The 288358-nt window shown below is 37.9% G+C and overlaps 1 protein-coding gene across 3 annotated transcripts; it reads right to left on the reverse strand.

The window, feature by feature from the left end:
- Window positions 1-84372: 84372 nt before the first annotated feature.
- On the reverse strand, window positions 84373-238637 carry lrrc4ca (leucine rich repeat containing 4C, genome duplicate a). 3 transcript variants are annotated; one of them, XM_067502475.1, is made up of 5 exons: window positions 237902-238637; window positions 183237-183322; window positions 147456-147593; window positions 105312-105385; window positions 84373-89784 (listed from the first exon to the last, which is right to left on the reverse strand). In XM_067502475.1, the coding sequence occupies exon 5, from the start codon at window positions 89732-89734 to the stop codon at window positions 87788-87790; it is 1947 nt and encodes a 648-aa protein (XP_067358576.1). In that variant the 5' UTR covers window positions 89735-89784; window positions 105312-105385; window positions 147456-147593; window positions 183237-183322; window positions 237902-238637; the 3' UTR covers window positions 84373-87787. The 3 variants fall into 3 exon arrangements, with proteins under 3 accessions (XP_067358576.1, XP_067358577.1, XP_067358575.1); XM_067502476.1 differs by lacking the exons at window positions 147456-147593; window positions 183237-183322; window positions 237902-238637 and adding an exon at window positions 141016-142623; XM_067502474.1 differs by lacking the exons at window positions 147456-147593; window positions 183237-183322; window positions 237902-238637 and adding an exon at window positions 140055-142623.
- Window positions 238638-288358: the final 49721 nt, after the last annotated feature.

Raw genomic sequence — 288358 nt, forward strand, 5'->3', positions numbered from 1 at the left:
GTGGTTTTGATATAAAAATATATGTTTTTTTATAAAACATAAAAAATATAAAGTAGTATATGTATCATTATGGGTTAATCATCTGTCTGCACATAAAGTGGTAAAAATCAGCTCCATCATGTTTTGCCATCATTATCAATATCACTATTTTTAAAATACATAGTTTTCATAGAGAGTCTATATGTAGATATCTGCTTAGCACTTTTACTTGAGTATTGTATAGTATAGTTAGTTTACTTTTACCATCCCTGCTTCCAGTGTATCACATTTTGCTGTGTAGCTGCACACTGCTCAGAGTGGCCATGCTGACCCCTGCTTTCAATCACATTATTAAGAGCACCAGTGGTAATGTTGTAGCTGTTTGGTGTATCATTCATAATAACTGTTTTAAATGATACTGTGTTCAGTTACACTATTTTGTGTATTCAATTCATGTAAACATAGTTCAGAATATTATTATACTGTTCATACTCTGCCACTAACATGTTTAAAATACAAACAGCTGGGATTCCGGGAGTTTCTGTGAAACTTTCTGTGATACTTAAACAAGACCTCATTTTGAGTGTGTGGCTGTCAAAATGCTCACGCTTTAGGAGTGAATATGATTTTGCATCCCTTTTGAGCCTGAGGGACCAATATGTGAAAGCTACTTTATACTGTATTACATAAAAATAGCTAATGAAAGAAAGGGGGCCCCTGAGCAATAAGGCAATCAATGAGGATGATGCTAAAATGGCTTATCCACCCAATGCAAATGTGTCTGCAAATTGCAGACATATTTGAGTGTTCAATAGGACACTTAGATACTAATGCATGGGTCACAGTGCTGACACATCTAACTTGAAAAGAAATTATCTCATGTTTCAAACTACAGCAAGGGCCCTGCTTGGCCCCAACAGCTGCAGTATACAGATTTAATAAACTGCAAAACATCAAATCAGAAACACTGCAGAGTTGTGAGAAAGCACATGGCAACACTTTCAATTGTAGTGCACAAATTCGGATTTGTTTTGTTCAGACCTATGTATGTATTGTTAACTTACAGTAGTAACGTCAAACATGTGTCAAAGAGACATTACAGAGTGTTGTCTTTTTCAGAGCAGTCGTCCATTGAGACAATAAGGCTGCAGTGGTTGAAATTTTTCTCATTATCTCGAGATATTTATACTTGTTTTCTCAAGATAGCGAGATAATTTAGCAGGATCCAAATGACTGTCTCTGCTTCCATAGATCAAATCTAACACCTTATTCTTCAAAATTTGTGTAAAAATGCGATTGTTCTATGATTAAACAGTATTTATAGTTTTGCTGAGAAATGATTTTATTGTCATGATAAGTTGTTATTGTGAGTTAATGAGATGGTTATCAAGCTATGACGAGATAACAGCACAAAAAAAGTAACAGCATCTATGGCCATTCTCGGCTTCTGTAGGTAAGGTACAGCTCGAGTGCAAAGGCTGCCAGTTTTTAAAAACAAAAGCAAAAAACTAGGACCTAGCCGTTTCCCTTGTCTTGAATAAAAGCGAAAGCTCTGTATAATTTAAAGACCCAGGCAAAGAGCCACTGTAAAGAATCATTGCAAAGGAAAGCAGGACATCTTGATTTGTGGTATTACCAATGCCCGGTGAGGTTTACACTGTCATCATTGCAATGTTTAAAACAAAATAAATGAATAGCATAACTGTTAAAGTGTACTGAACTTTGTTAAAGCAGTTTTCTTTCAATATAGTTTAATTTGTCAAACATTAATGTTATTTATTAATAAATTGGTTTTATTCTTGTTTGACTTGCTGCTCAAAACAAACAGATTTGTATCAAAGAGACAGGATTGGTAATTAATTAACATTTTAATTATACTGACCTGGGGTTTACTCCATTTTGTTGTACACTACATAACCTTTTAATGGTGAAAAGGTCTGACATACCTAAAGGTCATAACGGTAAAATAAAAATCATGTGGTATAGGCTTGAAAGGAAGAAAAGCGTCAGGGAGAAAGGATGCTAAAATTAAATGGCTCCATGTTGCACTTGGGTTTTTCAGAAGCCGTACTTAAAAACCATTTTAATTGTATTTGACTGTTAAAAATTGCTACTAAATTTAGTAAAACACGCTTGAAAATTAGAATAGTTCCAGGACTAGTGTTACACATGCAATGAGTGACATAGTTTAGGCAATACAATGTGTTATGTCAAGATCAAATGGCTTTACTGTTTCATTGCTTGGGGTGTCAAAGAACGAACTGTTGTGTCACTATGAAAAATTAATGCTATTATTAAAATAAATATTTTGTCAATTTAAATATTTACTGTCTCTTCTCATCTGACCTTATTACCCACTATGGATTAGGCAAACATTAAGCGATGATCCACAACCTCTGCTTGTTTACTTAAAGAATGTGACATTACTTGACACAACTACATTAAACAATAGAATACATAAGTAGCCTTAACATGATACCAAATACTTTACACTTAAGGCCGGGTACATGACCTTAACATGAGACAAGTAAAATACATAAAAGTGAGAACTGGTGACTTACTTTGATGTGAGAACAGATAATATGAAAGCTAGCGGCTGAGACAAGAACGAAAGACACATGAATAAAGGTTAAATGTCCATAGGCTCCTAACTTCTTCTTCTGCTAACTCAGAATATAACAACAAATTACAAAACAAAAGACAAAGACAGGGTTATTAGAAGGATCATCATTCATTATCATTGAAAGCTGCCAATTGCCATAATCTGACAGTCATGCTAATGTTAATGATTGTTGTCCTTTTGCTGTTTTGCCTAATATACAAAAAAAAAAAAAAAAAAACACAGGCCAGAAAGATATATGAGATATATGTTTTTTCCCCAGAATACATTTGTTTTACTCTATATGTTTTAAAGCAGAAGATACTTTAATAGATAAATCTGATAACCCACTGAGTTTTGTATTTAAAGAGAAACCAATCTTTCAGCAGCATGTTTGCAGCAGTACATGAATAAATGGCATGATTATATAAATAAATAAATAAGACATATTCCATGGTGAATTAAACTTCTATCAGAAGCCTCAGACCACAGCTTTTTATTGCAGCACACATTATGGCCATCACATCTGTGGGATTACTACTATTATTTATTTATATACCTTTATAGAAAGTAGTCATCAATCCTTGGTGACAAACATACAGTGTAGTCAGCTCCCCTAAGGCTCCATGTCTAATGAAATATACCATATACCTGTCCTCAGCTGCTTTTTCCTCTGCTCTGACAGCCACTGGCCATTTGCAAGTGCTTGGGGTATAGCAAAATCATTCAAAAATATATTTGTGCCATTTAAGTAGTGTTTTCATGGCCCAAGTTTCCTCTCCCCTCTGTGTGCATGACTCAAATGCTAGCATATTTACTGTCAGACTTGAGATTAATCTGCTTTACTGGTGTATAAATGCCAACATGCTGTTATCACTGTGAAGCTGATGGAAAACCAAAGAGCGACAGTTGCTGTGTGGGCAGTTCAAATGTTAACTTACCTTGTAATACAATACTCTGTCAGCAAATCAAGGCTTACTGGTGATTCATTTTTAGGTCAAAAAGAACATCCTCATGTTTGATGGAAACACTTAAAATCCTGCTTAGACAATGTTGCCACTTTGAAGTGTGTTGCAAATTTCTGAAGCTTCAGTTAGAGTGCTGGCACTTCCTACAGCATTGACTGTCACATTTTCCTTTTCAGCTTGCAGAACCAGAAGGAGCCTGTGATCCAGATGGCCTGTTAGCGCAGTATCCTCCAGGTTTTTACCTTTCAGAATTATGTAAGCAAAAACAAAACAAAACAAAACAAAAAACATTAAAGGAAAGTAAACTAGAATCACTGCACTGGGCTTTTATGCCTCTTCATACCAGTCAAGTTGCACTTTGCATGTGTGTTCAGAATCACATTCTGAGCATTTTATCCATGTCTCCAAGTGGACGGTGTGCTAGATGTAATAGCATTTCCTCCAGGCACTTTTGACATATACGACTGACAAGAATGGAATGGATGTGAGCGCACACTGACCTTCAAACTATGACTACGAATCTTAAGAGTTCATCTTTGTGTCCTGGTGGATGCTTGTGCCAAACTTGTAGAAATTCCATCAAGGCCTTCTTGTGATATTGCATTCACGAGAGTGGGCAGACACGGACAAATAAAGCCTTTATAGTTCATCCTTGAGTCCAAGTGGAAGCTTGTTTTACATTTTAAGAAATATTCTAAATAGGTTCTAAAAGAACACGGGGCCTCGTTGACTTGACCTCTGACTAACAAAATGTAATCAATTCATATTTGAGTCCAAGTGATTTTTGTGGCTTCTTTGAATAAATTCCCTTATGCTGTTCCTGAGATACTTTCACAATAGTGAACGGGAATGAGGTCACAGTGACTTTGACCTTCCACCTTTAAAACTCAAGCTCAAGGCAGTTCATCCTTGACTGACTCATATTGGATATTTTTTGACAAGTTTGAAGACATTCTTTCAAGAAATTACCGTGATATTTTGTTCACAAAAATAGGCATGTGACATGTAAGGTCACAGTGAACTTTGAACCCCTCCAATTCTAATCTGTTCATCCTTGATTTCTGTTGCAGTTTTTTTGCCAAATTTAAGAAATACCCTCAAGGAATTGGAAGAATGGAATGGAACGCATAGATGTTCAAACAATCGGAAAGCATAATTTGGAGTAGGCCTAGTATAAAGCCGTAGTAGACAAAACAAAAGAAACACTTGTTGCTGTAACACAATACAATTAAGGAGAACCACAAACTACAACCACCAAAATGACCCTTCACAGTAGAATCAACACCTCCATAAAGCAGCAAAACCTGAACAGTAAGGCATTCATGGATGTAGTGTATATTGCAGGACAATTGTATTAGTCTGCATTAGTTACAGCTTGGTGTGACAGACTGCAGTGTATTTTTACCATATTAGCAGTGTTTTGACTGATTTCTTTATACAGAGGTGAAAACAAAGCAATAAAAATACTGTATTCTACATCAACACATTTGGGACTACAACAAACAATAAGTCACACAATACAATGACAGTCTTTGTAAACAATAGGCAGCCACTGCAGTGTTTTCTTAGAGTAGTTTTTCTCAGTAGCCTCTCATGATGACAGGCAACCTTATGGAAGTGGCTGAATATGAGTTTGAAACACAGTTATGAATAGTACATTACTGAAACCTATAAACTGACCCAGAGATGCCTGTAGGTAGACAGTTTGGACAGTGGAGGACTGTTAATGTGAACTGAGAGAGCTCTGCCCTCAAAGCTCTCTCAGTTCACATTAACAGTTTGAGGGGTTGTGTGTCATGAGTGAGGTGGAGATCTTCAAACAGCAACAAAAACACAGCCTGGACCTGCATCTGTGTTTGTGAATGCAGAAAACTCTGGGGGAGTTGCACTGTAAGTTGTTTACTTAGTTTTGCTCACCCTGCTGATATGTTTAGTCACACAGTGCTGCAGGATATCAGGGAAATATACAGTACATCCTGTTAAACTAAAAGAGTACATTGCCTTTGTAAAGTAGGCAGAGCCTTTTGTCTTTTTTCAGTTTATTTTTTCCCCTCCCCACTCTGTCTGTCACTACACGGATTTAGAGATTCACAGTACAAATGTGGGCTTTGATTGTTCAGCTGACGGCCTGTCGTGATACTGGAAAATATACCACAATGAATGTTAGAATTCACTCTGGAAGAGTCCACACACGTTTTACAGCAGAGTAAAGGTCACTGAGAGCACTGAAATGGTGACGATCATGGTATTTAACTTTTTTCTATCATTACAATACTATAAATACCAAATGCTTGAGTTTGATTCCAAAAAATGTGAATTACAAGTTATTTTTTATTATTATATAAAATCAATGACCAGAGAAAACCACTGTAACATGCTTGGAATGATTTGAATTAATTCATGCAACAACACTTTTGTACATTTAGTCCAATTTTGACCGAGCAGTACTAGTTAGGATTTCAAAGTGCAGGTTTTATCCTAAATGTTTTTTTCTATTGTTCTCACCTGGCTTCTTTCCGGCCACTGTTAAAGGTTTTTGGCACATCCAGCCATGATCAAAATTACAACTCTGCCATAAGTTGAATTCATTTGTAGGTTTCAGTGATCCCAGCACAATAAATGAGTATGAGAAATAGAAGCTATAACTGTTACCCATGTTCCTCTGTCCACCTCATTGCCTGCTATCTATGTAGCTGTCCATCCACTGTCCCCATGGGAATCCTTTCCATCTTTGCTGGTAATGACTTTCAGGTTGTACAGATAACGGCTTAACCGAGGTTGGGTTGTAACTTCCCAATATGTTGGGATGAGTGGCAGGTCCCAAACTATGCATCCAGATTTGAGCTTTTTTATTAGGTGAGGCAAAAGCCACTGATTTATATAAACATCATTAAATGTAAGTCATTTTCAAGTTATCAGAATGTTACAATTAGAGTGGAGACTGGAGTCCACTTTTCTGATCGAAGCGCTATCTGTCGACAAAAAAAACGCACTGCCTCTGTCTCGGTTAAACTTGAGCTGAAAATCAATATAGCAACCACTTAATGGAATAGGGCAGATCATGAATAGACCATTAAGGAAATATTAACTGAGTGCCTCTAAACCTTTTCTTTCTTTCATTTTTTAAACTTTTTTTTCAAACTTCATTTGTAATGCGGATGTGTATGCATGTCACACAACACACGTTGCAGGCTTAAAGTGTTATGATATTTCTAAGTACTCTTTAACTATACCCTCTTCTAAATTGATGGTGTTCTACCCTTTATACATGGTGCACATAAAACATAAAAATGGCAGAAAAAAATCACTATGCCCACATAAAACATTCCTCCCCCACAGCAGACCCAAGAGACTAGATTGGCCTTCGGCTAGTCTTTAACTAAGTACCAATTACAACATGTTGGTCATCTTTTAGCAAAACCATTTGTGTGTTTGGGATACAAGACCTTTGCTCTCTGAATCAAGGGACACAGAATGCTGAAGGACAGCACTCAAAATCAGATAAACAGACATAAAACCCAATTAGCGTTTCCTGTATGACCATGATTTAATTTCTTTGGAAAACCAGACAGGTTCTTTACTGTGTGCTGTAGCTCTCCTATCAAGCTTGGAAATGTTAATAGTTGAATATTGTAATGACAAAGAAAATGTGCTTTAAAACATACAGTATAGCTGAGTATACAGTATGTATGCATTTATTTATTTTTTTAAATGTCAATTTTACAGTACTGTATGTGTCCAAATGGCTATCTAAACTGTGCTGACTTCTCTTTTATGCACCCAAAACTGATTTTTTTTCATTCACCACTTGACAGCTAGTGGCATTTTGTTTCTCTATTAGGGCTGTCATTCTGTCAAGTCGCAGAAAGAACAGCAGAATGAGAAAATTGTGTTGTGGCGCATGCTTCAAATGTCGGACATAGGTGTAAGGAGAGTGGTAAAATTGTAAATAAACACACTTGTTGAAGGACTTACTTCAGTGGAACAAAACTGATATTTGCAACGTGGACGAGTTTTTACTGTATACTTAATACTGCATATTTGAAGAAAGTTGTGTCATGTGGCTAAAAGTTTGTGAAGTGATATTTTGGGGTGGCATAACAGAGGCCTTATTTTGTTGTTTATTATGTGAAATCAAATTGTTTTTGATGATGCTTGTGAAACTAAAGGCACTGAAAAGACCTCACTTAGAAATACAGTCTACAATACTAAAGGTCTCTATTAGTTTGAGACTTGTTCTATTCTGCCAGGGCTGTGTCAATCTATATTTAGCCCTAATTGACGTAAGTATACTTTATATGCAGCCTTAAACTGAAGTACTTACATCATAGAGACATGTAAAGTAGGCAAATAGGCAAACTCAGTTATATAGAAAATAAATTATTTAAGTGTCAAGATACTTTGAATGCAAATATGTCTTTGTCATACAGACACACAAACTTACCAACTGCTCAGATTCACCAGGGAATAAAGTCAGTAAATAGTGATAGAATACGGTACTGTATCTTACAAAGGTCGGAAAACCTGCCTGTTATGAAATAATAATTCCAGCAGCATAACCTCATCCTTTCATATTAGCTATATCAAAGTCTATGCTGCTGAACTGCTAATTGACACCATGATAAATATTTAAACTGACAGTATCTGAGATGGTATTGAATACTTATTAAAGTTGACTATAATACTCTGTGCATGTGTGTAAGGAGGAAGGACTCAAAGCTTTATTGATTACCATTCCAAGCTATGAGAAATCTAGTAATTTTTAATAGTGATATATAAGAAGTGACAAGTTTTTTTTTAGAGTTAGTGTTGGCATTGGTGTGTGTGATGCCAAGGCCAGACTAAATGATCCCCCTTTATAAGTTTTCTTAGGCAAACAGTGATCTAAAACAAATAGTAAAGTAATGGTTATACCCAACAAGATTTGGTATCTTAGAATAATTTTTGGAAAGTTTCTAAATTATTTGTACTTTAAACAATGAGATACAAACACCAAAACCAAGAATGAGTCTCTTGTACTTACAGTTGATGTCTGTCAGTTTGCAAACTGGGTCAGCTTGTTTGTCTGGGCTGCATGGCCTCTGTTGTTGTCCAAAGCTGATTAAAGCGCATGGAAGTACACTGCCAGTACGCTGCAGTAGCCTAAAAAACATTTTGACAGGTAATGTTCTGGACCTCGACGAAGGAGAACGTTGAGTCAAATTGAATCAGCTCAGTCATTAGATAATTACTGCTGAGTTTTACCATGTAGATTTGAATTTGATCATGTTTAATATAAAGTAAATTAATAATAATTAACTAGTCAAATCATTCTGTTTGTGAGTTGCTATCTCAAGCAAAAACAGCTGAATTACACTGAACTAAAAGAGTATTGACATGTTACTACTTTACCTTTCAGTGGCAGAGTTGACTTAAGATTCGACATTGGTTTCATCAATTCTGATCTCTCAACATGACTGCAGCCTTAGGCCTGTGTAATGAACATGCCACAAATCTTGCAGGATCAAACTTAGAATAGCTGCAAGAGCACGGCAGTAATGTAGCAGTTCTGTTTGTGTGTGTGTGTGAAGAAGAAAGAGATACAAACAGGCATGAGGTGATAAAGTGCATGAGATACAGTAGGGCATCCACGTGGGAAAGGAAAAGGGTTCCAGGAGAATCCACTCAGCTTTGTGCACAGCGTGTAGAATATAGAGCTGCATAATCATGTGTAGAATTGTAAACCATATACATTACAATTCAACAACGTTTACCAATCAAGGGACTTCTTGAGTTTGACAACATTGTTCAGCGTGTCTGGCTGGACACCTGATCAGATTGGGGGAGAGTGTCACACAAAAAAGTCTAGAGTGCCTCTATGCTGAATGTGTAGTCGTCATGTGTGGACTAAACGGTCTTTAATCATTTGCCTCTATCTGTCTGTCCTGGCTACGATTAAAGACAGATGAGATCATTTTTTGTACTTGTTCACGTGATAAATAGGAAAACGCTGCTCCATTTTCAGATGTATGACCATTTGTGATGCCAAATCGCAATGAGCATTGTTCCTTTCCTCCAGATCATAAAAGTCTAGAATCTCAAAAGGCAGCTCATGTGCAGAATATAATGTAGTACGCTAATGTATAATATCTAACAGTAATGTTGGAAAATGTGGTGCTTTGTTCAGTTTTCCTAGAACAGGGCAATTGTTTATTCATTTGATATTTGCTTAACAAAAAGGTTAAAACTGCAAGGCAGACTTTTACTCTGCATGTTCTGTTTGAGCCTGTAATTCATAGCCTTTTATTAAACATAGACTTTTCAAAATTTACCATATTCATGGATTCATACTGAAGCTAATAGACAAAATAAAGAATGGATATTTTTTAACTCATCAATACTGTTGCCTGCCATGCAGAGAAGCAAGATCCCTCACTCTCCCTCATGTTTACTGCAATCCAACCTTACATCCAAATGTAATTAGGCAGGATTAGAGGAAGCCCTTCTCATTATCTCTTTAGAGTGTCTCAGGCTCATAGAGGTTTTAATTGTGCTTGACTGGCAGGGCCTTGGTGCCCCCTCACAAGCATTTGATCTTCAAAGAGGCCCCTTCATGTCACAGCACAAAGAGCCACCCATGATTTCCACTTACCTATTTTTCTTATGTACTGTCACTGCTAGGGATTGGGTATTTTACATCCATCCATGTAGTGAGCTGTGTACACACCCTCTGCAAGGTTATGCGAGTAAATCATTCTGTTCAGCATGTTGACCATGCGGCACACATCATATACTGTGAACGCATTTTGAGAGAAATGTGTCGACTTGTGGATGTTACAACATACAAAGACTTCACTATCAGTTCACAAACATCATATACAATGACATAATTCTGGACATCAAACAGCCTCAGACCAGAACATTGACAGGCCAGAGACATCATTCAGTTAAAGATCAGACAAGGCGGCATTGGACAAATGGCCTCAGACAGACAACATCAGACTAAAGAGCCTCAGACAAAACAATATCTGACAAAAGGGTATCAGGCAAAGCGACTGGAGATAAAACGGCATCCGGACAGAAGGCCTCAGACCAAACAGCCTCAGGCAGCATCTGGTGAGTGTCCCTGATCCCACCTGTCGAGTGTATATACACTTTCACTGCAATAAAAATAATTCCGATTTAGATGTCTGCTCTTCAAAATAAGACTGCAGGATTTTTGAACTGCTCCAACAATTTTAATAATTTACAAATTTTTAATATTTGTCTGATTGTATCATTGCATTATGGGAGAGTGTCAGAAAACTAGAATTAGAATACAATTACATTACATTAGATTATTAATGTAAATGTCATTACATTTACATCGGAGAAAAAAAATAGCATGTATAATGCTGAGTAAAGCTAGAGGCTATATAATCGTGCATATTATGGGATATCCACACAGAAGGCATTTCATTGGCATTTTCAGTTGTTACAGACTATTTTATTCAACCCAGCTGTCTACATAGGCAGCATGACAGATCATTCAGCTGGTCGAATTACTTAGGAAAAAAGCAATTAATTGAGTAATATTTCACATGCAGTTTTTGACTGGCCCACATTGTGTGCATTTATGTGTCTGTGTTTTTGGTTTATGTAGGTTTTTGACTGTTGTCATAAAAAGTTATGTTTTTTCTAACTACCTCACCCATTTAGTTTGTTGCAGTCTTCCCACCCACATCACTGTTTTGTTATCTAGCTCACTGTTTTTATCCCAACTCCTCTTTCAATGGACATTCTCTGTGACACACGCACGAGTGACAGATTTAGCGTAAGCCTGTGAAGGAACATTGTCCAGTGCCGCACCTGTGGGTAGTCTCAATGAGTGCTGAGACATCTGGACCTCTTTATGAGTGATATTGTAGCTTCCAAGTAAAACTCTGTGTTTATACATACAACATGAGGATAGTGAGCAAAGTTCATTCAATGCACCCAGTTACTGAAAGTACTCCAAGCCATTTTCTGTCCTGAACTTTAATTTATTTTTGATAGTCAGAGCCCAGGGTTAGTATTCCATTTATGCAGTAAATAAATTGTTTCATTTTTGCATTGCTATAAAAACCTGCATGATGATGGTACACGGTTGTGTAGTCAGAGCCTAAAATCAAGTGTAAAATATCCATCCCCATAGCTTTAATATCTTCTTATATTTTGACAGAATTGACTATTCCAAAGCTCTCTGCTGAGAAACAATTTCAAATTCGAAGATATTTCTGTCCTTTGCTTTGATTTTTTAAAACACAACAATTTAACTTAAAGGTCACCATGTCATTTCTGGCTTGTGCTCTGCTTTACCGCATTGTATAAGATTCTGTAGCAAATAGCTATAACCTTAGGTGGTAACATTCACTGCATTTTACTCTCTCCTTTATCTTTATTCATCGGATCAGCAAGGATGGTGCTGGACTGAATAAATCTTTTTGCATATGCATCCTCAGTGAACTGCACAGTGTTGACATACATAATACAAAAATGCCTGAAATATTACACAGCTCTCTCATGTGGAGCAGCAAGAAGATAGCCTTAGGTGGAGATAGAATCCTATTCCCCTTTGAGAAGCAAAGAATTTGCTTGGACAGGTTAGTTCTCTATGATTTGAGGATCATGAATAATGTTTAAGTATATTTTTGTCAACAAATATATTCTATAGTCTACACTAGCTCATACTGTCATATTAGTTGGAGGAAGAATATGTATGAGCTGTAAACATATAACCAATTAAATAATTTTAAAAAATGAGGGTGAGCATATGTAACTGCAACTATAATATTTTCATAAACATGTTTTGGGGTATGTAGGAACATGTGGAAACTTCTCGTGTTGTGTTGCACCTTACTTCAGTGCTACCAAAAGGCTGAACATACACAGATGTGTGCATGCATACATACATGCAGGTCACATGAGGTCAAACTGCAAACTCTCTAAATTTGGAGAGTAACATATAAGATTCCACATATAAAGTTGCAGGTACGTGTGGGGGTTTGTGCAGTTTTTAACAAAAAGGATCCACATCAAGTAATATTAGTATTGACATCTGATATATACTGTGTACATACTGTGTATACTATAATAAATATGATTATTCAAAGTGAACATGAAAAAAGCAAAACAAACTTACATACAATAAAAAAATAAAAATATAAAAATATATTTTAGCTGCAACATTAAAGTAACAGACATGAATATATCAGTAATTTCAATCCCACAGTATTATCTGATCTGAAATGGACTGTTCAACAAATTACTTAAAACTTTAGTTCTTAGTACTTAGTACCGTTGATTGTTATTTCTACACTGTACTGATACTTTAGCAAATTAAACCACTCTTTCTCATTTCACTGTTGCAATTTACTTCATCTCAGGCTGGAATCCCCGTGTCAAGTAACACCATCAGAACATGAACATGAAGAGATGTTTCAGGGGTGGAAACACAATACAGTGCAGGAGGAATAAATAACGCATAAACCACATAAAGTAAGAAACATGCATTAATGGGAATTATTCTGCCAAATGTCAGATTATTGTGGAACACAGAAAAGTAATTTTTGTTCCTTTAATGGAAACATTGCTTTCTGTTAGGATCAGTGCACTCCTCTTTGTGTCTCAGGCACACAAAGTTTTGTTTAGAATAGCAGAGACTGTCCTTATAATAAAGTATTACACTGTGCTTGCAGAGGATTAAAAAAGAAAACACCACGCGAGTGGGGTGGCAAGTGTTATTTGGCTATTTTATTAGCCGTTATTTAAACATCAGTAGCTTAAAAAAAAAAAACATTCTGAGCCCGAATATTTATACTAGCATAACAACCTGCATGCTTGCTGCTGAATGGCTGCTTTACACACATGTTGGGCTTGCGGGACAAAAGTGTGCAACCAAGTCTTACAGGTTCCAGCTGTGCAAAAAAGTCCATTTTCTCTATTATCTTCTCATGATAACAACACCATTGCTGTAAGTGACTGTAAACTTTTTCTCACACGCTGAGATCATGGTACTACTGGACAGACCACTTGTCACCTGCCTTTTGCATACACTCAGATACTTGTTTCTTCGGTCACTGGACCATTCAACAGAGTGGCAACAGAACAGAACGTTGTTGACAGTTGTAACTGAGCTGTCAGCTGGGCGTCTCTCTTTGTGGACTTTAATGGCTGTGACATCACCATACTGGGTGCCAATTTGGAACAGTGTATTGGATTTCATACCCGACTAGACAGAGCACTATATCTGCACCTGAAACTCCCAGTGCTAATGTTTCCACACACCATCCTATTGGACTTAGTCCAACAGTAACATAGAGGAAAAATACCTTTTTGGTTAGGAACTAAAAATACCTTTTTGGTTAGGAACTGCTGTGCATTTTGTTTGCCAGGAAAAGAATCACATTTTAACGACTACAGTAAATTGTTTTCATTCTGATTAAAGAAATGCACTTACTAGAACATGTTACAGTGTCATTTATCAAAACACCGTGATTAATCAAAAAACTTGATGTTTTATAATTAATGATAAATATTTAGCTTTATGTGTTTCTCTTAGATTGAAAACAGCTGACCACAGAGCTTACAGTTTATCTGCGCTACTATTTGCTTATCTAGTATCTAATTAAAACAGGCCCCCTGTGGCCTTAGCAAGTGAAAAACAACCACAGAGAAGCCAGTCGCTCAGAGCCACAATAACGTATCACACCATGTCTGTAAGCTAATACATCCATTAATTCTCAATGCAGCATTAACATGTCCCTTGCTGACATAAGCAGAAATGTATTAGGCCCTGGTGTTCTCTGTGACTCTCTGTACCTTTTTCTTCTTGTTCAATGTGATCAGTGATTTACTGCGTAAATGCATATAAAGCTTTGTGATTGTGTGAGTAATGTGAACTTTAGTGTTGGCACCCCAGAGAGAATTCCACACAATAACAGCGAGCACAGAGAAGGAACCGGGTTCGCTCGAGGTGGAGCTGGCCTTGGTTTTCAATAAGTGAAATGACAATATAGCATTGCCTTGAGGACTGGGGTTACAAACACGGAGAGGGTGTTATGCAAAGGCAATAGAGCATAGCTCTGTATTACAGGTTGGATTAGATAAGTGTGGTGCTTCAGTTGACTGGCAGATTCAATTTGCTCAGCCTTACTGCAGACAAGGCCTGTCTCAAGAATAATGGTGTGGAGAAGGTGAGGAGTGGCTACAACTGGCACAACGTTGAGGTAATACCTATTATGCATCAGAACAAGGAGTGAAAGGTTGAAGGCCACCAAACCATAGCGTAAAAAACATGCGTCATCTCAGATGTTTTAGTAATAAACATAGCTTCATTATGTGCTTTCTTGGAACAATAATTGAGCTTATTTGCTTAATGCTTTCAAGATATAATGTCTCCTGCTCAGTAGTAAGTGGCATGTTGCCAGTTTTTGATTCCAGTAAACACCCTGGCATGTGAGGAACTGGATTAAAACTAATGCTCAAGGGGAAATGTTAATTTTGGACAAACAGACATGTGTTCTGCTTCTGGACACTGTCACTGTCTGTGTGCTCTGTGATTTCACAGTCCCCGAGTGAGGTGTGTTGGAACAGCTGCAGCATATACACACTTGTAGATGCCTTCTCTAAAACATGAAGAGGTAATCAAATGATTACATAGCCTGTCTCACCCCTGTGAGTGTTATCAAGTGAAGACTTGAGGGTGTCCTTCCAGGAGATTTGGAAGGGGAGCATCTGCTCCCTGGCCAATACCTTGTAGTTGATACTTGATTATACAGCAACACAACAACAGATTGAGTGTCAAATCAGCCATCTCTCATGATTGTTACCTCTTCCACAATGTTTGAGCACCAAATTAATAAACTGAACAGCCTTAACAAACAACATACACTTACACTGACAGCGTTTCGGAGGCAGAGGCAGCTTCGAGGGAGTACTGTGTATTTATCAATGTAGGGAAAGTAATGGTTTTTTGACTGTGCAACAGGTGCATCAAATGGAACAACAGTATAAGATTACAATCTCTTATATAAAACATATGGGTGTTTATTGTTTATGCACCAGACATTTGCAAATAATCCAAAAAACAATTTAAACAACATTTGAATTGATTACTAGTTTCCAAAGCTAATAGACTGAAGGAAGCTTTTGACAACATGAGGTCAAAATTAGATTTTCGAATAAAGGTAACACAGTAAGTACAGAAGCCACTAAACATCAGCATGTAAGTGTTGTCACTGTGAACATGTTAGTATGCTGATGTTTGCATTTACTGTAGTTCAAAGCACTACTGGGTTTAAGCTGAGCCTTACATAGCCTCTGGTGAGGTTTTGCCATGTTTTCCATGTGTCCTACTGATGAGAAACCCAATGTGTTTTGCAATATGAACAGCTAATGAGAATTTACTTTGACTTTTGTAATTAATTATTAGGTCGTCCATAAAGAAAGAGTATATCATAGTGGATCACGAAGTTAACATCCTGTACAGTACTAATTTTACTACACTGTCTACAGACTCGGTTTTGTTAGTCTTTGACATGAACCTATTCTTATTAAAATGAGTATGGTTCATATTTTATATTATCCTTAGACACTGCACATAGTGTAAAAGGCAACAGTTTATTGCAGAGCTGTGTTAGCTGGCAATGACAATATCTGCACTGCACTCGTTCCTGCAGATGCTTAGTGTCATGTAAGTAATTACCCATTTTAGAGGATTACAGGAGAAATACAAACACATCCACACAGTGCACTGTGTCTCATGTCTTGAAGAATCGGCTAAGGTGGTGTCCACTCATTCAAAAGATTTCAGAAAAAGACACTGGTATCCAAACAGATCATTATGGGTAGATACAGGGTAAAAGGTCTGTTGGAGCTCAGGGCATGCCCTGTGGCAAAGACTGGATATAATTGTCTCACCCCGAATTGAGATATCTGAACTTTGACAGACTTGTGTACAAAAGATGAAGACAGGTTAACAGGGTGATAGAGAACAGCAGGAGAGAGGAGATGGAAAAAAATCAAGGTCTCTCATGGCACTGTTTAGTGCAGTGAACTCCAAAAAGGCAGCTAATAATGATGTGTAAAGTTAGCCATACATTTATTCACTATATTCGCTACAGAAGCTATGAAACATAATATAAAGAGTAAGCTACACATCACGGGATGAAAGAAGTGCAGTAGTTGTATATGTAAATGTTTCGCTCAAAGTCATTTTTTATTGTATTTTAATCACTCAATTATACAGTGACATTTCAGATGCAGAGAGGCACGGCTGAAGTCATTAGTAGAGTGAGGTAAATCTGGTCCAGAGGATAACAAAACTAAAGACATAAGCATAGAGAATCCCCATAGGGATGCATTATACCGCCATCTGTATCTATACATCAATCTAATAAAATGACATACAGGACGTCTGCAAAGGAGACATTTAATGCCTTGTCAAAACATTACCCCTGTGACTGTTCTCCCTAACTTTGACAGAATACCTTGTCAAGGCATGGAGCGTTTTATGTCTGCCATCTGCCTCCTCCTGCTGACAGGCGGCTGAGTCAGACGGTCTGGCCTGAGAATTGATGTATAGCACCACACACAAACACACACATTCACTGACCCATTTACCTTTTATTTGTTCACTTACACAATGCACAGCTAATGTGATGTATCACTTTTTTGCGCATTATCAATCTGTTTACCTCTAGATTTGGTTTGTTTAAGCTACGGTTGTAGGTCACACACTTAATCAGTTCAAAGCTTCCTGAGGTCCATTCATCCATTATCGTTACCTCTCAGCCTGCAGAGGGTCGCGGGGGTGCTGGAGCTGATCCCAGCTCACATGAGGCATAAGGTGATGTACACCCTGGACAGATCGCCACTCCATTGCACGGCCACAGACAGAGACAGACAACTATTCACAAACACATTTCAAGTTGATATAATGACCTTGTTATTTTCACATCCATTTGAAGTTGTGTCTCTGTCCACCTGATGAATGTATGTTCAATACTCCCTCTCATTCAACCTTTTCTTTAGTCTCTACCAACTCCTGGGGGAAATAAATGGCACTTTAGCTGCTAAATGCTCCACTATGTTCACAGCTAGTCATTAACTCTGTCGGTCTGCCATTTGGTGCTGAGCAGGTAGTGTACAGTGTGTTTTTAGAGTTTGCTGTCTGCTGCAGAACAGAAATGATGCTACAGTAAAGGAATGGTGAGCGTGTACTAAAATAGTAGAGTCACTATAAAGGCCCATAAAGCAGAGAGGAACTTGAGATGATAACTCACTCCAGTTTCTTCACACCTAATGATCTCTTTTACAATTCTCCCATTGTTTTCACATGATTATTGGACACAGTTTAAAAATATCAGTTTTAGTCACTTTAAATGTGTGAATTTTGCCTCCAGACATTTCATGACATTTTATGTTATGTTCGTGTTTCTTCACCCAAACAGCAAATTTACTGACTGTATACAGAATAATTATGAGCTACAGCAACTAAAAAAGATATGGCCAGCACATTTCCACAGTATATGTGTCTCAGTTTTTTTTCTTTTCTTTTCTTTTTTATTCCATTCCCTTTTATTCGCTAGATGTTTTAAACCTAATGCTGGATTCATCAAGTTGTGGCATACGTTCACAAATTTTGTTTTGTGAAAAATATATTCCAATTTTGTTTTCAAATCTAATACTAATTTTTAGCAGTCATAGTTACCCGCACTGTGAACAGTAGCTTCAATTTGACAATTGCATCTAGGTCTCTTGTATCCAACAAACCTCGTCTGAGGAAAAACAAGATGAAATTACCTACCTAATAAACTTTGGATATCAATTTGACTTAGCTAATTTAAAATTCTAAAGCTGTTTTCATTGCGCGTTTGTAACCCTATATCTTACTGTACAGCTGTGCTACAAAGACATGGCCGGTATGGGAGAGGCAATGATATAACCAATAACGTGTTTAGCACAATTATGGCATCTCATTATTCTATCAAGCTTAACTTGGAGAAAAATACTTGTTACCTAACACTCAACTGGGTATATGATGTCAACTGGCAATGTAAAGCACATTGTGACACACACCACACTACACTTTTTGGACTGTATGACTGCACTGACAGAGTGTGTTATTCTGAGTATGTTCTGTAGGGTTGGGAAATGTGCATGTAGCAGACATTTATCTTAATTAATCCATTGTAATTATACCACCAACGCACTAGAATTTCATATAGCATCCCTTATAAACTTTCATTTGAGTTACCACACGTTTTCCTATTTTTAGCAATGCCTGTCAAGTCCTCTCAGCGCTTCAGATTGGGAGTGTAAGCGTAGGCCTCTGAGTCCTTTCTCTCAGCAAACAAACAAACATGGTTCAATTAACCCTCTTCCGTTCTGATTTGGTTTCAGGGTAAGTTTTCCCTTTAAACTTTGTTGACATTTGTGAGTTTCACCTTTAAGTAATGAAACGCGGCAGGTCTCACTTGAAGGGGTGACACTATCAAACAGACTTGAGGGGGGAAAAAACATACAGTGTAAAACAAGTGACATAAACTTACACATTTTGATTAATTGTCACAATAATTTATTCCCTGTTTCAAACAGATCCCAGGTCATAATATCAATAGGTTGAAATATTTCCTCATGTAAACAACCAGAATATTATTAACTAGCACTGGAGGAGAGAGGAAATAGCAGTCAGACCTGCAAGTACTCCTTCTGATGAAACCTTTCTCCTTTGTGTTTGTTGGTAATTTTAAATTTGATAAATGACTTTCTGTTTGCCGTTCTTCATGTTGCATAGCGAGAAGAAAACAATTAATTGGGTGTTTTAATGAATGAGGACTGAAGTTGATTAATTTTCATGATAAGCAAATATGTTTAGCCAAAAAGGTGGGGGAGCTCACAAATCACTCAGATAGTCACAACTGATGTATGCTTCATTAGCATGTTATAATTTATCATCATACAACTATTAAATGTAGATTGAAATGGGATCGGAATAAGCAGGGAAACAAAGAAACACATAACCTACATGGCCTGTGTATGATTAACACTGTTAACAGCAGCTCTGGAACAACAGCCTCAAATGCTTAACTACATCTTCACAAATGCATTACTAAATTTACACTGAATCTTCCTCAGTCATTCTCAGAGCAAAGAAATGTATTTATTTTCACTAAGACATGGTCCATGCATGAGGAGAACATCGTGTTTCACCATCATCAAAAGCTAATGTAGTAAAATGTGACTGCAAAGATGCTTTCCTCAGTGAATCAGATATAACTATAAGATGTACAATATGTCCAGTGAAAAGCAGAGTATTTGAGGTATAATGTCTAATTATGTGAAATCTGCCTTTTTCCATTTAATTTTACGGTCTACAGCTGGTGAAACCTACTTTAGTTGCTGAGACTGTCTGTTTGAAAGTCCCAGTGTAACTGTAAAAGCAACTATTGGTTTAATGGTTCAGTGTGGTGAGGAAATTAAAAAAGCACAAAGCGGAAACCTTGATGTGATCTTTGGGGGGGTGGGGTGTTGTGCACTAATTGTAAAGACCCCGATTGCATTAAAATGTTTATGTTTTATAAACATTGCCTATTACAGTAGAGGCCTTAACTGTTAAAAGAAGATGGTCTTTTTGTGGATCCATTCAATTTACTAAAGCTGTAGAGATGGCTGCTCAGTGATTCCACTGCTTTATTCACACTTAAATATGTGAGAAACTATTAGCTCTATAGCCATAGTTATTTTTATACTGTTTTGGTAAGCTTGGTCCCCAGATAAGGAATCCTATTAACTTTCTGATTTTATGAGATTGACTTGTTTTAATGAAATGTCTCAATAACTATTGGATGGGATGTGATGTCTATACAATTTGGTGTAGACGTTTAGATGATGATTTCTTATGACTAGTTCAAAAGCAGCTTTTTTTTTAAAATGTACATTGATACATAAACATCTCAACATTTCAAAGGCAGTGAGATTTTAAGCATAAACGTACTGTAAAATGAGGTACAGAAAATTCTGTCCCCCCGGGCTGAATTCCATTACTTGTTCCTAAACTTTTGATACAGTGCCCCTATGGGACAAAGTTTTTAATTTGCTTGATTTATAACCAAATGATTCGCTTGTTTGCATTTGCAGTTTAGTTATATAGACATGTCATTTTTAAGAAACACGATTTTAATAAGATAAAATAAGATGGTGAGCATACTGATACTTCTAAGGTACATGCTAAATGTCATTATGTGGTCATTGTGAGCATATTGGCATGGCTGCACCTCTTGTTGTCTTGCTTATTCTAACACCTTCTGACCACTCAAAATTTCAGACCCAATTAAGCCAACAAAATATCTTTTGGTTGGAATGAAGCACTGTTGATTTTTGACTGTCCAAAATCCCCTCCACTCTGAACACTTCATGTAGCCCTGAAAGTGCAGGCCATGTCACTAAAACCAAAGTATTTGGGTTTGTGCTGAGAAATCAGACAACAGTTCAGTGCGACACCACAACTGCACCACAATTGTGATCATGAGTAATTACACTATAGGTTCACATATCAAGATATGTGTGTCTGCTGCACCATTTCAGCTGAATGTCAGATGCTTGTGAACGTAAATAATAGCATGCTCTAAAGGAGCTTTAAGCATACTTAAGGCAACACTTCCTATAGTATTTCTAAAGTAAGTTAAAAAAAGAATGTGATTTGCAGCGCTCAATGCCTGGTCCTCTATGATAAGTAGGAGATAATGCTACAGGCACATGGGAAGGCTGAAGGACAGGAGCTTTCAGGACTGTCAACCTCATAGCACAGCCGGGCCCACTGGGATGAAGAGCTAATGCAATCTCTCTCTCTGCTGTCCTCTGCCTCTGATCCTCTCCTCATCCTATCCCATACTTTACTTATATTCCTTATTTCCTTCCTCTCCATGTATTATCCTCCTCACTCCCATCCCATCTCTTCTTCCTACCTTTAGTTTTTTTTTTCTCCATAAGCCTTTTACTTCCCCCCTCTTATCCTCCTCCTTCAGTATCTCTCCTGTCTCCCAACCAGCAGCTTTGTATTGTAGCTGCCAGGAAATGAGAAAGGCACTCAATTACTGTGCTCATCGAATCATTAATGTTAAGGCTGTGGTGTGTTCTGTTGGCCAGCAGGCAACAGCTAGCAAACAGTGTGCCTAGTAGCAAATCTTCTGCTGTACGTCCCAACAAGACAGACACAGTTTGATATGGGCCTCACTGATAACAAAGCCTTGGATGGGAATCATGGCAGACACAATGATAAGAGCAGTATTAATGATGGACCTGGCTAGCCCCTGAATACACAATGATAGCATGATTTGGGCTCCTAACAGCAGCAACAGAGGCATATCAGATGAGACTGTGGCCAGGCAGAGACTCATTACAACGTAACCTTGTAAACCTGTCCTTTCTGTGAACATGAAGGAGCTTTTATACTATTTCAACACATAAGAACTATCTCCTGACCACATAAGGTGGTGCGGATATAAAAAGCAGACGGCTTAAAAACCAATATTACAGATGTTGAGGTAAAAAAAACAAAAAAACGACACTTGCAAGATACATTTCATACTTAAAAAATGTAGAGCTGTTTCACCGGGCATGTTTATGTTGATGCCTGGTGAAATATTCTCCACCATTGTTTGTGTGGTACTGTTAATACTGTGGTCACAGAATATGCCCAGCAAATGTTTGATTGGAAATAAAATTATCTAATGCAAGTATGCAAAGCATCTACTGTTTAGGCTAAAATAAACTTGCTTTGAAGTAGTGTGGAGGTCATTTTTAAAGTGGTACTTTGTGGCGTTAAAAATTGTTTTAGTTTTACAACCTGCAACGTGCTGGTTTATTTCACTCTCACAGCTTCCCTCAGTGTTGTTTACAGGCCTGTAAACCCATAGATTCGGCCTTGTCCAGCATCCAACAGCAAACAGGCAAAGTTAGTGACTGTCGTGTAAGCAATGAACTATTCAGCAGTTCAAAAGGCCCATTTAAAATAATTAACATCAATCATGAGACCACAGTCTCTGATATTCTTCTTTGTAAATAAAATAGACAATTGCTGACAAGTTTGCCACAGTTTTAGTTGACCTTCTGTCAACCCCAATACTGTTCTTCTGACCGAGCTGCCTCTATGTATGCCGGATGGATACAACAGTAGTATTCCCTAAATCTTCTCACTAAAAAACTACTAAAGCAACATAACACGATTCCTGTTAACTCAGATTAGTGTCCACATGGACTCCCAATAAGCAGACATCTTTATTTAAAGCAACACAAAGGGGCTGTGTACCAACACAAGGGCATTACAAGTCCAGCTTGAGTAACAAATCTGTAAATATCAAGACAGTAAGACACAACACAGCAGTTTACGATACTAAGCTGTGACCTAATTACAACAGCAATGTGAGGCTTTGTCATGATGACTGGAAATTAAAAAGCACAAATATGCCATTGACTTTACAAAAGTAACACAACCAGGAGTGTGTGCGCGCTTGTCAGCCATCGTAGCAGCTTGGCAGATCATGTGGTTATGTTGTGCTGCAAAAGCTGAATCACATACAACCTCTGAATTGGCTTCAGCTAATCAGCCAGATGTTCTTTATGTTGCCTTAATTTAAGTCAGAGTAAAAAGATTTTCTGAACAAAATGTTTTGTTAAAAGACCAAGAACCAGTAACATTTTGGTTTATTGCTTTTGTTTAAATAAACTTAATAAAAAAGGGGATTTTCTTTTGGTGTGTGTCTGGCTTGATTGTTTCTTGACTTTTTTTAAATAATCTTTCTCATTCTCTTTGGCCTTTTGGCAATAATTGGCATGTGGTAGCTTATTGCCAAGGTATCAGTCAAGGTTGGCGGTTAAAGAAACTGTTTTAAATTCACAGCAATCTCCCCCCAAACTCCCCCCAAACTTCAATATTATGAAGCTTAGTGGTTGCATGTTTACTAATGTAGTACTGCTGTCCAACAATACTCTGGGGCTTTATTCCATCCACCCAAACCTGAGAAGCTTCACAATACTTAAAACCCTTAGTAGACCACAGTCACACTGGTGTGATTAAATCCCATCAATGGTTCAGTGGGAAATAACTTTTAATGTGGTACAGTATGTTGGTTTGTCTGCAATACCAGCGGATTAAAACAACTGAGCACATTTCCTTCCTAAAAACTCTTCTCCACACTACAACTTCTTAAATACTGATGACATGATGGTGACTAATTGATTAATAATTTTGTCACCTGCATAAGAGACTACTGCTGTTTTGTGTGGGTGCACCCAGACCATGGTAATATTATGCTGATAACGTATCCACAACTGCTGCCAAAATCCTGCTTGGAACTATGACAGAACACATCATTATGCACTCGCTCATTTAATGAATTGCTTAAAACTTGCCTGTCTTGGCCCTGTGTGGTACTCAAACTCACCCTATCATTTCTTTAAAAAAAGAAAGAAAAACAGATCAGCTCTTTCTCGTTCACTTCCCTCATGTCATGGGCAGGCCTGTCTTCTGTCTACTTATCTAAAGGATTCACCCACGGCTTTTATTTTTAAATCCACATTTCCCTCTTCCACACAGCATGACCTTGTTGTCCTCACCTCAACCACCACCCCCCCCCCTCCTCTGTGCCATTACTTAGGAAATTCCCATTCCCCATCCTTGGCACAACCCAACTCAAATGAAACATTTGGGTTAAATTGAAACTGTAAATACAGTGCCTCACTTTTGGCTAAAGCTTGTGCATGATGTTCTCACCCTCCTCCTCTTTGCTCTGTGTGACTCCTGACCTTGTCTGTGGCCTTTCCAAATTAATGCATTTCACATTTTTCCTGCTTTCTGCCTCCAGGGAGGAGCACGCCCTCGTGTCCAGGCTGCCTTCAGCCCTACTTAGGTCTGCACCAAGCGTCTTCTGGATGTGTTCTTCCTCTATCCTTTTGCTAACCTTTGACCACCTGGCTGCAATTCCTTCATGACGTACCTCTCTAATGACATCTTATCCTCTCAGCAAGTGCTGTACAGTCACAACCAATGTGCCATCATAGCATGAAAATCCATCTTTTCAGACAGCTCTCAGCACACTTTCTCCAGTCAACTGTAACTCTACAAAAAATGTGGCTGCTGGGTTTTCTTGAAAATATCTTCCTTCATACAAGTACAGCGCTTTGTTATATACAGTATATGACCAATTTCCTACACTGTATATCCTCCACTCTGTCATAACCAGGTGGCTAAGGGCCAAGGTCAGCTGCTGTTTTTAGTCATCCATCTCACACACATATTATGTCTGACAAAACAGATGCAACCTGTGTAACAACTCACATATTAGTTCCCCTACATAGGTTTACTCAAAGTAAACGTTTAGTCTTCTGTTCTACTTCTTTCATTTTACACAGGTTTTCCCAATTACAATTCTAATGTGCTGATGTTTTATTTATGTCAATTTCCACTGTCTTACATGCACTAAACACAAAGTAATGGTAGGTGAGCAGTAATATCTTATTTTTTAAGGTATCAGGTCAGGTAAAGTTATATTATATATAAACACTACGTGAAGGAGTGCTGGTTGAAAAGATAAAGTGCAAGGAGCAGGGTAAGCAAAGCAGACTGTAAACAAAGATGAGCACAAAGAGCTTGTTTACGCGTAGGTGATGCTGACTTACTTCAGATAACCGTACAAAGTGATGGTGATTCCGGACATTTGAGGCAAATGTTAAAACATTTTCTTGACCAGCTGATTTTAAATGATACAATATGTCATTGATTGGATGGTGTTCCAGACGGGTGCATTTTTATTCATCTCCGGACAATAACGAAGTTCTACTTCACAGACCAACAAGCTAATTCAGGCTGCAGCCTGACATTATGATAAGTCTCTATGGGTACACAAACAAAGTAGCTCTGCTCTCATTTTAAGCGATGTATTGCTCTGCGTATTTTCTCTTGTATTAAAAGAAATAATGAGATTTTTTTCCTATATACAATCAATAAGACAATTCAAGTGAGGCATGTGAAAGCCTAGTGTACTAGAGAAAGTGATTACAAAGCTGCCAGCTGATGATAGTGCCACCTGCCAGGGGGATGTTGTAGAACTTCCAAATTATACTGACTAGCCTAAGGGGGGCTGTTTCATTGATTTATCCATGTGACTTGTGGGAATGATGCATCCACAGCAATCTGGACCAGGTCAGAAATTATCACCTGCCAATGCCTGTCTTTACCTCCCCTGAGTGATCATCAGGAGAAATACTTCAACAAATGGTACAAAGGATATTTGTCTGTACATTACTTGTGTAAAGAATGTGATTACATTTTTTTTACCATTTAAATCAACTCAGCTTTCTACCCTGTGGAATACATATTCCCTTTAGAATGGAGTGTACACACATTTCAGTTTTTTTATTCATGATGACAGTCTGATTTAGAATTCAGACAATGATGAACAACATTCAGATAATTGTAAGTGATTTTGTTTATAGCAGTAATTCAACTAAGGCAATTGATCAGCTGATCAAGATAGCTAAAATAAATAAAAAGCTTTTCTTGAGGATTTTGATTGGTGATTGATTTAAATTGGTATTGGTTTAAATTAGGAATTTATGATCAGGTACTAATGGATGATCAATAACACCAAGCAAGCATTTACATTTTACCATTTCACATTTTCACAAAAAGCCACACAGGCTGAATTCCTGACTTTGTAGTTGTGCTGCTAATTCAAGGCCTGTTTCCTAAAAAAAACAATAAATTTTTAGTTGCACTAAACAATATTTCTCTATTAACAATGGATGAAATGACAAAGATAACATGTGGAGGGAATCGTCTGTCTGATGAACCCACACAACAATTATCAACCGCCTTTGCAGGTTCACCACGTGCTGCAGCTCATTTTGGCATCTTTTAGCGTATTGTAGTTTCACAGACAGCAAGATTTCTGGTTCACACCCCTGTTCTTCTCAACCTTGATCACAGTTGCTTTTCACAGCTGTTCTCAGTAAAACATTCTGGTTAATGCACCGGGTAACTGCATTGGCCATTCTTTCGTCAGGAGACTGTGGAGACCAAGGTGTACATGTTGTTACGAGTCTAAAAGAAGGTATTTACCAATTTAATATTTACATCCACTTTAATTCTTGCAAATGATTCTTGATGTTATTACGTGGTTGAAACGGACACACATTAATTTAAGTTATCTGGTAATTCACTTTTTAGAAGCACAGCACTGCTGATTCGCCCCCTGGCTTTTAACATGTCTTCAAACATATTTTCAGAACCTAATAAGCCATGCAATTTACCCTTCATGTAGCGCTTGGGCTTTTTAAACCCTAGTATTTCACTTACACTGCAGACAACCCAGGTTGGCTTTTAATTTACAGATGATGGCAGACCGATCTGGTTTAAACACAGCACAGGCCCTCTGATTAGGAGACAGATCCAATTAATAAAGACTTTATGAACTGTGTTCAGTTAATGCTGTCATTAACAATGCATGAGTGATTGACTGGCACATTCTTTCCCGACCCCTTGCCCCCCATAGATTGAGTCTTGTTAGTGAACTTGCTTACTATGTTTGTTAAGTAGCTATCTTAGCACACTGGATGTTTCCATGTGTACTTGTCCATGGTGTCATTACTAGTTTAAAATTTATGGGTGTGTTCTTTAGTGCCTATATGCAGCAGGGCTCTTCACTCTGAGCTAATGTGTGGAAGCAGTGGTATCCTCCATGATGAACTGCTTCAAAACTGATCCCATTATTTCCAGGCCTGTGCCTGGCAGCAGCTGTAAAAGACATAAAGTCTTGGTGCTTAATCCTGTTAGTGCTGCAAACCTGACACTGCTTATTGGCTCTGTGGTGGTGTGTGAACATTGAGGACCTAACTGTTTGCCCTCTAAATATACTGTATGGAATTAAATCATTACAGTCATACTTCGCCACCATTACACTCATATGAGCTGTTTGTTGTATAAGGAACAAAATGTGGGTTGAATTTTATTTTATTTTTTTTAGTGTTTGTGTGCTCTGATTAAGTGTATTTGTGTACAATATAAAAAAATCATAGTAATTTCAAAATAATTATTAACGAATAAAGCAAAAATATATATGGTAGGGGCTTATTTCTGAATGCCATGATCACAGAGGAACCAGTGAGTGGAATAGAATGTATATTTCAGTTCTCCTTCATAGAGGGCGGACGCTGATGACAAACTGGGGAAAGTTACTCTGCAAGTAAAGATGGATTGGCTGGTCAGCCTGAGGGATCAGAAGTAGCTGTGGTTTGGCAGGTCTTTGTCAGGACTGGGAGCAGGGGACCACACCTAGAGGAGGGAAACCAATGGTTTCAAGTAGTACCAGGATAGAAATAGGACAGTAATAATCATTGTGGCCTAGAGAACACATACATTGATGATGTACAGTCATGGCTAAAAATATCAGCACCCTTGCAGTTCTGTCAGAAAATGCAACCTTTCTCTCAGAATATTCTTCCAATCACAAATGTTGTGGTATTCATGTGCTTATTATGTTCGTTTGCGGTGGAACAACCCAAAACAAAACAAAGAAGAAAAGTCAAACTTGGTAAAAATTCACACAGAACTCCACAGAACTGGACAAAATTACCGGCACCTTGACAAAATTGTAACAAAACAATTGATTTTCAAGCATGTGATGCTCCTGTAATTTACATTTAGACACACCTATGGCAAGTAAAAGGGGTGGGCAATATAGTAATCAAACTTTTAACCAGTTACAATGGAGAAAAGTTGTGTTGTGTTTCACACTGAGCTTGGAGAAAAGAAAGAATAATAGGTGTCTGTGGATTTGAGAGAAAACTTGTGGAAAAATATGGTCAATCTCAAGGCTACAATTCCATCTCCAGAGATCCTAATAATACTGTGTCCACTGTGCACAATATCATCAAGAGGTTCACAGCCCATGGAACTGTAGCTAACCTCGCTGGACCTGGACAGAAGAGCAAAATTAATGAAATAATAATAATGTCCCTACAGTCAAACATGGTGGATGTTCAAAGATGTGTTGGGGTTGCTTTGCTGCTTCTGGCACTGGATGCCTTGACTGTGTTAACAGTATCATGAAGTCTGATGACTGCCTCAGAAATGGTTACAAAGTGCTGGAGAGTTCTGAAATTGGCAGCAATGAGTCCAGATCTGAATCCCATAGAACACCTGTGGAGAGATCTCAAAATAGCAGTTAGGAGAAGGCGTCCTTCAAATCTGAACAACATGGAGTAGTTTGCAAAAGAAGAGGGAACCAAAATTCCAGGAGAGAGGTGTAAGAAACTCATTCATGGTAACAGGAGGTGATTGCTTTTGTCCAGTGCATTTTTTAATTCTGTGTGAATTTTTCATCAAGTTTGACTTTTCTTCTCTGTTTTTTTGTGTTGTTCCAGTGCAAACAAAAACAATAAGCACGTAAATACCAAAACATTTGCAATTGAAACAATTTTCTGAGAGAAGGGTGGCATTTTCTGACAGGATTGCAAATGTGCCGATATTTTTGGCCATGAATTTATAAGACAAACAAAAGCTAGGTCAGCACTCACTTTTAAAACCAAAGTCCTCAAACATTACGTCTTTGCTCTTACTGTAAAAACAAACTCTGAAATCACACAAAAACCCAGAAAGAGTTTTGTTTATTAATTTAAATGGGAAGAAGAGATTCTTGAGCAAAACTTTTGAAGATGCACACTTTGTAGAAAATCTCCCTTGAAAATAAGTGTCCTATTGCAGAGGATAATGGACCAATCTGCATGGTAATGGATATATTTGGAAAGGTAAGTGAGGAGTTAGACAAAGCTGAAATGGGCTGTCATGGTTTGGTAATTGTGCCGGGGAAAGCACACAATGACCTCACATGGAATAATAACTATAGCATTCAAAAACAGGGGACCCTCAAAGTCAAATAAGACTTGTTTGTGAATATTGACTCTTTGATAAATTAAGGATGTGAAACTTGAAAATTCCATATGCAGTTTGCCTCTTAACTTTAATGTCTGCCAGTACAGTGGATACAGTTTTTATTATCTCCTTGGACAATAACACCAGACTGAAAGATGTGAATCTTAACTTATTCTCACATTTTTTAGGTAGTTACAATTCTGTAACTAATATTCTATGCTAATGCATTACAGTGTATGTTTAGGAAGTACATAGAAGGCAAAACATTGGACTCGTGTGCTAACCATAAATTCATCCAGTGTGTGTAACCGCTTATCTGGTTTAAGGTTGCTGGGGGCAGGAGCTTTTCCCAGGTATCACTGGGCAAAAGGCAAAGGACTTACGAGACAGGTCAGGTGTATCTCAGGGTCAACACCGAGACATACACAGATAGATGACCATTCAAACTTACGGGCGATTTCGAGTTACCAGTTAACCTAACATGCATGTTTTTTGACTGTGGGAGGAAAGTAGAGTACAGGGGAGAACATGCAAACTCCACACAGAATCATGCTAGTGTTGAATTTTCTAAGGGATGGCTCATTCGCATAATGCAGATCATTTTTCTAGTAGTAAGAGCCATATCTGTGAATAGTAAAGGCAGAAAACATGCAGGGCTTTGCTGGGGAAGAATAAATTATGTGAGTAAGCTGGTACATTCAAGTGCTTCATGGTCAATCTTCTATCGGTATTTACACATTTGATCTCTGTATTATTAGTCTAACAATAAATGACCTTTACCCATCAGTGGGCACTTGGTAGAACCCTTGAGACATAAAGACACACATAGACAGCAATAGATGATTCATATTTATTTAATTTTATATTTCAGTGAGGATATTTGCAGCCTTTGTAAAATAATTCATTGTACCTCCTGGAAGAGCTGTGTTTACCCAGCTACCTGACACACACCCACTTTGACTTTTTTGTATACCTAAAAATGACCCAAACACGTCATCACAAAAATGTTTAATGTTCAGCTTTTGAGTTGAAACTTGTGTTTTACACTGCATACATGTAATTACAGTGAAACATCTTCCACTGCTTACTGGTGTTTCAGAAAACACTCCCATTCTATTGCTGCCAGATCATCTTCTATCCCTCCTTGCCTCTTTACCTGTTGCCTGCTGGTTAAATATTTTTGCAAAAGTTTGCCTGTACCCTTTGTATGCAACGATTATCCTGACATAAAACCAAGAAAACTGAAAGTGTCTTTTTTCTCAGTCTGCCATCCCCTGGGGTTTAACACTTGTATCAACATCTGTGTCACTCTTTGCGAAAGTCAAAGTAGCATTTTATGGCTTTAATACATAATGAAACCATAATCTTCAAAAGTGAGCCCTGATACAGTACAGGACTGATTGTGATCATACTATTGAGTATCTTAAAGTCCGTTTTCAATGTTGTTGTAAAACAACCCATTCATATTCCCGAGGCATCGAAAAGCAATGCTTTGTTCATTTTGAGTTACAACCTTAGGGTACCGTTTCCGTCTGTAAGTAATGACGTACCACATAAGGTAATAAAGTTTCGTAGTGAGGTGGACAGGGTGGTGGATGGTAAAAGAAACAGGACTTTTCCACAGGAGACCAGGGTTTGACTCTAATGATGATTGTAACACAAACTGATGCATGTGGTTGCTATAGTAAGGAAGTACATGTGTGATTTTGCCACTGTGTGTAGTGTTACTGTTAGATAATTTATTATGTAACTTAACCTAACCCTGTTTTGGCGCTTAAACCTAACACAGTTCTTGTGCGTATATAAAGTCATTCCCATTGTGTCAAATGGTGTTGCTCCTGAAGCGTCCATCAGAAAATCTAAAAGGTACCTGTGGCATCAATATGCTACACGAAAGTATGTAAAAAAGCACTGTAATTTGATACTTTAGGAAGCATCATTATCTGACGCTGGGGGATGGGAACGTGTTGTCTGGACACATCATCATTACCATGTCATCACAATCAATTGGTTCAGTGAGACTGACAACTACGCACTACACAGCAGCTTCTAAAACAAATGTATATCAAAATAAATAGTGCATTTATTATGTATTTTATTTAATCACAGATTAATAATTAGCACTCTTAGTTCTGTGAGCAGCACAGAAAAAAATGTTTACAGAAGGGTGAATGTGTGTGTGTGTACTTTAAGTGCTTGGCAAAGAATATCATAGCAACTGTTTAAATAATCCAGTTTAACATCAACATCAGAATAAATCCAATAAAGATAACCAAGCTTAAACAATGCACTGTCTTGCCAGAATTTTTTTTGCATCAAAAACCTTTTGTACATGTAACAGATGCTGTGTCATCACTCTTATCAGACGCACTCATTGCTTGGCAGGCATATAACACTGTAATACATTAGAAAGCCAATTAAACAAACTAACCTCTGTCATTAAGTTGACATTTCTTTTTAGAAGCTTCTGCAAGTTGCAGTAAATGTTAATGTGCATTTTTGTACATTAACATTGCATGTTGCTGCTGCACAGAAAGCAGGAAGGTGGGATTGCTCATGTCCGCAGTTAATGCACCCAGGTACAAGCATTTGATCTGAGGATGTTCTTGGCAACTTATCACATACACAGGGCTTTGTGTTTGAGGCTAGATACACTGTCTCATCTCTCTCTCTCTCTCTCTCTCTCTCTAATTACTCTTTATTTTACAAACAGATAGCACTTACCCATTATCCCTTTTAATAACTATGGTTCTCCTGCTCTTAAGCCCCCACCCCAAAAGAGGGCAAGCATAGCAATTACAGGAAAATCAATGCACTTAATCATTGTGGTGGAGGGTTTTCTTATGAGATTGTTAAGGTCTGGGCCGAACACTAAGTGAATGTGAAAGGTGCAGGACATGTTCCAGCATCACCTAACATCAACGTTTAACAACAGGACCAAAGTATATGTTAAAAAAACATTGAAAAGAAGTTGTTCACTTCTGGGTTGTAGAGATATTCGTATTTAAGATATTGTTTTAAAAAATATTGAATAAGTATAAACAAATGTTAACGCAGGTATATGTGACATTTTTGGCTGCCTAAAAAGGTGTCTCCAGTGTTTTTCTTCTGAGAGCTCCTATGACAAAATGACACACAATGAGAACTATATGTCCCACATTGTATTTTTTCACATTATATTCAAACAACCCGGTCTCCAAACTAAATCACGTCATAAAATTAATTTTCTAGTTCCCATGTTCTTTTCCTACACATCAACAGATGAGTTGACACTAAAGTAAAGATGGAATGCCAGCCAAATTCATGGTACATGGTGTTATTAAAAAACATCATAACAAACCTCATTACTCGTTACTATTACTGAAAATTTAAAAAAAATAATTACGAAAATTTACTTTTTTGAATTTATATTTGACTTCAAGTCTCACTCCTTCACATCTGACAGATCCACTCTCACTCTAAGACAGGCACAACCCTCTTCTAGAAAAAGTGTTTCTCTGGAGATTAAATGTGTTTTTCCCAGCGACACTTTGACATGGTCAGGTGGAGTCAGGGCATGAACCTTCGACTTCACGGTCACTAGGGAGCCACTGTACAAACTGAGCTGTTCCCACCCAACATAGTCACAAATGCGAGAAAAAAAACTCTAACTATTTAACAGTTTAAAACCTGTATGTTCATGTTTTAACCCATAATATGAAGTTTAAACAACCACTCTGGATACTGTGTATGTGACTCATATTATTGTGAAGCCGCCATAAGATGCTGCAGAGATTTACAACTGATAGAGTAACTAGTCATACGGTTTAAATTGATCGTGGACAACAAAGGATGTTACAATGAATCAGTCAAACACTTTAAACACAGCCTTTGGTCGGGTAATGTTTGATAACGAGCATCATGGTCTTGTTGAGGAAACTGGCCAAAGTACAAGCACAGTGGTGTTGCTTTACCCACATTGGTCCTGAGATGTCTGTTCACAGTACAGTAATACCAGCAATCTGCTTTGCACCAATTTATCTAAAGAGTCAACTACCTGTTTGTTCTCCTTATTCCTTGGTGCACCATGCACGCTGTGCTTGCCACTAAAATACATAAACAAGTATAGTTAATTTGAAGGTCAGGTAACAACTGAGTGCTGTGCTGGTCCCTAGAATAAACAACCTATTAGAAGCTTCTGTGTCTCCTGCTTAGTCTCTCAGTTTTCTCTATTGCTTGCTCGCTTTCTCTGTTATTACATAGTGCAGACAAATAACAGTAAAAAATTTGAAATTGATAAAACATTTCATTATGACTACTATGGGGAGGCTAAGCTTCCCTTAGCCTTAAGCAAAACAAGAAATTGGGCTTCTGAAAAATCTAATCTGGTTACCTTGAAAAGAATACCTCCTACTGTAGCATTCGGCATCCTGGACATACACTGTTCAGCTTCCATGTCCACTGAAGGATTATTGAAGTCATACTGTTATACTTATAATGACTGAAGCCACCAAACAATTCTAGAACTTTTTGCTAAAACAGTCAGTATTAAACAAGTTTGTCTTGAAACTATTTTTTGAGCTCAACAATCTGATTTCTTTGTTTCGTATTGTTTAATGTTTAATTCAATAGCTGATCCTTAATCAATTCTTATTACACAAATTTGTTTTGTATGTAGACAATGTTGATGGACAATTTGTTCAGCAGTTTATTTTGTGTCTTTTAAAATAAGGAGAAAGCAATGTTGTTGAGCTCAGCCTACTCTGTTAAATGAATACAAGCCAATCTGCACAGACAAGCTAGTTTCAAGCCTGAGGAGTGGTGGGGAGACCTATCAGTGATTCACAGATCAAGTGACGTAGGGGACACACCAGAGGCCGCTAAAAATGACCTGAGATATACCAACATTTTTGCAAAGTTAATGAGCTGTAACATGAAAGCACAGAGCATAAAAGAACACGCAGAATATTGGCAGGAAGCACCACTCTGGTAGTCATGATGGATTTTAATTGTGTGTACCATTCAGCCACAAAGGTAAGATTGATATCATCTAGAGTCTAGATTCTGTACTTTAGCCAACTATCCCTTTTGAATTTTATCTTTTTTTTTCTTTGAGATCAGGTTCTCATCATGCTGCTCCTTAGGAGAATAATACTGTGTCATATTTTAACAACACGGTTGTCTATAATGCAAGTATTATGCAGCAATTTTACAAAACAAGTTTCAAATTGCTTTACAGAGCCTCACAAATGGCACACAACTGTATGATTAAACAAACTGTCAAATCAGTTTTAAAAAAGCTTTTCAGGGCATGTCCACCTGGGACTAAAACCCCATCTCATCCCCCAGGCGGACCCAGAACATGCTAGAGGGATTACATATTCCATCTGGTGTGGGAATGCCCCGGGATCTCTCAGGAAGAGCTGGAGGTGGTGTCGGGGGAGAAGACTGTCTGGGTAAGTTTGCTTAGCCTGTGACCTGGATCCAGATAAGAGACAATTTTTGTTTAAATTTTGTTTTGGTTTTAGTATATTTGAAATGAAACTGAATATCCTATGATTTATTGTCTTCTGTACCCATGTTTCCTTTTTTTAGTGAATAAGGCTCAGTTGTCTTTAAATATTCCTGTTACTTGACAACTGCATGATTTGTTTTTCATGTATAGGATTATAAATGAACTTGGTTCTTTCCAGCTGTGGTGTTGCTCACAATCCCTTGTGATGGTGAAGACTTTTTGAATCCAACATGGAAACGGCAGACACTGCAACTACAGCAACAGAAACTAGTTGAGGTGAGTAATTATAGAGTGAAAATACACTGTATAGCTATTACTGAAAAAAATACTATTAAATACATGGTAAGATATGAAAAGCTCAAGGATTAAAACCTTCAAATGTGACAGTGACTGGATGTTACAGTGTTATTGTACAGTGGTTTTATTAAAAGGTGATGCACACTGCAGAATGACAAGCATACAGTAGTTTTAATGTGAATTAGTGTTGAAGTCTGTGCGTAGCCTCTATTGTGGCTTTGTAAACATAGGATTGCCTTCATTATGTTATTAGGAGCTGAGCATAGGCAGAATATTATGTGGGACGTTTAACCTTGATGATATAACAGTTATACAATGAGGTTACATACAACTGAATTGTATTTTATATCAGTCATGAGATAAATAGAAGAAATCCTCAGATTTGAGAGAATAAATTTGAAAATGGTGGTTGTCTTAACAGACAGATGTATGGCTGATACAAGATTTGTTGAATACTGCAAATCCGTGTGTTAACATGTGTTATGATATAGCATTATAATATTAAGCAACAAAGAGCTGATGACTTTTCACGTGTCATTTTTCATCCCTATAAACATTGGCAATGAATTGTAAACCTCAGAGGAGGGTAACTGCAATACAGTGAAGCAAAAACTAAAATAATGACAGTAAACAAAGATTAATGGCATACAAAATCTGTAGTGAGTCTGATTGTACAAGATAGAAAGCTTATCTATAATACAGGGCTCCTTGTGCTGTGCATTAACATTCATGTGAAACAGGCTGACACAAGCCAATTGTAGAGATTTTGTAGATACTTCATAATTTACAACTTGAGTAATGCATAAATCATCTGCTTAGGTTGTAAAATTACATCATGCGGGTTGTGTTTTGATTGAGGCCAGTGTAGTCTGCCAAATTATAAAGCTTAGCTTAATGAAGCTAAGCGAAGGTTCAATCAGGAAGACACTTTATCCACACTTTTCTCTGCATTCCTTCCCCTTCTCTCCCACTTCACCTCATCTCAATCAGCGGTTGCAAGGCATTTCTCTGTCTCTACCCAATCAGTTTCCACCACAGTCTCTGTGATCCAATCATCTCACAGCTGCCTAACTGTAAGTCAGCCCATCTCTCTGCCTCTGTCAGCTGTCATTTTAGTGCTGTGTGATTCACCCCTCCTTCACTCCGTCCAGCACTCATTAGTGTTCCATGGGTCCTGCGCTATGCTCATCAATCCCCTGCTCCATCCTCATCTTCAACAACCTCCTCCATCTCCATCACTCAGTCCTCCACTATGGACATCAGCATCCAGCTCCATCTCTATGTCAGTCTCCCCTTGCCAATCTCATAAGTCCTAATTGAGTTCACTATTCTATTACTCCTCCCACTTCTGAATCTCTTGTTCACCACCAGTGTTTAGATTTAGACTCCACTGGGAGGATATACCACACTCTTCATGACTCATCATCCCCTATATACATTGAGCTATGGCATCACAATGGACTCTCTTTGCCAAAAACACATTTGTAACGCTCCCCATACTCTAACTTGAAGCCTTCATTTGTCTTCTTTTGTGTCTCTCCTGATTGAAATGTTGTGTCATGAACCTATAGACTCTCTCTCAGATCTGTTTTTTCTCCCAAATAAACTTGGCAAGCTATATGAATCCTTGTCTTTCACTTAAGTGCTAATGGAAGGGATGAGTAAATCAATAAAACAACTAAGTATTTAAGATAATCCAATTCTAGGCAATACTACTTCTTTGAGAGGCAGCAAAGCCCGTAACAAAAGCAAAAGGATATTTTCTTTTCATGTTGCTGCTTGAGTCTCACTGTTATTGAGAAACTTTGAATCTTGAAAGGGACTAAAAAAATAAACTTTGATAAAATATACTTTCTGGACAAATTAGCAAATTATGACATTTTTATAACACACTAGCAGCCATTATATCTGGTAATTTTTCTTGATAAATGTTTATTTAGCATTTGGTAGTCCTGGAAAATACTCCTGACGGCAGGGTGTTGGAGCGGTTTGTGATGTCAGCTCACAGTTAGATTCCCCGCTTGAATCCACCTGCCTGCTGCCCTCTTTCTGTTTGCATTTTCCCACACTCCAAAGAGATTAATGTTGGGTTAATTGTCGACTCTAATTTTTCCGTAGGTGTGAGCGTAAGTTTGAATGGCTGTCTTTGTTGGTATCCCTGAGACAGGCTGGGGACCTCCCCACTCACCCAATAACAACTGGGATAGGCTCCAGCCCTACACAACCCTGAACAAGAGAATCAGTTAGAAATGATGAATCAATGGATGAACTACTACTCTCACTGGTAAGGGTGGTAATGATTGGTGATGAAAACTAATTCCTTGTCAATATTGTACTGCACGTTATTCTGAGAATTGGTGGGCTGTGGCTGAGTTGGTGGAGCAGTCATCCATGAAGAATGAGGTAAGTGGTTCAACTTCTGGTAGCTGGTTATATCTGGCTCAAAGTGTCCCTGAGCAAAACAGTAAACTCCAGTGGGGGTCAGGCAAACACCTTGCATTGTTGTGTTTGTGTGTGTAGATGGGTGAATCAAAAGCAACATTGTGAAGCACTTTGGAAAAAAAGCAGACTATTTACCAAAATAGAATTCTTTACATATATTCTTGGAACGTAACACTGAATCTTTTAAGGAAAATATGCATACTATAATGCACCTATAATGCAAGTGTTTCATACACACACATATTAGTTTCTGTGGTAGAAAAATTGTCCTTGTATTACTGTATAATCTTCAGTATTCATGAATATTAGAGACAAGGTCTTGGGTTTATTGCCTGGTGCCATCAGGGCATGTTGAACAGAAAAAAACAAAAACAACAAAAAACGAATAGCAAAAGGTCACGGTTGCCTGTAGGTGGCTGTTTGTACGCCATCATACCCTGGGGCAAGAGGTCAGATCCACATTTGTCTGACAAATCTCCAAGGCCAAAGCATTAGGGTTCTCCATTTCCCGTCTCCCGAGGATGAATGCCCCAGCAAACGCTCAGCTGATTTTCCCTTCACAAATGTTATTATCCCATGCAAAATATCCCCATGTGAATTGCTGTGGCCTAAAGAAGGAAACAGTCTGTACTATTGGACCTGAGTTTGAAGTGTTCAGGAATTGGCACCCTTCTGTACAGCGTTAGTACAGAAAGGCCTCACTAAAAGCCAGGTTGAGAATAGCATTGGACGATCAGAATAATCTGTTGGAATAAAAGCATTATGGAAGACTAAATTAAATTTTATTAGATCTACGGCTCTTTTGCCACTGTATGTTCAAGTTATATTCTGTCAAGATTACAGTACCTTAAACCATCTATGAAGCTGAGCAATGGATAGGTTGTGATTTTGTCTTTTGGCTGAGTTCTGCTGTAAAATTGACTCAACACAGTGACTGTGTCAATAAGAGACTGTCCTCTGTAAAATATGACTCCATAAGTTGTTTGTACCAGCAACATGAAATGACCAGCGTAGACATATTAAAGACATTTACATCGGTTTACAAGACTTCTTTTTTGTTGTGACTATTCTTCTTTATCTATTTATATTTAGTCATGATTAATAGGGATGAAATACAGCATTCCAACTGATTTCCATTTTATCAACAATTTGAAACTTCATAAACACCCCATTTTTAAGAAAAAAATAACTACTTCTTTTTAACATGTTTTTAAAAATGCAGAGAGCAGCTACAGTACATTCACACATGAGGTGAAGAAACTGCAGAGACACACAGGAAAGCTAATGAAGCAGCCAACACAATTATTGTTATTTAACATGCACCAACATGACACTTTTACTGGTTATACTTGTTTAATTTAGGAGAGCTAAACTCTTCTTTAAAATTAAAGTGAATCACTTAGTACTCTAACTTGGTTTAATCTATGTCAACTGTGTGACTGCTTATGTCTACTTGTTTTTGTACACATACAGTACTGTACATCTCCAAATTTGGGCTTGTGCGCATTTGAGTGTATGACTATAATAAGTAACTGATGAGTGAGTGAGCCTACGAGACCAAATCAGGCATGGTTAGATGATGTGAAGCTTGTGTCAAGGTTAATGTCTTTTATCAGGTGTGGTTTAAATTGCAGTAAAACCCTGCTAGTCTCTGCCAACATGGAATAGACAGTGAGCTCTCTCTCCCCTAACATGACCTTGGTTTCATCCATTTTTCATGAGGCAGAGTGGTAGCAGGAAGAGGGCACTGAATTCCCGCAATTATTAGTAAAATAAAAGCACATTTTACCCCTGTGCTTCTATCCCTGACTGATTCTTGAGTGAATTTTACAGAGCTAAGTGATGTGGTATGTTCCCTACATCAGAGAAAGGTCTAAGATAGAAAATAAAAAATAAGAAAAAATGTGCGTACACGAATATATGAGTAATATTATCAAGTCAAGGAAGTATCTGCATTTTTAACACTATGTTCTTTATGAAAATTAGCAGCAATTGGTGAAAAAAAAAGTGAAGTGGGATTCTTTTATATGAGTGAGAGACAAGGAGAGAGAGAAAGAGAGAGAGACCAACACACAAGGTCTTTGCAAAGCAGAAGCTGTCAACCAGGGATTAGAAGAATGAGCAGAATACCAACAATAGGCAGCAGCTTATACACTTTAGAAGACAGGATTTCAATTTTAATCCACTACAAATGAGAGAAAGAGGCAGAAAATAAAATCACCACTAGTGGGCCGAAATATTCACAGTTTGAAGGATATATATATAGAAGAGAAAGGCTGAAATAAGAGACTGGGCAGGGTATAAAAAAATACAGTGTGGTAAAATAAATGCAAAGGGAGTACCGGTGAGTACAGCAGGCAGCCATTGTGTGGCTTCGATTTGCTACAGAGAGGTGGGCAAATACACAAATGCTGTGTGACGAAGGAACGTCATTCCAATAATTACCTAGAAAGAGTGACTTAAGTGTCGTTGATGCCCTTTTCCTAAAGCAGTCGAGATTTCATTCTGGCAGTACTGTGGGGACTGGAAGCCACACCATGCAAAGCAATGACTCTTCCAGCTACTGGCACGAGAAAAACTTTGGAAGTCCAATAATAAATTATAATAATAATAATAGCTTTATAATACTTCCATCCTCTCACTGGTCTAGAAATTCACAAAGAGCTACAGCAATACTAAAAAGCTTTGCTAAGGGGATGTACAAAAACATGTGGAATGAGAAACAAATAAGTACGATAATTAATTAAGTCTTTATGTCATTGAATCTGGACAAATGCCAAACAATTGTGCTCAATTTGTTTGTGCTTCTCTTACCAAAACCCAACCACACACGTGAATCTGAAGTACAATTCGGGTGTACACTTTATACATCTACCACCCTTCCTGAAAGTCACTTTTACTCTATAAATGTAGCATATTATTATTCACTGCTTTGTCCACGCATTACGTTGCCCATAGAAACCTAATCATTTGCAATTTAGTTGCATAGGAATGTTACTGTTAGGAGACAGAGTTTTCATTTTATTAGCTGGAAAAATACCAGGGTGGTGTTGACAGGGTGACTGTGGAAATGTTAAGATGTCCTATACAAAAACAATCCTGTACATAACTGTGGGTTGTAGTAGACAAATCATTCACACTTCCTTTTAAACTTGGAAAATTACACAGGGTTTTTTTAATACAGCATAGTGGAATATGTGATATGCAGATATGAATTATCCAGAGCTGACATATATTTTTGGAAAGAGATTGTAAATGATGTCTTTTTTAGACACCATACCACAAAGGATCACTTTTTAATACATGTACTGATAAGACAAGAAAAAAACATATACGGGCCTAGACTCAAACAGTCATATTTATTTGTTTTGAAATAATTTATGAATACCAGAAATTGATGTCTGTGTACCCAGAAAAAAAATGTTTTTATTAAATTATGTACTTCTCCTGAATACTATATAAGAAATCTGTGGTATTTAAATATTAAAATCTTAAGCTAGTAAGTAATTCCCGTGGGTTTAATTAGCTCCTCCACTCCACCAGGAGTGTGGACAGAACTGGTACATAAATTTTATTTTTCCTTCACTTATCTGTCATGACCAATGCAAGACCAGGGCCTTGAGGCTAAATAACTTGTTTTTTTTAACACAAATTGTGTTCATCATTCAGCAGAGGAGGCGACTGTTGACTATGTGTAACACAAACACAAACATTTTTCACTGTGAAACTGTGTTAGTTAGTTCAAACTCTAATAAAGCATGATTGTTGGAATTGGTGTTCCGGGTTGTGTAACAATATGGAGACCTCTCCATTCAAATTCCCCCTCTTCATTCACAGAGTAACAAGCCGTCCAAAGCCAGAAAAAGCCAATGTGTCTACTTTCGATGTCATTGTCACAGGTTGATAGAGAGTCCAGTCCCGACAGATGTTTCTGCAGATGATAAATCAAGGGAGGCCATGCTTTCATGTTTAACAATCACATACAAAAAGCCTGGCCTTGGGGAAAGCCACGTCACATTAATATTGAATATTCCACAGAAATCTGTAAACACAAGCCTCTCGCAGGACCTACTAAGGTTTAGTTTTACTAGAGGGCTTTGATTTCAATAATTTTTTAATCAACAAGATGTTCTAAGAGAACCATGTTTCAAATCTGTATTTGATCAGCCAATAAATAGCTTTATAGCAATATATACTGTAGTAAAGCATGGCCTCAAAGAGGGTCTGTTATGACAGTATAGAATCAAGGCTTTAGTGCTGACATGGATAACACTCCTGCTTTCAAGTTTGTTTGTTTTTTTTTTAAGCATAGCTGTTTGTTTCCACCACCGGTGGTGGACATAGCAGGTTCCATTAACATGTCACTGTGAGTGCTAAACCGCGTACTTCTTCTTTGCCTATTTGCTTTAAAATTCTGTAAAATTGCTCCTTCCTTTTAGACTCTCCGTGTGAGAGCATCTGTTGTCAGAAGCATCCGTACGTACACAGATCACATTTGATTGTTACTTTTAAGTAATAATACAACTCCAAGGGGACACAAGCCAGTGTCTTCTTGTGCCAGTCCCAAGTCTGGATAAATGCAGAGGGTATGCACTATGCCGGTCCTGAGATAGGATGGTAACGTGTCCAGGGTTGGACAGGTTAGCCTAGGTTTCATCTAGGCTCCAGTCCCACATGGCCATGGAGAGGAAAAGTGGTTACATATAATATATGTTTGAATGGATGAACTACTCCTCGTTTCACTGGTAAGGTGGATAGGATTAGTGATAAAAAGCTGAGATAGGCTCCAGTCACGTGTGACCCTGAACGGCAGGTAAAGATCATAGATTGATGCAAGTTTATTTAAAAAAATAAATATTTAACATCTTTAAGGCCATCAAACTGATGGGAACTGGGATGACCAACATTAGATAGGTATCATAGCACATTAGAACTCGGCCTAAAAATGACATTTGGCCCTTTCACAAGTGTAAAGTGCTATGATAAAGGGTACAACATTATTATTCATTATTCAGCACTGAGACAGAAGGAGAAGAAGGTTAATTCCTGTTCATCTCAGCGTGAATAGAGCACACGTTACAATGGTGCACTCTAAACACATGGAAGACAAATTGGATTCAAACTCCCATCTTTCAGTAAGTTACTTGACTCGGCTTTTTACTTGCCATATAAATCACTTGCAAACAAAGAGGAGGCTGAACAGACGCTTGTCTGCCTTCAGGTACAACCAATTATGGTGTACAAAATAAGTGTGCTCAAATCTGTGCTCTTTATCTTTGAGAAGGGTTTTCTGTGCAAAGAGACTTATGACTTCGGCCTCTGACTCACTCAATCACACACAAACTCATATTTATTGGTTTTATGTGAGTGGATTCCCTGCTTTCCCTGTAACTATTCTCTTTTGTCTCACTTCTCATTTTCTTGTCACTTGGTACTGCACATTCAGTTCTTGAAGTTTGACATACACTAAATCCAAAATCACAGTTGACCGACATTGAATGAAACAAAACAATTTAAAAAAAATTAAGTTTTGTGAGTGTGTTTTTTGTGGATGGTTCTTTTTACAGTGCCTATGGTGCTTTTTCTCTTAACTACAAATGTGCCATCACAACATCCCTTGATGTGAAAAATACATTTGTTGTTTAAATAACCAATAGTTGTATGTTTGCAGTTGCAAATTCTTAACACAACATACTGTATAATGTAAATATGACGTAAAGGTAATCTATAAATTAGCCAAAATTATCCCACCTTTGAACGGTGGAGGCTGTGGATCTGTAGTTTGCAGTCGTCCACAAACCCTAGAAAGAGTTGGTAGTTTGATTCCCTGTTCCATATGTCAAAGTGTGAATTACTTGGATTTGCTGGCTAAGACAGGTAGCATGTATTCACCATGAGCTGCTGTCATGTTTTGTGCACCTAATTACTCTGTACGAATTTTGTGTCAAATCAGCTCAAATCTCTCGTCTGCAGCCTCTCTCGTCTCGACATTGACATACTGGTTTTCGAAGCAGTGGCAAATTATTTTTAAAACCAATATGTTATGGAACAATTTTTCTAAGCTTAATACTAGAACCCTTCGTATCGTAAGAAAGTCTCTTTCCCCTCCTAAAGTGGTGAAGTTAATACATGTCTAAAACTGCACTCTAAAACTGCACTTCTGACCTAAATATGCAATATGTTTTAATATAATATTGGCAGTTGTAAAAAGTATCAAAGTGCAAGTACTTTTTTATTGTACTTTTTTCACAAATTTGTACTGCATGATGCAGTGAAGGTACCGAAGGAAATGGCTACTGTAATTCACATCAATCCAGTGTAGGGCCATTTCATTTAAATATGAATAAAAACATCCAAGCTGGCAGGCAGTTGCCCTACTTCCCCTCCTTTCCCCTTCTCCCATTTCCTGTTCAATGGGGATGAAACATGATGGTTGGATATTGTATCACTACAAACACAACTCAACAGAGTGTGACTATCTGCAATAGTGCAAATTATTTAAAGTTGCTCAAGAAGCAGATTCACTGATGTGTTACCCACTGATGTTTGTTTTTTGCAGCTCCTGTTCAGAGCAAAAACTGCTTGACTGGGAGGCTGATGAGAGAGTTTGGTTTCATTTAATGGGTCTGAGACTATTTTACCCAGTTGGGAATAATAATCAAATTCCTATACAAACAGCTACTGCAAAGGGGTTTTGTAGGAACAAAAAACATTTTACTCATTAGATAGGCTAGCCTTTATACATTTGTACATCATATACATTTTATATTAAGTTATGTCCTTTTTTGGGTGGCTCATGGGGTGGCTCCGACCATAGGGTCTCTTCCCGACCACATGTCGAGACACTGAACCCCAACAGGGCATCCCCATCCCTAGCTGCACAGTGCTGGTCCTAAGCCGATAGAAATTGGGGAGAGTTGTTTCAGGAAGGGCGTCCAGCATAAAAACTGTTCCAAATCAACATGGGGACAAAATGATCCGCTGTGGCGACCTTGAACTCACAGAGTAAGCCAAAAGGACAAAAAAATAATTTTATGGGGTTTGTCACTCATAGTAGTTTCTCCAAGTGGGGAGAAGAATAGGTTTCAGGAAAGAAAAGAAGAGACCAGGGAACCCAGTGATATTGGAAATAGAAGTGAAGAGCCAAAATGTCTTTCTCAATATTCTCATAATTCTGCATCAGTAGTTGCCATCTGGGCCGATACCAGTAGACCAAAGGGTACATATTTTGGATAGGCTCTGGTGTCACCCCAGTTACAGTGTCAGTTCAGTGGAAGCAGAGTTGGGCATCCACATTGCACCCCTAGCTTTGTCTCCTCAAACACATGTCCGCTTTCAGTTAAAGTACAACACTGACCAAAGGCAGAACGTAGCCTCTATAAATAGCAAGTTAGATGACACTGACACAGCTACAGAGCACAATATGCATTATTAGGTTCATGCAGTTTGTGTATTATTATTAGGCTCTCACTGCTCTTGGTTAAATGGTGAGTAGTCTGCTTATACATTATACTGCCTTTATCCAACTTGGGGTTCAGTGTCTTGCTTAAGTCCACTTTAACACATGGCCAGGGGAGGAGCCGAACCATTGACCCTATGGTCTGAGGACAACAGTCTCCGCAATGAAAGAAAATCTAAATAGTAAATTAATCTCAAGTTGCAGTCAAATTCAGTCACTGGACAAATCTTCTCAAGAATACATAACCATAGAGAAAACATCAGCTACATACAAAAACAATACAGCAAACTTTGATGAAGCTTGGAACCCATTTCTAGAACATTTCAACTTAAACAAAATGCCTGGGACTGAAGCTACCCACATCTCCACACACAACCTCTCACCAAAAACAGCAAACAATTTGACTAGTCATGATCCTTTTTTTTAAATACCATCACTCCTATGAATATCCATCATTATTATTATTAGCACTAGTGATTGATTATTATAGTAATTACTATTATTATTATCAATATTATTATTATTAGTAGTAGTAGTAGCTTTCCTTTTCCACCTCACTACCCCTCCTCACTACTCCAGCCCAGATACACCTTCACTAGAAAACATTCAATGCACATAGGTAATACGTCTTGTCTTTTTGATGTATCTCACACTGTTGTTATGCTGTTATGTTTTGTATTGTGTGATTTTTTTGTTTGTTTGTTTTGTTTTGTGGTGAATAAAGGAAAAAAATAAAAAATTAAATTCTCTCGTATGGTATGCATTACTGGTTTGTGTAGAAAATCATTTAATCATACAACACATCCAAACATGAAAAATGCTCCCTACATTTAGTTACTAACAACGCAATCTTTATCAGGAGACTAGTTTGGCGCTTTTAGATAATGTCACTGTATAGCATCTTCTTCTACTATGTTGATACAAAAAGAAAGTGCATAACTATAGATAGGCCTCAGGTTGTAAGCTGAATACTACCTACAGGTATTTCATTGTAATCCTATGCTATGTCGTAGCACAAATTACAAGCGTTTACATCTATAACTTTCTCCTTTATGAACACTTAATTAGTACTTCAACTTGAAGTTTAAAGTGGTACTTGAATTGGAGTACTTTTGTAGGCAGGAACTTGCACTTTTCACTGATTATTGAATTTGCCTGAAGTATTGCACTGACTCTTTTATAGGCATTTAGTGCTATACTTACAGGGTAATGTTCACTGTCATGAAGAAGCACATTCACCCTGTCCAACTGATAGTTGATGGTGAGACATTCCTGTATTGGTTCCCTGAGTTGACAAAAAGAACCACCCCATAATAAAAGATTGTTTCTGAGCAGACATTTACCGCTTTCATTACAGTCACTATCTTGCAAGGCACACATTCCTCTAATTAATTCTTTTAGTAGTTATTGACAGATTAAGTAGATTTGCTTTCTTGGCAGCTTACATTATGCAAATATGTCCCATTTTCTTTGCCTACAATGCCTACAACAGGGCTGATTGTGGATAGCGTATGTTCTAAAGCCGTGTATAGGTTGTACAAAAAGACAGGCTTGGGGACATACTGAGCCAGCAAGTGCCTGGGGTCTGTCCAAGCACTTGGTGAAGTGTTTCCTGATTCACCATGTGATAACATCAAAAGACATGTCAGTGTGTTGCTTTGCTGGAAGCATTTTACTTTCATATCACTACCGATGTATTAAAAAAAAAAAGTCCAAACAGTAAAACTACAAGTTAGATTGGTAATGCACTTGATAAATACCTGTAAATGATCCTTACGCACTGTACAAACTCCAAAGGACAAGAGAGTTGAAATCCTGATCTAGATTGGTTTGACTGACTTGGTGTTGTAGTGTTATTTTGTTTCACATTGTGTTAAATGATGTTTTGTCTGATGCTAATTTAATTGCTGTTAAATTGTGTATATTTACAGTGAATGTGGTCAGACCAAAAGTGCTGGAGGTGCATCACTGGTGACGTTTTCAACTGACTAAAAACACATTTATACATTGTGTATGCAATTAGCCTATTGCAAATGTTTAAACATTACAGGGCGAGAAAGGCAACCCGTGTAAAAACTCAGGCCAAATCAACGAGTGGAACATGTTTCACTGTGGCGACCCTTGAATGGAGAAGCACAAAGTTGTTGACTTTAAAAAGTTTAAACATTATTAAAATATAAAGTAATATAATGCATTTTAAGAGAATGTATTTGATTATTTTAAGAGGTGTTTTTATGAGAACCAGGATCTGGTTGATTTTTTTTTTCTTAATTAAACTTGACTCTTCCAACGTCTTGTTGACCTTGTTGTCCTGCCAACAGATCTGTAATCTTAAACCTGGAGCAGGTTTCCTCTCAGGTTTAATCAGTGTAAACAAAACAACATTTTGGATTTGAACGGTGTTGGACCAAGTAGTCCAGCTACAGAGTTTCATGGTTTAGTAATAGGTGCTTTCAGCATGTGCAGAAGAAGGATGAAGGGTATATCTAGAAAAGAGAAAATGGTGAGCATGGGGTTGCTGGGTAGGAGAAGAGGAAGGCCAAGGAGGAGGTTCATGGATGCAGTGAAAGAGGAGATAACAGATGTTGGTGTGTGTGTGAGATGAAAACAGATGATCCACTGTGGCAACGCCTAAAGAGATGTGCTATCTACACATAAAAGAATGTGTTGCTTTAAATAAATTTGCCCGCAATAAAGTTTGCAGAATTAGGGCTAAGAATTATAAGTTCCTTGCTTGACTTTTACCTTTTCCAATGTTCATCTATGTGCTGTGAAAGAGAGATAATATAAATGATCTACTGTCCTCAGTAGACATGCAATTCCAGTGCCAGTAAAGATTCACATTTAATTTTGTAGTCACTTTTTTGCCACATTTGCAGACTTACATCTTTAAATTGTTCACAGCCTCCAGCAGAATCTCTTGTTCTGCCTGGGTGACAAATTTGCTCTTGGTCCACAACGTTTTCAACAGATAAAGTAAGGAAAATTAATGTAGCTTTTCTTGCACGTGCTTCCAGCTTGTCACTTAAAGCTGTCAATTAGGTTGAGGCACACACTCCTTTTAATGTCATCAAGTAATAATAGAGTGGGACTAGAAAGGGAAAAGTTAAGAGTGCATAATATTTTCTATTTATAATATTTGACCCTATTTACCCAGGTCAGGATCTGTCGGGGGGTTTCAATAGACTAGCCTCTACCGGTTCACGGTATATCTCTTCCGCCAACACTGCTACCACCTCATTACAGACAAGGCTGCAGACAGTGTAAAATTCCCTTGAGGAGAGACGCACTGAAGCAGAGGCCAGACAAGCCGAGATATTACTGCGTGAATAAAGACCCAGTAGCTCTGGGATCATCATATAACAAGATATTTCATGACCTCATTAGAAAGAAAAAAAGGGTAGCATTTAAAATCAATGACTTCAGTTGTTTTTTTGTTCATTTTGTTGTCTTATCTGCTATCGCTTATCACCACTCAGCAGATTTGTGTTTTGTAATGCAACACCCTAACAGCAGCATAACAAATGAAGAGTGTTTGACTTTCCAGGGTCAAAACTAAATATTGTGTTACTGTGCATGCAGTATTGTGTTGTTTTGTGGCAACTTATATTTATTTTATTTTAAAATAAAATAAAATGAAAACAAATCATTTGGTACAACTCTACATTTCACTGTAAAACATAATACACAGCTGTCTGTTTACACCACTGCTTCCTCCTAAACTGATCTATTTCCCATGTTGCTGATTTCTTTTTCCCGTTGTCTGACAGGGCATAAATGGTGACAATTGCTATTTGCTTCTCAGTAGGAGACTCAGAAGGTGTCACATTATAATTGTATTAGCCTGAGCTTCGTTAGGGAGAACTAGTTTTACAAAGAAGACAGAATGCCAATTAAAGATTATCTAACTAAAATGAGATGATTGTTTTCCAAATAAAACTTAAAACCTTATGTGTGTGACAAGGCAATTGAATTGAATTGAATTGAATTGAATTTAACTTTATTTATATAGCGCTACATTCACTACAAAGTCATCTCAAGGCATTTTACAGAATAAAGTCAAGACTATAAAGTTGTATAGAGAGAACCCAACAATTCCCTCCGGAGCAAGCCCTAAGCAACAGTGGAGAGGAAAAACTCCCTTTAATGGAAAAATCCTCCAGCAGAACCAGGCTCAGGGTGTGCAGCCATCTGCCTTGACCGGTTGGGGTGAGTGGAAAGTGAAGAGAGAAAAGAAAAACAGCAACAAAAGCAACAACAAAACATCGGGCATGTTGGTAGGACCAGTAGCTGTAAACTGGAAACACACAGCTCGCAGCAGTCTAAGCCTATAGCAGCATGCCTATAACTAACTATAAGCTTTATTAAAGAGCAAGGTTTTAGGCCTAGACTTAAAAGTAGAGAGGGTGTCTGCTTCCCGAATCGGAACTGGGAGCTGGTTCCACAGGAGAGGAGCTTGATAGCTAAAGGCTCTGCCTCCCATTCTACCTTTGGAATTCTGGGAACCACAAGTAGGCCTGCATTCTGGGATCGAAGTGTTTTTTGGCATCACTTTGAGACAGAATGCTCCTAATTTTGGCAATGTTCCGTATGTGGAAGAAAGCTGTTCTAGACATTTGTTTTATATGTGAGGTAAAGGACAAATCCTGGTCAAACATAACTCCAAGGTTCCTTGCAGTAGTACTGGAGACCAGACTTATACCATCAAGAGTAACAATATGGTTGGGCAGTCCAACATTTTATTTCTAAAATGTTTGGGCCTAAAATACTATGACTTCAGTTTTGTCTGAGTTTAGGAGTAAAAACTTGTGGGAGATCCAGGCCTCTTTGTCTTCTAGGCATGCTTGAAGATTGATTAACTTATTTTTTTCATCTGGTTCCGTAGATAGATATAGCTGGGTATCATCAGCATAGCAATGGAAGTTGCCTAAAGGAGACATATATAAAGTAAAAAGTATTGGTCCTAACACAGACCCTTGTGGAACTCCATAACTAACCTCCCTGTACATGGAGAATACATCATTAACATGAACAAAGTTAAGTATATTAGATAGGTAAGATTGAAGCCAACCAGGTGCGGTTCCTTTAATCCCAATTTCATGTTCCATCCTCTGTAATAAAATGTTGTGATCAATGGTATCGAATACAGCACTAAGATCTAACAGAACAAGTATAGAGATGAGTCCATTATCTGAGGCCAAGAGAAGATCGTTGGTGACTTTTACCAGTGCTGTTTTTGCATTATGATGAACTATAAATCCTGACTGAAAGTCTTCAAACAAATTATTCCTGTACAGGTGGTCGCATAACTGCTTTGAAGCTACTTTTACAAGGATTTTAGAAATAAAGGGAACATTGGATATTGGTCTGTAACTGACTTACAGCTACCTTATAGGCCAGTGGTACATAGCCTGTTTCTAAAGATTGATTGATGATATCTAATACGAATGTATCTATTAAGGGTAAAACTTCCTTGAGCAGTCTAGTTGGAATAGGGTCTAGCAGACAGGGGAGGATGTGAATTCTTTCTCTAATAGATACAATTTTATTCATAAATAAAGTATTGAAGCCATTGCTGCTTAGGGTTAAGGGAATACTAGGCTGAACAGAACTATGGCTCTTAGTCAGCCTGGCCACACTCAGCACAGTAGCCAGGCTTAAAAGCAAAGCTTTGAATTTCTTGATTCACGAGACAACAGCCAAAATCTTAAGAATCTTATGTATAACCCAGAAAAAAATAAGCACAAATTTAACACCTTAGAATTAAATAACACACACACAGACATCAAAATGCAACTCATTTCTGAAGATTTTCCTCGAACATTAGAGCTTTGCAACAATCTCATGAAATGTGTACTACTATTAGTCTGAGGTTAAGGTATATAATAATTATTTAGGGCTCTAGAATACCTAGTGTTTCTTTTTATAGCAAGTCTAAAAAGACTGAAATTTGAAAAATGCATAACACAGGCGCTAACAGGAGCTGAAAGTAAAATTCAAAGCTTTGCGTGAAAGCCAAGCACGTGTAGACGCAATCGGCCATTGGAGCTAGACAAATGTGCCCTAAGGCTGACCTCAGGCTGGCTGGAAATGATCTTCCTGCGGCATCCAGAGACCTAAATGTCACTGGCAGTCATGGGTCATGGGTGCTGTCACTATGAGACACAAGGGGCTGCCTCTTCTTAATCTGAACAACCTTCCCTCAAGGTGTCACGTGGGTGATCTCAGTTTGTAATCTGGCGCTGCCACAGGTTTGCTTTCACAAAGCTTGTCTTGTGTCAGTAGCTCAGACCAAAAAGCAATTGCCTCTGTCTGGGTGCTGAGATGAAACAAAAAGCAAGGAAAAAATGTCACTGCACTGTCAAATAAAAACTGAAATTGAAGTGGAGCTCATGGTTGCATAAAAATGACATGACAAAAGTGAATGGACAATTCAGAATAAGGTTAAAAACCAACTGGTACTTGTTCTTCGAATTCACGAAACAGTGACTCTCACATAAAATCTGTCTTGGCTGTGCTTTTTTTTTTCTGCTAATATATTTGGTTCAAGACTTTATAGCATGAGCAAAGTATTGATTAAAATTCTTGTGCTGAAATGTTGACAGAGCATAAAGGACGCAACAATGATGAATGTTGCATTTGGACATCCTCATTTGTCTTGTGGGTGGGTGTGAGTGTGTGCTTTGATGGAGATCTGCATCTTTGTCAGGAGTACCTACGATGTGCAAATTCCATATTTATCACATGTTGCCAACTGCTGTCACATTAAAAATGCATACACAAATCAATACGAACAAGTAATTTGTGATAATCACTATCATGCATCAAAATTATCCCTGAGCAGATGATGACTGATAATGAATTTGAAACATTAAGCAATGCAAAAGCACAATAGGGCAGTAATTTGTTTGGACTGTAGGGAGCCAAAGCTTTTCGTGTGTCATCTGGTAAGTAACGCCTTGCGTCAGTCCTGAATACTTCCATTATAACTGACAACACATAGTGTATGGCCTAAAGGCTGCATGCTGTTGCAGATATGCTGTGCTTTATTTTTGTCCTTTGCCATGAACATCTCCAAAAATATTTTCTACTCTGAAAGGCTCTCTCCATTTACAGAAACATATGCTTAGCTGTTTAAATAGTAGAGTATATAATAGATAATGATAATATCACCACCACTCATATTTCTCTGTGTGTTGAATCTATACAATTGCCATCATTGTTCCTTGCAGACAATCTTGCGTTGACTGTGTTTTCGTGTTTAAATAAAAATGAAAACAACAATGTACATTTCCATTCCATTTACAAACACAACTCAAAATTCCATCTCTAAGAGTGATGTGCGATCTCTCAAACAACTCTTAACATAGTTCCTCAACTGATAAATGAATGAAATACAATAGACGAGGTGTTGGACTAAAGATTTCATGGAAGTTGTGGTATGAGTGATTTCACTAACTTCTTAAATGTGTCACCATGGCTGTGTCTTCAATCATTCAGTTCACTCTATCGCTACTGCCTTCATCATAAATAGTTTACTTTATAATGAGCTGCATATTGACATTTTGCTTCATCACAGAAGGTTCTGTGTGAAATTCCACACAACTGGAATTTTTACACCATAGAATTCTATAAGGTAAGGAATTGCATTGTGGGATTGTTAAGTAGGTGAAAACCTTAGGTGAATATGTAGTCAATACATTTACATATTTACATAGAAACTCAGAATATAGAGGGTAAATGTAGTGCAATATATAGCAAGCATGGAGTGATTTCGGACACAGCCTAGATAAAAGAATCCACTCATCATGCTTAATGTGGCTCATTTTATCATCAAATGCGCCACTTGATAGCAGGTGCTCATAACTCTACGCAGCATGCTGTGCTAAACTGATACGTAAAAAAACGGAACACATTACAATTCTAGCCTCGCTCAGGGCACAGACACAACTACATCATCAGGACAAGAGAGGGAAATCTTTTCTCTGGTAAAAGTTGGAGGGGAGCTTTCACTTTTCTGTGCATGGAGAAATGGATGAACAGTGTAGGTGGAATGAAACAGGAGCAGAGAGTCATATAGTGGATTAGAGAAGTCATCTTCCTCAGGTCTAGTGCTGATTTATCCTTTGCCCTAATCACAATCAGACTGCTTTGGTGATGATTAGTTGATTCATTTGTGGGTACAACAGTGATAGATTTACCATGAGGTCTTGCAATTTAAAGAAAATCCCTGTTTTTTTCAGGCATTTTCATTCTTTTCTCTGAGTCATTTCTCTTTCCTGTCTCCACCCCCACATGCAGTAAGTCAACAATAGAAAACAACATCTGTCTGACATGCAGAAATATGCCCAAAAAGGATCCCAGTGTCTATACAAGTGAAAACTCTGTTAAATTTTTTAAAATGGAAACTGGATGCATCCATTTTTAATTATGTTGTAGATGTAGTATTTACTGTGCATTTAAAGGGTTTAAATAAATATTTGACAGAAGTGAAATACATAAAACATACTGATGATTGAATGTCTAGAGCCTTAACACTTTTTTTCCATAGATGATAGGTACAACAGTCAATCTGCTGCTTCAATATGATCTTAATACCAATTAAGCCCTGAAACCCAGATCCCTGCAGTGAACTGACACTTTACCATGACCACCCATCATGAAACCAATTGGTTGAATTGAAGCAGTGAGAAGGTGATGCACAGGGGGGGATTTCAAGGATAGAAGGCCATGTGTATGAACAAGAATAGACATGTAGTTTTGTAAATTTCAATTTAATGAGTTTAAAACGGTTTAATACCTTAGTGGTTAACACCTGTAAAGACATATACACACACACACACACACACACACACACACATATATATATATATATACACATATATCAACTAATATATCTCTCTTTCTCTCTCTTGTATAATATAAGTGGGAGCTTCATGAATACCACTTTACTAAGGATGAAAGGATTGTTATATTTTTATATGAAACTTCATTTTTATAAATGTTATTATTAAGTATTACTAATTGATGCACTAGTGGATTAATATAAATTATATAGCAAGTTTCTACTCTTGTCATCTGTTTAAGGGATCCAAAGGATTTTTAAATAGACTATTGCAAAACAACTCAACTATAATTGTTACTGAATTAATATTAATTCGATCTTCAGTCGTACAGAATCTTTGACACAGTGTAATATTAATACAACTTATCCCTTAAACATGGATACCCAGTGAGAATTTCCAGTGCACTGTGACCAACCTCTGTGCATGCTGTCACTTCCTAATAGGTCTTCAATAAAGCATGAAAAATTAATAAAAGAATGTTTATAGTAAAGTTTTTTTTAAAGGAAGCAATCAATATGACATAAAAAATTAACTAAATGCTGTCAATCACATTGTTATATGTAGTTCACTACACAACTCCATTCCCCCATAGAACTTGGTGCAGCATCTCACGACTTATATTATAGGATGGGCTGAGTTTGACCACTCTGTGAAAGACTGCATGGGCAAATAATTCAATATTTAGGAATAATAACCTCAAAATAAAATTGCATTGTTACTTTAGTACATTATATCATGAAAATATTTAGAGGATCCCACAACAATTCTTGAACACAAGGGACAAAGCTGAAATGAATGGCTGTGGTCTGTAATAAATACAAAACACCATTCAGTTGTTCACTGCACGCACTCAGGAACATCTCTGGAACCATCGTTAGCTAACACAGTTCAGTGAATCATCAACAAATGCATGTTAAAATGCTGCCATGAAGAAATAAATAAAGAAATAACTATTTATGAACAAGAATCAAACACCAACGCCTTCTCAGGACCCGAAGTGATTTAAGATGGACTGAGTGGAAAACTGTTATGTGGTCTGATGAGTCAATGTTTGAAATGTAAAGGCACTATTAATGCTGAACAATATGTCACTCAAGTCATGGAGAGGATGTGTTTATTATCATACAGTCCGCTGGTTAAACTGTTTCATAACATTAAAATGATTCACTGCCAGACGTTAATACAGCATGTTTACTCTAGATAAAGCCTGGATGTTGCACACCATTGTTTGTACTTAGAATTTTGTCTGTCCTCTCTTCAGTTAGTCAAATTTGCATCCCTAGTCCAAATCTTTATAAACATTGAAAACAGTTGAAAGTTGAAATAGTTGAGCGGCTGAAATTGGAAAAACAAAATCCTTTCAAAACTAAAGCAGCTGGTCTCCTCAGTTCTCTTTGTTGTTAAAGAAGATGGGATGAAGGACAGTGGTAAACTTACACGGTCTTAACATTTCTTAACACGAACACTGGGCTGCTTTTCTGCATTTCCCTTTTCCTCTTTGCCTTTTGTGCTCTGCCATACTACTGTAGGTGCACACACAAACACACACAGGAACACACAACCACACACGGTCCCACTCACCTTGATTATCTCTGCCTGTCTCTGCCACTCACACCTGGATCCTGTTATTTGTGTCTTCGGTATAAACCCAGTCACTTTTCGCACACTCTTTGTCAGCTTGTTGAGCTTTGGCCTAATGTTACCAACCATTTTATTTGTGTTCCTTATGTCCCCACAAATAATTTTCCTTGTGTCTTTTTCAGCAGTCTGCTTTTTAAAGTTTTTTTGCTTTTTGGGGACCTTTTGGGGACTATTTGTTTGGTTTATTAAAGTTTTATCCTTATGTTTGATGTTGCTTTTCTTTGTTTCCTGACTGGATTTAATACACCGCTTTATTTTTGCATTAAACATGGCTGTCACGTCTGTGTTTAGGTCCTGCCTACATACTGTAGTTACTTCTTGCTATCATTGGCCTTGCTAGCTGCCATCCAGCCACCCCATTGGTCCTTCCTGATACTGGCTCTTCGCCTGTCTGTATCTTGCTGTCAAAGTGTCAACCTCATGGCAACCTGTCAGCCTACTTCTCACGCTGCTATCCTAATGTCCTCTAGCCTCCATCTTATTTTTCTGGTGGCTAACCCCGACCCAGCCAGCCTTTGAGTGGATGACCTGCTGCCTGTCATCACCTTATGCAGGGATGGGCCGTGTCATCCTATAGCGGAAGTAAAGTGAGGTACTGGAGGGTTTGCCTTGTCAGTGTCTCCAAGCTTTAATTATCCAGTCCCCCAGCACTCTCAAGACCCTCTCTAGTACTCTCTAGTAGATTTCAGTCCATCAGCACTCCTGTCTCCAACTTCCAGGTTCCTTGTGCACCAGACTACCAGTTAGGGATTTTTCTGACACTGATGCTAAACCAATACATTTAAAATGATGCCAGTGCTTAAATGGTGGCTGAATCTTTGAGAGGAAGCATAAAACTAAGGTTAGACAAAGATGTTTGAGACAAAAAAAAAGATTTTTCAAGCCAAATTTGAATAAATTAAATAGGAGCCAAAAAGGCCAAACCTCATGTTGGAGCTGGAGAGGAACCTGGGGACTCAAAATACCTAAATCTTTGATATGTAAAGATACAGTATGTCATTATTGACCTCTGTTGTGGACTAAATGACAAACAAACTCACCAACCAAACAGCACTTATATTCCCAGAGCCATGCTGCTGCTTTGGCTACGTACAATGGAAGTATAATTAAACACATTATAACCCTTGTTTTTAATGATGATGTTCACTGTAATGTCTCGCACTGTAGGTTGATACTCTTTGATATGTGTAGCAATGTAAAAAAGTTACATTTATATTTAAAATTTCTCAGACTTATAGAGTAGAAATGTAAGAACAGGAGTTACATACAACCCATTTGATGGCACACAGGTCTGCCCATTTCTATTAACTTGAATAGTGCAAATTTTTGGACTAGACATGATGCTTTCATTTGAATTTAAAGTTTGAATGACAAAAAACTACTAGTTAGTTTTTTGTCATTCAAACTTTAAATTCAAATGAAAGCATCATGTCTAGTCCAAAAATTTGCACTATTCAAGAATTTTATAACACTTTTGACTCAGAAAACAAGTTGAAATTCTAAACCTTGTTTATGTTATTATAAATTTACTGTAAGTTTATTTACAATATATTAAACACAAGCCAATAAATATGAAAACGCTGGGACAAAGCTGAAATGAATGTTCAGTATGAAAACGTTAGGATTTCATACTTTATTAGAGCCATATTTGCACTCCGCGCCAAATTACTAAGCCAAGGATAGGCTGCTGTTGTCACATGTAACTGTCTCTCCATTGCTGGGGCCAAGGACACCCACACTGCCAGCTGATGTGCTTGGCATCGGGTTACACGAGCATCCCTCTGCTTTTATATATGTCCCATGTGTTGCCAGATACCTCATTTACACAAAGTTAGGTTTTTTTAATATTCGTAGTAACCCTGTTAAATGAAATTACAGCCATGCTTTAACCTATTTAGCTTCAGGCATTTTAACTGTGGTAATGGGGGCCTGGTGGCTCAGTGGTGGAGCATTGGGTTAGGATATAGAAGGCTGCGGCATAGGATCCCAACCCACCAGGTGTGGCCCTGCCCAGCCAAAATGGGAGGCTTTTGGCAGGAATGGCCAATCAGGCCAATCAGGCGTAAAAACTCATGCCATATCAACGTGTGAAACATGTTCTGCTGTGGTGACTTCAGCCAAAACCTCATGAGCATTTTAACTGTGTTTAAGCTAGTTTTAGCATGTGACACAGTACCTTGCAACTTGGTTGCAACTTGGTTGCAAGTTACTGTGTGTAATACCACAGTAACACTTCTGTTGCCTGTATTATCCATTTCAAAGCCCCCAAGGGTAAATATTTCAATCAATTCTGCATGACCCTGAAATGAGGCACCGTAATCTGTGATGAAACTAGGTGTTGGCATCAGTTCTATATTCTCATGACCCAGTGCCAAAAATGCAGTGCCACTCCCAATCAACTGCCCTTCTGCCCCTGGGCCATGCATGGCTTCCAATTGATCCCCCAACACTTTGTTTAGTTCGCAGTCCTCCCTCTGCCAATGCCCGTCTGTTGTGCATCAGCCATCTCTGCTAACAGCAGAGTGCCTGACCTCCTGGCTCCCAACTGCCAGTTTCACACCACAGCACCTGATGACACCATTGGTATATCAGCTTCTTACTTGTTGTCCAGTCTGCCCTAAGTCCCATTCTTTATGGTTCAAGCCTCCAGTCTGTCCTCCTGAAGGATTCTGCTTTCAGCAGCAAGCACTTTAGCTCTCAGGCCGTCTGGCTAAGCTGTCCTGCTGTCCAGTGCTCCAGCACTCAGGCAGTCTGCCTGACATTCATCAATCCTCAGTGCTCCAGCCCCTAGGACATCCACCCGAGCTGCTCAGCTCCCTTGCTGTGTGGTGCCTTCGTAACCCTCACACATTAAGTTGTTTTCTGGTACTTTCAGTGTTCCAGGTCTTGCCTCCAGACTCACATTGCATTTGACAATGTGTACTTAGTAGTGTCAGAAATATTGATAGAGAATCTTTGAATGAGTTTAAATACTCATTTTCTGCATCATCAACACATCGCTTCCAGCTGAGCCTTTTTTGCTCTCTTCTCTCGGACAGCAGATTGACACACACACATTATTGTTATATTCATCTTTTACTTTTTTAGTTAAAATCTAAAACTTCAGGCCATTAATACTGTATCAGATTTCCCCAGGGTATCAGAAGTATTAAATGATCTGCACTTATATAGCACTTTTCAACCTATTGGCACTCAAAGCACTTTACACTGCTTCTTATTCACCCATTCACACTCACACCAGTGGGGAAGCTGCTCTGCAGCTGGCCAACACTCACCAGGAGCAACTAAGTTGGGGTTGAGTGTCTTGTTCAAGGACACTTCAACATGTGACTGGAGGAGCCGGGGATTGAACCAACAACTGTGAGATTGGTAGAGAACCGCTGTGCCTTCCTGCAGCACAGTCGTCGTATTACTGAATGTTAATTTTTTTCCAGGTATTGTTTCAAATAGCAATAGAAATAGTAGGATGTATATTATGTAGCCTTTCAGTTTTATGAACTCCTTACTACTTATGGTGTAGATATTTTCTGTAGTTTGCCTCTAAACACAGAAAACAGTTAAGACAATGCGCAATGCAGACTAATGTATTAGATAAGAAAATATTGTCAATTAATGAAAAAGTAAATAATGTAAATTTCAGTAAAAACAATTCAGTAAAAACTTCACCCAGTCATCTGTAACTGAAAATATATTAAATAGGAGCCAAAAAGGCCAAACCTCATGTTGGAGCTGGAGAGGAACCTGGGGACTCAAAATACCTAAATTTTTGATATGTAAAGATACAGTATGTCATTATTGACCTCTGTTGTGGACTAAATGACAAACAAACTCACCAACCAAACAGCACTTATATTCCCAGAGCCATGCTGCTGCTTTGGCTACGTACAATGGAAGTATAATTAAACACATTATAACCCTTGTTTTTAATGATGATGTTCACTGTAATGTCTCGCACTGTAGGTTGATGCTCTTTGATATGTGTAGCAATGTAAAAAAGTTACATTTATATTTAAAATTTCTCAGTCTTATAGAGTAGAAATGTAAGAACAGGAGTTACATACAACCCATTTGATGGCACACAGGTCTGCCCATTTCTATTAACTTGAATAGTGCACACATTCATCAACTCCTTATTTGTGAATCAAGCTCATTTTGGCTACTTCCTCTTCATACCTTTGAAACTTCAGACAGGAAGATCACAGAAAGGTTGTTGGCCACATGAAACAAGGCAGAGCTGTCACAGTCCTGACACAGATGTGCCTGTTCGCCTGTCGTCTTGGCCTCGATCTGGTCATCTCACATTCTCCAATATAGGATTACTGCAAAACGGGAGGGGAAAAATCTATAATTATAAAGCTGTAATATTAATATTGTTGCAAGATTTTGCAATCAACAGACTGTTTATTGGATGGTTAAATGGATGATATCTGGCTCCTAATTTTCAAAAATAGATTTTAAAGGTTTACAAAAATATTGTCTCAGACAAAGATTTATATTTGGGACTCTCCATCTCTTGCCAGCTGGTGTTTCTCTCTCTTGTCATGCATGCATGTAATCAAGTCGCTGTTCAATGTTGAACAGTGTGTTCATTTCATTTCACTGATGCCATATACATATGTACATTGCACCAAACTAGTTGTGTAGGTTTCCTGCACCATCGAAAGGGCTCTGGACAGCCATCTCAAAGCGGCATTTTAAAAGTTGTCAAGGCCATGACAGGGAGCGGGAGTTTGTTTGGAGCTACAGGGATGCCAGAGTATGCCAGAGTATGAAACATATTTCGCTTTTCAGCATCACTCCTAGGACTAGGAAGTTTGTCCAGATGCTACAAGATTAGTCAAACGTATGAAGACACTATGCAAGTGGAATTTATAGTAGGAGCATTCTTTTAGGTACGGACCACACAGGACAAACAATTTAATGTTTCACTTCTGTTACTAGAAGAAGGCATTATAGTTCTTTCACTGTCCTGAGAATGTTCTCTGTCTGATGCAAACAGGAGCAATATAGATGCACAATGACAAGCAACGAGCAACCGCAACAGAAAGAATAAACACTGGATGTGGCCATTCATCATTGGGAAGCTACACAACACAATGGTCACCTTAGCAGGCCAAATACTAAATTAGTAGAAGGTAGAACTGAGTGCGACATAAAGTACAGAACATAACACAGTATCAAATCAAAATTAACTATTAATAATGCAATTGCTGCTCGCAATACATTATACTGATGGTAAAATAGACAAAGATCAAAGTTCTAACTTCTCCTTTTATATGCCTATGAAATATGATGCTTAATGAAATATACCAGAGGGTTCAAGTGGTGTCTGTGCTTAAAAGAATACACTACTGTGTTTCATAAGTAACAAGTGTCTTTCCCACACTCCAGTCTTCCTATACACATTAAACTGGAATAATCAGTACTTGATCAGCAACGGAAGAAACCTATCAATTATTTCAAGAAGTGTAAGTTCTTAGAATAATTGATTTCTGTGTTCAAAGGTGCCAGTTTGTCTCACCTGACAGATACTCGGGGTAATTACTGACAACAGTGATTCACTCGTTCTGAGTTTTCTGTCCGTGTATGAGAAAAAAACAGAGCCAACAGATATCAGAAGTCTAAATCTCCACTGCCCTCCATAGTCATAACAAGTGAGACTATAATTGCTTGTTGACACTGTATATTCTGTAGGATGTATGTTCACATCATTCTCTCTAAGAAACTTGAGTTTTTCCCTTTTTACCTATTTATACTCATGTCTCATCACTAAACTGAATTTCTTCTCCACCGTTATCTGAAAATAATGTTTAATGTGCTGGGAAGACAGAGAACTAGCACAACCACACATATAGATACAGTACTGTGCTTTCTGGGGAACACTTGGCCCAGGTGTTTTACATTTATTTTGCAGAAAACTAGACACTACTATACAATAAGTACTCCTTTTTCAAAGTACTCCTTTTTCAGTTTACATCTCCAATGCAAAATGCGAGGAGATTATTGATAGCTTTGTAGTCGGATCTTCTGAAGTTAACATTTCTGGAAAGAATATGTCGTGATATATGCCCATTTCAAAGAGTTCTGGAAATACAGCTGAGAACACGTTTGCCAGAATGTGGGGGTCGCAGTCCGTTTATGCTTGTCAGCTTCCATTCTCCCACAACTGGATGCTACTACTATCAAACACAGATGTGAGATATCACATGAACATGGTCTGTTTGCCATGTCTGCATTCAGTTGGTCTGCCATGAACAAGCATAGCATATAAACAGAACAAATAATAAAGGCTGATATAAATAATGGAAGGTGTTGCATGATATTAACTGGTGAGGTGTGTGGAAAAAGAAAAATGCCGGTTCTTCATAGAATAGATATTCTGCATTGAGTTTGCTTGTACATATATTGTCACTCCAGAATTAAAAACCTGGATCAGTTTATTTGAATGTAAATTAAACTGATAGTTGTTGTCACTTTTTGTCGTCTTTGATGAATGACACTCTTTAATGGCAATAATGAGGTGGGAGGGAATTCATCAAATATAAGTAGACAGTGAAGGAAGAAAATGGGAAAAGACCAGTGGCAATCAGTAATTAAATGGCTCCTCAACCTCACATTACTGGTAGAAAGAAAAAAAAAAGAGAGAAAAATGATTAACAGGCAGCAAAAACACACTTAAAAGATATTTAAGTAATCCTGAATCCCAATCTTGGTGCAAAGGACTAAAACTGTTAAACCAGTTAACATCAGACCTTACATGTTACATTGTCACTGTAGGAGGGAAGCTCTGACTGACTTAACTGTCTCCATTTTTAGATGAACAAATATGTGCAAGGACACTAATCATTTGGAAATGAATTGAGTACAAACAGACAAAGATATAAAAGATGTGGTAACTCTCAATAGTTTCTCACTGTAGGAAATAATAGACAGTACATTCTAACTATAATTCTCTGCAATTGTTAGTGAATAGGAATCGGAATAAATAGGGCTATTGCAAAAGCTGATCAATGTTTAACCACCAACAAATCCTTAAGTAATTAGTCATGTTTTCTAATGGACTGTTCATTGAGACAAACTGAATGCTGACAGTCAATAAATTTCACACTTAGCACTAAAAATAATAATGACGGTACTTGCAAGGAACAATACTGGCTACAATGCTGTAAATTGCAGGTATGATGGGGTCTAAATTCCAAATTATAAAATCTATTAACATGTTTTAAGATAGTTGACATGATTATTTTACTGACTTGTTGTTTATTGACTTGTTGTATTATTACACATTATCTGTGATTTTGATTCCAATGCAGCTTTCCAAAGCTAAATATTGTGGAAAAGGAGGGCACCAGAAAACATTGTGCCCAGAAACATTGTATAGTTTGTCTTCATCCCCTCAACAAAGATGTCACTGATACACAGATACATGCTTTGACAGGAAAAGAAGTCCTGTTTAATTTAAAGGACTCATATGCAACTTCCATAGCTTGTGTGTAGGGTAGTCCAGCACCAAACATGTGTAAACCAGGGCTGAAAAAGTAATTCTGGGCTTTGTGTTATATTCAGGTCCACAGAAACCTGTACACAAGAACACAACAGTGTAGATATTAATGTTTTTGGTTGTTTCCTCAAATATTTCTGTCTACTCTGGCACAGGTTTGTCTTTCCATTGGAAGATAATTGGCCTAATGACACATTTTATTAACACTATGCTCCAAAACTAACATGAAATAAAAAAATAAAACATGCAATAAAAACATTATTTCCATCTAAAAACACACCTTGAAACTATCACATTCCTACTGCACTGTGCTGTTTTTTTGAGATGGCCTGTTAAATTACTGCAAAACTGTTATTCATTAATTCTTGTGTGCACCTCTTTCTGTGCTCTTGAACTGTTCTTAAAATACAGGACCTATCTAGACTAGACAAATGTCAGAGCATAACATGGTACAGTATGTCAACTGTATTTGCTTTTAAGTAAAAAAAAAAAAAAAAGATGTCATCCAAAGTGAGAAAATTACTATATTTTACTGCTTGCAAATTTATTCCCATTTTCCAGACTGCTCACAAAAAAGCAAAATACTGCAAATGCTACTGTGGGAAAAACAAAACCTATTTAACACTTTTTCATTTTACTTGTTTTCAAATCCACCATCTCATTAGAAGTTGTTGATCTGACAAGAACCGCAAACAACTTTTGATACGCTTTAGAAAAAGGTTTTCTATTGGTAATAATATTGCCATGGAGAGAAAGACAGTGTGATATTCTTCAGCAATGATCATATTGTACATAAAGTTAAAAATCAGTGCTAGAAATAAAGTTTGATGTGATAAAATGTATTCTATCCTTCACCCTAAATGATTCATCTATCAGCTATAAAACATAATCACATTTATCATAACCTGACTGAGGCTACTAATTATTTAATTTACAAACAGAATACCAACAAATGCAGATGAAAAATAATCAGCAATTACAAAATTATGTTGTTGATCTTCATGTGCTTATGTAAAGTACATCCAACATCTAATTAGTCTAAAATATTCAACACTGTAGTTTGACCTGTGCACCATAAAAATACAGAATGCAGGTGCAATTCTCAATTTATATTCTTCAATTATCACATTTGGATGATTGCTTGCTTATAACTTATTTGAATAATTAAGTTTCCACAATTAACAGCACTGACAGTGACAGGCACCTGTTTATAGACATATCGGGACTGACCTCCTCAAAAGTGACAGTCATGATGAATTTGTCTTGTTTTTTGTTACAAATACATTGCAGTCAATGTCATCTGTGCTTGAATGTGCATATAAATCTTCAGTGTCATTGTTTATTGAAAAATCGATTATATAATTACCCTTGAGGTTCAGTTCAAATGCTTCCCAAACTCCCTTGTAATTCCCACCATGATTATCTGGCAGAGGCTAGCTCAGCAACCTTCTATCTAATCTGTGTTTTCTCATGCACATAGTTTTTCTATGGATTTCTATTTGGTGATGAAAATATTGGAGGATCTACTTTGAACAAGAACCAAACATATTTGGATAATTACATAATATTTTCTATACCCCCCCAAAAATGATTGTTTCAGTCACTTGTTAATACATCACATGTGATAGCCCAGGGCACAAAAGAAACATCATGAGCATTTCCTACTTGAGATGAATCATAATTAATCATGTGATTCAGCCCTGCATTGTACTGCTTGTGATTATGTGTCATTTTCATTAGACATAAAACAATTAAAATACCTGAAGTTGTAATTTGTGATAACTGGGTTGCAGCTAATCATTATTTTACTCCAACGCAGCTGCTTAGCTCAGTCCTGCACTGAGTTAAGATGAAAACCTTGGGTCACTGGCGTGAAACAGTGATGCTTTCGCTCCAGAAGTAAAGATTAAAACGAGGCAGCTGCAAAGCTTATGAAGTCTTGCAGCTGTGTCAAATAATGCCATGTTCAATAAAGTGCTTCAAAATTCTTAGGACCCCCTGACCAAATGACAGAGTGACTCTCTTTAGTTCCCTCTCTACGCTTTTCTCTGCAGTCAAATCTCTCCCTCAAGCTTACTCCTTCTGGGCAATGTTGTCTCAAGTTTCTGTTCCACTTCATCACTCTTCCTAGCATTTGCCTCTACCAGTAATAATTGCCCTAGACAAAATCCTTTTAAGTGTATAGATCTGTGAAAAGTGTGAAGATAAAGGCAACTAGTGATGGCACAGTCAAATGGTGCATGCATGATGGCTGAGAAAAGCCCTTTTACAGCATCCCTGCAAAAGCTATGATAACATATGTTCAAATCCATCATTGTGGTTTTAGTTTACCATCTCGCAGTAGAACACTGACATAAGTAAATGAACAAACTTATCCTGTGTATTTTAAACAACTACAGAAAAGCAAGTGCTCCATTGAATGACACAAAATAATGTTAGACAGAAATGTTATTGACATTCCCTCTCATAACAGATTAAATAACCTGTATCAGTCCTGTACCAATTATAAAAACATATAGCACCTTGTGCAAGCCAAAAGTGGTGAGCACTGACTTGACGCATTGCCTAGAAAAACATCTGCTATAACTGTGGCTTTAATTAGAAATGTGGGTATGTACAGAAATCAGTTTACAAGACATTTAATTTATCAGGACCAAGAAAAGGTGTTGACCCAGAAAGCCTACCATATACTGGATTGCGAGGACATATACACTATGCTGTACAGTACGTACTGTATGCAGGCATGTAGTGAGAATGCATGCACATGTATACACACACAAGCAGACAAACATGCACACCCACCCCAACTATTATACTTACTTAAACATAACTCTTATATTAACCATAAAACAAGTTTCAACTCATAAACACTTATCCAAAGCGTCCTCACAATACTATAATAAAATTTTTCCACATAATTAACACTTGCTCACTCCATAGGGAGAAAGACATTGATATTTACTTATATAAGACAGCTGAATACACCTGCTGCTGAATTAAATGCCTCTATATGGATGTATTTCTAAGCCCATGGTGGCACTTTGAGTGACAGCTGGTGTTCAATTCCACGGTTACAATAGAACTTTATTAAGAAATACAGTACATTTCATGTACGGGACATCCACTATAATAATATACCTTTGTCAAAACTGTTTTCCATTGTTTACATGTTAGAAGTGTGGCTTTGAAAATGTATTTTCATTGGTATTGTGGATCCACTATTACTTGTGTATTCTCTAATGAATCATTTTACGTTTATTCTGGGCAAATATTTATGCAAAAAAAATAGATGCAGAAAAGACATTTTAGTATCTTCTTTACCTAAACACGATGAAGTTGAATATAAGCCTTCATGTATCATAAGCTGCCTACTTCCTACTGAAAAAAGACTCAGATCAAGACGTTCAGAATATTATTTGGCCTTCACAGATGTGATGTTCCAAAAAGATCATCTATTTACCAAGATACCAAGATATAACAACTGAAGGAAACCTACAATCCTCAATCATTGGTCTAGTTAGAGCTGTAAAATGGCTTTGGCTTTGTTTTATATAAATTGTCTCTCAAGAGCAAAGTGAAGTGTACTGCTGCTTTTTGTAATTCCTTGCAAATATTTTCTTTATTTTTCAAACTATACAGCCTGACGCTACAGACGTAACTATAATACACCATCTGGTTTTCTGTTAGATTCATATATACCATCTGCTGTGATTTTCACAAAGAGGATTGCATGTCTGGAGAAGATAGGTTCTGCCAGGAAATGGCTCACTTTTTTGATAGCATCTGTTGCAAGAAAACTGACTGTCCCTGCAGTAGTTGTCCACTCTTTGTTACTTGCTTAGATGAGGTAACTAAAGGATTAGTGAGCTGAGCAGCATTAATAAAAGCAGGAAAATTAGACTTGTTAGCCAGGATACCTTTTGCCTATAATGCTGTAGGTAAAATATGTGTGTCCAGGTAAGAAACTATTGTCACTGTTGTCACTGTTGTTGAAACTGTCTGTCATGAGTTCAACTTAATAATAGTATCAATTATTGAGAGGTTGCCCACATGATCACCCTACTGATCTTCTGTGGATGGCCCCTTTTGGTGGCATTCCTGCTTAAGGTTGTCCTCTAAGCTCTGGACTTCTTTGCCTACTATTTATGGGGAGCTTATAAGACCCGACACACCCCCAAAGCATATTAAAAAAGATTATCTTTGGCACAAAGTTGAATTCAAAGTTCAATGCATTAACTAGTTTACTGCTAGTGTTAGCTCACTATGGTGGATGAAAAACAAGTCTACACACACAGGTTTTAAGATAATTCACTTCAGATTGTTTTCCACCTTTAATGTGGCCTGTGGTTGTGTCCAGAATTGACCAATCCCATTAAACTGGTGTTGGATAGTAGTATACATCTGCCCTTAACTAGAGTGAGTCTAGTTAAGCAAATATAAAGTTCAGCTGTTCTAGGAGGATGTTTCTGACATTTACTCAGTTGTATCTTACAGTAACAGCTATGGTAATCAAGGGAATCTCATTGTTGGAAGGTGTCAAAAAATCCCAAGGCATTGAAGCAACATTAAAAGAGCTGCAGGATTTTCTGGCAATTACTGGCTGTGTACAACGTCACAGCTATCTCTTGCATTTTTCATTATGTCTGCATTGTGAGGTAGGGTGGTAAGATGAAAGCATTTCATTACAAAAAAAGCATCCAAGCCTGGCTACATTTTACAAAAATCTTCAGCAAGTCTGAAAAAAAGCATGTGGGAAAATGTGTTATGGTCTGAACTTTTTGGACATAACTCCAAAAAGTATGTTTGGCACAAAACACTGTGCATCGCCAAAAGGACATCATACCCAAACTGAAGCATGATGGTGTTATGCTTCACGGCTGTTTTTCTTCAGCTAAAACTGGGGAAATACTCAAGGTGGAGGAAGTTATGAACAGTTCCAAAATCAGTCAGGTTTGGCACAAAACCTTCCGAACTCTTCTAAAAAGCTGAAAATTAAGAAGAATTTCACCTTTCAGCATGACAGCCCAGAGCATATGTAGATTCAAATCAACATTGAAAAGGCCTAGCCAGAAGATGATCAAAAAATTGGAATGACCCAGCAAGAGCAAAGACCTGAATGCAAGACAGAATCTGTGGGGTGGCCTGAACAGAGCTGTACATGGGAAATGCCCTGTCAGTCTGACAGAACTGAAATGCTTTTACGGAAGAGTGGGTAAAAAATTTCCATGGCAAGATGTTTCGTGCTAGTTGACTCCTACCACAAAAGACTTATTGCTGTCATAAAATCAAAAGTTTCTTCAAAAAAGTGTTTGCAGATTTATGCAATTATGTTATTGTGCGTGTTTTTATTTTTCTGCATAAAAGATTGAAATTTATTTTTTAATTGAACCAGTTGGTAGGGTATGGGGTAGCTGAAAAGCGAGCAGGACAAGGGTCCTTGATGACCTGGGGCCTATTCTTTTATGTGGCTTAACAGACCCATGATAAAATAGGTAATGATGGAAGTTTTAATTCTGGATCAGATTATTCAGTTAGTTAGTTAGTTAGTTCTTCGCATCCACTTAAGAATTGGCATAGAAAAGCGGGATTCTAATATCTGGGATAACTGCGTGTTCTCGTGGTGGTTGAAACCATGATCAGCATGTTACCCATTGGTTACATGCTACTGACAAAAGAAAGAGAGAAAGAGAGACTAAAAGGGGAACAAGTGAGAGGGTGAGAAGAAAGAGAGCGAGGTAGCACATTTTTAAGCAGCTATGAAGAATTTAAAGATGGTGCAAAAATTCAGAAAGACAGAGGCAAATAGTGTGACAAATTAAACCCGGATCCTTACTGGCACTATGATTGCATGTCCACTGATCTGACTGAGAATCATTTGTAGAATTTGTGCATTATATTCAGACCATGTAAGCGTGAAAAGAACAGCTGAAGTTATTACATGGCAAACTGGTGACTGTGTATGACTCTGTATGACCCCGCATACAGTAATAACTTTAAGGGTGGAGACTTTATTGCAGGTGAATTTCAACCTCAAATCCAAAAAAGTTAAAAGAAAAAAGAAAATAAAAACATAATGCAATGATTTGCAAAACTCATCAACCCATATTTTATTCACAATAGAACATAAACAACATATCAGATGTTGAAATGAGACATTTTACCATTTCATTGAAAATATTAGCTCATTTTGAATTTCATGGCAGAACAAACGTATTGCTGCGTTGCGGTTTGAGATTGTGGATATGTTGTTGGGAAAAGCTCAAAATGACTAACCTGTTAATCGAACAGGGCCTTGGATTAAAAACCACTGTTCTTAACCACCCAGTTCCATCCATGTTGTCATGTTGACTTTTACAAGCTAGAGAAACTTGAAGATTTTGTGTGGCTGCCAGGTATAAGCTTAGTTTTTGCTGTTAATCTTCTGTCTTGTTTAAATTACCTTCACAATCTTACTGAAACACACTGATAGTAAAGCCTGGCTCATTCATCTTCTTACGAATCTATAGCTTTTAACATTAATAGGCTTAACTCGGTATAATCCAGATTTTTCAACTCTGGTTCCTAAAACATGCAAATCCTTTTTTGACCGAAAAAACAACCCAGATAAAGTGACAATCGTGTTAACATGAAATAAATGTTGTTACAGTCCATACATTACAGTATTACCATTTTAGTTATCATCGTCATCTTCATCAGACCAAGTCAAAGAGTCTTTAATAAAGACTAAAAAATGCTAATGATCATCTCCACAGGTTTAAATATTAAGCTCTTTGTGGCACTCCTGAATTTAGGGAGAAAACAAGAGAAAACCTTTTTGCTTCTTAAGTTTTTGACAGTGTCCAAACATTTCGCGTGAGCTCACTGTGGTCAAGTGGCCAGCTCATTGATAAAACGTTGTGTAGAAATAAATTAATAAACGAATGATCTATCTTAAGCCAGAGGCTCTCTAGGATTTTAATTTACATGAGTACTGCATTTTGTTTGTCCTCCTTAGTGTGATGGATGGTCCCCAGTCCCTGATGAAATGGACTGCATCAGTTAATTAGTTTTCTTTGGACAATGCCATATACTCCACTCCAAGATAACGACACAAGATTCAATCTTTTACATATATAAACCAGAATCCTCTGCTCAAGAGTAAGAATTGACATCTAATTCATGAATTGATTCAATTCAGTTTTCTATATTTAATATATACTGCGTTAATTTACAGTAAAAGGCATCTCAAGGCACTTTACACAGTGAGGTCAAGAACTTACAGAATTATAGAGAAAAGCTAACAAATCTGCCTTGAGCAAGGGCAGCAGTGTAGAGAAAACAGAGAAAACGTCCACAGAAACAGGCACGGGTTTGGAGACCAATAGGTTTGGGATAGTCAAGAACAGAGAGAAAAAAAGCCAAAAGGTTAACCAAATTGCAACAGTGGACAAGTTGGTAGGGCCAGCAATCACACGGTGGGAACACTAAATGCTGAAACTGGGGAGAAACACAAGTATGAGGGAAAGAAGACAGGGGATGAGACACTGTGTCTATAGGGATGAGAAGTTTTGGGTGGGTGATGGTTGTAAGGTCGGTGCACAGAGGCGTATAAAACTGCATCTCTGCATACTGGGCTCAGTTCTGTACTGTCATCGTTTGGGATAATATTTTATCCCAATACTGAAAATATTTTTGCAATATTATATACCAGTGTATCTATATTTTTAGTGACCTTCAAGTAGCGTAATTAATTCTTTTGTAAATATGTAACTTATATGAGTATTAAATAGAAATTGAACTCGCTCTCTCTGGCCCCAAGAGTTGTTGCGTTACCAGCTACCTAAGTTAGTTTATCAGAAGGCGTTTCCCTGAGTGAGGACAATTTGAAATATGAACTTATTGGTGGTGAACCTTGAGCATCTGTCTAGAATTAGGTCTGCTACAAACCATCGCTCAGGCAGTCTGTCTTCCCAGGCAGACAGGGACAGGCTAGCAGGGGCTACGTAATGGTTAGTTTGGACCAGTATGATCAGCTTGGTCCCTTCTCGTGCATTGTTTCACGACCAAACTTAAAGAATAGTCATTGTACAGAGAAATGTAGTATTTAAATTAGCTAGGAGCTAAGATTAACAGTCTTTAAGTATCACAACACAGTGCTTTGGCAACAGGAAGTGATCAAATATGTCTACAGGAAGCAGGAAACCATTGTTCAGCAGATACAGAGTGATTTTGTACATTACATGTCCCTTCAGAATATATTGTGAATTGTATTTTATTACTCCCTCTGCAGCTCCAAAGTCATTTGTGTTTGATTAACAACATCTAAAACCCGCATTGTATGATCTGTAATATTGATGTCCGTATGCAGGTGTGTTTGGCCTGACACTATGAAGAGAACGCTCTGACAAATTGCCTGAGATATTGTATTTTGATGCATAAAAGCTAGTGTTTGGTGCTGGAATAGCCTTTTCTTGCAGTATATAATTTCCCTTGCAGCACTAATGTGTCAAAAGATAAGAGTAGTTGTGGATAGCAGTCCTGTGCAAAAACATGCCTCAGTAACACTCCTAGTTTACTATCATTTCAAAAATAATTAACCTTGATCTAATAGCTTCATTTAGAGCAGCTCTTTTTGCAAAACCTACAAGCCCTTCCTAAATTAGGTAAGGTAAAAACAGAAACTGAGTGAACAGGGCAAAGACATCACATTGTTATTCAGCATTAACTATGCTCATTTGTGTCCCAGTATTATCAACATAATATCTCAAAATTTTCTTACATTCGGCACTTCCTCTTGGAAGCATATATATTTTTTATATATTCTATTGTTCTACCGCTGTTTTATTCAGTCTTTTTATATTAATTTTCTTTTTAACACCAAAAGGCTGAACTTTTATTAGAACACAAATAGTTGTTCTGGAAAAAGTTAATCAGGTCCTATCCATTTTATCGTGGAAATCTGTGTTTGCCTTCACAGGCGCTGAGTTTTGTGAATTCTTTAAATAAAGAACACACGCATTAAATTTTCCTTTCAGATTGTTTCTTTATTTTCTTCAAACTAAGGTTTGTTAAATGTGATACTCGACCCTTGTGGATACGTGCCTATACAGTGCAAGTTTAAAGAAAGATGTGTGCGAATGTCTTCAAGCGTAGGTCCGCGTCAGTGTTTACGTGTATTGAAGGAGAAGTATAATTCCGCTTTAACCGGCCAAAAGGGAACTGGTATTTCTGGCATTTCTGTATCACTAAAGTATTATGACTACCTTTCTTTGGTACTATTGTAATGTCTTCACCTGCTGTGGCTCTGCCATTACTCTATTTTGTTGGAAACACAAGTAGGCACCCCCAAGGAAACAATGACAGCTGACATCACTGTCATCGCTCTAGAGAATTGCTGCTGCTTCCATTTAGGTGAAAACAGAGGAAGCACTAATTTCAGTTTTTTTAAATAAAACATTTTTTTTACATAGTTGAAAAACAACAATTTTAATAAATCTAAATAATTTTAAATATTGCCATGCCCAAGGATACAGTATGCTGTCGAATTTATTGTACAGTCTATCCTAGTTTATGAGAGAAGAATGTAGATTATATATAGAACTGAACGATGGAAATACATTCAAGTCTTATCTAGTTTATGTGGGAGTCAAGCATTTTTTAATAGGTGTAGGCACACAGTGTTGTGCTTCTGATTCATGTAAAAAAATTTACAATACCAATACATTATTAGCATGGTGTATTTGTATTGCCTTTCATTTTATTTAATTATATTTTATTTTCATTATGAATGCACACACATGCTCGAACAAATAAAATAGTAATCCCTATTTTTTATTCATGATCTTTTTCTTTATTCTGTAATCATTTTCTGTTTTGTCTATATAATAATCTAAAGTTATTAGTATATCGGTTTTATCATGTTTAAATGATTACAATTCTTTCTTCATCTTTATCTTTTAATTTTCTTTCTCTGTACATTAGAGTCTTTGCATCATAGTCCATTGTTTAATTCTTTCTTCTTCTGTCATGTGTATCATTTTCTTCTGTCAGTTTTATCTTTATTTTTACATTAATTTTTTATTTGGTTTTTATCATGTTTCATTGATTATAATTTTTTCCTCTCTAGTCTCTCTTCTGTGTCCATGTGTTTTACAGTTTTTACATCGAATTGCCCTCTTATCAACTTCTCAAAAATCAGTAAAGGACTGCAGCAAAGTTTGTTAAAGGTTTACTTTAACACTTTTGAGCCTTTGAATCGTCATTCAGCACAAAAATTGATAATAAATGGTATATGCTCTGGAAATGTTAGGGACTTGTAGAAGTCAATGTCAAATCAGATTCGGCAAAACGATATTTAGTTTGTGAACTATGCCAGAACCAGGGCCGCCGGTTTAAAAAAAGAAAAGAAAACAAAAATATTGAATATATACATATTGAATATTAACCCACTGTTTTACAACATTCTTATGTTATTATTTATTAAGTGCTTTTGTCATGTGTGAAACCTGCTTGATTGTTTCCCCTTAGGAAAAATTTTAGTGCTCTTCTTTTGTTTGGTATGTTGGTATGTAGGTTTGGGTATGTACAGTATCTGAAATGAATTTTCAGTAGCACACATTGGATGTTTGAGCATCATATGTAATGGGTTAGAGGTTTATTTCAGTTTAATTTCATGCCTTTGGCTATTGTTTTGGACATTCATCATCCAAGTATGTTTTGTTCCTGTGTTGAGCCTTAGATTAATACATTGGTACAGTTAGGAGGTTTTTTGTCTCTCAAGACTTGACTTTCAAATGTGTGCTTGCTAGATGCAGCGGGATCGCTATAATATAATAATACACCAAATATAAAAGAGCTTTGTTTGAAACCTAAACAATTAATAATGTATCTTTCAAATACAAAAATACATTTAACTTACAAGATGTAGAGTGAAATCCCTGAAGTACTGCAGCTGTTCTTCTGGTGTGCGGCTTTTTTCATAAGTTGTGAATTAAGTTAACTTGAAAGTCTATTTGTACTACAGGTAAACAAATTATTTGTTAAAAGTTGCTCCCGGTCTGCGTTTGGATTATATTTCTGCATTTGTGCTTCAGTGATTCGGTTGTCATTCAGACTACATGGATTTGTTCCTGCCAACATTGATCATGTTTTGTTTTTATCTATGTTGTTATGAAAGAAACAAGCAGTGGGGAAAAGTGCTTCATAGATTCACTCCCATTGTTTGCAGACTCAGTGTTTCCCACACAAACTTATATATTCTTCATTCTATTTAAACTTTACCCAGTGATTAATATCAGGGCTATTATTAATTTTTTTATGTAGAATGTGTTTAATTGAAGGGAGACTTCAAGTGTAAAACATGTTTCCTTCCTTTAGACAAGCACACGTGCAGGAGCAAAGTTGCCGGTGTTGATCGGCCAACGTTTGGCTCATGCTGCACCCTGAATGGCTGTACAGTTGTAGCCATTTTTGTGCTAATAGAAGCTAAATGCCTTAAGTGTTTTACAGTTATTAATGCAAGGCATGCTTTAAGCTCACGTGGGTTATCCAGCCCTTTATTTGGACTGTCCTAATTGCCTGAAACACATTTGTAAGAAACTTTAAGTGAGAGAGAGCCTCCATTGCACCTGGTATTTAATCACTGAACCCAATTCAGAGATCCAGGACAATGGCTCTTAGTAATTTCAAGCATCTCATTTTCCAGTCATCATCACGGGCCATAAAATCAGCACAGTCTCTCTGCTCGTATCCCTCCTTAGTTTGGCATTGGCAATAACCACCAGCAGTATCAAATCACTCAATGTGCATCATTATGCAGCAATATTATGCACACATATTGAGAACCATTTAAGTTGAATGCATTACTCCTGAATAATTCATTACACTGAAATTGTGTTTATTGGTGTACATTTCTCAAAAGATTTGGATGACTAATGGAATTATATTTTTTGTCACATTAGAGGCACATTTTCTGCTATACTAGAAATAAGACAAAATGCTAAACACATGGCTACATGCTATCAGAGAATTGTCTAATGAAACAATTTCTCAGACAAATTTGGTCTTCACGTCACAACACAACAACAGAATTCCTTTAAAATTGTCTTAGAGCAGGATTAACATGTACTTGCAATGTTTACTGTAGTATTTTGACAAGTAAAGTTTTTCTCACTCACAGTACCTTCAAGCAAGTCATTAATGTCTCAGTTTGCTCAAATTCCTATTGAGCTATTTCAGAATTTGGAACAGCTTTCTATGTATCACCACCACCAGACTGAGTGGAATTGCCATGTCATGCGTCTAAGAATCTACAGGTAAGACTAATGTATTTTACTTTATTTTATCTGAAATTTCATGCACATACATTAACTCCCGATTTTGAATGCACATTTACATTTGCAAGCAATGATGAAGAATAAGTGGCCCAGTATATGCCTGGATTTCTTGCCTGAGGCACATAGTGTACTGTATTACACTCTTAACTAGAGAAAGAGGGCATTAAATGTATGGTATTATGTATTTGCTGGAACATCTTGTAGCCACAACTGTGATTCACATGGAATCGCAATTTATAGGATAAAATATAAATAAAAATTACAATTGCCAAAAATGTTAGTATGTTATGTTGCTCTGGATATTTTGCTGCTTAATGCACTTTCAAATTGTTGACATATTTAAGCAAATGTTTCAGTGGCTACCTGAATATGTTTAATATTGAGCAGGCAGAAACAGATAGCTTCTTTTTTAGTGTATCGCCAACGACTGTATGTATGACCTTTCCAGCAATGATCAATTTACTGCACTTGACTGTCAGTTTCTGGAGTCAATTGCTCTAGTCTTCCTTTACCCTGTACCATGTAAATATTTGCTCATGAAGCATAGTAAATTTCGAATTTAGTGCAACGGTTAAAAAAACAGATATTTTTAGTACATTGCTTAGACTAAAAATTATTTATTTTCAAATCTCCTCCAACACCAAAATTCTATGTATTTGGTGAGAGATTGTGCTAATTCATTTGTGTCGTAAGAACATTTATAATGTAGTTGCCCAAACATTTATGATGTACAAACTGTGGGTGACATCTCCACTTCTATATGATGACATGAAGCTGACCTAAAGGTGTCAGTTATTTGTATTTCACTGTACTGATCACATCTTCTTTGGTCACTGAAGTCCAGTTAGTTGCACAAGACAGATCATTTCTTACTGTTGTGTCTGGTGCCTTACAGAGCCTTCTTATGATTATTTTAGTCTTTAGTCTGTAGTCCAAATTGCAAACCACAAATATCAAGCGTAGCAGCAATTTGTCAAAAAAACACTATTAATGTTTAAAAGCCAAATTTTTATGACAGCTTTATATGTTTTTTTTGAAACAGACACATTTACTGTACCTCATGAAACCATACAAGTTTTTTAAGTTACATAAAATCAGTTTATTCAAAATCAATGTTACACATGCATAATTTCCAGTAGACTTTAGAACTACATACTAATTCTCACAGAGGGGAGTCCTCACCTCTGGAAAAGGCTGTAAGTGGACCTAAGGAGGCAAAAACATGTCATTTTCAGCTTAGGAAATGAAATGGAAAATGAAATAAATCAACTTTGAATATATTTCTTTTACTCTTCAAGTTGTATGGTTTCTACTATTTCGCAGGCTTGAATTCCTTTGTCAGTTATTATTTAGATATACTTTTTTGTTATTATATGTTTTTCAATACAGGAATTTTGCCTTAGAACATAACACAAAGCAAACATTGATTCAATTAAACAAGGTGAGAGGTGCTCTGACCACGGTGAATTCTTGGCATGCTACACCAAGTCAGTCAGTGCATCCTTCTATCACCGTTTCCACGGGAACACAGACATGGAGCACTGCAGAAGATGACGCTGCCAGTTATCGCCCACGCAGGCCAAAGCTCCGCCATTATTACAGAGCTTTGTGTACATGTGTGCATATGTGTACATTTAAGAGGAGAGACTGAGGGGTGAGCTTCTCATTTTATACATTTATTTTCTTTGCTTGGCAGGGAACAGAGCAGTTGCTTTGCTGCCTTGCTGATAAGTTTGAACATGATGAACACACCCTCAAGAAGCACAGAGCTCCATGATTGAGAGTGTTTTTTAGACCCTGCATGTTTAAAGTTTGAGCACACCTGGAGAGCAGGAGGATGACTGTACCTACACTGTGACTGTGCTCTACTCCATTATCCTCTAAGGGTCGAGGTATTGCTGCTAACTATGCATACGCCTACACATAATGGTGCCCTTATGTAGCCTCTGCTGATTTGAAGCACTGGTTGTGTATGTCATCCGACATTAAGGCTATGAGAAATGTACTCCCACCCACTCAGGGTCTATGCCCACTTTTTAAGATCAAATTTAACTAAAAAACAAACAAACAATACTAATAATAATATCCTTCATAGAGTTTGGCCAGTTGTTAATTGTGCTATTTTTCTAGTACTTAATGCAAAAATCACATAGGAAATCTGCATAATGGTTAATAAAAGTCTCACTGTTGCCTTATGTAATTATGCTTGACATGAAACAAAGACTCTTCACACATAAAAACTATTTTTGATTTGATTATTATTTGCTTGATGCAACTTGTAAAATATTGCAATATGCAATACTATAGCCAAAAGGGAAAATGTAGGCCTAAAAAAACTGAACAATTATTATAGTCTATCGCCACGAGGACAGCTGTAAGACAATTGTCCATGGGTCACACTGCCAGTGGTTCGACCTTTAGTCCCTCTGGTTAGATGTCGAAGTGATCTTGGGCAACTCACTAATCACACTGATCAGGTGTAGTAGACAGAAAAACTGAAAATAAAATAAAATATGCAACTTATAATACCTTTCATGAGTTATATATTGTCTTTCCACAAGACATTTTAAGCTTTATTAGACATTTACAAACCTCAATTTGAAAATTAAATTCAAAACTTTTAAAGATGTACATCACCCTGGTACTGCAAGTGGAGCAGTATTAAACATTCTTGGCAGCAGCTTCAAATAACACTAATAATAGCATAAGGTTTTGCATAAAAAAAAATACTGAGTCTCAATTTTTTGTTCTCATTGCCATTTTCATTGCAATGTGAAAAAGGGAATACCGTTGTTAGTCAGGGGTAATTTTTATTGGGGAAACCTTTTAAATCCTCAATCATCCAGACAGACACAAAATATGCAAAGAAGCATGTGAACATTTATGCTGATGCACATGTTACAGTTATAGGACAGAAGCTGTTTTCAGAAAAATCTATGGCCTTCACTGGCCCTCAGTGTTTTAAGCTTATACAAGCTTTTGGTGGATTTAAGCTTTGCCTGCTACTGTATGTTTTTATGCTGTACACAAACATCTTAGAATTCTAGCCATATGCTGCCAAACTTAGATAACACTGTGGCTGTAATTATACCTGTTGACTGCCCTCTGGTGTAGCAATGCAGAGGCAGAGCTTTGCATGGGACAAATGATTCACCCACAAGGTGAGGCCTGCCCCACATTGCTCTTCTGCAGTCCTTTTTTTTTTTTGTCTAATCTCACAGATTAATATTTATCATTTTAGGGGGAAATTGACACTACTGTTTAGGAATTTTTCCAAGGGATTCATAGTGAAAAGTGAATTCTTAAAGTTATTAATGTAAAAATGTATGCACACTCCTTGAATTCTTAGATTTTATTTTCTTTAAATGTGCAAGTTATTTTAATGATTCTTAGTGGCCCTATGTAGGGAAATGTTTCACAAATGATCAAAGTCCAAAGCAATGTTATTTAATACTTCTCAGTAATGTATGCAGTAAAATCTAATTTTAATGAAGAGTTTCTAGCGTTAGTCCTCTGTCTTACTGAAACATTCATTAAGGTAATGGCAAATTTAAGATAGACAAGAGTGATTCACATTTAAATCTTAAGGATGCTCTTATTACTGTATTAAATATGATTTTGAAAGAGTAGTTTCAGATACAGCCAAACTAAAAAAAGCTAAATATATACAGTATATACCATATTCAACGTACTTTATATGACACTGGCTTCAGGTGCCAACAGGTTCTGCAGACATGTTCACTCACCCCTGGGGAGCAGTGAGCATCAAAATTTGCATGTGCAAGTTCAGTCAGGATGAACTTGACTGAACCTGACTGAACCCTACACAGTACAGGCCGTTCACTTTCTTCAAGTGACTTAAAAAGTAACATGACAATTGATGTGATTACCTGCTGTCAATGATAGCTACGTCTTTGATGTGATGACACCCCTCATGTCCTAGTCTCACTGGAGCTGAATCCCTCACTTCCACGAAATAGAGCTTGCTGCAGGCATCAAGCTTCCAGCTTCAAGTGCAGTTTCCAGCCATCTCAGCTTTCATCTGATGATGTAAGCCTGGAAAACAGGCAGTGAAAGACTCTCCTTTTTTAAAATAGTGACTATTTCTGTATTAGGTTGGAGAACCTTTTATTAGGTAGGGTAGATGTCCTCAGCCTACAACACATAGTGGTTTTCATTTCATATCAGCAAGAGTTTTTTTTTTTCCTGCATTTGTTAAAACAGAATCATATCCTAACTGATTTGTGACTCATGCAACATTATGTGGTGAATAGGGATGTCACGAGTGGTGCTTGTACCTTGACTGTCTGGAGAATGTGATTTCTCTGGCTCTTACAAGGGAGCATATGTATTAGCCCTACAATTGTAGTCTGAATTTAAATGAAGACAAAAAAATAATACTACAATTACATGTGGAATTCTGGTATTCGAGACAGCAGGTTAAGCAGCAGGTCAACTGCGAATCAAAAAAAAAAAGAAAGAAAAGAAGAAAAGAAAGAAATAATTATTAGGGTGTATGAATATCTCCTTCTAAAGTGATTTGATACATATCTTGATACACCGGCTATGATTCGATACAGGTGTCATGATCTGACACTCTCAATCCCTTCCTGCCCTGGATATTTATTCTGTTGCCCATTTTCTCCACTTCCTGTCCCCAGTTTATTTCTACAGCTTCACCACTTAAACCAGCTCTCCCCCTGTACCTGGTTGGGTCATAGTTTTGTTTGCTGCTGCCATCCATGCAACCCGTTGTTTCCTAGTTTACCCAACTTAAGGTTCTTGGACTCATGACCAAGTTTCTTGTGGACTTTGTGTGGGTTTTGTCGGGTGAGGGTTTGCCTTGTTTTCTAGTGTACTTTGTCTTAGTTGATGATTTCATGAATGTCTAGTTTTCCAGGGTTCTGTTATTCTCTCAGTCATTGCTTTACTTCTCGTTTAGATCTTTCTTGGTATCCACTCCCTGGTTAATATTTAGGTTTCTGTTTTTGTTAAACGGTTTGATTGTTGTTGTCGTCATTGTCTTTAGTTTTTAGTTACCACCTATTTCTTCTATGTTTATCTCCCTTTCCACCCTTTTTAAATTCCTATGCCTCGTTTCGAGTAAATTCTACCTTCTGCCTATAACAAACCGCAACCATAGTAAAATGCTCTGCTTTGGTTGTGAAAAACTTAAATGAAATCTCTGCACCTGAAAGTGCAACAGGTGTGTCAGGAAAAAAAGCAACAGCATTAAAAACTCCCACATAGTCTTGTTGTATTATTTACATTTCATTTTCAGCTAAATTAGTTGATTCAAAGTACAAATCCACTGGTAAGAACAAAATGTAATGAATGTGGAATGTTGTCGAAGTCAGTAAGTCACAAAAATTGTAATCATAATTTTAAAGAAATTAATTATTATTATGTTTTGTTTTTCCATAATGGAGCAGCTCTAGTTTAATTTCTTAGCAAAGGTTTATGTTTAGCTTTATTAGCTTACTTTGAGCAATGGAATAAATTAGCTATGCTGTGCCCAGTTTTTCCGAGGCACATCCACTCTTTTTTTTTTCTGACTTTGCTTGTGTAGATCCATATTTTCTTTGATGTTATTTTGAGCTTGTCTAACATTATGCAGTATCTGAAGAAAAAGGGCAGCTACTGACCTCGAAAGAGTCATCTCAGGATATCTGACGAATAGTGTTTCCAGGGCAAAAGAAGCTGTCAATAAGGGCAAATCATCAAAGAAATTCATATATTCTTTTCTCATTCTTTTTTTTATGTTTATGAACCTAGAGCTTGACTCTAAAAAAGCTTAGGAGAAGACCTAAACAACATTCTGTTTTTCTGTAGTTGTGCAAGGCATTACATTTTCCTCTTAGTGTCTTATAGAAAAATGTCTTATAGAAGAGTAACTACTCCTTGGTGACCATGAAGTTAATTTCTTCTTACTTGTTGGACTGTCTCAGGATATGCAACAATAGATCAATTGTCATGACTTTCGTGTACTTACGCTTTTTCCCCAAAGGAAATTATTGTGCCTCCCATGTCAGAAGAAAACATAAATAAGTTGCTTTAGATGTTGCTACTAGATTTATTGACTACAGTTTCATTCACTGACATGAATTGAAAATTTTAACTGGGAGATTCAAAGACTGAGTGTTAGACAGTTCAGCGGCTCTGTAAATAAAATCCCTCAACACAAAACAGCAGTTTGACTCCTGACAGAGAGCACATAACACAACTTAGTTCCTGGTAGGTTTGACTGCATACAGTTTTTACAAGCCAGTGTAGTAACATCCCAAATGTGGTCAATTTGGTGGTATTTCATGACAGACACATTTATTTATGGATGAATGGCACAACTATAGCTGTTGTTTTTGACAATTCCTATTTCCTACCTGACCTGTATTACTCTTGGGAACAACATCACATCTTTGTTCTTTTGCTGTCGGACTGCCCTGGTCCTCTGCTACTGTTGCTGCTGCCAAATACCTCAAATTGAATTTATTTTGTAGAAACTTCACAAATAAATGCAGCCTAATTTATGGTTCCTCACATTTGTTGTAGTGTCCATAAACATAACTGATGCAAATTCCGTATACAAACATGGCTCAGTTTTAGGGAGTTGGGATAAGAGTGTGATTTTTGTAAGTTTTGCCACGTAGAAAGTTGCAGTGTTTATGGAACATTTCATGGTAAATATTAAAAACTGACGATTCAGCAGTGGCTGTGGACTGCTACTAAATTAATAGAGAATTAGAGAAAAGTAATTCACCGAAGAAATTAAGTGGCCACTGCAATAATACTCAAATTACTCCATTATTGAATTACTCAAGTTACTGTGGGTGGGCCCACTCTCAATAAACAAAAAGCCGACAATATTTAAATAAACCCCTGTTGCAAGTCCAATCAAGACTACTCCACAAAGTGATGAAGGCCTCTTAGTATAGACCAAGATTTGTGTAACTCACCTCTAGTATTCAGTTTTTCCAGTCTGTTCATGCAGTCAAGGGCTGGCTTGTCACAGCAGCTACAGTAACTCATCAGAAGATAAAAATTATCCTTTACTACTAACTACTAAGCTATAACCTCGTGTGTTCCTCCCCTCTTCTGATCAGTGTTTGGCTCAGTCAAATGTGTGTGTGTGTGTTCACACTGTTTGCTGCGCTGCACACCACCACTGGCTGTTGCAAAACTAACTTTTATCTTCAAGTTATTGTTTGTTTCTGTGTTGGTGTGGTTCATGTCAAGGTGCCTTTTTGTTTTTTGTTTTTTCTTTTGGAGCAGAGAGCAAAAATTTTCTTCTGGGGTTATGAAAGTTCTTTAAATCTTAAATGTACAAAGCTTTTGTACAGAGTTTTATAAAGTTAACATGACTAAAAAATGTATAACTGTCATATTAAGACTTGTATTGTTACATTTTTCTTTTTCTTATAATGTGAGAAAATGATCACCTAAATACTCCCCAAACTTTTCTGCCAGGGACATCCTGGATGGTTTTCTTACAGACACACTGTACTATACACATAAGAAACTGTAGCATATCAAACAATGCACAGGCATTAAATACCCATTATTTACCAGAGCCTGAGGAGAAGAACAAATAGGAAAATGAAGAGTTTAATGGTGCATTAGTGAGGAGCCAGTGGAACAGGCCTTGGGTGGTGTTTTGAATAGGGAACTATTATGAAAACCAACCTGTCACATGCTTGAATGAGCAGATAAGTTGGCATTATACATAATAATGTAATGTTTCCTCAAGCAGTAGACTGCTCACTTTCTAATTTCTTTATCATTTTTTGGCACAAAGGTAAGGTTTGAAAAGCTAACCTAAATTGGATATCAAGAAGGACAACATCTTGTCTGATCATCTCAAAGATGTTACAGTATACAAAGCTGTCTCCACCAAAAAATATATGGGACTGCAGGAAAATGTCATGTTTTATCTCAGATACAAAGACATTTTCAATATGAGATGAGCAAATGCAACATTATTTTTCATGTGTGTCCACTATTACAGTCAGCACAGTATCTAAATGGATGCATTTCTAAGCAGGTTAGTCTTTTGTCATGCAGGATCTTCTCACAGATCAGCAGTTTTTGGCTTATTCCTTCAGGGGTCACCACAGCAGAACGTGTTCTGCACACTGATTTGGCATTTTTTACACCCTGGCCTTCCTGCCACAACCTTATCCAGGCTTGGGACTGGCACTCAGGTTGGTTTGGATTTTAACCCATGGCCTTCTGCTTCCCAACCCAATGCTCCACCACTGAGCCACCAGGACCCACATTGTATTGAAGTTAAATCAATTCAATTAGCACTAATTCACAATAAAACTTATCTCAAAGCCCTTAAAATAGTCAAAAGTCAAGACTATACAGGTTTATAAACAACCCAACAAGCACTAAAGTGACAGTAGAGAGGAAAAACTCCTTTCAACAGAAGAACCAGGCTCAGGTTGGATGCCTGTCGGCCTGGACCACCTGGGGGGACGCACAGTGAAGAGAGAAAAGAAAAGCAGAAACAAAAAGAAGCAACAAGCTAAGCAGTGGGCAGGTTAGTGGCACCAGTAACTCAACACTGGAAACACCCCACAAGTTAAAGTCCTGCATTGGAGACATATAAATGCATGGGGAGGAGAGATGAGGAGCAGAGAGGAGAGGAGATAACTACAGTACATAAGAGCTGAGCCAGCTCTAACCATAAGCTTTAAATAATAAAAAAAGACAGTTTTGAGTCAAGTCTTTTGAAGGGGTGCCCTCCTTAAACCTGATGGATACATCTAATGTAGTATCTCTAGCTTCATACGCATCTTAAGTCGCCTATTGTTGCTTAAACACTGACTTGGTTTGGGTGAATGTGGATCAGATGGTAAAGCAATTGTAAGCACAGGATGAAAACAAGAATCAGACAGGCAGAAAAACAACAATTGTTTATTTTAACCATTTTTGTATGAACTACAAACTCTGGTCTCTATAATCAATCTCCATATCTTTTAAAGGTCATGAAAGAATGCTTACATGAAAACCAGTCTTCGTCTTTTACAGCATGTTTCTCTTTTTTTCACTTTTAGAACAGGTTGTTGGCACATGTAAAATCAAAATCTAAAAATCTGTTTTTGATTCACTCTCAAAATGTTTTTTTTATATAAATCTAACACTAGAACAGCATTCCCTCTCAGAAAATGAAACAAATGTGAAAAAAAAAATAATATTGACCAAACGTATTTAGATATCTTACATACATGAGATAGTTTGACTAAAACTAGTCAAAAAAATGTACCATTTAAAATTTTAGACGATTTACCTCCAACTAATGGCAAAAAGGGAAAATAATAATACTTGCTTATTTCAGATGAGTAAAACTGTCCACATCCCTCCCTTCCTCAAACACAAAAGTAAATGCCACACACCAAGATCATTTTATGGTTTAAAAATGAGTCAAACTCCACAGAAGTGCAGGTATGATGTAAATTGTGTAGTAGAAAAAAAGCCAAATTAAATTACCTATGGACCTTTTGATATTTATGACTCCCCCCCCCCCCCAATCATTATGGGACTAATGTAATATTATGGGGCAGCATATAAATGGCTAAATTTCTTGCAGGGTCTTTACTTAACAGATTACAAACATTATTATTATGATGATTATGATTATGATATGATTATTAACATATTTATTGTATGCAAGTACGCTATTGCATACTGTACCACAGGAAAAGCCCCGGTTCTATTACTCCTGTTTCAAAAGGGCCTTTTTTTAAATTTTCATTATATTTTCTGGCTAACACTTTGTTTTATGGTCCTGTATTTTCAGATCAGATTCTAGGAAATGTTCCTCATAATTCCCTATATATTAGCTGGTATTTAGTTATTTAGTTTTAAGAATGTCTTTCATAAAACATATACCTTATTAAGAGGTGGAAAGGGAAAAGTTTTTTCACTTGCCTGTATTATATAGCAGGCAAGTGAAAATAGTTCATAAACAGTTGAGTATACATTACTGGGCCATACTAGTATACTGGGTCATTTTTGAGACATCCAGCTTTTGGAAATTATGTAGAAATATGTTCGAAGGAATAGCTGCCGATTGTGTGAGATTTCTGTTACTAAAAATCCTGATAATTAACAAGTGAATTGCAGGTAATGTTAAAAAAGTATGATTAGCAAGGATTATCTGTAAATTCATCTGTTTAAAAGCATCACCTTAAGTCTTGGATAGGTTCCAGGGAATAATCAGTTTGTTCTTTAGGTTAAAATTTGCCCTTTTATTTTTTATTTGTCTTGCACAGAAAAAAAAATAAAAATAAATATTAATACTGGATTTGACCAGAGAAAGAAGAACCGTAAGTGCATGGGCACTGACATAGAAGCTGTATTTTACTGTCAGTGTACACTATTAATGGAACGTGGTTGTTAGACTTACTAAACAACAAAGATGTTGATTATGTAAAAGGAGTATTCTATGAAGTTTGTGTTGATGAACTGATATTCTGCTTTGAAAACCACCATTGCCACCACTGGAATCCACTTTAACCACCATATATTCAAGCTCATAAAACCATCACATCTTTTCAATTACTTACACCTACCAAGCTTATAGCATAATAGTCTGAATGTTAGGTTTTTTGGTAGAGTACCAATTCCAGTTTTAAGGTTAGAAATATGAATAGTGACTTCACAGAAAGTATTTTGTGAAGCAATATATATCTATATATCAGGAGAGCGAAAACTCGATGCAATGCCTAATTAAAAAATGCCTATTTAACCTCTGCATTCCTGGTACCTGGCACCTTTTTTTTTTGGATGGATTGGTTTTGAGGGTATGGGAGGCTGCATAGCTGTGTCCATACAAATCCCATGGGCACATCGATTAAAATGAATTGTCTTGTTTCTAAGGTAGAGGAAGAAAGACAGGTGTAACCCACACATCTGGTTCCCACTCTTCCAGCTCCAAAGCTTCTCTTAGCATAAGCTCTGCTCTCAGGGTCAAGTCCTGTAGTTGGCAAGGGTAGGGTGCGAATTTGGGACTTTCAGGCACTGCCCATGTGGGAGAGTGGCACATAACTGACAGGAAATGTGTTAAGACAGCTGTAGAAAGGGTTGCAGCTTTTTCTTTATGGCACCTTCTGACAGCAGCACTCTTTCCTGCAGCACTGCAGATGAGGTAAGGTGTCCCAGCATGAAAAGGTGGCTTCAAAGAAGTCATCAGCATATGCAACAGTACAAAGCAAAATACGGTAAAGGTGAGGGAATGACACATTGGAAATATTTGGAGGCATTGGATTTAGGTTTTGCAGAATTGAATTTAACATCTTCCAAAAATTTCACATTACTTCTGGTCTTCACATCTTTTCCTATATGTCAATCACAATTACGTCGATTCTAAAGCACCCGTTTATGCTAATGCTACTATCATGACCTTCAGAAACCAGAATGATTCATAATGCAATTAATGACTTTTTCATCATAATAGTCAGAGATTGACTCCAAGGGGGAGTCAAGGATAAAACTATATTTTGCATATACATCAGGAACACAAAGACAAACGTAAATGTATTTCATAGTTGATCAATAGAATTTAATTTAACTAAAATGTACTTCTAATAGTGAGACTTTCACAATAGCAGAACACAGGTCATATTTCCCTCATTTATGATCCTCAGGGTATTGATGACAAAGTAGAGAGTGCCTAATATGTATGTGACAGGTATAATCAAGCAGTGAATTATGATCAGATTTCATCACTGACAGTTCCGTGACTCACTGTAAAATAATGAACAAGTGTTAAATTCATCTCAGTTACAGATGGTCACAAAAGATTTCATCACTTAATCCACAGCTGGAGAAAATCACTAATGTGCTCTACATTCCTTTGATACATGGGGAAAATGAGCTTACTATCTCATCTGATCAAAAGTGTGCAGTTTACCAAATAAAAGAAAAGTCATTTGCTTCAGGACGTTTTTCTGTGACAGATGTCTTCAGAGTTTGAAAGCATATTAGTAAACCAATCCCATAAAATGAAAGGAAAGAAGAAAAAAAACATGAATTAAGTGCTGAAAAAATAATTGCAGAATACAGTTTTTCTTGATTTAACCACAATAGTTTTTTTTCTTAAATAAATAACTTCTGTTTTGTAAAGACACTTTTTGAAACAGTAGACATACCCTAATTCCCAAAGTCATTGAATACGCCAGCCGCTGATTGGCCAAACATTAGTCTGTTCCTCCAGGTTTGAGCTACAGTCCTCACAAACAAATATCAGTATTGTCCTGTAATGTCTTTATGTAATCCCTTCAGGTTTGTAATGTCTCATTCTGAAAAAAAAGTTATTAGATTTGAGTCTCTTGTACATTGTCTTTTGAGCTGGCCCGGATTAACAAAGGTTCGTGGGCTGAGCTGTGTATGGAGTTGATAGTGGAGGCATGGTTGTATGCAGTCTTATATGTGTTGTAGTGGTTGAGGTGCTCGTGCTCAAGAGGAGGCAGAGTCAGGTGGCCCTCCATGCCTGGGCCTCCTGTTACACAGTCCTCATCCACATTGATAATCTCAATAGTGCGCGTGGGTGCATGGTGGTTCTGCTGGTGGTGCTGTTTACGCATCTTGTAGAAGATGATAAGCATGACGGCTGCCATGAGCGTGATCGCAACAAAGCAGCCAATGATGATCTTGGTCGTCTTCATCACCTCATCCAAGCCATCAAGCGAGCCCTCCCCTCCGAACTCTGTGACAGGGATTGTGTAAGTCTTCTCTGTTGCACGGGTGGAGAGTGGGGTCCGGACTGTGGTGGTGGTTGTAGAAGTGGGCGAAATAGAGTCCCATGTACCGGCAGAGGGCGTGGGGCCCACCTTCTGTTGCACAATAGTGGTGAAGCCTTCACTATGTGGCATTTCTATGGTCTCCACTGTCACTGTGGTGAAGTAACTGAAGCTGCTGTTCTCTGTAGAGGACACGTTGAGCGTGGCAGATGCTGTTGTGTTACCTGCAGAATTACTAACCATACATGTATATGTGCCCGTGTCCTGCATTGTAACATTGGTGAAGTTCAGTGTGCCATCATTCAGCACAGAGATTCTGACCTTGTATGCACCATGTGTCATGATGGAACCATTGGGTGTAATCCAGCTTACCGAGGTCAAAGAGCTGGCTCTGCATTTCAACTCTGCAGCACTTCCCTCTGTCACATTTAGGTCTGCAGGAGGCTCCACAATAACAGGAGCATAACAGTGAAAATAGTTCTGGTCCAGCTCGCCAATGTATCGTCCCTTATGGTGGGACGGTGAGCTGCAACGGGCACAGCAGCTGGTGTTTGCTGGTACCATCTCTTTAAGCCACCAGCTCAGCCAGAGGATATCACAGTTACAATTCCACGGGTTGTGGTGCAAGTGCACCCTCTCCAGGTGGTGTAAAGGAGTGAAGAGATCATGGGGCAAGAGGGTAAGGTTGTTGTGGGCTAGATTAAGCTCCACTAGTGACTGCAAGTCATCAAAAGAGTTCCTCTCTATGGTCTGGATCTGAGCATGCATCATCCATAGCTTTTGCAAATGGATAAGCCCTTTAAAAGAGCCAGGCCGGATGACTGACAGCTGGTTCCCAGACATCTCTAGTTCATCCAGCTTCACCAGGGGAATAAGGTTGGGAATTTCTTTCAGATTGCACATTCCCAGATTTAAGTAGCGCAGATTGCTCAGCCCTTCAAAGGCCCCCTCGGATATGTAGGAGAGGCGTTTGAGCTCCCCAAGGTCCAACCGGCGTAATGAGGGCACTCTGTTGAAAGCATAGGAAGGAATGCTCTCTATGGGGTTATTCCTTAGCCAAAGCTCCTTTAGTTTAGACAGGTACTCAAATGCCCCGTTTGGAATAGTGGTGAGGCGATTATCAAAAAGCTCCAAGGTATTGAGGCTGGCCAGTCCATTGAAAGCTCCCAGCTCAATTTTGCGTATATGGTTTTTGCTCAGCTGCAGAATCTCCAGATGTCTTAGGTGCCTGAAGCTGTCCACCTTTATAACCTGAATGAGATTTTCTTGCAGGTTCAGATAGCGCGTGTTGGTAGAGATGCCATCAGGGACCTCCCGCAGGCCTCGGCGGGTGCAGATGACTTTGCTGAACTGGTTACTACAGGAGCAGACAGAGGGGCACGTCTGAGCACGTACCAGCCCTGCCACCACCAGCAGCTGGAGAGCCAGAAGCAGCACAAACAAAGGGTCGGACAAGGCCCGGTTCCACCTAGGACCTCCCATCATCTGCTGCTGCTGAGAGGAGGTCATCTTGTTTAACATTCATAATTCAATGACTGGTCTTCCACTCTTTGGAAAAGTGATTGGGCCCACTGAAATGAGATGAGATAGAAGAGATTGAATGCAAGGCTCTAAATGATAAAGATGATAAACATTCTCTGAAAAACAAGTCAAATTAACAGTTAAAAAAATTTCCAATTTAAAGGTTTTCACAAAACGATATTTATTAGTTCGTGTATCTTTTGTTGCAAATAATCAGACACGTGTGCCTTATATGCATTTCTGGGTGCACTGTCCTCACACTCTTTATCTCAGTCACATAAAAAGACAAAAATCACAATAAAGCAGTCGACTTCTGTGCTGTGTCTCCAAAAGAGAAGGAAGAGAGAGAAGAAAAGCAGCCTCAACTGCTGTGTTGTGTGATTTATGTTTGAGACTGGGGGGACATAAATAATAAGGAAGCTCACCACCCACTAGTCCTTCAATTGAGTCGAGATATCCGGAAACGTCTGATTACAACTCACAGTTCCTCAAAGGCATGTATGCGATTGGAATGTCAAACAAGAAAACCAAAATGGGACTGGGGAATTTGTTTGTGTAAATCTTTATTGTTACATCAGGGGAAGCAGTGCAAATACAAACAAGTCTTTCATTAAGAGATGATGCCATGGCATCTATAAAGTGTGGCTAAAAGATATTTAATACATTTTTTGTTTCAAGTTTGAACTTCAGGCAATACCAGAATTCCACCAAGTTGCTTGTGTTGCCACAGTAAATAATGATTAAAAATAGTTTCACACCATTCAGACCATTTAAATGATGGAACAACTCAACAGAAAAAAATAAATGTTCACTTAAAGAGGAAAAAAAATATGACTTTAAATAAAGACTTGTTTAAATTGTGAGCTTTAAAGGTGACCTGAATACATATCATGCATACAGTGTGCAGAGTGACCCTGATACAATAATTGGATTCATAAAGACACCAAAGCAGTCTTAAATTCATAAATTACTGAAAGTGAACATCATGTCATTGAGAGGCTGCTTCAGATTGATTTAAAACTCTGGAAGATAACCTGTTTTGGCTGAGAGTCATACACAGACACCTGAGAAGAACTTATTTCTAAAATAAATTCACAAAAGATTTTAATTATTTAATATGAGCTCCTGTGGAAATAGAAAATCATCACAAGGTCGCTTGTTACTCCGCTAAGATTCCAAAGCTCTTAGTTTCAGTTTTAGTGCCCGATATCCCTGTTCAACCCCAACAATTTTTTGTTTAGGACTGCAGTGTTAACTATGTAATACACACTCATGGGCCACTTTATTAGGTACACTTGTACAATCTAATGAAATTTAATACAGCAGCTCTGCTATGAATTCTACTTTTAAACATTATAAGTTTTATGTTTTTATGTTGAAACTGTCGGAAAGGTGATAATTCTATTATTATTGAGGTCAAAGTGGGCAGTGGAGTCATGCTGGTGTGGAATATATTAAAAAGTGGTTCTAATGCTTTGGCCACCTTATTTAAAATGAATGTCAGTGGACAGTTTTAAACTGAACACTGATTAATTGTAAAAAGTAGAATTCATGGCAGAGCTCCTCTATTTAATTGCATTAGGTTGTACAGGTGTACCTAATAAAGTGGCTGGAGAGTGTATGGTAAGGAGGTGATGCAAGTGATTTCAATGCCGAGATGGGCATCTCATCACTTTTCGAACAATGCAATGACAGCCTCAAACATAGCACAGCTTGCTTACTATATAGCTGTCAAAATGTTGTTTATCGGGATTCATACAGAACGCTTGATACCCCCACCCCCCCATGTGAAAGACAGGAAAACACTCAAGGCAGGTCGGAAGTGAGTCACACAGCTAACACAGATAAAGAGAAACATTTATAGAGTCTCTAATCTACCTGACCTGAATGATTTGAATGTAGGAGGAAACTAGAGCACTTTTGGAAAATCAGTGTGCACAGAAAGAGAAACTGTGGACTTCACACAAAGTGCTAGAGTTTCAACCTGCAGTAAAATGACAGTGATAATCACTGAGTTACTGTGGTTTTATTAAGCTACACATAGCTGGGAAAAAACTCCTAATTTCTCATGAAGAGAAATTTGGCAGTCACAAAAATATGTTTTAATCTATACAGAGTAATCACATGAACTATTCTCTTACTCTGTGTTTAAAAAGTCAATGGATACATTTAAATAAGTAATCAAATGTAAACATTATTTACTGTCACTAAGTCAGTTGTCACTGACAATAAAGGTAGCATAAACACTGTTCAGTTTGAATTTAGAAAAACCTAATAAATAATACTTTTATAAACACACACACACAAGAATGACACCTGAATTCTGAAGAGTACGGGATTGGTCAAGAACATAAATGCTGTTGTGTGGTTACAATATTTTCTACTTCTACACAGTGTGTTCAGCTCCCAACCTAATCTGCAACAGAAAGCTCTTCACTTAAGAATGAGCAGGCTATTACTGTAACTACTGATTAATTGCTTGATTACTGACTCCATTAATTCTTCAATTACAAAATTCAAATTCCGAGAAGCCAAAGCCTTAGGGGTGGAGAAACTGTGTTTTCATGCAGCGGACCAGGAAAATACAACATGGATCACACACCAGGCTCAAAATCACACTTGTGTTTATGGTGTTAGGAATTAAAACCTTTCACCATGTTACCATGGAGGTTAACATATGAATTTTCATAGAAAGTTTTAAAATAAATGTATGATACACAATTGATATTCAGACCATGCATTTTCAAGGTGAAATTCCATCTGTAATCTAACCAAGTAGAAAATATGGTGCAGAGTTTGGATTTGTGAATATCTCTTGCTCGGATAAAAAATCCCTGTATCGTATTCCACTATTTACTTATCCTCCGCTCAACCTTCAAAGGAGATAAACAGTGCATCAGCGGAATCAAATCCAAATTATGGCCGCAGAAAAGATGAAGTTGATTTACAAAGCAAAACAATACACCCACACACTGACAATGAATGCACAAAATTGGATTAGCATAGTCCAGTGAAAGAATCAAGATTATAAAAGAAGAAAAATTAACTTAAAATTGTTCACTTGTCCTAACAGATTATCGACTGTCAATTGTGTCTCGGTGATAAGGTTAATACATAACCCAGATCAGAAAGAGTGTATACACAACTGAAGAGAATGATCAGCAGCATTTCTGAATTAAAGCCACAGTATGTAACTTAAAATAGCTGTAGCATGAAAATCGAAATCGATTTATACTGCTTTGCCCCCGCCCCCCCTCCTGCTCTGCTTTTATACCATCTGCTACACTGACTGTGTTTACATGCACTTCAGCAACCGTGTTACTTAAAGAAATCAGCTTTCTCAGGTAATCGGGGAACAGAGTTTACATGCCCTTAAGAAACCTGGTTACTAGAAATCTATGTATATGGTGCATGCAGCAGATGAGTAATCTGATTTCTCCTCCTTCTCAGACTTATTTAGGAAGCATGGCTCACAAAATTCTACTGTACAGTGACAGAAAATGCTGTTTTCTGACTTTTTTTGGGGGGCTGTGCTCGTACCTCTGCAGAACGGAGAGGCAGAGTGACAGCTGCAGGGGAAGAGAGGAGAGGCAAAGGGAGAGACACAGCTAATACGCATTTCACAAACTTTCTAAATAATAAAAAAAACCTGTCAGTGAAAGCAACTTTTCTTAAGGCACTTTGTGTTTACCCTATCATTCATCTCACCCTCATTCAGCTCAGTTATTTGTCCCATCTGCAGCTCTTTGTCATGCACATGTGCTGAAAGCTGATTAGAAGCCTTGTTATCCATACACATGGTAGAAATATCAGCATTTTCTAGGAGAAATCTACCTGGGGAAATCAGGTTTCCTTAATCCCCTACCCTGATTTTGGAAATGAGCTTTCTCTTTTAGATGAAAGTAAAGAGATAAGCTTTCCTAAAAACGGTGATTGTAACCTGGTTACTTAAGCAAATGTAAATGCACTGATTACATTTATTTGTTGGAGCATATTAGTCATTAGCAAATACCAACAGATGTGGTAAGTAAAAAAGTTTATTCTGTACTTTCACTGTACTGTACCTAAGTACTAATCTATGGTACCTGAATTTCCATTTTTGGCTCCATTCTGGCTAAAAGTAATTTTCACTCCACTACATTTATTTTACAGCTTTAGTTAGTTACATCTTTCAACTGAAGTTTCTTAACACAAAATTGATTAATTAATTATTAATTATTACATGTGTTCCAAGGGAAGGGCCTCACAGCTAGAAGGTTGCGAGTTCCACCCTGGTGGCCAACTGTGGCCTCTCTGTGTGGAGTTTGGATCTTCTCCCCATGCTTGCCTGGGTTTACTCTGGGTTTCCTCCCACAGTGGAAAAAACATACATGTTAGATGAAATAGTGACCCTTTAAATTGCCTATAGGTGTGTATGTCTCTCTGTGGCCCTGCGATATACTGGTGACCTGTCCCGGGTGTACCCTGCCTCTCACTCGATGACAGCTAATGGATGGATGGACATTTGTTTCAAAATAAGTTACTGTGTACCTTTGGCCTTTCTTTTTAATTATCTACTGTCAATGCTGGAAGCATCGCAGTATTATTATTTATTTATTTATTTTTTAAATGTATTATTATATTTTGATTTCCATGCTCCGTTTGTTATTCGGCACTTAACTACTTCCACAGCCTACTTTCAGCTAGAAACACAGTTCAAACTTGAAAACATTCTGCTACGTTCGGCTTTTTTATATCTTTTATACTTTTTTAAATAATCAGCTTTTTTAAGCAATTTGTTCTCATTCAAATGAACGGAGAGACTCTTCAGCTTTTTCCACTTTCGGCTTTATCTAGTCAGACATACCTCAGCCTAGAGAGACCATTCAAACGTTCAGCAAATCACACGACTTTCGACTATCAGCCTTGTATTCGCTTTTTAATATCTTTTTCGATTTCTAAATAATCCCATTTTTGTTTGAGGTACTTTTTGGTTAATTTTCCTATTCTCCATTAGTGTGCATTGCTAGAATGTTGGCCCAGCAAGAGTGGGTGACATCACACGCACTCTAACTTCTCAGCTCAACTTTTATCAACTTCTTTTCTTCTTTTTCTTCTTCTCTTCAGTCAACTTTCATCTTTCCTCAACAAAATGTACATTAAAACTTTGGTATTATTGTGTTCTTTCAGGAAATATAACTCTCATAGTGACAGGATTTACCGTTCTTTCAGTATTTGGCTAGAAGCACACACAGTGCCGTCTGAAACTTCCACCTGAGCCCATTACAACGTAGGTCCAGAAATTCACCTCAAATCACAAATTGGGGGCTATTTTAAAATCACCTCCCTGCCTTTATTTTATTGAGTAGCGTCAAATAAAGTATATCACCATTTTCAAGACTTATGACGCCCACACTTTTTACATTTTGTTAATAGGACCAATAATTTGTACATTTTGTGAGGCAAAGTCTGAGCAGTTCACAGCCTGTCTTCAGCATATATGAGTGACTCAGCAGGTTCAAAGATGTTGCTGCCATGTGACTAGCACAGCTGAATCAGGTCATGTGATCAGCTTCAGAGCTGTGTCCAAACACTTTAACTGACAGATTTTCCCCCAAATGATACACCGTGGACACACACACAAAATAAACGCCTTATGATACTTTTTTATGTTGAGCTTTTTTTCAGCGTCACTTGGAAAATCCTTTCAGCACTGAGGCATTGACAATACATTTTCTTTTTGGAAATGCTTTTTTTAGTTTATCATTAATGACGTTATATTTTATTATAAATTCTTTAATATTTAGTTGCCATACTTTTCACGTTGATTGAATCTTGCACGGTCATGTTTTCAGTGGCATCACATTTAACACTGCTTATGATACCTTGTTTTCTTTAAGGAGAATCTGTACCTTTGTAAGTCAAATTTGACATGTACCTTAACTTGATTAAAGAATTTGAAGTGGTACTTTAAAAATTTAGAGTTAGAAAACTACGTGATTATGTACTAGCATGGATTACAGTAAGTCTAGTTACCACTGACACCTTCCCAAACGTCTCTTGTCAAATTCATCAACTTAAAGTAGAAAAACTGTTTCCTGAGAATGTCACAATTTTTGATTAAGAAGTTATAACTCTATTTCATGAGAATAAAAACACTACAATAGAAATATCCACATGACCCCCTTTATGAACTCAATTATAACGTAAAGTGTGAAACAAATGACAAAAATCTCAGGGAGAACAAAAGAGGAGGGAATCTTATTCCAGTACATACACAGATAAAATCAATATTCGGTGTATTAAACAGAGCAACATTAGACTACCAATTAATGAGAAGTAGAATTACAGCATTACAGATTCTAAGCATACAAGAAAAACATGGTCAGGGAGGATGCTAAGTCATTTCCTGAAAACACCAATTGAGAGGACCGGAGCAACTCAAAGTCATTTTCACCATGAAGACCAAGAAAAGGGCAGACAACACAAACCAGCAAGATGGAGACGGTGCCAAAGTGCACAGACAGAGCTAATGCAGACATTTAGATGTTGTTTTGGACATGTTTTGATAAATGAGGCCCCAGGTGTCTTGCTGATATTAGTTATCGCTTTCTGTCATCCAGAGCACATACACTCTGAGAACAATAACTACACATATCAGCCCTAGTGTACCTGAATCGAACAATATACACAGCACTGCACATATAAAAAGTCTTTGTTGTTTAATTATTAAATATTTAAATCTTAAATATTCTAAAAATCATTGTTATATTATATTACATTAATACATGATACTGATGACAACATTGATTGCTTTTAGTCCAAAATAATGAATTAGTAAAAAACAAAAACAAATAGTGTCATTTGTTTTAAACACCTGATGAAACTGGGCAAAGAGAAAATTGATGCTGGGTTATCAATCATGTGTCATTCGGACTGTTATTTGGCAGTTTCATGAATCTAGCTTAACCTTTTACAGGAAATTGTAATTTAGATCTAAGCCAACAACCCTAATAGCATACTATAATTTCCCAAATTATGTATTTTAGGTCCCATATCTGATCATACCACATTTTGGGGGGGCTTATTGCACAGCTACAATTCTGTAGTCATTTTCAACGGTGCCCAGCAGTTTTTTCTGGGTCCTGATCCCAGCCCATTTCATAAGTACTGTAATTCTGGAGTCTGTAACGTATTTTTGCATTATAAATCATCCAGAAAAGGCAGAATGAATTATTTAGAAAGGCTACAGGAAATTCTAGTGGGGCTAAAGTCCCCTAAAATAGGTCTGGTGACGTCCACTGCATGGCGAGAAGCACTGAGTGATTTTCTTCTGCTCTTTTTTCATGCTCAACAAATACTGCCTATCTTTAGCCTTCACAAACACATCCCTGGCTTCATCTTAAAGGTGAGGAAAGTGAGAGGGCGCTCGCCTGAGGCTTTTTTCACTCAGTTAATGCTTGAGTGTCTGCCGATTATGAACTTTTTAGTGAAGAGTGAATGGCAGAGGCTTTGGCTTTCACACTGCATGGCATGGAGATGGAAGGATGATGAGAGATTCTAGAGTGAGATATGTATGTGAGAGAGGGAGGGTGCCTGTATGCTGTTCTTCAGTGTGGAGAGGGAGAAAGCGAGAGGAAGGAGAGAAAGAGAGAGATTAATGAGATATAAATCAAATCAGGTCACTTCTTGATAATGCCAGTAATCTTGCAACAGCTCCAAATATAAACCTGAATCCTTTATAGATTCCAGTGTGGGAGGGATACCCACCACATGCATCACAAGCCTTCCTTTCTTTTCCTCCTCTCGAGCTTTACAGCATAAGCTTCTATGTAATTTATTTTCCATACAGTCATGCTGTACTTTGCATAGTACTGTATTTTGTCATTGTTTCGTTAAGCAGTATGTTAAGATTTTTGGTAAAAACACAGCACCCTCTCCTTGAGCCAATGTCGGGGGCTGCTGTATCTACACAGCATAACTCCACTCTTATGCTTCTCTCTTTGTAATTAAACTCATTGTTTAATTTAGTTGCTTGTATTATAGTTGACATATTTTAAAGCTATAGAGTCTAATTGAAGTTGTTATCAGGATTATGTATAAATGTCACTGACTTTTTGTCTTCTCAGACAACAGTTAAATCTGCAAAAAGTATTCATTTATTAATCTCTATTCAAAATAAGTTGATTAAAACCTGAATCATGTTGCCAATTGTACTGCAGTAATTAGATGGTTAAAAAATATTTAGACCCTTTGCAACACCCAACAACATGGCCGGTACCTCATTAGGTTAGTTTCAGTAATGAGTACTAGGAGTGACTGATACAATAGAAGTAGGTAACGCAGGTCTTTGCTTTAATAATGTGAGCTGTAAAGCCTGTACGCTCTTGTCAAATACACAAAAACTGTTGATAAAGTTAAACATAGGCTGCTGGTCTCAATAATATCATCCCCCAAAAAATTAAACCTGAAAGCTGTCCAGTTCAACCCTAAACTCTCCCCTAACCCAGAGTCCCAACCACAGTCTGACCTGTGACCAGTGAGCAGCTGTACAGTTGGAATTGAGTGTCCCGCTCACGGGTACAAAGCTGGGGATTGAACCAGCAACCAATCACAAGCTCACTTCTCCAACCACTAGGTTACCACTAATTACATTTATGAGATGCAGACTGCTTTTAAATCCCAAATTTATTGACAGTAACCTTTTGGGGCCATTTCATTATCATAGTTGTTTGTCCACTGTGAAGTGTTTTTTTTTTTATGTACTGGCTCTCAGTTAGAATTTGTTCTTCACTTTTTCTTTCTGTATTTACACTGAATAGCTTATTTTTATAATATTATGTCAGTCTCAGTAGAGTTACACAAGAGGTGGTGGTGGCCTAAAGGGCTTAAGATACAGATCAATGCACTGATTTTAAGCCACTGTATAATAAAGCGTTCAGAAATTCTGACAGAAAAAAGAAAATGAAAAAAAAACAAAAAAAAAACACTGTAGCTCTTTTCAGTGTCTTTTGTTTTAACCAGCCAAGTGAAACAGACAAGCCCAGTACTTTGAATTGGTGCTAACTAGCCAAGTGAGACAAACTGACAGCTGCTCCCCTGCCCACAGCCTGACATTCTTCCATTCACAGCTTGTCTGTCTCTTCCATAACAAGATGGTAAATCAAATTTGATTTATCTAACAATTAGTGAAATAACCAGCAACTGTATCATTAAATTTTATTAGGAATTTATTGTACAAATGAAAAAATGCTTCTATTACTGTATAAGCCTAATTTTTGGGGTTCATCACCTGCATATATGAGCTTCTATGAATAAAACACCTTTGTATGAACAGAATCTTCCTGAAATTCAAATTCTTAGGTATACAGAGGGTGAAAACATTTTGACTTTTTTTGAATAGTTTTTAATGTGCATTTAGACTGATTAAAATGACCTCACTATCTTGACATTATCTAACAATTTGTACAGAATAGTACAGTAATAGTCACACTTAATAAACATTTTCATAATAATAAAAATAATAAAATGACATTTGTCAAGTCTGTTTTGGCTCTTGTTATTTAATACTTTGTTCCATCTTTACTATATGAATCCCATTATTTCAGAATAACAGCTAAAGTGTTACTAGTGACTGATCCATAGACAAAAGGCTCAGATAAAGCCTTTGCTATGTAAAATAAAAGCTGTTTTATATTAAACATGTATTTTACGTACAATGTAAAGAAGTATTTAGGAAAACATCAGTCAAACCTCTATTAGAGAAGGATTTTTTTTTCTCTAAAATTGAACAATGTTTGGGATGTTTCTCCTGTTTTCCTAGGCGCTGGAGGGGTCCCAGGTAAAGCCCCCTGGGAGCTAGAAGTGGCTCCAATAGGAGGAGTTTCAAGCAAGCAGTAGAGGTGGTTGATTTTGATGGAGTTTATAGCTGTCATTGCAAAATTTGTTACTTTAATTAGCCATCAAGGGCCCCTTTTCCCAAAAGAATCACTTGCTAGTAAAATTAAAAATGACTAGTCTACTTATTTTTTAAGGCAATTGGTTTGCTTGTTTTTTGGAGGGGTTAACGAATTAGAAATGTGTTTCTCCTGATGTTTTGCCTCTGCTTGCCACCTCCCCCCACCTCCCTCAGAACTAAAATCCAGTCCACACACTTTGCGCGTTTAAGCATGTCTCCAAGGTTTAGTGCTGCAGGTGCCGTGTTTCCTGTTATTTATTCCATCCTCTGAATGGAGACTCTGACTTCATTGTGATACTGAAAGAAGCAGAAAAGGTTTTTGCCAGCTCATTAACACCAACATGCAGTCCTAACTGAAAATGTATATAATAAAAGAAAAAACAATGTTAGGAGAGCAAGCTGCAAGCGCATCTAATGAGCTGATACATCAGCTAAAAGTAAGCATTCTGTATCAGCTGGTCTGCCTGTGTAGCAAGCTACTACACAGGCAGACCAGCAAAGAAAGAAACATATTGTCTGACATTTAGCAAGAGGCTTTAATTTGTTTGCAATTGTTTGTCCAAATAATCTGACACAACGTGTGACAACAGAATCTTCCCCTTAGTGGAAAATATACAGTGTATATTTATACAGGAAATGTAAGGCAGGAAGTTGAGATAACACAAAATAAAGGTCTCTAGTCAGAATAAAGCTGAGAATGTAACAGTCGTGTGGTTTGTACCTTAATCACTCGGCCACTGGACACACTGAATCGCTACATACAGTACTTTTAATTATCACTGTACCCAGTCAAGCAGACTGTTTAGTTTCTTAACCACACCTGAATGACCTTTACATCTCCAGGATGTGCATTACTCTATGCAGCTGTCAGTATCACAAAAGTGACAAGGATCACATAATAAGAGTAGGCTTTGTTTGCTTCCCCTTTTAATATTACTTCTAGAAAAAAATGGGTAAAACTTGTTTTTCAGTGAATGTTTTCTTCACTATTTTCCTGGGATCTTCAAATGCTTTTGGTGAACCAAATCTAATAATTAAACACCTTTCCAGACATGTTTCAAATGTATTAATCTGTTTTTCTTCCTAAAAACTTAAATTATATTCACCCCATCTTTCTTATTAAAATATCTAGAATTGATTTGAATTTGTCTTATTTCCCTAGTTTTAGTACTAGAAACTAAACAATTTGAATAAAACCTTTTTAAGCATATATTTCATTGTAAGTTTAACTTTCATATATTTTATGTATTTTTTTTGCTGGACTGCAATTAACTTAAAACAAAAATGTTTTTTTTGTTTGCTTGTTTGTTTGTTTTTTGCACATTTCACAGTGTTTGGGTTATATTTAGCAAATACATAGAAACTTTTTGTCACTTCAAAAATACAGAAACTGGTTACCAGTCAGTTTGTATTTGGTTATGTGTGAGAAACAGAATTGCTGATCACAATTTAGGTGAGTTTTTTTAGTGATAGTTTTTCTCTAAAATGTATTTGTTTTTGCAAATTATTTCTATAGAAATGCTATTTGCAGAGGACATGGTAGGAAAAGTACCATCTTGGTTAGAGTGACATACCTGTCTCTTACTTTGAATGAGGTCATTGTTGGTGTTGATGCTTTGCTTGTGAGTCAATGTTCTGTATCTGCTAGAAAGATGGTTGTGTCAACAAGCAGAATGACGATGGTGTATCACTGCTGCAGGGCATCGCACTTGCTATTCAGGTGTGGTCAGTTCTACACAGAGACAGGGCGTTTTGCTCGCTCCGCATTCAAACCAAAACAATACATTTTAGTGACAAATGAGCAGCAGTAATTGTAAGTGTCCTCTTTAGACAGAAGTGCTTAATCAGCAGACCACACGCAAAGATACACATGTATTTTCACGAGTTGATCTGCACACTTTGACATGAATATGTACATTTTGAGACAAAACTCACAACTGCAAAATCTCACTCACACCAGTTTCATTCACTGCTATGATTGTTATATTTTCTCAATAAGATGTTTCATCCTTAATTTCTGTAGGTCCTTATACTCAATTTTTTGATACCTCCATTCTTCCGAGAAAAAAGATTTATACCAACAGCACAGAAGTTGTGTGTCTATGTGAGAGTGTGCCAATGTGTGTGCTTTTAGCATGTGCAAATTTTCACAAGCTGTGCATGTGACAGCCTTCTTGTTTCACAGTTAGCAGCGTGTTTTGTTGGTGGGGGCTTGTGGGTGATATTGATAAAAGCATTCTTCACCCTGTGAACATTACAGAGTGGCTGTGGGCAGAAAATGACTGCTAACTACTCTTCAAAGATTAAATATAACGGGGTCTGTATGTACTGCTGCTGTCACATATGTCTGGCTGAGGTCAGGGTTAGCAGGCATCACTTTGCGTCTGACCAAACCATGTACAGGTCATTCTGAGGCTGTGAGTCTGGAGTGCAGTCTTCCTGTGATTGCATTTGAGAAAACATGCAAGATAAGATGGAGATAGGTAGGTAGCACACCGATGATACAGTAGGCAAAAGTCAGAAACAATGGCTGAAGGTAGAGCGTCAGAAAACACATAAATTAGGAATCTGCCAAGATTCTGTGAGTTAATTCATCAGTTACAGTAAGTACTTTTACAGTAAGTGCACTTTTCATTTCTTTCCACCGGCACAATCTAGCAGTAGCCTAATTGATTTGCAAAAGCTCAATGACTCTTGTCTCACAATAAGATGAAGAGCAAAATTACATCACTGCAATTAGTCAATTCAAAGAGGCAGTTAGTGGGTTAAAAGAAGAACTTCAACATACTGGACAAACAGCACATGTCACATGCTTGTGATATCTTGTTGATTAATGGTGTCAGTCAACTTTACATATACAAAAAATAGATAGTGAATAGATAGTGAATCAGCCATTCACTAGAAGAAAAGCAAGAATTAAAAGCCTCAGTGCCTCAAATAAAATGTGTTGGGCATCTCATATTGGGGACCTCTAATGGTTTAGAAACATCTCATTACAATAAAGACAAATGTGATTCATCAATTGTTAATCTCAGTCTACATAAATATAAATTGACGCTTGAAAAGAGTGATATTAACAGAAAGAAATAAATAACATTTTTTAAGCTTTGACATTTTCCCAAAAAGAGGCTCACTTTCACTTTTAACAATTACAGTAACAATATGTCTTTTGCTGGCTGTAGAGAAAAAAAAAATCAAATTACTGAAATGCCTTAGACTATGGTTATTTTGTCCAACCGTTTAATTTTATAATTAAATGATGCTTAGATTAAAGCATGGAAGAGTGAAGCTTGGATTCAGGAAACACACAGAGCCTCTGAGAGGAGGCATCTTATATTGTTATAGTTCTCCTGTGATAAAGAATGATTAATTGGGATGTTTTTATTCTGTAACACACACTTGGGAACATGTATGTCACCAGTTGTTTGCCTGGAAAGTCTACATTTTAGAGAAAATAAAAAAACATGTGAATTGACTCTTTTGCACAAATGCAATATCATTTCCATGATGAAACCCAATCTCCCGCCCCACTGGGGCGGATATAAAAGGTGGATGAAATAAGAGAGGCACCACATGAAAAGGAGCTTTGAAGTAAGTGAATCACAAAAGCAACTATTCGTGCGAGTCATATCAAATAAGTTGAATGCCATTTAGCTTTTAAAGAGCTCTGAAATCACCACTTTTATATGCAAGTTTTCAAAGCAACATGATGAAACACAGAGGTTCAAAGAGGCCAGAGAGTCTGTGCTTGATTTGCTGCTGCATCGAAGGAAAGACAAAATACTTAAGTCATTTATGCACAAACTATGTTCAATACCATTACAAACAAACAATGTCGTCAACCTGGAAGAATGGTAATTGCTCCCAAATCCTTATTCAAACCCAAACTAGAGCCGAAGTGTAGTGGAAGTTACATGCATGAGTTGCAGCACGGCTGTTCAAACATGAGGCGTGTGCAGCTCACTTTGAGGGAAAAAAAATGCTGACACAAAGTTGAAATGTCTTGTGAAAATAGACTTTTTACAATGTGAGCAGAGGTACCAGCACAGAAACATTGCCGAGAGTCATAAAGTTCTTATTTTTCCACTTCAGTAACTTTATACCGTGCTTTTCTTTCCATTTTCTCCACAGACTTACTCATGCATCACAGCAGCCACATGTCATTTCTCATCCAGCGCTGGGCTGTGATTGGGCAAAGTCCAAAAGTCTGAAGCTTTCTCTGTCCTTGTCTATGAATCAATGCATTCTACAAACCTAATTCTGCAGTAACTAAATCATTCATTTAACAGTCAAAGTTTTACAAGCACATATAATTGTAATAATTTTCTTGTTTTTACATTTTATTATGTGTTACTGGGAAACATTGGCTCATTTTTCATTCCATTAAACTCTGTATTACCAAAACTGATGTTCCTGGGCTCAATGTAAGACTCTGCACCACAAGTGAGTGACAACAATATGCATCTGCCACATACAGTACAGTAAAACACTTCAAATTATACCTACAAATGCAAAGCTATAGACTCAGCACAGCACAGTTATGACAAAGATTTAAAAAATACTTTATGTTAATGCGTCTCATAAAGTTACTATACATGGCACTTGTCAATATTGTGGCCTTCCTGAAAAAACTGAAAAGACCAGCCTTGTCATCTCTCACAACTTAAATGTAATAAAAGAAAGCCTAATAGAGTCTGATATTGGTTGATAGATCACTGTTGTTCCTTCAGCTAGGTGGCTTTACATCTGGGGAAAGTCAACAGATGCCCACAGTAAACTCACAAAACCATTTCCACTTGTTAATCGCACTTGTGGATTTGTAATAATATGATTAACCATCTTGTGGGAGTCTTTATGTTCAATAATTGCTCTTCATGATCGTAAAACAGCCAAAGAAAGTGAGGCTGTTTTAAAGGACCCAGTGCACCCTTTGCTGCAAGTATTGCTTCCTCATATTCCAAAATGATTATTCCTCCAGACAAGCTGCTAAACAAAATCTACTGCAGTCTCACCACATCTACAATTGTTTAGTACTGAACAAATATGCTAAATAATACAGGCTTGGTGGGTATATCTGAAAGAACATAGGGCTTTGCCATCCTGAAGTATGGCCTGATTACTTGCTCACATCATTCCTGGACTTATGTGTTAATATTTAAGCTGCTATAACAGCGGCGAGTCAGTGGCAGCTGCTTGTTACATTGGAAGACGTTGCTGTTATTTAGTTTAAACCCTGAATATCACTGAGCAAATCTGATTGCATTTAGTGATTTAAAGGGTGTATAAAATATTTTGGAGAGTAATAGTATTTTCCCTCCCTAATAAAATGTTTTTCATGTTCACAAGGGGTTGGGGCTAATCCCATTATACACAGGGCGGCTGTACTGTTATAACTTCTAACCCACCAGCATTACACACTTTTGTACTGTGCTGTTTCCACACATTTAAAGAAATGCACAGCGGTAGTTAGCTGGATGATTTGTCTTCGGCTTAAATAATCCTTTCAGATGGAGCACACTTAAAAACACCTTTTTTTTCGGTAAAACCATTATATCAAGTATGTGTATGCACATTTTTTTTTAAACCAATGAGATAGGTGATCAAGCTTAAGTTTCTGGTCCTGTCTAATTCAGATCTTACCTGCCAATTCAATCTCAGTTTCAAGGTATCCTGGACATCCTCGTATTAACTTCCAATCTGCTGTACCACTGAACCTATAAAACACAAGATACAAACAGTAAGAAGAATAATTTAAAACAGATAACAACTCTAGTGTGCGGCCACTCTGTTTCATGAGCACGATGGAATACGGCACATGCATAATGCACGGTTCTATAAAGGTTATGATGTATCTTCTCAACTACCAAAAAAATGCAGTTTTTAAAAACCCCCAGGACAGAGTACATTTAATAAAAAATTCTCTTTAGTGTTTCCAAATAATCATTGAGTCATCTTGTTAGTTTTCCTTTCAACTACTTCCTCAGCACTCTGTGCTGATGCTGATTTTTTAGAGCCTTGGAGAATGTCTATCTAACAAGAAGGGCTTTACAGTAGACTACTGTAAATTAGATGAGTTCATTCACTGGGGACAAGGGCATAGTCCGAGCCACTAAGGCTCATAAACACATGCATTTGTATGCACAAAGACACGTGCACACAACACAGAGGACATACTCTGCTGAATAAAATATGGAGGGCAAAAACAAATAGAGATAAGGCCTTCCATCTCCTCGGCTGTCCATTAGTGCAGTGCAGGAACTGTGAGTGCAAATAAGCGTGTCTGTGATCCACTGCAACATTAGTGTGTGGGCCTATCATGACCCCTACCTTTGTTTCAGGGGTTTTGCCATCTCTGTCTCGTTTATGAAGCACTGACCGTGGGAACTGTTACCACATTACAGTTGCATTACATCCACATGACCACTAGCCAGCCTTTGAGGTGGTTTGGGTGTTATGAGACAATCCTCACACAGTCACACATTTTAATATGTAAACTGCAAATATGTAAAAGCAGTAATAAATCTTTTCTCTGTATCGTCCTCATTCAAATACACTAACATTTATTTATTAAAATTTTTTTGCTTGAGTCTCGACAATACACACAGCAAAAATGATATGAAAAGCCTGCCTGGCACTCCCCATTCTTCTTTTTAATTGCTGCGGGACTATCAGTAATAAAAAGTATGTTTGTTTTTTTCTCTGGCCAAGTCTTTAACTGTGTGGTTCAATAGTAAAATCTGTTTTTCATTTTTATTTTTTAAACAATGTGTATTTCCCTGTGCCCTAGCAAAACGGAACAGGGGAATAAAAATACTATATCTTGCTCTCAGCATTTGTTCGTCGAATCAGTTTGTTGATTGCTTTGGTGACAAAAAATAGAATAGCACAACATTTATCTCTGAAGCCTGAGTACAGCCTAAGTCTACAACTCTAAATTCTGCTTCTACGAAAGTCCCACATACTATAGAGCTGTACTGACCTGGCAAGTAAGAGACAAAACCCGGACACACTATAAAACAATATCTGGTGTAGCATAGAGAGAATGATCCAATGAAACTGAAACTTTACTAAGAATGACAAAGTGTGCTTCTAAAGTAGAGGATAGCAATGATGGATATGGGCTTTACTGTTGTAATCATTATCATTGTTGTTATTATCAACAACATCAATATTACACCACCACCCCTCACCCACCCACACAGACACACACACACACACGCATGCACACACAGGCACGAAACACCCCTTGGCTTTCCTCCTCCTTAGACAAGACACTGCATCATTGCCTTTTTCAAAGCAGTCGTAAGTCAGGGCTTCAAAATGTGTCTAAAAGATGTATGTTCTTTCTAATTAAGAAAAGAGGAAGCATACTCAGATCTTAAACATGCAGACACTCTGGTCTGTAGGAGACAGCTGCTACTTCAATAGAGCTTGGATCTTTCTAGGATCAGAAAAGACATGAACAAAGTGTGATTTGCTAGTCTTTATATGTACATATGCAGTGTTTTGTCATTTAACAGCCGGGTATTGTAAGAGTCAGGGCATCACTCTGATGTGGTATTGTAATAATATATCCTGCAAAATACAACTATTGCAATTTATCTTCACAGTTATTAAAGTTAAATATTACTCTTTCTTATCCTTTTTTTCTAATAAAAAAGTACATTTGCACAATAATATTGTGTGCTGCAGTACAAAACTGACCACAGATAAGTGTTTTGTGCTGCCCTTCCCTGTACTCCCTGGGTCACTGAAATATCATCAGATCGCATTAGTTCACCCAACATGAGCATCTTAAGCATCGCTGTCGCTGTTTTTTATAAGTCACACCTGTGCAGACAGATTGTAAAGTGTTCCCTGCTATCCTCTGCATGAGCCTTATACAGATGGACTTATATTAAATATTAACAACTGTTGAAAGTTAAAATACATAGAAAAAATTTACATGGACCCCAGGGCACCATTTGTTATCTCATCACATCTTCATCAGTCAGTCTGATAAAGCTGTAGTCATATCTTCAGGGGTCTGCAGGACATCAAAGATCTACTCAGTCATTTTTCCCCTTCTCTCTTTATCTGCCATGAACTCGCAGAGATAAAGTCCCAATCTCAAACAGCATTAGTCCAACAAATCGAGACTAATGTCAGTGCCTTTTGCTCCGGATTTACAGCATACTTTGACCGAGAGTTTAAACCACCTCACCCGCTGGAAATGACAAGAAATACATGTCAGGAAGAATCAATTGGCTGTACAACCACACGTTCAATTAAGACCTTGGAAGGGGGTGGTCAGTGTGGTTTGCAGTGAGGTGAGTAGAGGCTCCCGAAGGAGCAGTAAGTGCTGAAATCAGCTCAGCTGTGCCTGCCGTTTGTCATTATCTAATGGTAAATCCATCTGTGTCTGATAGAGGGCTCTCACCAGGCCAAACCACTAAGTGACCAGACAGACAGACAGAAACGATATTCATCATGTTAAAATACACATTTCCAATAGAGAAACTAACCTCACTCTGTACTTTTTAGGTTTACTGGTACAGGAAGAAAGACATGAAGAAGACATGATACAAATTCACACGGGGATTCTAAGCCATGTTTTCTATTTTTAAAAAGAGGTCTGAGGATGATGATGGTGATGAGATAAAACAAATTAACTGGCTTTAGAGTAGGCATTAATATGAAATATAATTATCTGGAACAAAGAATGCAATTTTGTAATTCTCTCAATTACATGATCTGTGACTTAATTAAATTAAAATGTGGCTAAATCAGTTTTCTTTAATATACATTTAATTAATACCCATCCCAGCTATGTACCTCATTTGTAAGTAGAAAAAATGGGAGCTTACAGCCTTTTCTTGCATATTCTGCTTATCTGTGTGCATGTATGTGTGTGTGTGTATGTGCATGTGTTTTTTGTTTATGTCTGCACTGTAAAATGAATTCTCTGTCAATAATCACAGCCACTGTCAACCAGACTTTCTTGAAATACAGACAAATATGCTGCCACAATGTGTTACTTAGCCAAAGTGATTCAAAAGCACCGAACACTGCCAGATTTCCTTTTTCTCTAGTTGGCAAGATGAAGTCTGCTTATTTTAATGGAGGATGTCTTTGTGTAATTATTTACAGAATGACACACAACATGGCTATCTACACATCCAGTGGAACTAAGATGGCTCTAGGGCTGAAGGATAAATGGGAAACATGAAACATTGCATACTCCAGCATGTAGCACTGTGCCCTGCATATTATCCTTGCCATACATTGGCTGTCTTCACATCATGTTATTTATTTAAAAGAAATGTTTTACAGATGTCGCTTTGCATCACTGTTCAAAAATCTGCTGCACAAACGGGGACGCTGAAGAGAAACTCAATGCGGAGTGGAATTAGTGCAATCAGGGAAGATATGGAATTAATATATCTGATTAAGTGCTTGACAGAATTAGCATTTGCAGTCCAAAGAGATTTCGAACAGAAATAGGAGATGAGATGAGAGTGTTCTGCACAGATGAAGACAGGCTGACAGATTAGGCTGTAGAGGAAAAATAGAGGAACAAACACAAGAAGGGGAGGGGAAAAGGTAGATATGGAGAGTGAAGATTGCACATAGAATGGTCCTTTTGCTCTTGATTTCACTATGGCCAGTCTTTTCTCTTTGATTCATTATTTTTGACAAGGAAACATTGCTTCTTCTCATCTGCGTTTGAAATGGATTCACAGTCCTTTCTGTCTAAGGTTTTCACCAGTATACACACCGGCTGTCAGTTTTTCATGATGCGAGAGGTAATTGGTTTGGCCCCATAAAAAACACTAGTTTTTAAGGATGCTGTGATTAGTTTTTATGAAGACGCTGTGATTAAGGTTGAAATAATTGCATAAAGAGGCTTCAACTTGGAGAAGACATTTAGGATGACACAACGTGGAAAATATTTAGAGGGGGGCAAACAGGGACACAAAATCCACACTTATACGGCAGAGTGAAAAGTCAGGCAAAAGGTAGTTTGAGAAGAAGCAGGGAAGATGAAAGACACAGACTGCATGGTTAGGCCCAGAGAGAGAGGGGGGAGTAAATTACCTGTATGAAATCTCTCTCTACAAAGGTCTGACTTTCATACGAAAGACTGGCAAAAGCCTCTGAGCAAAAATGCATGGGAATGGACGCACTGCTACCATAGTTTGGTACACAAGGTATAACACACTAGAATATGTAATGCAAGTCAGTGAGAAAAGAACCTGGGATTGTGCAGTACAATAGAAATCTAACTATGTGGGGGATTTGGGACTAAAATTGACTCTCCTTGCAATTCCTGTTAATTAGTAAATGTGTGAGGAAAAATGGAGACATTGTCACCCTTAAAAAATATTAAATAAGAGAGACTGAGTGGGGGAAGATGAAAGGGCAAAGAACAAAATGTAAGGTAAGGCTGAGAAATGAAAACCTTGAGAGCTGGAGTAAAGGAGAATACAAATCAAGAACAAAAGGCAAAGTGGTATATGGAAATCTCTGGGCAAATGAGTGTGAGATGTGAGCTAAGAAGCTGAAAGACAAGAGCGGGAAAAAGAAAAGAGGAGTGAAGAGGGCAGTAGAAATTCTATTTTATTTTTTTGAGATTTCATTTCATTTCTTGGTGTGAGGGACACCATGGTGAATTACTGGGTGTGTCTGTCTCCACGAAAACAGAACAGTAGTACCTAAAGCACCATCAAAGGGATCTGACAAACTGACAAAGTCTTTAATTCCCCTCTTTCATGCTTTCTTCAGATGTTACACATTTGATTTCTTTTTTTTTTTTTTTTTGCTCCTGGAATTAAATAGGGGACTTGAGTTGCTGTCACATTTGATGCAGTAACTGACTTCTTGGTACAATGACATTAACCTTTTATATGATGAAATATTTGTGTAACTATGCAATAAAGCCAACATTAATAAGTCTGGTGTTTAGGCAGTTTAAACTGTTTTAAAAATTTGATAATTTGTTGTGTCAGCACATTCACTTTAGTTAATCTTTTAAAAATGTATGTATTTTTTCCTATGCTATTGACAATTCATCCAATTATTTTGTATTATGCATGAGTTTTTATTAGGGGCTACCATCTTCTGAAGTTTTCAACTGTTGATGCACAATAGTGAACATAATTTGACTTATTTTATTATAAATCACCCTGATGATGGGCTGTATTTTATTGCCTTTTTTGTATTCTAAAATCCCTGTGACTTCCTGAATAATTTGGTGCTACACTGCACACAGAGATCTACTAGAAATGAAGAAAACATTACTGTTCATACTTTTTTACAGATACATTTGCTCAAAATCGGAATTTCCATTTTTAATAAGTTGAATTTAAGAATTTTAATTTGAGAATAATGAGCTAAAGCTAAAAGCTAAATATAAAAAAATTTAAAAATTAAAGCGGGAACAAAGCAGTTAATCAGAGGAATTCAGTAAAATTTGTAACTTCTCATAAGACAAATCCTTTATTACAAGCAGATGAAAGTTGTCTGTGATAAGTGAATGGTGTAAAATGCTGATTTATTTACAGTTTTTAATTTGTGGTCTCAGGTTTTCCTCGCACGCAAGTGCTAACTTGCATGCTATGTCCATTGCTGTTGTTTCTGTGTTGTGTTTAAGTGCCACTTGTCATCTTAGACAAAAAAAAACAAAACAATTTCAGCCAATGCAGGACTTGGTCTTCGTTGCTGCTGGTTCCTTAACGTCGGCTTGGTATTTCAGGGCCCAGAGTCTGACTCAATCCTTTGACAGCAAACATATAACTTCTCCACACTGAGACGTCTCGGAGCCTTAGAGCTTATTGCTACTAAAAAAGGTGCATCATTTTTCTTATCCTCATATGGGTGAATCCAGTAGACAAGCCAGTATAACTGCCTCCTAATGCATTTCTCTCCACACAAGTGTTCACACAGATCTCGGCGAGTCCACGTAGACACACTTCACTGTGATGTACAAATACAGACAAAAGACTCATCATCATGCTACAACTATAAACCATACAAGACAGTGAGTATACAGGGGTGTAGCTAAATGAATCTATGTTGCGCTCAATAGTAGGGATCCTTAGTGGGTTTACAGTACGATATCAGCACTAAGCAGTGTGTTCATTACGGGTGGTGGGAGTTCAAGTTGATAGCAGAGTTGAGAAAGGAAATGCTTAGATGCCACCAGAGAGAGGAGGTATAATGAAAACCAGATTATAATACTAAGTATTATCATGCAAAATGCAAGCAGTGGAAGATGGAGAAGAAGAGAGGCAGTGAGCGTTATCTATTATTATATGTATTAATGCATGTCAGAACCCATGTTGCAAAACTGTTCTAATGACTATAGGAGACATTTGACACAGGAAAATGCTTGAATTAGATCCTCACATGGGTCATTATATGTAAATTATCAGAGCATGACAATGGCTTTTTTGTGCCAGCGGGCAACCTAAATTCCTATAAAAAATTAATAATGCTGAATGTATAATGAAGTGCTTGAGTTGACTACTGCAAAGTGGACAATCAAACACATATACACAAAGGACACATCTTCTCTCTGCTTTCTGCATGAAAGCCCAAGGAAAAGCATCAGATAGCAGGGAGCACTCGTCATGCACAATCGGCCATGAGTCTTCTCTCTTGACGAGGCCATCAGCCTTACAGTGCTTTCCAGAACAATGTCGCGCCAGACTAGCCTTTAGCTTCAGTGCCTGGCAGCACCAGCTGCTATGCTCAGCCAGTAGTGCTTGCATGAAAAAAAAAAAAAACCTAATGCTCCATTGCAGAAGAGATGAGTAAAAAGCTGCATTGTACTATTTTCTGTGACAAAAGCTGATAAAACAGGCTTAAATCAGACAGCACCCAGAGGGTGGAGGCAGAGAGAGACATCAAATACTTCACATTGTGACTCATCATTAAGCTGAATGTGTTTGACTGAAAACACACACACACACACACACACAAACACACACTTAAATTTGGTCAGCTTATTTGTTGGCACATAGGTTGATGAACAGAATAGAATTTAATGTATATGTCCACAGCTGTGTTGTGAATATGTCAGATATTCTCTCACCTTTCCTCATGTAACACCAACATGCTGCAGCCATCGACATGCACAGCATATATGAACAGAATATACGTGCGGGGGTGTGAAAGAAAAAGATTGAGTTAAAGAGGGGAGACAGAGAGATAACTACATGGAGAGTGAACACTGCTCTTGGGAAAGCTCTCTTTGCCTCTCAGAGGAGAGGGAGTTCGTCTTAAGAGGTTATTTATTTTTCAGCTGTAGATGGAAACTGAAGAGCGGTGGGGAGACCCCAGAGGATCTACTGACTGGAGATGTGCCCTCCTGGGGTTACTGTCTCTTCTCCTTCTTTATCCGACTCCCATTCACTTTCCCTCTCCCACCTCTCTGATCTTCAGTTGCCACTGCCTCTCTGGAAGGAGGGGAGAAGAGGGGAAAAAAAAGAGGAGCTGCTCATTCTCAATCTTCGCCTGCCTCACAGTCAAACTTTGTTCATCCCACACTCCTGTGGTCTGCAGAGCTCTGCTTGGCTTTGCACCGCTGAACAGAGTTGCTCTTCAGGCTCCTCCCAGGCTTGGCTGTCTCTACGTGGGGAGTAAAACTTCTTATTCCAGCCCTCCTCATTAACAGCATTCCCATCACACTCCAGAGTCATTAAAAGAGCCGCTTGTCCTCCCCCATTGCCTCTGGTGTTTTCCTTTCATCATTCCATTTCTTTATTTGGATGAACTGGTGGTGTTAATGTCTTGGCTGACACCTTTACTCCACCAGGACCAGAGTGAATTATTGGGAAGCAGAGAAGTGGGGCTACATAAGCTTTGTAATCCTGCCTTTCCATGGCCTGTTCCACACATTCTGCTGTTGTCATGGGAGCCCAAGAATGGCTACCTTTCTCCTCCCTATTTCTCTTAATGAACTAAGATGTCAAATGCATCCTTACATTCAGGTCATTTGGGAGGTTCCCCACAGATGCAAAAAGTCAAGGTACTAAAAATAAGAGTGCTGCTGAAAATATGCAAGGGAGTTCATTCTTTCAGACCAATGTGAGGTAATCCCTTCCCCTTTTTACTATCTAGGGAGGGATCCAGGTCTTGTGTCAGCCCAGGTTTTCAGCAAGCACATAATTAAGATGACATTGTTGCTACAGTAGAGTGCTCCCCAGCAGCAGAGCTCCTGTGTAAGAATCCTCACCTGGGGAGAGTGTGGTAACCCAGAAGATAACCATTTCCACATGACTTTCTTCCACAATCTGACTGAGATGCCACAACACAATCCCTCTAAGCTATCTCATTTTTTCAAGCCTAATATAAAATAACACGATAAGTCATCACATGCCTTTGCTTTTCTGTGGACGAAGAGAGAATGGATGTGAGGGAAAGAGAGGAGGGGCTAATAAAGGGCCTGCTGCAAGAGTAGAGTAACGTTTGTACAGAGACACACTCTTCATTATTCCTCAAATAGAAACAGGCCAGTCTCAACTAATCTCGCTCACAACAGTAACGAGAAAATGGACTCTGCTTTCGCTGCCTCTCAAAGCCTCTAGCTCACAATGGATGTAGAAGAAATCAAATTTACACCCCCCTCCCCACACGCTAACCTCCCTATTTTCTTGCCTCTTGCCTTTGCCTGTCCCTCCCTCTGCCTCTAGTCTTTCTTCCTCGACACTCCATCCTCTGCATAGTTAACTTCATTGGTTGGAGAGAAAGAATGCTGAGGATGCAGTACTAAAGAGAAACCAGCATCAATTAGACTCTAAAGTGCACTTTATAATTTTGTCCCCCCCATGCCAAATTAAATTACACTATAAATAAAAAAAAGGTGCAATGGAAAAGCAATGAACTTTATCAAAGCAGAAACTCAGCATGGGCCATTGCTCGCTGCACTACGTTCACTGTGTGCTCTCAAACTGCACATGTTTTGGCTTGGGGCCACTGTTTTAATCTTCTCAGAGATAAAAATACACACTGATAAATACACACGAATCATTCTTACTTGTAACGATCAAGCCCACTCAGCGAGAGTTTATTCCATTTACCTGAATCCCCTTCACATGGTCGAACAAACCACATGCTTGTGTCCACATGAACAACCTGTGTTTGTCCACCACTGCAAACAGGCTCTACAGTAATTATTCAGGACACATGGAAGAAATCAAACCTATTTGAAATAGATTAGAAGCTTCAGGGAAAATAGAATAATTACTTATTATTATATAACATGACAAAAGTTAGTAGCAGTTTTCTCATCTTCTTTTTCAAAACTGCTAGATAATACAATTGAGAATGGGGAACAAATTAAACATCATAACTAAGACTTTTACCCCCCAAATGTGAATCAGATAGATGCCATAACGCATGTCTGGAAGGGAGCAGAACATATAGTGTGAAGAGAAAGTGCGAGACAGCAGCTGTGCCTCCCCTCTCTTTCTTTTTTGGGAGAAGTGCCAGGTCAGATGGCATGGCACAACATGATCTGTGTTAAAATGTTACTAGCATTCGCCTGTGTTTTATCTGGCTATTTTAAGTGTGCAGCGTAAATTCTAGCCAGCACTGCAAAATAACGTGGAAGGTCAAAATGGTACACGGGTAGAAATGTCTCATGTAAATCCACTCGTCTCTCATGTTCTAAAAAAGTATGTTTGTTACTTAACAAATAAAGGTTAATTGTTTCATATTTCATTCTTTCTTTATCACAAGATTGCACACATATTAGTGCATGCAAGGATCAAGAATTCAAAGATACTCCAGATATGTTTTAAGTAGTTTGGGTTCATCAATATGAAGCACTTGAGGATATTAAACTAAGTAGGAGGGAGAGAATTAAAGAGGATGTCAGATGATAAAAGATGACCTATCCTTGTTTATATTCTGCTTTTATGGGTACAATATTAAAGAGTTTCTAAATTCAGAATAAACACCAAACTTTGCTCATGAATTACTCATATAAACTTCTGGAAGGCATAAACAAGAATAATTCCCAGTGTTATAAAGTTAAAATCAAAAACTTAACTTCGACCAAGAGAAATCAGGATAGAGATCCAACTGACTCAAGAAAACCAAATTCCCCCTGGTACCTGGATGATGATTGTTTACTGATTACAGTATTTCATCAAATAATGAAATAGTTTGAGTTCATACATCTAGTGCGAAGGCATTATGATGTTTTTATGATGTAACAAGATGTGATGTAAAAACTTATTTGACTAGCACTGCATAAATGCTAACAGATCATATGTAGATGTTAAAATGCACAAACAAATGATATACCCATTGTTTTTAGATCGACCTCTTCGCTTTAATGCCTCCATTCACTACTGATGATGGTAAGATGAGGTGAAAGTCTGGAAAAGACATCTTCACTTGCAATTTGGAAAATGTAAGCTACTCTACTAAACCAGTTGCTCTTTAAAATTTTCACAAGATCACAAAGGGTGCACAAATTACGTAAATGAATCAAACAGGGAGGTATAAATCTGATGGGGCACCTTGCTAGGGTGAATGGCTGTCTGTCCATATGACAGTCTGATATAGTGGTGACCTTTCCAGGATGTACCCACCTTTCATCCAGTGACAGCTCCGATAGGCTCCAGGACCCCCATGATCCTCTGCAGAATTAGTTGCAAAGATAATCGGGAGGAATGGGTACCCTTCTAAGAAATAATGAAATGTGTCTTGTCTATGACAATTACATTTTTGTGGTTTTACTATGAAAACTAAAAGTGTTTTTAATAAAGAAGCAGTAGTTATTATAAAAAATACTTTTTTTGATTAACTATACTTAATAAATGATATACAATTAATTATTAAAAAACTTATTTATGCGTAATTTCTTTTTCCAAACATCCTCCCTGTTGTCTATTAGTAAAAATGGGGAATGCTTACATATAGTAAGGCACAATCTTATAAAAGACAATTGCCATACAGTTAGCACAGGGACTTAGTAGCATCAATCATACACAGTATCTATCTGCAGTTTGCTAAAAGGTCAGATTAACTACCACAAGTCTCTGGTCTCACATAAGGTTGTACTGTAACTTACAATTCTATCTTTTTCCTCTATATATTTAGAACAAAGTGAACTGATATTATTACTGTATCTGCCTACACCAGCTAACTTCTGACTTCTTTCATTGCTTCATACATGATTGATTGTGATTAGATAAGAAGGGGAAATCCAGCTGAAATGCATTTTAGTCACAAAGAATATTTAGATGACTTAATTTTGGGGCTAAAGATATGCTACTTATAGACTCTTAATTACCTTAGATAGCATGATACCATTGAATCAAAGTCACTGAAGATACAATTTCACCGAAAAGGAAATGAATGAGCCAATGCAGTTCCTCCCTTACATATTCTTACACACACGCACCACCTCTGATTTCCTTGTTGAAATAGGCCTGTTATACAATTGAATTATGGTGAATCATCATTCGTTGGTGTCATCTCCCGGCGGTTTACATAACTGGGATTTAATAATAGAACGAGTGCGTGAATGCTCTCCCACAATACTACCGGTGCTCCCTGTCCAAGAAACGATACTCAGGTTAGAAGCTCTATTTTGAGAATAAGTCAGGCTGAGCACCATAGAGTGAGACAGAGAGAGAGAGAGAGAGAACAGAAAGATGAAATGAACTGAGAAAGTACATCTCCCCTGCCACATGCCTGCTGTTCACCCTGTGGAATCACCGGCATCTTGGCCTCTGTGGTTTTACAGATGCATAAATGTCTCAAGGGCTTGTGCATTTAATATGGCATCAAAAAGCATGGATTAAAACAGCCGAGTACACAGCTTTGTTTCAGATGTGTTCACAAGACCTGGCACTCTTTCAGTTTAAACTTGAATACATATCACATTACAGATGATGCTAAAGCACTTAGTTCTACAAGGTGTAGTATACAGCACTTAGAACTGCATCTGCAGCAAAGGATTGTCAGAGTGTGACTTCAGACCATATTCAGTTCTTACATACTGCATGCCTGAAGGGCACCAACACACACAGCCACACTCAGTATACAAGTAACTCTATGACTATTATATTATATTGTAGATTGTAGAGCCTTAAGGATTCTGCACAAATAGACTCAGTCTCTTTGAAAACACATTTCTTAGCACTTTTTGACCCTCTATCAAAAATGCAAGTGTTGTAAAATGCAAGATGATTAAAGATGTCAAAGTGTAAGCTTTTATATAGAAATTGTGCAACCCTAAACCTTCATTCCTGACATATTACTGGCAGACAAATTTCAGAGCTTCAGCTGGAAACGAACAAAAGCCTGACTGAGGGACAAGCTCAGCTGGCAGACATTTAACTTTAGCTGGAAAGCCTTTGAGTGTTCGTGTGTGTGTGCATGCGTGTGTTAGTGTGTGTGCGTGATTAAGAGAAAAGGACAGACATGGAGAGAGAGAGAGAGACTTCATGTTAGCAGTCACATCACATCACAGTTTGCAACCACATTGATTAAAAGAGTCACCATGCAGACTAATTTGGACATGAAGCATACTAAATGATTACAGGACACCACTTAACTCGTGTGAGGATATCAAAAGGCTTTATTGGCAACAACAAAGCACTCTCTACTTTTCTTTTTTTTAATGCACCTTTGAATTATTTTAGTTATTTTGTAGGCATGTATTTGATCATTTGTATGAATACATGTGCAATCGGTTGTTTGATGTTTTGTTTGTGTGTGTGTGTGTGTGAAAAACCACATGTCAGTATGTTGAATGTACTGTATACGGTATGAGTGTTTTGAGGGCTGTTTTATTTATTTCTGTCTATTTGAGGATGCAGTCCTTTGAGAGACTCAAAGCAAATTCTATTGTAAACCCAGAGCTACTAAGGGACTGCGATAGCCAAAGCCATCCATCAGAGCTGGACATATCCCCCATATGCAAACAAATGAATTAGAGCACTCGCCTCCCACCGGGGCCACGACATAGCAGAGCAAAATACGGTGCAAGAATGTTAGAAGAGGAATGCCACATAATACGATGAAGATTAGAAAATCCTCCTGTGACACCAAAGTAAACCGACAAATACATGAACAATAAGGTCAAGTGAACTGGTTCAGTGAAAATGAGACCATAGTGTGAGAACATAGTGTTGGAAATCCTAATTTCTTTTCAAGTGTACAGTGCGACTGTAGGATCTGTCGTTATCCTTGTGGATAAACAAATAATAATAATAATAAAAATAATAATAATTCTCAGTATTGCAGACTGAGGCAGGGAGAGTGCGGCAGCACTGAAGGCTTTGTCCCTCACTGAATGCAGCCTGGTGAGAAGAGTGGCAAGTGGTACATTGAAGAGTGCAGCATGTCAGAGGGGGTGTAGGTGTGGAGGAGATCAGAGAAGTATTAGCCAATTTAAAGAGACATTTGTAGGTGAGAAGCAGAACTTTAAATGTCACATGAAACTTAAAAAGGAGCTGATGGAGATGCTGTAGGGTGGGGAGGGCATGCGTGGTCAGAGACTGGATATTGTGTCTACCCCCAGGGGAAGAAAACATATTTAGTAATAGATTTCACCTGAGATTGTGATAAAAAAATACAGTATAGCCCATGTCGTAGACCACTAAATGGGGGCAAAGAGCAGCGGTCAAAGGACAGCACCAGCACCAAGGTTGTGGTTTAAATGCCACTGATTAGCCCCACCATTAATACAACCTGTCAATTTCAATATAAATATACATTATTTTACTTTTAATAAAAATATTATGAACTAATAAATGTTGATGTATTATCTTATGTTAACCACCTGTCTCCACATAAAGTGCTTAAAATCAGCTCCACCTATACCAAAAGTGACCTTTGATCCTTATTTTATAATAATTCCTGGGCATATTTTGCCATTAATATGCTATTTAGTATTGTTTAAAATCTATTGTTTGGTACCTGTACTTGAGTAATAGATTTAAGGTAGTTAAGGGTTTTAGGTCAATATTTGTACTTTTACTTGGTTATTAAGTTCTACCACTTCTGCAAAAAGTGTGTCACGGTTTGTTGCATTTGGGGCTTTGTAGTGCAGACTCCTCAAAGTGGCCAGTTTACGAATCTCTTTTCACATTCTCTTTCCTCTTTCAGTCCCTGGTACTACTCCATTTTCTCATTCTTCTTCTTCTTAATGTTGACGTTGCTTAGAACTACTAGGTCTTTTACCACTACAATCTTTTGCTCCTCATGCAGTAAACAGTACTACTACCATCATGTCTATCTGGATCTGTAAGCCCCAAAGGATCTTTACCTTGTTGTTTCGTCAACCTTAAAGGGAGATTCTGATCTCCCTTTATCAGGTCATACTCGTTGCAGATGTTTCTGTATACAATGCCACTTGGTTGGGCCGTCTAGTATATGAAGTGGCGGTCGTAGAGTCTGTTGGGGCCCTAGGCAAAAATGTAATTATCGCATGAAAATACCATATCAGGAAATTACAATACATTAGTACTCTAAATGTTCCGCAGGGTTTATTGGACCACGCATCTCGTTTTTGTTTTTTAACAATATTTTTTTTACCAACCATGCCCCTTCCCGGGCTTTATAGGAATGAGTATTGGACTGAAAAAAATCTATCATGTGTGCTTGTTATCCAGAGAGGACCAGAAAACACTCCAGTGTTAACGTTAGCTTGCTGTCCAGCCTGCAGTTCCACTCCTGAGAGACAACTGGCTCAATTTGTAGCAGCAGCAGCAAAAAGTGGTGCGCTATTCCAGGTGAAATAGCACAGATAGAATATCTACAGGAATATATACAAGGAATAGAACAGCTATTCCTGTTTCCTAACACAAATTAACCAAATCTACATGTCTTTGCATTGTAATTCTAATTTTGCTGTACGTGTGATACACAAATATGTTGAGCCTCACACATATCTCTTTCTTTTTGATTAATGTATTCTGCTTTTAACACTGATAACTGCTAATGACAAAAGTCTTGCTGACTTTTGGATCAAGCAGTGAAACAAGGTTTTTAAGGGACAACAAGCACCCAACAGAGAGCCAGGTGCAATACTAGTAAGTATCAACTTCAGTATATAAGACTTTTAGTCCATTTTAAAAGCAAATTGAGTACTTTGTAAGTACTTTGTACTTTTGTTTATATTTTACTGTAGTATTAGTTATGTCTAGTGCTTTGATGATAGTAAGTATATTTTTAAGACCTTTTCCCAAGTAGTGAGATGCCAAAATGTCTCCTGATGGCAAAAACAATGGAAAAGTATTAGGGGTGGGGCTATACATCAAGATAATTGATGTAATCATACGTCTATGCTTCGTAAATAGGAAGTACGATGGCTGTATCTGGAATGTTGTGTTTACTGCATCCGTCCGGTGAGTGTGCTGCCCCATATACGCAGTGAAATAGTCACAACTCCCATTTACAGAGTGCCTGCAAACTATACATACCTGAAACCATTATTTCACTGGCTATCGTCACAGGGAATGCGCATCTTTAGTTGGCTGTAACAGCCGAGAAGAGTTCAACCCCCAAGTTAAGTTGTGCGTTACTGTCAGGGGCTTTGATTGGTTTGCAGGCTCATTGAAGGCCCAGTACTTGTCATAGATGCTTAGATGTGGGCTTTGTTTGATTTGTTTGTGTAAGCATTTTTAGCAATGTCTGAACATTTTAGAGCTTTTTCTCTTGGATAACATAGTTTTTATACTAAAAACATGGAAACATTTTATTTTTTGGATTTCCATGGAATGAAGGGTGTAAAGAACTTGAGGATTCAATAACCCTGTGAGCCTGCAAACATCATAAAATATAAGGATTGTCACATCGCTGAGTATGTACTCTTGCTACATTTTAATCTTATATTGGTTTAGGATTGGTCATTGGAATCATTTCTAACAAGGTATAGTTTGGTGGGTTTAGTTCAAGATAGACTTTTGCAATTGTGAAATAGTTCAGGTGATTATATCTTTGTCCGAGGGTCACCCAGTGAATAATAATGGGTGGGAAAATAATCTATAGATTGATCAATTATTTAAATTTATTAATGCACTATAAAGTAAGGATTCTAACATTGTAGGGTTTGACAACATATAATATCATAATTGTACATTATAGACAGCCCCCAGGTGGCAGGAATATTGTGGAAAACTATAGACTGTACTGTATACCATTGAAGACAGGACTCAGTGTGATGAACCACCTCAGTTTAATACGTGACAGCATAGAGAAGAACACATGGATGCTGGTGTCTTCTGGTATCTGGTATCTCTCCAACAGCCTTCTATTTATACTGAAACCCAAGAAAGGAACCACCCTCACATCAGTGAAGAAACCAGGTCCACGCAGTTGACAGTCACCATTTTTTTCCTCATTTAGAGACATTCATATTTTCATATAATTATGTTTTCATACCTGTACTTTTATAGAAGAAACAGTTATAGTCCCCTCTAAAATCAGTCCCTTCTTTTTCTGTATGTGGAAGACATTTGGGACTAAGGTCAATAAATTTCAGATGGTTCTATGATGGTGTTTAAAAAAATAGATAATAGCATCTTTATTATCAAATTAATCAAATTTTACATGCGTAAAAGTATTGGAACAAATAAAATATCTATTTTCACATAACATATGCATTTCTCTCTATATCTGCAGACCATCTTTCCATCTTAAACCCAAATGTCATAATTTTAGAGCAAATACAAATTAATTAGCTTTGCAGTCCCAGTACTTTTGGAGGGGACTGTAAACGTGTTCAACACCACATCTACACCAAAAGTGTTTCAACTTTGTGTCATGTCTATCTCACACAACCAAACATGCTTAAACACAACCTGTGGAATATTGGCCAGTGATGGTGTATTGAGCTCTGAGTTCTTTTAAAATGTGGTTGACCTTCAATTTGTATTGGACCTTAACATCGGCATAGAGACTGCTCTTGTTACTTTCTGTGTAGACACAGCTTTAAAACAAAGTGATGTGTTCTTCATTTGTAGTTAAGTTTCTAATCCCACTTCAATTGAAACACTGAAAATCTTTTAGATCAATTTAGTTTGTAGTTCATCTGTATGTTTTCAGTTTAGGATATCTGAACTAAGCTTATGTTATGAGAATTTGAAAAAACATTTTTACTCGTAATAATTTAGGAAAAGTCTGTAAATTAACAGTGTTTCTTCGTAATTATTTAAGGAAAAGTTCTGTAATTATATGGGTTTTGCACTTCATTTTAAATTTGTTTGTTTTGCAGCCACTGCTTAGCCACTGGTTAGCATCAACAACTCCTGGGGTCAACATTAATATTAAGATTAAGATATGTGAGGAGTGGCAGGATATAGTTCTTGCAACAATGTCACGAAGGGTTTAAAGCACAAGGTCTTCTGGACCAGCAAGTTTGAATGCAAAATATTCAATTGATTAGACAAAGCCTGTGGGTGTGGCTTCGTTGAGTAATACAAATCAGTAGGATGCTTGGAGGTCTCAGTCAAACTCAGTGTCCAACAATGAGATTGTGATTACTGTGTGGTCTGTTGTGGTGTTGTAATCAACATGCCATCATGCGTTTTAGACAGTAGGAAATTGAACATACAAAAACTAAACCTATCAAACAAAGAAACAACAAAAAGAAAATAAAACAGTATTACAAGCTTAAATATATATATAAACGCTAGAGACATTAAATTGTGACAGACAAGCAGGAAGCAAATAACACCCTGTGTCCCCTCACATCCAGTGTCCACCCACTGGATGTCCTCTCCTTAAAGCGTCTGTAATCACTGGAAGTGGGTGCACAGGAACCTGACTGCACACAGCTGTGTGTCACTTTTTGTAGCACTGTGGTGCTGTCGTCCTCTAGGAATGATTAACCCAGAAGAGCTTAATATAGAAAGAGAGGAAGAAATAGATAGGAGAGAAGGATGAGAGGGAGGGAGAGGGAGGAGGGCATGGAGGACATTATTGTATTCCATGGAGAGTCTACTCTTTAGCTCTGCACATCAAACTGTTCACCACCGTTTAGCAATCTGTCTGCTAATTAATCATGCACTGTAATCAGTCAGAGGCACTGAAAATTTGTGTGTGTGTGTGTATTTATGTGTCTGTGGAAACATTTATGTGTGTGTTGGGAAACAGGTACAAGCTGAGAATAAAAGAGGCAGACTGCATATCATTTGCTATTGCTGTGTTCCCGTCTGTGGCTGCAATGTTTACGTAATCAGTCTTCGGCATTAAGGGTATGCAGCTCGATTTAAGTTTTTATACTTTTGCTTCTCCGTGCTCTTGAATAAACAGTTGTGTTTTCCTTGTTTCAACACAATCTTGATGATCTTTTTAGATCTTTTAAAATCTTTTTAGCCTCAGAAATCAGAGCAACGATCAACGGATATATGTTGTGATTCTGACAAACTATGTAATCTAGCACATGAGGTATTCTATCTGCTGATAAAGATCTTCACAGTGGTGATATCACAGTGACTGGAGATGGATTCAGTGTATTGCCACTGGGGCGAGCAATCATGTCTGCAGCTATTCTGGTTAATTGTGACATGGTGGCAGTGGCAGCAGGGGTGGGCTGGGTTAGCATCCGACACAGAACACCAGCCAAGCCTACTAGCTCACATACAGCCATCAGCACTAATCTCCCGCTATGTGCTAACAATAGCGCTGATGTGCTTGCTTTCTGGAGGAGCTTTGCTCTCCCCAAGCCTGCCTTGTTTGCGCATTGCCCCAGCAGTCAGCCGTCTTTAGCTTTCCCATTACTGAGGGAACAGTAGAGCTGAAATCAGCTGGGGTATTGTCGGTCCCCTGGAATGGCTGTGTGATTGAAAGCACACAGGTTACCGGATTCATCTTCACATGAGCTGGGAAATGTGGAGGATGTGGATAAACAGTTCTCTAAACCAATTACTTCCCATAAAGCACATTGAGATTAGTGAAAGAGAAAAATGTGAAGCAGGATATAGAAGATGGGAGACGAAGATACAGTACTTAGTGTTTAACAGACTAGAGAGGATATGAGATTTTGGAGAGAGAGAGAGAGAGAGAGAGAGAGAGAGAGAGAGAGAGAGAGAGAGAGAGAGAGAGAGAGAGAGACTTCAGGGGCTAGACAAAATAACTCCTTAAAATAATGTGAGCAGCAGAGTCAGCAGAGACACAATTCAAGCTTGAATATCTTGAATTGAATAATACAGACTTGAATTATACAAGAGAAGTAATTTTGGGTGTTAGTGTGTGTTGAGAAACACACATATTAATGTTTGATTCATGTGGAAACAGATGTATTTTTAAATATTTACCTTGCTGAGACACAACTGAGCATACATGTCTTCTCGATATGTGTTCTTGCTTGATATTTCTAGTATACACTACACTACTACTCCCACTTGTTCATGCTCAGTAGAGGAGTAGTCTACTGTTTGCCACTGTGCACGTCCACTAGTGCAGCATATGGGACATAGGGTAGTGCAGGTAATAACCTGACACCCACTATGACCTCAATGACAAACACATGGAATAATTATCACCTATCACCACTTTCATGGTGGAGCTGCTCTACAACTGAACAGTTGTACTTAATAAAGTGGCCAGTGACTCATCTCTGGTACCAATGAAAACTTGAACTTTGTTTTTAGCTCTTTCCATTTTTTTGCAATTTCACTGAAAATCACATGTGGCACGATATTACAACCTACCCCATTGCTGGGGTTAATTCTAACAGTCGGCTTTAAGAAATTAGTGCACACAAACATATTTCAATATAATTCTATCTTGTATGGAACAAATATATTTTATAACCATATTGCATTATATATTATTTACATTAAAGACAGACAGAATGGATAGACACACACAACATTTAAAATACATATTAATACAGACATGAGACTACAGTGCCTTGCCAAAATATCCATACCCCTTGAAATTTGCCAAATTTTATCCCGTTACAACTACAGACATAAATGTATTTCATTGGGATGTTATGTGATAGTCCAACACAAAGTGGTACATAGTTGTGGAAGCTGAACCTCTGCCCCAGTCTCAAGTCTTTTGCAGACTTGTTTTCTTCTAATGTTGCCCTGTCTTTGGCTCCAGCCATCATCTAATTAACTCTGACCAGCTTCCCTGTCCCTGCTGAAGATAAGCATCCCCACAACATGATCCCTTGTTCATGGTGGCGATGGTATGTTCAGGGTGATATGTAGTGTTAGGGCTAATGGTCAAAATGGTCAATGGTCAAAAATTCCCATAAACACACTCCTAAACCTCGTGGAAAGCCTTCCCAGAGGAGTTGAAGCTGTTATAGCTGCAAAGGGTGGGCCGGCGTCATTAAACCCTATGGATTAAGAATGGGATGTCACTAAAGTTCATATGGGTCTAAAGGCAGGTGAGCAAATACTTTTGGCAATATAGTGTTGGTGGACTCCTATTTACTAATTAGGTGACTTCTGAAGGCAATTGGTTCCACTAGATTTTAGTTAGTGGTATCAGAGTAAAGGGGTCTGATTACTAATGCACTAATTTCTGTCCACAATGTAGCTGTTTCCTTCAAGTTACATATTAATCTTTTATAACTTATTGTCTTTGTTTATGAGAGGTACATTACTGCTGTATTACTGTGTTACAATTAACCCCTCAGTAAGGAGGCTGTACATTGTAAATATGTCACCTTTTTCAAACTGGTTCAGTGTTGCAGCGAACACTGATTAAAGCAAGCTAAAGTTAAATATTTTGACTTACAAAAACACCTTATTACCCATAAATACCTGTGCCAAACAAATGACTTGAATGCCCTGAAAACACCCTTTGACTCATATTTCTTTTAAACAATTTTGGATTTTTTTGCTGGAGACAGTATAGCAAATGTGCTTATGTGGTTATAAGCAGTGGCTGCTTCATGTGTGTCCAAAATGAAAATCCTTGTTAGTTTTTGCACAGCGTTAGGTTGTGCCCTCTGCTCCCCTCGTCAGTATGGGAGCAGGGATTTCTGTCCAAACATCAAAACGTTAAGTCTTGTGCTGATTGGATTAGACTGTAATGTGTATGTAAACTCAGATAAGGCCCTAGATAGTTTTCATTTTTCAAATGAATTGTTGCTTATTATTAAAACTGCAATAGAATGTAAGTTACTACAGTTACTACTAACTAACTGATTGACTTACCCATGTATTTACTAATTACTAGCTAGGATAGTGACTATATATGTATTTCATATGTATAATTGTGTATGTATATTAGATGGCATATGATCTCTGATTTTCACAAACTGTATTTTATTTGCTATTTTTAAGTATTTGTGTTTCAGCACATTTTTTAAGGTCTTTAAATCCTGTAACAGCCCCTGGGCATTGAGCTTAAAACATGGCAAATTACATTGGACCTTAGCTGCACTGAAAAGGGAGAGGGCTGCCCCCACCGTATGTCAAAGTGTAATCCTCCACTTTAACACACTCCCTCAAGCTTTCTTTATTTGTCCGTCTATATTTTTCTCTTCCCACACCTTGAGGTTATTCAGAGACATAAACTGTGGATAATGTCTGAGATGTAGTGGCTTCTGAAAAATCTCATCTACCGTTTTAGAAACGACAACCAAACTGTCATTCAAAATAAGAGTTTACTGCAAAGTCCAGAAGCAGGTGCATCATTATGCCAGACACATCCTTGATTAGAGAGAGAGAGACAGAGAGAGAGAGCGAGAGAGACAGAGAGAAAGATGGATGCCCAATTCCACTAAGTTGAATGACAGCCAAAGACACAGTTAGAGGAAATGGAACTGCAATGTCACACACGACAGCAGGTTAGTAGGCATCTGGCAAGTGGATGTTAACTTGCTGTCTGAGTTCACGAGTTGGTCTGATACACCAAAAACTACAGCACACACCAGTCTGTTGGCCTGTTACTCATTTTTAGAGTGCTGGAGGAATTAAATTAAACAGGCAATACATTTTACAATCAAGCAAAATATATAATTTAAAGTCTGTAGTAAAGTCATGAATCTATCCATTACCACAGTAAAATATGCTGAGCTGGTTCAAAAAATTGCTGTGATCCTATCAAATGAATGTGCCTCCATTTATAAATCTGTTTTTTATTTTTATTTTTGTAATAATTTCATGAGAACGGTTCAAGTTATTTGTTTTAAATGCTTACGATGGCATTGACCACTGAAATAATACTAATACTAATAATATAATACTAATAATTGTTTTTAAAAATGCATAATATGCTTAATAGCTTATCTTAATGTGAGCTGTACAGTCAAAGCCTTTAACACAGGGACATTGAGAGCAGGGGGATGGAGATTGATTACAAAATCTTGTGAACTAAGTTTAGTTGAAAAACAAACAAACTCCTTGAGGAAAATGCAATGGAAACCAGTGTATAGACTATCTTACAGATCTTACAATACAGAACTTGCAAACATACAGCATTATAACACGTCTTTATGGATGTGCTTAGGCAATGACTTAAGGAGAAAGACAAGACAATCCATCCAGTGCATCACCTTCCTAGAAAAATCGAATCAGATTAAGCTGCATAGGAATGTAAATTTTAGAAGCTAGAGTTAGTTTTATTCTACTTCAAACCATCATGCAGAACTTCTCACTGAAGCTTAAAAAACAATACAGTTCTTGTTAGCATGTTCCAATAATGTTCCATCAATTAATTTGGATTAGGGTCCACTTCACAGAGTCTGTAATCACAATGCAGTGGATCGTTTGATGTTAGGACAAATTAGAAAAAAAAGGCACAACGGTCTTATGAAGATTTGCTCCTGTTTCAGCACTAGATCTTCCCTACGTTAGCGAATCTCTTTTCCCTCACAATGATGAAATCCTCCTTTGTCATTTCAAATGAGAGGATGAAGAATCCAAGCTTTCGGGGGAACAAAAAACCTGCTTCCCTTTCCTTGTTGTCCCAGTCATCCACTGAGGTCTATCTGCATTTTTCATATTTATGGGTGTGCTTCCAACATTTGCCTTATAATTTATATGAGTTATACAGCTCCTTTACAGATTGATAGCTGCCATTCTTAACAGGCCATAATGAATGCTTCATCACTTCACAGAAGTTACTGTGCTGGAGCTGACATTATGCCAGAGTCTCCACAGAGCCACTTTCATTCTTCATTAAAATCTAATTTGTCTTTGGAAGACAGAGACCAGTGTAACACTCCCTGTTTTTGTATGCATCATTTTTATTCTGTACAAGGAAACACAATTTGCTATAAAGGCTCATCTTTCAAAACTGAACAATGAAATGAAACCAAAGGAAGGATTCCAATTAGAGAGGAGTCAAAAAGAAAGTGCAGAGCCGGGTGAAGTGCCTACAATATGCAGAGTGATAAGGAAATGGTGAGACAGCAGTTCAAGACTTATACATCCCACAATCAGGATATAGTGCTCATTTGTCCTTCAAAAGACCTTGTCCTGTCTTATTAGTGGACCAGATATGTCTACTCTGATCTTGTCCTAACTACAGTAGGAAGAACTTGTTTTTGTCCTGCTTCCTTACTGAAGCTTTCCTAGCCGTAAGCAACACCTCACATTCATTTGTCCTCTTTTAAATACAAAACTCCAGATTCCAATTCAAGTATCACAAAAAATTAGCAAAATTAGAGCAGAAAAATATATGCTATGTATTAGGATAGGGCACGATAGGGTTTTTTTAAAGAGTGAGGAAACGTCTAGAAATGAAGGGAAAGAGGCAGACTTTTGTGCTCCGATTAGTGTTACGCTAATACAGAGAACACTGGTGCGGGGAGAAAAAATAAGGATTGCATGCCAGTGACTGTAGGGGTCCCACCTGTTTCATCAGATTCAGAAGACCCTTTTAACCTGTCCACACTGCCCTACAACTCACACACACACACACACACACACACACCATCCTCTGCAAAAGCAGCTCATTCTGGGTTTGCTTTCAAAATGGGTGATTTAACACAGACCACCTGGATTCAAAACAGTTTTTTCCATCTCTTACTCTACAAAATGTGACACAAAGAGAGCCGATTACCCTGCAACACTTGTCTGCAGATGAGATGCAGATTTAAATCAACACACACCTTTTCATATCAATGGCATTGGGAAAAAGGGAAACCCACATCATAGAAACGAGGCTGCAAGCACTGCAACCACTTTTCAGGAACACAAAAGGATAAATTGTACACAGTGATCAGCCTTTGTTCCCTATACCCATGCACACATCCGCATTAACGTACGAGGTATATTGTTGTCATACACTCACACACATACACTCATAAACCTCTGCACTGTGCTGTCCCAGGGAAAAAAAGCAATCCTCACACCTCATAAATATTACAATGAGCACAAACTGGGTCATTAATATGACACAGCCGATACACTGGTGCCCAATTAGCAGTCAACATAGAGCCTGGAGTTTCCCCTGATACTGTACATAATCACAATATCACGGTGACAGACTCCAGAGCAAGGAAGGATCAAACCACACAATCATATACAAGAAATATCTAGGAAGCTTTATCAAATCACTTGAGAAAATGGGAAAGTCAGAAGGCTTCTTGAGAATATCCTCTCAAATTACTGCACGGGGCACAGGAACACCGTTATAAACAACTGTCAGTGAACAGTTTGTTGCTGCATCCACAAATGCAAGTTAGATGCTATCCTGCAAAGGGTATAATGCAGAATATATATGAACAAGATCCAGAAATGCTCACACCTCATCTGAGCCCAAGCTAATTTAAAATAGTCTGAGGCAAAGTGGAAAACTCTGAGTTTCTGTGGTCTGAGAAGTCAAAACTTAAAATTCTTTGAAAATCATGGATACTTTGTCCCGTGGGATAAGGAGGAGAGCGTTTAGAACAGCATTTAGAATGCACAGTGTCTTGTTTTAGGGAAGGCCTTAGTAAAAGATGAATCTCGCCGCGTTTTACAGACTTTCACTGCTCTTGACAGAGCAGTGCCCATTTTATTGCACTCACTCAAATTAAGGAGCTGCCAAAACCACAGCAATGTCACAACCCCATAAGCGTGTCCCCCCTGCAAACATGGGAAAAAATACTTCACAACCAAGTTGGACATGTTACTGCTGGGAATTAAACCCTGGTCTATGTCATAGATGAGCATTTTGTCCTGTTTTCATGCCTTCTTAAAACACTGCCTAATACAAGTTGCTGCTTTTTAAAACAACTTGTTTCAAAAATTGTGTTCACTCAAGTGTGATATTTTTTGAGGCTAGTGTAGCAATCTGCCTTATATGTAATCATTTTGTAAAAAAAATGTTTGTTTCTATTGTAAATTACTATTTTATCTCGCTGACAGATTCGTGGAACACAACGCTTTAAAGATTCAAACACGGACAAAGGTAGCTGTAAAGATTTTCTTTTTTTTTACACTGATGGCTTTGTAGTGAAGAAACATCTCCCTTCCTAAAAACCACCATAAGAAAGAAAGTAATCAAAAGAAGATAGATGCATTTATTTAATTCAGTCAGACACTTAGTCAATATTAGATATTCTTTTTACACTCAAAATACATACAATAACAAATCACAATATTCTGTGATATTATTCACTAAGGTCGATCTGAAACAATATACTACAATTTGTAGAACAGGGAAATATGTTTCCATTAAAATAAATAGTCTGTCAGTACTTAAATTATGTTAATTTATTCGCAGAAAGAAAAAAAAGACAAAGCCTTGAATTTTATGAGAGTATTTTCTCTCCTTAGTGACAGACGGGCTGCAGCCAAATACTGAGGAGTCTGGCACAGGCTGCAGGAGGGTAGGCATTGGGCTGTATGCTCACACAGACCTACGAACACACACACACACACACACACACACACACCTACACACACACACACACACACACATCCCTTTTCCCATCAAGCACAATTGGCTACTTCTTTACTCCCTCTTCTTGATGAATATCCATCTACCTAATGTTATTTTTTCATTCGTAAGGAATAGTACCTTATATATGATGTACAGGGTAACATTTGTCACTGAGTGACATTTGTCACAGCAGTTGTTATGCAAAATTATATAACCCAAATTGCAAAAAAGTTGGAAGGAAGTGTAAACAAAAAAAAAAAAAGGATGGAAAGATTTGCAAATCTCATAAATTTACATTTTATTTACACTAGAAAGGCATTTTACTATTTCATGGAAAATATTGGCTCATTCAGAATTTGATGGCATTAACACATCTCAAAAAAGTTGCAACAGGGCGATATTTACAATTGTGTAGCATCCCCTCTTCTTTTAACAACTGTCTGTAAACATCTGGGAATTGAGGAGACCAGTTGCTGTAGTTTTAAGAAAGGAATGTTGTCCCATTCTTGTCTAATGCAGGATTCTAGCTGCTCAACAGTCCTGTGCCTTCTTTGCTGGATCTTTCATTTTATGATGTACAGAATGTTTTTCTCTTGGTTAAAGGTCTGGACTGCAGGCAGGCCATTTCAGCACCCGGACTCTTCTCCTGCGAAGCCATGCTGTTGTTATGAAACAGTATGTGGTTTAGCATTGTCTTGCTGACATATGCAAGGCCTTTCCTGAAAAAGAAGTTGTCTGGATGGGAGCATATGTTGCTTTAAAACCTCTATGTACTTTTCAGCATATGTGTAAGCTGCCCACACCATAGGCACTAATGCACCCACATACCATCAGAGATGCAGGCTTTTGAACTGTCCGCTGATAACAAGCTGGATTGTTCCTCTCCTCTTTAGTCTGAAAGACATGGGGTCCATTTCAATTTTGATTCATCTTACCACAGAACAGTTTTCCATTTTTCAGAATGCCTTTTTAAATGAGCTTTGGCCCAAAGAACACAGTGGCGTTTTTGGATGGTCTTCGCATCTCGCTTCTTCTTTGCGTCATACAGCTTTATCTTACATTTGTGGACTGCATGGGCAACCGTGTTCACAGACAGTGATTTTATGAAGTGTTCCTCAGCCCCTGCAGTGATGTCCAGTAGAGAATCATGCCTGTTTTTAATGCAGGGCAGCCTGAGGGCCTGAAGATCATGTGCATACAGTTTTAACCTTCGGCCTTGTCCCTTGCGTGCAGACATTCCTCCTGATTCTCTGAATCCTTTGATGATATTAAATACTGTAGATGGTGGGTTTTTCAAAGTCATTGCCATTTTATGTTGAAGAACTTTTTTTTTTATTAATTTTTTTTTTCCTTTTTGTCAGAGATTGGTGAACCTCTGCCCATCTTTACATGCCACTTTGAACTGCTTCTTTTATACCCAGTCATGTTATTGACCTGTTGCCAATTAACCTAATTAGTTGTCAAATGCTCCTCCCTTTGTTTTTAAATTGCGGCAATTGCTTATCCAGGTTTTTGTTGCCCCTCTTCCAACATTTTCAAGATGTGTTGCTGCCATTAAATTCCAAATGCACTAATATTTTCCATGAAATGATAAAACGTCTCAGTTTCAACATCTGTTATGTTGTTTATGATCTACTGTGAATAAAATAGAGGTTGATGAGATTTGCAAATCAGTTCATTCAGTTTTTATTTACGTTTTACACATCGTCCCAACTTTTTGGAATTGGGGTTGTGTGTATCTTTGAATTTGTCTTTGTTCAATTTTATGAGCTTAGTACGTTTTCAAAGCAAAGAACCAGGACATTCCAATTTTAAACCTCCCATCGTCAATATGAAAATCAAGATTTTGTTTCCATCTTGATTCCTGACATACTGCTGGTTATGAAACAAATACAAGGGTTTCATTCCATGATGTGGCATCTGTTCAGGATTAATTCTTATTGTTTTTGAGGGAGATTACCTGTTAACCAGACATGCATGAGCTCTCTCAGTTCAACCAGGCCTATCTGCAGCTCACATTTCGAAGCTCACTGACAGCCCCTGTCACAAGGCCTTGACCTGAGCTGTGAAACAGACTGGTACCTCAGCAGACTCCATAGAGACAACTTGGATTAAATCAAGTGTAAGTCTATGCTTGTCAGATCAAAACTATTATAGTAGGGCAGCCTTGCCTACATACGGGTGCCAGGATGAGTGACACATTAAGGTCAAAGACTAACAGGGTGAGTGGGTAGCAGGAGAAATACACAAAGATACTACACTTACAGATACACACATCATGCACACACTTGTACTTATGAGTAAAAACATAAATAATTGTAAGCACAGGACACACAGTTTGTCCTAAAATAAGTGTGTTCTTTTTTGTTTCTGTAAGTTTTTTGTGTGAGTCACATACTTAACAGTAGGTGTGTTTCCTTGACATATAGTGCACCAGCATGTGTTTATAAGTGTGAAAATCTGTGGTCATGGACATAGGGGCTTTTCTTCCCTCAGAATGATCAAAGGTGTAATGTTCATATTGCTCAACGGTCAGAGAATGTGTGACTGCTAGCTGGTGTGCGAACACACTGTGCTGTATTGTGGGGCTTTGACTGATGACCAGACTCCTGCTGTGAAGCTGAGCTGAGCTACCATCTGATTGCCATCCTGATTGGGTTTATGAGTTAAAAAGCAGATCTGGGAGACAGACGCCAAAGCTCGACCCAGATGTCCACATTTCAGACGCTCATTCAGTACCCCTGGGTCTGCTGAAGGCAAGTTAGGGATGTCACATGAATGCACTTTCACACAGTTTCACTCACACAGACACACACACACACACCCAAAGGGCTTCGTACTGTAGCAACAATCTACATTAAAATTGCAATTTTTTATGAGCTGTTTTTTAAAATTGTCACCTTGTGGTTCTGACTCTCCAGACAACATAGCTTTTGATTAGATTACATTCCGTGTACACTTGGCTCTCAAACACACATCAATGCAATGTGCATACTGTAGTTATGAAAATTGAATTCAATTACTCAATCATAGAGGCCAAACCTTCCACATTAATTTTCATTTAGATGCATGTGAACACATATAAGGCAACTACAAACATAAGGGTGTTTTTTGTCTTAAGCAGTGAATGTGCAGCTTCTTGTTTTATACAGTCACAACCTCACGATGAGGCTGTCCTCCTGTAAAAATATGACTAGGTAGGTCTTTTTTACAAGCAGGAATAAACGACCAATATAACTGTTTTACCTTGGGGCGACACATACAGCGTGTAGCAAACACAATACTGTCACTTAAACACAGAAAGGTTTGCCAGGAGGAGGTTGGGTGGGTGGATGGATTGGTCAACAAGGACCACAGTTTGAGTCCAGTGTGAAACAATTCTTGTAATCTGAGTCTTGTAATCTATGTAATGGGCCAAATCAGTGAACTGATGGAAAACCACCGTGTTTATTTAGTACATAATACTGACGTTTTTTTACCTAACCGTAACCAAACTGCTCAGTTTGCACTGTTGTAATCCAGTATTTTAAGTGTCCTTTTGACGTCATTGTATCTGACATTTTGGCAAAACAATGCAGTTTTAAAAGACACCTGTCTCCCAAGGTAGGGGCGCTATTTCAACAAACAGTTTGTTGTTTGGGTTGTTTAACGTTGGAGGACATATTGTAATGACACGTATACTTATGATGGTGTTAGTGCAGAGTAGCTTGTTGTCAAACCTTTTTTAATAATCAAGCTTGAAAGATTTTCATATAGGAGAAACTTCTATTTCTTTTTCTTTTTTTTTTTTTTTTATTCATGCAGGCTGCAAGGTTGAGATTTTTTGCCCTTAAAGCCAACTTCTACCATGTTTTCTATATTTTGATGATTTAACCTGAGGAAACGTTACTGAAATCGAAGTGAAAGCAACAGAAATTCTATTTCTGCTTTGTTGGACAGCAAGTTACTGCAACTACTACCCCTGAAGATAAAACTTTCCATTATGGACAAAACACTGTATAAAATGAATGCTTCTTCTCCTAGGGGAGAGGTCCATCAGCTCCAACAGGTCAAGTTTCCATTACAGCTACAAGGCATTTTCTTTCATCCTAAAAACAACACTAAGTTAAACAGTAAGCAGTAGATTCTCCTACACACACATTTACTTGCTTTGTGTCTTTTTAATACAACTCTCAGACTGCGAAAGTGAATTACTTGTTTGCCACAAGAAAATTCTGATTAATAACCTTAGATAAGAACCGTCATTACTACATCACAGGTTCTGTATTTCAAAATAGCTGGCAGCACCAAATTTTGATTCTTACTGGTTTTGTCACTGAAGCCTGGTATCCATCTAAAACATCTATTTCAGCTACTAGCTCATAAACTGCCTGGGGATGCGCTAGTCATGGCTCTGTTGCTATGCAACCACTAAAACCTGTTTGAAGGGCAATTCACCAGTTCAAATGTTTTTAACTTTGAGTGTTTAGAGCACAGAGCACCGGGCACATTCAGCTCACTCTAAATTCCACTGTCAACAACAAAAGACTGAGAAGACAGCACTTGAGAGGAAGGTCTCCTTTTCTATCGTTCCTTCTTTTTCCTTTTCTACTGTCCTTTATGTTGTTCTTCAGTTTTTATTCTGAGGGGGACTTTCCTACACAAGACACAATCTGGCAAAACAAAGGAAGGCAGTGTGAGATAGGCCGCCACCCTTTCCCAGCCATTTAACCTTTTAATTTAGCAGCAAGAATTAATGAGGTGGCCAGGCCCAGTATCACTTCAAGCAGACACTACCCATGTTGCCCAAAGGCAGGAAAAAGGACTCCTCTGTAGTGCATATGTATATCTCTGTTAATGTGTGTCTTAGAAAACGGTGCTTGTGAGTATTTGCGTTGTACTCATGCAAGCTGTTATTCACAGAGCTGTCACATCAGTCCTACCCCGGGTGCTGTCACTCTCATTTTAGCAGCATGTGACATTCAGTAAGGTCAAGGAAAAAACAGACCAGCAGCAGAGAGGAAGGTGAGGATTACTAAGTCGAAAAGACAGCATCATCACGACTGGCAAGGTGGGTGATGTAAGGCAAGTTGTGAGTAATCGTGCATTCTGAATTCAGGTCAGCGCTCTTAGCTGATTTTTTTTTACACAAAGGAAGCAAGAAAACAGCGAGATGGTGATGGAGTGGGAAGAATTCCTTTTTAGCCCTGAGTCACAGGGGCAAAAATATTTCAAGCTGTGTTGTTTGAAAACAGGAAAAACACTAGAAAACACCTCGCAGTGCTGCCTCGCTGTATACGCTTGTCTATATTCCATCTAATCCACTCCTGTTCTCACGATAAGAGTGGCAGAGTAAAGAGGCACAGGAAAAAAGAAGCAATGCTCCCTGGCCTCTAGAATGACAGAATGGCACTTTTATGATGTCTCCCAGATTATTCCTCGAGATGGATGGGCTGAGCTGGAACACCAATTGATTAATCCATCGACTGGCGGAATGTGCTGCGGCCATCCCCCTGCTCAGCTGTTCTTTCCCTCGACAGAACATCCAGACAGACATGCTGGAGAGGATGACTAATGAGTGGGGCCACTGCAGATACCGTTCATGTCTGTCTATGTACGCGTGCTGTGTCCAAGATGCTTGCGTGTGTCTGGTTGACGGAGAAGATTATATTATACAAGCATGAACGACATACAGTCTCAGTTTCAAATGATTGTCCACAGTGGCAGAGAAGATTGTACAACACTGTATGAGGATGCTCCTGTGACAGCGAGCTTGCAAGTTACAAAACAGTGACAAACTGCTACAGTTTTACAGCCAACCAATCTGACCACAACACTTTCTTCAAAGCATAACATGCGTCATCCACCAGCCACACAGTTTAAAGGACGTGAGGTAGCTTTTTACTGTCGCATTCACAATGCCTCTTGTAACGCAAATTTTCAACACCATGTCATCCTGCCACCGTCAGTTCCTTATACTCGCTCTATTCTTGCCTACCCCTGCAACAATGCGTCATTAATTGACCTCATGTTAAAAACAGCAATTGTCAGTCATGGTGAACTTCACTGAACTTTGTCTGAACATTTGGCAGAGAACAACACTTGTTTGTGATTGTATACATTCACGCGTGGGGGGTGAACATCCTGTGTGTAGATTAACTTTGCTCATTCCAGAGGAAATACGCTGTTCTCATAGGAGGTTAATTGCAATGCATACAATGTTGGTCTTTTAATATGGGTTCACCTTTACAATATATGTCATAATTAAGCATTGTTCAAGCTCTGAATGATTTATGCTTTTGCTTCACCAGCATTAGGGATTCCAGCTCCTCTCGGGCCAACCGCTTCAGACCCCCTGCATCAGTGCTACAGTTCCCAGTACAAAATGCTAGGGAACAGATAACATACGCGTGTAACTGTTCGCTTTCTCATTGAATGAAACCCCCTGAGAGATTTTATACCCAGAGAAAATGAGAAAATGTAGAGGTAGCTCCATTATTGATACAAGTCCCCGGCACTGAAAGAAATGAATGCTAATGGTGTCCTAAGCCGGGCTTTACAGAGATTAATCCGATTTGAGAAATGAACATTTTATTATATGGCACAAAGTGCTGGCCCTGATCTGAACTGAGTCACAGGCTCAGGAGGGAAAATGACAAAGGGAGTATGGGAAGGGAACATGGGTATACAGTCTGTTGCTTTGCAAGACCCTGGCACCTCATTGCAGCACTGCCCTTTTCCCGCTGACAAGTTCATTAATTTTCTGACACGGCTGCTTGGAATGATTTTCAATAGATAAGTCAGACAACAATGGCTGGAGAAATTGGACATAAAACAGATGTCTACAGTAGCAACATTATCAGTTGAAGACTTGCATTGTGTGAACGGCAGGAAGTCCCTCTCGGTCCCTCTGCTGCACCTGCTCTGGGGCTATTTCCGACTGCTTAAAAGGACTAATACGAACACACTGGGGATACAGCTGTTGTCACTCTAGCATAGTGAAATAAACATACACTGATCCAGAGTGAAACAAAGCTATTTGTTCCTCTTGTTGGCCAAATTTTTATATAGCCAGTGACATCACAAAGCTACCACTCATATCTATCCCTCAATAGGGAGGATAGGGTCTGAGTAGTGTTAAATGGAGAGGAGGAACTGTGTCTGTACTTATTACTATGGATCACTCTGCAGCAGTTGCCACCAAACAAGTGCAATCTTGGGAATATGTAGGAAGGATTTATCATGCTAAAGCCTCTGACAAGGCAAAAACATAAAAACGGCAGTCTAATTTGTCTCCCCAAGGTGATGCCATTCCATCATATAGAGGGCTTTTCTTTCAGTGGGTGAATAATGTTTGCCATGTTTCTCACTTTCACAGGTGAGAGATGCGATTCATCCTTTGTCTGAAAGGTGACAGCCACCTCAATTTATACTTTAACCGCCAACACTGGTTTATCATCAACATGACAGACAACTATTTTTAAGCTCAGCTGCCACAGAGGGTTTTGAAAGCACTGATATGAAATATTTAACAAGTGTGTGTACAAACCAGAAGGGGATGGCTCATCCTAGAATATTGTTAATCCTAAATTAAGAAGAATAGTAGGGAGATAGATAGATAGATAGATGTCACATTTTTTAAGCTGCTATCTATTTGCCTAACTTTGGATTTTTTCCCATACAACTGAGTAAAACTGCAACTTGCCTTTTTATATCAACTGTTGCTTAGATGCATACAGCGAAAGGATTATATTCAGCAGTCAAGCGGCTCAGATTTTCAAACCATGAGCTGCAACCATGTCGTCCCCCACTAAGCAGAGTCAGAGCGAAGACGGCAGATTTTAATTTCAGCACCACAAAAGAAGGACAGCTCCCTCCTGGGCTTAGGACCAAGGCAGTGAACAAGCGCCTTCTGTGTGAATCGTGCCAAGAAGAAGAAGAAGAAGAAGAAGTCTAACGTTGGATGCTTTTAGAGAAATGTCAAAAAATTCAGACATGTACACTTTAATTTTAAATTCTAATACAAAATGATTTACATATTTTACGATTGCTACTATAAAATGTGCTTAATATGGTACATTTGAAAATAGGCTGAGCTGAGCGCATGCAGGTGTAGACAGGATGGATGGATGGATAGATGGATGAAGATGGGTGCACTGCAGTTTCCTTGTGCGCATTCAGCATGTTAAACATTTAAAGTCGACCCTGGCGTATTCATCACATATTCTTTAACAGATATTTGTTTTGCTGTTTTTTTGTGAGGCAGCTAAAGTCTTTCTCTTTTAACGTTCATGACATTTAAGCTTGATGCTCGCGCACTGAAGTCAAGCGCGCGCCGTAAGACGCAAGCAAGCCCACGCGAGCGCGCGCATCTTAGCCCCTATCTTGAAAATCAGCGCACGATTAGAGCTCTTTTAGTTAGAGGCTGCAGCATCAGTGGGGGAAAGCTTTGAGAATAGTGTGCCCCGTTTTAGTTTATATGAATGCAGTTATTACATTTAAAAAAGAAATCTACAACTACCATATTTGGACATCCAACAGGAAGAACAGGCTGAATGTTATAGATAGTCAGGCAATCAGACCAAGGTTTTCTTCCAACCACAAACACTAACTTACTTGTTCACGAAGACCTCGAGTTCTGTAGGATCTCTGCTTTAGACGGAGAACAGTCCCTTTTCCGCTTCCTCCCCAAAAACCGCATCGACAAAAATCCGCAATTCACTGGCGATTTGGCAAAATCCGCGGTGAGACTTTCTTGTAAGACACATTGCGTTCTTACTCTCAAAACCACTTGGTATGTAATCCACACATCAGTCTGGATGGCATGCTCTCACAGTGACGAGAAGGCATCCGATTTTTTTTTCTTCAGGACGCACATAGCACGGAGGCACCCACAAGTGCCATTGTTGAAACTACTCTCCCGATACAAAGCGCTGCCCACTGTGGTCCCGGGTTTTTCTCCATGTGATGAGTTCGGCAAAGACAGGGTGACGCTGGTCGTTATTTCCTCACAAAGCTACATACATTTTTTAAAACGTGATCTCTTCACAACATGCAAAGGAAACCTCATTTGATCAATTCCCAGGTTGATAGATCCTGTTTTTAAACTGTTTGGCACACCACGATCCATACAATGAGGGGCAGAGGTGGGGTTATTTAAGTGTCTCGTTCACTGGTCTTCAAATGGAACTTTTATTCACGTCTCTATTACTTCTTAGTCATCACCCCTGTTGGATCTGATTAGATTTCACCTCACAACCCAGTGCGGATATCAAGCTCCTAATTTCTATTTTCCCTCCTGGTTAAAGCCATGAAATAAGTTTAGAGACTGAATGTACATCCTATACACTGGAAAGCTGCTGAGATTTAAGATGATCTATCTCCTCGTGTTGCTCCGTTTTTTAAAAAAAGAAAAACGTTTATCGAGAATGCAAAAAGACAAAAATAAATATATAAATAAACAAATCCAGCAAGTATCCTCAAGAAGCCCTTAAAACCATATAGGAAATTCAGTTAGTGGTTTCAAGTGTGTGTGTGGGGGGTGGTCTTTGTTGTAAAAGAAAAGCTCAGTTCTTACATGTTTTCCAAGCCTTTATCTCACCCCCGTCAGGACCGGAGTTACAGTTCACCAAAGGCAGTCATCACTTCTGCGCGCTCGTTCCATCCATGTTTGCATTTCGGCAATTCAAGCCCCGCAGATCCATTGTGTCATACACGAGGGCGAGATTGCTCTGGAGTTATTATCCACAAAGTGCTGATCGTTAAGTCTTCTCTCCTGTCAGTCTGAAACGTGTTTTAAGCTGCTTCGAATATGATCACACACACACGTATAACTAAATAAAAAATTGCCCGTTCCAACACGCGCACGCAGACCGCATCCGCCGTGGCTCAGTGCGCTCGGCGTGTACGTAAGTAAAAAGTGCGTGTGTGAGTGTGAGTGCAGCTCGGACGGATACTGAATTGTTGAGTGCACCGGGGGAACAGCGTGTAGGTAACCTCCCACTGACAAGATTTTCTCTCCAGCTGAGACTGTTCTGCCGGTCACTGCTGGTGGATCAGCGCTGCTGTCAGCCACAGGACTGAGGTGGTTAGAGGAGGAAACACTGCTTCCCCTCTGTGTCACCCTGCATAAGGCTTCGTTTGAACTTCGATGCCTTGTAAAAATGTCTCCATCCACACTCCAGGGAGCCCGTGCGCCGAATCGCACTCAGAAGAACGACGTTAATTAATTGTTTCTTTACCTCCGTCCTTCTCATCCATTAGTCAGTTTTAATAAGGGAAAGCTAATGAATATTATTGTTTAAGCGTGCACCAATGTGTGTGTGTGTGTTTGAGAGAGAGAAGGGGAGAAATAGGTTTAGATAGACAGGGAAGACGGAAAGAACGAGGGAGAAAGTCCTTCCACGTGTCTCATGCAAACGGGACGCGACTGCCACCTACCGACTGCCCTCTCCTGTGTGCTGTGTGGTAGTGTGACAGTGACCCCAGGCTGATGGTCGCATCGGATTTCTCATATCCACACATATGCTATACTAAATATCCTAATACTACAGGCCTCCACTACTGTTTCTGGCGAACAGAGCAGTAACCACAATCACAGAATGGAGTAAAAGTGAAGCGCAAGAGGGGGAAGTACGTTGACAACCTTGACAATCTATAACAGTTCAGTGTAATCCCTCCAATGCTTCAGCACTTTGAAAGCTAATTTATAAATGCTGGCTCTGTGTTATGAATTATGAAGTACACGTTGCAGATTTTTAGCATGGCGGCTGACACGGGAGCCTTCAGGTCTTCAGAAAGATTACTGCTTGTGAAGCATTTATCTCAGGCAACCTGCTGTACTGCACATATTATGCTAAACTCAGTTGTATTATGCAGCAATCTACAATGGAGGTAAAAAGACAAAAAACAAAAAATATGGAAGAATTTGCAGATAGGTGAGTATGCATGCAATAGTAGATGTGAACATTTGAATTCCAGACCAGGGATCTGTCCATCTAGCTGTCAACATCTGATCTCATTTCCCTCAGTGCTGAAGGCTTTGCATCATTCATCTGTCTTCATAACTGCCGGCCTGCTTGTCTGTGCGTCTGGCATATGGTAGTAAAGAGCACCGCCCTCTTGCTTTTCAGTCGAAGGAGATTTCTTTAAATAACTCCCCTTTCCACTCCACCACTCTATCCGCACATTGTCCTGGGCTCTGGATAAGCAAGCAAATGAAACCTATTAGGATACAATCGCACTTTGCTTTTAAAAGGTAGTGGATTAGTGTTTTTGTAAAAACTCCATTGAAGCTACACCATTTCCGTGTCAATCGCATGTAATTTGAGTGTGACGAGCCATGATTTATACCACACCACCATACGTGTCTAATGGTTTTGAATTAAAGCTTTTACTTCTCCATCAGCTGGGAGTCTGTGGATCTCCGGTGACCACTCCTTACTACTTAAGGTCTTATTTGCTGTGTGGGAACAGTCACTAGAGGCCATACCCTTTATCTTGATTTATGCAGCTTTTGAGAGCACATGCGTCTTGGCTGGTGGAGACACTTCTTTATAGTGAAACTTTGGGTTAGTCAGATATTGATGCCAGCATCCATTACTTTAAATACTACATGAAGATATTAACGTGTCAGTTGTAAAAAGGCATTATTCAACATCTTCCCAGGTAATGTGACATGTTTAATTACATCTTATTGATGTGAGCACACTGAACACCGTTGAAACATAAATGTGAAGATGACTCCATCCTTGCTGAATGTGGAAGAGGTGTTATGCTGCCTTTGTAAAGAATGTGACTGTGTTGCTGAAAGGGCAAGACACATACAAGTCTCATGGGACCAGTTGTTCCTCAGGTAGCAAGGGCAAGTGAAAAACCTTACTTAAGACAGTCCTCCAGTATAGATTATTGGTTATGCTTTCAGCATTAGTAAAAATAAAGATTGATTGACACTAACAATGTCAATTAAAGATGCAGTGGTGGCTCAGGCTTTGAAATATACCACACTATGATGCGAATCATCACCCTGCAATGTCCACCCATTAAGGCACACAGATATCTTTCTTTCCTGAGAGTATTATATTGTCAAGGCCTGAATAATAAATGTGTTGGGATGCAATTAGATAATGCAGTAATCATGTTGGGTATGCCACGGTGGTCTCATCCAGCTAAAAGGAATACACCAAAGTTGAACTGCGCTCAAGTCAGGGCCATTTATCATTGATAGGCTCTGCCAATTTAAATTGGAGCTGACATATTTTTAAAAAAGGGACGATGATTACGCATAGGTTTAACCAAACATAAAGAGTTGAAAACATAAGCAGAAGTGTAATAGAGTTTTAACAAAATAGGTGACACTGATGCCATTTTACATCGCATAGGATGTACAAAGGTGTCAGATTGAATTGACGAGACATTCTCATACTTTTACATGTGAATCTCAGCAGTTGGGGATAACTATTTTTAGATTGTCATTGTTATTTTGTTAAAACAATATAAATATTATAATACTCCTCCACGTGCCTGATGTTCTTCACAACTCCACCTGTTCAGAGACTTAGTTAGGGGAGTACTGTAGAACCTACAGCTGCCCCTTTTATAGAGGCTCTGAATACATTAATGATGTGTGTTATTTATTTTGAGATCAGGCATTTATTATTCATGATGTTGTTTTGGAGGGTATGAAACATCACTGCTGATATCCTGCAGGGCTCAGAGGCAATAAAATAATGTAGTCAAGGTGTGTGAGTGCTAAGATGGAGATGCAGGTCTGTGGGTCTGCAGAAGTGTCAGTGGCCGCTTGTTTCCATTTTGTGCCATCAGTCTTAGTGCCACCTCAGGTTGTGTAGCCTAGGAAGTTTGTTTTAGTTAATCTAATGTTTGATATCCATCTTTGCTTCTCCCTTTTACTACTGTATACTCATATTTAAACCACACAATTAGTTTAGCTCGCACAATCAATGAGAGAAATTCCATAAACAACCAAGATGTCGCTAAGCAATTCATCAAATTTCATGGGCTTGATAATTAGAAACATCAATGTGCTTGCCAACCTGTTTAATCTCCACTTTGATCCACACTAATCTCTAACTGAACTTCTTATCCAAGACTTCCTTTGGCCCATAGGGCTTGTGACTGAAGAATGAATTTGTAGTTTCCATTTTGGACCACTTTTGGCTTGGCTTCTTGATTCATGGCTGTATCCTCGGTAAATTAAAATAATTCAAAGCATGCTTCACCTTAATAACACCCTCTAAGCTGCTTCAACTGCATAATGCAATGTTGAAGGAGACTGGATGGCTGACTTAGTTATTGGATATTGGCTGCGGCTCAAAGCAGTATCAAGACATGAGAAGGCCCACAGTCACTGAAGGATGAATCAGTTGATGATTGTTATATAATCAGTATATTACTTATCATATCATGAAGCATCATCATCATCTGTCAGTGCTGTTCTTTAACATGTACACCCAAATTAGCATTAGTGACACATGAACACCCAACTTTTGAACACACAAATGGTATCATTTCCAGCTGGATGCTTAGCTTTTCTACTCTGTTAAGCCTATTTCTGAATTTTCCTAAGTAATTTACTTTTTGTGATGGATATTCCTAATGACCTCTGTATTTCCCAAAGACAATAACACCACCTCACAGCGACAATTGTGCATGTCCATTCAAGCATAGTTCCAATAAGGAAGGTACCCATTTGCACAGAGATCTCTCCCCGTCTTTGCCAGTGCCGTTTGGAGGTTATTTAAAATTGCAATGAGGCTTGTTTCAATATAAAAGAAAGGATAGCAATTTCACAAAATAAATAGTCAACTTGCATCATTTCTTAAAATGAGCATATAACAGATAACTAAATCTACGAAAAAACAAAAGATGAAATATAATTCATAGCTCATCAAATCTGCTGAACTATTTACATTTAAGCTGTTTGTTTTAATCTTTATTTAAATAACTTTCTAAAAAGAAAATATTAACTTCCTGTAGAAATGTGCTGTTGTTAACCAACCTAAGACCTAATCATTATTCAAAAATAAATAAATAAATAAAAACACAGAGAACAGACATAAAGCCATTCAGTTTTAAAAAGGGTCCAAACACATGGGCCAAATGATTCAGAGAGATAAGTCAAAATTGGATTCATTCATTCACTCAGGGGACGTTCTGTAAGTGGAGATGAAACATTGCCAGACATATTGTCATTTCAAACTATGGTAAAGTACGTAAAGCACAGCCTAAACAAACTTAGTCTGACAAACTTGCAGGCATTTGCACAGGTTTATGCGGGGTTGTTTCAAAAGATGGGAATTAAGAACCTGCAAATTCTTTTCAGGCTGTGTGGAACTACTTTTTTGGGTCATGACTAAGTACCACAATTATGTGATGCAAAGATGATGTAGGCAGTTGAAATACGCCGTGTAAAATTGGATGGAGAGGGAGGCGATTTATGGACATACAGAGCATGATGAAATGTGGCTTAGCACAATTTAAGGTCCATCCAAAATATGAACTAGAAGTTTGTATGTGCAAGCGAGCTTGGTAGTTTTGTTTTATATTGCTTGTACAGCAGCATCTAAAGAGCTGGATTCAAATCCCAAACCCAAAAGTCTAAATACACAATGATGTGTAAATCACAAATTAATTAGAAAACCTTAAATAAAAATATATTGAATTTATAGTTCAAAATATATTGCCAAGAGTTTCTTATTTTACATTAACACCACAATTGGTTGATTGATAGCTTGAAAGCTTTAAGAAACATGTGAATTCTGTCCACCAAATCTCTGCTAGAAGCTCTGAGGTACAAATCATTTAGAGGAGAGTAAGATCAATGCTAATGCAAAAAATGTTGTCCTTTGGTCTTTGGATGAAGGATGTGCCATCATATGCCGTCATCTCCAAATTCCCCTCTAAAATGAAATGCATTTTGCATAGAAACATCCTCTCATGCTATTTATTGTAAATGAAGAAAGCATTGAGCACTTGAGATATTATCATGCTGCAGCTGAAGCTATCTCCAGTGCTTTCATTTCAAGAATTAAGCTTAAATTTATTAGTCATTAGTGATTTGCTCTATCATTTATTACACTTTTTATGTCCTCCAATGAAAAGTTTTAATGCCCTCATCCTAAAATATAAAGCGCTTCCTGCACATTCATATATTTAGTTTTTTAAAAATCCTCTGTTCACGCTACCATTAAAGTGTAAAATACCACATCAGATCGTTGCACAAATGGATAACTGACCAGAAGGTTGATGCCAACATGACAAGTTTACAAATGGATACTCCTCTTTCATACAGCGACAGTGATAGTGAAATATATATAAAACAAAAATACCATAACCTCTAAAGTGTATTCTCTGCACACTGTGCTTTGCACCAGTAATGTCAGATGTTTCAAGCCAAGCATGACTGACTGCTTTCTCTGCAGGTGAACAGAAGCCTGAAGAATTATGTTATGCATGACAAGACACCAAGGGTACATAGGTACAGATCTTGATGTGAGGATTCTGAAGTGGTTGACTACCTATTTCATGTTGAACATAAACGGTTGGACATAAGAAAAACATGTTCTGTATGGAATTGTACTGGTTAAATATAGGTGCTTATTTGAGTAAAATATGATTGCACTATATGATGCACTACAGATTTTTCATAACATTTCTAACTAAAATCCTATTTTGAACCTCAGTCATGCAGCCACATACAGCATAACACAGCAAGTGCTTCTTCTCAGTGATAGATCTGCATAAGCACGCTGTGCATCTTTTAACGACTATTATACTCCTGCTAGGATTGTCTAATAGGGTACCACCATTAAAGGCTTGCTGAGTTTGATACTAAGGAAATCTTGACAATCAGAGGATAAAGCTTTAAGCATGACATAAACCTTGTAATCCTATATCATAGCAGATTTCCACTTGGTGTAACCTCAGCTTCAGCTTGTTTATCTCCTCAGCTGTGTCTCTGTTCATGCAAAACAAGCAGTGCTCCAGACAATGGTGTACCTATTCACATGTGAGGCAGGGAGCAGATTTGCAGCATCTGGATGTGATGGTCAATCCTCTTTTTCTCTAATCCTCAGTGTGGTTGTCTTTCTTCTCAGGCACATAGGAGATCGAGTGGGCCATCTCTTCACATCCTTCCTGGATAGGGCAAATGAAAAGAGGAAAAAGAATAAACGGCCACAAAACATTGTAAGGAATTGCACAGAGGATTGGATTCAGTGGATGTGTTTGTATTTTGTTAGCTGGCAAAAAGATACTGCTCACATTTTAGTAGGATAGAGGTTGAATGAATATTTTTTTTTAGGCTGGCATCAACAGTAACATTTGTGGGAGAATAGAAGTTCATGAGCTGTGGATAGAAGTTTAAATGACTTTGGAAATGGCTTCATTTTAGTGATGTGGGGATATTCATACATGCAATCACTGACATACCGGAACACCACTGCCATGCTGTGCAGCATGTTTTAAACAGTCCCAGGTCCCTAAGAAAGCTATCGGGAAGAAAAGCTGAACTCATAAGTGCCATATTCCCTAATCTTCTTTGAGAGTCACGCCAGAGCTTCACATCAATTTCATAACTGCAAAGTATCACCTTGAAAGGTTGGAAATAACTAAACACCATGAGGTTCACTGTTGATTACCTCAATCATCATTCTCCCAGCAAGGTCATTTTACAGTCTGGTTAACTAGGGACAATAAGAATCAATGAAAGGTAAATAATGGCATTCATAAGAGCTGCTCTTGGTAATGTCTAATGGACACGCGAACACTATTTTAAATAGATTAACAGGATGAGGAACAGAATATGGATCCAGATGTGACATGGCATGAAAAACCATAACTGTGACCATTAAACACAGTGCATGACTCGAAAGTGATTCCTTCACCTTTGCTCGTACTCTAGTTACTAAATGAAAACTTCATGATTACAATTTAACCTATTTAGCCTTTCTAATAAATCTAACAAATAGCAGTGTACAGTACCTACTAAGTAATTCCAGCCAATGTGCATCAGTAATATATTCAGTTAGAAATTTGCACAGCAGGTGGCTGTTATCATCTCAAAAGCTTGTACCTCACGTTTTGGTGGTTAAACCATCTTTTGGTGGCATGGTACAGCTTGTGGTCCATTTGGGATTGGGGGAAACGTGCAGTTGCAGAGGTAATAAAACCATTTTAAAGCTCCATTTGTAGATGTCATTACACACAGAAAGTAAATTCTAACAATTCAGTCATTATATAATAATCCCTCTATGATACTGACTAAATATGCTTAAATACCTCATTCATTATGCATAACTGACATAATGCATATAGCAGCATATTTGTAGTGAGTTTAAATAATTAATGGAAATAAAGGTATGATTAAAAATATTTTCTTGTGACACAGTCCAGTACTGTATAATGCTCCCTACTTTTACAAACGACATACGACATACATAATTTTACAGGGCAGTCTTGACAGACCACACAAGGTCAAAGGTGCAGAGCTTAACTTAGTTTAAGTGGCTTTCAACTTTCATTGTTCTGTAGTCTTGTGGTCTTTGCATCATATGGATCTGACATTCAGACTTAAGATTGATTTAAAAATACCATATGCATTTATATTCCAAGAAGTAATATTGTTATTTAACACTTAACACAGTTGTAAAAAGACACAATTTCTGTTTGATTTCTTGTGAAGAAGGTTGCATTAGAACCTACATGATTTTGCAAGTTGATGAATTGTGACATAGTGGTTCTTTAAAGAACACATAGACATTCTACATTTAAGAACTATACACACATTGAAGGCTCATTTGTGTTCTATATTTGATCTTAGTGGAGGAGCTCAGACTGACCGTGTGTGGACACCATTGTGCAAAGGCCCACAGAAACCAATGATAAGCTTTTTCTCCAAACTCTCTGCCAGCATTTTAAGCCATGCCATTTGCCACAATCCTTCCCAGATTCACTACTGGCTGACATGCAGAAGAATATCTACTCTAACTCAAGTTTACAAACTGTGCCCTGCAGATATTGTTCTGGAAGCCAAAATGCCAACTGAGCTATCAGCGAATAAAGTGCAACTCCTGTGATATTGCAGTTCCGTAATATGCTGTAATTATATCTTGATGCATGTACATCCTGACAGTCTCATCATGGAAGTCACAGAAATACCACACTAAGAAAATGCGGCCAAAGTCCACCATTAGTGATCTCATCTGCTCTGTAGCATCATGATGTTGAAATTACAGTACTCACTCAAGATACTAAACTTGCCATGTGACCTCCTAAATATAAGCCACAATCCTAAATTGAATTGTATTTGTCAATCATAGCCTACATATTAGTTTTCTTTGTTTTACAGAATTCAGCATAGCTCTTTTCTACAGTCCTCGCCCATTGAGCCTAATCTCAACTATGATAACACTTAAAATACCTGACTTCTAATTTACTATATTTATGATATTAAAGTTGCAACATTGCATATCTTTATATTTACACATATGTAATGCAATAACTAGTCAACCAGATTAAAGTAAAAAAAAAATCTAAATTTCAAATTATGTTTTGGAAATCATGGATGCCACATCCTCCAGGCTAGAAATGGAACCTCAGACTTATCAGTGCACAGTTCAAAAGCCAGCATCTGGTGGTATGGGGATGCATTAATGCATAGGGAATGAATAGCTTGCACATCTGTGAAAGTGACATTAATGCTAGAACAACATATGCTCCCACCCAGATGATCTAAGGTGTCTTTTTCAGAAAATGCCATGATTATTCCAGCACCAGAATACTATACTACATTCTGCAAAATACATACATAGCATTTTGTTTTTACATATTATGTTTGTATATTTTCTGCTAGTATTCAAGAGATCATGTGTAGAGGTCTACTATCCTTAAAATATAGTTCAACAACACTTAAAGAATTTTTAATTTATTAAGACCTTTGGATTGTGTCTTACCACACACACCTTTTTAAAAATCCTTTTCTTTGTCTCAATCTGCATATTGATGTCCTAGCGACTCTACTGAGAAAAGCATTAAATGAATCATGAAAAAAGCAAACACCATGTCCATAACCCAGCAGTGTAGCACCTCTAACGGTATTAATGCATGCTGTGCTTTAAAGTCCATTTGCTTTTGAAGCCTAAGGGCCATGTATGCATGTATCCTGTTCACTTGGTCAGTGATGGCTTCCCTATCGAGGGCTTACACTTTGCTTACTTCACATAAATATGTTTACATTAAATAAATATTCAATACATTTTGAAAGTTACTATCATGAAGGTTATCTTCTAACTATAATAAAAAAAGGCGATCTGTTGCTTTTCTGTGTGGAGTTTGCATGTTCTCCTCTTGCTTGCCTGGGCTTTCACCAGGTACTCTGGCTTCCACCTACAGTTAAAAAACATGCATGTTAGGTTAAATAGTGACTATAAATTACCTTTAGGTGTGCATGTAAATTTGTTGTCTGTGTGTGTCGCTCTGTGTCTTAGCCTAGACATATACTGGAAAACTGTCCAGGGTGAACCCCATGTTTCTTTCAATGACAGTGGGGAAAGGCTCAGCCCCCATGACCCTATACAGTAGAAGCAGTTACAAATAATGGAAGTAAGGATATCTCTATCAGATTAACCAAAAAAGCTTCCACTAAAATCCTGTGTTGTGTTTTACAGTGAACTAAGTCCCACGGATGACAAGAAGGACTGTCACTTTGTATCCATCTCTTATGTCTTGGCAGTGGAAAGATGTTTGGCCTGGTGCTGAACTGTGTTGCCCAGCTTGAATGCACTGCCTCTGCAGTCTGACAAATGAACTAGAATAATTTACCTCTAATTATTAATTTATATGCATGTGACACATTCAGTGATACAGCACTTTCCCAAACTACAACTGAAGAGTGCACACACATGTGATTACACACATATCAACACACTCAAATTATTAGCTGTGCAGATATAAAACCATAGAGACAATATACCTATCTACATGGGAAATAAATAGGCTAAGTTTATTACAGGAGCAACAGTGTCCTGTCATTTTAAATGTAAAGACAAGCTCTCTCTTAGACACGGTGGTTTATTTTATTTTTTGAGGAAAACTGTCTGTTGAGGTTTTTTAAAAATATTGCAGTCAGGAGGGATCAAGCACAGAGGCCACAGGTCAACTTGAGTTAGTTAATAATAATCTAAAGATTTTCCCCAGTGTAGTGCACCAGAATAGTTAGAGAGAGGTATTCACTCTTCTAATACCAGTAATACATAGTTAATGTATGTTTATGCAAAAATTATAAAATATTCAGACAGAGACAAGGATAAAACAGAGGCACCAGGGCTGAACTAACATTTAGAAAAGTTGCTTACAGTGTTTAGGGCGTGTCTCAGATTTTGTGCCATTGCAATAAAAATGTACTATTTTTTCTAGGAGACTTATGTTTTTCATGAGCATTAGGCTGATTTTCCAATCACCATATATGCTCAGAAATGAGGAATCATTAAAATTTAACAAACGCTGAAATCATCCACTGACATGAAAGCTGCACATTAACACATACAGTATATACAGAGATAAGCATTGTTCTTAGAAGTAAGTAAAAACTTTGTTAACTATTTAAACAATTTGTAGTAAAAATCCTTTGTAAGAGATGTGTCATTGAATGTTCCTAACTTACACTCACAAGACCCCCTATGCACTGTGAACGATGAAGTCAAGACTTAGATATCCAAATATTTAATTTCCAGTACAATTTTATTTGTATTTTCTGAATCATTATCTTCTTATCTGTCTTCTTATCTATCTTCTTATCTATCTCATGTTATATATTTTTACTGTGATGTGTGTGGACAGGTCTAATTAGAACCCATTATCTATTGCTGTCATACTGTGTTTTACCCTTGACATTTCTGGGTGACTAAAATTACAACTGTAGCATTCAGAAGCATCAGCAGCTTAAACCTAATTAATTAGCACTTTGCACTTGTCAAACCACATTTCATCTAAACCTAATATACAACGTTTAAACAAACATGAGTTCAATAAATGTTCAGGACATATCGGAGGAAAGTTGCACCTACTGTAAAAAGGACATAATGATAGTTTTCTCAAGGTTCTGGTTATAGATTTTTGGTCATCTTAAAATATATGACCTCTGTATTATTATCATACATATTGTTGCACATATTGTTATCACATATATTGTTGCATTTTTAATAGTCCTACAAAACTAAATTCACAAAAGTCGTGGCATTTTTTTTTGCATAATTTTAAGGTTCAAAGGTAATACATGCTACCAGAAATAAGTGAAAGTGGTGCCTTAATAAACACAGATAGCTGCCTAGGCTAACAGTAGAAGAGTCAAAAAACCTCTTTTTGCTTTCTCTCGCTACTCCTCTTTCTCACTGATTCACTCGCGCGTGCACACACACACACACACACACACACACACACACACACACACACGCACACACACACACACACACAAACACACACACGCTTCAATAAGCATTGTATACTTAAGAAAGCAGATTTACTTAATACTAGCTGTTGTCTCAAAGCCACAGCTTTAGCCATGCAGGCCTTTTATATAAAGCGAAGCTATGAACTCAGATGTGCCAAGTCACAAGCTGAATCACTTTGCAACAGAAGCCCTGTGGCCCTTTCCTTACAAGAATCCAGCAGCCTGCAATAACAACACAGCCTCAGTAATCTCCTATGTGCATGAGCAATGTTCTTTTTCTATTTGAGCTAGTGTGTTCTAGTCAAATTATATTAGATTCCTACACTGAAGAAATTAATGAACAGGCTTATTTATTTTCACAAGTAGAAATCTAGTTTCCTCAGTCTTCAATTGTGGGTCTTGAAATCCTACTGCTCCAACCAGAAGTGTTAAATTGTAATCTGTAGCCTTTTATCCTGTCAGGAGCCCAAAGAAAACAAGTGATTTTCATTAATAAAGGAAGTAAAAGAAAATTTATTAATCTCTTTTATTTGACAATGCCCGATGATCTATGTGAGATTGAAACGTTGCTTGATCATTAAACTTGCTGGGAGCCTGAAGTGCAGTGTCCAGATACTCTGTTGGTTCTTACCCAAAGCTCGCCGCAAAATAATTTGCATATTGAGTGACATAAGGTCCTAAATTAAATGCATAGTTTCAGGCTTGTACCAGGAACAGGCTAAATTTATTGTAGATTTACCACCTTTTCATGTTAGTTGTTTCACATATTTGCTGTGCATTAATTGCTACAAAGACAAGTCAATGTCTGGTGTTTGCCGTTGAGCAGGTTCGGTACTGTACTTATACAAGAGCTTCATTGGAGCTTTTTTCCCCTCTGGAAAGAAGTGCCTGGCCTCCTGAATCTTTAAATGCTTATGAGAGCAGTAAAATGGTGGGCTAAAATTGTAGGCTTTAAAACAAATACAATGTTATAAAAAGATCTTTAGAGATGGCAGAACCGGAGAGACACGTAATAATTTTCTATGAGTGACATCTTTCACTTTTTTACATAGTCATCTGATGCTTTACAACTATATCTTGATTACTGTGCTTTAATGTGAACGTCCATTTTCATCGGTAAAGGAAAATGGAATAGATACAAATCACACAATGAAATATGCTATAAAATTACTTGATAATAACAATGTCATGACCATGTCAACCTACCTTGATCTTATTTTACATTTATCTAAACCCCACACAGTAAGGAGGCTAAGCACTGCTGACTGTGTGTTTTAAAACAACTCCCTTCAGAATCTAAAATATATTTCTCCGATATGGTCTTTCCCCCGAGGTGAACATCAACATATGGCAAAATTACTTGCTACATTACTTCTTAATTCCCTCCTCTCCTCCTCTGTCTCTTCATGTGCCGTCTCTCTCCCCTTATCGCATAAGACCTCTGAAAACATCCCCGATCCCTGACATGTTCCAGTGCTTTTTAGTTTCTCTTCCTTTCTCTCTCCTGCTCCTTCTTTTAAGTTTAAGAAATACACGTCATGGGTGTTAACGGTTTACCTGTAATGTAGACACTTATACAAATCCTCAACAGCAGAGCTTGTGAGCCAATAATCACTGCACGGTGTGGGAAAACACTCCACAGACATCATCCTGAGGAGCCAGAGCCTTGTGTGGAACAGGTAGTACAAATCAATACCAGTGAATGGCAGCTTGCAGATCTCCCATAATTAGGCAGAGACGCAGAGAGAGGGAAAGAGAGAGAGAGATATCTACTCATCCAGACAGATGAACTGGTGTTTTCATCCTCCATCCTACCATGTTTCACCAACATCAACTGGCCTTCTATTGACTGGCAGAGCTACTTTAACCTTAAGTGTGCATTGACTGGCAACAGGGGCAGATCCAGGTTATTTCTAAGAAGCTAAACGATAGCAAGCATCTGTAAAATGGAATGCTAATGAATTCTTCATTTATTTCACTCCTTGCATTTAACAAGAATTTTTTTCACCCTTTTAAAATATTGGTATAAAGGTATAATTGTATAATGAGTATATTGGGGCCTGGTGACTCAAGAGGTAGAGCATCGGTTTGGGATGCAGAAAGCCCCAGGATCAAATCCCAAGCCACGAGGTGTGGCCCCGCCCAGCCACCAAGGGTCACCTTGTTGCCAAGTCTAGATAAAATGGGATGGTTGGGGCAGGAAGGGCATCTGGCGTAAAAACTCATTCCAAATCAATGTGCGGAACAGGTTCCACTGTGCCGACCCCTAAAGGGACTTCCGAAAGCCGATCTTGTATAATGAGTATATTGGAAGGCATGCCAGTGATAAAGTAAAAACAAAGCAGTGCTTTTTTGATATGCACTTGTTCTCCAACCCGCCCCCACCCTTTTTAAGAAGCATTTGTTGAAATAGCGCCCTCACAGCCACAGGCCACTGTTGAAATTGCAACTGTGCAAACACGGCTGTATAGATAAAGTACAGGACTTTCAGCTTGGTGCAAATGTTTATTTGAAATTTCCCAGCTTACCTAATCTCAGGCTAACAATTATGGCCACTGCAAACAACAAGCAAGAGCCAGAGGACCCTCACTTATCATTAAGTTCTACTGTTTAGCTTCCTAAGGACATACAACAGTGGTCAAAGACTAATACGATGTGCTTATGACATCAGTGGTGACTGGGTTTCTGGGAACGCGACAAACTAATTGTGTTTTAAATAACATTTAATCAAGACAAAATGATGCAGATGGACTTGATATAGTGAATTACTTGAAAAAGGTATTTCTTACTGCAAACAAGTCCAATGATGTACTGTATGCATCACAAACATAAGACATCTTATTCCCTATTCCTAGTGTGGTGACATGTAACATTTAACATATAGAGATAATGTGAGGATAAAAAAATTATTATTATTATTATTATTATTATTATTAGGAAAATAACTCTTACTTCATTTCTTATTAACATTTCAAGCAGCAAACTAGCTATCTGTGGCTTACCAGCATGTCCCAACATTTTTTGGTGCTTTCTGTATTCTACATGCACTATGGACTTGCAATCTATATAAGTTAAATGTTAAGTTATGTGTTTATGTTAAAAAATATGAACAACTGCTACTGCTTATTACTGTACATGTGGACTGGTATTTGTACGTATGATCTCAGTTTCTCTTTTCTGAATACCGGGTTTGAAGTTGAATTGTCTCAAACTTATTCAAACAGGATCACTATCCTGTTGGGTTTGGCTACCTGTGATATTATTTATTATTTAATATCAGTATACAGTAGAGTATTTGCATAGTTGAACAAATAGTTTAATTTACAGCATGCCCTTTCTCCTTGACTAAAAACTTTTTAAATTTACCTTGACACCTGGTTGCTCGTGTTCCAAATATTATCATCCCCTCCTCTTGTTTGAGAATGTGCCTAACTCTGCCACCCCCACCTTAACAAAAAATCCAGTGCTGCTCAGTAGCAGAAAACACCATCTTCATCATGAACATACTTCTTTATGTCGTTCAGTTAATTTGGTCAGTCATAATTAAAGAATATTCAGAGCATGGGGCTGCCAAAATTCTCTTTCTGCAATTAATGAGTTCTTTTGGATGCTACCAACTGTCCCAAAATATTAATAAATGCATCACTGGATTTGGTAACAGTTCAGATTGGCATCACTATTAGTCCAGACTGATGAACTAGAGATTTATTTAATCAATTGGAAAACTGTTCATGTTTTTGTGCATTTGGACACAAATCCTTATAGTTAATGTGGTTTTGTTCTGTCATGTCTGATCTGGGGCTTCTGATGATCCCAGTGCTTTTCATATACTGTGCAGCTGTCCCTCCACTGAGAACAGACACAAGAGGAAGTACTCTGATATGTAAATATAAATTCATATATGATGTCATCTGGTGACTTTTCAATTTTAATTCTCCTTGGAAAACATTTGCAAGCACATTTACTGCTGCCCTTAGATCAGAGCAAGTCATGTGTGAGACTCCCACATCACAACATACACATGAAAACAGCTTTGACTAATGGAATGGAAAGAGGAGGGAGCAAAGAAAACTTTTTAAACTGCTCTGTGCGTTTGTGTGTATTCTGACGCAGACAACATTCATCTGCAACCATGTCCATTCCATCACTCTGTATGTTACATATTTGCCACCGCAACTGCTTCAAACAGCCCTATTTGGTGACATTCCTTTCATAGCAACTTGCTATTTGCATTCTATCCAAATAAATTATGCAGAATTCAGATTCAGATCTAGCATAAAAACATAACCCTGGGGTTTTGGGGTTCAAGTTTTTATTGAAGGTTTATAGTTATTTTGTTTGCCTGTAGACAACACAACAGCTGCCACCAATCTGTTGCTGGTTTAATTATTTCAAATAAGTTTGGAACAGAAAAATGCTGTTTCTGTTTTGATAGCCACTTTGTTGTATCTCCGTGATCTTCTGAATACATAAAAACTAGAGTAACACAAATCAAAATAGAAAAGCAGCATGAAACATGTACTTATGAGACACCGCAGGCTTTGACCCAGCAGCATGTGATATCCTGGGTAGATTGATTTTGGGTTTCATGCTACAGCTAGTTTGATTCCAATATATGTTGCATAGTGTAGCTTTAAGATTTGACCTATGAGCCTAAAAACAGTTTGCATGAGTCAGTCTATTGATTAAGTCTGCATTAAAGTGCCACAATGTTTACTGGGGGTTCTGGTCACCATGTCTACATAAGTGCATATAGTAGCAATGGTCTCATCCTATATTATCCTTATTATTATTCTCTGTTTTATATATCCCAGTTGCAGAGAGAGGATATAAATCTATTTTTACTAAAGCACACAAGAGAAGCAAGCTAGGCTTGCATTCATAGCACTTTCATCTCCCATTACGATATTGCCCTTTCGAATAAATGACCTTCATGTTTCAAATGTGACAAGCAGGTTTCCAGCTAATACTTGGATCTTTCATAATTACCTCCATTCTCATTCATAGAGAACTCCTCTTGATTTTTCTTCACAACAAAAGCTTTCTATTTCGCTTATACTATTTCGGAATACAGTCAAAACACACAAATAGAGAATTGTTTTCTTTCTAAATTTTGAAAAATGTCCATGCAATGCAGATGCAAAAAATGATAATGATAATGTACATTAAAATTATGTACATTTTTATTAGCCTTTTGCATTTCATTTTACTGCTGTGTATAAACAGTGATTGACATAAGATGTACAGAATAATATGCTGACGTGGGTAACATTGTCTTTAGAATGGGAAGGCATTATTGCAGCTATTATCTGATGTTTATGTATGTATGATGTATGATTTCACTATGCAAATTATGACTATAAAAGTTAAACTGGTGAAGAAGATATGTAGCACAGATCTGGTCCCTGTCTGTGAAAAGATGGCTTGCATTAGATGTCTGTTAAACTCAGCGTGTCCAAAGAATTTCTTGGCATTCTGGTTGCATTCAGATACCGCCATCTGTTTCAATGATCGCTTTAATATTCACGTTGTCTGAGAAATGAACTTGTGTATGGGTGTGGGCTGGAAGAACAGGAGACAGTCTGTGTGTAAATTAAATAGTCGCCATGGTTAACACTTGAAGCCAATGCAGAATGGAACGTTTACAAGAGATCTAGGTCATAATACTGTATCAGAGTCAGCATGCAAGTAGTTGTTTACTGTGCAATCTCTATTTTTATAATAGCAATGAGTGTATTTGCAAAGTTTGGGTAATGAATAATCTTTATTTGCTAAATTATAAGACACAACTGTTTTAAAAAATGCAGAGTTCTCATGTTTAATTGAATAGTGATGCTAAAGTGTTAGCCTAGTATATTGCAAAACCAAAGCTAAAAGCTCGACTAAAGTTGAGACTAAAAACTCAAAAAACCTTATTTTTGGAAAAGAAAAAGAAAACCTTTGAAACATAAACATATGTTGACACAGGTTAATGGACTGAATAATACATAAGTGTAGTTACATCTTGAAAAAGCAACCCAATCATGAGTTGTTTTGTATTCTTCTTTTTTTTTGTCACTTTTAAACTTGCATTCTGTTAAAGTTTAGATTACGATTTTTGGTGTTTTTACATCACTTTACCTTTTAATTGCACTTAATAATTTAGGAGCAGAGGACATTACTTGTTGCTTACAAGTGAAACATTTGCCCTGATTCCTGATGTACACAAGAATGGCATTGCTCAATATTCTGTGGTCACCGTTGTCTGATTTTTTCCTTCATGATGTACACTTTCTACAGGCGACAGATTTTGCTTTTGCAGCTTTCTTTGACAGACCCTCAAAAGTCTTGATGGTCTTTTGCATCTTTAGCAAAGGGATCTTGATGTCTCTTTTTACCCAGAGCAAGATGAAACCGACTACAGAACACAAACTTTCATAGTAATAAATGGGTGCCGTGCTTTGATCCGATATCCAATATGCATAATAAATGCATGTTTTAGAACTTTAAGTCTATAATTTTCAACCTAAGTTTGTGCTAGCATGACAAGTGAAATCTACTCTGCTCTGCCCAGGCCTCCATAATGTTCTGTTTAACACCAACTGCCACGCTCCACCATGCTCTGCACAGCTCTTCGGGTATTATCAAAATACTTTCAATAAGAATGCTGCAAAACTAACTATTCGAGTAGGAATTGTAAAAATTAAGCTTTCCTCAGACATCTTTAGAAGTAAAAATCTCTGCATGCAGTCAGTTGTTCTTTATTATTTAAACACATTTAATATTTTGGACTCAAATTTATTTCAGTTTTTGTCAGTACAGATTCCTCTCTTGCTAAAAAATAAATTGTTTGCTTTGGCACAGGAACACACAAGAACTTGCATTCTTATGGGATTGGCAGGTTTGTGTACCTCAGAATTTCAAGCAGTTCTGTGTGTTGCCCAGTTGTGTTCTCCTTCTGTCAGTCTGTCGTAAACTAGAAATCTGTGACAACTGGTGGAGACAGTGTCTTAAGTGTAAACTGTTGAGCCTTTGAAGGACTTAACTAGTCTTCAGGTGTGTTGACAGATTTCAGCTTCACCACTGCTATGTGGACCCACAGTGTGTGCCCAATGTCTCCCCATGCCCCTAATCTTTCTATCCAGTGACTCATACTACAAACACAACAGTATAATACTTGCATCTGTACTCAGGCAATAAGCTCTTGTTCTCTCCGTCTGGGCAAAAAACTGGTACTGGGACATTTATAGTAAAAAATGAATTGGGTTTTCCCTATGGGTTTTATGCCTGTTTCCATTGCATAGAATTAGGAAACAATGTCTAAACCGCACATTCAGACATTGGTCTCAATGTGCGGTTTAGACATTGTTTCCTAATTTTAATTAGAATCAAGAGACAGCATACATAGCTTTACATCTCTATATCATGGTACTGGCACTGTAAAGAATTCCAACATTGACTAAATATGAGGATACTATACTTTGAAACCTGAATTGAAGTTAAGAATCCCATTTAAAGTATTTTGATCATTTTTGCTGAGATGCTACTTAGCACCAGCTGGATTATCGTGGATGTAATTGTGGACAATGAGGTGGTAACAGTCATTTTGCTTTTGTTTAATGAAGCTTTTATTATAGAATTTTAAAAAAGAAATAAACACTATAAATACACTCTTTTTCTTTTACTCTAGTGATGCACAATTAGGGAAAGCCAAAAAAGACAATGCTGCTAATGTATCTGAGACCTAATTGGGTTTACACATATTTGTTCAACGACAGCTGCGAGTCTTGTCACTTTTGGGCCACATAATGAATTTACTCATGCAGGACACAGCCCACAGCAGACCAGCCTGCCACATTTATATTACAGGGAGAGTAAAAATACAATCTTTGCATCATGTGTGTGTCCAAACATTCCTGGAGGTTTGAAGGATTTTTCATGTCATGCAGGACAAAAAGCAAATAGCCTCATCCCTGCAGGGAACTTATACATACAGTATTTATCACATAAAAATAGACTTATATCTTTATACAAAGACAGAAAATGCAGCTTTTAAAAACAGTATCTGAGCAAAATAACTTAACTGTCGGAAACAGAGGTTGTGAAACATTAACAGCATTACAGTCAAAAGGTCCAAACTTCAATAGGTCTATCCTCAAAAAACAAACAAACAAATATATATAACCAAATAATATATATAAATAATATATATATGTATATATTATTCTTTACTGCTACTTAATTGTATCAAAGAATTCTCTCACATAGTAACTTCTATTTTTTGTCTCATCCAAATTTGCACAGAGAAAGAAAAAAAGTTTACATTTAATGTTGAATTTAACGTTGAAAATCTAATGTTATTGGGACATTAGAAATGTTTCAGGCTAAAAAAAATTAAGAACTGTGAAAGACAAGAACACTAAAGTAACAACAACTGAAAATTTGCCAGAGGGTGTTTTTGACAGAACAAAAATGTAAAGGAATGACACCCATTATGTTAAAAATTATGTCATTATACTTAAGTTCAAACCATATTTCGGAAACTCGGGGCCAGACCTGACCTAGTTTGTGCTGCAGGCAGGTATTTCACACCCTTACTGATGACATTTTTATTTAGAAATATTAGATATTAAATAAATAGAAAGTGTAATGGTCTTTTTTCAGGGCAAAAACATTAGAATTTGATTTTAATTTTTTATTTTTATTTCAAATTAAATTTAATCTTGTTAATTTAGTAATAATTTTAATTTTAAGGTGTGCATGAAAAAAATATTTTTAAAATGGCATAAGCACACTGTCACTTATGCCAGGTCCCCACCCTGGTTAAACTTTATCATATGAGGGTAAACAAGAGATGTAATCAAGACAAGTTATTTTTGCAGTCAGTGGAGCGGCAGTGTTGTGTTCAGACTTGCTTCTGTACTTCTAACTTTCAGTTGTTTTTATCTTTATCCACTATATATACACCACACTAACTCTCCAGTGTCAACACTGGCCCGCTGGTTTGGAACTGTAAACTGTAAACTGGATGTTTACGCCACTGTGGGACCGAGTCCAAATGCAAATGGAAATTCAAAAGAGACCAAGAGTCCAAATAGATGAAACGAGTTTCAGTGACTGTTGCTGTTTAAAACATTTGCTCTTGGCATTTTACACCATATTCATTTCAATGTAACCCCTTTTTACTTCAGGCGGCGAGGGTATGCCTCAATTCAGGAGCGACAAGGAACTGTTGTGTGGGCCCTTGTGCAGTGTGTAATCTGAGCACAGGGATTCAACCCAAAACTGAGGCGAAACTTACTGAGCAAAAGGGCAAAAAGAGAAATGCAGGGTGTGTTATTTTGGTACCATAAACCATGTCATAAGGAATTATTAGTAAACAGCTGCCTTCTGATATTTAAACAGCACAGTTGCTGATATGATTTTCCAAAACTATATAAGGACAGACTGTGATAAAGACTGACATAAAGTCACCTCTTGATTAAAATGATTTTAGAAATTCTGCAAGCTCTGGTTTGATCTGGACTTTTACACTTGACTGTAATAAGTAATAAGTTGTCAGAGAGGAGAGTTTTGTAGAACGGTGGGGTATTTCATTGAACGCTATCATACTGTGTTGACTTCTGAGATGATCCAGTCCCCATTAAATTAGCATTAGTCAAGAAGAAAACACCTTCATCCATCCATCTCTGCATTATACCCTCTTATCCTGTTTAGGTCCGCGGGATACTGGAGCCTTTCCCAGCTGTCACTGGGTGAGAGGCGGGCAATTCTCTAGATGCTTCTCCAGTCTATCTCAGGGCCAAACAGAGAGACATACATGGACAGACAACCATTCACACTCATACTGACACCTGCAGAGTTTATTCAGAGTCACCAGTTAACCTAACATGAACGTCTTTGGTCTCTGGGAGAAAATTGGAGTACCCGCAGGGAAACCTATACAAGAACAAGGAAAACATCCAAACTCCACAGAGAAAGGCTGCATCTGGTGGATTCAAATCAGGGACCTTCAAGCAGTGAGGCAGCAGTGCTAACCACTCCACCACCATGCTGCTTGCAAACACCTTTACACTGACAAATATTACACATTATAAATACTAGCAAACTCAAGGGATGTCTTGACTGTTTTTATTCTTTAACAGTTGTGCATGATTACAAATCTGCAAGCAAACATATTTCACTTTCCAGCTTCTTTAAGCGTGATTGTGAACAAAATGCCTTGTTTGCAGTGTGTGCTAAAACTAAAGGTAAGTTCCAGTGCAGCTGGTAGAAAAATTAGCAGCTCTAAGTAGGGTTATAAATGTGTGTGAGAGTGTGGGAAACTAGTTTTTCCTATTGCATCTACTCTAAAGCCATACTAAGATCCCAGTATGCATAAAGATCAAATTCTTTTGAGTCTTCTCATCTGTCTTTGGATTAGATAAGATTATTGTTCAAAATATTTATCCACTGCTGTACATGGCCATGGCATTAATATTAGCATAGTTTTTCCTTTGTAACATTCTTCAACAGTTCAGCTCAGTTAACAGCTATGGGTGAAGCAACTTAGACTGTAACTTTGTAATTTGCATCCCAATTGTGTCTGTGTGTGCTGTGCATGAGGCAGTATAACTGCTGGCTGTTCCTGCGTTATTAAGTTACTGTTCTTTTTCTGATGCTCCTGGCCTGTTTCTAGTCCAGCATAGGTTGGTAATCACTGTAAAGCATCCTGGAGCTGTTTGGAGCTTTGATTGGTCTACCAAAGCAGCATTCATGGCTGTCATTTCATATTTGGGAGAGAGAATGTTTATGCCCACAGACAGGACTAGATTTGATTGGGATAACACTGGTGAGTACTAAGCACACAGAAATGCCCCATCTCCTGAGATGAAGGCAACCACAGGGCACAGTCCAATTCACAGATTTTCACTCTAATTTAGAAAGTAAAATGAATGCAGGTATGAAATTGTGAATCATATACTGTATACTGACTCAAAAACTCAAGAATTAAATATTTGACAAAATTAAGGACAACCCAACATGTCTTTCTCCACTGAAGCCTACAATTATTTCCACTGTATTAATTTTTAGATTTTCAACAAAGACAACAGCGATGATGGAGAACAGCAATGAATAATGAGAAATGATAGAGTTTTTGCATATTTATAGCATGACCAGGTTCAAAAGACAGGCCTGCAGAACAGAGCCCTCTCTGCATTATTAATCTGATCCCTTGATAAATGTCTTTCATTATTTAAACATTATTCTTTTTTCTTCTGTTCTAAGATAAACATATTATTCCCATATTTTTCTAATCTCTTTTAACTCAGTGGAATGTTGTGCCCTGGACATCCTACACAAGCCTGATAGTGATAGTGTAAGATGATCCTTTTTCCATATTCATCATACGTATCCACATGTGGTTTTTAGTTGGATGCAAGAAATGTACTGAACACAGACTGTGACATACTTCTGCAAAGGGCAACTACCCCACGACTTTGATTAATCAGTCTCGTTGGAATGATGTCACATGCCTTTTATTTTCTCATACAGAGTGCAAGCTGAACAGATGGTATCTGGGAGTAACACATTCTCATTAGGAGGTCCAGAATCTGCATATCTGAAAGGGAAAATGAGAGAAATGGGGAAGGGGGGTGGGGTTGGAAGGGGTGAAATCCTGAGAGTTTTGGCACAGATCAAGTCTCTGACCTTCTGTCCAGTCTGCTGGCCGACAGGCAGGAAGAAAAGGATGGAGCACCCTCTCAGTAGCAGAGAGCTCTAGATCTGAGTCGGCCTAATCAGTAATCACTGATATGTTGCTTTCACCTTTTGCAGGGCTTTTGTTAGGAGAGAAAATCAATAAACACCAATACTCTCCATACAAATATAAAGGTTGAGTCTCTACTGTAACTACATTAGAATAGTCACGGTTGCCTTACAAGTGGAGCATGTCTGTATATGTGCTTCATTGTAGGGAGGTTGGTTCCTGAATAACAGCACTCAAGAATTCAAAAAGAAAAAGCTAAGATAAACCAAGAGTGAGGTCAATGCCGTGAAAAAATGTGATTTCAAAACAAATTGTAAATCACCTTGCAATAAGTATTAAAGAGCTGGTGATTAGAATTTTTGAAACATTAATTAAGATGAGCTGGTTTCCTTAATGGTTTGTTTGAGTGTGCCTTTCCTAGAAGATACGATGAGTATTTGTGACACGAATTTCTTCACCACCCTCTGTTATGGTCTGGACTGACTTTTTGTCATCAAATATTTGTGGATGGACAAAACTGTTCACAGTACCAGTGTTCTGTGCATGCGCCAAAAAATCAACTATTTGTTTCATACATCAAAGATATGTGACATTTTGTCACATTGTATTTTGCAGGGTTCATGTCGTTCTCTTAAATACAACAAATAAAGGATGTCTCCACACTAATGCCACTATCTGGAGTTGCTTTGTAATGTGCATGTATGGAATGTGTAAGTGTAACTATCCCCAGATGTAGTACACTGTAAATAGAAGTGGAGTACCTTACCTTCAAAACGAGAAGACATCTGTCAACTGCAGTTGTGTCTGTGTTTCAAATTCAATAGATGAAGCTGGTGTCTCTCACAGTGACAACAATATCAGTGATGCAGTTGGTGTGACTGCATCATTGGCATATGTGATGCCTGTGTAGGAGTGTGAAAAATATATTGATACACTTGAGGTTTGCAATATTATGTTTTGTGATGTCAATTCTGAAAAAGACTATTACGAGTGAAATGTGAAAACACAGAAAACACCGTTTCCTACAGGTTGTGTATGTTTATACTTAGAAGTAATATGAGAAGCTCAAACATCCTGAAATAGCCCAGAAAGGAGATTCTCCTCATTTGAATTGGAAAAAGCCAGTTGGGGTGAATCAGCCATTGATTAGGATGCCTTCCAGGCACCTCCCAATGGAGGCATTCCAGCAGAGCCAGACTGGCTTGGAAATTATTCTGGATTCCCCATGAGTAGGTGGTGAGAGGCTAAAGGATTTCTGCTTTAGTTTTCTGCCACTTCAACACACGTCCCAGCTAAACATGGAAGAATGGATAAACACGTTAGAATTTTGCACTTAATAATGTTTTCTGACTACTGCTACACAGTAGTTTCCCTGACCGCCACTGAGAAGCATTTATGCCTTTTATCTGACCATCAGACCCAAGAGCACTGGCTCTGTCACTGAAAAAGGATCATATATATTGTAAGATGAAGAACTTCAAGCAGAAAATATTCCTAAAAGCAAAATGCAATTACACACAACTACCACTAAATGCAAGGCATTGCAGGCCCCCCAAAAATGCAAAACAGTTACTTAGAGCCAGATGCAAGCAACTCTGTGTAGATTTAAGACTAGAAATTGTACAGGGTCACAAATATGGACCTATAAAATGCATATGCATAGAGATATATGCATACACATTACATATATGTATACCATCAATTTAAAAATTTGAATTACATATCTGAAAGATTTTGACTTACAGCGCTCATAATGAAATACTATAGAGTTTAAAAAAATAGCAATTTACAGTTGACAATTACAGTTAACAATTATTATTATTATCATTATTATTATTATAATAAGTCAAATATTTATTTTGAAAATTTGGGCTTTAATGCACATTTGAATGAAAGATTAGATTTCAGAGTAATAGAACTTCAAGATACTGACAAAACACTCAAACAATGTTCTAGTAGGGAATATTGTCTCTTGTCTAAGTGTTAATCTCCTGATCATTTCATTCAGTTTGCCCACATGGTCTCATGCCTGATGTGTACACATTTTTCCTTCATATCCTCTGTATATACATCAAGGAACGTGTGGGAAAAGGCACATGTTTTCTGTGTGTACATCGTTTGTTCATCTGATCTTGGTCTGCAGGCAATATGATTGGCTGTAGCCTGCTTTACAGGAGTTTCATGCCCCTGAATGAGGAATTGTCCGGAGATGATTGTAACCAATCCCTCCCACTTCAGCTGCAACATCTCTGAGAACATTTCTCCTGGCCATACATTTAAGTCTTTGAAGATTAATGTTTTGTGCCACCACAAACATTTCTGCAAGCTGGAGCTGGACGTGCAGCTGGAAAATAACTGAAGACTGACATACAGTATCATGCAGACCACACAGCACCAACCACACACCCACTCATCTACACATCAGTGATCCAAAAGCCACCTGCTCTCTGTGTTTGTTTCTTCTCTTGACCCCGCAGCCTCTGGAGAGAACGGATGTGACTTTATGCCCCAGGACCTGCCAGTGGGAAAGTGGCCTTGCGAAGCCCTTGTAGTTGAGTGTGACTCAGTCTGTGTCTCACACAACAGCCACAACAACAGTCAAAAACCTCAGGCTCTCTCAGGTAAAAGTCAGATGTTTAGAAGCTTTGCTGCCAGCAGGACAAAGTATAAACACCAGTGCAGAGAAAAACAGACCACATAACTATCGCTGCTCCCAACTATGAAGGTGAAAAGGAAAATGAATTTGTTCCCTCTTTGTAGCAACTTTCACTGAAGTGAAAAGCTGCAAGACACGTGTATATAGATAGATTCTCATGTAAGACATTTCAGCTTTAAGTAACAGCAAAGCACTTTATACAATATGTTCAGTACTCCAGAAGTAAAATGTGGAATTTTTCCAAACATTTGTGACGTTTTACACATAAATCCAATAAATGTGGCTCTAATACCTGCAGACCTATATTGGCTTCCATTTAAACACACCATTATAGACATAATATAACATTTCTGAACCCTTGCAAAATTTTCATGATATCTTTTTTTTTATGTTACACAGAGTTAAAGAGGATTTCTAAATATGATGTGCACAAACAGAGCATTGGATTACATCAACCTCGTTCTTTACATGATTAGCTTTTTTTAGGCACTGGCCTGATAGGTTTTTGCTTCAAACATTTATTAAATTGATTTTGTTCCTTGAATCTTGGTGAGTAGCTATAGGCCTCCCACCCTCCTAATCCCCTTTCCCATCACAGTTGTAGAGAAAAAAATAATCTCCAAAAAAAAGAAAAGAAAAAAAAAAGCTGATACCTTTTATGACCTGTCACGGTGTTTTAGAGAAAATCTACAGCTTCTCAGACAGTCCTGCCAGCAGCACCGATCCCAGTGTCTTCTTATAAGATAAGCAACCTCTGGACAATAATTTAATCATTTCAAACCTGTGTGTCAATCAATACAATAAACTCAATTTTGCCTCCAAACATGTGTGAATGGAACTGGCAGAGTACTTAAATTGTTTGGGCTCCAATTCACCATCAGAACTTTCTAAGTAATACAGAGAAAGTCTCTATTATCATTTAATCCCTTGCACTGCACTGCATTGCCCTTTCCATTTAATCAGATTATTGTTACTCGAACTTTCTCTGTTCAAACACCACAAACATCAGAGAAGCTGCTGTATCTTAAAAAAAGCCAGTGAAATTATTTTAGAAAACTGAGAATATAAACATGTCAGCGGCTCATAAGGTCTACAAGCTGTAATACCATGTGAAACTGGTGAAACCTCACCTAAATGATGTTCCCTATCTATGTACAAATTAGTAATTTATTGTTCGATTGCTTTTTCCTTGGACCAACCTTTCTTCTTTTCTCGATTGTCTAATGCAGCCATACTTTTACCAGAACTTAGAGACATGATTGCATAACCTTCTTTCTTTTTAGTCTCCCTGCTGTGCTGTTTCTTGGGCTCAGAAAGTGATTTTACATATTCCAGCGATTATTTTTAAGGCACAACAGTATTTGGCTGCAGGCTATAATAAACCCTTTAATCCTGGAGGAGCGGCAGTATTGTCTGAGACAAAGGAAACAGAAAGAAAGCTTAAAAAAGAATGGCTTTGTAAGTCACTCTCTACCTCAAATGTCTTTGGTAACTACAATAACAACATAATAATAATAAACACAACACAAAATAACACAAAATCTCAGGCCCTTAAATATGAAAGCCCTAATAGGCAACTGGAAATAAATTATAATGATAAATGTTTTCAATTTAAGCAACTGTATCCATTCTCCTGTCTTTATGACCTAAGAACACGTCAAAAGAATCTTTCGCAGTGTTTCAAAGCTTGTTAATTTTTTCCATCTGGCAAACAGGTGAAAAAAAATGTTTTCACAATCATTCAGGAAAGGGGTCATTTTTCTTTCATTTTTCTTTATATTACTTATTTCTGCCACAAAAGCGCACCATAAATATTATTTTGGCAGTTATTGCAAAGCAGTTCTGTGGATTGTCTTCATGTCAATTTGAGCGCCCTTGACACAACTTGAGAAACAACTGTGAACAACCTCTGGGTAACTGACAGAGACGTACAGTATGCAGCACTCAAATGTATCTGTGTATCTGTGAATATTTATGTGATCTGGCACCACAAAGATCTGATTGTGAATGTTATTAGTAGTTTATTTTTAGACTGCAAACTGACCACATGTCATGAATATAATAATAACTAAAGGGTATAGCGAAAAGGACATGGAGGCATCACTGTGGGATTGCAGCCCCACACTTGTTAAGGGACTTAATGTGCTGATTATATATATGATTTGGTTACAGCAACAACATTTGGCCTATTACTCAGGGAAAATACCTGTGCTGACATACATATTTCCTGCCATGATTGTTTTTTCATGAACAGATTTCAACAGAATGATTAATTTGGAGTTAAGCTTTTAAAATCATGTTAAAATGACATATCTGCCGTCCTAAAATACTGCGGGAAGTTTGTATTCCTTCACACCACAAATAAACCCAACCGGAGTGGAAGCCAACCAAGGCCACCCTTATCACACTGGTTGGCCCAGTTGTTATGCCCACACCACAGTGTTACCGTGACATACTGTACAGTGGACTATACTTGGCCGGCCTGTCTGAGTATATTTGGCAACACATTTTTTAAAATCTGTCTGAGAGAACGGAAATCTACAATGAATTGAATAGAGGACTATTTCCCCTCACTCAGCCGCACCTGTAGACTACTTGTTTGCGGCTTAAAATGTCAAAGAGCAGCATAGATCAGCTGCCGGCAATGCGATTTCCATGATTTAAATTAATGAGAAGTCTCTGCACAGGGTTGTCTGTATGTATAAAAGGTATCACTCACCTTTGAACACTGCAGACTCTGCCAAACATAAGGTGAGAGGTATGTTATCTCAGTTCACAAATTTCAAAATCAAGGAACTCTGAAAGATTAGCAAGGGAAACACTTTTTGCACCTGTTAGGTCAAACAGAAAATAGCTCAGACTTAGAATATGGATCACCATTTTTTTTTCCACTTGTCTTTTAGGGCTTCCACACTTTTAGCTTGTAAAGCTATATAAAAAGGAAATTTGTCAAGGGATGGTAAGAGATGTTGCTTCTGCCCTAATTGCATAGTTTCAGTGGGTCTGATCTACACTTCTGTGGTTTGTGTACTTTATCTTCAAGACTCTTATACATCTACTCTCCAAAGGTGGAACAAGGAAGCATGTTAGTTTTAATGAGAAAGTTTTATCCGCAAGTTGTTTTATGAAATGCCTCTTGCTTTTCCCTCCTAACCATGAGTCAATCAGTGTGCATCCTGTGTTGGGATGACAGGAGAAATTCCATGAATAATAAAGCTGCACTAAATCTCTGCATCTTGTAGCTGAGGAAGACAGTAGAGTTGTACCAGCTGGAGTGAAAGTCGAAAATATGTTTAATTCATAGTGAAAGTGAAAAAAAACAAAAAAACATTTAGAATGTGGCATTGAAAATCCATTTAGTAAAAAATTACCCCAAGTGCTATAAATCAAAATCAGTGCTTAATTAATCGCTGGCAGATCATATTATGAAAAGGAAAAATGAATGAAACAACTAATAGATTTTAATGTAATGCCTCGACTGTGGGTAGAGGGAGTCAGGGGCAAAGCTGCTCTGTTGTCTTGTATGCTTTCTGCTCTTTTGCTTCCCATATTTCAGTCCTGAATCTCTGCCAATTCTAATACCTTGTTCTAGAGGGGGAATTAGCACTGCCATAACTTTGCAGATGTCCACACCCAGAGGTTGTTCATCAGTGTCTCATAATCACACCTGTATGAGGCTACATGCAGGCTCCACGGGTTAACTTCTTACGTGAATAGCCCCAAAAAATAAACATGTTTCTGACAAGCTAATCCTAAAACTTAAGCCTGGCATTGCTGAGTCTATGCAAGTATTACCATTTGTGGAAAGGAGAGGAAGGGGTAGCAAAAACCTTTGCTGACCACAGCTTGCTAAGCCATTATTTATTTATTTCCATGTCCAGTGATTGCTGGTTCACTGTGGCATGTTGACAGCCACCTCATTTGGAGCACAAACTTTAATTTTAAAAGATATGGCACGGGAATGTAAAAAAGTGTCCCAGTTTCACTCTCTGAACAGATGTAATCGGGTGGTGTCAGCATCATATAGAAATGTGTTGGTGTTGCATTTTTTTCTGCCCAACGGTAATATACAACATGCTATTCTATACAGGAGAAACTGTGTGGCATTTGAGATTTCTCAAAATTATAGCATTTGTGCTGAAGTGCTTGCCATGCTCGACTTTCATTGCTCTATTCCAAATTGTAATGACACACATTCATAGCTGCTCAAAGCATGAATGTACAGCACACAGTGGGAGACACTCTGAATCCCAGCATGGCCAAAAGCTTACTCTGACCTGTGTGTAACCTGGACCTGTGTCCACAGATCACGACACAACCTTGGAGCTATTTTTAATTAATTATTATTACAACCTGAATATGGTAATAACTGACAGACCCATGATGCTCATAGTCTATAAACTTTTTTTTAACATAATTTACATTTGCTAGAAAAAAGCAATTCCTTACACCATGTGGACAAATTTTAGAAACCACAATCTGCTTATGTTGACTGTGCTGCAAGGTATCAATTGTACTGTTTTGCTACGGACACCTGGAGGTTCTACGACAAGGTTGTGAAACTATTCCAGGAATAATGTAACCAAAGAGTTTCATGGATAATTACTCCCTGTGTGAGTGGTAACAGAGCCATGGTCTATTAGCAGCATTCTTCATAGTTAACATCCCAACAGAGCGCCAGTTTGAGTGCAGTTTCCACCTAAAAGGGTTTTAGTTTTGCACTCCTGGTTTTTTTCTTGCTAATGTTGTTGGTTCTTGTTGAAGGTGATTAATTAGCATATAGAGATGGAGTCTGGCTGTGGCATTTTAAATGTCCAAAGCACATTTGATAATACTAACATCAATGTAGGTAACTCAGAGAAGATGCAGAAGAAGAAGATGCAGAGAAGAATCTACAAGGTAAACGATAGTTATATTAAAAAAAACCAACAACAACAAAATGAAAACATCTATAAATGAAAACATACATTCAAAATTGTGATTTTAATATAAATGAAATGCTATGCTGATGTAGCATGTGCAGTTATGCAGTGGTTTCATTGTTATTTCATTTTTTTCCCTTCCTTTCTTTACCCCCTTAATTCAAGCACCCTCATTATTTTCACTTTGAGTTAACTTCAATTTAGAATTTCCTAACATGTCTAGTTATGCTACAAATTTGATTTTTTTTATAGCATAAAATTTAGAGTCCCATTTTACAAACTTTGGGATATATTGGAGCCGGAATATTTGTAGTACCACGTTCTTCCATTTAACAAAAGTTATGTACTGTATACTTCTTCTCAATACATAGAAAATACAATATGCCGACTCAAGTACACTGTCACTTAAAGACTTTAGTTTTTTTCTAACATACTACTTTTGCATTTTGCAACAGCTGTATTTTAAAATTATTTTGCAAAAACACACATCAAATTGCTTTCTGACTGAAAACTGCTGAGAGCCTCTCATCTTTTCATGTCATATTAGCTACATTGGAGAATAAATATTTATAAGACCTTAACCTGCTATGGAACAGCACAAGTTTACAGAGGAGCAGAACAGAGGAGGGACATCAGAGCAAAATAATTGGACAGCCAACTTGTTATCCTGCACCTTTCCAAGACCCATATTTAAATACCAAACAACTCGTTGTTCTGTTTTCTTTTTTGGTGTTCGTTTTTTTGCCCTGACTTTGACTTGTTGATCTTTCACCAATTGATGTGGGAGTTCACCCCAGAGAACAGGAGATATTTTGGTTTAATTGTCGTGTGACCGGCAGACCAAGTGTTGATTTCCTCTTCTGTCAGTTTGGATTTGGGTTCTAGTGAGTGTGGGCCAATACAAAACAACTCTGAAGACTCAACATAAAAAAAAAGGTGGAATAACTAATCAGGGCCTGAACTGAATCAACAGTTGATTAACAAAAATTGAGAGAAGAAGGTAAATTACTGCCGACCAATTATGACTAGCTAGTAGATTAGTAATCCACAATACAGTTATACAGTTATACAGGCATTTGTGCATTTAAACTGACATCTTCTACCTAAAGATACTACTTCTATTTTATTCTATTTTTTATAATTAGTGATTCATTCCAACGTTTGTGAACTGCTTTCGATGCCAGAGATTTTCTAGGAAGAAAAGTCCAACAACCCTCAAACTGAACATAATGAAAACCTGACATAGGTAACTTAAGCTACTGTAAAAAAAACAATTACTCCTGCTTAGTGTATTAGGATTTGTCATCACAATAAATGCGCCGTGATGGGAAAAAAGAAAAATAAGACACTGGTCTAATGTACATGGTGCAATCATCTGCTTTCAAGCCCTTCAAGTCTCAGGAGGGAAGCAGAATTAACAATGGCTTCAAGGATGAGGGCACAAGACACTGGCAAAGTAAGTGAAGGAAAAAAAGTCAAGGGAATGTTGTTACATTTCATCACTTCTTCTGTGGGAGAGCAGAAGTCATTTCAGCACTTGACTGGGCTGCACTCACATCTATAGTACTAATGCAATCAATTTGAGTGAGGTGAGGGATAATTTGAGAAAGATGATGGATATTTAGATGAATTAAATTATGCGCAATACTCATAACTGCAATGTTCTAGACCAGATAATTTGTCCCCTAAAACCGTTAAATAAAGTGGACACTTCAAAGAAGAGCACCATAAAGATTATTTTACACAAAATTGTAGGCTTTTTGTGGAACTTTCATGTTCAAAATATGTGTTAATTGACAACACACCTTCTCACTTTGAGGTCAGTTTTCTTACATTTTTTATACGTTGTTAATTTGGTATCTGAAAAGTGGTGCAGAGTATAGCTAAATATACACAGACCTATATGTATAAATGATCCATTTGCTTCCTGTGACGTATTATGCACATAGTATAGCATTTGTCCCAATCTTGTCTTACATTATACATGTAATCTACTGCCTTGCAAACCTGTACAGTCTCACAATCTGTGTATCTAAAATAAAAGTATATATTTCACACATCTTAGAAACTGTGTTAACAGTAGTTCATGCATCACACTTGTAAGAAGACTATGTCCTGGCTGTTGCAGTGGACCCCAAGTACTGTGAACAGTACTACACATATAATCACACTGTAACTCAATATTATTAGACAGTTTCACCAGACTCATGGTCTGCACATGGATGGTGAGGGATGGTGCAAAGTGCAGGGCAGGATATTGTGTATTGCAGCTGACAGTTTGAAGCTGTTCCTTGACTGAAAATCTAACCATCACTCAGGCTCACATTGTTGAAAGCTGCTGCTTCATGCAAATAAAGTTCGCACGTAAATGGGTTCTGTAAGCCATTAGCAAAGAAGGTATTCATACAGTATACACTGATCTAAAAAACACAGAATTTCACTGGTATGTGGACAGACATACTTTAAAGCAGTATTATGAGAAACATGTTAAAATAATATGTTCATTTTTGTTATAGGAATGAGTCACTGCGTGAACAGGTCTAGGCAGCTTGGAGTTTGACAGGTGGGTTGGTGCAGCATCAGCGGTAAAACAGACATTGTACCAAACCCTTATGGGTAAGAGGAAGCTGAAACATAAGGCAAAATTATTTATGTTCCAACCATCACCTTGGTCCTGAGCTCTGGATAGCAACTGAAAGAATAAGATCATGAACACAAGTGTCCAAAATGAGTTTCCTTTCTAGGGTGGCCAGCTGAGCTGAGAGATCGTGGAGCCTCCACTCATTGAAAGGAGCCAGTTGAAAGGGTCCAGGCAGCTTGTAAGGATGCCTCCTGGGCACCTCCTTTTGGAGGTTTTCCAGGCATGTTACACTGGGAGGAGACCCCGGGGTTGGCCCAGAATGTGTGGAGAGAGTATATATCCAATATGGCATAGAAACAACTCAGAATCCTAGTGGAAGACCTGGAAATTGTTCCAGAGGAGAGGGAATGGAAAACCCTATGAAACCTAATGTCACTGCATCCTGACTATGGATAGTTAGAACCTAGTGAATGGATGAATGGATAGCTGGATAATAATTTTCCGTAGTGATATTTTTCCCTTAGGAAAGAAAGGATGGCTTATTTACAAGGACAATAGGTGCGCCATAAAAAATAAACTTCAATTTAATTTCAAGTCGACTTCAACCAGCTAATGCTTGAGTAAGTTATAAAATCCCTATTGATTTATAGCAAGTCAATCACATGGAATAAGGATGTACCGACCCTGCCCATTGCTTTTACCAGCTGATTTTGGTCTTAATCATACAAAAGTACACAGTATTAATGTCTGGCTATGTGAACTTAAAATCGAATAGATAATGACAAAGCCTGACATTTTTGTCCTGCAATATTCAGCATGCAGAGCCACGTTACAGGATATGGTTTTATCAAATCTTCTAAGTGCATAAAATACTATACTGTACATATCCATATATCACCTACATAAATACCACAAACAATTTTTTCTGTGTAACAGGTACAACTTTTTTTCATTGTGTAGTTCTTCAGTTTATTAATGTCACATGAATTGGATAGAAAACTGAACTCAACCCTGTAGTGATGTGGTCTCCTGCCTGTCATGCACCCTATGATTCTCTAATCAATGAATTCCTTATTAATTGCACAATTCAAACATCTGCAAACCTGTGTTTACTGCAAGCCAACAGGTTAGTTCTCTTAACACCCCACTTCAAAACTGTGTATAAATTGATTGAGCCATGCTAAAAGAAAAGCCAGTCCATATAAATTTCATATTAACAACATTTTACTCAATTATTCAAAGGATGATCTTTATGACATGCTTACGATGTGCTTACTATACTGCGATAATTAACTTCTTCTCTTGTTTCATGCCTGGTAAAATAATGTAAACTGTAATCCTGTGCACTTCCAGTAGTGATACAGCAGTAGTGTACTGTAGCCACCATAGTAATTTGAGCAAACATCAATTTGAGCAAAGATGTTGGTAACTTAACAGTATGAAACCGCTTAGATTATAGATGACAATCCCTGCTGTTCTCTTTCTGTCATTTCATGCAATTACTCTTGAAAATTGAAAATTGCAACAAGCAAATAAATGTTTTCTTTGTGAAATGCATAAATTCAAAGTATGCTGTTTAACTCAGTATAAGCTTTTACTTATTATGCATCTAAAAGCTTTGATTATAAACGTACTATATGGCCTTAAAACAACTGAAACCTGCTGGCACTATTGAGCAATCTAAGCCAAAGAACTAATGTGTGAATTTTAATCCATATCCTCTGAGAAGAGAATATTTTAGACAATGATTAATGACATTAGAGATTAGTGCATTTCGCACACTGAGGTATCTGCTGTGTTGGGGTTGAGATGCTGACCACTATTCCAACACATGGAGACCAGGGCATTTCCATTCAGTAAATCTACTATCAGAACAATAGCTCATCTACTGATTTAGAAACACAATTAACCTTTGTCACCAGAAACTTAAATCCAGCTTTAATGTCCCTGGCACAAATCCAACCCATCTCATAACTTTGTAGAGATCTGTAGCATTATAATAGCAAATCTTGTCTGGGATTTACAGCTCATAGTCAAAGGAGTTTTAGCTTACAGTAAGTACTTAGGGTTGGGGATATATTGGCCTTGTAAACCTCCAATTCTATTACAGTCATGGGAAGTGGGTGGGGGCTTTTGCATGTCTTTGAATGTTTGTCTATACTCAAGTACAGAGCTATTACAACTGGCAACTAAAATGTATCCAGAGATACAACAAATTTTCCTGCATGCACCGTATTAGTGCAGGTGAAGAGGATTGAAGTGCATTACTTGAATGATGAGTACATCTCTGAAATATCTTTTCTAATGCCTTTTTGAAAAGCAAACCTTTCTGCAAAGACCTATAAGTTATGCAAGTTATTTCATAATTGCTCTTTTTAATGGGAAAAAAGATGGGTGTTCTCTCTGCCATTGCAGTGGCCTCTAAACACCTGGACCCTGCTGAGCGCAGCCAAGCCTTTGATCCAGTCTACAGGGAGTCCCTTTTTCAGCAGAATTATGGATTGGTATCAAAACAAATGGGGGAAGGCATTCAGATGGCTAAGTACATTATATATGGAGAAGTTATGAGAGCGAGAGACCCAGATCTGGTACAGATTTACTACAATGGCACAATTTGTTACAATTTGACAAGTTGAAGAGAAGATGTTTCACATTCATGTTAACATGGTGAGTCACAATAGGGACATCAGCTTTTTACATTAAGTAAGGGACCTCAGCACATTTAATAAAAAAATAAAGGAATTACATAAAGTCAAATTAGCTTAAAAAACTGCTTCCAAATGTTAGGAAAACAGCAGGCGGTCCCCTCAAAACAGACATCACATAAGCTGTGAGCAAGACCCTTGAAGTGCAGCAGGGTTCAGAGAAAAGCTATTTCTTTCTTGACATCACCAACATCCCTAACACTGCGTGTGCACTGCTCTCATATGCACATTGGTCTCTCAAAGTCCTAATAGCATCACATTTGAGGAAAATCTTGTGGATCCCATGTCACAGGGTATAAGACCCAATAATTCCACTCAACAGTTTTATCACATTAGTTAAATTGTAGGATGATAGCATATGACAACCATACTATACACTGGGTGTGGAAAAGAAGTACATACTCACTTATTTTACTTTACTTTAGACACAGCTACAGATCAGTCTGTGTGAGGATGACAGCATGTTCAGCTACGCACATTTACATCAGAATCCTAAGATGTCATCCCATGCTTAACATTAATGTCAGTGTTATTGTGCAGTGTTGCCCTTTAATAATCAGACCTTAGTCAGATTCCACCAAACCCTGAATGTTCTAACATCAACATGAGAGAGTGAAGCAATTGCACAGACAATACTGTAGATTATAAATCTACGAAGAGTTCCTAACACAGTCTGAAGGCGTAAAAGAAACCACTCGCTGGATTTCAGAGTAGAGCTTTTGTAGAGTTCATAACCTCTGACATTATTCTGACTGTGCTGCTATTCAGGTGTTGGATCCGTTATGAATTAAAGAGATGACATATTTACGGTAATGTATTTGGTCTGTAAAACTAATTTCATTTTTCATTAACCCTTGATATTCCTGAACTGCAATTGTCCTCAACATATAAGAATGATTACTTGAGTGCTACATCAAACACTTGTGTGAGACTGTGTGAGACTGTTCTTGGGATAAAGTTAATAGATACCATCATCAGAATAAACAACAATAACAATAAACAATAAAAGTATAAGTACACGCATTTTTTAAAATCTGTAGTCAGATTTTGTTTCTGATTAAAGCAGCATCTTAGGTATTACAATTGATATAGAAACTGTTCTTACATTTGCATAATGTAGTAGTTGAATCACTACATGTCTATGTCATTATATTGTTAATTCTTTACATTCCGGACTTTAAATTAAGTCCTGGATTCCAAAAGCTTTCTCAGATGAGTTCTCCTATTGTGACACACACAGGACTGATGAAAGCGAGTGGTAGTGACTCAAGCAAGACCAATCCGCTGCTCAATATTAGCAAGATAAAAGATCTTGTAGTTGATGATATAGGACAGAATACACACAACACTTCCTTGACTTTTTCAAGAAATCTATTGTGGCAAGAGTACAACTCTTTGTCATGGTGTTGAGGGAAGGCTATGGAAAAAAAATGATAGACACAGGATGGTTCTTCTGCTAATTACTGAAAAAAAACATGAAACACAAAAACACAAACACAAAATAATTAATTAACTTAGAAAGAACAAATAGTTTGACTCTATATAATTTAATATAATAAAATATGACGTGAGACTGCTTCACCTTAGCCCCTTTGCAATGTGATCTTTGTTGAACATGAATTTACAGTTGCTCCCATGTCTTACACATTTCTGCGCTTTACTGAAAAAAGCTGATAAAACAAATCGATACAAGCAATAGAGGGAGATGGAGACAAATATCAGGTTAATGTTTTGTGTCTAGAGCTGTTTCAGTGCACAGTGGGCTCACTCTGGGTTATACGTATAATGAGAGTGTGTGTGTTGGAGAGGGCATTGATAAATGCTGTTGGGGACTTAGTGGTGCTGGAAAATAGATAGTACTTTCTATGACCAGTAATTCCTTTCCTGCTCCAAAATGCTGATTTTCAAATGTATACATAAACGTGAGAGAAAACTGTGCAGTAAATGTGGAATCACAGTGATTTGCTTCATAGCGTTGTACACTAAATCATCCAAACATTTTGAAACTATACATTCTTTCATTGATAACTGCAAACCGATTACTGCATTTGAGAATAATCGGTGAATAATATCTGTGAACATGAACAACAGCTTTCCACAGGTAGACAAAACAACACTTTTAATGAAATTTATTGAAGTACTAAAAGAGATCCTTTTTCCATCTAACACACTGTGGAGTATATATATAGTTTTTTTCTTTTTGCTAACAGCACCTTAATGTGTCAAATGACCTTGTTCATCTTTGTTTATTTTAATGAGCTTTTTTCTCTTCCAGAAAACTCTATTGGGGTAAAGTAGCTATTGGACAATCTCTGCACAGTTCCTCAGCTGCTATGTGCAACTGACTGAAAGCATAAAAAATTGAATGTTTAGTAAATGGTTTATTGAAAATAAACGCTTGGAATTTGAAGTCTGACTTAACTGACAACAACACCAGTGATGCAAACAAACTCAGCTCACACTGGCCAAGGAAAGGTTACATACGAGTGTGGCTCCTTTAGTATAGGCGAATGCTGAAAAAACAACCACAATATGAAGAATTCAAGGTTAAACTTCAGCAATTGTGTGAAAGTGGGTTCTTTTTTGTTGATAGTCTTTTCTGAAAGATGAAGGACACCACAGGATAAAGGAGTCTGAAAGTGTGTTAATATAAATCAAGTGAAAAAATATATATACTGTAAGCAGGCTGTCTAGAGTTGATGGTCACTAAATGTCCCTTTGCTTTCATAGAGGATTTATCTATAATATATTTTTTGAAAATGACTTTGGAGGCTTTTACAGAGAGGCATCTGATTGATGCTTAATTTGAAAATTTGTGAGTGAAAGGACAGAAGGATGAGGGGAAAAAATGACAAAAAAGTATTAGAAGAGAGTATAAATTACAGTGCCAATGTGTTAACGTGTGGCGTTTACGAATATAGTAAATCAAACATTTCACACAATTGTTTCATGTCTTATTTTTTTATTGTTTTTGTCCCTAAAACTTGAAATTGTGTGGTTATACTGTATACAATGACGAAAAGCAATGTCAGAGCAGGCAGCTGAATATTTTGGAATTGGATTGACTCAAATAACATAATCATTGGTGCCATACTATCTGTGGGTGGAAAGCTTCACATGTCTGCCCTAAATTCAGTTTCAGTAAAAAAGGTCGGATAGGACATGGAGCAACAACAGAAACCCAATAATAATTCTGCTGTTAAAATGTGATACACCTCTAAAGGTGTGCAACTGTTTTCTTTAATTATAAAAAGCATGTCATCGAGAGCTTAAACAGCAATTATTTTCAAAAAATGTGTAAAACAAATCTTACAAAAACCATTATCAAGAAATAATCAAAAATGACCTGCTGCACATTAATATGCAGAAGTACAACAGAGGTGAAATCTCACACGTCAGTACTGCTGTTAAGGGCAAAATTATGTTCTTCATTTAAACAGCAGTTAGAACTGCAGTGCAGCCTACACTATAAGATCAGTGTCACAAAGGAGCAATTGATCTATCTTCTAATTATTACCTTAAGATGTTCAATGTGGACCATCATACCAGTATCCAATCAAATCCAATTAACACTGGTGGCCCCCTCCAGAAAACTGCATTATAGAGGGATTACACAGCTATCTGTGCTAGTCTGATTAATGGCCACAGTAATTATTGCTGAAGGGGTCTGTCCGAGTGCCTCAGTGTAGAGAAGCATACAGCAGCGAGGCAGCTGCAGTGAGCGTAGCTCACACTCACACCCACCCACACACACACACACACCAACACCTGGATCCTCTCATGTGCACACATGTTACACACAATATGAGGCTCTATTTAGAAACTTGTGTGCCTCTGATACACATGTACAGGAAAATAAATGTGTCCATAGGTGCAGCTTGTGCACATGTACAGAACAGAATGGTTTGATCCACATCACGAAGGGCTGTGGATCAGTGTTTATATACAAAAAAATTATAAAACTGGCAAATGTTTTATTCTGTACATTTTAAACTCTAATTCCTCTTTTTTTATGTCTCAAATTTCCCTCTTATAATGTAAACTAGGCTTTTGAGTGCTCAGTGTATTCACTGAGCACAGAGAGTGACAGAGAGACAGAGTGGAGGAGGCAAACTGAGTGAAAGCGTTTAACAGATGTGGAATGACAGCTGCAAAACTGAGCTAAATAGAGTTAGAGAAGCCTCCTTCGTTTGATTCAGGGGCAAGTTGTGCAACTTCCTGTTTCATGAGATGGTTCATATTATCAACAAAATAGCAAGAGTGTATCCTTTTGTATCACACACATACTGCATATTATTCAACCGATAACTCTAGAAGCATGTTAGCACACACAGACTACAACTGGACTAGAGGTTGTTGAAAATGCTTCAAATTATAGAAAAACAATTGGCAACTGAAAGGTTCATAATATTTAACATTACACTCCTGATACAACACATAAATGTCAAAGTGTTGTAATTGTTATTTAATAATGTGTGTCCATTTGAATGTCACAAACAGTCACTTCAAGAAAGAGTGAAATCTGTGACTGACACTCTACAGGAGGCCTATCAAGCAGACATACTGTAATGTATAATTGAAGTATACCAATCCAAATAATTCATAATGCAATCTACTTGCAGCATCTGATTCAGGAGATAACAATCCTAAGCATCTTCAGCAGAGACTTATCGCAGATGGTTGATGGCCTTAAACCTAATCTCCAGGATGCAACATGCAAATGTGAAGGCTCCTCCATTGCTTCACTCAGAGTGTGTCTATCAATCTACAGTATTTCATCATCAAATGCACTTTATCGGGCAATGTTATCTCATATTTCAAAGGCCGTGGTGGATATGGCATGACTCCAGCCTGATAAGAGCACAAACACCTGGTTGCTCTGCAGGTGTGCTGCTCCGACAGACATTTATGTTGGCTTTGGATTGCACTAGTGAAATATATGGTTTAATCTCTCTGTTTTTTACCTGTCTTTGCGAATTCTCAATATGCCTTTTGTTCCCCTCATACTGATGTTAGTAAATTGAGGCAAAAAGAACTATGAAAAGCTTTGCAGACACTTTGAGAAAATTGCTTAAATGTATGCGTGTTTTGATGTGCTTTATTGTCCTTCATTTTGTATTTCTTTAGAGCATTAGAATAAACGTTTATGTCTGTTTGTATGTTCTTGATAAATTTTCAAATCGTACAAACTATTGCTCTGTTTTGCTTTGTAGGTTAAACACCACAACAGAGAAATTCACAATTTATGAGGTGCACATATTCAATTCTCAGTATTCTCTAAAGCCCATTCGAAGGGGAGGTGAAATGACTCCCATGAATGATGCATGCAAAACTGTTCCCAAAATAAATGACAATCAATGCCGTGGATGCCTATTGAACTGATACTCCATGTGATGCTCTTTTGTGGCACAATGGCAGCAAAATTTTTATTTCATAATTACATTTCATGTATATATTTCTGTAGTATTTCAGGCAGAAAAGTTATGTATATGCTTGTGACAACTCACAGAAATGGCAACCTGAAGAAAACAAGGAAAAACCTCGCTGTGCCTCAGGAAAGTCATGCTGTTTGCAGCTGCTGCTGCCCCACTCTACAATATTTGGGTTAAAACACAATAAAACCATATTTTGCAGAACCTGTGAAAACACTGCACCCAGTCCAACATAAAAGAGTAAAGATCGCTCAACAAAAGAAAAATAAATACATTAATTAAAAAACAATGAGGGTAGATCAACTCACACTTTAACGCTTCAGACTGCTGCGGGGTTGTCACGAATAGTCCAAATCAGTTGGCATCCTGTCAAATTTCCCTTTGTTCCAAGAAGCTTGAAAAGAAAGAATAAGAAAGATCTCAATTAGTGTGTGACAAATAAACATAAAAACGCATCATTTAGTCATATTGAATCTATTAATTATTACAGTTGCAAGCTGCACCTGCATATGTAAACGTTTATATCGACCCAGCATCTGTAAGATAAGTAAACACTTGAGATCTGTTAAATATTTTACATAAAAACTCAAAGAAACAAGCTAGACTTCGAGTCAATTAATGACAACATTTAGTACAATTACGGACAACAATACTTTTTATTCTCTTCACAATAAAGGGATGCAAGATGTAGCTCCAGGCTAAACAATAATTATATTTGGACAATTGTGAGCTATTTCACGTGTGATTAGATGGGGTTTATATGTAAACATACTGTAAGAAGGACCCCCTTCATATGGACCATCGATTCATCATTATGTTGTCTACCTCATTTGCAGAGATGACCTGTCACAACACAAACATCTTCCAGCCAAATAGGTTTCACACAATTGACATCTGATAGACATTAAGTCTGCTGTGGCCACATTAGGCCTTGCAATCAAGGCAATGATAGTTTTGTTGTTGGTCTGGCTGGAAATTGGCAGTAATAAGGATGTTTTAAAGACATGCAGTTGAGGCTATTGACGTCCCAGGCCTCTGAGACCAGCCAATAGATTTTTTTTTTTCATTCGATTACGACCTCCAGTTGCCAATCTGCCATCATTATTAAGGCTGTCTAGTCTTTACATGCACCTTAGAATACAAATTAACTGGACTCTGCAGTGATAGTTATCATGGAGAAACAATCTCTGTACAATGATGTTTGGAACAACTTGAACTTTCTCAAATGTCAACTATCCGTGCATTAAGACCATAATGTATGTGAATGTAGTTTATTGCAGAAGCACTTTCCCAAAAACATCTCCACCCACATGTAGTGTACTCATACAGTCAAAAACATACACAAGTAACTATGCATACACAAACACTATTTCTAGATTATGTTTTTTGCTAGTGCATGCGTAGGCTTAATTATGAGATAGCACAAGGCAGAAAGTGAATCTGTTCAGTTTGACACGTTTTATTATTCCTGCATTATGCAACCATTGCTAAATGTCATGTAAATGCTTCAATGAATTTCAATTTACCATCAAACCACTAAGCCCCAATTTGTGCTTTGAGCTGATAAAGTGAAACTGAGGGATGAGAAAAACAGTGGCTTGCTAGTGAGAAGAGACTACATGGGACACTTCCCTGAGAGTAGTATTAACTACCGTGAAAGCAGAATGTCACTAGTGCTAGGGGGGGAAAGTCATTTGTCAGCTGTATCAACACTCAGAATAATTAATGTAGAAACAGCAGTATTGTGGTTGGCCTTGCTGAACAAGAACAAGAGAGGAAGTGTCAACGTCTGTGTTGATTAAACATTAAAACATTCACAGCAGTATAGGAAACAAATCTGCAATTGTATGTGCAGAAGCTGACAATCTGATAGGTCATCATAATTATTTTAATTCACTTAGCGAAAGACATAGATGAATGTTGAGTGTGGGTCTTTATTTCACAAAGACTGCATAAAAAAACTTACTCTCCAAATCTCTAACAAACTAGGCCCTAACAAGATGAAAAGTGCAGTGGTGCACTGCAAACTTGGTGCCCGTGTCTGCTGCCTGCCTGCTCATATAAGACCAACTGCTCAGCCAATGCCATCTCCTCAAAATACATTCCATACAATTTCAAGCAATTGAAAGAGAATGTAATCAATGGATGATTGTATTCTACTGAAACAAATTTTGTGAAAAAATGACTGACCAACACTGAAGGGGGACACGCACCTGAAGACTAGCTGACACTGTTTCCAATTGTCCAGATTTTCAGTCACTGACAGTCTAAAAGACACTCACGCCTAATGAGTGAATAAACTGTGAGCAACCCAATATCTGGTTGTTAAGGACTGGATGTTCTGAGGTAGATGAACCCATACAGGGTTACCCATACTGCTAGAACAGAAATCCTTGCATGTGTCAAAACAAGCATGTCGGTGATCAGTATTTTTTCATTTAAACAGCTATTTGTGCTGAAGAGAAGACAACAACACATAAAAGGTACAAGAACAAAGATGAACATAACCCATATTTAGGGTGAGGGAAAAGCAGACAACAAGGACTGTAAGCACCTACCAGGGGAAATGGATGTAATGTAAAGCAAATATTAAAGCTGTATTGCAGGTCTTCCTTGGCTGTCGCTGATATCAGCTGTAAATATTAAATATTTCGAATAATCTTTATCAGAATGCTAAGCAGAGCTTGCAGTTGTTTTTCCTTTTTTCATCATCACTTATCCCAAAAAACCTCCAAACCACTGCCATTTTTTTCCACCCGCTCAACCAATGTGAGGTTAATGTAAAACGGTTTAGGGTTTGGTATCAGAAAACATTTATCAGTACAAGTTTGACTACACAGAGGCAGCATTTCATATTTGTTTGATATTTAATTCACAGTGCACAGTTGAAATAAACTATTGTGTGCTTATTATTACAGACAGAAAAGGGTTAGCAAAAGTAACATAAAGCACATTCTTGCCTAAAAATAAACATGGAAGAAGCTAGTTATAATCTAAATGCGCAATCTATAACCCTGCCCGCTGAAAGAACTGAATTCAAAATCAGTTTGACAGAGAGGGAGAAGAATAAAAGTAAGCACCATTCAACCTCAGGGATTTTGATAAGTTTGATACTGCATAGAGCTTCCCAAATCCATCTCAAGGAAATATCTATTTTGTCCTGTTTAATATACCTTTACATTAAATGTCCTATTCATCAGCAGGGTGGGGAAAAAAAGGTCAGAAGTGTCATTGCTTGCTTTGACTCATTTGACTATCTTTCATTAGAGCTGGCAAGCGTTGCCATAAAAGCAGTGCCAGCTGGCCACTGTCTGCTAACTGGCTATTCGTTTTACTGTCATTTTATCCCAGACACTAAATGAGCACAATGAGCTGAATGTCTGCAATGGAAATGACTGAGGAACAATTAGTCCAATTAAGGGATGAAATATTTGGCACAGCTACATGTAAGTGGATAATGATATGAAGTTCTATTCTAGAAACGAAAAACGTACCAGCCTCAAAGTGCTAGATATGTAGAACTTACAGGTTGATTTATCAGTTTATCCTTTACCCTTTTTATATAAAGGAAGTTCCAAACTGTAATAAGAAAGTGTAACTATAATTTAAACCCATTATCATTTTACCCACACAGCAATATAGCAGGTCTCCAGTCTACAGTCATGTGCAAAAGTTAGTACACCCTCGCAAACACGAATCCATTATTTATTTAACAAAAATGAAGCCAAAAAGAAAAAGAAAAAAACATGTTCAGGAAATTCTAAGTATCCCCTTACTTCTTCCATAGCATATATGAGAGTTACAAGAAGCCAGGCACCGCTAATCACCAGCTCTTTATTGGTTGATCATCAGCAGGTGTGCAGACTCAAAACATAAAAACACAAAACACAAAAGAACAAAAAAAGGCACGATTAACTAAGGCTTAACAAATACTTGGGTTTGTAGGAAAAAGGAAGGAAAAAACAACAAACAAAATGGAGTCAACACCAGAAACTCCTGTGCCAGCTTGATTGGTGGAAGGGCAGGGTGCTGTTCCAATCAGAGAAAGAATTGGGCCAGGTGGAGCACAAGTTGACTGGTTCTTGTAACTGGATGCCAGATCAATCAGGATGGAATTAGGCGGGTGCAAAAAGCCTTGGTCTCCAATCCTTGACAAGGGTTTCAGGTTTTCAGGTTCAGGTCTAAACTACATAGCCTCAAAAACACACACATTCACACATACAAAGACACTCTGCAGGTCTGAGAGAGTCCAGGCCCCAAAGGTCATGACACATGTCAATTTGGAATTTTAGTCTTCCACAGTGAGAAAGATTAGTCAAAAGTGGAAAGCATTTAAGACAGCTGCCAAACATCTCAGGAGTCCTAAGATCATCCTAAGATCAGACTGTGCAATGCTCAGAGAAATGCAAAATAAACCCAAGAGCCACATCTCAGAGCCTACAGGCCTCATTGAGCATTTCAAATGATCATGTCCATGGCAGATATATTACAAGAAGATTAAACAAATATAGTTTATTTGGAAGGGTTGTCACGAGAAAACCTCTTCTGTCTAAAAAGAACATGAAAGCAAATCCTCTCAAACTCAGTCAGCTAGGATGGGGACTGTTATTGGACAGCCATTTTGACCCCAGCTCTGGCTCGGCCACTCTAGGAAATTCACAGAGTTTTCCTTAGTGTGTTTTGCACAGAGGAGAGGCTTCTGTATAACAACTCTGCCATAAAGCCCTGGTTGGTGGAGGGCTGCAGTGATGGTTATACTTCTGGAACTTTATCTCATGTCCACACTGGGTCTCTGGAGCTCAGTCAGAGTGACCTTCAGGTTCCTGGTTACATCTTACCTTACACCCTTCTCCCTTGATTGCTTAGGTTGGCTGGATGACCAACTCTTGGAAGTGGTTTGGTTGTGCCAAACTTCCATTTGAGTATTAAGGAGGCCAATGTGGTCTTGGGAACAGAGATATAGTTGTGCATTACATACATCTGCAAAAGGTCTCATTTCATCTAAGGAAGCCTGTGGTAAGGATGAAATAATTCATTTGCAGAATGATTTATGTGTTAAGTTCCATAATAAAACTTTCCTATTAATTTGTTTTTGTTTTTTAACCACACCATTATTTACTCCGGTGCCCCTAGGTAAAACGCAACAAAAATCACCTTCCTAATTGGACACTGGCACTTGAAAAAGGCCTTGCAATTCTGTAGGGCATGTAAAGTTATAGCATCATCCCAATGTCTAAGTCACAACTCCAGACACAAAATGTACAGGAAAGTTTCTTGCTCTAAATTTTCCCACCAGCACTAGGCGAACTTGTGCACTGTCCTTTAGGGCCTTATGTGTTCTTTCTGGTGGATGTGATTATAGTTTAATATCTGTAGCTTGTTGGGCAATTATTGCAAATTTTCAACATGGTAAAATGTTCATAAAGTGAAAGGTTTGGACTATAGAGTTTACACCCTATTTTCATGGTGGATTTTTCTCTGCCTCATTTCAGGGACTTGCGCTCTCTAGAATAGAAGCAAATGCAACTGCATTAAGCCCGTCCCCTGAGAGGGGGTGGGGGGGTGGGGGGGCCAGGAAGCTTAAGTGTCTCGCTCAAAGATACACCTTGTGAGTGGGCTTATTCCTGCGCACTTTTTCATTCCAGCCTGATGCTTTAACCATTAAGGACAGAGCCATCTTGCCAGGAGAGGCAAACTAGGCAAATGTTTTGGGCACCTAAAGCATTCAGGGAAATGGCAACTATAAAGCTGTTCAAACCTCATAAAAGTGCTATACACTGCACTGCAGCTTTCCCAAAGTGGAGCACCTTCTTGGGTGAAGGTGGGGGGAGGGGGGGCATCATCTTCTTCACTTATATTTTTGGGTAAATAGTGGTCTTTCACTGTGGGTGTAGGTTTTCTATGCACTCACAGTGCCATCATAAGTTTCATCCCTCTCACTCAGTCTCTTACTGGGACTGCTAGTACAGGTAGTATTCCAACGGACAACAGGAAAACACATAACATTACTGCCAAGCAGGAAAAAAGCAGGAGCTGGCAAGCCAAACTCCAAGAACAGAAACGATCACCATCACAGTAACGGACATCATCCAAATGCAAGAGAAGAACATGAAGAGCTGGACACTGCCTGACCTAGACATGATCCTCACCTACTGGATTAAGAAACTAAAAGCAGTCCTGAAATTCAATTAAAAGCAAATATGAAGCACTTGTTAGCTGCACGATCCCTCCCAGACTGCCTGGGAAAGAAGGAGAGTGATGATCATAAAATACCCCCCAAAAAAGCATGATACAACTACTGACCAAACAAGGAGGTCACTGGTCTCCTCTGACTAGCCGGTGGCTTTGTACTGTAGCCGACAGTAGTTCTTCTGTGGGGTCAGATCAGGCGAGCTATTATTTAATCCCAAAGCTCACCCATCAGTGAGCCCTGAGAGACCTAACCTTGTCTCCAGTTCATCGGTTACCCTTCCTTTGACCAAATTTTCTACCTACTGACTACTGCATACCTGAAACACCCTGCAAGACCTGCTGCTTTGGAGCTGCTCTGACCTAGTCTCCTAGTCATTACAATTTGACATTTGTCAAATTGCTCAGATTCCTATGCTTGGATTATGACCTGCTTCGAACACATTAACTTTAATAACTGACTGTTCACACGCTGCCTAATTTATCCCACCCCTTGACAGGTGACATTGTAACAAGATAATCAATGTTCTTCACCTGTCAGTGGTTTTAATGTTGGGTCTGACCAGTGTAACATTTATCAGTGTGCTGTGTAGGTGGGTCAAGCCTGAAGATTCTGTCAGAAGGTTCATAGAATTACAGTTGCGATGTGTGATGTCTGGTAGATGTGTCATGTTAAATCCTTTTTGCTCATTAGAATGCATACTGCCAGGTTACACGGAGAACCATAAAGAAGATAATGCAATCCAACAGCACATTATACACTATTTTATGTTAAAAACAAGCCGAGTAATCATGCAACAAAAGAGAACAGAGGGAGTTAATTCTAGTGTGACTGGGGTATTTTTAGAGGCATTGAGCACATGAACATCCATCACTGATTCTCACCCTGGGAATGGTGGCAATGAGTATAGCGGGAAACATGATGGTAAAGAGAATTGAGATGGGAGCAAGAAAAAGGTTGTTTTCATTCAAAAAAAGCATGCGCTGTTCCCAAAATGAATTTCATCTCATATGCATGCTAAATTCTCATCGGTTGCCATCTCTTGCTTGGCGAGAAAAGCTGTTCAGGAAAGACAGTTGAGATAAATCTGCATGCGGGGCCCTGATGCATCCTGTGTGGGCTTAGGACAGAGATGAAGCCACTGCAAGCGGCCTCTGGCTTTAATGATGTGCAGTGAGCCAGTGGAGGCGTGTAAATCTGCAGCTGGCATCTTATTCTCTATAGCCTTAGATTCTCCCTGACCTCTGAGATATCTTTGTCAAAGTCACCTTTCTGCACCTCACTTTCTGTCAGGTTCAAGTGGAATTGTTGTCAAGGAGAAACAAGAACAAATTATACTGACAGTAAATCATCAATAAATTATGTATTTTGTTAATACCCACAGACTATATTCAATTAAAAACATGCATCACTGGAACAGAGGGAAGGTTTTCAAGCAATGCTTAAATAAACCTTAGGGGTGAGTTAATTTAGTTGCATCTAGGAAACATCCTGGGTTTAGTAAATCACAAAATTCTAACCAAAACAACACTTAAACACAAAAACCTGTGTAATGCCAACGGCATACATCAAACTTAAGCTTCAATATTACCGCTCTCTGCTTTTCCTATAGACACAAAGTGTGGGGTGAATGAAAATGATGATGCAGAGGATGCTGTAACATAATCGATGTTGTCATCACCAAAGCTTCAAATCATAATGAAGTCATTAATCAAGCTAAGAGGTCACTTTTTTTTCAATGAAACTATGTTCTTGTGACTATTTATTGAAGCTTTTGCAAAATTCTGCAATCCTGTGATCAATTGGGTCACACAGGCAAATGCCAATATCCTATTGCTGCAATCAACTATGCGAGATTTGTTTATAGATTGTGAAGTAATTAAAGGCTAGAGGTCACTAATTCGTCAACAGTACAGGACATAACAAATAGGATTATCATGGTAAAACTACAGAACAGGTGTAAAAGTGCTGGCATGAATGGAGTTTGAAATCTTATGACCTAATTCCTAGATCAACACTACAGCTGAAACAATAGAAGGCAAAAGGTACATCTATTATTCCATACATCTATGATTTATTGCTGCTCTAACTGCTTTTCCAGCCGAAGGTTATTGGAGGACATTTACTAATTTACTAATAATTATGGGCTACTTAGTGTCTCAAATATCTATAAGACAGTTTTTTGCATTCACTGTGATGCCATTTCTGCATTAGCTGTCAGTGTTAAAGGCAACCAAGCAATGTTTAATTCTAAACAAGACTGCGTTCATCAGAATAACAGCAGCATTGGCTGTTTGTTGAAATGCATAATACAGGCTAAGTTCACATCTGACATAAAAATCTCTTGCAGTTGTCTGAATAAAGGCCATTCCGTCTGAACAGCAAAAGGTGGGAGTAGTATGATAATGAAATTCCTCCACATTAGCGAGGAGATCAGTGAGAATGGTCAGGAAAATAATGTTTGTTACTGTATATTTAACTGTGTTAACTGTTTAACTGATTCTACAGTTCACGTTTGCTTTTCACTTTAAATTGCCAAACCTAAAATGAAGCTGATGATATTATAAAGCATATGGGGCTTTGAAGAAAATGTGCATTGAATATCTAATGCATATCTTGAATAACTGAAACATTCCATTTTATATTAATGTAACTACATGTGCTACAAATTACATGCTCTGTATCATGTTTGTGCTCTGTAATCTGCTTTGCAGAATCTGTCTATCTGATTATAACATTGTAATGTCAATTTCATGTGCTGTGAAATTCTATTTAATGTATTTAAATCTATTGAAAAAGCTTATATAAATGTGCAAAAACAACCAATGAATTGAAATTTGAAAATGGACTAGAAAGGCTGATAAAACTTTTCAGTACCTAAAAGTCTTTTACTACTTACTGTAATTCAATTGCTTGTAAGACATATCTTATAGTAAAAGAAAAATGTAAACAAGAATACACATCTCAAGAGTATACGGCAGGATAATGTTCTTGACCTTGTGCTTTCATGCAGGGTCCAATGGGAAGTCCTACTAAAACATAGATGGATTTCTCTCCTCTACTCCACAGTCTTAGTCCTTTAGGGACCATGGGAGGGTGGTCTGCAGTGCACATGATGATGAGTGGGCCAAGGTTGCTATTGAATGATTTATTTGATGTGTCATGCTTGAATGTTTCTAAAGTTCAGGGTCCTTCAGAGTTATTCATCGTGACCTGTCCATCTGCATTATTCAAAGATCAGATGACAAGTTCAAAACATTACACAACACAATATTTCCCTATTTCCTGTGTTTTGTGTTTTGAAGGCCATACATCTTCTGAAAGAAATTAAAACTTCAATAAACTACAGTGCTCTAGGAAAGAAAAGTGTTTATTTCTATAAAGTCTTCGTGGGCTTCTTTTAAAAGACAGTATGGGCTAGATTTTCCTGTTCTCCTGAGGGTACCTACCAAAATGAGTTCAACTCTCCTGGACTTCACCTCCTCTTACACTGGGGTAAGAGCTGAATTCAGCTCCAGTGGACAGGCCTGCCTGTAATTGAATTGACCTCAACACAATACTAAAGGGATAGTTTGTGATGTGTTTATTTATTTTGGGGAATAGCTTAGACAACTGACCATACACTGCATTTTTCTTTATTGCTGCAAGTGCTTTTGAGGAACAAGTTGATTTGAGCATCCTTACGACCGGAAAGAGCTAATTGCAATTATTTATTTGTTTTACCATTTGCACTGATAAATTAATATTTTACATTAATACATTAACAGAGTTGCTATGCACTATTGCAATGTGTCTATATTTGTTTAAATATTAGATGGATTAGGGTTGGACTCCTCTGTGAAAATGTCCAGCCACATTTGTAAAGGTAGAGCATAGCCTCAACTTTTTTGTGACCAGGAAGATATTAAATTGCACAAAACTGGCAAGCTAACCACTTTTGCGTCAAGGGATTTTATTTCAGTGCACAACAACATATGTTTCTTACCCTTTACTTTTAAAATGCTGGAAAAACTATAAAGTCTGAAAGGCAGGACAAGGACACATCTGATATGGATAATAGTCAGCCTTAGATTCTATGGATCTGTTTGCACAGAGAAAAATAAGTAGAAATCACCTAGTATGAGGTGAAACAGCCCAGTTTGTCCGTGTTTGTATTTATGGCAGCCTCTTAGCTCAATAGAACATCAGGTCGTGATGGTGAATTCTGCAGGATCAAATTCTAGCTCACCCACCTGGTGTGGCCTTGAGTGAGACACACTCAGCACTAGCTCCCCAGCCGCTGCCTGTGACTCCCTCCAGGGGGATGGGTTAAATGCACAGACCGAACTGTCTGAAATGTAATGTGTATGTGCTCAATAATGGCCAATAATAAAACTGTTATGATCAATGAAAATACAAATGCCAGGTCCTGTTCAAAGTTAAGGTTGTATTGATTAGTGTTGTGCTTTGTAACTGTGGCTTATTTTACTTAATATATTAAGCATAATTATACTGTACATAATTTTGGCAATAAAAAACCCATATGTATAGCAGGCATAGCATGAAAAAAAAATATTACACCTTCCATTCATGTTACATTTGCTATTTTCTAACTGTGTTAAAAATTTTTGCAATTTACCATATGGGGGTCCATTTGACCTAATATTAATCGTTAATATTGAATAAATCAGAAGTGCAAATTCATATCTACAGTGGCCCTTAGAGTTCACACAACTTGCAACTTTTTTATTGTTTATTATTTTTTTATTATTATCTATGACATGAGTTCTCAGGGCCAATGTAAAACGGTGACAACATTTTAATTTTGAAAAAATAAGCAAAATGAGAGTAGGGCTTTACACTGACATCTGGCACTGGGGTTTCTATATATATATATATATATAAATATTATTATTATTATTCATCCAACCTCAATCAATTAGTAAAGTGTTTATTTAAATAATGTTATTCCCCTTTTCAACTTATGAATGGTAATAAAATTGTTAATTAAATTCAAAAATCTGTAGGTTCACAAGAGTTTTGAGTGGCAGTTTAATTAATGTTCACAATCCGCAGCTACGACCTGACAATGAGATCGGACTGAAATGTAATTAATCTTCAAGGAGTTGTTTGTCAATAAAATACATAACCTGTATATCCAGCAGTAGATGAAATTGAGTGTTGACTGATTTTTTATTTACATTTTAACACATCAACAACCTGTTGACTTGGTACACCTTATTTTTCTAAATTCTGAACTAAAAGCTGGTTTGATTGATTTATATCCATGTTATAACAAAACAGAGCAGCTTGTTGGTGGAGTGGTTAGTGCTGTGGTTAGTCCCCGTCAGCTAGAATGTTGCAGGTTCGTGTCCCTGGCAGACAATACGCATATCATTTTGAATTTTCCCCTTGTGCTTGGGTCTCCTCCCAAAGACATGCATGTTAGGTTAATTGGTGATGCTAAAATGCCTGTAGGTGTGAATGGTTGTATGTCTGTGTATGTCTCTCTGTGTTGGCCCTGAGAGAGACTGGTGACGTGCCCAGTGACAGCTGGAATAGCCTCAAGCCCCTGGCAATGGTGAACAGGGTAAAGGGGTACATGTAATGAATGAATGAATCCATTCGTGGATGGGTGAACAAATTGCTATGCATACTGCTGAAACTGATATGTGATCAGTTGGTGGTGAAGACGTGGATTGATTGCTCCTCCTACTAATCACCTGGCTTTGACTTCACTTAAGGGGAACCTGATACAGTAACTCAAAGCAGGTTGCAGCAAAGATACTATAGGGCAGATGCTTTTGTGTGAGCAACATGTGCATTAAGAGGCCCAGCCTGCTAATGCCCCCAGTAAATGTTCAGAAAAAGGTGGCTGAGCAGGGACCTGACATTAATCCTTTAAGACATAAAATAATGAGGATGATTGTGCTGATGGGAAGAAAACCTATCCAGTAGTAACTGAATGACATTTGGGGTCTGCCATATTGTATTGTCTGTCGTGATTATTTCTTCCAATAATACAGATTTATTATATTGTGGTATTGACAATTTGCACGTGCACATTGTAATGTGGCCATCTCACATAAGCCTACAAACACAACAAGAGTAGTGGAAGGCTGGGTTTGCAAGCTGGAAGGGTCTAGAAAAGAGTCAGTTTTGAAAAAAAAAAGCTGTTTTTGGAAATTCTCCAACAACTAAGGTATAAATTAAACATTTGTGATTTTAATTTGTGTCAGAAGTTCAAACCAGCAAAGGATGTAAAGGTGAATTGAATGAATTAGCTGTTCAAACACAGACACAGTAAAATAAGAAGATCATGAAAAATGTTGGAACAACAGCAGTAAAAAAACCCTCCTTTAGCAAACAGGTCTTCGCTTCAGCAACATACATTTAGCCATGTTTAGCTCACAGATTGGCTGCCGTAAGCCTCTGTGGTTAGAATGTTTACTCAGATAAAGGTATGTTGGCCCTCTTTTCTGCCTGGATAATGCAAGAACGTGAAGAACATGCTGGGAACCAGATGAGATTAAGGTGGTAGGGTGGAAAACTGCAGGGCGGAGCCTTGAAAATCAGCCCATTCAGCTGCTCATATTGCATATCCCAACGGGCCACCCTGAGAGTGGAGACCTTTTAGTTAGCCAATCTGGGTGCACTGAAGAGGGGAGGACTGCATGCATCTCCAGTTATGCATGCAGTTAATGCCGTGGGGCAGCAAGGAAAATCACCTCAAAAATCTCCTTATGTCAAGTGTGCTGGGGGGGACCCATATGTATAACAATGCACCACAGGAGAGAGAAGACAGTGTGATTACTTTCTTCTCACATGATTGTGCCCTCATGCTGACTGATGCCTTAGACCCCATTGTTGATATGTGTAATAACAGCCTCACGGTCTGCACATTTACCTCCTTTATGGTGGGATGGGAAGGATGTTGACCACACCATACCATAGGAGCAAGGCTGAAGAAAAATATGGGAACGGTTTGTTGATTATCACGGTAATTTAGAAATTACATGAGGTCCTATGTGCAGCCCACCACCACGTTGGCATTCACAACTCTGTCGCAGCTGTACAGGATAAGCCTGTATGAATTAAAACAGAGCATTTTACTTTTCGGAATATAATGATATGCTTCTATAATGTAAAAAAATAACATATTGCTTCTCACAGCTTGAGCAAGACAACAAAATGACCTTTTTTTTTATGTTTTCTGAAGGGATGATGTTGTTCTGGCCTCTTTCAACAGTCCAAAAACCGTTAGGTCAGGTAAATTTAGCTGTAGGTGTGAGTGTTAATGTGTTTGTGCGCTGGTTGATAGAGTATCAGTTAGGTCTGTTTCAATTTCTTTCACTCAGTGCATGCTGGGACAGTTGGCAACCCTCAACATGAACCAGAAGGAACCACTAAGTGCAGAAAATGTATGGGTGGCTAAAGTCTGCTAGGTTATGACCTCTAATGAAACACAAACAATTTCCATATTAAAAAAAGTCTGTTAATATTCTTACAACATGCTGTATATGACAAACATTTTCTTGATGTTGATGTAAATATATATATATATATATATATATATATATATATATATATATGTGTGTGTGTGTGTGTGTGTGTGTGTGTGTGTGTGTGTGTGTGTTAAATTCAGTTTTCAAAGATACCTGAGTTTTCAAGTAGAAAGCCAAAAAGAAAAAGCTACATCAACATGCTGTTCTACGTGAACCCTGTTTTCTCTTCAGAATTTACTTTTTGAGTCTCCTGTAGTGTTGCACAATGAAGTGCCCAATTAAAGGTTTGCCGATTAGCTGGAAAGCTAAGCTTTTTTGACCAAACATAGACCTGAAACAAAAGGAATATCTGACAGAATTGTTTCCCTCTTTCTTCAAATGTACAACACCCAAGGGCAGATCTGAATCAGTTTCTTTTGAGGTTGTTTCGGTGGAAAATGCAGCAAACATTTTAGCCCACTATTCTTCTTCACCTCTAATGTTTTAAACAAATAAGATAAGAATCAGAAAACAGTTGCCTAAAAAAAGCACTGGTGAGGTTGAGAGAGAAATGACAAACAAATCATCAGTGACACAAATTGGAATAATGCAAACAGATGGGAGATAAATAGAAAATTGAGTAAATGACTCAAAGACAAATGGCAAGAGAGAATAAGGATTAATAACTCTGTTATGAAAGCAAACATTTCAATGTCCCATCTTTCTTGCTCTCAGAATAAGGATATTTGTTTGAACAGATTTGTTGTTAGCAGAAAAAGATGTAAATAAATGTAAAAAAAAAGTGTGGTGAGAATAAAACATTGTTATACTGTGTAGATAAATCAGAGGATCATATAACCAACACGACTACTACCTGTTTTAAACTTTTAATATTCATAACCTACTGTAGCATCAACTGACGAGTGAATCTAACTTATTAAGCACAATCATGCAAAAAGATCCATTAAGTTAGTGATGACATTACATTAACACATACAAAATAAAGTTTATTCTACTTTTGGTCACATTAAAATAAGGTGCAATAAATCTGCATCACAAAACACCTTCTTATCATTGAATGTCAGAGGATAAACCAGAATCTGATGAACTACTGGAAATAACTTTTTGTCAAACTCGCTCAAATTCTTTATTGGAATATAAGGACTTTTCTGAATAGAGCCTGTCAGACAATTCCACCAGAATAAAACTATCTAACGATGCACAACACTGCATGTACTTAAACCCATAGTGACTATGAAATTAAAAATAAAAACTAAAAAAGCACTTTTATTGTAAGTTTGTCATTTTATCTTTATGATCATTTTAAAAACATGCTGGCAAGAGTAAAGTCATGTAATCTAATCTAATTCATGTAATCCGACATTTTTTACCAGTGTGAGGAGGGTTATGATTTATCAAAAGGCTACAGAAATACATCTGAACTAAATTTACATATGAGAACTTTCTCATGTTGTGCCTTTCCTCCCTGTATTTTGAGCTTGAATGCAGGTAAAAAAGTCTTATCTGTATTTTTAATACATCTGATACATTTCTGAACACTTACTTTGAAACTGGACTGTATAATCCTGTTTGTTCCCTGCTCTGCGAATCAATACTGGAGGACTGCCAGCATGGGTTTCCAAAATAAGGGGGAAAAAAAATACTCCTGCGGTGACACACAATCAAAAGGCCACTTATTTATCACAGATACTTAATAATTCCCTTTAATTGGGAAAAAACTGGGTTGCCAGGCTTTCCCCAACTGAAGACAAATAAAAGAGAGGTTTTATTGCAGAACTATATTTTTTATTTTATGATTCCTATCAATGACATTGAGGGTCAAACATATCTCTTCGAAAAATGTTATGCTTATTTCGACGAAATTGACTACAGTTCACAAACTCCAAGACCTATGATTCAGTGGCTCTCGAGGACAAATAGTGTTACACTTGGTGCAATAAGCTTTTCTGTGCTTTATGAAATTTTTCAAAATGAGAATATCTCTCCTCCACCTTCTGTTCTTTGTTTCACAATGTTTCCAAGACAAAGATGCATAAACAAGCAAACACAGAAACAGGTGAGAAGCCTCATATCCATGTGGATGAAAGACACATCTAATCCTGCTGTTTTTAGCTATGTGCGCTTATCGCGATTCACAGAGGCAGGCTGGCAAACAAAGCCGCAGTTGTATGTTGATGCAAATGAAAGTCGTTGCATCGCATGGCTCACAGTGAGGCATTGTGTGCAGTGTGTCTCTAGAGAATCTCCTGAGGCCGAGTGTAAGTGTGATGCACAAGCTGGACATTCTTGGAAATACAACGTGATCTGTGAAGAAAGTGCTCTGCAAAAGATGACTTTGGACTTATGGTGGAGTCACTTCATTTTCAGGTGTTTGCAAATGCATTATATTTATGTAAAATGGCAGTCTTTTATTTATTTTACTCTTAGGAAACAAGCTGAGAACATTGAATTTTTGGTATAGAAAATCTAAAAATAGTTGTTTTATTGTAAATGTCATGATCTGCCCCGGGATTTCAGTTTGTCTTTTCACCACCTTCACTTCCTGTCCTGGACTTTTATTTTTGTAGTTGCTGCCTCATTTCCCATTCCATAGTTTGGTCAGCTTCACTATTAATCATCAACTCTGATTGTTTTCACGCTCTTCCCACAATCCTCTACAAGATTGTCTCTCTGTGTGCTAACAGTGAGCCTTCAAGTTGTGCTCTGCATTGAGGTTTTGGACTATGATCTATGACTATGATGCCAGATAAAAGATCATTTTGGATTGAGGTTTAGTCCTTTGTTTGTCCAGGTCTATCTACTTGTTAAGCATTAATTCATTGTTTGTCTGTTGATTATTGCCTATTGGTTCCTGTTTATGCACTAGGTTTAGTTATTTATTGGTTTATCCCTGTCGGTCAGCCCTGTTTATACCCTAGTTTTGGTTATCGGCTTATCCCTGTCTGTTGGCCATTTTTTGTTCATGTTTTTTCTGTATGGTTTATTAATTTTCTTTCTTGGTTTCCCTATTTATCCCAGCTGTGGTTCTACTTGTAGATGCACCCATCTGAATAATTGTCATCCCGACTCTTGCCCAGGTTGCACCCTCCCCAGTTTATGTTTTACACGCTCTCTCTGTGGCCATTGTTACACCTAGTCCTTCCTGTTATGTTAATACCTGCCCCAATTCTCCTCATATTAGTGCATTTTCCTGTCTTTTCCCATTTAGTGTTCTCCAACCCTTGTTCAGATCTTGAATATTTGCAACTTATTTAATCACTGGTCCTCTCCTGTATTGTTCCCTTAATTAATGTCTGTCTACTTATGTTCAGATTAGTTGCCTGGTTTTCCTCTCAGCAACATATGTTTCCTGTCCTCCGCTCAGTAGTGAATTTCTGTTTTTCCTTGCACTATTACCAGTAAATAAACTAGCACTTCCCCTGCTGTTACTTGTTGGGTCCACCACCATACACAAACCCATTACAGTAAAGGCATTTGGAGGTAAGGTAAATTTGGCAATCCAGATGTTTCTTGTAATGAAATTTCTCTGATGTAAATTAAAAATATGAACGAATTCCCCCTACAAAAACAGAAAACAGGCAAACAAAATATTAGTAATTAAAGACCTTTGTGCATTGTTAGTAAATGTAGTGTTGGGCTTACAGTCTTAAAGTTGTATAACCATTTTTTTATCCAATAATGATGCCGGCCTCAAAATTTATTTCTGCCATTGACTGATATTGAGCAAAAACTGAGGTACAAAGGTTTGAGACAGAAGTGGTCAATCTAAAAGAAATATAACTCGAAAGAATCGTTATTAAGCCTATGAAAGATTGTTATAAAACATCATTCAGCAGTGTATGATTTTAAAACATTTGGTTACAGAGATTATGCATAATTACAATTATATAATGTTATCACAAGGTTTCATGGACAAAAAGGGGGACAAGAGGAGTGAGCTTATGGTGACTCATTGTTTGACAGTTACAAGCAATGGCTCATTTACAGTAAGACTACTGAGACAGTACACCTGTGTCAGTTAGAATTAGTATAATTACACAAGAGTTAAGATGAAAGATCTAAGCACGTTAATAATGGCAGTGTGTATTTTGTCTGAAACAGATAAAAGAGAGAAATACATTAACATAAAGAGAGTAGATTTTTTAAGTGTGTGTAGTTTTGGTTGTCTCACTACTTAAGGCGTCACCGTGATGCTTCTTTACCTTTTGTGTCACAATAGATCAAAACACAGTTCGAGGATACCAATTTTACGTTGCAAGTCATTTTATCCACAGTAAGTAAAGTATTAATTCATGCAAAGCCTACTGCATGTTTCTGTGTAATGGATGACTATGAATAAATGGCAAGTTAATATTCTAGTAGGGTGACTAGAAAGGACATTCCCCAAATTTGATTCTTTGTCTTAGTCTGACTGGGTCCCCAGAGATATTTTGGCCTTTCCTGACTTAATTATAAAGAAAGGTATTACAAATGCATTGCTGCTACTCAATTTCCTTTTCCCCTCCACAATGTACATGCTATATTTAAAAAAAAATTGAGTCATGGCACCCGAACTCAACCTCCAGATGACCCCACCTGGGTGTATGAGAAGAGAAACCCTGAAGTTGGCAAGAAAAGCGAAAGAGTACAGTTACCACTTGTGATTCAACCTCGGATGCAGAGCCACATCCTGACAACACTGGTCTGATACTGTTCTACCTTTGACCAATACAGTTTAATAGCAATTAAAAAAGAGAATATTACTACTGTAGCCACACCTCAGTAATTCCTATGACGTTTAGTAATTTAGTCATTGCAATTCTCTCTCTGCAGAGATAAAGGAGTTTTAGCCTTTATTAAGCCACATACTGCTAAAATGCACACTTCATGTTTTATTTCTCTCATTCATACTGTTTCTATTTGATTTATTTTTCTTACTAGTTAAAAATCAAGCCTGCAAGGCATTTAATAATAAGGTCAAGTCAAAGGCAGATGATGGTTATGTCTTAGAGCAATACATCAACAATAACATTTTGCATCTTTCTACTTTTAAAGGCCTCCAAAGCAATTTCCCCTTGGGGATTAATAAAAGTATTTCTGATTCTGAAATATGGCTGGTAAAGGCACAATTGTTTTAAAGATCTTGTGCTTTGTGCCTTCATCCCCCACCAGCTGTGGTTTATTCTTCTATTGTATCATTAGTACAATGTGTATCCACTGTTCAATACCTGTATATTTCCTGCTCTCTCAAACATCTGCTGAATCCTGCAATGTCTTTCAAAGTAAGATGAACTGGCAATTTTATTCTCATTTTTCTTTTGGTTAAATCTATATTTCCTTGTTTAGTAGAGGGGAGTAAGTTACACTATGTTGATATTTCTGTATGACCGAGACCAGGTGCTTGCATACAGTAGCTCTCTGAATTCCCTCTGACCTCTGCACCACACTTACACACTCTTGTGTGGCTGTGCTTTAGCCCATATCCAAAAGAAAGCAACATATTGGCATTGCTCTGGGGTTGAGCAGTGCTGCAGCAGGGGAATGGACTGGAACCTCAAGGTCCAGGCCATTTCACAGTGCTGCGCATGTTTGTTGATGTAGCTTTAGCCTCACTGGGCAACAGGGGCAACCACTCAGTGTATGCTCTCTTGGTAGAAAACACGGCTACGTAACAAAATTCTAGACAAACTAACAGGACATAGGTTGTGACAAATACTTAAGACAACCAGTACCTCAAATTGATATTCTTATTTCTATAAAATTAAATTGTTCTTGTTGCCTTTTATACCATCTGTTATGTGGTAAATGCAAATGTTATAATGTAAGACTAAATTGAATGTATGCACAACGCAGTAATGCATGACAGAATGTGAAATTTGCTGAAAGCCCTGAAAACTTAAATTTCACATATTCTGCTTTTACTAATGACATATGCAATTTAATACCTACGCATATAATATGAACAATTAGAGAGATTCATCTGCATTATTTGGGTGTGGTTTGGACAATGGCCTGCCAGAATAAGCAAAACACTGCACAATTATTTCAGGTTTCATTTAAATGTGGTAAACCCTGATTTGGCCTTTTCCCAAATGACCACTGCAGCAAGAGTACAGGGAAAAACACAAACCCAGCACAGCAAATAAGTAACTCTTATCATTATTTTACTTCACTGATTAAGAATATGAGTTACTGCATATACTCTATTTAAAAAAATGTACTTTGAGTTGAAACCTCAAAATGAATTCAATGTAGTTTGTTCCATTTCTCAGTGGAGTTGTGTGTGCAAATGTTTGTGCTTGTTTGACTGCTACCAAGTTACCTCAGGGAGTGTTTTGACTTGCTACCCTGTGGAGGGGGTTACAGTGTATTCCTCCATGATAAATCAGAGAGAAAGCAGAAGAAGTTGAAGAAACCAACTACTATGAACCCAAGCTGCAAATCCAGAAGAAAAATATTTAAAAGGTAAAACAAAAACCAGACCCATCTATGGTTGCAGTGAAGAAGGGGGACCTATCCCTGGGATGTTTGGTGCTGAGTACTTCCAGGGCAGCAGTCTGTAGCCAGCAGTGTACATTTGGTAAATGCTCTCGTGGCCAAGGGTTTAACCCACTGCCCCCTACAACTGCTGACATACTGCGTCAAATGGAAAATATGCCTGAAATGTTAATTAATCAATTATGTTAATCAATAATGTTAGACATTGTTAATATGTAGTAAATATGCTTTTTAAGACTTAAAAATGGAAAATGACAAATTTTAAATTAGATCAATGGATAGCAAATGATGAACTATTGCGCAGAACTGCTGCCAATTTTTAGATATGTAAATTGGTATAAATAAAAGTTGTTGCCAGGCTGTTTGGATGGGAAGGAATGGGCAATGCAGCTTTTTGCTGTATGCCCTATAAACAATGCATTGGTTACTTGTATGGGACACTCTTCAGCTGTATTGTTCCTGAAAATAACTAAAGTAATATATAAAAAAGGAAAATGTGCCTAGCAACTGATCATCAAAGGAGACAGTAGCCATGTGACAGAAGATGCCAGGAAATGGTGCATGTGCTTGTTCTACTAGTCAGCATCAGTATTTGTGGATGGATCTCTAAGCATTGTCATCACCACGCTGGCAATATCTTCCTTAGTCAAAGTAACGTGCACACACTCTATCCCGGTGGCAGTCGCAGCATCAGCCTCACAGGGTGTCTGGGGATTGTGTGGGAATATCTTAAACCTTCCTGATGGAGCTTGTAATGGCAGTGAGCAATAAATATGTAAGACACGGATGCACCAAGGAGCATAATCAAAAACAGATTCCACAGTGCTTTGGGATTTTCAAATGTGAGAGAGCATCAGGCTGCAGGGATACATTTTATGGCAACAGGAAAGGTGACATTCTATGAACAAATTCAATTAGTGCAACAGGCTGAAGCAACCTACAGTAAAGTACCACCCGCTTTATTAGGTACACCTTGCTGTATCCAGTTGGGACCCCCTTTTGCATTCAGAATGGCCTAAATTCTTTGAGGTATAGATTCAACATGGTCCTGAAAACATTCCTTAGAAATATTGGTCCATATTGACATCACTCCACTACACCTCAAGGTGGTCCATTAGAGAGGAGACCATTTGAATAAAGTGATGAAACCAGTCTGAGATGATTTTAGTTTTGTGGCCTGACATGTTATCTTGGGTACACTGTGGTCATAAAGGTCATGATCCGTAACAATACACAGGTAGGCTGTAGCATTTAAACAATGCTTACTTTGTATTAAGGGCCCTTAAGTGTGCAGAGAAAATATCCCCTTCACCATTACACCACCACCATCAGCCTAAAAGCAAGATTCATGATGACTGTATACGTGTTAATGAGCAGTTGAGCAAGTGTATGTTTACGAATTATTTTGTCTAGAGTACTTCTAATACTCCCCCGTCCTACTCTGAATACAAAAAAGTAAGTAAGTAATTTCATTTAGTAGAACTGAAAACATGAATTTATCATATTGTGAAAAGCAGCAACATCAGCCAAGGTGAAGACATAAGCACAGGTTTGTCCAGTATCAAACAATCACAACATTTGTTTTATCTAATTTTTTCACAAATGAAGCAGCCAATGACAAAGGCTGGCAGCTAAAACAAACATAACCCCATAAACTAAAGATAAACAAATGTTAAAATGGGATGTCCTTATATATTATGTCCAGTATCCAATACTTACAAACTCAGGTCATTCAAACAAGTTCGTAAAAGTTATAAACAAAATGTTCTATGCAAACCTCAAAGAAAAAAAAGTCATGGTCTTTTTATTTTTTTAATCCCAGCAAAACTGCTGATAAACGCCTCCAAAGCCAGGAGGTATTTCATCTTCATACATACATTATACCAAAAAAAAAAAAGAAGGTCTGCTTTATGTAACTATAATATAGGTACATTTTGTCTCCTGCCTTCATCACAAATTGAATGCAGTGTGCCTGGCAAAAAAGATGAATAAATTAACAGCCTTAAACCTCAAAAAATATGTGACAGGCAACTACTGGAGTGACAGCAACAATGATGAGCATGTAGGAATAATACTTGGGTAGATTATTGCTTACAGGCATTTAAACATGGAGTGGAGCTCAGAGACACGGTGTATTCATTGTGCAAACACCACTTGCTGAAAAGTGTTTGTATGCTGTTTCCACTTCGGGCTCTGCAATCTCAACGACACACAAATAAAACCAAGCATGTGTTTTGTATGCACAGCTATGCTCACATGCACTCAAACATGTCTTTTCTGGCATTTTCAAAACTAGTATCGCTGGACTGAGAAACCACGCTTGATGCAACTAAAATACAGTACAGTTAAGTACAAGACTGTATGCAAGACGCATGGAATGGCTTAGTAAGCAGTTTAAAGCAAATGTCTCACTGTAATTATTTGAAGCAAAGGCATACTGCTGTAAATAAAATTTGTTTATCTTTATTTTTCAAGTTTAATGTATTAATGGGGCTACAGTACCATAATAACAGGGGATACTAACAAATACTACACAGTTTAACAATTGCCCATCATACTGCTTTTGAACTCGTTTTACATATGATATTAAAATCTGCTTCAGGAGATGAAATCACAAGTAGACAGTGTGAAATCTGCACAGCCCAGATTGATTGTGATCCAATCACTCGAGGCACTTGCTGAGGTGGTCTGATCGTGTGATCTTTTTATTGTATATGTTAATTTTTCCTGATTTGTTCCTGTTCTTGAAAAAATATGTCATAGTTAGAAGACACAGTGGTTGTTTCAGAGAAAGAAAGCCAGATCATGTGACTCCCCCACCGTGACCACAGGCAGCCAGCTAGGTGCAGCCTCAGCCAAGTTGACAAATTGTCTGTATGTCATCCATTAGTGCGATGCAGCAGTAACAAAATCTGGAAACAACTGGTCTGCCGGTACTGAACCTGTGTGTATGTGGAAAGGTATGCTGAAAGTTTTTAATTAACTATCTATACCTTTATCTTTTATTTGAAATGTCATTATTTTTAATAATAATATATCTGGCTTTAGCATGCATTAGCAGACTGTAACTATGGATGCGTATGTTTTATTCTGACGCAGCTCTGTCAAAGCCTGAGGAGTTTCAAAGATACATACAAAGTATCCCTTCTCATCTGCATCTTACAGCCCGGGATTGATTTTCTCTAAAAACAAGAGAGAGAGAAGCAATCAACTTCACAACTCATTTAAAGCAGCGTTCGAAAATGCTTTAAATTCTTAGAAATTAATGAATTCCATTGGAGTATTCTCTCAGCCACCTTCCAATGCAGTGAATTGGTCCATGTGGATCATAACCAGGGCGCATACAGCCCATAGGGGGGAGTTCATCCTTAGTGCATCATTAATCACATTTGCTTACAACTCCAATGTAATGTGTTAAAACCAATGTAACATGTAATTTTTTTTTATCAAGTATGCAGACTTAGCCATATTTCAACTTGTATGGCCACTTCTGCTAACAACAAATCTATCAAATTATTCTGTATGAACCACATTGAGAGTCAACTCCACAGGGACTAATGGAGACCATTGGAAAAAAAAGCTTAAAAGGACATTACACAATACGATCATTCATAAGGAAGCCACAAGGAATAAATTACTAGTAGGAGATGACATGTGAAAATATGTGCAGAAATTATGAACAACTTTAATGGCAAAGGACCCCCAACCACTTGACAAACAATGTACACAGTTAATGGAAGTTTTGTATATTGAAATATTAGTACTGTGTCTCCCTTTTAGGAAGCAATACTTTTGTACTGTTTAACTATACATCTTTTGTGGCAACTACTTGGCAACCATTTATGCATGAATAAATATACATGAGAGCCTTTAGCAGACTGTTGACAGTGAAACATTTATTTCAATGTTTATTTTATGACATTTAGTCAATGGGTTGCTAAATAGTATATAAATGAATAAAAGGCCCTAAAGCATGCTTTGCCATTAATTTAGCTGCAAAGCAGGGAAAATTCACACACATAAGTTAATGTTAAGTGCATCAGATGGTGGCTTCCAGGGAAGCCACAATTCAAATAGCTGGCTGATCTAGAACATGGTAATTAAAGGTCAGAATTGTTAATTTATACCTAATATATATCAAATACCACTTATCTAATATAAGACAGTGATGTAGGGTCCTCCATTTTTACTAATAGAAATACTGTTTATAAAATAATTACAGAGGTAACTCAGTTTCTTCTGCAACCACATGGACAAATTCAGCTTCAGACTAAAACAGATATTTGAAGCTTATTATCAGCGTTTTTCTTTACTTTAACTTCAGTTTTAAGACCAAATTGTTTTTGTCAGACCATGTTGATTTCTACTACTTAGTGTAAAAACAGCTTCAACTGTCATGCTGTGTAGATAGATAGATACACATAATTTGACATTTATGGTATAAATGTTATTTTGAAAATTATAGTTTTGCATTAGCCGCAACAGGACCCCACACAATGTCACTGTAGCTACCACTTATGGAAGTGGCAGTTTACAAAGTCTTTGCATTCAAAGTCTTTTTCTGACATTATCAGACGTCTGGACAATCTGAAAAATACCAACAAATGTCTCTAATACTGATGTTGATTAGGAAAACATTCCAGAGTTTCATTATAGAAAAGCTTAAACATAATCCATGATGTATTTTTTAAGGAGTTTTGTTTAGACTGCAGACACCAACAATGTTACCTATTGTCTTTTGTCATATGCAGTACATCTTTAGAGTTGTACCATTGCATCTTCCATTGTTGGGAAAGGTTACAGGAACCCACTACAAAACTGAAGGGGTGTTGCACACTGAAGGCACAGCCGATATATCTGTCCAATAGCCCCCTTGTGCTAATCCATCTCAACTTGAGGTAAAAAAAAGGAAAAACTTACATTGTAAAAATCTGTCAACGGAGAAATTGAGGTCATTTACCATGTGGCTATTTACCATAGCCACAATATAAGATGATCTTTTTATTAATTATTTTTCACAATTTTACAGCCAGCTATTAGAAGGTTTTCACTTTTTAAATTTTCACAACATTAAATTATGGTGGATTTAAATGGGCTTTTATTTGACAACGAGAGGAGATATTTATCATGTGGTCTGCTGGAGATTAATGTAAGATTATCTGGAAATATATCTACAAAGACAAGTTAGTTATTTTAAAAAACTAAACTATTATCAGATCAGTGTGTAAACGTGTTTTTTTATTTCCTATAAACACACGCATACAAAACTCTAGCCCCAGTCTCTTTTCTCTGACCTCATATAGTCATCGTCTGCTGCCTCTCTGGCATCGAAGCAAAGGGAGTCCACTGTACTGACAGTAATCTCTAATCCCTGGAAATCAGTATGTTCTACAGAACCTTCTTATTCAACACCTGGAGACATGGATGGAGCAATTCTTGGAGGGCTTACCTCATATTCCTCTTAAATTAGCCATTTAACATTATGCCATTGCACGCCTGCTCTGTGTGTTTAAGTTCCCATGCATTCATCATGCAGTGAGAGCATACATCATTACCACTGCTGCTCCCAGTAGGGATTAAACTTCTAACCTTCACAGTGTTAGTGCTTTGCTCCATCAACACACACACACACGCACACACACACACACACACACACACACACACACACACACACACACACACACACACACACACACACACACACAAACACACACCTACATACACACACACACATTCTATAATATCTGTGAATAACCTTATTCACCTTGCAAAAGATGTCAGTCCTAGTCCATTATATTAATATCATCTGATCTATTATATCTGCAAACTTCCAATTTAAGAAATGCAAACAACAATGCCACATTAGACCAGTGGATAAAGCTATATAAATCAGTTAAAGTTGGATTATTCATATAAGGGGTGTGGGAAACAACAATGTAGAGTTATGGCTGTTGTTTCAGATTGTGTTCTATTGTTTATTCCATTGCAGTGATTCCTCCACTGTTGATCAAACAGCAGCAACACCACCAGTTCACCCTACTGAACTTTCAGATGGTTTATCAATAATACATCAATAACACAACCAAATATGCAATAGCCACCACTCTAAACTGTGCCACGTCTAAATACTAAAACTGGGCTCCTGCTCTTTCTCATCTACTCATTGTAGTAGTCCACAGCGTTGTTTCAACACGACATTTTATGATGCTGTCACTGCTGCTTTACTGATTCATTTATCTTGGAAGTAACTCTACTATTAACCTGCATCCACTTCACATTAAGTTGTTAAATCTCGGTGACTGTAGTCAACACTGTGTTTGTAGAAAAAAAGAGTTGTTTTATAAGTTAGAGAGTAAATAAAGGGTGGGGGGAGATAGAAATTGGGGAGACATTGAATAAAGTGAATAGGAAATCGTTATTCCGCTACCTCTGCAAGAATCATGTCAAAGACAGTCTATGGTTGAGTGCTACAGATTGAGATGTTACTGAGCCTTTTATTGCAGCACACGCAGTATACGCTAGAACTATTCTGATATTTTCTAATTGAAAAGGTCCACTAGTGTGATAGGAAGTGACCCATTTTGAGATGAGATTGTGGTTACATCACCTTAGTACCATCTAGTAAGTGCTGTACATAACATTCAACACTGGCTTGTTTTACAAGTAAGATTCATAACGCAGGTGTCGTTTGCTCTATGTTTGCAGGATACTGTTCGTCAACATAAAAAAAAAATCAGAGGGAAGAAGGCCAGTTACCTCACAAAGAAGCAATTACAGGAAGCAATAAAGCCGTAGAAGTGCATTCAACAGAAGCAATTCTTGCTACCTCTCTCCCTTTGGCAGTCTACTTGTTCTCACTTGCACACAGAAAGAAAAAGAGAGAAAAAGAGCAAGGGGGTTACAGTCTCTGAGGTCCCATCCCTCCCTTTCTCCCTGCTTGCCACTTCTCATTACAATGCTGCATTGTTTACTTTCTACAGATGTGGGCAGAAAATGGTGAAACAAAGAGAAGCAATTTGGACTAACTAGATACTGCTGAGAGAGCACAGTGGGGTCACCGTGAGGCCTGATGAACGGGGGTCTGCTTTCAAACAGAGCTGAGGCTGTCTTGCTCAGAAGAAGTCCAGGGCATCTGGTAATGGCACAGCCATCATAAAACAGAGTGACTGTGGCAGAGTGCAGCACCTATGTGTTTGGAAAAAACTGTGTACTCTATTAGCACAATCATAAAAGAAGACAACAATGAGGCTTACACAGTTCTGCTTCTGTGCGGGCTAATTATGTAGTGTTTCTGCTCATTCAGTGCCGTAAAGAATTCTGCCATTAAACATCACGGTGTCGTACACCGTACACAAGGTGGACGTACAGTATTTCTCCAATGCTTTCATTACATTTCTGAGCACCTGGATGAATGGAGGCTCGGTGTTTAAAGTAACATCCAGAAACACACGGAGTTACACTTAACAAGTCAAATGACTTTCATTTTTAATTTAATCTGGTATGTTGTCCTGAAAACCGTTATGTTTACATTCACTTGAAGCATAGCAAATAGACTGAATGCGTTTCCTTCCAAACAAAACATTTGCAATGACAATTTTTGGAGTATTTTCAAATTCTGTTTACAACGATGTTTACATCGACAAACAGTCACAGTGTTCCTCTGCTTTTGCCAATGCATTACTGCATTCAGTTGACAACTGTTGACCAGTGGAATAGTGTGAATAATTACAGAAAAAACTTAGCCAAATTAATTGCTAGATTCATTCCAATTAGCTTCTTTCACTTATCAGCCCAATTTGACAAATAATATTTTTTATATAAGTTCATTAAATCAACAGACGCAAGTGAGATTTTTTGGGTTATGTTCTGGTGCATCTCTTTTCAAAAATGAGTTGGATTCCCATTACCCCACAATTTAGCAAGTGATTGTTACTAATCAATCCTTCAGGGGTCACCACAGCATTTGATTTGGCATGAATTTTCTATGCTGGCCACAACCCTCCTATTGTATCTGGGCTCGGGACCAGTTCCAGGGCGGCCTTTGGGGGCTGGGCGGGGCGTCACCTGGCGGGTTGTGAGATTTGAGCCCGTGGCCTACAGCATCCAAACACAATGCTCTACCACTGAGCCACCAGGTCCTCTAGGTAAATGTTTTCTATTAATCAATTATAAATACTATAATATAATAAAACAAAAAACAAGCAACAAGCTAAATCTTGAAATTGTCCTCCTAACAGCTAAAACCTAACAAGACTCAATTTACATTTACTGTAAAATAGAGGAAAGAGACAATCTTTGTTTCTGAGAAGCTGAAACCAACATACAGGTCGATTTAAGCCTAATCATTGTAGTGAATAAAATAAATATCTATGATTATATTTGTTTATAAATAGTACTGACAGATTAATGATTATTTAACAAACAAGTGCAAGAAAGTAGGTAGCTTTATTAGAATTGTTACATTTGTGATTACCAGATTAAAATTTGAAAGAATGAATTACCACATCTTGTTTAAAAAAAACATAATTAGTTTTGCACTGTAAGATCAATAAAAAAATGGACTCAACACAGCAGGAGACCTGGCAAGCAGTTTCTGATTTTATGTGTAAGATTATAGTATGTCAAATCAGTGACTACAAACAGAACAAAAATGAAGTATTGTGGTGAATACAGCTTTATCCTTTCACATCCCCTCCGGCTTGTTTTTATGAGAGATGGATGTTTGTACCTCTACTTGCACTTTCCCTTTGGAAATATTCATCAGAAGTGCTGGTTGCTTTCACTTTATAACCTCTTCCTCTATCTAGCTCACTGTATCTTTCCCTTTCCCTCCCTCTCCTCTAATGGCTTAAGTTTTCCCCAGGGGAAAGATAGCCATGGATGATGTTTCTGTGGATGGGTTTAGAGTTGCTGAAGGTCTTTCTTGTCACGGGAACAATATAAAAATGATAAAGCTGCGTTTTTTTCTTGATGTATTTCATTTTGTCAAAGCAAGATGACTGCTTTCTGCTTGGATATGGCCCTGGTCTGGTTTTGAATCATATTCACAAGCTGTCTCTTCTAGTTATCTTGTTCTTTATTGCCTCTACCATATTACTTCTCGCCTTAGCTGGATACCCAGATGAGAATCAGGACTAAAGTCTTCTCAAGAACATTTAGCACATTCATACTTTTTTCTTCCTCATGGAGGTGCAGATATTTCTCATTGTATTGCGAATAATGGCACTGAAAACTATTGTGCCACTTTTTTTAATACAACATACCAAATACAATGTACTCCATGGTATCTCAGCCAATGTGTGTACTCTGGAAGGGGTAGAATGCATGTCGCACTGAAATTTACTGAATATCTGTTTAAAAAAAAAAAAAGATTTATTTAGTATTAACTATGAATAAAGATTTTATGTTAACAGCTGAATCTTTTGTGACCACATTAGAGAGTTTATTATTCTTTTATGTAAATGTGCTTCTGTTCACTAAACATTACACACAACATTTTAGCAGTTACCATTCCTTACCTTTCGTGGCCACTTTGGCCGGAGACAAAGCTACGCAATCTTGATTTAAAGAAAACAGCTCATTTAAAATCCTAACGGGTTGCTATCATGTTAATGTTCCACTAGTATGTGTTGCTTTGGCTGTGACATGCTTCAATTTGTTGATTTCTTGTATTTCTTAAATGACGATCTGTTTTACGCACCCAGTGCCTGGTTTGTGGTGTCTATACGGTAAATGGGTATTACTAACATGTTAATAACATATTTGACAGCAGAAAATTATTGGGGCAACAGCATGGTCACAGCCATCTCTGTTGATTTGTCAGTTGATGCATGATGTTCGATAGCAGCAGAGAAAATGAGATGTCACACACTAAATGCGACTGAGGCTGGCACTCACAAAGTGCAATAATGTTTGGTGAATGCAGGTCATGCTGAAAAATACAGAGTTGTGGTAAATGTTACGAGACTTGCTTCCTCCTGTTCACTGAGCACTTTATAATACAGGTAGGTGATTAAATGAATCTCACTGACATGCATTTTTTGTCTGATTCAATGCACTAAGGATCCACTAGATTCATGTTTGTTCCTTTAGGCATGTTTAACATACACACAGTACACTTTGGCTCTGAAGGGTCTGAATAGTTTGATCCAAGTCCTTAAAGACATTTTTAGGCGATAAATTAAAATTGCACACAGCATCATACTGCTTGTCTCAGAAAACAAAAGGTTAACTAAATGAAGAGAAGCTTCATTTAGTTTTGCATGCCGTTTGCGTTGTTTGCCTTGACTTCCTTTGTCCTTAAGATTTAGGAAGAGTGATTGCCAAATTGCTCCACAGATTCTGAATAACATGTCCATGTCACAAGGATATAATCCCACAGCAAGACCTCATGTCTTATATAATGGAGGACTAAAAATAGCACAACAGACTGAAATGGCATAAAGAAATAAACTTTGGAGTACTACATTTGCAGTAGTACAAAATGCTGTAGGTCTTTTTCAGCATGACACACTGTGCCTGAAGACAAAGCACAGAAAGCTGTCTTCCCAGTTTTGTTACAGGCCAACATGCAAAACATTCAAACACACAGTGCTGTGTGTTAGTGGTCAAAATGCTTTTAGACCATTTTGTCATAGAGTTAAATATTTTTTTTTATGTCATATTATCTAAAACTTCAACACAACATTACTGGCTAACAGTGCTGCCCATCTTCCTGAAGAAATAAACATTAATGAAAACTGCACAACTGAAATTCCACTCTCTTGTACAAGTAATAAATACCACCAAGTAAACAATATCTTGCTTGGTAATTCAAAGTCCCCAGTTATCACTGATAATAAAATTTATGAAAATAAATAAAAAATCTTTTGTATTGTACTGTAGTTTTTGATGCACTAATGCATGGGTGAGCTGGCCTACTTATGTATTACTCAGTGGTTCATTTTTACCTTTTAGGCAATTTTACCTTTTTTTTAAAAATCATTTTGGCATCCACATATTTCATGCTTCAATGCAAAATTATTCTAAGCTGCAAGAACACTTGCTTGCTTGCTCTCTTGAATAGTTTAAACTAATGAGAAATATCTTCTTTAAACAGGCCTAAAAAGAATTTGACTTTGCTTTGTTTCACATTTAAATGGATTTTACCAAAACAATCTCTTGGTTTGACTTTGCGGTGTCGCTGTCATTTCCACTCTGTTCATTTCTTTCTGTGATGCCGGATGATGCTTAATGTATGAGCTTTTTAATGATTATGACCAGAGGCAGAATGGCTATCTGTGCATTCTGGAAAGTATAGAACAGCCCAAGTCCACGACAACTGCTGCCTGTTGGCATATGCAGCCTCAGGACATCACCAAGAATCATCTGATGTTTGGAATACAAACTCGTGTTGTCTGTATTTGCCTTGCTTGCCCCATTCTTGATGTTACCGGTGCAACAGAGCCCCTAGTTACCATAGAAGCACAAGCAACTTACATGTTACTTAGCCAACGAAGCATTCACACGGTGACATCAGCTGTCAGTAGCCTACTCTTTGCATTAATGGTACAACCTAAGAGCTGCATTTACAGTATGTCTGCTACTCTCCGCATCCAGAATTACAACACACAGATTGTGATTCTCTGAAAATGCCACTGGCGCTGACTGAGATATTCCCTGTCTGTCTTTTATTTTAGATGTCCTGTCTGAATTGCTTTTCAAAAAACTTTGGCTGCCATGACCACTGGAGGTGTGAGTAACGCACAACACACCCACATGCTTTGCTGTGTAGTTTCATTGTTTGGATGACTGCACTTTTGTATCCGAGCAGCTCGCCATGGTCAGTGCACCTGTAATATTTTGGTTGAAATTCTTAGCAATGCCTGTAACATAACTGATAAAGACAAGTGCAGTATGTTTTTAACAATCGTGATTCACGGTCTGCCTCTGTGCAACTGACTAATTGTTATTGGGTCGATCAACGTTCTGAACATTCAGCTGGAGCTCTGACAGCCGCTTCACAGGTCAGCCATGTCTCTTATCTAGTCAAACCTGCTAATTGGAATAGTTTTAGACAATAACAAATACATTATAAAAGTAAGCACTTGAACTTGGTTAGTTTTTTTTCCTTGAACTGTAGTCTATATAGGATAGCATAGCACAGGATGCTATGCTTACAAATCTGCCTCTTGCTCTTTCTCTCTGTTCTTCGCCTCTAAATGTGAAGGTCTAATCTGAATGCTTCAACACAGTGTTGTTTTTGGTGGTTGTAACTCAGGGAGGAATTACGCTTCTATGTCGATACATCCATCTGTCTATGCACACCTTTACAGAGAAGGGAATTATGGGTAACCACACCTCGCAGGGGGCTTGCAGAGGCCTCGACGTGCATACCTCCCAAATCTCAACAATGCGTTTGTGCTGAGATGTGTGTTGACGAGCTGATTGGTTAACATCATACACCCTAGAGGTGGGATAAACTTAGCAGATGAGCTTAGAAAATATAAACAAGCCAATTTGGAGGGTCTGGCATGATTGATAAAAATGATCGGGTGGACAGAGGTCAGTGGGATACATGCAGACAAAAACAAAGAAATAAAATAGATGTGGGCCAGGGGCTGTTGTTCAGTCTAACTGTACCCCTGATTGTGTATCTTTATACATTTTACATTTATTATTATTTTCTTATTTGTGGCATATTCAGTCACCTTCTGTGTGCAACAAACTTCATTTACCATGTGATCTGGTTATCAGCCTTTTATTGATGCAAAATCAACAAATGGCTACTACAAAAAACCACAACAAATTACTACATTACAGTCTCGTCTCCTCAAAATTATGTTCCGATACAACCTAGCTACAAACAGGACATTTTGTACACCTGTCATCCACCCTAAGCACCTCTTCAATACTCAGTTTCTGTTGATAAATATAGCAATTAATTTTAAAAATATGCTGCATTGAACATAATCCATTACGTTTCCCTAAAAAAAGGTAATCGCGTTTGGAATCTGAGATCATGGTAAAGTATTAAGCACCAAGAACTATACATTGTGCATGTTTGTCTGTGTGCAACCTCTTTCCTGCTGCTTGTGTATGAATAATGACTGAATTAAACTGCTAATTCTAGCAAGATAAGGTCGCTATCGCTCATGTTGTTTGCTACTAAGATACAAATGAAGCAAAACAGGGTGCAAGATGATTATTTTTAGTAAGTTCAATGTAGTCATTTTCCTATACTCTAGCCTATTTAGAAGATGATGCTTTGTTAGCAAAGTGGAATTGCAAGGAAAAACTGAGCAAAAAGCAATATGAGAAAAAAAAGGTCTGTAATGATTAGTCTGTTTATTTGAAATGATGGCTGCATGTTTTGAATATGTTTTTTAAATCTACTTACAGTGTGTGAAAATTACTATCAAATGTTTAACAAAGGAAATAGATTCAAGGCTGGCTGTTTTGTTCATATATAAGAAGTTACACAAACCTCTCCTATAGACAACTATTATTTCATACAGAGCTTTAATGCACAATGTGCAGAGAAGATTTCTGCATTTAGATTACAGTATGATAAAGTTATGTATTCCTTTGTATTAATTTCACTGCTTGTACAAGAATGACTTGTACAATCAAGGAATGTGTTTGTTGCTGAAAAGACTTCAACAACCAGGACACAATGTCTGTGGGAGACTTACAAATGTAGGATCTTTGATTCAAAACAAGAAATGCAAGAGTCCCAAAAACCCTGCATATCAAACCCATGTATCCACTGGTCAGTGGCTTCACCACCACACCTGTTTCTCCACAACTGAAAGGGACCCTCCTAACCTTGCCCATGCCGCCTTAATCTTCCAAATGCTGCTTGAGCATTTGAATTTCTGCACATCAATCTCAGGGCCCCGTCCTGCCTTGATTAATGATCCCCATCTATCACGGCACCATGTGGCGCGCAGGCCTTGCCCCGCCAGACAGCTTTGCTTTAGAATAATGGGTGCACTCCATCCCGGTCCCTACCATGCAATGATTGTGCGTCTTTGTGATCTATCTGTCAGGCCCCTCTGTCAAAAAGGGACAACAGGGGACAGTGAAGGGGGAGCAGTTGGCACGAAGGAGGCATTGCGGCATCCCATTTACGTACAGTATGTAATAGAATGCATTTTATTGTGGCTTGCTGTGCTGACTGATAAACACAGAAACGTTTTTTTTTTTGCTGTTGTTTTTTGTTTTTTATCACAAATAGCACCATCTCTCTCTTTCTGTCACACATGGGAGCATGAAGCCTTGGAGACATTCATTCTGCTATCAATAACGTTGGCAGGGAGAGCAAAGCCACTAATGGCGACTGCAGGTTCTATTCATGTATTGTTGCATTCTTGTTCCTACTCTCTAAGATCCAAGCCAAATTATCCACATGCATATGCTCAGTTGTATATGTGCCCAAAGTCAGTGTTGCATGAACACAAAGAGCTAAAACACTACCTTTTCAACCAGGCAGAAACATACTGTAGTGACAACATAGCAGTGGCCTGAAGACATTTCTTTAAGATACAACTTATCTTTATTAATTTTTTGAAAATAATTAGCTGCAATTATGTTTGTCTTTTAGACAAACCCATTGCACTATACTTGCACATACACTGCTATTCTTCATGTTGTATTCTTTACGCTTTTAAACAAGCTATTGTTCAATGTCACATGGATATTCTTCACTCTTGATGTTGCTTTTGTGTGTCTTATTATGGGCAGACAGGAGAACAGAAGCTCTTGGAAAACACAAACCAGGCTAAAATATGCCTTTAATTGAGAACTCATGCATAACAGCAACAATTAAAGTGCCACCATATTGCAGAATTTTGCATAGCAAAGGAACAAGTGTGACCACAGTTACACAGATCTAACCAGTACATCTGGGTTGCTCGATATTCTCTGGCATTGTTTTTTAAATGTCGCAGCCTCATTACATTGCCCACTGGGATCGGCTCTGGTATGTGGGAGTATTGTGTTGCTGCCTGTTGCTGACATTTTGACTGGCTGGATATTGCTGCTGCATTACCCAAAACATTACCCTCTGGTCCACTGCTCATGTCAGTTTCAGGCGTGAAAACGCCCCCCTCCCTCACACCTCACAGAAGATCATAGGACATATTGAAAATGAGTGGGACCAGAAAGAAGGAAAACCATTTTTTTATATTTTACAGCAGCTGGATTTGAAATAAAGAACCATCTAAAAAATCTGTAATTTTCTTAAACTATATATAGTGGTAGAGAAGTGGGCGGCAGTAGCTCAGCTGGTAGAGTGGCCGCCTACCAACCATAGGGTCGAAGGTTTGCACCCCGTTCTTTCCGACCGCATGTCGAAGTCTCCCTGGGGAAGACACTGAACCTCCAACAGCTCATCCCCATCCCCAGCCGTGCAGTGCCGCTCCCAAGCATGGTAGAAATTAGGGAGGGTTGCATGAGGAAGGGAAAAAAACTGTGCCAAATCAACATGCGGACTATTGATCCGCTGTGTTGACCCTGAACTCACAGGAGAAGCCAAAAGGACAGTAAAAAACAAAGTTTACTTCCAACAGTGTTCTTTTTTACAAGCGTTAAGTGATATAATTTGCCTAAATGCCCACAACCAAAGTCAAACATGGCGCAGATCCACCGTTACCCTGACAAAATGGTCTTAAAGTCCTAAAAAAACAGAATTTTTGGTGCCACCGGGTTTAACTAACACAGCTTCACAAACAGTCGACATATTCTGAGGCCTGTGTTTCCATGCCAGTAGCCAAAAATCAGTGGGCTTAAACTTGGATTTATGGTTTAAACACAATAAATTATACACAAATACATACAGATCAAGTAAATGACAAAGCAATAATCCAAATTACTCTAGTGCTTTAGAGCTATTTTAATGTAAAATACTTAAGATTTAATAACAAAAACTACTCAATAATTTACCTTTTAATTTTTTGTAGAGCAATAGAGATGGTGAACATTTTATAATTTTTTTATAATTGAATAGGTGGTCTAATATGGACATAAATAATGCATATATAAATACTAATTATAGAATAAAATGTCATATGTTATGATGTTAATATAAACTATATTTGCCATTACTAAACAACATTAACAGCGTCCTCTAAAACAAATGTGAATCTGCATTTGTATTGAAGCGAAGACAAAATCATAATTTGCAAATCACACACCATTTTTCCAGGGCTAAGGAGAAAAACTTTTTCTTTTTTTTTAACTGATGACATAGGGATGCAACATCTTCACAAGCCCTCAATCCTTTTTCACTTTCTAAATGTGTTGTTTGCAAGAGTAGACAACCTAGTTTGATGCAGCTTTACCCCCCCAAAAATAAAAGGGTTAAAGCAACATCAATGTATCTGTGTCATCTGGGTTTAACCATGTAAGTACAATTTACCAAAGTTATATAGTGCAACTTTGCAATCCCTTAAAGAAATATCAAAACATATGTATTCTAAGGTGTATTTCTAATATATCCAACAAATGCACCACAACCAACAACTTAACTGCCATTATTTGCGCTGAAGTATGATTGTGAACTTTAGCATTGCAGAAGACATGATTGTGGCATCATGTGGTTTATAGAGTGCAGGATGTATGAACTTATAGCATTTCGAATATGGTTTCATATCCTGTGAGAGCATTTTCCCTACAAAAGGTCAAATAAGGACAGTCATTCTCTTTTTTCTGTCTGGCAAAATCAGATGGTAAATGCAATCCCAGGAACTGTGGAAAAGACTCAACTGTATAATCAGGTCAGTGGCATAACGCCATACATCACAGCAACCATAACAACCCATTTAACATTGTCATACATATCTGCTGTCAGAATGCTTATAGTGTACATAAGTCGTTTGTTTTTAAAATGTGCATATAGACACTGTGTTTAATAGTCGTGTGATAAAAGAGGCCGGACTAATAAGTGAATTGTTGTATTATTTTGGGTGTAGGTATGTGTTTAACTAGGGGAAAGAGCTCTTCTGACCATCTCTGAGCTGATGTCAGGTGAATAGCACATATATCACATTGCTCACACAAATTTTGGCAAATTGAAAAGTCTCTGAAAGACTTATCGTGCAATGAATATTGTAGTTACCTTTACAATGCCTTATGTCATCTTTGTATGAAACTAGGGTGACATGAGAGTCATGAGAAAATGCACGGAGCCCAGTGTTCATTATATTGTTTAGTCATATTCATTTCTTAGCCCAGAGATATTATCTCATTACAAGGTTTGTGAATGGATGAAAGGCTGGGTAATGGAGCTGTTAACATTTTCTGTTTTGTATAATGAACACAAAGTTCACAAGGAGTAAATACTGTTAGTTAAAATAATTTGACAGATGCATGCATGTACTGTATGAATGTGACTTGGAGGAGACTGTTGAATATACATGTACATGTTGTTGCTTTCATGAGTTGTTGTATCACTTTTTTTTTTGCTTTTGCTTTAAAAGTGTTTTTGGAAAAATGACAGCTCTAATCAACATAGACTTCAGCTTGGCAAACTTGAATACCAAATGTGTGCTGTTCTTTTGCCAGTGTGGGCTCTATTTTGTTTTCATTCAAAATTCAGTAAGTTGTGGGCCATGTGTGTTTTATGAAAGCTGTGCACGATTAAATTGTGAATTCCATACTACATAGGTCATGCCCAAAATAATAAAAAGCAGACACACTTAGTGAGTAAGAACACACAGTCGCCGATACAGCCCAGTTAGATTTCACAGAAGAGACACGTTAGTAATACTGGCTCAGTCCCATCATTAGACATTGCCATGGGTGTGGAGGATATGACTGAAAAGAAAAAAAGAAATCAAATCAAAGGTTTAAACTCATGAGAGACGTTTAATTTGTTTTTGTATTTTCTGAAAAGTGTGATTTTACACTGAAACTTTTTTCTCTGTTTAGTTTTTTTCTATTGCTGTGTGTGTGTGTGTGTGTGTGTGTGTGTGTGTGTCTTTTAAAATTAGACAAGACAATCTTGTTAGTTTTAGTTTATGTTGACTTTTCTCGTTACAATTACTGTAATTATGACCTGTGACAAATGAGAGCAGTTTCAAATTTAAGATTTAATTTTAAAGTGTTACACATGTCGGTTAGGAAGCTTATACTCTAAATTCTCGTGACCATGGTTTTGGAAAGACCTACAAATGACATGTCAAACTGTATATTCTTTACATGAGAACCGGTTGCACCAGCTGTCTAAAACAACATATTAGTCATGGTAAAGTAAGATATGCAAAGCCATTAGGCTACTGTAAATTTTAGAAAGGCACAAATGGCTATGGGGAAAAAGTCACTTAAGATATTAATGAAACTATTATAAGGTCTCATATCTAATTTAATAACTAAAAAAAGAAAAAAACAAGAGAGAGAAAAAAGGATGTTAGCTTACTCATTTAAAATTTAAAGGCAGGTAGGAAAATAACTTTGTCCGGAGCTGCAGGACTCTCAAAGGTGCTGAATGAAGTTGTCAGCAATGAGGGAACTGTCTGTGGAGCTTGCCACAGCTTTATTACACAGTGCAGAGTTGGGCCTATTACAAAGCTTCTGTGACTGTTTGGCCTCATTTTCCTTGTGCACTGTCTGTAGTTTTTGTCCTTTTGTGGAGGTGAAATGTAACACTCTATTTTAGTTCTGTGCTTGTGTTCAAATAGTTGGTTAATTGTTAACAACGGGTTAATTGTTATTGGGTAAAGTTTGTTCCTTTTCCCAATATTATTCACTATATGGTTTATTCATGAGACATGACTGAATCTTTGTCATTACACTATACCTGGGTCAGTATCGCATGATCTGCTGTCACCTGCTGTTTTAAGGTGTAACATGGCTGCTGTCATGTTCACTGAGAGTGTTTCATGTCCACATTACTCTATTTGGGATTGTCAAAGGATTAGGTGAAAAATAGGTAAAGGTCATGAAGTCATTCATTTCCATCTCAGCTGGGAGAAAATTGACTTGGTATCTCAGATTGAAAGAAAGCTTTCCAGCCAAACTTAAAGCAGCTCATCATTACTTGACCTTGAGGTCCTATCTGCCGGCAGGCCGTGACAAACCCGGGAGGGCTGTCACAATCACTCTTACACCGTCTCAGGTACTGAAGACAATACCACAGGTACAGGGACAACAGGCCCTAGATGATCTCAACAACACCTATGTTGATTTACTCTCCATAGCAGTACTGTCAAATGTCAAACTGTAGTTCATTTATCACTTATAGAAAGGATGGAGAAAGAGGAGGCAAAAGGATATGGTTGATTGTTAAGTGTGTTATTCAATTCTTAGAGATGGAGCAGATCTCTGCAACCTTTTCAAGCCAATAGAGGTGCTGTCAGTTCAGACCTCCAGGCACTGTCTGCTGCTTTAATTAATGACTTGAATGAGATTCTTTGTATTTTACAACAAAAGAGTCAAATAATTCACTGGCACTAGGTTGGTGGTTTTTCCACTGTGTTCATTTCTGTTTTTAGAACTTATTTCAGTTCTAAATACGTCTCTTTTTAGAACAGTATTCATCCTGTTGTCTATCACTGATATTACAATTTTGAAGACACCCATAATGAGACAAACATGACAGATTTGATAACTTTGGAGTTGATAACTAATGGAGTAAATGGATAAAACACATGATAGAGAATGCATGTGAGATCAGTATTTATAGTCCATAGTAGTATTTATAGTTTATTGGTATAACCAATAAAATGTGTACAATACTGTGCTGTAAAAGGGCCACAGTCCCATAAATAAGCTAAAATCTGCCAATGCCTTCCTCTCTGCCCCTTTAAATGTAAATGAATTAGGAACTCTAATTTGCAAGATCCCAGTGCATTTGACACATTCTACAACATTTTACTAGGACTTTACTAGGACTTACAAGGTGTGACACAAAAGCCATCTGAGGGCAAGAAAGTAGATCCAAACGGCAGCCGATGTTAGGCCCTGAAACAAAACCTAGGATCACTGGTTGAGAGAAAACAGGGTTGTGTAAGTGCCAGATGACAGGAAATTAATTATTCGCAATTATTAAAAGATACATACTGATTCATGTTTACTGATTAATATTTTTATTTTTTCTGATTATATATTTTTACAGTTTATTACAACTAACTAACTAACTAACTAACTAACTAACTAACTAACTAACTAACTAACTAACTAACTAACTAACTAACTAACTAACTAACTAAAAACTACTGAAGCGAAACAGGTGCTTCATAAAATTTGGGTAAGGTTGCATGGTCATCATTTGTTGTGAACCATTATTATATTCCCTGGAGGAGGTCTGTTTAAAAATTCAGTGTGGAAATAGATGCAGTTAAAAAGTTGTATTAATCATTTTTTTCCTCCCTCACCGACACATGCAACATGTTTATTCAAATAGAATAAAACACGCACATAGGAGAAATTAAATTAGTCAGAAGACACAGGAAGTAATATACAGGGAGAAACATAATGCACCAATGTTCAAGTTAATTTTTAGAGACTGATCCAAGGAAGCAAGAACCTCTCTTTCTATTTTGTGTAATTGAGTGATTTGTTTACGATTTCAGCAATGTAATGATTGTGTTCATCAACAAAGTAACAGCTGTAACAGCTAAACATTATAAGCTATAGCAATAATAAAGCACTGTCAGAAGTGCCACAATTAAGAGGAGACTGACAGCTTAAAAATGTTTCTAAAATGGTGTTTAAAATCTCAATACAAACATAGTGTGATTTAATTATTGTTTATCATTTGGAAACATGAGGTGGCACAATCTGTGAAGTGCTCAAATTCTGTGGAGTATTATGTTTTGCAACTATGCAATTTTCCAGGTATTTATTTCATCCCACACAGAAATTAGACATATTTAGCCTCCTATTATTTGTGAATTCTACTTTTACAAAGTTATAATTTCTCAGTTTTTACTAAAGGTTGTTTAAGTTGTTTCGATCAACCTATGGGCCAAAACAGTGGGACTATACCTTATAATGTAATGCACTTCAGGGTAATCACTCACCATGATCTCAATAATAAATTCTCAGTAGAATTATCACCTTTCTGACAGTGTCAACTTGAAACTGGGTAAAAATAAAATTCATGGCGGATCTGCATTGTTGGACCTAATGAATTGATTGTATGGCGGTAGTGTATTTAGCTTTAGCTGGCTACTCTTGTCCTGAGGGTTGGGGTTGTGTAGACTGGGTGGTTGTTGTCTTAAATATCTGCCACTGCAATCAAAAAAAACAATAATGTGAGAATCAGATTTTCGTCTGTGTTGTTCAAAATTCCTTCACATTAGGTCCCTGCTTCAATTTGGCACTGCAGTAGATTTCCATTGACAATAAATTGCAGCTATTGCCGAACCAGGGGTTTATCTCTCTGTGTATCTCTCCACTAGGGTTTGAATTGGAGCTGTTTCTTGTCACGTGAAGAAAAAACAAATACAAACCAGATTCCAAAAAAGTATGCAAAGGAATGCAATAATTTACAAATCTCATAAACTTAAATTTTATTCAGAATACAACATAGATGACATATCCAATGTTTAAACTGAGAAAATGCATAATTTTAAGGGAAAAATACGTTTTTTTAATTTCAGGGCATCAACACATCAGTTGGGACAAGGCCATGTTTACCACTGTGTGGCATCCCTCTGTTTTTTTTATAACAGTCTGCAAACGTCTGGGGACTGAGGAGGCAAGTTGCTCAAGTTTAGGAATAGGAATGTTGTCCCATTCTTGTCTAATACAGGCTTGTAATTGCTCAACTGTCTTAAGTCTTCTTTGTCGCATCTTCCTCTTTATGATGCGCAAAATGTTTTCTATGGGTGAAAGATTTGGACTGCAGGCTGGCCATTTCAAAACCAGCCATGATACTGTAATTGATGCAGTATGTGGTCTGGCATCGTCATGTTGGAAAATGCAAGGTCTTCCCTGAAAGAGACGACGTCTAGATGGGAGCATATGTTGTTCTTGAACTTGGATATACCGTTCAGCATTGATTATGTCTTTCCAAATGTGTAAGCTGCCCATGCCACACGCACTCATGCAACCCCATACCATCACAGATGCAGGCTTCTGAACTAAGCGGTGATAACAACTTGGGTTGTCCTTGTCCTCTTTAGTCCGCATGACATGGCGTCCAAGTTTTCCAAAAAGAACTTCAAATTTTGATTCGTCTGACCACAGAACAGTTTTTCACTTTGCCACAGTCCATTTTAAACGAGCCTTGGCCCAGAAAAAACGCCTGCGCTTCTGGATCATGTTTAGATATGGCTTCTTTTTTGACCTAGAGAGTTTTAGCCAGCAAAGGCAAATGGCACGGTGGATTGTGTTCACCGAAAATGTTTTCTGGAAGTATTCCTGAGCCCATGTTGTGATTTCCATTACAGTAGCATTCCTGTATGTGATGCAGTGCTGTCTAAGGGCCTGAAGATCAAGGGCATCCAATATGGTTTTCCGGCCTTGATCCTTACGCACAGAAATTGTTCCAGATTCTCTGAATCTTTGGATGATATTATGCACTGTAGATGATGATAACTTTAGACTCTTTGCAATTTTTCTCTGAGAAACTCCTTTCTGATATTGCTCCACTGTTTTTCGCTGCAGCATTGGGGGAATTGGTGATCCTCTGCCCATCTTGACTTTTGAGAGACACTGCCACTCTGAGAGGCTCTTTTTATACCCATGTTGCCAATTGACCTAATAAGGTGCAAATTTTTTCACTTTCAGCATTGATATGCTATCTATTTTCTATTGTGAATAAAATATAAGTTTATGAGATTTGTAAATTATTGCATTCCTTTTTTATTCACAATTTGTACAGTGTGACAACTTTTTTGGAATCTGGTTTGTATATAAATAAAGAAACAAATGAAACCACTGTTTCAGATCTTTCAAAAACAACAGAAAAAAATGCCCTTTGCAAAGACACCAATGTTTTTTGTACTGTAATGTCTATTTACACAGTCAGGTACTGTAGGTCTATCCTTTGTATCTACAAGACAAACACTTTATTCAGAAGACAGAAAAAAGCAGGGAACAACAAAGGGAATTCAGACTGTCTTCACACAGCCCTGTATGTATAAAACATATGCATAATACAATACCACAAACCTAAGAAGATTGTAGGAAAATGCTGAGCATCAGGTCCAACACAGAGCAGCCTTTGAAGGCATAGCATCTGTCATGTTCTTCACTGTGTGTGCTTGTGTGGATTTCTGTGTGCATCTGTGTTTGTACATATAATTGCGTCTGGAGAGGAAAATAATTCTCATTCTCTCGTGACGATTGGTTTAGCATTAAAAAATGTATTTCTTTCGACTGCTGATTCACTAATTTAAATCGTGTTTAGTTTTGATACATAAAGAGTAACCTGGGTGGAAATGTTATTGGATAATATCTTTTTGCACAACAATACCTGCAATGGGTAAAGCAAATTACTCCAGATGCCGAAGCTGTGAGAGGTCTACTAAAAGTCAAAAACGACTCTCATTGATTTGCCAAACAGAAACTGCTCTATCTGCTCTAAAATTGAGTGTTGGTTTGTTAGTCAACAGTAGCGTGCGCGACAGAGCGAGAGGGGTGAGAAGAATCAATTTAAGGTGACCAAGGGGTGGCTGTAGCTCAGTTGGTAAGGCTCAGCCATCCACGGACTACAGGGTCAATGGTTCGATCCCTGGTCCCAGCTATATGTTGAAGTGTCTCTGGGCAAGACACTGAACCCTTAACAGCCCATGACCATCCATAGCTGTGCAGTGCCGGTCCAAGACCGGTAGAAATTCGGGAGGGTTGCGTCAGGAAAGACACTCTGCGTGCCTTTCAGTCATCTACTACTCTAATCGTCTCAGTAACCTAACCTATCGAACCATTGTCTTATTTGCATTGACAGTAAAACTCTAAGAACACTAGTCCTAATTAACTGGAAAAAAAAGACATGCAACCAGGATCATGACATTGTCCACAGGAATTCACTGAGGTGCTTCAGGCAACTGATGAGACAGCCAGCTTGACCTACATTGGCACACATAGGTTTTAGGATCTGCATTGTCTACCTTGATCCATTTAGAATTAGTTCTTATAGTTGGATCATTCAAAGCTGATGTTACTAACAGATGGAGAATTGGTTCAGTCTGTCTCTCTGTTTTTCACTAGAGTACATGCACAATTTATTTTTAAAACCAAGAGCACCAGGGTCTTTGAATCCAATGTACTGACAGTCAATGTAGCTGACAGTCTGACGGGGAAAATGGGCTTGATTGCACATTTATCATTCTGCAGTGCATCATCCTGCAGTGCATTTTTAGTCTGTGCAAATAAAAGCTAAGACACTTAGATAGTAGTGTGTGGACCTGTCTGTAAAGCATTTTATTTCTGGCTTTTGTAAGTTAAGGCAATAGAAAAATGAATATAATACAAGTGGTGGCTGGGGTAGCTTAATTATCCAAAGCAGCAGATTATCTTAGAATACTGAAGGTGTAAACAAAGTACTGTAGACCTCATTGTCTCTACTTAATTAAATTTCCTACTTGACTGAAAAAAGCTCAATCATTGTCAGTTGATTTGTTGCTCAAACCATTTGTTGTTCGCAATTTTTTCCTACATTATACGGTATTTTTACTTCCATGCAGGACCTGATGATACAACAGTATATGTAATCTACGTTTCACAGTAAAAGGATGTGCTGAATGCAAACTTCATCAAGTAAAAGCTCTGGCTTGAGAGTAAATGCATGCTGTATATTGTATACTTCAGTGACCGTGATTAGTGAAGTGGTTGCGTATGCATCTGTAGTGCACTAATGCATGACAACAGCGGAAGCTCCTGGTGAATCAGTAGGCAATTGGCCTCAATCCAAGCGCAGATCCTGTATGTATTATAATAATGCATGGTCATGATGCTCTGGTCAATACTGGTTGCCTCACGTAGCTCAAGCAAAGGTAACGTGACAATAGCTTGCCCTTTCTGCTATGGCACTGATGTGCTCTCATGACACTGTCTCTTTTTTTTGGGGGGGGAGGTATTTTGTGCTTGAGTTGAGCTGTGGTTAAACTAAACGTTTAATTTGAGGATCCGTGTCTAAGTTTTTATCATTTAATGTTTACTAAAGTGTTTTTAGTAGTGTGCTCTGCTGTATAAGGACAGATTTATTTGTGCCCTGTTACCTCTCTAAGGAATACATTTTGGTTCAATATTTAAAAGTCAACAGCAAAAGCAATTTTAACCTTACTGTGTGAAACTTTTGCGCTTTCCTAACATTATGGTCCTCTTAACCTCTTCTCCCTCTCGAAAGGCCTGACCTGGAAACCACTGGCAAGCAAACTCATTTGAACAACATCAATGAAGGTGACTTCCGAACAGCAGGGAGCACACTGCAGTGGCAATACTTCAAGCACTATTTAACACAAAATTAGATGATCCTGCTTTATTCTCATTCGGTTCTTCTGTCAAAGAGTCATTTGGAGATATAGTTGTGGGTAATATTGCAATTAGTGATGTGTTCGGCATTTAATTTCCCCTAAAATGAGGTTCTGTCAGAGCTCGGGCGTAGAGAGATCTCTGGCCATGGTTTGAACTGCTGCAAAAGTGGCTGTTTACTTTTAGAATCGAATGCAAGTTTATCTGTTATAATGGCATGTTAACATACCTTAAACACAAGATGATGATTAGAAGAAAATCTCCTTCATAATTCAAAAGGCAACCCTTACTCTATGCATGTGTCCTTTCACCAAAGTTTAATTTCCCTCTTTACTATTAATGGCTCTTTAGCAATTGCAAATGTTGGCAATTACACTATCACCTCCTCTGCCCCTTTCACAGCCCATAACAAACCACTAATAGCACATTCACTGTACGTATGGCAAAAAATGGATGAGAGTGCCGCTGCTTTCCATCCCTCTATCCGTCACTATTTATAGCCCAAACAATTAAGCTGAGAAGACCTTCATTAGCCTGCTGCTATTCAGCGGGACCCTGAGTTGCCTTGCCAGCCAGCCAAACAGGTGTTCCTTAATAATCACTGCTGAATTGCCAGCAACACTGGTTTGCGAATTTCCCTCCATATGTTTCATGCTGTTAGGAGTTCTCTACTGAGAAATGAATGACTTTCTGAGTCTCATTACAATATCTTACAGTACTTACAGGTGGCTGTTGAATGGTAGTCTGACCTAAGTAAATTAAAAACTGGCAATGTTTGGGACATGAAGACTTGCTGATCACAGCCAAACTTAATCATATGTCAACAGTAATGTGATCAAACTAAAGTTATTGTCATGCCTTTGCTCTGACTTTAACTTGCTTTGCTTTAAGCAATAAACATACTTTTTATGTGGATGCTAATGCTGTGCTGATGTGCTGTTGTAAAAGATGCCTATTTATTTTTGCACTTTAAGGACACATTCAATAGGAACCACATGAATTATATCTAAATATACAGGAGAGCCATGAGATGAAAGATGGTTTAGTAAAGACTGCAGAGACATGACATTGCTTGGTCAAATTAGGCTTCAGTTTATTTGTTATTTTATTAAATAGTAGTAAAATAAAAACATTATGAATTGAATATTATAACCTGATTGTTGCTATGATAATATGAACTAAATATTATATTTTGGGGGGATTTCTGTGTTATAAAAGAAGAATGGATTAAGGCACTTTTTAGACCGTGGACAATAAAAGCAATGAAACGAAAACCTGAAACTTGAGCACCCCAGGGCAGCACATATATGTAACAGCTGTAACACAGTTTTAAATTAATATCTGGATTTTCCCTTGACTGGATCCATGCCTTTGTTCTTTGCACCCCCCGGACTGTAAGCCCATTTTCTTCCAGAGGCTCTACTGGACTCTGCTCTTTGCCCATTATCTGTCAAATGCTTTTGAAGAGGGTGAGAAGAGTTAATGTGATTGGACACTATAAAAGCCTGCCCCTACTTCATCTACTGATAATATATTCCTCCCACTAACAATGTATTCATCCTGCATATGCCCAATTTTTCCAGACTGTGCTACAATTGTACTTAACCCTGGTTACCAGAATTATATGGCATATCCCTTTGCACCTTGTCCCTAAGTTTGCACTTGCTTTTACGCTTGCAACTTGCTATTTGAAATAATAACTCCTTCACAATTCAAATTACATAAGATTAAAGATTATTGTCTCATTTGTAGCTGCATAGTCTATTTTAAGCTTCAATGCAAATCAGTTGACAGTGTTGTCGTTGAGCATTGACAAGAATGTACCCTTACTACAAATTATCACTTCAACTTCTTATATGTAAACCCTGTTAGATGAAAACCCTTTCTTCTCCTAAATGAATGCCATAGGGAACTCTGATGGCCTAGCTTCCTCCTCTTGCTTATTCTGGCTGTCTAAACAATTGTCAAGTAAGCTTTTTGTTCCGTAATACTTCTATGCACTTAGTTTTCAAGGCTTACCCGAGTACTTGTCACCCTCAGACATTCACCTGTTGTTGAAAGGTAAACAGAAATTATAGGCTCCAATATCTCATGGCACAATGGGAAATACCAGAAAGTGCTTTATAGTGTAGTTGAAAAGCATTTTGACTATACAATTTAGATAACAAGGACAAAGATATCACTCATTTTCTTTTAATTTATTCAATCTTCATATTCTATTTTCAATTCGCAGCTGCTATGAAAAACACCTCTTTATCTTTCAAAATATATTACATTAGGGATGAATCGTTACCACCATTAAATGACATATCCCAATACGTTGGGGTAGTGCTGTATCCATTTATTCAGTCACTATCTACCTGCAGTTTTGCACTAATTTAAATAGAGCTGTCAGTCTGCAGTCTTAGTATAATTATGATGAAATACTAATTAGGGCAGACTTGACCTGTGCAGAAATGCCCACGCTCTGATATGTCTACTCCAGATGGTAGCAGGTACAATAGATGCCGGGGGAGGAGACCTTTTTTTAGAGTTGTCTGCATTAGCATAGGGAGGACCTGTCCTATTTGACTGTTAAGATTCTAACCATGTGTCATTCTGTTTAGATTAGCAATCAATGTGTGAAAAAAATGTATATTTGCTGAAGCAAATTGTTCGATGGAGGCAATAAGATTTAGATCCTGTGGATGGTTTGGGACCAAACAAAAGAGCTGCAGTTTACGGGGGATTTACTAAGGAGGGTGGGTTATTGGTGAGCTTAACTGTGTTTACTGGAAACTGCAAATTGCCTACCTGAAACTGATACAGATGACTGACTTAAAAAAAAAAATCTATTCAATCTATACATATCTATTGTATCTACTACTGCTTTGGTCAAGCCTGTTTTGGCTTCAGCATTTAACCAAAATCATAGTATTTCCCTAACCTTCACTAAATTACTCACAGTATATGTAGCCTAAAGAAACAGAATTGAAGCATTTATCTGATTTGATCTCTGTTATTTTGTATGCCCAAAATATTACACCAGACTGTTGAAGTGTTGCACCTTACACTATATCAAAAACCTTTAGCAAATTCAGCTAGAAAACTATTATTTATTAATACATATGAGCAAGCCTTTTTGTTTTCTGCTTTCCACAGTGTACCTGTACGTAGATTATTTGGAAGTATGGGGCGAATATTCATTGTTACACTGACAATAGATTAGATTACATAAATGTAATGTTATCTGCTCTACCATCTGTGCGTAAACTCCCAGATAGTCCAGAATGCTGCAAGTAGGATTCTTACAAAAGCTAGAAGGTTTGATCTATGTACTCCATTGGCTTTCTGTATGGGTACGATCTAATCTTAAGGTGCTTCTTTTGACCTCCAAAATCTTTAAAGTTATGGCACCAACATATCTCTCAGAGTTGTTGAATCCATATGTTCCATCTAAACTCCTTCATTCTCAGTCGACAGGACTATTTTTTATTCCTGGAGTTAAGAAAAAGGTGGCAGGCAGACAAATCTTTTCATATCAAGACCCACTCTTTTGGAATAATCTTCCTGTCATTATTAGACAGTCTAGCAGCCTAAAGTTTTTTAAAACTAAACTAAAAACCTTTAAGTGTGGCTACTTAAAACCAGTGAGAAAATTATTTCAGCTATGGTTTTTGTTTTAACTTTGTATTATGTTTTTCATTAATTTGTTTGTTTATATTAAGCATTATTTATTGCATTATTTATTATTCGTTACTGATTGTACAGCACTTTTGTACATAAAAGATGCAATGTAATAATAATAATAATAATAATAATAATAATAATAATAATAATAATAAAAACAATAATAATAAAAACAATTATTATCATTATTTGTATTAGTTTCATTATATTATTATTATTATTATTGTTGTTGTTGTTGTTGTTGTTGTTGTTGTTGTTGTTGCTATCAGTTCTATACTATAAGTGCCAAGTTACTAGCGACATCACCAGCATCATTACGAATGAGGTGTGAGGAGGTCACTTATTTTTTTATGTCTCCAGCTCTTTGACAGCCTCCACTTTACTATTAACTGGTGAGAGCATGGTGCATAGAATTACATTGAGATTCATAGAGGAACATCCACCAGTTAGGTCTAAGGAGACAGGTACTGAATGAATTACACGTCTCATGACACTCTTGTGAGATCAAGTTAAAGGCCTGTTCATGTTACTGTACACTCTTACCACAGATAAACAATTTTTCCAAAATCAATTGGATGATTTAGATTAAAAACCTCACTGTACTCAAAGTAACACTTGGGCATTAGACTGTTGGATATAAGCACTGATTTAGCAATTTAATTAAATTTGAATTCACACAGACCAGAATCAGTTAACTTTAGTAAGATTACTGGCAGCTGCTCGCCTCATTTTTAATTAGCAAAAAAGGAGCCATGTCACACCAATCTTCAGATCTCTAAACTGGCTTCCTGTAGCTGCTCACATCAGGTTCAAAGCTCTGTCTCTTGCTTACAGGGTGATTAACTCAACAGCTCCTGCTTACCTCAACTCGCTCATTCAAGTCTACCATCCTTCCCGTCCACTGCAGTCTGCCAACGAACGACGTCTGGTGGTCCCAGCACCACGCAGAAGACAGCAAGCAAAACTCTTCGACGCAATGATCCCAAGATGGTGGAACGAGCTACCAAAATCTGCACGTTCAGCAAACTCACTCCCAATATTCATAAAACTGCTGAAAACAGAACTCTTCCGCAGCTTCCTATGGACTAAAAAAACGACTTTTCTGCTCTTTCTCGCACTTGCATCTCGTGAAATATGAACACTTTTCTGATAGGACTTTGCTTTGATGTTTTCTCCTTGACTTAGACTTTTGCTTGCCTTGTCCCTCACTTGTAAGTCGCTTTGGATAAAAGCGTCTGCTAAATGACTAAATGTAAATGTAAAAATGAAATTTGAATTGCTAGCATTAGACTATTTGCTGAAATCTTGCAGTACTAAGTGACAATGAGTGCCCATCGGAGCGCTTAAAAAAATGCCAGTACTTGCACACACAAATTTAGAACAATTTTGTTACAAAATTCAATATATAATAGAAAGTTAATATTTGAAAATAAAAAGCAAAAAAGTATACAACTTGTAGCACTGTGGTAATAGCAAAGCCAAGCTGAAAAATCGTAGAAAGACCAAGAAAGCTCTTCCTGGTGTGTTGCTATCAGGCTTTCTCATTAACTGTGCTGAATGGATTTGGACTATATAAGATTTAATGCCACAATTGAAAAAATCAGGTTCACAAAATGAGCACAATCTTCTAAACTTTGCTTCTCTTTAATAGCGAACTGCCGTCTCCTCTGGAATACAGCAAAACAGCAGCATGTCCCTTTCTGTTTAAGTGTTACCATAGCTACCAACAAAGATCCACTATAGATAAGATTCATGAATAAAACAATTCCTTTCTATTTTTTGCACTTTATGATGGTTTGATCCAGATAAAAGCAGCTGTTGGCATAGATAAACTGTGTGATGAATCTTTAACAGGCTGTGCACAGGCGTGTATGCTCAAAATTTCTCATTAATTTCCTAAAGGGACTTTCCGTACTAAACCTGTTTTAGAAAAAAATGAGAGGCCGATTCTTTTTGATGAAAAGAAGCATCTCTGCATGATCAGCTGCGAGCCTGTATCTGTTGTCATCTGCAATTTGTTACACTGAGCTAAGCAGCTTTTCACTGTCCACACTACTGCATGATGCAGAGAGGTATCTGCATGACATTTGGCCAAGAGTGGGTAACCACAGTTTGTTAACCACCCAGCACTGCAGAGGTTTGTCTTCCTGAAAAATTACCTCTCAGAGGCAGTGATTTTCAAAGTTTTTCCAGGCCAGGCACCCATTAGAGGGGAGACATTTCTTAAAAGGACCCTCTTCTTGTAAATATATCATCAATTCAAAGCACAATTTAGTTGTTTAACAAGCTTTTGCAAAACATTGTCTGACATTTGTCACGCCCTATGTTCAGCCTTCAATGCAACTACTTAGGAGAGTGATGACTCACAAAGGAAAGTCATATAGAAAGGGAAAGATGATTTTGATTACTTCGATGGAAGAGTGGGACATAATCTGTGCTTGATACCTGCTGAAATTTCACCTCCAGTGTCCGGTTGCCAAATACTTCTAGCAGTCGCTCTTCTGTTTTACCTGAAGCTGTTACCTGAGCTAGGGCAGAACCCAAGTATCAGTGCTCTAATGAGAGAAGTATGAGCTGAAGTGCTGGCAAAACATTCATAGAGAGGTTATACAGGTAAAAAAATAAAAATAAAAAATCTGTCAGCAGGGGAAAAATGTCCGTTCGTCCCTCTTCCATTTCACTTTTACAGATCTCTTTTTTTTACTAACTGCAGTGATTCTGCCTCTGACTATAACCTCCTTGGATGGACAGGTTTAGGTTGTTTGGTGAATTGAACATGTTCTCAGTGAGTAACGGTCACTTTAGGTGACAGTCACAAACAAAAATATATTGTACTCAATGATAACAGTATAGTTGTTTTGTTGTTGTTTTGAACAATAGCCTTCTCCTGTAGGCTCATCCATAAGATTACATGCAGCACATGCAAAACACTTCCCGTGTCACAGAATCGGCACAATGAACAAAACCATCAATCAATACTTCAATCAAGTTTTGTTCTTGAGTGCTATTCAACCCCATTACACAACAAGCCCCACTAGCATTATTTTTATCACCCTTTGTTCATCAGCTGATTAAGATCGACTTCATTTCGACCATCTCATGTGCTGCCTGCACTTCATTCCACATGTTGGCTTGTGTGTCATTTGCATTGTGGTGTTACAGCATACAACCAAACCAAAGTATTTAAACAGATAAAAAAAAGTAATGCATCTTACATTAATGCTACTGCTGGAAATCTTACTCACTGATCAATTGTTTTGTCAGCGATTTTGTTAACAAAACCTAAGTGAACATGCCGAATATGGACAAAGAAGAAAGTTTTGCACAGAGTTCACGCCAGACTTCTAACACACTGCACACTTTTATGTAAACACTGTGTTATCCAGACATTAGTCTCGACAGTCCTGCAAGCTTAACACAAACCTTTTGTTTGTAATAATTGAGGTTTATTTTATTTTCAGAGTAGCAATTACTGGCAAAGACTAATGACTGTCTGCACCAAATGTATTGTTTTCAGTATTTATATATCTACTAACTGTTTCTTAAATTGTTGTTTGTTTAGTAAAATGCCAGATAGCAACTGAACAACCACATAGAATAGATTGCTCATTTCTACCCTTGAAGCATCTCCCAAACTTCTTAATTTTAGGCTACTTCAATTTTGGAAATCAATTTTAACAGAAATTTACTTCAATTACCAAAAGGAGGATACATTACTTGAGTTTACTTTGTAGATTAAAGGCAATAAAACACCATTTGATCTGTTGTTGCAGCTAATGTATTTGGAGTACTTGCTTTGTAGTTATCAGTGTTGTAACATGAATACATGTCAAGAGATTAAGGTACAAGCCAGTTGAGGCTCACTGTCGAGGTCCGCCAGCGTGCTTCTGTGTCTCACTTGTTTTTGATGCTGTTCATATTGTTTTCCTTGTTCAATAATATATGGCACATATGCTTGCTACTGAGACTAATGTTTTTGTGGGATTTGTGCTGGATTAGGCTTCAAAAGAATGGCTGACAGTCTATTGTTCAATGCTGGCATGCTCAGTTCTCCAGAGGGTTGTTGGTTTAGCACAGTTTGGGTTTAGTAAGAAAAAAAAAACTAATATTATGCAATCTTGCTTTATTTTGCAGTGTATGCAGTTAGAAGCACAGTGGCTCATGGCTAAACAGTGCAAAGTCAGAATAACAACTCATGTGATGATTGCAATATTGTGCTCACTGCCACAATCATTCTTGTATTCACTTCAGGCAGACAGTTTTGTTTACCACAAAGACGCGAGACGCACATCCTTTCATGAATGATGAGGGAACGAATCAGATTCCGCTCATTTTTTCAAGTGACCCTGTCTTGATGGAAGGACTTTATCAATTGAACTAATTGAAGTGTGTTTGCTCTGGTTTTGATGATGCATATAATTTTATTATGCATGGGTGAATGCTTTTTCTAATATCTTAATCAGCAGCAATTACCAGCCTTTCATCATCACCTTACTGCTTCAAGAATGACAAGTGGCACCAAGAGTTGTGCACATATAGCTCATCACCACATGTTCTTGTCCAGCATCTCAGAGGCCCTGATTACATAGACAGACAATGGTGTAATCTAAATGTGTGTGCAATGCTCCCTCTTATCTCAACAGGCATGTGGGTGACAGGAGTGTGATTGCAGTAAATAGAAACCTCCCACCACCAGCACTTCAATCCTCTAGGACACAGACTACCCGTGTACGATTCTGAGTCTGTTTAATGCTTGAGAATTACGGTAATGTGTAATTATAGATGACGCAGCTAGAGGTTAGAGAAGAGGCAGATACTTGCGATTGACATCAAGTTGCCCTCATATGGATTACATGTGTATTTTTGAAGGCTAATAAGAAATAAGAGTGTAAATAAAAGAGACTGTATGTGTTTCCAGCAGACATATTTATCTATAAGGGCATGACAGTAATTTATTTTGTAACCTGAGCCTTAAATCGCTCAAAGATCTATGGATTTACACCCTCGGTCAACAATTGGTGTGTTTTTTCTGTCAGCATCAGTGAATACAGAATGTCCCCATGCCTGGTGGTACAGTTAGTGATAGTATTTAAGTGCTGACAAACCTTAAATGTGTATGCTTCTCCAACTACTCAAAAAACCCACATAGTAAAGAAATACAATTCAATAAACTCTGTGCTACCACAAAGAAAAAGAGAACTCTAAAAGACAACGTAATTGCTAATTCAACGTTTTTTTTCCCACATATCTAGACATAAGTGTCAAAAACAAATAACCTCTCAGACCCAAAGTAATGAATTATGCTAAAGTCCAAACATTGTAAAATTGTGTTATTCCAGACAAGTAGCATGATTACTCTTGAAGCGGGAAGCTGTTGCTTAGCAACTAAATTACAAGTAGTTGATCCCGATGTAGAAGCCTTGTCATGCATCAGTTAGCCTGTCAATTTTATGTTAGTGTAAATGTATGGCATCAATCCCAGTTGTGTAGGCTGCAAGGATGTTAGAAGAATGAGAATTGATTGAAAAGAAGTGGATTAAAGTAATAGGAAAAAAAACTTTTGTAACAATCGTCATGAATTAATTAACCTGCTGTTGCATTGTGAAAGTCATCCTGTAACATGAGCTGTATCAAAAAGACAAACAATTAACACTTGTTTACAATTATTCCAAGATTGCAAGAAACAGGCAGCAGGGATCTGCTAGGGAGTATGTTTGTGTGAGTATAAAAGTTGGAAACTTCTATTACTCACCAATGTGTTTCATATCTTGGTCCTGGCGTCCCTCTTGAAGAATGCACAAGATTTACCGAGAGTGGAATTGATTTTGTAGTTGTTGTCTTGCAAAAATGCAAATTTACTTCTGTTTTCTTTTCTTTTTTTTTTCACTCCATTGACCGTCTCCCACTGACCAAAAAACTCAATAGCCACACAGGAAAAGAAAAAAACAAGTTGAGGCTTATTTGGAGAACAAATTCTCATTACTTGCTTCTCAACACCAATAACTCCTTGGCTGAATGGATGAGCTGTGATAAAACCTCTGGAGATCACAGAGGAATACTCAGGAGATTTGCATAATGTACTAATGTCTGACCTGTACAGAGACCAGTGCTGATTCTCATTCAAGCTACGCTTTTCCTTGGCAAGAACACCCCTTCAAATCAAGACAGAGGAAAGAAAAGTAACAGAAGGACGGATCAGTATCAGGGTGGAAATGTAAACGCTGCAAGGCAAAGCTGGAAAAGCCAAATAGTATTCCAGAAGTCATATTGCTGGTGGCATTGCAAAGGTGCTGTGCTCCTGCTGGGTATCCCCTGTGTCTCCGCCTCTGTGTCCTCCTCGTCTCCAGCTGTGGTGGAGGCAATGAGTGATAAAGCGGTGCTGAGCGACGCTGCAGCCGCTTCTGCCACCACCGAGCCCTTCCTTCCAAAGGAGCAGTCTCTCCACAAATAAAAGCCTGGTCTGTCACAGTTCTCTGCTGCAATGCATTGCATTCATGCTTCCTCTCTCTCATACTCTCCCTCCCTCTTTCTGCTCTCCTCCCTCACTCTCCTTCGTTCACTTGCACTCAGTCACACGTGAGGAAAAACAGTGGAAGCCTAGAATACAAATAGGCTGTCTTCCTTAAAGACGTGATTGTGCTCCTTCAATTTATTTTTTTAACTCAACGAAGAGAAGAACAGAGTAGATGTGATCGCTAAATCCATGACTTGACTGATGTCTGCTTCCAATAGCCTGACCTGTTTACGAGTGTTAGACTGCCAACTGTTCCTACCAACAACAACAACATAAGATAAAAGAGATTAAGTCAAATCAATATTTTTGTTGTTTCCTGAGCTCACAGTGCTTGAGGCTTGACACTGCTTTCCTTCTGAGTCTATGCATTATGTCACAAGTTTTGGGGTAGTGTCATCTCCTTCCCTAAAGAACTCCCCACGAACCACACAGAGCAGCCACATGCAATGAATATTTAATCTGGTAAATGGACTTGAGGGGGACAAAATAGTAGGAACCCATGTTCTATTTTCATAAAAATAAAATGCAGCATCTTAAATAATGCAAGTACTTGATCTATAAGTCACTAAAACAATGTTGTCAGCAACATATCTGCTGCATTAACGTAATGTTTTGGGAAAAATAAATAGGAAATGTAAAGATACCAAAGTAGCTTCTAAAAAAATGGTTTAATGAATAAAAGAAAACACAAGAAAAGAAAAGAAAAAACATGTTTGTGGTGTGCTGGACACTACTGCAACAATAAATTAGCTAACAAATGAATTGAGCTTCCTATTTATCAACTCTACCTATTATTCAATTTTATGAGCTGCAGCTGTAATTACCCTTGTGCTATGTGTGAAAAAAGGAAAGAGCCTGCTGAAGTGCAGATAAGTGGAAATGTCAGTGAATACAGAGAGCAAAAGGAGGTTACATATTTTTACGGCACCTTCTGAATATATTCTGAGCTGCTGTCATGTGTCATGTCATTTGATGGAAGATAGTGCGGGTGAAGGTTCCCATAAGGACAATTAGGTATCCATGCCAAGGGGCCTGCCAAAGGTGCTAATAAAAAGTGTAATTTACAAACTAAATGTATAGTCATATAACTTATTTGCCTAGAAGTTGGGTTTAAGTAGCATCCATGTGCAAAATTAAGTTTCAGGAGGGTTACTTTGAATAATGTACTTTAGCTGATGTGAGGCATCTATCTTTGTTTTTGCTTATCAGACACTTATTTAATGCAAGGTCAGAGCTTCTGGTCGAAATACAAGATTGCAAGTCATAATTACCATTGTGGGATGAATGTCCTTACTGGAACTAATTTGGCACAGACAGCTCTCTTGACATATAGCAAGAAAAGCGCAGGTGTGACAAATAACACCATCTAATGATGGATGTGCTGCTTATTTACATTAGTGCCAGTAAGTCATAGCAGTGGGCCCAACCCCGTATTGTTATTAGATAACCTGACAATACTTGACAAGCACAAATCTTTAACAAAGGGAAGAATATAGAGTGTCTGCACAGTTCCCTGCTCTTGGTTAGAAATGTAGCATCCACCAATGACAAAATCAAGATGATCTTGTGTAGTGGTGGGTGAATTGGCACAGATCATGGTGGCAAATACATAAAAGTAGCATATTCAAACAAATAATGCATTTGAAACAGAGCAACATGTGACATTCCACAATGCAGAGTGAATTATGAGTGTGCCTGTAATGAGGACACACAGGGGTTACCAAGGCAACGTAATCAGCTTAAAAAAAAAAAAACTACCTCAGGTCAAACAGCCTATGTCCTGATTTTTATCAGGTAGAGTTTTCCTGGAGAGTGCATATTTTTCAGTGCCATGTGTACTGGCAACCGGGTTTCTAATCGGCTCCTTACAGAGGCACATCGCATGGCAAAAGGCTCGGAGTGGAGAGGCTGAATGGGAACGATATGACACGACACATCACCGTGTCATTTCTTAAATCACTTGCCCCAAAGTCAACTAACATTGAAACCAAGTGGCCTGCGGGCAACACTTTCTGTATCTACAGTCTCTTCCATTAAAGCTTGTTAGATTGTTCAGAGGAGTCATAGGTGTCCGGGGGGCTTCGCTTACTAGTCATACTCTTGAACAGTCATTCATTATCATAAATAATGACGCGTTTATAGGTTAGTGTCCAACACTACTACACACATAAATAGAGTGTAATGCACCTTATTAGTGTTTGAGTTACATTAGTTGCATTGCTATCTCATTATTCTGTCTGCCAGCTGTGCTTTGTTTGCCATAGCCTGCCTACCCACTGCAGAGTGGAGGAATGGCTGAAAGTAGTAAAGTGCCTGTTAACTTTACCTGTCATGTCTGATGGACCTGTTTTTTGCTTCCGAGGCTGCCTTCCCAGACAGGTGGATTCAATTTCTGCTGTGAGCTCAAACTGTTTAACTATTTATATAATAACGTCTCTACCAGGCAGGTTGTGATTTGAGAGATGTAGTAGTATGGGAAGCCCTGGTCACCCATGTAGTGAAATATTAGAGTACACTACCTCTCAGAAACCTTCTTAAATCAGAACCTTTCCTTAGCACACAGCCAGCTGATATAAACACACAACACTGTGAAAATATTTTAAAAAGTAGCTTTGTGAGAAAACAAAGAAATATAATGCAGGCTATATGCTGCTAATGTGACACTAATAAAAATCCTGACCAGGTGGCATCAGATGTCTCTTCATTCTGTACATAACCAACTCCTAATTTGCATCCATTACTTTTATCAAAATTATAAATAGAATATAAAAAATAAATGTCAATTTCCTGTGTTTTATTTTTATTTTTTCAAAATAAATAATAGATCCAATAGCCAAATCTTGTGAGTTACCAAGCCTGCAAACTCGTACCAATGAAGGATAGTATGTGCCTCTGAGCTCCAACATTAACATCCACGTGCAGTATTTCCTACATGGCAGCTCCTGTGTAGTAGCTGTAACAAGCTTAAAGTACTATTTCAGATCCAAGTTGAAAGGTAATAGAGGCACAACACAAATTACACATTAAAGAGGTCAGTAAGTAAGTTTAAGAATAACTTTTTTTCTGTTCTTTTTCATATTTTATAGTCCAGTCACATAATAATGAAATGGCCAAAATTGCTTCCAATGATTTTTTTTTTATAACTGAAGTTTACATGTAGATGTGTTTTACTTGTACCATGTTGTTGCTTTACCTAAAAACATCACCTGGGTCTGTATGTTGTGTATTTCTCAAACACACTTTTAAATCTCAACTGTAAACTCAATGGCACCAATGGCCATGTGATATTTTAAATTAATCATCAGATCACAAAGATCTGACCTTACAGTAGATGTGACATTTATGAAAGGGAATCTTTTATTTTTTATGTGCTAGATCACAATCATAAAATGCATTACAATATCCTTGTTTACACCAGAAACACACACACGCACACACACACACACAAAAAAGAAGGAAATGTAAACAATGTAAACAACAAATTTCTATTCACATGTACAGAAACTTTGTACTGAAAGCCTTGCGTATTTGACAATATACTACTACTAAATACTGTACATGCAGCAATATTAGATCAATATTAGGCTGGCACACATTGATTTGTCCATTTTCGCAAGCTTTTACTTCACCTTCACTGTCTCATTAGTTCTGTTCTCAACTCTCCAAACAAGCCTAATGGTTTTTCATTCCCGTGTGACTCATCAAGAATTCACTGAAGCAAAGTTTTGATGCAAACAACCTTTCTTCACCTTTTAATAGATCAAAGTCTGTGCTGCCAACAAGTGATCTCAGGGTAGCTACAATGGGTGATGACCTTTAAGGACTTCAAAATAAAAACAGCAAAATTAAAGTCTCCAGCTACATTTGCTATAACATTGTGTTCTTTTGCAGTGCATTTATATGCTGACTTGTTAATTTCATCCAAACATTCAGGTGTCTTTGCAGCAAAGCTCATCGTTTTATGTTTTATAAAACATGATATTTGTCTGGGACAGAAGAGTAATATGACATTTCATAAAACAACATAATTAATTTTTGTACAACTGAGTGAATGCTCCTAATTGAATGGGACGTAGAGGGAGATTGTGAAAACCTTTACCAATAAAACACATTGGTGTTTTGTACAAGCCTACAACATATTAATTATTAAGAGACAGGTACTTTTCAGCATTTTTTTCTTTATGTTTGGTAAGCACAGACACAAATTTATTGGCAATAAATAAACAGTTTTTTTTAAGCTGCGTGAAATAACATTTTATAGGCAACAACAACAACAACTGATGAAAGGAAAAAAACAGCCTGCACAGATAGTTCATAAAGCATAACACACAATAATATTCAGATCTAACTCTAATGAATCTTGAGCAACATGAAGTCCTCTGCCATCTTCTCTCAGGTTTTCTGCTCCTTCATGCACGCTTAAAGCAACAAATACAGAGCAGTCTAAAACATCTTTGGTCCTACTGAGCTACTAAAAGTTTACAAACCCTTTGCTCAAAAGAAAGACTTTGAGCTCAATAACTGCTCAACAGTGTCTGTCAGTACGACAGGAAGGCCTCTGTGAAGGTCCACATTCTCAAATTAAAGTAGAAGCTGGAGTATCCACTGGCATTTTAGCTAAATTAAGTTTGCACCTGATGGCATGTCTTAGGTGGGAATTGGGTCACTTGGCATGCTCGCCTTGTATTAAATCTCTGATTAATTAATGAAGATGTTTTTAGTTTTAATTACAGTGCGACAAATCCTATGCAACCCCAACCTGTTCTTACAAGGTTAAAGCTCCTTTCAAGGACAGAATGCAAATCAGATCAGGACTCTCTTGAACTGGACCGTCCATCTGAAGCCACATCATACCTGTGAAGTTAAGTAAACAATTATAAGGCCTACTTGATTTGTAGAACTTTATGGTAAAAACCTGCACAAGAAAAATATTTAGATAATTTAAATTATAATATACTGTATATATTTGTTATTTACACGCAATTAAATGTTTATTGATACCGTTTTCTTGTAGTTTGTGAAGACAAACTGCAAGTGTTCTGAGCAAGTCTCAGAACTGACCTACCACAAAACAACTAAACAATATTAAGCACCTCAGTCACAGCTTGACATATTTCTGAAAATAATCCACTCAGAACTGTATAATTTTTTAATAATTTTTGTCACTTGGAAATGCATTGTTACTTTAGTTGACTGAAGTTGATTGTTAAATATTTGCAGACAGACATAGTAAAGAATATGATATGTGTCTCCTTGGTGGATGAATAAATACCTCATGCATCATGAGAATGACAAAGCAAAAGTAAGGGGGGTTATCCATTAAATGTATTGGTACATTTTTCGTTTTTGCACTTGCCAAACTTTTTATTTTAGTTCTGCACAAATGTGTTTTCGACGATTTTGACTAAATGGACTTTTGCTCAGATTCCGGTCACTTAACTTAACCAATCCGAATGGTAACAATATAAACTCTCCCAGCCAACAGATGCATCTGAACTAAAAAAAAAAAAAACAAAAAAAAAAGATGTGTCAGACAAAACAATAAAGCAAGCCAATTGCCAATAACTAGAAAGAGATGGCCAAAATATTGTGGATACGTAGGTTCTGTTTGAAAACAATATGACCTGGTCTGCTGTAATTTTTATGCTTTCTCACTGTATTCAGCATGTCACATTCACATTATTTGCCATTTTAAGGTTCTTTGCCCAGAGCACAAGAAACACTCTTCAGATTCAGTGAAGCTTAAATAAAGACACACATAAGTCAACTCAGACATCTGCCACTCACTTCTTTTTATCTCTTATGAAACAGATCTATTTTTAAATCATACTTTTCAATTCCCTGAAGAATTCTACAAATAGCATGCAAGGCATTCTACTGCAAAAAGCAGTAGACAAACCATAGTAAAGAAAACTCCTTTGTAGGCAGAATTAATGCTATTTATTTACGGCCTGTGCTAATTACGTAGTAGGACACACACATTTTCCTTTAAGTAGCTTATATATCATCCCCCACATTTTCTAAATTAATTACATCAGAGGTTCAAAGAAATGGTAGAAATGTGACCCAGTAACACCACTGCTGTCAGAGACAGAGAATTCAGGTCAGAAGAGAGCAGGCTCTTAGAGGAGTACAGATAAAGCTACAAGCTGATGCAGAGCCAGATGTTTTAAGATCATTAACATTGAAAGGGTGCTGCCTTTTACAATCCAGACAAATGACACTCATTACTTCCCATTTTAAATGGTCAGCATGCAGTGGGGATTATGTCTAAGATAGGATTTTAGTGCTTGGTGAGGCTACAGTACAATCAAATATAAACACTTTACTGCATCACAGTTACCCTATTATAGTGAAATAAAAAGCTTAGTTGCATAAAAATAGTTAATAGAACAATGTATGGTAATGTCTGTGCCGGGTCAACACTCAAGACAAATCCACATTTTCACTGTTGTTGTTCACACATAACAAAAAGATCCTGCATGTGCAGTCATCAAGACTGCCACACTGCTACAGCATCACAAAACATTAATCACACATTGTGTCCTGAAAGTGACAAGGAGAGTGCAAGTGAAACAAGGCCCTCGGTGAGGTTCTGCGAGTGGGCCTGTCCCTTCAAATGCTATGTGATGATAACCTCCTTGTCTTCTACTCGTAGATTAACAATCAGGCGGGCTGTTATGGATGGATATGCTCTTGTGGTGTGCTTGGGCTTGAGAGGCATAGAGGTCAGAGCCTATTTAAACAGCAGATGGTTTGTTGGGCCTCTTTGGGAGTGCTCTAAAATGGATTGAATACACAAATCACAGCCTGCATATAACCGCTCTTCATTGCTGTAATAGGGAGCAATTGTAGAATCAGATTTAAATCCTACAGTATGTGTGTTTGAATGTACAGAGTGCTATCAAATCAACCCTTTTATGCCCTGTCCACATTTCTTGACAGTGAGTTAGGGTCCATGCGAGGTTAGCTAAACATGTGACATCTTTCTAAACCAACTGAGGGTACCCTTAGTAAATCTGGAACAATGTTGTAACAAATATTGTTATTCACTCTTTATGGCTGCTACTGCAACCACAAGGGGGCACAAGCCAGTGTTTCCTTGTGCCAGTCCCAATTCTGGATAAATGTAGAAGGTTGTTTCAGGATGTAAAACACATGCCAAATTAAACATACCGATCATTACTTCCACACTGAATCTGACTTCCATACTGAGTCAATTTGGAAGTCAGACACTGACCGCCACCACTGCTGTTGACCTACAGGGTGCCGGTGGAAATTGGGCTACTGTTGGTCAAAGAAGAAGAGGAGGAAGGTGTGTTCTTAGACAAAGAGAGAAGAGGAAAGCTAAGAATGTAGGGCTGATAGTAGGAACCTTGAATGTTGGGACTTTGACAGGGAAGGCTAGAGAGTTGGTTTAAATGATGCAGAGAAGGAAGGTGGACATACTGTGTGTCCATCAGACCAGGTGGAAAGGCAGCAAGGCTAGAAGCTTAGGAGCAGGGTTCAAGTTGTTTTACCATGGGTCAGATAGGAGGAGAAATGGAGTTTGAAAAGAGTATTAGACAGGTTCATGAGTCTGACGCTGGAAATTGAAGGGGTGATGTTCAGTGTTGTTAGTGGTTATGCCCCACAGGTAGGATGTGAGTTACAAGAGAAGAAGAAATTCTGGAGTGAGTTAGATGCAGGAATGTAGAGCATCCTCAGAGGTGAGAGAGTGGTGATTGGTGCAGATTTCAATGGACATGTAGTTGAAGGGAACAGAGGTGATGAGAATGTGATGGGCAGGTTTGGTCTTCAGGACAGGAACACAAAGTGACAGATGATGGTAGACCTTGAAAAGAGGATGGAAATGGCTGTAGTGAACACTTTCTACCAGGGGAGGCAGGACCATAGGGTGACATATAAGAGCAGAGGGTGGAGCACTCAGGTGGACTACATCTTGTGTAGACGTTGTAATCTGAAAGAGATTAGTGACTGCAAAGTATTGGTAGGGGAGAGTGTAGCCAGAAAACACAAGATGGTGGTGTGTAAAATGACTGGTGGTGTGGAAGTTAAAGAGTATTAAGGCAGAGCAGAGGATGAAGTGGTGGAAGTTGAAAAAAGAGGAATGTTGTTTAGTTTTCAGGGAGGATGTCAGACAGGTGGTCAGGAGGTGCTTCCAGATGACTAGACCAATACAGCTAATATGATCAAGGAGAAAGAAAGGAGGGTACTGGGAGGGTGTGTCATTGGGAAAGAGGAAAGTGGACAGGGAGATTTAGTGGTGTAACGAGGTATCGAAGTTCAGGAGGGTATACAGGGAAAGAAGTCAGCTGTGGTATTGTATGAGGAAGTCTGAAGAGGCAGAGTATGTTAGAGTGGTGCAGGACATGTATGAGACCATTGTGAGTTGTGCTGTAGGTGTGACAGAGGAGTTCAAGGTGGAGGTGGGTCTTCATCAAGGAACAGCTCTGAGCCCCTTCTTGTTTGCTCTGGTGATGGACAGGCTGACAGATGAGGTTAGACAGGAATCTCCATGGACAATGATCTTTGTATATGACATTGTGATTTGTAGTGAGAGCAGAGAGCAGGTGGAGGAAAATCTATAGAGGTGGAGGTCTGCTCTGAAAATCAGAGGAATGAAGCTTAGCTGCAGCAACACAGAATACATGTGTATGAATGAGAGGGACATAAGTAGAATGGTGAGGTTAAAGGGAGCAGAGGTGAAGAAGGTGCAGGACTTTAAGTACTTAGGGTCAACGGTTCAGAGCAATGGAGAGTGTGGAAAAGAGGTGAAGAGGTGAGTGCAAGCAGGTTGGAACGGGTGTAGAAAAGTGTCAGGTGTGTCGTGAGATAAAAGAGTATCAGAGAGAATGAAAGGAAAGATGTTCACGACGGTGGTGAGACCAGCAATGTTGTTCGGCTTAGAGACAGTTTCACTGAAGAAAAGACAGGAGGGCAGAAAAGCTTAAGATGTTGAAGTTCTCTTTGGATGTGATGAGGATGGACAGGATCAGGAATAAGGACATCAGCTCATGTTAGATGTTTTTGAGATAAAGTCAGAGAAGCCAGATTGAGGTGGTTTGGACATGTTCAGAGGAGAGACTGTGAATATATCGGTAGAAGGCTGCTGAGGTTGGAGCTGTCAAGCAGGAGGTCTAGAGGAAGGCCAAAGAGGGGATTTATGGATGTAGTGAGAGAGGACATGAAGATAGTTGGTGTCAGAGAAGAGAATGCAGAGGACAGGGTTAGATGGAGGCAGATGAGTCGCTGTGATGATCCCTGAAAGGGAACAGCCGAAAGGAAAAGAAGAAGGCTCTTTATGGCTGCTGGCTCACAGAAGTAGCCACAGAAATAGTCTTTAAAAATGAGGGTCAAAAACGTCACAATTACTGAGGTAAAAGACAACAATGAAGACAATTTTAAAACACAATTTTTAAACATAAACACAAAAAAAAGTGGCCGCAGTATGTTCGTCATGCAACAGTGGACTCACGCTGTCTAAGTCTTGTTTGTGTAACGTGGATCTCAGTGAAAAATAAACAATAAAAAGGTTGAAAAGATTCATCTAAATTTTCATTCATATAACGTTGGCAAATGTATGTGGAAACAATGTAACAAATTGGTAAAGATAATAATAAATCTGTCCCATTTTTGTTTTGCTTTGCCTTGGTGACAAAATTCAACCACTTGGTCAATGCCTCTGTTTAAATTAAAAAAGACATGAAGTAGTACTCGATCTGATTTTTATTCATGTTTTTATTTATTTATTTGTGCAATTTGTTTGTTTACTTCTGAAAAGTAGTTTGAACAATTAATTAATGTTGACTTTATTCAACATTAATTAAAACAGATATTTATTTTTTTATCAGCTGTGGATTTATTTATTTATTTATTCATTTACTCATGTCCACATACCATACACTGACAGCTGAGTAACTTTAAAATAAAGTAAAATTTTAATATAATAACACGTATGTTATTGTTTGATAAGTGTATGATATGGCGTGATAAACTAGAAAATATTTGTTATAATTACACATTTGAAAAATAAGATGAGTGGGGAAATAACAATGTAGTAGAGAGAAACACATCTAAGTACACAGACTAAAGTCATAAAAAAAAAAAAAAACAGACAAGGAAACCTTCTTCCAAAAAACACAGTTTCAAAGAACAGCCAACACTGAACCATTGACAATTTGCCGTTTCGTATAATAAACTGATTATAAGCACAGTTTTGACTATCAAAATAAACAGAAATGTTAGATGGCACCTGTCACCTTATTGCGATATGGGCTGTGGCAGATGTTGCTTCCTAAAGCAGCTGCACCAGTCTATTAGAGGAAGATCAAAACTACAGCTGAGCTTTCAAGTGAAATGCTCCTCTGAGTTTCATTTTTCCAACACCTGGAGTATAAACAATGACATCAGACAAGGTGATCTTTACTGAGTTGAATCAAGCCTTTTCACAAATATTGCAGAAAGAATTAAGATGATTTCAAAGTAAATAAATGTATGCATGTGCCCCTTTACTGCAAACTTCTATTGCACAAGGCATTAGAGACGACAAACCAGAGGAATTGAAATTAGCATTTTCTGTCAGAGTAAAATAATTTGATTTTACATTGGAGTTTGGTTAAATTACCCAAAAACAAATATGGTACATTTCCAAGCTTCGTTCTTTTCACTAATGTTAAAGTTAAAAAAACTAAACAAATAAAGCTCTGTTATGAAATGTTTCAGGATCCACATTGTTTATGCTTCACCTTGAAACCCTTTCCTTACCACGAGACATCACTACAGTATATACAAAGGGGTGTTCGTTGAGCAGAGCTTGTTTTGAGATTGGGCTTTCATGAAGCAACACTACGAGCTGCTAGAGATAATTCTCTTGATGTGCATTAAACAGTAATCTAAGCTTATGCCAAAAAGAGACACTTAAAGTTCTACGTGCAACAGCAGGGCATCTCAATTACATTTAACATAGTGCAAATCTGAGGGCTGTCCCCCTAAAACCCAACAAACTAGGGTGATGTTTGTAATGTTCCCCAAGTCAAAGTAAGTAAAGGGCATCTGCAAACTATTGTTCCTTGAGTTACCTAAAGCTTACTTAATCACAACAACTTCTAATCCTGCCATAAGACTCTGAAGATCTGTTGGGTATTATATCACACCTGGAGTACATAAGCTGACGTCTGATGTATAATACCATCGGTGACAAGAGAATCACCCACGGCCGTGACTGCATACATAGTAATGCTGGAACGTGAACATTCCCATATGCCTCTTTTCTTCAAAACAGAGGGAACGTTCCCTCAGGGAGGCTCCCACAAAGACTGACAGACAGCACACTTCTTCAAAATGAGTCCTGAACATCTGATATTTCCACAATTAAAGCAACTGCCAAAGGCTTTTATTCATTGAGAAGATGTGACCCAGCCTTCAATTTATGCATCCTCTGAGGCAGATGGTTGTGTTATTTTTCTCTCTTTTTTTTAAGAATACAACAATTTATGCACAATGAATATGAATGAAGGCATCTACTCCCATAACTACTTAAATAAACATTCAATTCGTTCCAAAAAATAAAAAAATAAATAGAAAGTGAGTTATGAACCACTTACTTAATTTTCTGTCATTGCCCCCATTACAGTTTTTTTCTTGTGTGTAATTACCTGATATAAATCCAACTTTGATTTACATTATTCAGCCAATTTAACTGTTGTTATACTATTCAGTTGTCTTATGGTTTGCAGCATGTTGACCCATAGCCTCTGTGATGCTGGCATCGAGAGCCAACAAATTATGTCTGTTATCGGCCACCGCTGCAAAACTAGCTTCAGGAATTACTTGGCCTCATCCATACAGGAGAGAAGAACATGGAACAGCATTTTGTCGTGTCAGAATGGCCAAAAAACTAAAGGCAGAGAGCAGAGTGGAACATCCTCTGCACTTTGGTGAATATCCGTCTGGAGCTGTGAAACTATTTGACTTGTCTTATGGTTTGTCAGTATCCAACTTTACAACGCAGTATATGGCAACATGTGGTTACAGTTTACTTCCAATTATTCTTTGTTGTTCTAGATTTTGCCCTGAGATCTAATTTAGTCAACAAGAACTTGTGCTGTTCTTGATATTATTTGCCTATTTAATGTCTATTTATCAGAAGTATGTATCATGCGTTTTATTATCATTATTGATGTTATTGTTGTTGTGGCTGTTGTGTTATGCCCCTGGTCTAGGGGAACCTAGACATAACACGATGTGCCCCACCACTGCTTCCATTCCCAAGCAAAACCAGACCAAGTGTTCTTAACGGTACTTTGGACGTGAACAATGCCCAAACCAACAAACAAAAACTCTAACACCATCCCTGTCTTACCTAAGCCAACCAAATAAAAACAAAAACAAATGACAGGGAGCCTATCCTGAACTCCTAACCCAAAACAGGAGAAAAGGTAGTAACACAAAAATGGCTCGTCACTCCTACTGTGGCTACCTGGTGCTCAATATGTACAGTAAGTTATATTTAGAATTATTTACAGAAATATCAAAGGCAAAAAACAAAGTCCTTGTGAGTCCAGTCGAGAATCGTGTACAGAATGCTAGGTTGGTTGGGAGTGGGAGGTGGACACGCTGGGGCAGCTGACATCTTGGTATATATGGAGGAAGACGCTGCATCCTGTCCAATCAGGCGGTGACAATGAGCCTGAACGGCCCAATCCATGCCGACCACTCGGGGCTCAATCCCCTCAGACATACCCACACAAAAACACACCCACACAAAACAGAGGAGGAGAAGAAAAAGACAACACAACAACAACAACACACATAATGACTCAGGTCACAACAGTTGCTTGTAAAAATTATTAGTCTTTTGTGTTTTATATCTCTATTACTGTTAAACATGCACCAACAAACACAACTTGACTTGTACCAAGAGAACAATGCAAATTACACACATAAAAATAGGTGCTCAATTTAAAAAAAGAAAGAATGAAACAAAATTTTTTTTCTTTTAAAAACCTCAAGTACTTATGATATTAAAGGAGTTAACCTTTAGAGGTGTACGTTCCATGATAATACTAGAAGCCTACAGAAGCCAAAGAACCACTTGACATAAAGCAGAGTCCATTATATTCACAGAACCTACACCTCGCTGGGTATCTCTTACTTATTTTGCCAATAATTATGGTTTTGGAGGCCCACTCCTACTGAACCATAACTATGGGTCAATGTGATAGGAATGTTTGCTCTGTCCGTGCCACGAAATAAAGAGTCAGAAAATATGCACCATCTAGAACCATTAGTAAAAGCATCATTACTGAGCAGCTTCACTATTAAATCCCTGCAGCCATGTTAGGTCTTGTGATACATGGATGTCTGATTCTTTCAGATTGAATTTTGTCGTTAATCTTACTATAGTTAATGGAATAAAATCAAATAATTTATAAAGGTTTATAGATTTATACTGTACTTTTGTTCTGTACAATTTGTATTCCCTTTTGAACTGAGTGAGAAATTTGCCTTCGCAGCTTGTAGAATGAGCTAGTGCTGATAGTAACACAGTGAGACTTGGCTTGCCAAGGCAGATATTTACATGACACAGAAGCCCATGGTCCTTCAGCTCTCGGTCTGCCTCATCTGTCTCGATTTATTTACATTTGCACTAATGAGGCTCTTTGCCTATTTATGTGTGCTTAACCTCCCGGCGAGCATTTCCATGGAAGGACATTAGTCAGAGCGATTTTAATTACTTTTTTTCCCACTGAAAAATGTTGTTCAGTTGTATCTATGCTTTATAAAAGTGTGTCCTGCAACATGACTAACTTAGTGCTGTTTTAGTTTGACTCAGGTTTAATGGTGTGAATAAATCAATAATTCTAGATTAGTCTAGTCTAGCAGCGCCTAGTCTCAGTTATCAAAAAGATTTACAATTTCAAATTATTACAGTGGTTTCCTATAAACATGAACACTAGAATAGCATAACTATTGTGACATTTAAAAATTTCTACCTAATTAAAAAAATAAACATTCCTGCCTATATGTAAACTGTGTATGTCTAGACCAAGTAAAAAGTGTACCCAAAGGCAAAATAGAAGTTTATTAACACAAAGTGAGAAATTGGGAAAAATAAGAAGAAATGAGGAATACAGAAAAAAAAGATAAACACTGGGAGAACACACGACACAGGGAAACAAGGGGAAAGCAAAGTATCAGAGCAGATTTTAGCAGGATAGAAACTGAACAACAAACTAGCAGAGAGGGGGTGTGAAGCGGCTGGCTTAAGCACTAAAAGCTTGATTCCAACTTGAGACAGGTGTGTGTGGCAGGGAGAGGTGGAACCTCATTAGCAGAGTGACTGCAGCCAAGAGAGTGTGTGTGTGGCAGAGAACACAGGGCAAGGAAACACTGGGGATCTGAAGGTGGGGGAGGAATAAAATAATAAATAAATAAACAAAACAAGGTCTCAGGGCAGATCTATGACAGCTTACAAGATAGAAAACATAGCTTTGGTTAATTAGAGGAAATGGGTTGTGGGGTTTTACTTTAATGAAGAAATATTTGAAGATCTTTGACACACCCTGAGACATATCCTCCTACAAGCCCCTGATGATTCAGTGTTTACATTCAAAATCTGTATGTTAACTAGTCTGATTGTCAGAAAACTAGAGAAGGCCATGCACCTACGGTATTTCACTAGACCTCTATCCTGTATTGGAAGATGTGACTAATTAATAAAGGTACCCATGCTGGTTGACCCATGGATGATTACACAAAGTGTATCTCTCACGTTGGAGACTGCAGATGGAAACCCGATGCAGCTGCTCTAACTGGGATGTAATCAGCTAAAAGAGAACAACCTCATTCTCTGTACAAGATGTTGTTGATGATAATATTAATCTGAGCAAGCACAGACAGCCTTAGCTATGCATTTATTTAAATGTGAAGTAGCAGAAAATCTGAATTTAGATAAAGAAGAAATCTATTTGAACTAGGTGTGCGTTTGCCTTCAACAACCTAGGAATTAAAAATTGTTTTTTGCCCTTTCATTTGTAAAATTAGGTGGCGTGAGCAGGTGCAGACACACTTTCTTGACAAAATTGCTCGACACCCTTGAACACAAACCGGACTAGTTTGAAGCCAAAAAATTACCCTACAGGTGCGAGTGCAAAAAATTGACTGCATGAATAAAAATGACATTGCACCTGCATGGGACCCCTGGTGAGTTTGCTCTTAATAATAATGAAAACTAGAGCCTTGGTCGTACCTTAATTTTACTGAAAAAAGTCGTAGTTATTATGCTTTATAGCAAGCATCAAGAAGATGGACTTATCTTTCACTAGCGGTATAAAAGTAAAATCCAGTCAGCTGGATGTTTTGAGCACGTTGGATTAGATATATTCTTGCCCTTACAAAAAGACATACTGTCAATGCAACAAATTTCGAAATTGATTGAGTGTCTGTCTACCCAGGCCAATGTCAATCCCTGGGCATCAAAATGGGCCAGTTTGTCAAGTCCTTTGCCATTTGTCCATTTGCATCAGTGGAGTACTTTAGAACCCTAGGCATGTCAGTACTTGACACTGAAAGCAATGACGCAATTTAGTAAGCTAAAACTTTGCACAGGGAGGTGGTTGGGATGGCTGGATGGTGCAAAAAGACATTTCTACAGGTGTGGCTTAAATCCAGCATGAGATGCTTTGTGCCAAAATGATGATTGTTCCATTATGTTAAAACCAAATCCCGATATTTCAACAAAATAAAGCATTTCATGACAATATTTCTTGTCATAGTGGCAAACAGTAGCTCTCGCAGGGTGTCCAATAGTGACGACAGAGTATACCTGTAGCATCCAAATGAGACACCAAAGAACATACAGCATCAATATATGACACCATGGGAAGCGTCATTATTTGACGGCATGGGATTAGAATGTGTTGGTCTACATATAAGGAACAAGTCTGGAGGCAGTATTTTGCTGGTGACTGGTGGCTATGGCATAAACATGTCTATTTTAAACCTATATTTGGTCATCTCAAGAGACAAGAGCAAAAGCCAACAGTCTTTTTTGGCATCATTTATGTCTTTATTTTATCCCCCGCATAATATACTTCACTGCAGGTGACAAAACACTTAAAATATTATGAATGTTAACATAATAGATTTGTCTTTCGGAAAGGCAGCCAAAAAGATGGTTCGTTGGCTTTAATTCATTGTCTTTCTATAATAAACCAACAAGACACTTGGAGAACACACTGAGGACAGAGTGTTAATGGGTCTGAGGGTTATGACTGAGCTTTAATCTGCCTGAATGGTGGGAAGTTTGACCGTCTAATGAACACTGCACTTATCAGCTCAATACACAACCCCTGGGGTGGTGGTGGTGTGTGGACCTGATATGTATATTTGTGTGCCCAGAGGGAAGTGTAAAACTCTGACTGTAATATCTATAATATTTCAAGACATACTTGCATATAAGTTTGATTTGAAACCAAGATCAACTCCCACGCCAGAAAGGTACTGCTTTTCCACATCCTCTGATAGAGCAATTTCTCTTACATTCATCGTAACTGTTGTCAAGTTGGGGTCTAGGAGAAAAAGTTCCAACTTGAGCACACTCAATGTAGGAATGCGATTTATTTCTCTGGCCACAATAGAAAGTAAATTGTGAGTAGCATAGTTTTCCTGTGGGTGCCTGCTTGCATGGACAAACTTAAAAATAAAAGTTGTTCCATAATCTAACAATGTAGATGGAGGATTGATGGGCAGGAAAAACATTTGTGATAGCGTGATGGGTATCTCATGAATTTTCAACATGGCACCTCTCTCCCAGTGTCTCTAACCTCATACATTTGTAAAGGCTCTTTCATCACATATGTCAACTTCGGATCCTACTGAAAACCAACAGAGAATATGTACCCTTCCATCAGCATCAGATAGTCTGGTGTCACTCGGCTTCCATGTGCTGATGTTGAACATTAGTTATAGATGGGTATCTTTCAGGAAAATAAGTTTGTGCTAGTCTGAATAACTTGTACCATAATAAATGTGACTGAACAAAACCAGGGAGATGAAAAATAAATAAATAAATACAGGTGCAATTCCATTAGATTCACTTGTTTTCTAAACAAATTATGTGGGACTCAGATCAGAGGACTGTTCTCAGGGAAGCTTAAATGAGTTCAACAATGGGTGTCTGAAAAACATCCTAATTCATTATAATAGCAACTGGCACTGAGAGATAGTAGAACTGGTGTGTCATATCCCAGCTGGGGAAGTGCATCACAGTGGTAAACATTCCTACTCGAGTTTTGAGTTCTGAAAGTGTGAAAACAACATCCAACTACACTGAATCCCTGTTTTAAAAACTGAGGACTGTTAGAAAGATGGTTGGCATCATTAGAAGTCAAGGGCATGCAATGTTTGTGTGCAAATTAGATCCTAATGTGCATAGAATCATAGCTCTGAATAGCAGAGTAAGATTGTGATAGATGCAGTTTTTCCATTGTGTCGGCAAAACACAAACATAATATGAAAAATGAATAAAACACACAGTCGGAAAATTGGGTAAATGAATATTCATGCCCCAGATTGCTTGTGCACTGTAAGTCTTAAAATGTCCTTTCACTGTCGATAGTGGTGCATTGAGTTTTTCTTTGTATGCTAACTGCATTTGCCTGATTGCTTTTTCTGTTTGTGAATAGATTGTTTGGAGAAAAGGCCTTGGCATGGGGTGTAAGGCATCACTTAATCCTCTGGCAATAAGAAAGAAAGGATAAGAAACAATGTGAAGGCATGGCAGAATAGGCATGCGGTGATGCTTCTCAGTGGTGATCATTTTGGCATTCTTTGGCACAGCATGCTCAATGGATTTTCCGGTTATACTGTAATGCCTGAGTTACTGCCAAAAGCCAACCGCCTGAATTGACAGAATGTGTCATTCAAATGCGACCTTTATTGAAAATGTATGCTTTGCTCAAGGCGGATACAGATTTTGATTGTTTATGAAGGTGGGAGCATTTTGAGAAAGAACAAGATACAGAATGTTACAACGAGACATCCCCTTCTGTAGTCATTGTTGTTCAATTATAACTGCTGAATTTGTAGCGAAGCTTTGGGCATTGGTCTATGTAAGTAAAGCATGCAAGCCAGGAAAAAGAGAGTTTTCCTGTCAGTGATTTTCTCCTAGCTGAGAGGCACCAGTTGATGTAAAATTTAGATCACTTATTTCACTTAATGGTGTGAGTAGAAAAGCTTAACTTTAAGTGATCAGCTGCCCACCCTGGTGCAATAACCCTTTAAATGTCCACTACTATAGATTTCTTTTAAATTTAAACTTAATTTACATAAGATTTACCGTTCAGTTATAAGTTATTAGTGACAGCTTCTGGGTTGCGAGGTTTTGAATCTTCCAAATTTAAGACTTTAGGCCTTTTTCCTCCAAAAGTGTACATCTGGATCAATATTTATTTATTAACAATGTAAATAGCCTACTCCTTCTACCAATATATACTGTATAACTGCATATTGTAAGTAAGTAAGAAACCATTGTGTACCTGTTTTCATAAATAAAATCATCTTTAGTCCAAGAGATGTATCACAAACAAATAACAAATTATGCTGTTATTGATCATTTTAATATATTATCGTTAAACATTTTTGTTGACAGGTTTGTTATTACTTTGGCAATCAAGGCAACAGCAGTGTCCGTGACATTAGACTATTGGCTAATATTAATTAAAAGTTACAAATACTGCTACAACTGAGCAATATTCCTATTAAGTGAAATTGTGAGAACAAAAATAAATCACATTTGCAAAGATGCACACCAATCGAAATCCCAAAAATTACAAATACTGACAAATCCTTAAACGTTGAAGGTACCCTAACATCTTCGGCTGCAGTAGGTTTTATTATCCTTCAAAAGTAAAGTATTTATCATGAAGGCTTATTTTTTATATCTGAAAGCAATTTCTCCCTATTGAGAACAAAAAAGATCCCTACACCATGTCCGCAGCTGTGTTGCACTGTGGGCTAGAATTGTCCCTGATGCATTTACAAGTGTTCGCTCTATCATTTCATCATTTGGAACACTGTTGTTTAGTTTAGCTGCAGTTCCAAAGCCACCCATATTCAGATAGGCTGCCTCCAGCTGTATCTGCCTTCTCTGCCCTTGACGTCCATGTTCTGCATTTCTAATCCTTCACTCACCCCCTCACTCTGCCTTTGCACAACTCTTGCCTCTTCTCTTACTGTCAAGTGCGCCTCTGCGTGTGAATTTTACAGGTTCAAAGATCAAAGCGGAGAATCCCAATAGAGATAAAGAAAGAGAGAAAATGAAAGTGAAGATAAAGAGAATATGAAATCCCCTCCGGTCTCCATATTTAGATGTTTGTCATCACTTTGTTTATGTGTTTTACTGCAACCTTAGTCTCTTCTAAGCTTGCTGAGGTTTTGCACCCAGCAGCCTTGTTTGGACTGCTTAATCTGACAGCTACTTAATCATGACAGAGCATCAACTAATATTTACCCACATTCCACAACATTCCACATTCCACAATTCTTTTATTGGCACAAATAAGTAACTATGAATTTAAAAGACTTCATATTTATAGCTGGAAAAGTGGTAAAAACAAAACAAAAAAACAAACAGAAAATATAGCTGGAGACAAGATCACCAAATTGCTTTCCCTGTCAAGTAGACAAGCCTCAGATCCTTGGTAGATTTTTATGTATTTTTCCCCATGTGCTTTCGTGGGGTTATCAGTAATGTGGAGATTTCCACATACCCATGGGGTCAGGTCATTACAATTCTAAAAGATAAAGGTGCAATATTGTGTAATAGAATTTCATTGCACAATACTGGCCTACTGCATACTGTAAAATTATGGAAATGTTAACCAGGACTAAATGCACATGGAGTTAATATTGTCTTTGATATAAATAAGCAACTAAATGTCATGCGAATGTACCAGCGTTAATGTGCTTGAAAAAAGATTGTATGCATTGAATTAAAAATTAATTGTTGTTTGTGTTTTTGACAAAGATATACAGCATAACACGTGATCTGCAAACATGTGTACAGCAAATACCCAATAAATACCCTTTTCTTCATTGCAGTATTTGTCTCATTACAGTGTCAGTTCTGTGTCTGTACTGTATGTGTTTGACTAGCTCTGTGCACCAGATGGTGCTGAGGAATGGGCACGGAACAGTTGGTCTCAATTAACCTTTCTGTTCTGTAGTGTCATTAATGTCAATCAGCTGCAGTCACCAGAGATGAGCTGAGGATGAAGAGAAAGAGTAAGAGTGCAAATAGAAAGATGAGCAGTGTGAGGACACTGCGAGGGTCAGGGAAGAAGACAAGTGAACAGTGCTACAGAGAGAGGAGAACTGAAGGTCAGAGCAGAGGAAGGGGAATATGTGGGGGTGATTTGCAATTTGATCTATCAGTGTAAATGACAGATGTAGAGTAGGAGTTTGTGGTTAGTTAAGATGTTTGTTTCAACTCTAAAATTCATTCCACTGCCCTGTGGCTAACCATGTGCACGGTTAAATTCAAGCTGAACTTTTGACCTGCATTTTGATGAAGACAAGTTTTTTATTTTTTAACATAACACAGAGAAAAGGATTAGGAAATAAACAAATTCAGAAGCCTCCGAAATGCCATGGTCTAGTTCTGGCTTATATCACTATAAAGAACAGCAAACAATTTTACTGTCTTTTCACAAAATTGGAGATAGGAGTGTTTGTCCGCTTCTCCAGCTAATCTCAAGGAAAAACATAGATTATGATGTTCACATTTAAGGTATTGCATCAAAGAATCACAGTTTTACCATAATCTAAATGCCTTATAAAGAAGAACCTACAAAGCTTTTTTCACAATGGATAACAAACTTTCAATCAAAAACTTCCAATGATTGAAATCTTCAATATGCCAAAAAAGAGCAATGTGTTGAAGTACTTGTTAATGTTTACATGACTTCACTGAAAAAGAAGTGTTATCTGTTGGCGAAAACTGAACTAACAAATCCGATTTGTTTTCGAGGTAAAAGTTTGGGCCAACACTGGGATCTGTGGCTTGCATGAAATAGCCACAGGTTTATATCCGTAAAATCTAAATCACAACCGGAAACAGAAACACAGTCAGCAAATTGTGCAGTTGATACATTTTAAGGGTCTACATTCAGCCCAAGGCAACAAAGCTCTTTGTGACCTCAGAATAGAGTGACGTAAAACCTGGAAATCAGTTAGAAGTTTTGCACTTTTGGTTCCCTCATCTCAAAGTCTGTGTCTTCTTCTTTTCATTTTAGCTGTTCCCTTTCAGGGGTTGCCACAGCGAATCACGTACCTCCATCTAACCCTGACCTCTTCATGCTCTTCTCTCAAACCAACTAACTTCTTGTCCTCTCTCACTCCATCCATAAATCTCCTCTTTGGTCTTCCTCTGGACCTCCTGCCTGGCAACTCCAACTTCAGCATCCTTCTACCAATATATTCACAGTTTCTCCTCTGAAGATGTCCAAACCACCTCAATCTGGCTTCCGCCTCTCGCTCAATGACAGCTGGGATAAGCTCCAGCCCTCCTGCAACCCTAAACAGGATAGGTGAGTACAGATAATTAATGAAGGGAAATCATGAGTTAAAGGATGTCTTCAATGATTTTGTCCTGTTCTAGTTTGGGTAGTACGTGTACATAAATGCAATTACACTCCCCTCTCACTTCCCTATATTAAAATATCTCTCTATTTTAAAATATGCCTTCTTTTCACTTGAAAAGAACCCCCAGTTCAGATTAAGTTTTCTCATTGCTCACACTATGAAATTCGTAAGCATGATCAACCTGCTTTTCCAGAGTTCCTCCAGATGACATCATCTGAACTCCTAATGATCAGGATGATGTCATCCAGAAGTTCATCCGGAGTTTTTCGGCTAGAAGCAGTATCATAAAATAATAATCATAAAAATCTGGTTGTCACATATTCATCTTATTTTCACCAGATTCCAAACGCCAATCCAAAAATCCCATTGTCCCTGGGAACCAGGGAGATCATAAGTGCTTTTCAAGTGTTCTTTGTATTGGATTATTTTTATTTGTGTCCATTTTTGTTTTTATAACCTGGAAAAATAAAAGTTTATTTATTTTTTTTTTTGATAAACTTACTCTAACTTGGTTATATCTGCAAGTCATAATAAATAATGGAGAACCAATCAGATTTCAGCTCTTTAATGTGTTTTTGACTACTCTGTAGTTGAATTTAAAGGTGATGATAAGGCCAGGAAATTGTACCAATTATGATATTATAAAACACATGTAAAACACATGCCAAATTAAACGTGCAAATCAGACTTCCATACCAGATCGACCTTGGCTTGGGTTAACAATGACCAAGGCTGTTGACCTTCAGGGTGAAAGAGGAGTTTGTAAGGAATGTTCTAGAGGTGAAAGGAGTATCAGACAGGTTCATGAGTCTGAAGCTGGAAATCCAAGGCCCGATGCTCAATATTGTTAGTGGTTAGGATGCCCACAGGTAGGATGTGAGTTAGAAGAGAAGGAGAAATTCTGCAATTCTAAAATTCTAGTGACATATAACTTTGATGGTTGCCTTTGTAGTTTACCTTTTAAGTTTTTTGTTCAGTGGTCAAGGAAACAATGCAAAGGGTTTACAAGAGAGTACAAGGTCAGCTACAGAAGGGAGCAAACGTGACATGGTAACTGGAGCAGAGGAACTGACTAAATGGTAAATGGTTGCTTATATAGCGCTTTTATCCAAACACTTTACAATGTTGATTCCCATTCACCCATTTACACAAACACCGATAGCGGTGGCTAACTTGGGGTTCAGGGTCTTGCCCAAGGACACTTTGACATGTAGCTGGGAGCGGGAATCGAACCGCTGACCCTGTGGTCCATGGAAGACTGCCTTTCCAAATGAGCTACAGCCACCCCTGTCTACAAGGTGGTGTGGACCAAAAGAAGGCAGAAGAGAAAGGTTCAGTGTGTAGCTGTGGAGGCACAAGGTTTCTTACCTTCTGCGAGTTCAGTGAATTCAGACATACTTGAGAAACCTGTTTAATGAAACTGTTTGTGAATGTGCTTGTGAGATTACTGTACTTAAACTTTAATGTACAATTGATCCGTCATCGGTTAAGTTGACAGGCAAGTACAATAAATGTTCAAAGTTCATCATACAACAATCTCAGGAGTGAAGTATTTGCTGGAACGTCAGATTCACGTAAGATCGCCTCTACAGAAGTGATGTAGAGATTCCCCAGTGGTGAGAGATAGGGGATTGGTGCAGATTTCAATGGACAGGTGAAGGGAACAGAGGTGATGAGAATGTGATGGGCAGATTTGGTCTTCAGGACAGGAACAGAGAAGGACAGATGGTGGTAGACTTTGCAAAGAGGATAGAAATGGCTGTAGTGAACAATTTCTTCCAGAAGAGCCAGGAACGTAGGGTGTCATGTAAGAGCGGAGGTAGAAGCACTCAGGTGGTCTACATCTTATGTAGACGTTGTAATCTGAAAGAGATCAGGGACTGCGAAGTATTGGTGAAGGAGAGTGTAGACAGACCACACAGGATGGTGGTGTGTATGACTCTGGTGGTGGGGAAGATGAAGAGGACAAAGGCAGAGCAGAGGATGAAGTGGTGGAAGCTCAAAAAGGAAGAATTTTGTGTAGTTTTCAGGGAGAATGATAGGCTCTGGGTGGTCAGGAGGTGCTTTCAGATGACTGGAACACTAAAGCTAATGTGATCAAGAAGACAGATAGGAGGGTACTCGGTGTGTCATCAAGAGTGGCAGACAAGCATGTTAGTGTGGTGCAGAACATATATGAGAGCTGTAAGACCGTGGTGAGGTGTGATGTAGGTGTGACAAGAGGACTTCAAGGTGGAGGTGGGTCTGCATCCAGGATCAGCTCTTAGCCCCTTGTTGTTTGCTCTTGTGATGGACAGGCTGACAGATGAGGTTAGACAGGAATCTCTGTGGACTATGATCTTTCCAGATGACATTGTGATTTATAGTGAGAGCAGGGAGCAGGTGGAGGGAAATCTAGAGAGGCGGAGGTCTGCTCTGGAAGATAGAGGAATGAAGTTTAGCCGCAGTAAGACGTGTGTAAATGAGAGGGACAGAAGTGGAACGGGGAGGTTACAGGGAGCAGAGGTAAAGAAGGTACAGGTACAGGTACAAGTACTTAGGATCAACGGTTCAAAGCAATTGGGAATCGAACCACTGACCCTGATCCGTGGACGACTGCCTTACCAGCCGCCCCTGAGGTAAAAGATGGACAAAGGGACAGAGGAGCCGTAGAATTGGCGTGTTTAATTTAAACTATCCTTTAAGTTGTACCTAAAATACCCTCCCAAGGCTGATAGGATCACCGTAGCTAAGCTCTCCTCACTGACACTGATACACAGTGCAACTTAACACTAACAATTTTGTCGGTTTGTACGTTTGTAGTGTTCTTATAACAATTCAGCTGGTGCAATTAGTGGGTGCGTCATACTAGATTTTGGAGCACACGAAAGGGATTTTACACATGTAAATAAAATAAATACTACAATTAACTACAGTACCCATCAGATGGCAGTAGTGCTATCCAGGACATATTAGCATTTTTGCTCATAGTTGAGCGACAGGTTAAAACAATTCCAATTTTTGCTGCTGCAGACAAATGGGCAAGCTTCTTCTTGTGTTCCCATTCTGTGGTAAAAGTGAAAGATTGATCTCCAAGACATGCTCAACAATTAATTCTTGAATTGATTTTCTGCCTGGAATTAGTATAGCTGCAGTCTTTTAGAAAAGCTGTGGCATCTCTGTCCTGGAGCAAATTTTGGTCATTGATAAGTGAAAGCAAAAGGACATGAAGGTCAGGGAGTGTTTAACACAGCCAGAGGGACTGAAACCAAGGACAGCTTAAGGATATGTACTGTCCAGTATGTGACATTGATAAGAAAGCATCAATTAAGCAACAATAGAATTATTCATTTTACCTCATGATAACGTTCAACAGCACGGTCTATAGTATACTGGCTTTGCTTTTTATTTACTCCCACAGCTTTTGATTAACATGCTGATATACCACTCAGTATATTAAGTGAGCACCTGTAGTACTGGTGTTGTTAAATCATGATAGGCCAGCATGCAGAATTTTTATGGGCTTATCTGCATAAAACTGGCTGGACATAATGTTGTTTTCCTTAGTGAAGTAAGAAGCATTTATCATTGCTTTGCTGAAGTGATGACCCTTGCATAAACTGTGACTGGTTACTAATATTTTAATAAACTGTACTTGAACATGCACATTTCTTTATATCGCTGATTGATTGATTTTTATTTGCGTGTCATGCCTCCTTGGAGCTTAGGCCATATGGGATTAGATGACATTACTCATGTTTAGTAATCAACACACTTCTTAAATTTAACACACTAGCTGGCTGTTAGTCCTTCGGTGTTGGAAAAGCCTAACAGCCAGCATTTCTCTCTGAATGCTGACATGTACAAAGATGGATGGTAATGACCAGCCCTTACATGGTTGTAAAGGATGCAGCTCCATGGAGTGCCCTCTCCTTCTGGCAAGTCATTAAGAGTGCATCATTGGGGTCTTCCTTCACACCTGGAGAAGCAGGTGCAAGGCCTCGACCTCATAATGGGGGACAAGGTGAGCTCGAATAGTAGACAACTCCCAGTTTGGAAGTCTATGATGGAGAAGCAGTAGAACTACACATGTGTGCGTACGTGGGTTTGAACAATTGTGTGGAAAGAGCTTACCAAAACCACAAACGTACTTTGCTGTTAAAACTTAAAAATAACAAATGTTACTTGAGAGAAATCCACTTGAGAGATGACGTGTTATAAAAAGAAAATATAGAAGAAAAACCATATCCAACCGATCAGGTGTTGTTTTGCATTCAGTGTTACCGGGTCTGCTATAAATCCTTTATTTAATTACCAGTTTAAGGGTGGGTTAGATTAAAGAACTCATTTGCATTATTGAGCACCAGCCCACTCTCCAAGAAAATATATGCACTTCGTCAGATAGATAATGACTCGGTCGAAGAACCTGCATAACAAGACATGTCACATTTTACTGTACATCGTAAAATGAATCCAGGACATATATTACTGTAAGTTGTCCTAAATACAGGACGGTCCCATGACAGATTGGTGGTATGATGGAAACTAGGTTTACGTGAGGAGACGTGGTAATGGCTGTTTGTTCTCAAGTGTGTTTTTGACATTGGTTGTGGACCTTAAGACAAAACGCAATACTGTACTTATGCAAAGTACTAATCAAGTGGTATCAAAATTCACCATGCCAGTCTTGCTTAAGTGCTTTCTTGGCAGATGTGGACATTTACTACTTGTGTGTGTGAGTGTGTATGTGCTTCAAAGATAGAAAGGCAGGGAGAGAGAAAGAGCGAGTGCGACATATAATAGTTCTCACCTCATTTTATAATCGTCATTACACCAGCCTAAGGCAATATTTCTCACAGGGCAGTTGCATTGAATGAATAGTCCCAATACTCCACTATCCTGACATGAATATAAAACAGTAGACCCTTGTCTGTAACCTCAAGTCAGCCATTTACCATGGCATCTGTGAAGGTAATGGGAGAGGACAAGAGGGGGTGAGGATGTGACATCCATTGCATGCACCTCTGGCTATGGCGGCCATGCCTGAAGAGGTATGTGAAAGTGAGCTGATTTAGGCTGCTAACACAAGCGGCCATCCGTCACACCAGTGGCAAACCAAATTTGAGCGAAATGAGCCCTTATAGGTTGTGTATTGGTCCTGACTGCAGGCAGTCAGCATCCATTTATGTTAATGGTGAGACAAACAAGCCAAGATGCCTGCCTCAGGTCCTGTTTATTTCCTTTTTACCCCCTCACCACACCATGCCTGTGTGTTAAATCACTGTTCAATGATTGTTAAGTGTTATTCCCATGCTCAGAATTGACCGGTTAATAAGTTTTCAGTTGTACTTGAGTTTTAGACTCACTCTATGTCTCATAAAGGTCATGTAATCTTTTTTATTAACTACTTTGACTGCTAAAAAGTGTCCTTCATATTAGACTAGTGGCTGTATTTGAGTAAATCTGATCTAATTTATGATGGTAAAACATGACCCCGGGTTAACATCATAAGTTAATATTTCATCTCCCCTGCTGTAACTTTGGTCATTGAGACAATTTTGATAGGCCATTATTAGCGAGTGATGGAGCGATTGCTAATGAGAAGAATGGAGAATGCGGCCAACCCCTAGTTGATGAAGTGTGATAGATAAAGGAAGAAATTGTCCAGCTAATGTGTAATTGAGTTTAAAAAGACACCATCATCTTGAGGTGAGGGACCATTATAGATGACCCCCTATTATTTTATTGTTGCGGCAGCTTTTAGACATGAGGATTTTCATGTTTTCCATGTCACTTGCCTTTATGGTTATTAAGGGTTTTGAAAAGACAAGCCCTGCTGAGGTGGTAATTTCACAACTGATTTAAACATGCACAGGTGGTCATTTTCTGTATTTGCCAAAGCTCTTATATTCTGAGGCACAGACAGGCTGATACTGTCATGCAGTTAATGAGTTGATTGGTCAAACATATATTTATGTCCTATTGTGTGTTCCTCTCTCAGCTACGCAGCACCACCATGAAACATGGAAAGCTAAAGGCGCAGGTATAGTGGTCATTTTTTAAGATAGGCATGCACATAAAAATTGGACAAACCTTAAAAGCATGTTATATTACTTGTATGTACATGTCACTCATACACATGCACTAAAGAGCCCATGTTTATGTTGCATTGGCAATTAAATCACAAAAGGAGTGACCTCACCATTTTCTTTCTTCATAAACAGCCACTTAGCTTGATTACCACCTACTCACTTCTGTCTGCCACATGCAGACCTGCCAAGGCCTCCTACTTCCTCAACAGCATCCTGCTGCACTATTCTGACACTGTCTGGAAGATTAAATGTATGGACCACAGTTTCCCACGCCAGACCACCTGAGTGGCAATGACTTGGGATAGCATCACCTTTCTATCTGGGCCACGCCACAGAACACTTCAGGTTCTAGACCAGCGGGAGTTGATCAGTCAGCGAGCAAAGCATTAATCTGCTGTGACACACTGACTCTCCCCTTGGAGGACGTCCGGCACTGGGAAGCTGTCCAACAGCAATGCCCGTTGCAGCTGGAGTAATGCTGGGTGTCAGAGGAGCTGGCATGGATGGAGGAACGGGATATGGAGGAATGGAGGTGAACAGACAGAAGGAGAGCAATGCTGAGATGCTGGATCAGCAAAAGAGAGAAGAGGGATATGGAAGGCACAAGAGGGATGGGATGTGGTGTGAAGCTGATAAGGACTGTTAGTTAGTTTGAAAAGAAGCAGAGGTAAGCTGCAAAAGAGTGACAGCTTCACTCTCTGGTGTTGTGTTCAAATTCTGTGGAAAGTGACTCTCTCTCTGTGTCTCTCTCTCTCGCTGTCGTTCTCTCTCTCTCTATCTCTCTCTCTCTCTCTCTCTCTCTATATATATATATATATATATATATATATATATATATATATGTATACACACACAGAGACACATTCTATTGGCAACTGCTTTGTTCATCACACTATTAAGTGGTCTGTGTTGATAAAGGGCCCACTTAGCCAACAAGGAGGTGCACTAGGGCCTTACCAACCCATACAGTATGCTCCAGATGAGAATGTGATAATGGCAACAAAATCTGGCGATTCCATTCAAAGCAGATGTCAGAGCTGTGAGTTTCAGAACCAGAGCTTTTTAAATTATAAGTAATGTTGCCCAAAGTTAACTATATTTTCTGATATAAAATGTTGAAGTTAATTGGATCAGAGTTTGTGTGCCGTGCTTTGAGATGTAAAAGAACACATCATATGGTATTTTCATCTGCTCAAAGTGTTTCATCCGTACAGACATAAGATTCATTCACAGTGTTCTTACTTTAATTTGTTTAATATTCTGGTTGCTGCAGAGTTTCATCAGTATATGGGTTCTTCATGACAAGAACTATGCCATATATTCCTTAAGGTGTCAACTGTTACAACAATATCAAAACTATTTCTTCAATAAATTCTAAAAGCCTCTACTTCAAAATACCTCCACACTACATGTGGATATCCCATATATTTTTTTAAAATTACACATTGCAGCTTTTGTATATGTGGAATGTTCAATGATTCAAAGACTTATACAAATTTAATATATCAACTGCAAATACTGTACAGTGAGCAGTAAATAAGATTCCCCAGTGTTTTTGTGTGGGAAACACTGGAGCTGCTTGCTTTCCTATACTTTATGTTACTTTCTCAAAATGTTGAAATTAGGAAATTACTTTGATAAATGTGTTGGAACACAAACAAGTTGTGAAGATGTTGTTGTAGTAATTGTTCATTCGAGCAGCTCTTTAGGTACAATATACAGCTGTCGGATAAAGCAGTGACTCACTACACTTCAAAGCGAATACACATGAACACACAAATAGAAATATGTGGGATTGTTTGGGGTTTTGAATGTTCTTTTGTTAACAATGCAAATTAAGCCAAAAGAATTAAATCCAAAAACAGGCAACAACAGTTCACATCTTATGCAGTTTAAATTATTGCCTGCGTGATCCTTTGTTACATAAGGGTGTCTGATTTAACTTAGGGCCCAAAATAGAACATAAAAAATAAAACTGAGTACCTAAACTGCAGTTGGTACAGTGTAAATCATGGTCACAAACAGAGAAAGTTAAATACACAAATATACATTTCCAACATTGTTTACATGCACAGGTGTGCAATGTGACATAATATATCAATTTGCTAAGTAAAAGTCTGGACAAAAGCCCCAAGTCAGTAGTGGTGTAATAATGAAATACTGTGTTACTGTAAGTGGTGGGATAAATCAAATAGCTTGTCTCTGGAGTCCATTCTTCCTCCACCGCCCAGTTTTGTCTCCAAGGAACGTTCAGCATAAACATTAAAGCAGATACTACATTAATCTAGCACTCTCACGTTCAACTTTGTTTTAGAAAGTTTCTTTCATATACAAAATGAGTTCCTGTGCTTCTCTGTATGCTAATAAGGTTCCAGTTTACAGTGTCCTGGGCACCAGGGGGGAGGGAGGCAGAGTAGTGGACCACTGCACATGCTGTACAGGGGATCAGGTGCAGTGAAGTCATGGTTGCTGCACTCCCTCAGGGCTTGGAAGACAAAGGCTGAAGACCTGCCCTACAAATGTCAATAGGAGCACCTGCTACCATGAATTACTACAGAGATAACAGAGACAGGAAACATGCCCACCTGCTGGGAAGGCACCCACAGGCCACTGTGCTTTGCAGAAGAGTGAAGAGATTTGTGGAAACAGCACAGTGGTTAATTGCTACAGCATGCTGTCACCAATTACAATTTGATTTTATTGTTCTGACTAATACTTTAAAGAAAAACTTTCACATACTCAATTTTTGGCCACTTTGAAACAAATGCGAAGCCACCTTTGACAATTGTATGGCCTCTGGTAACAAAGAGTTTTTCTTTCATCTTTTCATCATTAGGTAACTAGAAAGAACTGCTTTGAGGTTGTTAAAATCATTGTGTAGCTTGTGGTATTTATGCAATATTCTCTGGATCTGACCTGCTGGGAGTACAGCTGTCCAAAATTTCTGTAAGAAAGTAACTTTAAGAAATGTAGAAATTACATTAAAATAACGCTAGATAAGAAAAGAAAATACGAGAAATGTGATTATGACTTTACCTTGTTTTAATTAATTCACAAAGTACTATTATAAAGTGTCAAATCCCCATTAGATTAAAAACAAGTCTGACTCTGAAAGCTGACTGTTGTCATTTTTAAATTAACATCACATTTAATTAACAACATATTAAATGTGTACTTTTATAAAACACAATCATGACCTTTAATGCTACACTGTGTATTTTTTTTTGTTTGTTTGTTTGTTTTTTAAGATAGGATGGCATTTTTTTTTACTTTTTTTTTAAAGATCACCTTTTTTTTTCATAAAACATATGGTCAAACATACATAATAGCACTGGCAGCAGTGCAGACACACTTAATTCTAATGTTTTTTTAGGCGAGCCTCACCCTTCTAATTAGCCAGAGAATTTCAATAATTTATTATATATTCTTATAATAAGTATTGCAGCATTCTTATATATAGTAAATTGATAACATGAACATCTGCAAAGAGAGTGGCAAAGCACAGCAGATGGCAGAGAGCCTAAGAGAACATGTGGGGAAAGAGCTAGGCAAAACAGAGTAGACATGGTAGAGTAGTAGAGTCTCGTGGTAGCACTACTGTACTTGAGTTTGCATATTAGGTTTTTTTTGTGTGTGTCTTTGCATAATACTACTGTTCTTAGTATTTCACAAAAAATAGAGCAAAGAAACAAAAATGCAAAAAAGGTTTGATTTAACATTAAAGTTATTCCAAAAATAAGTTAAAGTTAAGTATCCTGTAAAATGTAGCCTGTAAAGCTATTTTTACAGGCTACATTTTATGTAAAGGTGTCTTGTGTTTGGTAAAGACCTCGGACCAAGACAGTGAAAGTAACACAAAGGACATATTGGGGCAAGTGAAACCCAACAATGTCTACACAAAAATAAACTAAAGAAATGTTTTATTCCCCCATGCAGTGTCTTGGCTGCCAAGGCTGTGCTGGGAGGAAAAGTGGCTTGAGGAGGGAGGACTGATGCTGATGCATTTGGCAGCAGAGGTGAGATTTTACTCTGGTGTCACTAGATTACTCCCACCACTGCTAATCTAAAACCTCGCAGAACACCCAGATTCGTACCATTAATTATTTGTTTCCAGAAAAAAATAGCAATACACACCTCTTCCCTATAATCCCTCTTGACAGAATCACCATTGTAAAGGAAGATTATGTGGGACTTTCATTGCTTAAAGGGTGGGACCACACTTGACAATCAGCCATTGACTTGAATAGCAAGTTTGTAGGAACATGCATTCAATTGTATGCTCTGGTAAAGACAACTTTTATTACATTTGTTAGGAATTTCGTCTCTTACCCAAAGTAAGGAAAGTAGTACCGCCACGCTATGGGGGTGGAGCCAGATGTTCTAAACATTCAGGGGACATTTTCATTACCAACCATAACCTAATATAGCTTAAATTATTGTCAGGACAGTAACATTTTGTTATCTTAAAATAAGTTTATTTTTTGTAATAAAAGAACTTAATCTTGTCCATAACAAGAAAACTTGCTATGCCAATAATATTGGCAAGTCTTTAATTGCAACATCCAAAACCAGCTCAAAAGTCTGAATTTTCTCCTGAAAGAGAACAAAAACTACTGAGCCCCTATGGTAACATTTGAGAGGAAAAAAAAACATTCTGTGGCCCAACTTATTGAGGTGTGGGGATGAGATAAATCATGGTTTAATTAAGATGGAATGCTTGTGGTTTCACCACAGTAGAGTAGTTTGAAGTTGGATTTCAGGGGTCTCTGTCTGAATACAACAGCACATCACACAGAGATTGGAAGGGAGCAATTTGTTGCATAGCACTAAGGTGTCTTGATACAGTTTTGTGAGGTCACTTTCATAACAGCTAAACTGTGGGTGAAAATGGGCCTTAGCCCACTCTGCATTTCCTCATAACACCCTGCCAAAGTTCAGCTGTGTCTCCTTCTGTCATCAACATCGCAGCGTTCAGACACGCTCACCCTGACCAAACAAATGTACAGTTGACTGTAGCTCCTTTCCTATAACAGCAGGATCAATATTTGTCTCCAAATTGATAGTTGCAAATTTTACGCATGTGGAAGCATGCAAAATTTCTGTCTGCGGTAGACCAAGGCTATTAGCCTAAACCCGTTTGTATAGAAAGGGATCATCTGCAGTAAAGTCATGCTAAGATCAGGATGATATTAATATGCAATCTGCACTGATACAGATAATTTGATTCTGTCATGTTAAGATAATTATTATAGCAAATGTTACTTTTGCTGCATTAAAACACAATAAAGTGAACACAATAGAGACGGGAGGGAGAGACATATTTTTAAGGTTTAAAACTGTCATTGAAAACTCTACGGTGGCTGATGGATGAGAGGCTGCTGTATTGAACAGGCTTCACTGCACTCCCAATGCTTGTTGAAAATTGCTGATCTAAGCTCAAATCGATCAAAAAAAAGCAACACACCCAAGCAACCCATTAGCTATGATAAAAATGAAATAGTATATCCAGTTCAATCATCATTATTGACAGAACATAGGCTATACAACTTCAACCTCAGCAAAACTGAAGCAAAACCACAAGCATCCTGTCTTAATTACCGCATGAATTATTTCATCTGCACATCTTAATAAGTTGTGGTCACAGGATATTTCTTTTTTTCTCCTGGTTGTCACTGTGGGGTTAAGATGGAGATATTTCCACAGTAATAAAACAGTTTCTGCATTGGTCTAGCAGCTCAGTCATGAGAAAACATTGAGAAAGATTCAGAAGCCACACCCGGGTCCGCAGATGATTGACAAGCTTAGATTACATGGTAAGGCAGGATTCGAAAACAAACAAAAAAAATCTCTGCTGCAGTCTGAGCAATGACCCATAAACAAAACTACAAAGACAACCCTGTCTCCTAAAAAATTGTTTCCTAACTAAACTGCAAACACTATTATATTTCTGTAGCAAACATAATGACTCATTATGTTTCATAATCACCTATTTTTAATAAATGAACAAAGCCAAAGGACTGTCGAGCCAAAGACATGAGTTCGGTTCCAGACACTTGTGATTGTGGATGTGTTTAAAAGCAATAACACATGTTTTGTGTAGAACGACTAAATGGGTGGTTTACACTTCATTTTGAGTTCAAAATTTGCAAATGCAGCCTGGTGGTAAAGACAGAAAGGGGTGCAGAGGGCGAAAAGGGGGCCCCATAAATAAACATCTCTCTAAGGTGCCACAATTGGTTTAGTGATGTCTCCTCAGCACCCCAAAGGTCCTGGATCCAGACCTCATAGCGCTTCTCCTACTCTGCGACAGTGAGCTTAACTGTGCGTTGTTGTTTCTTTTGTTGTTGTTTTTTGGCAAGAAAAAAAAACACAACTACATCAATGTAGCCATCAGATTTAAATATCTTTACACAAAGACAGTAAGGCTCACATGGTTATAGAAAACTAAAAAAGACGCAAATATTTTCGATGAAACCAGTTCGTCTATTGGCAACTTTGCAAAGTTAGGAATCTGTTGTGTACAATAATTATGTACCAAACTATATAAACTTGGTATATAGCCAGAGGGATTGTTTTCTCCTCAGAGTGAATAACTTTTGCAAGACATGTGACCTAACATATAACTGACAATTTATTTATTTAACAAAACAAGGCTTATATTCCTTGTTAAAAAGGGACTAAGTGGAACCATGGTGGCATTTTAAAAACAGCCATTTTATTCTGGGTCATGATGCCAGTTTTTCAGCCCTAAATGGTAAGTGTTGCTTAGTCTTTGGCCTTCATATAATTATAATTAAAATTATGTACAATATTTTGACAAAAATACACGCTAATGATTATTAAACTTTGAGCTTTGTCATTGTATAGACTTTCCCACATCTGAAGCTGTTTATCTACAGCGTTGGTATTGTCTCATGATTTCTTTACATATAGTGAACTTCATAATTTATATGGTTTGTGATGTTGGACCTGGTGGCACCTGATTAGAGCCAGTTTGAATTACAAACTAAGTAATATCCTGATAGAGAGTGTTTTTATAGGTCTGTGTGTTTTACTTTTACAGTTCTGCTTTCTGGTTTTCCATCAAATTAATGTACGTTGGTATTATACAGTACATCTTTACTGGTGTATTCACTCTTGTTTTTGGAACACAGTAGTTTACTGTATAAAAAGTACTCTAACACCTATCCAACATTGTCTACTTGGGTCAAATTTTACTGATTCAAATTAAGTTAAATTTAACAAAAACACTGAAATTGTTGCTTAAATTTATAGTCTTGTGCTCTTTAATACATTTTTTCTTCAGCTGCTGTATGTCAAAATCAGGACTGATTAAATTGCAGTGCATTTATTTGCATCTAAATTGTAACAGCCAGGGTAGGAGGTCTGTCAGTTCTCTGTGCCAGCCTCATCTGGGACTTGAGCAAGCATTTGGGGTTGGAAAGCAATTTAAAGAAACAGAGTTCAGCCAGTGATGTGCCCAAGCTTTTTGTCATGAGGATTTAGCAGCAGCTTGTTTAATGTCTTTAGGATTATGATGATGTGAATAGTAATTATGATCACGGTAATGATGATTAAAATGTGGATGCCTCCAAGGTAAAACAAAACGAGAAGAGAAATAGGCTATGAATGAATTGGTTTTTAAATGATCACCTGCTGACTATAGGAATAGTTGTTACACTAAAGACTGATGACCTTTGGTTTGATCAACACAAGACTGACCCAGGTTTAACACACTGAACCATCCCTTCAGCCGTCACAGTCATAGAAGGTGTTATAATTTTTACTGAGCTTGTTTCCACATTTATTGTAATGTGACGTCCTGAGACCTGTTTTCTATGTTTACAAAGAAAACAGGGTTCAACAATAATTTGTTTTTGACTGAGCACATACTACGTCCCCTCCTATCCATTTATATTACTGTACATTTGTGGTTCAGGTCTCACAGACACAAAGGCAATAATGGTGGGAAAATTTAATGCAAACATGGTAAAAGCTGACGTAACATAAATAGATTGTCATATGAATATGTACACAGACTGATAAAGAGATAAATAAGTAACCGTACCCCCCCCCCGCCCACACACAAACACACACACAGACACACAGACACTATCTCCACCAAAACACCCCCATCTGGGGTTATCTGTCTCTCTCCTACACATTCGGTGTTTTGATAAACTAATCACTGACAGGCAAGAGTCAGTTACATTTCATTGTTACATAGCACAAATGTTCAGGGGGTCACAGAACAGATTTTGGACAATAGACAAACTGATTTGCAGTGATGTCTACGGTGGAAGATGAGGAATATTCTGAAAATGAGGATGATGTTTCTGTCAATTCTAAATCTGACTCAATGAAGTCAATGTTAGACACCCTCAGGCAGGTGGTATGCAGACAGCCCCAGAACTGGTCTGTCTGCAGCCTGCAGGGGGACAATTTGAATGTTGTAGAAAGAGAAGGTTGCATGGCTCTCTTCCCAAAGGAATAAGCCATCCCGAATGGTAGCAAGCATTATATAGATACAAGCAGGGCCAATGTAGTAGATACTGTAGCTGTTAGTCATCTTCAGGATAGTCTTGTTTTCAACTTTTTATTATTGAGAAAATCTTTCTCTAATCATGCTCTAATTTGGATGGAAACATGTTTATGTGGAGAGGTACAGAGAGATCAAACTGTGAGAGGCATAGATTAGGGCTCTCCATTTGTGTCTCTTTGGTGGTCAAATTCAGTAGGGACAGGACTAGAAAAAAAAAGATGTGTCAAGTGTAGTTTTTCGGTGGAGCATGGTCTCATGTCTTTGGGATGTGTATACGCCAGTATGTACAATCCAATCTGTCGTTCCATTTTCTATCTATTTAAGACAAAAACAAAATAATCTAATCTAACTAATAATAATAATCTAACTAAAGAGGCCTCATTGCACTGTTAAATAGTTTTCTGAAACAAATACCAGGAAAAATCACCAAAAAAGAATGAATGGCAGGAGGTAATTGTTGGCAAAATACTTTGTGATTGAGTTGAATTTAACATCGGTTCAGTGTTTCATAAACATTGTTGTAGATCCCCCCCCCCCAAATAATACTGCATACACTGGGGTGTGTCAATATCATATGAACATATCGCAGGGGGTAAGAAAACAAATGGTGCTGACATTCGTCTTTAATGTAGTATTGTGTTTGCATTTTCAGCTGGTGGCCTAAACAGCATGTTGATGGTTGTCAAGGCTAACTAGTTCTGGACCGTCTGTGCCCAGCAGTTGTTTTCTTACCTACAGCCTGACTCATGAAACATTCATCTGAATTATACTGTAATACCAGGAGGACTAAACACAAGAAGTGATGACTGTTTTGAATGCTTGAATTAAATATCATACTTTCAAGCTGTGGAGATGTTTTACTTTTTGATATTTCCTTGAACCAACACATTCAGGGACAAGACGTTGGAGATATTCAAAACACGAAAGGAGATTGATGTATTCACCAAGCAGATCTACTGATGTGCCCATTTTGACAGTTTGGCACACAGCAGACAGCAGTGAATTTGATTATTACTTATGAGAATTGTGTTTGCTAAATATTAAAATCATTCTATCACGTTTGCTCCCCAGACTAGTGCACTATAATGTCGGTCTCTATGGTGTGTCTCTGGTGTCTGTGTGCTATGAATGTCATAATAATTGGCACAAGTAGATATAACATTGGACGTCCCTAGAATGTACCACGCAATAACGTTTACCAATCAGCCATATTGGAAGAGGTGCCACCTCCACTTCTGTGGTGACTGTGAACTTATGGGATAAGCCGAAAGGTAAAAATACATTTTAATTAAAAAATTGTTACATACAGTGAAATTAGTAGCAGCATTTCAGGTAAGTAATTTTACATTCAACACAGAAATTCACAGCACATCATTAGGACAAATAAATAACGATTAATTGAGTAATTAAGTTGATAAGGGTAAAAACAGCCCAGTACCCCAACACATACAAAATACTATTAGAAAATTGCAACAACCTAAGAATGTAAAACCTTTGAAATGCAACATAGTTCAGAAATAAGAGCTTGGGAGTTGTAACTGACCAGTTCAATGTTTGTTCTGACTTTGAATATGGTGGTTAGTGTGACCACCTCTTTGAACCCTGCACACGTAATGTGACATGGCGAGGTCTTCCACGGGGGGCAGCAAGCAGCCAACAATCTTTTCTGCTGACTTTATTAGTCTCTGCAGTGCTCTTTTGTCTGCAGCAGAGCAGCCACACTGTACCACACCGTGATGCAGTGTGCGAGGATACTCTCAGTGGTTGCCTGGTAAAATGCCACCAGCAGCTTCTTCACCACACCATTCCTCCTGAGCTCTCTAAGGAAGTGGAGCCTTTGTTGAGCTTCCTCGATGATTCCTGTGGTGTTATGTGACAAGAAGGGCTCCTCGAAGACGTGTACACCCAAGAATTCAAATGTCTGCGCCCTTTCCACCTCCTCCCCAATAACGAAGAGAGGTGCAGGCAGACATGTTAGATTTAGGCATTTCAATTAAAGGGTTGGTTAAAACACACACTGACTAAAGTAAGAACACCGGCTTACAATGTCAATCTGTACACAAACTTCTATCATCTCAAAGTGCTGTTTTTGTCATCCGACAATCTGCACCAACCAGCTCTGTTGATTTTCTATACTGTGAACAAATGTAACTTTGGCAGGTTGTCATATTTACAAAGACCGTGTGATGTTGCCAGTTTTCAACCACACATCTCGCTCACAACAACTAGTATTTACTGTAGTAGGTGACCTTTTTAAACCCAACTATAGGCTGACTGATCATAGTATATAAGCACTCAGATTGACCTTTCTTCCATTTATACTGGACATACTTTTGTTATTTTATACCCATTTAATTGTAGTTCTTAACCAAAGTGGAAAACAAAGAAATGCACTCAACAGGCTCCTTTCAAAACATTGACTCACTCATATTACAGACACAAGAGTGTTTTACAATGACATCACTATGGCTGTCTACAAAATGAATCATCATTCAGGGAATTTTTTGTAGGACAATAGTGATTTGTTCGGTGCATGGTGATCAAACTACAAATCTGATTCCTTCCCCATGCATACCACTCAAACCTGCAATCGTTTACATTTTTTGATTACTTATTGCAAATGTCTGACAATCCTGGCTCCTATTTCAAAACGACAACTTGTCTCTTTAAGGTACTGACGTAGTAGTTAAACACTGTGCCACATTCTTAATGTAAATATCCATTGGCATGTCATATGTCTGTTAAGCATCATAACCTACAGCCTTTCTCCTTCCTTGTCCCTCTTCTAATCTTATACTTTCTTTAGTATGATTTTCCTACCACAGGCCTGTCTCCCTTACAGTTGGTGCACTGAATTCAGCCCCATTTAGAAAAATTTATTTATTATCAATATAGCGTTTTGGTTAGATAAATAATGTAATTCCAGTAAGACTACTCTAAAAAAAGGTTTTGTTTACTGTTTACTATCATGCAAGATTCACTGTGTAAAATAATAATAATAATAATAACAATAATAATAATAATAATAATAATAATAATAATAAAATGGGGCAGCAGTTGGTAAGGCGTCCATGGACCATAGGGTCAGTGGTTCAATCCCCGGTCGAAGTGTCTCTGGGCAAGACACTGAACCCCCAAAAGTCCATTTCCATCCCCAGCTGTGCAGTGTCAGTCCAAGCCCGGTAGAAATTGGGGAGAGTTGCATCAGGAAGGGCATCCGGCGTAAAAAAAAAAAAAAAAACTGTGCCAAATCAACATGCGGACAATGATCCGCTGTGGCGACCCTGAACTTACAGGATAAGCCAAAAAGGACAAAAATAATAATAAATAATAATAAAAATGCCATAGTAGCAATAGTCAGCATTTTACATGTATTTATTTTTATATTAATTAGTATTAAAATAGTGCTAAATTATGACAAACAAATAAAAACCCACAAATAGTTGCATGTTTTGCATAAGTCTTTTCATGTGCCAGCTGACATGAAATGCCACATTTTATCTCTCTTGGCATTATGTTATATTGACAAAGCAAACATTGATGTTGTCAGGCCCAGGAGGAGAAGCGAGCAGATGTTTGGGAAACTGTGTGCCAGCAGGATCATGGGGATGTGACAGTAAGGTGTATAAAAAAGATGGCAGCAGGCAATGGACCGAGACATCTTTTAAGTGGAGCCCAGCGGGCAAACAAAGGCATCAAAGGTCAGCTTCTGAATTCGAATGTAATGTTGCTAAATGCTGCAAATGCTACAATTTGTTAATATAAAGATTTTGGGAAACACAGTTAAAGATTAAGTGGTGAGCTGGTGGATATTTCTCATTTTAATCAGTGGAACAACACAGCTGAATTACCTACTCATAATTTGTAAAACTTTAAAATCACTATCCATTGAATAGTTTTGACATTTTAAATGGTTTTCTATTTAGTAGGATTCATACATGTATTATGCTGTACAGACTCCACTAATTAGCATGGTACTTGGTTATTCATAGTACTGAAAACACAAAAGGGATGAGGATGTTTTACCAATATGAAGCTTGTTCTATGGTGTTTTGTATGAGAGTTGTTTTGTACTGTATGTTTTCATTATGTAGTCCTAATTATTTTCATATAACAAGTGTCAAATCTTCATAAATGCAGCTAATTACAAACCAAGCTCTATGTACAATCCCACTTGCAATTATGAGGTGCTACCTGTGTCCTGAAAAATGTCATGCCTTATTAACCAGCTGTTCAAGGCACATTCCCGGCTCAAAGAGGAAACCAAGCCCAGCTAATGTGAAATGGATAGAAGCCTGTAATTGTGAGCTACTTTCCAGCTGGCATTTTGCCCTGGAAGAAGACACATCACCCACCCTTGTTTGGGTCCCTAACTATATCTGCCTGTTGCCCCTCTGCACATAGCTAAACGTTTAACCTCTTCAATGACTTTTGTATATTAAAAAATTAAAAAAATAAATCTGGGCATTGCTAGAACTGCTGTGGCACATCTCCAGGCAGGATCAGTGGCTGTCGCTCATGCTCACAGATCAGTAAGAACTAAGGCCTGTCACTCTGTGATGGCAGGGGAGCTCCAAGGGATGGAGGACACACTGACACAGGGGCATCGTTTCTTTCTTCCTTCTTTTTTAATACCACAGACCTGCAAATCAAATTTTGAGTTTTTTTGCTCTCTGCATGTGTCAAGCATCAGAACACTAGTGTTTTGTGGTTTTGTGCAACATTTCCAATACCAGAATTCGTGCCAGTTTGTAATGTGGAACAATAACTGCTATATATATATATATAAAAATGAAGTAAATTAATGTAAAAAATAATAAAGAATGATAATTGCATATATATATATATATATATATATATATATATGCAATTATCATTCTTTATTATTTTTTACATTAATTTACTTCATTTTTGTTCTGCATCCATACTCAAGAGAGCTGGCATAATAAGTTGACATTGGTTGCAACCCAGCTTTCCTCAATGTAGGAACAACAGTGCCTCCTGGGGTAACAAATGGCAGTGCATATCATGGTCTTCCTCTCTCCCCTCATAGTATCCAATGCTTTGTTTCTCTTATTTTGTGGCAGTGCCTTTCGCCTTTTTGTGACAGACAAAATGCAGCTTGGTTTTTGCTAATGTGTAGGAGGCCTCCAAGCAACTGTTGCTGTGCAAAGTCACACTAAGTAAAGAGTAGTGTATATAAGGAATGTTGTTACAGTCTTTGAAGGTAACAAAACATTGAAAGAAGCTTTGAGTAAGAATTCAGTACTGTAAGACACACAGAGAAAAGTAGTCATTAAAGAAGCCTTTTTTATGTATATATTTCACTAGAAGTTTGTCTGGGAATGTAAATGAGCACAAATGCCAGTCATGTTTGGAGAATGGAAATGTGTGATATGGAAGCAATGCTAGCACATCCTGTAGCATGCAAGCAATCATAAAATTGTGACTTGGAACGGAAAATGCTGTAGGTACCATTTTGGAGGCAACTTTCTGACTTTGAGTCTTTTTTGATATGTTCACTCAATCTAAAGTCATAGAATTGACTTAGAAAAAAATGTTGTTATCAATGTGCGTTATCACAAGTCAACTCGAATTTAAAACCCCCCAAACTTCTTACTTGACTTCTTAGCGTAGCCGTTTCTGATTAATGTTGGACTGTTGCCCTCTCACGCCAAGTGCAAAAACCCTGTTCACATCATTGCTGTGGTCCTTCATAAGAAAGTATTAATGAGAGCATCAAACATCAAGTGGTTTCTTGATTTGAACATCACACTGGGTGCTTTGAGTGGGTTGTTTTTCAATATTGAATTTCTAAACCACAACCATTAAACCAAAATCTTGTATGTCTACTTGTTGCCAGGTGTGCATTATTATAGGGCTTAGCAATTCCTAAAAAATCTCCATTCATTTTTTTGACAATTGTCCCACTTGCTCATAGCACGTTCCCAATCTTACTGACAGCAGCCTTTTTGTTGCCCTTCTTTCACCCCCTTGAATTGCTGAAAGGTTTTCAGAATATCTTAGGCTGTCGGAGCCAAGCCATCTTCTATTGCTTTTCCAAACCTCTCCCTCACCAGGATTTTGCTTCAGACCTGCAGAGAAGCCAGCTCCCCTTAGCCAGTGTCAACAAGCAGCTTTCTGGGATTCCATTTTGGCACTATGTATGGCAATAGCATGGTGCAGCTGTCCTTATGACCCTCTTTTGACCAAGGATCCTGTCTCACGGGTTTCATTTTGTGTAACTTTCAAGATTTTTCTCTTGTCTTTTTTTTTGTGGTATTTTTCTTTCTGTCAGAATTGATTATAATATGTTAATAAGACTGATGACTCATAGCCAAGAAAGTGGCAGCTTTCCTATTTTTAAGTTCCTTATTGCAAGAGGAGTAGAACCAAACTGCTACTGGATGTCACAGATTCTGCAAATTCAGTGCTGTCTTAGATTTTAAAGATATATTACAACATTCTTGGTTGTTTAAAATCCCATATTCCAGTTAAGTGTTACGTATTACAATGCATGTAGAACTTAACCACGAAAAAAAATGACAACATAGCTCAAGGTGCTATGCACACTGATTGTGAGGGGACAAGAGACTCTTAGCCATTTGTGCAAAATGTTCTTCACCCTGAAATAACTGTCTGTTTTGTAAAAGAGATCCTCACTTAGAATCATGTACAAATATGGGAAGTGAACTACTCGAAGAGAAAATAGAGTTTTTGCCAAGCAAGGGACTGTGTGATGTATGGAGCATGGCAGTATGACTAAAAACTGCAAAGAAAAACAGTGCTGACAGGTGTGTTCCTTGATGTCCCCTACAATTTTGCACATCACTAAATGAGATAATGCAGATGATAAGCAACATTAAGAAACCGATCAGAAGCAAATAGCATCCAAGATATGGTTGTATGTACATAGTGAAATCTGTGAACTAGCGGAACACTAGGAGCAAGTTCATCCATCATCCAAACGGAATTGAAACTGGATGCATGTAATGTTTACAATGCAGAGCACTGACATTAAGTCTGGCAAACAACGCGCATGTGAAAATAAATTATATTGATGGGCTGATAAAAATTTTAACCATATCAACCATCTTAGTGATTGTTTGGGTAAACCCAGTAGCCCCTCGCTCCCTAATAAAATAATTAAGATATGTTTTTAAAGGGCTTTTAGATAGGAGCAATGCCATAGGAGCCAGCTGCCCTTCAGCCAGCTGTCCATAAATCCCATCTCTACAGGGTGCACCTTGGGTAGATCACCTGTCTGTTGCAGATACGTTTTTTTCATAAGAAAAACGTGGGACAGTAAATTATTCCAGAGAGCAGAAGAAAAGGTACCAATCACTGAACTTTTAGTTGCTCATTATTATAACTGATGACTGACAGAAACTCCAGTAGATTAACAAACTAAACGCATTTCTCAGGTGATTATAGATAAAATAATATATATTCTATATTTTTATAAATATTTATTACTATAATAAATAAATGAATGAATAATATAAACAGATCTTTTGACTAATATAAAGTTCAACCAGAAGGTGTGAGAGGAATCCTAACGACATGTCTGTTTGGACTTGTCTTCTTGTCTGCCTTGACAAATATAGATTGCAGAGGCAGTCCTTTTCAGCCTGCCCCATGTTCAATGCAAAATAATTGCTTTCTGTTTGAGTGTATGGTGTTTCTGCTCCTTCTGAGATGCATCCTGTAGTCCTTGCCAAAAAAACACAAGCACAGAAAATACTTTCAAAAAATGTGTTGGCAATGTATCACCTGCAATAGTGGTGCCAGCAGTGTAGCAGAGATAAAGGTGGACGGGAGTGGACAGAGTGTTGGTGTTGGACCTTCAGATGGCTATTAGTGTAGACTTAATTCTATTTTCTGTTTCAGTCCTGCACTCTCTGACCTAATCCCTTTTCTCAACGACAGTATTTGTCACAGGCCTGGGTGGTGTGGCCCACTTTCCATCGAGATAAAGTCAAATTCATTCCTTTTGTGGGCGCTCTTTCTATTTGTATCCTGATGCATGCCCTCAAATGAATTTATGGCGCAGCATCAGTGTTCTGGACGTAGAGCAGTTGTCCACCAACCGTGGGGTCGTTCAATCCCCACCTCCTCCACCATATGTTGAAAACACTGTTCCACAAGTTGCTCCCGGTGGGTCAGGTCAGCACTTTGCATGGCAGCTGCTCACATGAGTGTGTGTGGGTGTGGGTGTGTGTGTGAGAGAGCATATGGGAAAATGTGTGAATAATAATTTTTGGGTTCCAAAAAGGTAGAAAGGTGCTACATACTGTAAGTGCAGATCATTTATCTTCAGAAAATGTTTCTGTACTGTATATCTGCCAAATGCCTGTTTGTTTGCATGTTATTTAAGTGTTAAGCCCAATAAAGTGTTGTGTTAAAATTTTAAAGGAGCTCTAAATGTGTTTTTGGTTTAAATGTGGATGTGTGTTTGTACTGAATTTTTTCTGCATGCAGTTAGTCTTGAGTGCCTGCCCTCTATGGTCCTTGCCCTTACAAACACACATAGTCCAGGTGGAAGGAGGTGTGGGGGATGGGGTGTTAATGTGCACTGCATTGTTTATTCCTTCCCATCCATATCAGTGCTTTTTGTGCATTTCTCTGTGACATTTTAGAAGTTGAGGTAAAAAAAGAACAACAACAACAAAACTATATAATTAGGAGAAAGACCTTCAGCTAACAGAACAAAACTGAGAGAAGTGTGATGGATGCAGCACACGCCTTGATTACTACTCACAATTTCTTTTCTTTCTACCTATCTGTGTAACCTGTTGTGCAGATCACATATACAAAAGACTGGGTACATAAGAACATACCAGAGCTGCTATATTACCCTAGCTCCTCATAAATATATGAGAGATACAGTATGTCGCTCAAATCCCCCCCATCTTCACAGGCCTCTCTTTCATCTGTCAAGTCTAAAGAACAGATGTTGCTCAGCTGTTGGAGTCAACATGATAGACTGAGTTGCTGGCAGGGACATCCTTCTGCTGGGAGAAAGTGAGCGAGGTCATCTGGACAGTGAACAGCATGCCAGGGTGCCTTGACTCTCCTGTGTTTCTCACCTTCTTTCCTCCTCATCTCTGACATTCAGGAGCCTTTCCAGCCCAAATCCCGCCCCTGGCACTCTACCCCCCACTGTAGTGTCCATCTGAGCCCTTGTCAGCCATTCTGTTCGACTGATCACTTACCTGTAATTTGCCCTTGTCCACAACTGGAGGAGCCAGTCAGTGAAAAGGTCAGACTATTTATAATAAGGTCAACAAGGCCTCTGAGAGATGAGGAAGAGAAAAAGAAGTACAGCAGTAGGAGGGATGTGATAGAATGAAGGTTACTTAAAAACCCACACAATGTTTTTGAGGTGGAGAAATCACGTACTGTAAGAAGGCATCCTACATTTTATTTCAGATATTGAATTATTTAGTGTAGTGTTAGAAGCACAAACGTGCAATGCTTCCCTTTATACACACTGCCACACATTTTAATCAGACACATTTGTGTTGGTGTTATGGCCTTATAGAATTTAATAAAGTATTTAAGCAAATATATGATTCTGATGTGCTCTGTTATTTTAAAATATACCTCGTTTTCTTATTTTCCCTTTTTCTTTTGCTCTGGTTGGGCATATTATATAAAAAAAGGAAGCCTACATACAATGTATTATATTAATTAATGTCGAGTCAGCCTGGACATATTACGTCAAGTTAAAATTAATACAGACCAAATTTATTAGATCTGTTGATATAAAGATCCATTGATATAAATCAATAGAGAAAACAAAGAGTAGCAACTATGTCCCTGATGCCAAGTTTCTCGACAGGAAAATGTATTTATGAAAAGTTGAAGAGAGAATGATAATGAGGAAGCTTTAAACATTTAACCCACCTGACCAACAAAGCTAACAAAATGCTTTATGGTTAAGCTGCAATATGGGATTTAAGCTAGTATCAGCATGAGACTCGATATCAATCCAACATTATGCCACTGAGTAAACTCGGACTCGTGCTGCTGTAAAACCTGACTGGACTCTGCTTCTGCTAGATGGACAACTGAAGCACTGCTGCCCCGGTATTTAAAGTTGTGTGTGTAACTAAAAAATAAATTATTTGAGGTTAAAATTACAATTAAAATTTATTTCAATGGTTTCCGCTGTTGAAATATGTAATTATTAACTGTATGGGGTGTTGACATCTTTAAAGTCCAGACAACTGTGATTATTTCGCATAAACAAATAAAGGTGACACAAAAATGTGCTGTGTCTACAGTAGTGACATCTACAGGTCAAGCACTGGTTTTGCTTTTGCAAAGCACCTTATGGTTGTACGCTGGATTTGCATGAATGGGGCCTAAATGGGGGTAGTTACATTGAAATGTATACATCCCCTACCAGGCAACAGGAGAAGGGGGCTGCTGTCAGCTGCCTGTCTCCCTGACAGGCAGCTGAGGGCAGCAGTTCTGAGCTACTCTATGTGTATACAATAAAATACTGCAGAACTTTTAGGGCCAATAATACCGGAACTATTCTATATTAAAGAGAAGGAGGAAGAAAAGGTGACAGGTCTATCACTCAGTAATCTGCATGTAACAGGATGGCACCTGCTTCCACACACACAGGGGTCCACCCTGAAAATTGTATTTGCACTAATGGAGCAGCAAACAAGAGTGACTACACATTTTCACCACATTTTGACATTTGTCAAAAAGCAGTCCAGACATAAAGTACTTAACCTTTGCTTTCATCAAATCTGTCAAGGCCACTACAACCGAGTAAAACTTTTTTTTCCTCAGTATGACTGATAATAACACACCTATAAAATACAGGAATTCCATTTTACTGGCAGTGTAATGAGAGACAGCTGTAACTTTATGCTGTACAGTCTTGCTCACTGGACCACCATGGCCAAACATGACGGCCTTGGTGCACACACATTTTCCCAGTTTACTCAATCGTTCCCGAGCCAATCTGTCAAACCCTTTTTTGTTGTTGTTGCATTTCCTGAGTTGTGATATTCAGCAGGATGCGCTGCCGCTCACAATGCTGCTTGTGCTCAGCCAGTGTAACAGTACAACTAAAAGGCCATGTCTTGTTTATCATCACTGGTTTCAGCACATTTACAATGTCTTCAACCATATCTCATTTGACTAGGCTAACATCCAACAGGCACGGTTTCTTCACCAAGGCATATGCTGACTTCTACCATGTGGAAAGATTTTGGAACAGTTTATGTTCAGGGACATTTACTTAGTCTTGTTTTTAGAATGTGTGTGTTTTTTTTTTTGTTGTTTTTTTTTATGCAACCTAAATTTTCACAGCAATAGCAACAAAAGGCCAAATGCTATGTAAGTCTATAATAAGTTTATGCTTTTGCATAGACTTATTTCAATAAATGTTAGAATTAATAAAATGCTTTACAAGTACAAGTTTGAATTGATAATCTACAGAAGCTTTTTTGCTTGCTTTGCTTTAATTTCTTTTTTTAAGTTTAAGCAGTTTTTAAACATCTATAATCACAAAACATTGCCACACTGTATAATGTTATGACCGGAAGACCTTTCAATTGTTTATTCTGATATATCACATTATCTATCTTCAGATCACAGAAGTACAATGTTTTAGGGAGATTTTGGTGTAAAATATATTTGAAGGTTTGTTTAAAAATTCATAATAAATAAGAGAATAAATGTTCCTGTTACTGAAGAAATGCAATCACCTTGAGTGTGTATAGAAGAAATATCAAAACACATTTTACTAACAACTAAACACAAAAATAGTGTTGTATGGTAGACATGAAAGGATAATAAGTTTTATCATCAGTGCTGCTGACCACCATTGTCCTACGCCTGGCTGGCTAGGCCTGTTTGGTATGTGCATTCACCCAGTGAAATATTTTTGGCCTTGAAAAAAATATTAGCAACAAGACAAAACACACAAACACACACACACAAACTCAGTTAAAGATGTGACTTTCACAATGTTAGTTTAGTATTGATTTTGAATTTTACAAACTTTCATCCATACCTACTACTACAGTAGAAGATCGATGCTTAGTTATCCTCCTTGTTGCTCTCATAGTGCAGAAAACTTTTAGCCTTTTGTGTCATATTCACTCTAAAATAGCTTAATTGTTTTAAAACCTACTTTGTTTAGTGCAGTTGAATAAAACTTTTCCTGCTTGCTGCAGTTTGTTTGAATACTTTCAACATGTGGTTCGTGATCTGACCTCGATCTTTTTAAACAATGTTTAATGGATGTTTGTCACTATTATTTTTTCATGATGTTCATTATATCTCATTAACAAATTTTATCAGTTTTTTTCAGTGTAATGTGGATATCAGAGCTGAAAAACTAACAGGCTCCATACCTTGGGTGTCCAAAAGTGACCAATGATACATTTTAAATTTCCTCTGGAGTTTCAATGGTCTCTGCAGGAAGTCCAAACTTTAAGAGGTCTGCAGAGGGACTCTATGTTGTCCCTTATTCCCAATTCAATATGAAATGCAATTGCTTTGTCTCACATTTTACTCCCAATCTGACACAACCAACCACTATACTCATCTAATCTCATTCTTTAGAAAAGAGCCCCCTTGATATACAGACAGGCAATAATAAAGGGGGTGAGGAGATAGCACTATGTTAAGGACATAATAAGGTAAATAAAATAGATTGCAGGCATGAACTTTATGCAGTAAATCTTGGTTTACCATCACATATTCACATCATCCCTGCAACTTCTGCAAATTTTTACACAGTACACTGTTAAAATGTAAAAAAAAAAAATATATATTGCATTGCTTATTTCTTAAATGTTTTCTTCCAAAAATGATAAATTGAATCTTATATTTTGTTACATTTCAATTCAACTAGGGTCAATAAATCTTTCAGTATATTGACTCCAGCGATACAATGTTTTTTGATACATAAATATGTCACAATTGATCAATATTTTTCACAATTTAATTCAAATCCATTTTAACAGAGTGTAATATTCTATGTAAATCTGCACAGACAGCGATGGCTGGTTGGGGTGAGAGTGTAAAAAAAGGACACATTGATTTTTACATTTTGCATCGATAACACTGAATTGTTGGTTTCTGTTGACATACTGTATCAGTGGAGACTAGTGGGCTGTTACATGTTATGCAGTGTATGCAGCTTTTTGCTTCCAAGTTTTTAAAGTTCTTAACAAAATCTGTAACCAGTGTTAACTGATGGCTACACATCTTCACTGGGCTCTGCTGTCATAAGTTAATCCAACAACAAAATGAGTTAAAATAAAAGAAATATATGTCAGTAAAGGTCTCTTTAAGGTCTCTTTAATGAGGTCATTTAAACCTTACTGGATTGTTATTATATCATAATCTCGGGAAGACATAGTCCTTGGCCTAAATGAAGGGATGACATGTATTTCT

This window comes from Channa argus, chromosome 4, assembly GCF_033026475.1.
Source record: "Channa argus isolate prfri chromosome 4, Channa argus male v1.0, whole genome shotgun sequence".
Lineage (NCBI taxonomy): Eukaryota > Metazoa > Chordata > Actinopteri > Anabantiformes > Channidae > Channa > Channa argus.

Coding starts and splice junctions, on each gene's coding strand:
- lrrc4ca (XM_067502475.1), bottom strand. CDS start 89,734: ATGTTAAACAAGATGACCTCCTCTCAGCAGCAGCAGATGATGGGAGGT.